At 38.5% G+C, this 285,091-nt stretch overlaps 10 protein-coding genes across 18 annotated transcripts; 8 read left to right on the forward strand and 2 right to left on the reverse strand.

The window, feature by feature from the left end:
• The first annotated feature begins 23,764 nt into the window (after positions 1 to 23,764).
• prr36b (proline rich 36b) lies at positions 23,765 to 65,377 on the forward strand. 3 transcript variants are annotated; one of them, XM_057861646.1, is made up of 6 exons: positions 23,765 to 24,084; positions 43,444 to 44,113; positions 44,465 to 44,543; positions 56,041 to 56,261; positions 56,512 to 60,114; positions 63,672 to 65,377. In XM_057861646.1, exons 2-6 carry the CDS (start codon positions 43,522 to 43,524, stop codon positions 64,607 to 64,609), a joined length of 5,433 nt encoding a protein of 1,810 aa, XP_057717629.1. In that variant the 5' UTR covers positions 23,765 to 24,084; positions 43,444 to 43,521; the 3' UTR covers positions 64,610 to 65,377. The 3 variants fall into 3 exon arrangements, with proteins under 3 accessions (XP_057717629.1, XP_057717632.1, XP_057717630.1); XM_057861647.1 differs by lacking the exon at positions 23,765 to 24,084 and adding an exon at positions 33,641 to 33,876; XM_057861649.1 differs by lacking the exon at positions 63,672 to 65,377 and having other exon boundaries at positions 23,768 to 24,084; positions 56,512 to 61,164.
• Positions 65,378 to 75,089: 9,712 nt separating this feature from the next.
• On the forward strand, positions 75,090 to 152,187 carry LOC130932026 (serine/threonine-protein kinase N1-like). Of its 3 annotated transcripts, none has more exons than XM_057861377.1 (22): positions 75,090 to 75,578; positions 120,614 to 120,914; positions 122,123 to 122,268; positions 122,381 to 122,501; positions 126,205 to 126,350; positions 126,431 to 126,644; positions 128,462 to 128,656; positions 129,102 to 129,211; positions 132,006 to 132,149; positions 134,238 to 134,313; positions 136,646 to 136,787; positions 137,288 to 137,342; positions 137,926 to 138,014; positions 139,652 to 139,724; positions 141,751 to 141,842; positions 141,925 to 142,101; positions 142,293 to 142,355; positions 142,430 to 142,506; positions 144,690 to 144,832; positions 145,283 to 145,390; positions 147,233 to 147,313; positions 151,038 to 152,185. In XM_057861377.1, exons 1-22 carry the CDS (start codon positions 75,552 to 75,554, stop codon positions 151,239 to 151,241), a joined length of 2,784 nt encoding a protein of 927 aa, XP_057717360.1. In that variant the 5' UTR covers positions 75,090 to 75,551; the 3' UTR covers positions 151,242 to 152,185. The 3 variants fall into 3 exon arrangements, with proteins under 3 accessions (XP_057717360.1, XP_057717359.1, XP_057717358.1); XM_057861376.1 differs by lacking the exon at positions 75,090 to 75,578 and adding an exon at positions 111,049 to 111,199 and having other exon boundaries at positions 137,929 to 138,014; positions 151,038 to 152,187; XM_057861375.1 differs by lacking the exon at positions 75,090 to 75,578 and adding an exon at positions 111,049 to 111,199 and having other exon boundaries at positions 151,038 to 152,186.
• Positions 152,188 to 154,578: 2,391 nt separating this feature from the next.
• engl (endoglin, like) lies at positions 154,579 to 192,492 on the forward strand. Its single transcript, XM_057817753.1, has 15 exons — positions 154,579 to 154,721; positions 159,888 to 160,004; positions 160,098 to 160,267; positions 162,244 to 162,381; positions 162,537 to 162,711; positions 164,979 to 165,165; positions 165,234 to 165,378; positions 165,925 to 166,114; positions 169,459 to 169,625; positions 169,898 to 170,050; positions 170,168 to 170,251; positions 185,757 to 185,987; positions 186,899 to 187,408; positions 189,164 to 189,333; positions 191,492 to 192,492. The coding sequence occupies exons 2-14, from the start codon at positions 159,935 to 159,937 to the stop codon at positions 189,287 to 189,289; spliced, it is 2,346 nt and encodes a 781-aa protein (XP_057673736.1). The 5' UTR covers positions 154,579 to 154,721; positions 159,888 to 159,934; the 3' UTR covers positions 189,290 to 189,333; positions 191,492 to 192,492.
• LOC130904762 (zinc finger protein Gfi-1b-like) lies at positions 191,253 to 200,477 on the reverse strand. 5 transcript variants are annotated; one of them, XM_057817752.1, is made up of 6 exons: positions 200,394 to 200,477; positions 196,055 to 196,282; positions 195,748 to 195,866; positions 191,983 to 192,111; positions 191,752 to 191,917; positions 191,253 to 191,660 (listed from the first exon to the last, which is right to left on the reverse strand). In XM_057817752.1, exons 2-6 carry the CDS (start codon positions 196,272 to 196,274, stop codon positions 191,488 to 191,490), a joined length of 807 nt encoding a protein of 268 aa, XP_057673735.1. In that variant the 5' UTR covers positions 196,275 to 196,282; positions 200,394 to 200,477; the 3' UTR covers positions 191,253 to 191,487. The 5 variants fall into 5 exon arrangements, with proteins under 5 accessions (XP_057673735.1, XP_057673734.1, XP_057673733.1 ...); XM_057817751.1 differs by having other exon boundaries at positions 195,748 to 195,869; XM_057817750.1 differs by having other exon boundaries at positions 196,049 to 196,282.
• Positions 200,478 to 210,671: 10,194 nt separating this feature from the next.
• On the forward strand, positions 210,672 to 222,849 carry mcm5 (minichromosome maintenance complex component 5). The gene is made up of 16 exons (XM_057817146.1): positions 210,672 to 210,974; positions 212,704 to 212,830; positions 212,913 to 213,041; positions 213,122 to 213,294; positions 213,376 to 213,531; positions 214,685 to 214,854; positions 214,930 to 215,101; positions 216,911 to 217,022; positions 217,332 to 217,475; positions 218,360 to 218,425; positions 219,732 to 219,908; positions 220,155 to 220,267; positions 220,355 to 220,483; positions 220,826 to 220,968; positions 221,071 to 221,198; positions 222,514 to 222,849. Exons 1-16 carry the CDS (start codon positions 210,805 to 210,807, stop codon positions 222,613 to 222,615), a joined length of 2,211 nt encoding a protein of 736 aa, XP_057673129.1. The 5' UTR covers positions 210,672 to 210,804; the 3' UTR covers positions 222,616 to 222,849.
• Positions 222,088 to 228,878, reverse strand: hmox1a (heme oxygenase 1a). The gene is made up of 7 exons (XM_057817149.1): positions 228,775 to 228,878; positions 225,690 to 225,871; positions 225,546 to 225,595; positions 225,343 to 225,454; positions 224,441 to 224,656; positions 224,095 to 224,367; positions 222,088 to 224,000 (listed from the first exon to the last, which is right to left on the reverse strand). Exons 3-7 carry the CDS (start codon positions 225,593 to 225,595, stop codon positions 223,851 to 223,853), a joined length of 801 nt encoding a protein of 266 aa, XP_057673132.1. The 5' UTR covers positions 225,690 to 225,871; positions 228,775 to 228,878; the 3' UTR covers positions 222,088 to 223,850.
• Positions 228,879 to 228,996: 118 nt separating this feature from the next.
• On the forward strand, positions 228,997 to 242,323 carry foxred2 (FAD-dependent oxidoreductase domain containing 2). Its single transcript, XM_057817147.1, has 10 exons — positions 228,997 to 229,147; positions 233,415 to 233,632; positions 233,714 to 234,019; positions 234,088 to 234,339; positions 234,776 to 235,084; positions 236,458 to 236,624; positions 236,774 to 236,939; positions 241,443 to 241,669; positions 241,768 to 241,938; positions 242,094 to 242,323. The coding sequence occupies exons 2-10, from the start codon at positions 233,418 to 233,420 to the stop codon at positions 242,321 to 242,323; spliced, it is 2,043 nt and encodes a 680-aa protein (XP_057673130.1). The 5' UTR covers positions 228,997 to 229,147; positions 233,415 to 233,417.
• A 1,332-nt stretch (positions 242,324 to 243,655) lies between these two features.
• Positions 243,656 to 248,743, forward strand: ankrd54 (ankyrin repeat domain 54). Its single transcript, XM_057817148.1, has 8 exons — positions 243,656 to 244,031; positions 244,389 to 244,436; positions 244,525 to 244,623; positions 244,751 to 244,822; positions 245,238 to 245,285; positions 245,897 to 246,021; positions 246,269 to 246,376; positions 246,491 to 248,743. The coding sequence occupies exons 1-8, from the start codon at positions 243,656 to 243,658 to the stop codon at positions 246,563 to 246,565; spliced, it is 951 nt and encodes a 316-aa protein (XP_057673131.1). The 3' UTR covers positions 246,566 to 248,743.
• Positions 248,744 to 249,055: 312 nt separating this feature from the next.
• Positions 249,056 to 264,908, forward strand: hmgxb4a (HMG box domain containing 4a). The gene is made up of 13 exons (XM_057860546.1): positions 249,056 to 249,533; positions 250,133 to 250,212; positions 252,854 to 252,990; positions 253,588 to 253,663; positions 253,780 to 254,367; positions 256,946 to 257,149; positions 257,408 to 257,580; positions 259,784 to 259,865; positions 259,952 to 260,016; positions 260,919 to 261,015; positions 261,094 to 261,248; positions 262,792 to 262,914; positions 263,054 to 264,908. Exons 2-13 carry the CDS (start codon positions 250,176 to 250,178, stop codon positions 263,096 to 263,098), a joined length of 1,782 nt encoding a protein of 593 aa, XP_057716529.1. The 5' UTR covers positions 249,056 to 249,533; positions 250,133 to 250,175; the 3' UTR covers positions 263,099 to 264,908.
• Positions 264,909 to 265,081: 173 nt separating this feature from the next.
• si:dkeyp-69e1.8 (uncharacterized protein LOC100001340 homolog) lies at positions 265,082 to 269,284 on the forward strand. Its single transcript, XM_057817273.1, has 3 exons — positions 265,082 to 265,376; positions 265,626 to 265,774; positions 268,114 to 269,284. Exons 1-3 carry the CDS (start codon positions 265,352 to 265,354, stop codon positions 268,942 to 268,944), a joined length of 1,005 nt encoding a protein of 334 aa, XP_057673256.1. The 5' UTR covers positions 265,082 to 265,351; the 3' UTR covers positions 268,945 to 269,284.
• The last annotated feature ends 15,807 nt before the right edge of the window (positions 269,285 to 285,091 follow it).

Below are 285,091 nucleotides of genomic sequence, written 5' to 3' on the forward strand. Positions count from 1 at the left end.
AGACTTAGGCCTGAGTGATACTACATTTTTAAAGAGACAGTAAGAACAAAAGAAAGAGAAAGCTCAAAACAAGTTTAACCCTTTATAGGGCAGTCACTGAACCCATTGGCTGCCATTGACAGCACTAGATGTCTAATCCATTTTGACTGGATTGTGTACCTAGTGTCAATGGTACCAAACCATGGGTATAACTCCGGTAACATACCAGAAACGTCAACGGTGGTGAACGATGCCGCCGCGATAACGCAGTGATACACGGCCGTTAAAGTCAATCATCCAATGCACACCAGTCGCAGTGTGGCCGCGTGTTAGACGCATCCCAGAAGTGGCTCAACACGGTGCAAGCGAAAAGAACGGCAGAGTCCCTCCTGCGTCAATACTACTAGGTAGGATCGGGCATACCGGAAGTCACTCGTGTAAAAATACGGTGGATCCGGTCGATTTTCAAAATAATATGCAATCGTAACTTACTTTTCGAGTGCATCAGATCTCTTGAGGCTGTGGGTAGATCGGGTCACAGTTTACTTGTTGTTGGTTAACTGCTGTCTTTTCTGCAAACAAATATTCACATAGGAACTAAAATTATACGACATAAAATATAGAATATAAATGAATACTACATCACATTTGTAAAGCATGAATACATAATAAAATAAATAATAGCCCATATGAATAAAATGAAATGAGCTAAAACACCTGTAATTAAATTACAAGAATAATACACAAATCCTGCTACACGATTAAATTTATTAATTTCTGCGTGGTGCTTTAACTTGAGAAAAAACATCATTATAGCTTTAGAAAAATGTTCATAAGAGAAACAAATTATTGAGAATTTAATTTGTAAAATACATGTTAAAATATTTGTCATTGGGATTGCTTTACGCTATAGCACAGGACTTCTTTTTTCGTCTTTATTTCAGAAAGAAAGCTGACCAATACGCGGGGTCTGAAAGGCAAATGGTTGTTTTATTATCTTTAAATACCCGCTACTCTCTGGCAATCTTGCAATCCTCGCGTGAACCGATCAAGCTGCTCCACAGACGCGCTGTTCGTAAAACGCGTCCTGTGGAAATTGACACCGAGCGTCACTGGTACGTTATCGCGGCGGGATTGTTGAGGCGCCGTTGACGTTTCTTGTGTGTTACCGGGATTAGTTTTTGAACAAAACTTTAAATGTTGAACAAACCATCTTAACCCACCCCCCTCTCAACTGGTGGTGCTGTCACCCCCCTGAATTCAAAGTAATAACTTCACAAAGAAACAAACTCTTTCTTGTGGATTAATCAATCTAATAACTGGTTGCCAGATTTCCGTTTTAGAAAATAAAGAAAAATACCATTTATTTAATAGAAACAATTTAACACCTAGGCCTACTTAGACTGTATAATAACAGCTCTTTACTTGAACTAATTATTGACTATCATTTTAAAGTAGTGTCAGCATTTCATGTGCCTCTTGATGATTTGTCTTCTAAATTTTCCTAATAATAAATTAGACCTCATGGCCTCACTGATTTGTGTATATAGTGTACTGTATGTGCAGTATGCATGCATAACTTTTGTCTGCATTTGCAGTCAAGGCTGTTCCCTAATACTCTCGCTACCCCACCACCACCACCACCACCTTTGTTCTTGTCCTCCCTTGGCTGAAAATATTTGATGGCTGCACGTGCAAGGACGGGCCCGACAGCTAACCAGTTTTTCATCAATATGTATGAACTGTAAAAAAAAAAAAGACTGCGAACCATTGCTCAGAGCAAAGAAGCATTTCTTGCTACTTTCTTTGAACCTATTATAGGGCACTCCTTTAACTCCTTGACTGCCATTGACGTTGCTAGACGTCCAATCTATTTTGACTGGGAGGGGCAACTGAACAACATGAAATATGAGCATAGCCAGTCCTCCCAGTTTAAATGAATTGGGCGTCCATCACTGTCAATGGCAGGCATTGAGTGAAACACTTGCTGTTTTATTCATTTTGATTTTTATTAAACTTGTTTATATTAACATTTTATAAACTCAATATTTAAAAATATATATTAAACAAGGTTTTTTTAAACACTGTAAGTAATCACTTGGCCTATAAAGGGTTAATGTATTGCATGCAGGGTTGTGAATTTCCTGCAAGAAATGAGCAGTGTAATTTAGTTAAAATTTTATTTTTTAGTATGATCAGTTTTCCAAAGTCTTTATGCCAAGTGTGTGTTATATTGTAATTCTCAGAGTCCGACAATGTCATAGGTTGATGTTGAATTCATTTGAAAAAGGGTTATTGCTCATTTATTTTGTCTGATACAAGGTCATATGTAAGAACCAGTACTTAAACCTCTTAAAAGGGAACAATTGCTGAGATGACTTAATTAAATGCTAATGTCATTCTAGTTTGCTGTGTGAAGGGCACTGATCAATGGATAAAACTGGTCTCGACTTGAAAGGTAAAAGGGAACGTAATTGGTTTTCTTCTCATTTAATTTTATGTAGAGTCCCACCACTTCTGAGTTGTTAATATTTATGTGCACCTATTTGCGCTTTCAGATGACGGATTTACAGCTTCATTTGCTGAAATGCCACACATTAGAACTAAAGAGCGCACTGGGATGTACAGTATTGTTTACAGTTAGTAATGCACGGGTTCTGGCGCCTCGGGCAAATTTACATACCAATACTTGAATTTATTGGTAAAAAGTATCGTATGGTGTGTCTTTGCTTCTAGTTTGTTAACCTCTTTAAACATGCCTTTGTAAAGGAATGTAGTTGATATATTGTTGTAATTATGAATATTCTTTGTAAAGATGTTGGCTTATGCACATTGGGAAATTAAATCGACAACACTGAAAAAATGTGTTGGTACAAACAATCCAGACGAGTCTCATTCTTTCAAGTTATTGTTTGTATGTGTGTTTTTACCTACAGAAGATTTATTGTGTGACCAGTTGAAAATAAAATCACCGACATCGATTCTTCGCCACGTACGTTCATATGTTTCATTGGCAAATAATAATAATAATCATTAGAGATGTCCCGATTGATTGGCAGCCCGATCGATCGGGTCTGATCACGTCATTTTCAAAGTATCGGAATCGGCAAAAAAGTATCGGCCATGCCTTTTTAATTTTTTTTTTTTTTTTTTTTTTTAATTAAATCATTTTCTAATTGTATTTAACGTTACAGACATAATATGTTACACCCATCCAGAGTCTTTAGTTTAGGCTTAAGGTAGGGTTATCAAGTTTATCCCAATAACAGCGGTAATTTTTTTTTTTTTTTTAAATGTATCACGTTAAAATATTTAATGCATTCAATGCATGCACTGCATGACCCACTCACGCATTGTCGCGCTCAATCTGTAATGGCGCCGATTTACCTATATAGAGAGCTAAAAGGCAGCATTAAAAGAGTAGAGTGAATTTTGACAGCCTTTGGAGCCTTTTTTTAATTGGCTAAAGCCTTACAATCCCTCTCCCAACGATTAGAAATATCATGGTAAGCAATGTGGTGAAGCAAGGTAGTAATTGATCTTTTTCTTAACACCCTATGTTATTTCCCAACGCAGAGAAGATATATCAATTTGGTAGCACTACGCACAGTCATGGTTCCACTTCCCATCATGCATTTGGGCATGGCTACAGTATCATTTACTGAAAGCTCAACAAATACACTAAATGGCAATATATAGTCACATTTGTCCTTTAAGAATTACAAGTCTTTCTATCTGTGGATCCCTCTCACAGAAAGAATGTTAATCATGTAAATGCCATCTTGAGGATTTATTGTCATAATAAACAAATACAGTATTTATGTACTGTATGTTGAATGTATATATTCGAGTTTTATTCATTTTTTTCTTAATGCATTGCCAAAATGTATATGATCGGGAAAAATTATCGGGAATGATTGGAATTGAATCGGGAGCAAAAAAAAGCAATCGGATCGGGAAATATCTGGATCGGCAGATACTTAGACTAAAACGATCGGATCGGGAGCAAAAAAACATGATCAGAACAACCCTAATGATCATTGATATTCTCAGAAAAATGACGCCCTTGTGAACAACAGTTCACCAGTTCTATATGAAATGCATCACCTGCTAATGATGCTCAACTCATTGATGGCGATTGACATCCAATCCATTTGAAGAGGGAAAGCTGGCAAAGAATGAATTCATTTTTAGAAAATCCATCCATCCGTTATCTGCCGCTTAATCCAGGGGTAGGTCGCGGGGGCAGCAGCTTTAGCAGGGAAACCCAGACTTCCCTCTTCCCAGCTACTTCAACCAACTTCGACGGGATCCCAAGGTGTTCCCAGGCCAGCCGAAAGACATACGTCTCTCCAGCGTGTCCTGGGTCGTCCTCGGGGCCTCCCGTGAGACATGTCGGGAACACCTCCCCAGGGAGGGGTGCAGGAGGCATCCAAACCAGATGCCCGAGCCACCTCAGCTGGCTCCTAAATGCGGAGGAGTAACGGTTCGACCCACAGCTTGACTTTTTAGAAAATAATTTTAAATCTGATTCAAGTATTTTGTTGTAGTTTTTTGTCAAAAAAAACAAACATCTAGCGGCCAGTTATTCAATAGATTATTCCATGATCTTTGTGAAGATATTACATTGTATTTGGGGCTGACAGCACAAATGGGGAGGAGAAAAATACAAGACATGTTTTGCACTTTATTGTTGTTCAACAGTGAACATGTTTTTAAGCCTTTATAGGGCTATAGTGGCTATTCTTGTAATTAAAAAAAAAAAAAAAAATCCTATAAAGACCAGGCGTCAAATCACATTTTGATTCAAGCAGACCATAATATTAACATCTTTCTTTTGTCGTGAAAAAAAATTGCCATGAAAATTAGTATTAGTCAAGTTTTGGTGAAAAATTTTGCCCAGCCCTACTTGATATTGACTCTATGGTGTTTATTCAGTCAATCGCACAGTGTACCAGGTATCAAGGTGTGTTTACTTTTACACATGGGTGTATCACATTTCATAGTACAGGTACTGTAATTACAGCCACTTCTTGGTGCCATTTTACACAGGTGGGGAATAGTGTTTGTTTCTGAAGAACCATGCAATTATTTGTTGGATGCTGCTTGTTAGTTCTTGGGAAATTAAAATAAAAAGGAGGGGACTATTTAGTGACCCCATTGCATTTTAGATGAGTTGAAATCTAATCGTCAACTATGTACAGTGGTATGAAAAAGTATCTGAACCTTTTGGAATTTCTCACATTTCTGCATAAAATCACCATCAAATGTGATCTGATCTTTGGCAAAATCACATAGAAGTAAAAACAGTGTCTGCTTTTACCAAAACCACTCAAACATTCATAGGTTTTCATATTTTAATGAGGATGGCATGCAAACAATGACAGAAGGGGGAAAAAAATAGGGGAACCCTCTGCCTAAGGAGACTTAGAGAGCAATTGAAACCTATTTTTACCAAACAAATTATGTCAGGTGTGTGCCCAATCACTGATGAGTTATTTAAAGCTGCCCTGGTCACTATAAAATACACACCTGGTAAAAATTGTCTTGATGAAAAGCATTGTCTGATGTGCATCATGGCTCGGTCAAAAGAGCTGTCTGAAGACCTCGATCAAGGATTGCTGATTTGTATAAAGCTGGGAAAGGATACAAAACCATCTCTAAACGTCGGGATGTTCATCAGTCGACAATCAGAGAAGTTGTCTACAAATGGAGAGAGTTTGTCACTGTTGCTTATCACCCAAGGAGTGGCTGTCCACCAAAGATGATGCCAAGAGTTAAGTGCAGAATACTCAGAGAGGTAAAAAAAGAACCCTAGCGTGTCTGCTAAACACTTACAGAAATCACTGGTAGAGCCAAATATCTCTGTGCACACATCAACTATATGTAAAACTATTGCCAAGAATGGTTTTCATGGAAGGACTCCACAGAGAAAGTCACTGCTGTCTAAAAACAACGTTGTTGCTCGTTTAATGTTCGCAAAAAGGCGCTTGGACGCTCCACAGAGGTTTTGGCAAAATATTTTGTGGACTGATGAAACCAAAGTTGAATCGTTTAGGTAACACACAATGTCATGTGTGGAGGAAAATTGGAACAGCTCACCAACATCAACACCTCATCCCCACTGTGACCTATGGTGGAGGAAGCATCATGATTTGGGGCCGATTTGCTGCTTTTGGGCCTGGACGACTTGCAATCATTATTGGAGGAATGAATTCAAAAGTTCATCAGGATGTTTTGCATGAAAACCTGGGGCCGTCTGTCAGACAGTTGAAGCTAAAAAGAGGATGGATGCTGCAACAAGACAATGATCCAAAACACAGAGGTAAATCAACTTCAGAATGGTTTCAGAAGAACAAAATATAGGTTCTGGAGTGGCAAAGTCAAAGTCCAGACCTGAACCCCATTGAGATGCTGTGGCATGACCTAAAGACAGCGAATTATGCAAGACATTCCAGGAATCTGACTGAACTACAGCGGTTTTGTAGAGAAGAATGGGCCAAGATTAGTCCTGATCGATGTGCCAGACTGATCTGCAGCTACAGGAAGTGTCTGGTTGAAGTTATTGCTGCCAAAGGGGTGGGGTGGGGGGGGTGCGTAAAATATTAAATGTGATGGTTCAGTTACTTATTTTCCCCCTTTCTGTCATTGTTTGCATACTATCCTCATTTAAAATATGAAAACCTATAAATGTTTGGGTGGTTTTAGTTAAAGCAGACACAATTTTTTCATGTTCGTGATTTTGACAAAGATCAGATGACATTTGATGGTGATTTTATGCAGAAATGTAAGAATTTCCAAATGGTTAATATACTTTTTCATACCACTGTATACTATATCAAGTATATCTTCATACACTGATCTTGGTATCCTAACCAAGAGCTCAGGAGGATTTGTGCTTCGGCTGCTCTGCCTAATAGGCTTAGTAGGTAACAGGTATTTTGGGATGGACCGTTTTGCTGTTAGTCTCTGCCATTAAGTGGAGAAAAATGACTTTGTCTGCGGCCAATAGTTGTTAAAAATGATCAAATCTAAACTAAAGTGCTAGAAACTAAATGGATGGAGTAATAACCCTTTTCTAAGCCACTTTTTCACTTATTAGCTACCACTGACTGTGCTAGATGAAAAAATATTTGCCAGTCCCAGTATTGTCATATTTATGAATTATTTTATTTTATTTTTTTCTGCTTTTTTTTTTTTTTTTTAATAAATAAAAAAAAAAGGGGGGGGGGGGGGATTGTAATATTATCTCTCAAAAGGCTAAGCTGCAAATATTCTTTATTTATTTACGTATAACGTTTCTTAACACTTTATTCTTTTTTTTTTTTTTTTTTTTTAGTTAAAGCCAAACCAGGGAAACTTTTCAAAATATTATTCGTAATTACTGCTATTTTATTTATATTTATCAACTTTAGAGTGTTATTGTGGGCTGTAACCAGAGTATTTCTGTTTTACTTATCTTAATTGTGATTTTATTAACATTATATTAATTTAGAATTTTGTTTATTCGTAAAAACATAAATACTGATTAATAATGATAACGTCATTACAACACATTTTGGGTCATTTAAGCCTCAAATGGTCTAAACATGTGGACTCCAGGTCTATAGTTCCATTTCTGTTAATTACCAAAACTAGTCACTTGCCCTATAAAGTGTTAAAAATAGGATTTCAACTGTAATGGACACAGCTATTCCTCCCTGTTAAAATAGAGTTGACATCTATCACTGTCAGTGGGAGCAAATAAATAATTAAAAAAAAAAAAAAACATCCACAGTATATATTTATAAATTCATACAAACAATTGTTCTAAATCTATATGACATTTTTGTGTCACTATCATATCAAACTACCCGGAGGTTGTGCAGCAGCCAAAGAAAATGTACATTTACCGATTACTGAAGATGTAAATCAGCAGTGGATGAAAATGAAAGAGCATGTGCTACAGCTACAGGCAATGTGTGCACACTCACTTCTTTTAGTGCAGCTGAGTTGTATGACTGTCCAGTATCCTCAGTACACGCATGCATTATTTACTTAAGGATGCTACCGGGGAAAAGATGAAGCACTTAGATGAAGACTGACAGGAACTAGCCAACCTGCTCTGGACAGCCTCAACGTCTCTTAGGGGAAACCTTCATCTGGCACAGCCTCTTTTGTTAATTTCCCATTACGTTAACTACTATAGCAACCAATTGTAGTAACAGGCAAGTTGGAAGTTACCGTTTCTTTTAAAATAGACAATGCAAAAACATTAACAAGCCTGCCATTCTACTTGTTAAATTAAGAAGCCCCTATAGTAAAAGTATTTTTATATTTTATTCCTGACTTGCAACACCCATTCCTGACAGCTAGCTAACACTTCTTCAGAGCATAGCAACACGAGTTGTTGGTAATAATGTGGTTTAATTTGAAACATTAATCTTATTTTCTAATTAACTTTTCAGGTACGGCGTACAGTATTGTCAAATGTTTCGCTCTTCAGTATAATTGACTGGCACGTCCCCCCCAGTCCCACACTGTAGGTACCCCGTTCGCCTTTGCTGATGTGTGCCGCCCAGAGCAGCTAATGTTACTGTTTACAATGAATTACAGTAATGGGGGCAACCATTGGAGGCCACCACAACTCAGATTAGTTAATATGTATTAGGAACAACTCATCAGCAAGCTATCAAATAGCCTGATCATGATCCTAATAATTTGATGCAGTTGTGTTGAAGAGAGAGAGAGACGTGGAAAACAGACTGGGTAGGTGCCCTCAAGGACTGGAGTTGGTGACCCTTGCGCTAACATGTTTAACATGCTACAACATAGCACCCCTGTGGGGTTCAAACATCTATGGTACAGCATTTTTGCCCTATTTTTTTCTCAAACTGAAAGATGCTTGATGTAATGGTGTTCTTCACTGTTTAGTTAAAACTTCTTAAAGTCACGTATTTTGGACTCATGCCCTTGTGTTCTTCACTCATCAGTCAATACTGTACTTGAACTCATACTATGAGGAAAAAATGTCATTTTTTTAAATTTAATGACCAAATTGTAAATAAAAAACAGTTGACAAACAAATGTTTCTCTTGTGTGCAATGACTTTAGGGTAAAATAAACCTGATCCACAATAGTAATTAAGTTGATATTTTGAATAGTATTTATTTAAAAAAAAAAAAAAAAGCACACAGTAAAATATACGATACAAATTCCATACAATCATGAGTAAATAATACTTAATTTTAATAGGTATATGGTGATATAATCTGTTTCAAAAGGTTAATGTAAAGTAAACCTTACCCAAAATATTTGAGTATATTATTGTTAACGCATTTAGGTAATATTTACTCAGTAAAATTGGCTAAACTTTACACTATCAAACTGAGTGTAAATTGTTACCACAATTTTATTGAGTCAATTCTATAGGTTGTTTTTTACAGCGTATATGAAACAAATTTCTCAACAAGTCCAAGATTGAGCATCTTTATTGTGACAGAATTGCTTGGTAGCATTTTATATTGGTTTGTTACAGGCTGTAAAGGCATGCCGAATGTTGTTGAGTTTATGTCCATACATGTTATGCATTTATCTTCATGTGTTGCCAGTCAGCAGATTGAAAGATTTGCTGTGCTAGCAGAGTATATGCTCTTTGGGGAGTTGATGATGTGAGCGAGAGCTATGCTAATCTGCCCCTTTTCAACCAAACACTCCATCTGGAACATAATAATTTCGTATTTGTATTGGCATCTAACTTGATCTTGAAAGATCTTGAAAATTGTCCTAATCTTTTTTTAGCCTCTGAAAAACAATATTTTTCTTTTTATTTTCTCATTTTTATTTACCTTTAAAGAAAAGGTGTGGTTTACCACAGGAAATACGTTTTTTTATTATTGTTATTATTATTTTTTAAATATTTTTATTCATTCATTCATTTTCCACGCTGCTTTTCCTCACGAGGGTCACGGAGGTCCTGGAGCCCATCCCAGCTAACTACGGGCAGTAGGCAGGGGACACCCTGAACTGGTTGCCAGCCAATTGCAGGGCACAAGGAGACATACAACCATTCACGCGCACACTCATACCTACGGACAATTTAGAGTGTTCAATCAGCCTACCATGCATGTTTTTGGGATGTGGGAGGAAACCCACGCAGGCACGGGGAGAACATGCAAACTCCACACAGGAAGGCCGAAGCCCAGGATTGAACCCTTGATCTTAGAACTGTGAGGCAGACGTGCTAACCACTCAGCCACCATGCCGCCTAATTTTTTTAAATTTTTTTTTTAGAAAAAAATAAATAAATAAAATAAATATATATATACTGGACTGTCTCAGAAAATTAGAATACACAATATTCTAATTTTCTGAGACAGTCCTGTATATTGTTCTATGTAAAGGACGTCAGCCAAGGTCGGCCCCCCACATTTTTACCACGCCAAATCTGGTCCCCTTTGCAAAAAGTTTGAACACCCCTGCTTTAAATGGTGGATTAATGTACAGGACTGTCTCAGAAAATTAGAATATTGTGTATTCTAATTTTCTGAGACAGTCCAGTATATATTTTTTTTTAAATGATAAAAAAGAAAAACGTAAATATTCTCATTTTATATATTATTTTTATTTTTAATTTTTAAATGTTATTTTTAAATTTATAGGAAAGGTATCAGCACATAAACACTTTTTTCATTTTAATTAAAAAAAAGGAAGCAGTAAAAATATTCTCTTAATTTTATGTATTTAGTTTGTATATATTTTTTATAACATGTATATATTATTATTACATTATATATATATATATATATATATATATATATATATATATATATATATATATATATATATATATATATATATTAGGGCTGTCAAAATTATCGCGTTAACGCGCGGTAATTAATTTTTTAAATTAATCACGTTAAAATATTTGACGCAATTAACGCACATGTCCCGCTCAGACAGTATTCTGCCTTTTGGTAAGTTTTACAGCAAGGCTTTTTGTGCTGTCTAACAGCGAACTCTTGTGGTCGCTTTGCGACATGGTTTATTGTTGTCTTGCCAGTTCAATATGGCTGCAGGACATCTCGGGCTGACGCCTAGGTTGTAATGTTGTGCTTATATGATCCTTGGACAAGATTTGTCCGTAAGCATGGTTGTTGTAAATAATGCACATATTATGTTAGTAAGCGAAGTGTTATATTTTTTGTATGAGATGCTTTTTGTTTATGTTTTGTGAACCTGTATAGCGTGCTAAGCTAACGTTGTTGCTAATGCAATGATTGTGTACTTTTTTTTTGTAGTTTTAGGACGGTCTAAAGAGGACAATGGTTTGAGTCCATTTTATTAATAAATCAGATGAAAAAGAAAGAAGTCTGATTATTATGGGTTCGTTCACTAGCTGTCTAGCTTTGGAAAAAGTAGACGCTTCGGAGTGACGACAGCATAGACAGATTTAAATGACAGTAGAGTGAAATGCCCACTACAGTCCTTATGTACCGTATGTTGAATGTATATATCCATCTTGTGTCTTATCTTTCCATTCCATCAATTTATTTTACAGAATATATATATATAATTTACAGAAAAATATGGCATATTTTATAAATGGTTTGAATTGTGATTAATTGCGATTAATTACGATTAATTAATTTTTAAGCTGTAATTAACTCAATTAAAAATTTCAATCGTTTGACAGCCATAATATATATATATATATATATATATATATATATATATATATATATATATATATATATATATATATACAGTGCCTTGCAAAAGTATTCGGCCCCCTTGAACCTTGCAACCTTTCGCTACATTTCAGGCTTCAAACATAAAGATATACATTTTTAATTTTTTGTCAAGAATCAACAACAAGTGGGACACAATCGTGAAGTGGAACAAAATTTATTGGATAATTTAAACTTTTTTAACAAATAAAAAACTGAAAAGTGGGGCGTGCAATATTATTTGGCCCCCTTGCGTTAATACTTTGTAGCGCCACCTTTTGCTCCAATTACAGCTGCAAGTCGCTTGGGGTATGTTTCTATCAGTTTTGCACATCGAGAGACTGACATTCTTGCCCATTCTTCCTTGCAAAACAGCTCGAGCTCAGTGAGGTTGGATGGAGAGTGTTTGTGAACAGCAGTCTTCAGCTCTTTCCACAGATTCTCGATTGGATTCAGGTCTGGACTTTGACTTGGCCATTCTAACACCTGGATACGTTTATTTTTGAACCATTCCTTTGTAAATTTGGCTTTATGCTTTGGATCATTGTCCTGTTGGAAGATAAATCTCCGTCCCAGTCTCAGGTCTTGTGCAGATACCAACAGGTTTTTTTCCAGAATGTTCCTGTATTTGTCTGCATCCATCTTCCCGTCAATTTTAACCATCTTCCCGGTCCCTGCTGAAGAAAAGCAGGCCCAAACCATGATGCTGCCACCACCATGTTTGACAGTGGGGATGGTGTGTTCAGGGTGATGAGCTGTGTTGCTTTTACGCCAAACATATCGTTTTGCATTGTGGCCAAAAAGTTCAATTTTGGTTTCATCTGACCAGAGCACCTTCTTCCACATGTTTGGTGTGTCTCCCAGGTGGCTTGTGGCAAACTTTAAACGAGACCTTTTATGGATATCTTTGAGAAATGGCTTTCTTCTTGCCACTCTTCCATAAAGGCCAGATTTGTGCAGTGTACAACTGATTGTTGTCCTATGGACAGACTCTCCCACCTCAGCTGTAGATCTCTGCAGTTCATCCAGAGTGATCATGGGCCTCTTGGCTGCATCTCTGATCAGTTTTCTCCTTGTTTGAGAAGAAAGTTTGGAAGGACGGCCGGGTCTTGGTAGATTTGCAGTGGTCTGATGCTCCTTCCATTTCAATATGATGGCTTGCACAGTGCTCCTTGAGATGTTTAAAGCTTGGGAAATCTTTTTGTATCCAAATCCGGCTTTAAACTTCTCCACAACAGTATCTCGGACCTGCCTGGTGTGTTCCTTGGTTTTCATAATGCTCTCTGCACTTTAAACAGAACCCTGAGACTATCACAGAGCAGGTGCATTTATACGGAGACTTGATTACACACAAGTGGATTCTATTTATCATCATCGGTCATTTAGGACAACATTGGATCATTCAGAGATCCTCACTGAACTTCTGGAGTGAGTTTGCTGCACTGAAAGTAAAGGGGCCGAATAATATTGCACGCCCCACTTTTCAGTTTTTTATTTGTTAAAAAAGTTAAAATTATCCAATAAATGTTGTTCCACTTCACGATTGTGTCCCACTTGTTGTTGATTCTTGACAAAAAAATTAAATTTCATATCTTTATGTTTGAAGCCTGAAATATGGCGAAAGGTTGCAAGATTCAAGGGGGCCGAATACTTTTGCAAGGCACTGTATATATATATATATATATATATATATATATATATATATATATATATATATATATATATATATATATATATATATATATATATATATATATATATATATCATTTATTTATTTATTTCAGCCACCAGTTCAAAACCCAAGCTCCGGGGTCCTCGATTAGCGGAAAGCAGTTCACGACCAAACCACCACACATCTCTGCGGACCCAGAGCAAATGGCATTTTTAAAAGGAAAGAAAAAAAAAAAAAGAAAGAAACTTTTTTTAAACATATATTATTTGTATGAATCGCCGATCTATCGCTATGCGCTACTATTCTATTTCTAAATTCTGTTTCATTTTTAGTCAAATATCTTCCATGTTGCCACTTCTGTTGTCATCTCTATGCCAACTAGTGGTGGGAACCTCTTGGTACCTCACGATACAATACGATTTGCGATACAAAGCTCACGATAACGATGCTCTGACGATATAGCGATACAACGATTTTCGATACATTGGTCGGGAAATCATTCTAGGATATTCCACAAAAACTAATAAACAGAAAAACAAGCTTCTGCTGTGAATTGGAATGAGTTTTATCACTAGTAGACGTCCAATCCATTTGAAGTGAGAGGGTGGCAGCGAATGAACATTCGTTCATTCGCTGCCATCCCTCCCACTTCAAATGGATTGAACATCTATGGCTGTCAGTGTCAGCCAATGCCAGGCAGTGAGTAATTTTGAGCCATTTAAGGTAATTTACCTGTTGATCTTCAGTTACTTCCTGTTGATTTTGGGGTATTTTATGGGTCACTTGCTGTTTATTTTGCGTTACAGAACAGGAAGTGACCTGGGAATCACCCAAAAGGCAGTGACTCAAACTCAACAGGAAATGACCTGGAAATGCTCTAAAATGAAAAGCAAGTGACCTGTAAATTCACCTGAAAATCGGACCGAATGACTGTGAATGCTCTGGTTTTGAATGAACGAACGTCCCCAGTTTAAAGGCCGAGTTATGCTTCCGCGTCAGACCTGCGGCGTCAACGAAGACCCGATTTATGACCCTGCGCCGTTGCCTCTCTGTGTCCTTTTTTTTCTGACTTCGTGTCGCGTCAATGCCTGTGACGTGGTAGAAATGGACTACGATTGGTCCGCTTAGACTGTTGTTTCTGGTTCAGCGTGAAATCACCGCCATTCTCAAAAATTATTTTTCTACATACAAAAATGGACCAAGCCGACGAGAGTATCAATGAAGAGCAAGTACGACAACTTCTACAATGTCTCGTCAAGACGTTATGAAGATTGCCAAATGGCAAGCAATTCGTGGGAGGAGATTTCTGAAAATACGGGGCTGGAGGTCAGCCAGCGGTTGGATAAAAAAAAAAAATGGAAGAACCACCGAGACAAGTACAGTATGTATGTGTTCGGAATCAAATGGCCACTCGAAGCGGCGACCCAGTCGGCCAAAAACTGCCAGCTGTTTATCACTTAATGTCGTATTTTTGGTCGGTGCACTTCATCATTTATTGTGTACATATGTTTGCTGTGTGTCTGTGACTTATGTACGTGTCACACTTCAAGTATATGAAGAATAAAGCACAGGTTTATTATCAAAAGAGTTGTTTTGATGTTTCATTTTCAAAAAGACAGTTCACACACGATATATCATCACTGATTGAGAGTGCCTCCGTGCTTTTATGATAACGTTAACATCAAGGCTTCCAACGCAGTTTGGGAAATTCCATAGACGTCAGAAATCTGCTATGGCTTCCCACTGGGTGTTTTTAGGACACGGCAAACAAATCGGGCTGGAGGGCTTTGCAGACCTCGGACAAAACGCTGAACGCAGTGCTTGACGCCAGTTTGAAGCTAGCCGCTACAGCTAACTGGTTTCCACCCGAGGCTAGAATACGATGCGGCATCAAAAGTTGGACAGACCGCCTCAAAAACGTCTTCTGCGTCGCCTAGGCCTCAACATTTGTATGATCAACATTTATTCAATGTTGATGAACTGAAGATCCACATTCAAGCGTTCCATCTTGCATTGTTTATTTTTTCTCCGTTAAACTAGACAGGAGGAAGTCAACAAGCATGCCCCAAAACTGTACAAACATAACGCCACATCCCTCTAGTGGCTTGGCGATGAATTACATAGCAACGCGTCACCTGGACGGAGAACCATCGAATGTCAATTGATGCCGTAGTCGCTGCGCCATCACCGCAACGCGGGAGCATAACTCAGGCTTAAATGGATTGGGCGTCGAGCACTGTCAATTGCAGCCTTTTTTTTTTTTTTTTTTAAATTTAATTGACACCTTTTTAAAACGATATCTCAATTCTTGACAGGAGCCTATCGATAACCTTTTGGGATACAAAGTATCACGATATATCACCATTTCGACATTTTGTCACACCCCTAATGACAATGATGCACTGATTGGCTGAGAGAGCCTGCATCCTGCTAGCTAGAGTGGACAGACCACAGCTGTGTGAAACACGAGTTGCACCCGGCACATTGCAATTTTGTTAACATGCCACCAGTAGAAGAGCGAATCTAAAAAAATGGCATGCTCAAAGTTGACCGAGTAAAGAAAAGTGCACAACAAAAATCGACATGCAATGCGTCCATTTTACCACATGCAAGTATCAAACCTATGTGCTGTTCGGTCCCTGTACGGCCAGTGTCAGACTTTGGTCCGCATTGCCAGCAATAAGTCCAGCAGTGTTTTACAGTTACAAAATGTACTGTCAATAGTTATTGTTTGCACCTTAATGACAGATCTTGTCAATTATTTAGTGTACATGTGTAAACATTGTACTTATTTAGTGTACATGTGTAAACATTGTACTAGCATGTTTTTTTTTGTTGTTTTTTTTTTAAATCAAGAAAATGTTCTGTTAATTTATTTTTATTTAATCAGAATGTACATTGTATTTTTGTTTGGTCAGAAATACACAACCTTTGACCACCTTTGACCTGCCTTGTTCTTGATCAACATTAATAAATGGACCAATGCTTGTATGAAAAAAACAATTGTGGAGCTTCAAGATTTGTATTTGAGGACCCCTGCCCTAACTTTTAGAAAATGATGGAAATGTCAGATTTGCTTTGAGTGTCTAATGAGTTATGAGCTGTGTTTTTTTTTTTTGTGTGTGATTTTGTTGACTTCACCTGTAGATATGATGCCTTTGTGGTCATTTCTGGTACGTGAAGCAATATGAGGATAATCCTAAATATCTTTTTTTTTTTTTTTTGTGAGCTTGTTTTTGTTGTTGTTCAGCAGCTGAACAGCAAATGCTCATATCAAAACAATGAGATAAATAACACGGAAACTGTGCAGCGGGGTACACAGCCCAACCTTTTCCTGTCTCTTGCCACAAGCAACTGCTTGTGAGAAAAAAAAAACACCTTCCTGTCTTTGTTGGGCTTGTGTGGGCCATGCCAATATGTCCATCAGCATCAAGCCCACGTGGATTTGGAGCCTCCTGGAATCCCCACCCTCTTTACATTTGCCTTTACTTCCATGTAAACACACCTTCCTGTGTACAGTATGATCAGCTGTTTACCAAAAACCTGTGTGATGTAATTTTAATGGACCTGTTAATTGTTAAAAGCAAGGTAAGCATTTTTAAACAGCATGTAATGCCGAGCAATATGCCGAGCAATATAAACGAAAAGCTTTCTAATTGCTTTGGTGCACTGAACTCAAAGATGATGGACCGAGTAGTCAGTGGTCAGTTGACAGCTATGGAAGAAAACAATGCTTGTAATCTGTAAGCGGTAGAGAAAGTCCAAGAAAGGATCAGAAATTACCGTATTGGCCCGAATATAAGACGGCCCTGATTATAAGACGACCCCCTCTTTTTCAAGACTCAAGTTTGAAAAAATACTTTTTGAACACCAAATTAATTTTTATACAGAAAATAATTACAGTGCATCTGAAACAAATGATTATAACAATACATTTGAGAGAAAAAACATGTTATTTTGCCTCATTCAAATCTTAATATCTGAATATTTAAATATGTAAAATAAAGTGCAATCACATTCGTAAATGAATGGATTCTGGATTTTGAAATGTAAATAAACCAATCTATTGTGATAAAACAACAAAATTGCAACAACTGCATTAACCATCAAAGTGAAGTCTAACTGTAACTGTAGTCTTGAAACAAATCTGAATAAGGAAAAACAATGCAATAAAATAATGCAAACTGCTTAAACTAGTAGCTGAGATCTGTCATGACAGAACATCGCTTCAATGATTTCTGGCGCCATCTGGCGTCGTGAATGGTGAGAGTAGCTGAGATCTGTCATAACAGAACATCGCTTCAATAATATCCAGCGTCATCTAGCGTCGTGAATGGGTATAACGTCTAAACGACTCCCGCTTTTTCAATTTTATTTCAGTGCAAAAAAAAAACGTCTTATATTCGGGCCAATACGGTAGGTACATTTTGTGGAATTCTTCTAGTTAAGCCCCTTAATTCATTGGCTGCCATGGACAGCACTGGATGTCCAATTCATTTTGACTGGGAAGGGCGAATGAATGCCCCTTCTAGTCAAAATGAATTGGACGTCAAGCGCCACCAATGACACCAAAACATGATTACAGTGGTAACTCTACGTATGAAGTTAATTCGTTCCAGTTTGTTAGTAGAAAATGTCTTATGTCGAGCAGGATTTTCCCATAGGAATACATTAAAATTCCATTAATTCGCTCCACAGCCCGAAAACCTACACTAAATCCTTAATAAATGCTGTTGGTACTATTGCAAATAGCAACTACACAGAGCAAAACAAATACATTATGAAAAAATTGAAATAATAATATAATAAAAGTAATAATAATAATAATACCTATAATAATGTAACAAATTGGGTTTTAATGTGGCAGATGTGTTTTGCGTGGTGTACCTGAATGCACTGCGTGGCTAACTTGACAGAGTGAGAGAGGGACTTTTTACTTTCACTTTGTTCAGCTGCAGCGGACAGTAGGCATGTTGTGTTGCACAAGTTCTGAAATAAATGGTTAAAAACCTGACAAACCTGGTGAATTTTTGGGTGATGTTACCACAATAATAATTGTCACCTTAACTTATAAAGACTGGCGAACGGAGGCGGGAGGAGGACCATCGAGATCGCGGACATTCTACGGCCATATTGTTGAGCCACTTCACGGACGCATGCACAACGCACATATTTTTCTATCATTTCCATCTTCATTTCAATAGTAAGCCTCACCTTTTCCCTTTTTCACAACCTGCGCTAACATTCTTGGAACCCATGTTGATTTTTCTCACAAGAAAATCCACCGTGCGTCCGTCTGGCAGGAAAACAAAGAAACTGCGGCGCTGTCATAAATCGTCGTATTTCGAGCATGTCGTCGGATGTAGAAACAAATGGCGTGTCAAATTTCACGTCGGATGTCGAAAAGATCGTGTGTCGAAGCGATCGTATGTCGAGGTACAACTGTATTTACAGCCAGTCCTCCCAGTTTAAATGAATTGTACTGTATGTCTATCGTTGTCAATGGTAGGAAGTTAGTTAAAGTGGACAAAGGTACGATATTTGCAGATCGTAAAAAAATCTCCCATGATTCAATGATGTCATATTAACACTATCTTATGTACACAGTTAACACAATCAGTTACCTAAAGTCACCTAAAGCACATAAAAAATTCAAAGCAATTCGATGTTTTCAACAATTTTGTCGCTAAAACATTTCAGGCGTTTGAATTAAGAACCTTTTGAACAACAAGACATCACTAAAAGTTAATGGTATTCATGAATGTTTTGGGTTTTGATTGATTTCAACGCGATTTAGCTTAACCAATTAATATATTGATCCAGAAAGATCAGTTGTTACTCCCCTAGAGACTACACACTATTGTTTTGATACAACAGAGGCTGATTTGTGTGACAACCCAAAATATCAAATGTCACATAAACATTGTAGAGTTTTTGACTCTGGAACAGATAGGAAACATTCACAGTCACAAATACTCACAATGTGGTTTATTTTTTCAATTGGCAGGTTCTGACTGCTGCAAGGCCTAACTGCAACTCCAGAGTAAAACTTGCCCACGAGGTAGAGAAGCGCTCCACATTCTAGACACAAAGGAAGACTGCCCATCCAGAATAGCGATGGACACAAAAGCCTGGCTCATGCGGACTGGCTAGGCGGCTGCTGGGAGCTGAGCAACAACTCAGTAGACAGTCAGACAGGCGGCATGCCCACCCAGACTATGATAAAAAGCCCCAGTCTGATGAGGAGCGCTGCGTAGAAACAAAAGGTTGTGAGTTGTGAAACAATGCCTGCCAGTGTCTAATTGTACGCAAGTTAATCAAAACATTGGCGCTTCTTCTTTTGATTTATTTTTTCTCACCACAATTTATGCTCTGTTTGCTTTGACTCAATGGGCCAACAGGTGTTCCATGTTTACATGCACGGATGCTAAATGAATATCCACCAGCTTCCAGAGTCACAGAAAACAGTCCTATTGCACAAAATTGTGAAGGTTCATTCAGTTCGTTCTTATTCCTTTTATGGAAATAAAACAGGGAAGACTTAAATGACAATAAATGTCCTAATGGGTTATAGACAGATTACAATCTTGCAATGCAACATGAGAGATGTGAGTGTGTATGTGTGAGCATGTGTGCGTGTGTGGGTGTGTGCATGCATTCATCCATGAAGAAAGGAAGAAAAGGTTTTGGAGAGAAAGGAGGTCTTGGGGGCCTAGAGGGAGGGAACAGACAACTAGGAGAAAACTCTGGCAAGAGATAGGGTGACTTGCAAGAGGTGACATCATCTCTAATTTGAATAATCCCTCACACAGGGATGTGATTGGCCGTGTTTAGAAAAAGCAGTGTCCCCCTGCTATTCGCTATTCACTCCTTTCAATTTGGGAATGGCGCGCTGTCTGTTGAATGATGCCTTCAGGGAATATTAGTAACTTCCGTTTCTCGGTGGGTTACCATTATATTGTTACTCTTGTCAAGTATACTTTGTAAAAGGTTCGTTCTAAAGTGCGGCAGTTTGTCATACATAGATTTGACAAATATTTATAACAAAGAATAAACAACCATCCTAAAAAACACACTTATGTCCGATGTTTTCCTCAAATTATTTCCCACAAAATAAAACATAATTCCACACAGTTAAAAATGAATAAACAAATAAATACATTTACAGTAAAATACTGGCAGTTGCCAGAATTTTATTGTGGTCACATCTTATTACACCTCATCTCAAGTTAGATTTGAACCCACACTGTTATCATGGGCAAAATTCTGGCATCCACGGCTGTATTTTTTTAACCATACATTCAAGTTATTGTTTTTTACACTGCAATATACTGTACTGTATATTTGTCTCAATCTGTCATTGACAGGCTGCACTAGACGTCCAATCCATTTTGACTGGGAGAGGTGAATGAACTTTGGCAGCCAATAAATTGGATACTATGAATCCTCCCCCCAAATAAATGTATATTGTAAATTTAAAAAACAAACAAAAAAAAAAAAAAATTAGGCTGTTATATGGGGCCATAACCAGACAGTATTTCTGTTTTTACTCCCTTTGATTATGAAAAATGAATGAAAGAATATTTAATAAACTTATTCATTTATCTATTTATTAGTGCTGCAACGATTAATCGATCAACTTGAGTATTCGATTAGAGAAAAATATTTAAATTAAATTTTGCTACTTCGAGTATTCGTTTAATTAAAAGCATGACCAGTACCACAAAAATACAACAAACCTAGATGCATTTGTTGTATTTCATTTAAAAGCCGTTGTAATGGTTAATTTTGAAAGTGTTTGTATTTAGTTTTATTGATTTGAGTGGATACACTGCCCTCCAGTCTGCCTTGTTTAACATGGCTGAATCCAGCTGCTCTATGTTAAAACCAACATAAGCAAGTTTTTGTTTGAGCTAATGTTTTTTTAATGCATTCGTCATTTAGTGATTAGGTATATTTAGCCATTTTTTGTAGGAATATTAGGAATATGTGTCTGACCCATTTGTTAAGAGTATTGTAAAAAAAAAAAAAAAAAAACGGAAAAAAAAAAACGTTAGCGTTTTATAGCATTTAAGCTAGCGGACTTTTGCTATGTAAATTAGCCAATTGTTCTTTTGTTGTACATAGATCCTTGTTTATTATTTTTTATGTACCGTTTGAGGCTCAGCTCAGGTATTTTAATTTTTCGTGTTCCTTATCCGATTACTCGATTATTCGAACTAACTAGTTCACCAATTAATCGACTACTAAAATGATCGATAGCAGCAGCCCTACTATTTATTAAATTTTATTCAAAAACAAACAAACTTTAAAGTGTTATTGGGAGCCATAACCAGCCTGTATTTCTGTTATTATTGATTTTGGTATTATTGATTTAGTTTTTATTAACATTTGATAAATTTATACATGCATTTGTGTATGTTAGTAAAATAATAAATAAATAAATAAATAAATAAATAAATAAATAAATAAATAAATAAATGGTGAAAAATAGTTACTTCCCCTATAAAGGATCAACTTATTCACTGCAGTTTACGGCGATAGACAACCAATCCACCCGAACTGGGAGGGTCGGCAGATTGAAAAATCATGTTTCAGTGCCTTTAACTACGGTAGATTTCCAATCTTTATTGATCTAGGAGGACTTGCAAGTAGCGTTGTTTTCGTCAATGATAACTATAACGAAAATATTTAGTCAACGAACAATTTTTTTATAACGATTACGTGACGATAACGAGATAAAAATGTGTTTTGGGAGATGAAAACATGACGAAACTAATGGTAGTTTTCGTCTGACGAGAAGACAATGAAACAAAAATGCATTGGAGTTTCCGTCACATGTCACAATGTGTGACATTTTTTGTGTAGTAAGCTTGCATGGTAGCAGTATTTGTTGGTGTCACTCATGTGACGTGCTGCTTCTCTCCAGTCTCCAAACTTGCACAAACGGTAAGATTTGTTTTCTTATTTTGCCGGAGAGAATATTGCAATTTTGCTTTAGCCTTTAAAGGTCTGTGCTGAGTGATCATCACACACTAAATGTAAGTCGTAGTGCAGACATGTCCAAAGTCTGGCCCGGGGACCAAATGCGGCCCGTGGACAAATTTCATCCGGCCCCTAGCCTCTGTCATAAAATCAATAACGTCTGGCCCGCACACAGACTTAATAAATTGGTCAGCAGTACTGCTGCCAGTATATGAAGTAACTTACACACTAAATGCTGCTCCTCATTTACCCAGTAAAAGGCAGCAGCACTCTAACATTACCCCGTGTAACCCTTTACTCCCAATTTTCTAAAATGTCGACAACCAACAAAAAAAGTGGATGGACTGCGACGGCTGACGCTTCAAGGATAGGTGGAAATTGGACTATTTCTTCACTATAATACGCAACAATTGTGTCTGCCTCATTTGCAAAGAGACAGTTGCTGTTTATAAAGAGTTCAATGTGAGGCAAAATTACCAAACAAGACACGCTGACGTGTACGACAAGATTACAGGGAAGACACGTAGCGAGAGATTGAAGCAACTTGAAGCTAGTTTAATTTTACAGTAGCAGCATTTCGCAAGAGCCCGAGAGTCGAAAAAGAACGCCACGAAGGCTAGTTGCGAGATTGTTGAAAAAAAAAAAAAAATACAGCAAATGTCAAAGACAGAATGGCTTGCTAAAATTTGCTTGAATATATTGTTCTATGTAAAGGACATCAGGCAAGGTTGGCCACCCACATTTTTACCCCACCAAATCTGGCCCCCTTTGCAAAAAGTTTGGACACCCCTGTCGTAGTGTTAGCATAGCATTCGCGTTAGCATTAGGCTAATGGTAACAACAAGTGTCCTCTTTAACTCTCGGACAACTTTTTTTACATATAGTTCGTGACGTCCAGGTCGGTTTAATTAATTGAAAATAATGTACTGTTTTTTCTGTCGAGTGTGTATTATCACCAAATTGGTGTTGTCCTTGTAGACGCTACAATATGTGCTAGTCTGTCCATGTTCATTCGAAAGAGTTGGAATCCTTTATTTATTCATTTTTAGGAGTTATTATTTTTTAATTTACAGACGAAAACATTTTGAGTAAACGTCGAATAAAACTAGACTAAATTAGTCTTGAGTTTTCGTCAACAAAAACTAGACGAAGAAAAGCACTTTTTGAGATGACTAAAATATGACTAAGACTAGTAAGTACTATAGTCCATAAGACTAAGACTAAAAAAAAATAAATAAATAAATAAATAAAAGAGCTGCCAAAAACAACACTGCTAGCAAGGAATAATCACCACCAACCCTCCCAGTAAAAATGGATTGGACTTCATTTACCTTCAACGGCAGCGAAAGTGCTGAATTTTCCTACATTTGAATGGTACCTGAAGGAAACCCTCCCCTTCGCATGTCCATCCATCGCTTCACCGGTTGCGAGAGAGTGTGAGTGTGTGCGTGTGCATGTATGTGTGTGTGCTTAATGAAGCGTCACTCTGTGTCTTTCTTCCACCCAGCGAACAAGCATCACTTGTGAAAAAGCGGCGCTTGAGACCGAGAAGTTTCTTGGCCAGCGGCTCGACTTGAAGTCTTTGTCCTCGCTCTACTATTCTTCTGTTTTGCCCGTCTGCGTCTCATCTTCACTTTCTCTTTCTTTTTAATACCCGGCGTGAGGATCCAGTCGGGGCGAGCCGGTTAGCACTGGGCGTAGCTGGGGAGGATTTTGCTAGCTCAACGCTGCACTGACTGGTAAGCGCGATTTTCAGCTAACAACCCATCTTCATTTTCTTCACTCAATTGGATAATTATCGCGGATTTGATCAAAAACGTCACTTTAATCCTTTATAGGGCAAGTGACTATTGTTGGTATTTTTAAAATCTTGTAAAAACCTGGCGTCCAGACTGGCTGCAGCTAAAAAAAAATCCAGCATATACTGGTTTCTGTACCAGCAAGACCAGTAACGAAATACAACAAATGCATCTAGGTTTGTTGTATTTTTGTGGTACTGGTCTTGCTAGTTCAGAAACAAGCATATGTTATCTAGTATGGTGTTCATATTTCAGTGCCATTGACGGCGCTCGACGTCCAATCTATTTGGACTGGGAGGGGCGAATGAATGTATCTTATTTGCCCCTCCCAGTCCTAAAAGATTGGACGTCGAGCGCCGTCAATGGCAGCCAATGAGTTCCCTCTAAAGGGTTAACACCCTTTCAATTCCACGTCTAGCATTACTATATATACCATCAACAGTTTGTCCCAAACATAACATTGCTTTTTGTAGTGTGTTTTTGGTGTCTGTATCGTCATGTAGTGGGAGATTTCACATTCATAATGTGAGTAAGCCGGTTGATGGGGCGGTGGCAAGCAGCGTGGTAGCTGTGAGAGCTCATCACCATAAACGGCAAAACTAAGCTAAATCAGACATGCCTTCTAGTTATATAAAATGATCAGTCTTTTTTTAAGATAGCGTTCTCTTACATTCCACAAATATTTATCAGCTTTCCCCATTAACCCCCACTTCCCCCCCTTTCCCATCGTATGCCGTGGATGCCCATTGTTCTGGACTGCTGGGTGAGTGCTCAGAAATGTTCTTGTCTCATTTAGTGAGAAAAATGCATTGTCATATTGGTGCGGCACGAATATATGAAAAAAAACTTTTTGTATTCAAGTACAATTGAAGCACACTTGATGAATAATTCACTCTGACCTATGAGAGACTTGTTTAAAGCAGAAAAATAGCCTAGAAGGCTGTGCCTAAGACTCAAGCTGGCATGTTATCATGGCTGATTAATGTCACCCCCAAAAGTGATCAGCTATTGTGCTTTAGGAGTTATGGCTGTAGGGGATGAGAACAGATCCTTTGAACAGTCACTTGGTGAGTGAGCGCAACAAGACACATTACACCCCCCACCAGAACAATGGGAAGGAGAGATGGCTGCCAATTTCCCCTGAATTACTTAGCAAGAGCTTGGACTGAGCAATATGGCCTAAAATGAAAATCTCAGATTTTTTTAACCAAAAATTGTGATTTACGATTCCCTCCCCAGCTACTATTTTAAGGAAACAATGAAAATAAAAGACAGAGAAAGCTCAAAATATGTATTTGGCAGTCATTGAATTCGTCGGCTGCTATTGACGGCGCCAGACGTCTGATTCATTTTGACTGGGAGGGGTAAATGAACCAATGTTCATTCATTTTTGACGAGGATGTTCATTTGCCCCTCCCAGTCAAAATGGATTGGATGTCTAGTGCCCCCAATGGTACTGAAACCTTAGCATTGACAGTCAGTCCTCCCAGTTTAAATGAATTGGACAGCTATCCTTGTGAATGGCAAGCGATGATGAGTTAGATACTAAGATATGATATGGTATAGGAATGTTTATATTGTGGCCTACATGACCCAAAATGTGATGTCCACATATTCTGTATGACACCAGGTCTTTTTTTTAATGACCAAAAATACTCACTTGCCTTGTAAAGGCTTAAAAAAAAGTTAAACATTGAACAAAGATAAAGTGCGAAACTTCCGTCTTAAATATCTTTTACCTCTCCCCTTATTTGTACTACCAGCCCCCACATACAAAGTAATAACTTCGCAAAGAAACAAACTCATGGAATAATCTATCTAATAACCGGTTGCAATTTTTCATTTTGGCAAAAAACAACAATTAAGAAAACCCACAAATTATTTATCTGAACAATAATGTGTAACAAAAAATTCATAAAATCAACACATTGCCCAGGCTTACCAAGAGCATTTAACAACGAGCAAATATCAGACTATATTACTGCCCATCCCATGTTGCTGTCCTTTTCCCCTCAAAGGTTATGTAGGCAATTTTGTGGCCACAGTGGGCGTGGATGGGTGTTGTTGATGACATTGAGGTATTGGCATCATTCAAAGTAAAAGGCATCTGAGCTCGACTAATAAAAGCACTTTTAAGGTTCAGCCACAAAGGGCTTGGAGATACTCCATTACTCTTAAATGTGAGGTGGGCAGAGACATTGGCTTGTCCGCCCTCATGATGCACAGATGAGCGAATGGCTGACTCAGAGTGTTGGTGGTGTGGCTGGGAAATGGAGGACAGAGAAGGCAAGAGCACAGGCTAATGCAATCACATGAAATTCAATTTAGCACCCATTAAAAGAAACAGTTTATATTAAGTTATTTAAGTTGGTTCTAAAATTATGGAAGGGCCTTACCTTCCACATCTGTTGGATTAAAAAAAAAAAAAAAAAAAAAAGATTCGAAAAATTACTATTAAACAAATAAACTATTAACCCTCATATGGGAAGTGACTATTTAAGGCGATAAAAAATATACAGTTAATTAACTCCATAAAGACCACAAACGTGGACATTACCTTTTGGCTCAAAATATTTTGCTATAAAAGTGTGTATTTCCCCTCTGGTATATAATTTTCATTTTTATTATTATTATTATTATTTCATTTTCAGAATTCTATATATCTTGTTTTATTTTTTTAAATATTTATTGGTTTTAATTTTAGTTTGTTTATCTTTTTATAAATGAATTAAGCTACAAATTAATAAAGTGTTTATAAAAACAAAATGAATCCATCCATTCATCATCAGTACCGCATATCAATTGAAATGAATAAAAACAGTAAATATATAAAGACACAATAAATTTTTTGGGACAGGGAAAGTCATTTGCACCTCAATCTAACTACAATTAATTGGACGTCTAGCACCATCAATGGCAGCCAATTAGTCCTTATTAAGTGTTAATGTTGCAATATTGATGCTGTTTACTCTAAAAATGCCCTATAAATATAAAGTTCTATTATTAAAACAATGTTACACAATTTTAAATACAGTATCTAGTTGATGTCCGTCATAATTAACTTTAAAAAGATATACAACAATTATTTTTTTCCCCCCAATTATGTTTTGACTTCATTCAAATAGTACTCTATTCTTGTAATAATTCTATAGCTTCTTCCTTATTGGCTAGCATGTACAGTATCACTCTTTCCGTTGTCACTAGCAGATGTGCACCCTGTTGGGAAGAACTGTAATGTAGCAGCCGCTCATTGTAAGGAGAAAAAAAAAAAACCTCAATGACACTCAGATGGGCGCAGTCATCTAGTATCAAGGGACAATTCGTATTTGGAGCAGCAATAAAATGTGACCCAACTCCTGCACATGCCTAGATTGTCCAATATTTGCAGATAAAAGAAGGAAAAGGTTTAAATCTATCCCTGCATGTTTATCTGGAACTCATCAGCACTAAAAATAGAGTGGGATTTTCCTTTACCCGGATGATATAGTTTTCCACAAGGTTTCATGCAAATCTGTTAAATCATTGATGCGAAATCTCACTTTGTACCTTTAAGAAATGAATGAAAAGGTTAAAATCTTGGTGCAGGAGCTCATTTTACTCCCACATAAACCTCTTAAATCCACCATATGCTGTTTTTTTTACAATCATACTGTACATCCTAGAATGAAGCTGCTCTTTTCCCAGTATCATGTACAATACATTGGAATGACTTTTAAAAAAATTAGCATAACATTTGTTGTGTTGATGTGATTTTTTTTCTTAGCTCTTTTAATGATACATTTATTCTGACATTTCTTGTATTTTAACACCATTTCTTGTTTGCTTTGTCAGTCGAAATGATTTATTAACATTTGTTTAACAAAAATTTGATTTAGATTTTTTTTCAGATTTGTTCTCCATTTTACTTATTTTCTAAACTTCTTTTTAATGTATATACAAATAATGATTTTAATATATACAGTATAAACAATACATCAACATATACGTTCCGTGTGTGTCCCTCCCGACGCTCCGCGCTCGGTGGCAGCGGACGACGTCCCCTCGACGCACGACTACTCATCGGTATATATAAATGAGACCTGGTGTGACTAGGCATGTACCGGTATGATATTCTGACGGTATAATAACCATATAATAAGCCAAAATATCACGGTTTCACAGTATCACGGTATTTAAGTTACAGCTCTAAAATGTGTTACTTGGAGATGGGTTTGAAAAAAAAAAAAGAAAAAATGAACGGGAATTTTATTTTTCAAAACATATTAGCAAATTGGAACATAAGTATAATGTTAAGTTAAAAAAAAATATATATATACCGTAATTTCCCGAATATAACGCGCACTTTTTTTCCCCAAAATCAACTGGTAAACTCATGGTGCGCATTATAAACGGGTACATGGATGGAGACAGAAATATATATGTATTACATATATATATAAACTGATTTTTTTTCATTGACACGGCCACGTTGTGTTGAAGAAACGTATGCGGCCACCCGTTGCCGACCATTACGGTATGTGACGTCACCGTTTTGTTTTGGTAATACTTCACTCTAATCGGCCGAATAATTTCGTCTGTGTTAAATTCTGCTTTTTTCACTCTTCATAAAGCACAGAATTTAGTTTCTTGAACTCATTTGAGTCGACGTTTATTGCAGCTCCGCAATTCGGACCATAACAAATGTAAGGACACACACTTCCTGTGTCCGTCAACTATATCGATCCCTCGGGAAACTCAAACCCAAATAACAATAGTTCCTTTTGTTACTGTCGTGCTGACAGCTATGAGCTCTCACGGATTTCCGACTTACGTTCTCACTTTCATTTTACCGTATCAATCCATGGAAGAAACATTTATTCATCATGAGGAAACGAGCAAGTTATACAGCAGCCTTTATAAGAAAAGTCACATCTGTTTTGTTTTCTCCTAGATTCTGGTAAGTTGGAGAAGTTGTCAAACCATATTATTACCGTAAATATTGTCAGTTCACGTTAATGTTTTGAACTACCAATGTGCTATGCTTGAGCTGTGTTTCACCAGTCAGTAAAATGACATCTCTGTATCTGTACACAAGCTCTGTTTTCTTGTATTCTTCTATTTATTGGTGCTAAAATTAGGGTGTGCGTTATAAACGGGTACAATAATTTTCCCTAGATTTTACAAGTAAATTTGGGGTGCGCATTATACACGGGTGCGCCTTATATTCGGGAAATTACGGTATATATATATATATTGTAAATAAAATTAACATAAATGCAGTCTTTTAGGTGAGCCTAAAACCACTGCCACAGCTCAACATTATTAGCATCAGAACAAAAATAATTGCATTATTTTCCATAAAAAGTAGATATGTATGACTCGTATCATGTTTACATTATACAATCTTTTAAAAGCGAAAAAAAGTTTTGATTTTTTTCAGTTGCAAAATTTGATATTTTTAATTTCAAAGATTTTTTTTTTTCACTTACAGATCTTGTTTTTTCAGTTTCAATTTTTTTCCCACATTCAAATCTTTTTTCACTTTCGAATCTTTTTTTGGGTTTCACATTTTTTTTTTTTTCCGTTTCAAAACATTTGGCTGAGTTTTAACGAGGGGGGCGCACGGCCTCGACGAGAGGCGTGTTGACAGACTCCACGGCGTTAGCAGATGTATATACAACTAGATGCGAAATGACAGACTCGCTGCGTTAGGAAACAGCCGCCATCTTAAAGCAGTCTTTAAGTTTTAAAACTGTTTCATCATTTAAAGACAGATTCAAGTCAAGATTTTGCCAATTTAGGAGTATTTTAGATAAAAAGTTACCATAGGTTCGCAACAACAGAGCCTTCCTGAGAAATTTACAGCTTTAAGATGGGGACTTTTTACTAACACAGCGAGTCTATCATTTCGCATCTAGTTCTATATACGTGTGGTATCTATGAGACGCATCAGATGCTACATCTGTAGCATCATGAACTAGCACAAACAAATGGCACCACTTCTGGTCCATTTTGCACTAATATCTCAAAAATGATAGCAGGACATACGAAAAATATTGCAGCACAAACTAGCAAAAAGATGCTACGCTGCGTTCTCGTTTTCTATTGGATTTCAGACACATTGTTTCTTTATGGTAAAAGTCAACAACCTGTAATATTTTCCAATTTTATTCATCAAAACTGATCAAGAGTCGTTTAGAGTTACAAAAGACAAAGCCCCCCCCAGCATTACTTTAACTACAGGTATCAAGAAAATAAAGTGGAGAGTGGAGTAATAATTCATCAAAGTACTCATCGTTTCTTGAAGGCAGCATCATTTGAGGTTGCTTTCATAGGCTGTCTCACAAGTCAACACGCCTCTCGTCGAGGCCGCGCCACCCCACGTTAAAACACTGCGTTTGAAACTAAAAAAAAAAAGATCTGAAAACGAAAAAAAAGATTCAAAAGTGAAAAAGATTTGAATGTGAAAAAAAATTGAAACTGAAAAGTAAGATCTGAAAGTGAAAAAAAATCTTGGAACCCGAAAATATCAACTTTTCAACTGAAAAAATCTAAACGTTTTTTTCACCTTTGAAAGATTCAAAAATAAAACATCCAGATTCAATATTTTTTTCAATCGTTTCGTTTTCAGATGACAATACTTTTGGTTGTGTTTGTTTAGTTTGGTTACCATTCTATCCCCATATTTGTGCTGTCAGCCCCCAAATGCAAATTAAAAGCTTGACAATGGAATAAGCCACTGAATAACTGGTTGCTGTTTTCTTTTGGACAATAACAATAACAACAAAAGGCTTGAATTATGCTTACTTTTCATCATATTTAGCATCCACAAAAAGAAACTCAAACCAATTCTTAACATTGATTTATTGCTTAGGCCTAGATGAAATATGTGGTTAATGAGCGCAAATTCCCATATTGTCTTTTTCATATGCAAGGTTATGTCTTAGGGCCATTTAGAATTTAATGACCTTTTTTGCTCCCAGCTGGCCTCTCAAGCCAAGAGGGGAGATGATTGTTGCATTAATAGACTTGTGAGTCAGCTCACCCTTAGCCTAAGGACTGGTGTTGGGTGAACGTGTGACTCACAATGAAATCCCCCCACAGTTCTCTAAATCTCAATTGTGACAAGGGCAAGCCTGTGTCTCTGGTCGTCAGTCTTTTTTCATCCAGAACTCGTGATCCCTGCACTTCTCAGCATCATAAAATTTTATGTTGAGCTCTGTCTTAAGCCATGGTAACGACAACAAATCGGGAGCTAGTTTTGACATGATTCAATCTGGGGGAATCTTTCCCCACATATTTCTCACTGTCCAAAAACTGTTGAGAGCGATGCATTAAAAGTACACTCCAAGATGAACATTGTATTGTCTAAGCAGTTCAAGACTTGGTTGCTCTTGTCACAGTTGTGAGGGATGGCAGTTGGCACCCAGGCTTTATTTTCTAGCAGCTGCAATAATTTGCTGTGTTTGGACTTTCTGAATGCCTTTAGTGGGTGGATGATATGATTAACAATCTCTTTTCTGTTGCAGTTCGGTGCTATAAATATATGGAGAGCATTAGAAAAATGATGTCCACAAGTGTTGCAGGAAGTTTGTCAATTGATATGCTCTACATCCTGTATCTTGTGTATATTTGGTGTTAGTCTTTACACTGGTATCGCTGCACATTTCCTGGTCTGGTCCAACAACTATTGTGTAATGTTTATGGTTAGGCTGTGTCAGACGTTTTTGACCTGTTTGTCTATTCTCGAGCAGCATATGAAATGTTGGGCACCCATACGCTAAATACTTGGTAATCATACTGACAGAATAACTTGCTCCTCTTTTTAATTGGCAGCTGTCGGCACAAGCTTTTTAGTGTTTCAGCATATTTCATGAATGTATTCAATTTCTTCAAGAGAGCTTGGTCCAAGTGTGGTTAAGGTGGTTTGTACGCTTCAAAATCGATTTTACGAATTAATTTGATTTAAAAAAAACTTCGGGGGCTGACAGCACAAAAAGGGGGAGAGAAAAACATGTTTTAAACGGAGGTTTTGCACTTTACGTTACTTTAGTTCAATATTTAACATTTTTTTGAACTCCTGATAGTGACTATTTTTGGTAATTTTAATAGTCTAGTGCAGTCAATGGCAGTTAGTTAGTTTAATGAGTGCACTACACAGGGTTAAACTTGCTTTGTTTTGTTTTTTTGGAGCAGGGCTTGGTTCAAGCGTGATTTAGGGTGATTTGCTCATTGATAGTTGTAGTTATTAGCTTTGTGTGTCTGGTCAACCATTCACATTGTTTGTCTTCCTGCAAAGGATCAGATTCCATCTGGAACGTGCCTTGTTCCATTTCAAACAGGTCATAATCCTCTTATGGACACAGTTGTTCCACTTATGCTTGCCCAGTCTGTGTCAATGTCCTGTGCAAAATCCAGAGTGCTGAAGCGTCTTGGGTGCATTTCTGCCACCCTGTCCAGATGCTTTAGTTTTACGTCTTCCGCTGTGTGTGTATCTGCTCTATCTTGTGTCACCGATCCAAGCCACCAGCTGGTCGTGGGCTGGGCTGATCTCATTTACCCCCAGAGAGGAGCTTGTTTGTGGGCAGACAGCCCATTATGGAGATGATCCAGCAGCTCTTCAAGTTACAAATTAGCCTTAGTTTGCCTGTTGCTGGATCCTCACTATGCATTTCGTGGACTTAAGAAAAATAGCAGGGGGTCTTTTTATCTCCAAGGGGAAAGGTTAAAAGCATCTGAGGAACACCTGCCCACTAATGCACTTCCTCCATGGAGCTGTTGGCCAGACTCCCTGTATTGTCTTTTGGGATCAATATACACACAGTTAAGCTCTGAACTGTCACTGAAAGTCTCTGTAGGTGGCGGGCACCAGCAGGCTGTATCTGCGCCAACATGACTGGAGCCTTGTTTGTGGCTGGTCAGTGGGGAACTGTGTCTACCCTCTTTGTTTTAGCAGCTGATTGAACTAGAACTTCATCACCGGAGTATTGTTTAATTTCCAGGCCACACGGAGTTCACAGTTGTCTGTAGTGTCCATCCTTAAATCTGGCATGTCATGATCATCACTCTGTCCCTGTTGGCCATGTAGCTCTCAGCATCGTGGTGTTTGAGGACAGTTGAGGGCAACTGTACAGGATCAGCATCTCTCTTTGTCCAGGGTTAACAAGCTCTGTCGCGTGTTAATCTGCCCATCTCTGGAGGAGGGGGCACATCTATGTCAGTGCACCAGCAACAAGGGAATAACTGAATTAAAGTGGTCGTATACATGACCTATTGTATTGTTTATTGAAAAATCTCAGGCCAAAATATACTGCCCTAACCTATGGTTGTGAGTTTGGTTGTATTTAAGATACTTTTGTTGATGTTCACAAAGTGAATCATGGATTGCCACCACTTACTATCTCACCTGATTTAAAGGATTCAAGGGCATTTAAAAATCTTACAGTGAAAGTCCAATGAGTCCTGGGGATTAGTACCAGCCCATCTAATCACTTGTACTGTATCTGTGAACCAGGTGCCTGTCACGCAACCTGCTGCTCTCTTTCAAACTTGTGAAGTAAACAAGGAGACACAAAACAACTCGTCTATGGTGACAGCAAGTGTTTTGAGCTCACTGAATGTCTCCGCACCATCTCAGTCTGGTAGACTCTGGGAGACTGATTGATGCAAACACTTCTAGTGCACAATTCAATACTGACAATCAAGAGAGGAGACTGGTAAGCTTGTTTCTTCTGACTGCGCGTTTTGTACAAGGTAGGTTTGTGTAAACAGCTACTATCGTTACCCTTTTTATCTACACGTATTTAAAAAATGTTTGATTTTTAAATTTATTAATGCATTGTATCTGATGAAAAAAACGAAATATTCCGTCCCTAAGCTCTCTGCCAGCTCAGTCCTCCTACTGACTGTTCAAAGCTGCAAGCTTTTTTTGGAATTTGTGTGAGGGGCAGAGGCGGTTTCCTGACCTCAAGTTGTGGGCGTTAGAAGAATGTTTATGCTCTGATAAGTGTTGTGTTGATGACGGCAGCTCCGTATATTTAATGTTTTAAATTTTGTACTACGATGTTGCAACTACCTTAAAAAAAAAAAAAAAAAAAAAGTGTTTTCTTTCATAAAAAATATGATTTACGATATTTTCCTTTTTTTTTTTTTCGCACTGCTACTTTTTTTAACAAAGACAATAAGAACATAAAACAGAAACAGAAAAGAAAAGCTCAAAATAAGTTTAACCCTTAACCCTTTAAGGGACTCTATTAACTAATTGGCTGCCATTGACAGTGCTATACGTCTAATCCATTTTGACTGGGATGTCCCATTCAGAATGAACTGGCGCCATCAATGGCAATGAAAGATCAGCATTTACATCCAATCCTCCCAGATTGAGTTACTTGGATGGTGAGCCTTGTCAACAGCAATGACTCAAATACTAAAAAAAATCAACCTTCAAGTATTATTGGTGGGCCATAACTAGTGTTTTTCATTTCTATTCAATTAAATTTGTTTTTATTAACATTTTATCAATTTACCGTATTGGCCCGAATATAAGACAGTGTTTTTTGCATTGAAATAACACTGAAAAAGAGGGGGTCGGCTTATATTCGCGGTCTAGACATTATACCCATTCACGACGCTAGATGGCGCCAGATATCATTGAAGCGATGTTCTGTCATGACAGATCTCAGCTACTCTTTGTAGTTTAACCAGTTTGCATTATTTTATTGCAATGTTATTCCTTATTCAGATTTGTTTCAAGACTACAGTTACAGTTAGACTTCACTTGGATGGTTAATGCAGTTCTTGCGATTTTGTTGTTTTATCACAATAGATTGGTTTTCAAAAATATTTCAAAAACCAGAAGCCATTCATTTACGAATGTGAATGCACTTTAGTTTACATATTTAAATGTTCAGATATTAAGATTTGAATGAGGCAAAATAACATGCTTTTTCTCTCAAATTTGTTGTTATAATCATTTGTTTCGGATGTACTGTAATTGTTTTCTGTATAAGAATTAATTTGGTGTTCAAAAAGTCTTTTTTCAAACTTGAGTCTTGAAAAAGAGGGGGTCGTCTTATAATCAGGGCCGTCTTATATTTGGGCCAATTCGGTATAATTGTATTTCTTAAAAAATATATACAAATAATGATTAATAAATAATTATAAGTACTATCATTTTAATGTGATGTCCACGTATTTTTTTGTTTTTAAATGAACAAATATTTGTCATTTGCCCTATATAAGGTAGAAAAAAACGTTTTGAACATAATTAACCAAATTCAAATGTATGTTAATTACCCCCCTCCTCCCCCATTTGTGCTGTCAGCCCCCAAATTCAAAGTAAGTCTAAGTAAAATACAAAAAAAATTGGTTTCTAGATTTCCTTTTTGGCAAAAAAAACAAAACAAGAACAACACAAAAGCCCAAATTAATTATTTTTAATTATCTGTAATAATAATAATGCAATTTCGATTCACCTTATTTTTGTCTTTTTCTGGGAACTCATTGCACATATCCTAACGATGCCGTCTTTAAAATATAACATTTGTTTAATTTAGTGTAATTGGAATGGATAGTTGACTAAGACTACTGTTGTGTTTTTGTGGTGATTGAATAGGCAATCCTCGGCCCCATGCCAGGATGTGGCGTCTTGATTCTGACATTCACACCCTCTCTACAAGGGCTCAATTCGACTTTGTTACACTCCCGCCAAAGAGGAATGACTTTCTTTGCAAAGAGGGTTGTACACCCCCCCCCCCCCCCCCCTCCACACACACACACACACACACCCATACCCCCACAATGTACCATTGGAGCCCACTTGAATCAGGCTATTGCCCCATTTGCGTTTTTGCTCTATGCAAGTGAACAATAAATTATTCAAACAACATGGAGATATTCAGAATTACCATTGAAGTATTACAAAAATAATGCAAAATAATAAATACAAAACTCTTGAAGGGACAGTCCTCTGAAAACACTACGACACAAATATTCCTGTACCTACAGTACATTTGCTACTGCATTGCTTTGCAAATACAACCTTTGTTGTGTCACAGGAGACAATGTTTTATGAACAGGTCAGAGATCAAACATTTGCAATGGTACTTAGCATTGTGTTTGCTGCTTGCGGAGATAAAAAGCACATCAATTATAGGGTCAGAGGCCACCAAACGCTCATTAACCATGTCTTCAAAAACAGACCCACAACATCAATCCTTGCTTCACACTGACTGTCATTGATGAAATTTTTCATTGAGTCATCATTTCAAATGATTCAATCAAGCTTAAACATTGGATATAAATAGCAAACATCTGCTCAAATGTCAGTTTTGTCTTTTTTTATTATTAGTTTTAAACCCGGTTAATTTAAAAACTTCTTTCACCATTGATATGACCAAATATATACAACACAAAATATTTCTTTTTAGGGCAAGTAGTAAACTACAAAAAAAGAAAAAAAGGGGGGGGGAAAGAAACATTTGGTTACACAAGTGTGCACATCCTCTTATAATTGGGATATGCTTCTGTTCAAAATTAACCAATCACGTTCAAATTTATTTTAAATGGGAGTCACATGCCATGTACCTCTATATAGGGCAAGTGACTCTTTTTGGCAACGATTATTTTTTAAAAGCTTAATCCCATAAAGACCTGGTGTCCACATATGTGTATATCCCATTTGGACTATAGACCACAATATTAATATTTGCTATACAAGTGTGCCCAATATGACTGCCTCTGATAAACCTAAAGTAAAACAAATTTTCCCCATGAGTTTTTGTTATGTTCCGGTATTTTCACCTGTGCAACCACGTTTTTTGTTTTTTTTTAAATTATTATTTACCTATTATTATTGACCTATTTACCAAAGTGAAAAGAAAAGAACATTTAGTTGTATATGTTTAACATTATTGTTTTAAAAAAAGTGTTAAATTTATTTACTTTCGCCTCTTTTTTTATACTACAGAAATCAAGCATTTGAGGATGCTTGTGAAAACCTTTTTATTCTTTCATATACTTTAAATACATATATAATCATAAAGCTGAATTGACAACAAAAACGTACTTTCTTCTGCATCTTTTCTGCCGTCTTCCCTCCTCCACCCCCCAACAACGCTGCTTCCTTCCCCCACAATCCCTCTCTTTGATTACTATTTAGAGTAGGCCCCGGGGATAGAAGAAGGTCCACAGAATGCGTTTGTGTGTACACAGTTGTGTACTGTGAAAGGATGGTTGAATTTCTGCTCACACAATTCATACTTGCCCACGGATGGTCGCTTGGCTAAAGTTGAGCCAAGGAGAGGTTGCACTTTGATTTAGCCTTTTTTGTCGATGAAGCGGCTCAAATTCAGATACAGACACAGAAAATTTTCATAGAACACTCACTAACAGAACTTCATCCTTTATTATCCTTTTGAACATTCAGATAAATTACACTTCCCCAGAAATGTGAATTCATAAAACGTGCGTATTTGTTTCGATGCTGCCCCTTTCTCGCAAAAGTCAGACTTGTTTATGCAAAGAGTGAAGGAAATTCCTCTATGTTTAAATATGCTGATGACCTGATTATTCAAGAACAGTGTGTTTGTGTCTAGACATCCAGAAAAGCTTAGATCCCTATGCAGAGCTGGATGTCTTCCAGTTATTGACAGTGTTTATCCAAGCACTGTATACACAGGCTTTGTTTATGGCCCAGTGCGGGTATTAGGATGGGATGATCTCACCTTGCAGAACTGTCTTTCCCATTATTAGCTTACAGTATGTATGAGACATATTAACATATGCTGCCATTGACGGTACTCTTAAACTCTTTCGATGATAGACATCCAATCATGTGGCTGTTTTCATGTTTCTGATGTGAGTTTATCACTAGTAGACGTCTATTGCTGTAGTGGCAGCCAGTGAGTTAAGTTGTATGCCAGCTTGATCCTTGCAACAAGTTTTGTGTGGCTCTTAAGTATTTGTGTGGGTTTATTTGATGACAGTAACTGTATGGCTCATCGTTGAGGCTTCTGAGAAATTTATTGTGGGAGGCTTTGGGATTTAGAGGCACAAGCATCCAGACACAATGACAATAGGATTGTCAAATGTATCGAAATATTCATACTAAAATGTGTCCGGATACAATATTTGATTGCAAAAGTATCGATATGCAGCCTTCCAATTTGTATTCCAAGTGTATTACTCATGTTAACTGATTGTTAACTTTATTTTCATGCAGTTTCTATTGACACAAAAAGCTATTTTTGTGTTGATTTATACATTTTTAAAATGTATTTTGTTATCCAGCTAACATTTGAGTGTGTTGCACAGTATCACCTCTAAATAATGTTTAATTCATGACATTTGTTTTATTCATTTATTTGTGTTTGCACTGGGACAGGTACCCAGAAATTGACTTTGCACTACTCTCGATAGCAATGGTAATGGAGTATGGGGAAAAAAGCCACGTGATTAGACGTCTATCATCGTCCTTGGGCAAAATTATTGACCTGTTTTTTTGTTTTGTTTTGTTTTTTTTCAGTGTAAAAACAAATTACCCTAATTTTCGCACTATAAGGCGCACCTGACTATAAGCTGCCACCCACAAAAATTGGAATGAAAACGGCATTTGTTCATAGATAAGCCACACCGGACTATAAACCGCAGCGGTCCTCACTGTATTATGGGATATTGACACCAAAAGATATTAACCGGTAATACTTCATTTGACAGCAACATCAAACGACTTTCATAAGACCAAATGAACCCCCATGAAGCTTTGAACCACTTGGTTGCAAAGCTTCATTGCTTCAAGAAATTTCATTTGGTCATCACTGCTCCCTTGGGCGAGACAGTCAACCTCTGCTACCACCTGCGGTCAACACTGTTGTTGTCCAACATGCCTCCTAGCATGCACTGCAGCGCAACAGATGCAAATAACTATCAAAATTCATGTTCTGCGCTAATTATTTCTTCATTTACTGTTCCAGTTGTTTCATTATTGCTAGTTATGGTATTTGGTAACACTATATCTGACAGTGGCGCCATAAGACTGTCATTAGACAATGATAATTATGATATGACACTGTCATGAGCATTTATGAATGCTTATAACAGATGTCATTTAGTGTTATCTGGCAAATTATCTCACTTTTGGATGTAAAAATTCAAGCTGGACATAAATGGAGTTAGTGACATTTTGCCAGATGACACTTAATGACATAAGCATTCAGTAATGCCCATGACAGTGTCATGTCATAATTATGATGGTCTTATGACAGTCTTATGACACCGCTGCCAAATAAAATATTCCATTTTAACCGAAATAAATCAACAAATAAGCTGCACTGGACTATAAGCCGCAGGATTCAAAATGAAGGAAAAAAGTAGCGGCTTATAGTCCAACAATTACGGTATTTGCATTTGACGTGACTTAGAAAAAGCAGACGTCTCAACTGTCAAAAGGATATTCTTCCAGAAGCTTTGTTTTTTTAATTGTCATTATGCAGAAGTGTATGAACTTTTGTTACTCATTGAGCTTCCTCATGGCTATTTGTTTCTTTTTGGTCGGACTGTTTCAGTTGTGACTCAGGATCTGGTGCGTGGATTATTTTCCCCAACTAAGGTCCAAGTGATCTTGGCAGGGAGGATGTGTCATATGTTTTATTTTCTCTTCTATTTCCTCACACCAATTCATTTGTAAGCCTCCTGTTAAAATCTATTACTTGACTGGCATTTAAAATCCCTCTGTGACTGAAGGGTTGGGCACTAGCAGTGTTTCTCACAGCTACCCGTTGTCATCTGCTCAACTTTTCAGGTTGTTCTTGGTGGCAGCTTGCTGGACTTGTAGTGTGAATTACTTTGCATGTAGGGATTCATTTTAGGTTTTTGTTGTTTTTTTTGTTTTTTTTTTGCTTTGCATCTCTCCCTCTGGTCTTGCTCAGCTGCTCTGGCCATCTGTGCAAAGGCAAAAGGAATAAAGTGGGTTGTGGTGGGTGCTGGGGGGAGTTGAAAATGAGACATTTGCTAAGGAATCACATGGTATAGTTGAGAACATGTGTAAATGAGGACTAAATAAGGATTGAGAGAGCAGAGGGAAAACAAAACACGCAACGTTTGGTGAGCTAGGATGATGATATGTCGCCTTCCAGAAATAGGACAGTGACTTTGTGCCATGAAGGTTTAGGGCAATGGAAACTAGGATGACGAAACCTGTCTGGATTTTAGAGTTAGACTAGCAAATACCACCCTGTAGTGAGGTCATTTCTTCACGTTTTGTTTTTTTTCTCTTTCTGCTCCTCTTTCCCACCCGCCTCTTTGTTCCCATGCTCCACAGGCCAAACATCCGCCTCTGAGTTGGCCTCTGCTTTGCCTTAAAGGTTGCCTAACGACCAAAAGCCTGGTCCTTATTCTGTTTGTAAATGTTCCCTGCCAGTCCTTCTAGATCATGTCTTCCATTTTCTTCACGCCATTCCATAGTAGAAAGTATCTAATAAAACAAAATGAGATGTTGTATTATTGATGTTGACAACATATGACAGCTCTTATCACAGATGGTTGCCCTCTATCTGCCCGCATATGCCTCACATCCTGTCTCTTGTCATGAGTTGTTCATGTAACTTCTCAGACATCTGTTTGTGAGTGTCTTCAGTATTCTGCTATTGACCCACTTACACCCATCTAAGACTTTTCCTGCCTGACCTTATTTTGTGTACACGTATTATTGGGTAGGATAAAGTGTGAATCAGGAGTGAAATTAGCTACTCTTATTGCAGGAAGCATTTGTGTGTGCTAAAGCTTATTGACCTCCTTTTAAGTTAACTAGCACAGTACAAAAAAGACTTACATAAGTGCGGCTGACATGATTTAGTGTCAGGACAAAAGTCATCACAATAGCTACAATAACCAAGTGAGCAGTTTTGTGTTTTGAAGCATCACACTGAGTGGGCTGATTAAAACTGTCTGATTGATGTTATATGCTCCAAGCCTGGCTGGTACACTTGTAAAGTACATGAGAAAAATATTTTTTTTTAAAGTCACAAAAGCAGTTCTAGGTACTGTATTACTTTTATCTGTTTACATCCCTGAGAAACAGCATTGTATACAAATATTTGTTTGGTGAGTAAAGCCTTTAACTCATTAGTTGCCATTGACAGAGAGATTTTCAATCTATGTTAACCAGAAGGGATGGCAACGAATGAATGTTCACAGTTAAGCTCACTAGCCTCACAGTTCAAATGGATTGGATGTCTACTAGTGTTAAACTAAAAGCGTCAAAGAAACACTAGGTAACTTTTCAGTTTTGGTCGATTTTAGCGACACCGGTGGACAAAAGCGGTAGTGTTTTGCCTTAAAGAAGACTGCGTTTCCCATGAGGACTAACGCATACCCGCACAGTGTAGTAAAATCTTGATTTTCCTGTCGCCTGCAGATGTATTAAACAACATTTGGATGAATAGTAATAAGGGAAAGAATCCAGTTGTGGCTTAACAATAGCATATGACAGTTAGCAACAGTGTTGCTTAGGCTGCGTCTACACTAGGAAAAATAATTTTCTCCAGGGTATTTTTGCAGCTTATTTTTATACCAGTCCACACTTGTGTTTAAGGTGCGTTTAAGGCCCCCCGGCTTTTGGAAAGTACGCCTGCATTTGCGCAAACTACACATGCATAGAAATGAGCAGCCTCATATGTTACGTCATCGCCCGCACAGTTTGCCTATGAACCGGAAACTCATTACTCGCCAGCGGAAAATTTCAAAATTACTACACCTCCTAGACTGTCATTATTTTGTGATCACTGTTTTTTTCGTGAACGCAATTGAAAGCATCACGCAGGAGTGAGAGTAAAGGGAGAGCATGCTTGGCTTTTACAAGCACTCGCCGGGTTGTGAAATCTTTAGAAAACAACGACAGCCTGACATCGTTACTTGGGATGTTACAATTGATGCTCAGTTGCGCTCTCACCACTTGGAAAATAACAAATAGAAGCATATGGTGTGGCCCTGCGTATATTTCCTGGAAGCCGCAACCAGGAGTGCTTGTGCCAAACAGTAGTGATCCTGGAAGCGGCGACAGTTTTGACAGGCAGAAATGTCATGGAAAAAAAGAGATCGCGCGCCTCTTTGACTGGGGGCACCACGCAAGTCACTTTTCGGGGGTTTAATTTTCCTCGACGCATTTTCATATACTCATGTTCGGTCGGCATTGAGTTGGGAGGGGCCAGCCCCACAGCTGGCTGATCGGAGACAACGCGGGAGACGAGCTCTGTAAAAAACGCTCATCTCCGCATCATCTGCGATGGGAGGGCCACAAATGAGAACTGAATTGAAGCATATTATTGCGACGTAGTTTGAAGGTTTAAGAAAAATGTGTGGACATGAAAAGAGGAGCAGGAATACCACGTCGTGATCGTCCACTTTCATTGTTTACAATACCGTCATGCCACGCTAAAAATGGTGACGGCATGACGTCACTTTCTTAGTATCCGATTGTTGTACGGAGACATCAGTCCATATTAAGCGGCGAGTAATATTACCCGCCTACATTATCCGACTACCAACTAATCTGGATAGTAGGCATACTAGTGTAGCCGACATGCTGTATAGTCTAACTAATTACACGTTTAAGGCCATTATCCGTCCTAGTGTAGACGTAGCCTTTGTGTGGCTGTAACCCCCCACCCCACCCGAACTCGTCACCGTTGACAAGTTCGGTTTGGGGGGGGGGGGGTTCTCACGCAGGTGAGTGAAAGCCAGGCCAATGTTTATTCTTGAGTATCCTGGTAGCCTCCCTTTTTTTTCCTTTTCAGACAAAACTTTTTGTCTCTTTTGTTGCTCTGCCATCTTTGCGGAAGTCGTGCGAAAGCGTTCGCATCGACTTTGGTCTTTATAATGAATTGGGGAAAGGGGCAAGTGATGTACGCTGAAAAGCAGTCAGCAAATTTGTAGGTTTTTTTTGTGTGGCAAAGTTCCTGCCACCGTCCTCAAAGTTAATTAGTGCTGGTGAAGACTGTACAGACCCCTGAAGACATAAAAGAAGCATCATTCAACTAGTTGTCAGTCGACAAATTGTCACAAATGTTATGAAAATATTTTATAAAGGTTGAAATGTTACCTAGTGTTGCCTATGCCCTAAATTATATGTGCTGTTTATATATTTGAGTTCAGAAATAAGTCAAAATATGTGTATGTCACTCTGAATCTACCGATGAAACTAACTCTACTGTTTTTTTATTTTTTGACTCCTAATAACAACAACATTCCAGAGAAAACTTTTTGTCTATTTTGGATGTTTAATAAATAACTTTTTTCTTTTTTTTAACTTTTTTTCCTCTTCAGACCAAGACCCGTGCTCAGATCTTTGGCAATCCAATTGGAACTGAGTGAACTGGACAGGCGACTTCTCTACAAGAGGAGATGAAACCAGATGGGGTTATCACAGCAACGCTGGAGCCAATGGAAATTTCAGAATCCAATCCAGTGAATGAATTATCACCGGGTACTGGGCAGGGTCCCGATCAGGCACCCAATGCCGTGGAAGAGAATGTGGTACAGCAGTCTGAAGATGTGGTTGCACCCAAACCAGAAAAGGTCAAGAAATCTCCATCAGCAAAGACCAGTGACAAAATATCAGGAGACTCCAAAGCTAAGATCATGAACAAGGCCATACAGAAAACAAAACCCAGCGCTACCAACATGTCAAAGACTACATCTGGCTCACGACCCAACACAGCCTCAAGCCGCCTGTCAAATGGTTTATCTAAGCCCCAGACCAATGGTGTGACTAAGAAGACCACTCCCGCATTGGATAAAAAGAGCACTCCAGCAGCTCCCAAAAAACCAACAGCTGCCTCTAAAACCACAGCTAAAGTGAATGAAAAAAAACCTGCATCCCCCGCCACTAATGGTGCAAAATCAGCAGTGGGAACCACAGCAACAAAGAAGGCGACATCAACAACAGTTAATGGTGTTAAAACCAGTGTGACAACTGCTGCTAAAAAGCCTCCAGGTTAGTAAGAATGTCATAATTTGCTATACAAATCCTAAATGCAGTACATTTGATGGGAGGCTGCTGGCATGTTCTTGAATAGTTTTTGCAGTTCACGGATCTAATTGAAAAATAGCATACATTCACAATTTCACACACATTAGTTGGATTCAGTACACAAATTAGACATGCAAGAGTGACTGCTGAATTTGCCCTAGATCCTGATGACATACTGTATCAAAGAAATTTGCCTGACCTATATCTCTTACTGTACCATACATTGTTCTTCACATTCCTCAATCTTTCCTCTCTTGTCAATTCACCATTTTTTCCTCCTCTACTTCTCCTGTCTATTGCTCTCTTGTGCGACAGCTCCTAAACCTGCCTCTGCAGCTTCAACAAGGCCCACCACTGCACTGAAGACAGATAAGCCCCCTGTTTCTAAGCCCAGGTAGGTTTGCCATTAAATAAATCCATTCTTAACCCTTCATAGGGCACTCATTTAACTCATTGACTGCCATTGACTGTGCTAGATGTCCAATCCATTCTTACTGGGAGGGGGCGAATGAATAAATCCAGTCAAACTGGATTGGACGTCTAACGCCATAAATGGCACTTAAAACATGAGAATTTGCATCTAGTTCTCCCAGTTTAGATCAATTATCGTTGTCAATAGTGTATCAGACAATTTTCCCAAGATTTGCATAAAACTGCAGTGTTTCCCACTAATGGACGAGACTGTGGCGGCCCGCCACAGTCTCGTTTGGGCCCGCCACAGTCTCGTTTGCGCCCCCCCCCCCCCCCCCCCGAAAAAAAAAAAGATACTAATCAGATGCGTCAGTCAGCCGATTACACAGCTGTAGCCCACTCCACTCTACTACCCGCGCGAGCGAGAGCAGCATTTTAGAGCAGTATTTTATTTATTTATTTATTTATTTAAGAGACGCAAGGGGAACGAGTAGGAAGAATGGGAGAACGAGCGAGATAGCGAGAGATAGCGGTCGCATGTCGTAGCAGCCCGCTGTTATTTTGTTATTGTTTCTCTTTATTATTGTTACCACAATCGAGTGGTTAAGCAAATACAGACTTCTCTCCTTCTTCCCCATATCCGGGGCATTACAATAGTTTCGATCGGACTTTTCGGCGAAAGTGAGCGGTGGACGGAAAGAAAACTTTGATTGAACTTGCGCGGAGAGGCGGGGCCCAAAATAAAGCCTTGCTCTATTTTCAGAGCGTTGGTCACAGTAAAGTATTTATTAGTTCAAGCAGAGTAAAATGATACATATTCACGGTGCAAGAACGTCGTTTCCGTGTCCATCGATTGGTAAGAAAAGGCTGTTTGTACGAGTGACGTGTGGGCGCTCCCGTCGGGGGGACATTTCGCGTGGAGTGGCTATTTTTCGGCACAACACCGACGCGCCAACTTCAGACAATTATGGCTGACGAAATGCGCCCCCCCCCCCCCCCCCACACACACAATTTCGCGAGCTCTGGGACACTCGAAAAATGACTCTCTTACCTCTCCTTGCTAAGTTAATGGTACCTCGATGTGCGTTTGTGTGGAAATTTAGTTAACGAACAACGTGGAAAAAACTATTCACCTTCTCACCGAATCAAGAAAAACTCTTTACACGGCCATTAGAATTCCCCCTGTCCTGTAAATGGGTCAGTTGACAGAAGGACTGTTATTGTTGTGGTAATGTAGTACTTATGAGGGTCAAATAAAAAGAAAAAAGGAGGGCTACGACGGCGGTCTGAAACCCGCGGCTCTTGGGCCGCATGCGGCTCTTTAGTGCTGCTTCGGAGCTTTTTTTTTTTTTTTTTTTTTAAATGGAAAAAGATGGGGGAGGGAAATATATTTTTTGTTTTAATAGGATTCCTAGGAGGACAAACATGATACAAACATTCTTTCAATTCATTAATATTGTAATGAAGTTAAACTTGTGGTGTCATCGTACAACAGAGTAGTCACATGGTGCGCTATAGGATCCACTGCAGGGAAAATAAACATTTAATCATGAAGGCTAATTATGTATTTCTAGCCAACTTAGTCATTTTTATAGTAGGCTAATATTGCTAGTATTGATAATTATAAGGCTTGTACAAGGCTTTTAATTTTTTGCTGCTCCAGACATACTGTATCAGTTTTTCTTAGTTTTTTTTTTGGGGGGGGGGGGTCAAATATGGCTCTTTTCAACAGTTTGCCAACCCTGAGTCACTACGAGATGTAAGTCGTACTATTGCTACGAGAAAAAAAGTCGCATTATTACATAGGGTAACGTAGCTGTACTCAGCAACGCATTTTACATACATGTACCGTAGCTGAGAGCTATAACATTAGCCTAGCTAATGAAATATTTCAAATATATCGTTGTTATGGTTCTTCTTGGGGGGAAAAAATAATGAAAAAAAAAAAAAAATCGCCGTGGCATGACATGGTGTGGCTGTCCGACTCCGATGCAGCCCACCACCACAGTTTCAAAAAATCCTATGGTCAGAGACCCTCCCACCACAGTCTCCTAAAATCCTGTGGGAAACACTGAACTGTATGCATTTTATGCATAAACGTTTCTTATTTACAAACCAAGTGGCAGTTGATCCCACAAAGGTCCTCTTTTTTGTTAAACAAATACAGCCTGGAGGGATAAGGGACAGTGATACCCCATGAAGAGGCAGGCTGTGGCTAAGTAGGCCAACAACCACCTGATGTCAAAACAAGCCTTAGAGAAATGCCTTGAAGGCTTTCACAAAACCATTTTACGTATTTGTGTGAGTAGAAGCATTGTTCAGTCAGAAAAATGCCCCAAACAACGTATGTTATTTGATATTACAACATTTTTTCCAAGTAAGTTGAATTATCCTAAACAAATCAAGTTGATTGTGAAACACACTGGCTACAAACCACAGTTTGAAAGCAGCATGTGCCCTCTGTGGTCCTCCTTCTTTTACCTGCCACAAGTAGCAGTTGGATTGTGGAGATTACGCTCAGATTAGAGCTTTATTCAGTGGTTGATGGGTAAACAGATCATTATAAATCTTGTACAAGGGCATGCTGGTCATTGCTTCTATAGCATAACTTTCACTGTTGTATTTTCATTCATTTACTCAACTATCAAACCTTTCCTTACTTTTTTTTTTCAGTTTTTCCTGTAGTGGATCAGTCAAAAAAGCAAATTATAAAGTAAAGTTAGGTGCATCTAATTATACTTTACCAAAAGAAAGAAAAAATACAAAGCAAGTCTTGTAATTTCTCAGAAAGGTAATTACACAGGATGCCTTTTATCATATTAACTCTTTCTGGACACCATTGACCGTGATAGATGTCCAATCTATTTGAACTAGGAGGAGATAGTCATTCGCTGCCCCCTCCCACTTCAAATGGATTGGACGTCTACTAGTGACAAACTCATTATACAGCAGAACAAAAGAGCTACATGATTGGATGACTATCATGGTCAATGGCGTTGAAAGAGTTAAAGATGCAGCATACAAATTATCCTAATCTGAGAACCATGGATGCACCCTTTGGAGCTGGCGCTAAGTGTGCGTGCGTGTCAGTATTCCTGCATGTGATGTGCTTTGACAAGGACATACATTTCTCCTATAATTATATTTTGCCCTTTTCCTACCTTGCTCAAATCCTTAATTCAAGCCTGCTATTACCAGAGCTTGAGCGCGCTTGACAGCCGCATTAATTGCCTCGCCAAACTTCTGCCTTCGGAGTCGTCACTCACGCACTTGTCCGTTTCTTTTTTCCTGCGTAACACTGATGCTCACTTGAATTGTAAAGAAAGCTACAGCTGAATGGCAAATGCAAGTCACTAAGTGACATTAGCCTGACATTGTTAATTTATTTGAGATTAGTGCCAGAGAGGTTTTTTTTTTGTTTGTTTGTTTTTCTTGATGGAAGTAGGGCAAGGCCTAACCGGCAATTTGAGTTTTTTTAAGTTGTTGTTTTTTGCCAAAAAGGAAATCTAGCTACAAGCTATTCAATTTAAATCATAAAAAGACCTGGCCATTTTATGTCATGTCGGCCACAATATATCAAAATGGATTGGATGTCTCATGCCGTCAATGGCAGCCAGTGAGTTCAATAAGTGCGCTTTTTGTTTTCGCCAAAAAGGAAATCTAGTTACCAATTATTTAATATATATTCTATGAGAAAAGAGTTTGTTTCTCTGTGACTTTTTGCTTTGTATTTAGGGGCTGACAGCACAAATACAGGGAGAGAAAAGACCTTTTTAAGATATATATGATATATATATAATATATATATATATATATATATAATATATCAAAATGGATTGGATTGAAATGGTCTGTCAATGGCAGTCAATGAGTTTTAATGAGTGCCCTGTATGGTTAAGCTTGTTTTGTGCTTTGTTCTTTAAAAAATAGGGGGTGGGAAAAATGGAAAATCTAATGCAGCTCATGCCTTCATAGTAAGACCAGCATGCCTTTAGAGAGCATATGCCCAATTTTCTCACGAATGCCTGCTTTCCCTCAGGATGCTGCACAGTGAGGTGTAATGAAAATGGTTGTACAGTATAAGAGCTACATACACTGCTCAACGCGTTGTGTCCTAGCTGTTGTGCTTGGTGTACTGAGAGATGATAGAGAAACACACTGTGTGTTTGGCTGAGAAACTACATTTTAGTGCATTAAGAGATGCAAAAAAAGACATTGCATTTGCCTGAATTTAACATTCAAAATTTTGGCCATCAGGCAACATTTTAATCCTGCTTTTATTTGCCTGCAGTCCACTCACCCGTCCATGGTCTCGTTAGTAATGGTCTTTTTCTCATTGATGGTCCCTCTGGGAGACTAAATTATTGCAGCGGATTCAATTCAACCCTCCTTGTGATCTAACAAATTGCTGCTGATGTAACGGTCTGACAGTAAATGTGTGTGGTCGTCAGGTTTCTTGCCCCAGACACTGTTGCAGTGGCTGTAAATCTTTTGGCCTTGCCTGGGTGTGGCCAATGACTTTGCAATGCAGTCTTTCATTGCTGTGATTTTATAGCGGTGGAACCGCAGACCTTATTTGCAAATGGCCATAGTGGTAACCAGTGGGGTAATTGGAAAGCGGGACTGAAGTCAATGAAGCATTGTGTCTTGCTAGTTGGAATGTAAAACAAAGTTTTGACTAGTGACCTGTATATGATTTTTTCCCTTACTACTAGGTCAACAGTATTCATAAGTAGGGATGTAAATATATGTTTTCTGCTTCATACTCGTACAGCCTCACAGACTCTCACCCTCCCTCTTGCTAAGCAGTGCGGCCAAACTGTCCAGCTTGCATTTGGTACTTAAAGTTATCGATGATTGACAGTTTTGTAGCTTTGATATTGCCAGTGAAGCTTGGTAGCTCTACGATCGAAGGCACAAATGTGTCAGTCATCAATAAACTTGCATAAGTGTGCTGTGGCAACTGATTTTGTAAGTGAGAGGCTGTTCTCAGCAATTTTGAGGGCAGTAAAAAGCATGAAAACAGAGAACACAAATGGAAAGGATGCTTCCATGTTGCTCTGCATTGTTTACTTCCTTGAACTGAATGAATTCGGTCTCACTTTTGTCGACGCGCATCTTAGCGTGGTGACGTCACGTAAACTTACGCACGGCTGAGGAGGGGCGGGGGTGGGGGTGGGGGTTAGACGGGTGAAAAAAAAAAAAGACACAGCTTTTTTTGTCAATGGGAAAGGTGCCAAATGCCAATTGCTAGTGGGTTGCATCGGCTTGGAAAAAACGCGCGTTGACCCACTAATTTCAGTGGGAAAGGGGCAATACCGTTGTAAAAAAAACCAAAAGTAACCAACCTTTATAATGAATCATCTTTATGAATAAGTGCTGGAAAAATCATCTTTATGAATAAGTGCTGGAAAAAAAGGAAACGCAACCAGTGTTGTCGTGTTGTCCAAAATGCAACATAACATTGATACAATTTGGGGTTAATCAGTATTTTGTACTGTGACTATTTCCTAAATGGGTTTTTTAAATGCTTGAGAATAAATGTCCACGTTCTCCATAATAATAGATGATGTTGTAACTTGTTGGTCTTGATGATGAATTCATTTGATTAATTATTTTGTAGTTTTTGCACATGATTCAAAGAATAATCCATTTGGGTTTTTTGTTGTTCTTATTTTTGCCAAAAAAAGGAAAACTAGCAGCCAGTTTTCAATAGCTTATTCCATGAGAAAGAGTTATTTTCCTTCTGAATTTATTACTTTGTATTTGGCTGCTGACACCACAAATAGCAGGAGAGAAAGATATTTAAGACAGAACCTTTCAAACCTTTGTAGGGCAAGTGACAATTTTTGGTAAAAGGAAAAAACGGTAATCCCATTCAAAACTAGCGTCCACACAGGCTTCTTAAAAGAGAAACATAAACATTTTAGATTTGTAAGGCTGCATATTAGGAAATCTCCAATTTTGGGGGGAAGATTCTTGTTTTTGTCAGACCACGAAGAACTCTTTGAACTGAACCCCTTCATGAGATTGTCTCAGGCCTACCAGCTCTGACGGATTAGTTTAGCTTTGCGACTTACTAAGTGTTGTTGGGCCAACAAGAGGACAACACACAGTATGAACAACACTTAAATGGCATCTTGTTTAATCATTCTGTTATGTTGACCAACCTTGTATGCAAGCTGTTTTCCCCAACTGTTTGTGCTACTTTTGTGGCATCAATTGCATATGGGCTTATTTGTGCCCTCCATTTTTCCACCAAACAGCCCTCTTGTTGTTTTCTTTGTCCTCCAAAGCCGATAACGATGGCGCTAAACTTCCAATGTTTACTATTGTAGCAGTTTTGTGACCGAGTTTAGCCAGTAGTTACCATTGTCTTGTTAGGCCGCCTGCAGAGAAATGGAAGCTGAGGGAAAACAACAGTCATGATCTCATTTGGAGATGAGGATCATTTAACAATAAAATCTCCCAACGTGCCCTCATTCGCATGGTTGCATCTTTCCCCATGTCTCAGCTGCAGGATTAAGATCCTGCCTTCATATTTCTGCTGCAAAAAATGATCATTGATTTATTTTAAATATCAGAGGTGTAAAAAGTACCAAAAAAATTTAGTCAAGTAAAAGTACTGTTTCATTGATGACATTTTACTTAAGCGAAAGTACTGGTGTAAAAAACTAATCAAAGTAGAATTAAAAAGCGGCTGATTTAAATTTACTGAAAGTTATTTAACTAACTTGTTTTTGTGTGCGCCTGGGGAAGTAAAACAACACCTTTTTGTAGAAAAAGTCACTTCAATAAAACAGCTGTACAAAATGTGGAAAACAAACAAAATAGCAGACACGATAGCAACTTCAGAATAGTAACAGTACTGTTCTCCTCACACCTCCCCAGCCCTGAAAAAATTGAGGGCTGTTCTCAATGTGATATAAATCACTTAATGTTAGCTATGCTAATTAGCAAAAGTTATTTCCCTGTAGCCATTGGATTTGTTTCCTCAATGCTACGTCTACACTAGGACATAATTTTCTCCCGGGTATTTCTCTGACTATTTTTATACCTGTCCGCACTACCTTTAAGGCCCCCCCGCTTCTGCAAGATACAGCTGCATTTGCGCAAACTAGCCATGCATAGAAAGGTGCAGCCTCATGTGTTATGTCATCGTCCGAGCGGTTTACCTCTGAACCGGAAACCATTGCTCGAGCGAGAGAGAAGGGAGGGCACGCTCTGCTTTTATGAGCAGTCGCCGATTTGTGCACCGATACTGACTGATCGGAGACTCAACGCACGAGATGAGCTATGTAATGGTCAACTCCGTGTAATCCGCGATGGGAGGACCACCAATGGCCACTGAATTGAAGCATATTATTCCGACGAACGTTTGAAGGTTCAAGAAAAATGTGTGAATGCATTATCAGCTCAACAAAGCTCGTTCATGTCAAACGAGCCGGCGGTACCACATTTAAAATTACAAGATAGTGGAGAAGCAGACGCACTCCTCGCCAGATATGACTCTGAGACATGTTCCTGACACATGTTCTACACTTTATAGGATAAACTGTAAATAACTGCTGTGGAAAAGAAAAGAGGAGCAAGATTGCCACGTCATGATCATTCGCCTCCATTGTTTACAATGCCATGTTGGCGCACTAAAAGTGGCGATGGCACACTCCATGACGTCACTTCCTTTGTATCCAATTGTGGTACGGAGACACTCGTCTATATGAAGCGGCAGGTAATATTAGCCGGCTAACTCCTCCATGCAAGAACTTACACGGATAGGAGGTACATTAATGAAGCCGACTTCCTGTATAGTCTAACTAATTACTCATTTAAGGCCTTAGTGGAGATTTAGCCTAACTCGTTGGTGGTTACAATCATTTGTGTTAAATCAATATTGTATTTGTAATACATTGACTTTTACGTTGACAATAGGTTCTTCTATGTGTTGCTATCTGGCACTTCACTTATCTGTACTTGCACGCAGATGCAAAAGTATCTTTTTTTTTTTATCTCCTCTTTCTCCCCACTTTCATTATTTTCTTTTTTTACTTTGTAGCAGAAGCATTTTAAAATGTAATTGAACCAAATAATTCAAAGTAAAATGACTGTTTTTTTAAAAAAAAAAGGACAAATTACGCAGGGAAAAAAAAATGAAAAATGATTTACAGTAAAGAGAGTAAATTTTAATTTGTTACTTTCCACCCCTGTTGAATATGATAAGATGATCTTCTGAAGGGATGGGTTTTCTCTGTCTGCCGCACTTTGTGTTTCCTTTGCTTTTGGGGACTACTGTGTCTGCATGTATACTTGGCTCCTTTTGATAGTGAATCCCATTATTCAAATCTTAAACTGGTTGGTGGTTAAGGGGAACAAATCAGTCCCAGCAGGCAGTCATGTTCTCACACAGCTATCCTTTTTCGGCTGCAATAATTGAGTACGTTTGTATTTGCAACAAAGCTAGCGTTATCATTCCTCCTCAGGCCAACTTCTGGCTTGCTTCTTGCTGTGTGGCTCAGTGGGCCAGTAGCAACTTACCACATGAGTCATCTAATTTTGCATCTCCAATGCCTTCCTATTTAACATTTACTTTAGTTTTACTGCGTAGTTGTGAAAATGAAGTTTAGTTTTTGTTTTTTCTTGGTCAAACCACAGCTGTTTTTCTTTGCTCACTAGCTGTGCTTTCAATTTCATGTTAGAGACAAGTGACCTTCTAATATGTCTTCTTTGTCATGATCACAGAAAGAATACAAAGCTTGAAATAATAAAATTATCAATGGGGCACTATGTTCCGATTTTGTTACAGTTGCCAAATATTGGGGAACATCTTGTAATAAAAAAAAAACAAAAAAACAAGAGACCCCAACAACTGAACAACTGTGCCCTAGTCTCTTAAATGTAACCGATTTTCAGTTGTCCTAAATGCCCCCTTTCATTCACAGAACAAGAGATGTATAAACTATGATATGACTCTTTTCATCCTTCTGTTGTGAATTTTAAATTACTTTGTCACTAGTAAAAGGTGCAGTCCATTTGAACTGGAACACTGCCAGTCCGAATGCCTGTCCGTTTATTACATCTGCCGAATTATCATTATCCTTTCTTCTTTTATTTTTTCAATTTATTATTTATCTTGCTCGTAACTTAATTGGAACTTTTGATTGGTTAGGAACAATTTCCAGAGAATGGCTCCAGCACATGATCAGAGGTACAGATGATGGATGGGTGGATGCTTTAAATTTAATAGGTCATTGCATCATTTTTTTTTTTTTGGTCACAACGATTTTGTGGGAATATCATCATAATAGTTTTGAAACACAACTTTGTACTTTTACCACATCCTTGCTTAGTCACTGCATGTTGATTTTGGGCTTATTTTCGTGTTACCAAAACAATGTTACGTCACTTTTTCCAGATTGTGTCCTTTGTGCAGTACTTGCTCATGCACCATGAGTGTGGTTTTAGTGTGTGTGAGGGAGAAGAAAATTATTTTTTTTTATCCTTTCACTATTAAAAATTAACATGGCCCCAGACATCTTCGCTTTCCCCGCTGTTCTCTTTCTGTCAGTGCTAACTCAATTCTTTATTTAGAAACTGGTTGTTAGTGTAGCATGTACCCTGAAGACTGCACACCAAAGCTTGTCAGGGTGACTGGATATAGGTTATTTTACTCAGACCTGACACACTCAGCTTCAGGGCTGGGCAGACAAGCCTAGCACGCAGGCCGATGCACACTGCCTCATGGGTTGTTTCGTCATGAGATAAGGACACTGTCCAGAAACCAAGGATAGGGTCAACCTCAGTTTAGATGCCCCTTTATCGTTCCACTTCCTGCTCAATTAATGGTTCCTCAGGGAAGACTAGAAAAACCAAACCAGGTAGGGAATGAGACAAGTGAGCTTATTTACTTCTTTCAGAGAGAGTAGTTTTGGAGTTAAGATCAATTTCCGTAAACTACTTATAAAAGGATTTGGGCTGTTGTCACATCTGTGTAGGGTAAGGTCAGTTTCCGGTCACCACTAAATCAACACTAATCTAATCAACCCAATTAAGAATAGTCTGTCTTCCGCTTACGAGGGAGAAGGTGTTACATGTATTGCTTGTTTTGGCATTGGGGTTTTGCTTGTGTTTAAACTATTTGTTCAGTTCAGTTCGGTGCTTTCATTTAACCTGCTTTAACACCTGCTGACTAGGCATGTGCCGGTTACCGGTTTCACGGTTTACCGTGGTGTGAAAACGTCGCGGTTTCAAAACCACTAAAATTTTCCGTCAGACCGTAGTACGGTATTCGCTATTTTTCTTGTGTCAAAAATGCAGCCAGAAGCGGCTTGGCGCAGCAGCGCTCACCCCCTCCCGTTTGTTGTTGTGTGTGAAAGTGACGCTATCGTCTAGCCAGCCAGCTAACCCAAAAACAAATACTCCAAATATAAGGCGTACTGTAGTTCAATTTATTGAGCTCTCAAATCGTGGTAAGTGTAATATACAAAATGAATACATTTAAAATGTTGTACAATTAGATTTTTCCATGTGAGTAGCTTCAACAGATTAGCACCATGGAAAAAGTTCGCCAAAAACAAAAAATTCAATATAAAAACTAACTAAAAGCTTACAAAGATTATTGTTAGCCTAGGCTTACCTGGGAGAGTGACTTCGTTGAGTGTGACAGCCGCAGAGTGAGAAAACAAGCTTGAGTCGCTTGAATGAAGGGGAAAAGTGATAGCGTCAAAGATCGCTAATTGCGAAAGATGATCTTGCCCTAAGCACAAATCCACGTTCGCTGGATCAAGGAGAGGTCTCACTCCCAATGTTTATTTTATTTTTTAGTTGAAACCTTTCCACAACAATATTGACATTTTAACTAACTTATACATTTTTAAGTAACTTATGAATTCTTTATGTTCTTTTTAACACAAAGGCATGACATCATGTAGACTAGAGTTGACACAGTGGCTGAAAATGGCGAAACTTCACTTAAGCTTTTCCACCCTCAAAAAAAAAAAAAGTCATGCAGTATAAATTTCAAAAAAAATTTATTCAGAAGTGTTTTTACTTTTTTATATAAATTATTTTGTTCTTGCTCTAATCTTGAGCAACTTGAGCTGTGGCTGTGAGTATAGTCTATAAGTTATATTTAGTTTAATTTTATTTAAAATATTTTTTTATTGATTACTTATTTTAACAATATATTCATGTTCCAATTTGCAGCTATGGTCTGAAAAAAAAAAATCCTGTACAATGGAATTTTTTTTTTTTTTTTAACCCATACATCTCAAAATTTTTTGGAGCTATAATTGCAATACCGTGATACCGTGAAACCGCGGTATTTTTGCTCACGGTTATCGTACCGTCAAAATATCATACCGGCACATGCCTACTGCTGACACAGGGTCAAAGATTTGAAAATTGAGAGCTTGCCCAGTCAGAAATGATTTTCATAACTGTTATGCTACTTACATATTTAACTTTGGTCCCCTTTGTGTTAGACCCACAACTGGCACAACAGCATCCCGTCCCACCACCGCCTCCACGCGACCACCCTCAACCATCTCAACCAAGAGCCCCGCAGCCACACCTAAACCTGCCACCCCAAAAACCTCTTCTACCACTGCCAACAATGCAGCATCCAAATCAGCCTCATCTACTCCCTCTGGTGTCAAAACCCCAGCATCACAGACTTCAAGAAACACAACCCCAGCAAAAAAAGGTACATGTTGTACTCAAATACAGTTTGTATTCAGCCAATTCAAACCCTAGTAAAATGGTAAATAGGCTTACATTATAGTGACTTTTCTACCTTCAAGGCACTCAAGGTGCTTTGACACTATATGCTCATTTATGTACTGATGACGCAGCTTCAGGAGCAACATGTTTGTGTGCTTTAGTATTGACACTTTTTTGTTGTGTTATTTTCATTATGTGGTTTTTAATAATGCTACTTTTGTCTTACCCCCTAGATGTTACCAAATCTACTACTTTAGCATCCAAAAAGGCTGCAGACTCTCCACTTAGCCGGCCATCTGCAACATTGAAATCAACAAAATCTGAGACACCTAAACCAGCTTCAAAATCAGACAGTATCACCAAAAAATCAGCTGCAGTTAAAGTTTCAGACACAAAGACACCAAGCCGTTCCAAAACACAAGAGAACAAGTCCACACCTTCTAAGGATGCTTCTAAGACGCCCGCTTCTAAAACGGTGGCAACCAAGAATGCTAGCGCTAAGAAAACTGTGGGCAGCAGCACACCAACGCCTGTGAAAAGGGGACCCAAAGCAGAAGCAGCTGCTGAAACTGGTATGGAAATTGCTGCTGCTGTAGCTGCTGCTGCAGCAATTGCTAGTGCAGCAGCAACCATTGTAGGATCGGATGAGCCACTACCTTCGACAGAAGTAGTTTTGGAATCTCTGGGAGACACAGCCGAACAAATGACTAATCAGAGTCCATCAGCCTTTCCAATATTAGGAATGAATTCAAAACCCACTGAAGTACCATCACCAGAAGAAGTAAATGAACTAACACGAGAAATTCAAAAGGAAACCACACCAGAACCAAAGGAAGAACTCACAACTGAACCTATATGTGAAACTACACCAGAACCGATGAGAGAATTAACACCAGAGCCCATACGACAACCAACACCAGAATATATCAGAGAAATTACACCCGAGTTTATGCGGGACTCTACACCAGAGCCTGTCAGAGAACAAACACCAGAGCCAGTACCACAACCAACATCAGAATCCATTCGAGAACCTACCCCAGAGTTAGAAGAGAAACCAGAACTCCAAAAAGAACAGACACCAGAATTTCTCAGAGAATCAATACCAGAACGTGAATGCGAAATCACAACACAGCACCCACGAGAGGGCACCCCAGAACCCATGCAAGATTTAAGTCCAGAACCACTGCGAGAGCTCACACCAGAACCCATTCAAGATTCAAGTCCAGAACCCCTTCGAGAGTTTACACCAGAACCCATACGTGATTCAAGTCCAGAACCCCTAAGAGAGCTCACACCAGAACTTGTACAAGATTCAAGTCCAGATGCGCAGCAAGACCTCACACCAGAACCCTTGCGAGAACCAACACCAGAAGCACTACGAAATCTCACACCAGAACCTGTCCAAGAACCCTATCATGAACCCCTACTTGAAACAAAGCATCAGCCACAGCGAGATTTGACACCAGAGCCCGTAGAAGAACAAAATCTGAGTTATGCACACAAAATGTCTTCTGAGGTCTCAGATGAAACATTCGCTCAGTCCACAGAGGAGCCACACCTGGGAGCTGGATTAATCCATGAACCAGCCTACAATTTCAAAATGGCAGCACAAAATGACCCTTTCAAATTTGATCATTCTGCGAGTGAGTCAGTTCCCTCACTCGGTACTACAGTGATGTCTCCTCCCTGTTCCCCAACAGGTCCTATTTCTCCTGTCAGAGAATCCCAGAATTCCTGGAACAGCAATCAGACCTTCGGGCAATGTGACACTGATCCCCAGGCATCTCACAGCTTGGTGAATTTCCCAACAGAGGAGGGTAATGAACAGCCTGAGGAATGGGAGACAAGGGGAAATGAAGAGGACTCAGAAGAAGACGAAAAAGAGAATCTGATGACTTCAGCTCCTCCTCCCAGAGATACCTTCAACATGATGGCACAGCCTCAGTTGTTTGGTGCCTCAACCACAGAGGATTTTACTTCCCGGGATATACTTTCACCTCATGAAAAGGAAGTAGCAGTGGAGAAGGCCGATGAAGAAATAAATGAAGATGAGGATGAAGATGAAGAAGATGAGGAACAGAGGAGATTGGGCCATCAACTGTCCTCCATGATCACTGATATGAGTACATCTCAGCCTTCTGAGGAGTTCCAAACTAGACCTTCAGCTTTTGGTGGCTCTACTGGTTGGCACTGTGATGATCTGCTGTCAGGAATGGACTCTGAGGACGTTAGCAGCTGCACCAGCAGCAGACAGCAGGGCATTTCTGACTTAAGCAGCACCCAACACACCGCAATATTGGAAGGTACTCAGAGCTCAGATGCCCTGATTGACTCAAGCCTCCGTGGTTCTGAAGGTGATGGTAACTTTATGGGCTCTCCTAATGTGGAAACCTTAGCCAATGAGGAAGATGATGAAGAGGATGAACGTGTGGATGAAATGGATTTAAGTTCAGAGAGAGCAGAGGAGCATCATAAAGTGTTTGAGCAGCAAGAAGGAGATGAGGACGAAGAGGATGAAGATGTAGAAATGCACAGTGAGGGAGTAACAGAAAGCTGTGAGAATGCAGAAGAAGATGACTTTAATGAGGAGGGACATTTAGACAACCTTAATCGCGCAGATCCCCCTCTTTGTGTGCCTCCCACCACTTGCTGGGGTCAGACGAACCCCTTTTGTGAGACTTGGGCTCAACCTCAGCCCGCCTCACTTCTCTCTGTCTCCTCCCCCAGCCCTGTCTCCGATCATGGTGCAGGAGAGTCTGAGAGTCCCACGCAGTCCCCTGCCCAGACTGGGTTGGATTGCAGTTCCCCTTTCTTCGCTCCTCTCGCTCCTCTGTCAGGGAAAGACTCTAATCAGCAGCAGTCATTCTATGAGATGGACACCTCCCTCCCTGAGGATACGCAGAAGATGCTTGCTCCTGCAGCTGTAGGCGTGTCCCAGTCCAGCGCTCCGAGTGTTACAGCTCAGGCTGCCCGCAGTGGCAGCGAAACAAGCACCCCAGAAGAACTACGTGACTATGACAGCAGCTCAGGCGTGGAATCCCGCTCTGACAAACAGCATACACCGGTTCCTGCTTCAGTCCACACTGATATGGAGCAGGATCTAGGTATTCACTTGGAAAAAGGCGATGGAGAGGAGGAAGAGGCTGAGACGCTCCCAGCTGATGAGGTCCTTGGAACAGGACCCCCAACAGCTCCAGCATCTGCCCCATCTTCTCCGACCACCTCTGTAGATGAGGCTAGTGACACTGAGGGTGAGATGCAGATAAATGACCCTGATGCACCAGTGATTGATGAAAGTGCTGCATTTGAAAGTCCTACTCTGACATGCAATTTGGCTGCTCTTGATGAAAATGAGGAGGCGGGAGAAACACCAGCTGGCGAGGGTGAAGAGGACGGAGGTGGGACCACTCCTCAGTCGGCCAATTCTGTAGCATCATACGGCTTTGACTGCACCACATCCAACTCTAATGCCCACTCAATGGCTGAGAGCTGCGGAAAGAGCCCAGGGATCTTCTCCTTGGAAAATGAGGAGCATCTTCCTGAGGAGGCCAAGGACCCGTCACTCATTAAGGAACTCACCCTCCCATCTGCTGCTGCTGCTGCTGACCTGCTGGGCCAACCTGTGGACCTGATGCCATTGAGTTTTCCAGAAGATAAACAGCACCGTTTAGATGACCACCACTACATGGTTGGGGGTGAGATTACAGAGCAGCACCAAGAGGAAGTGGATCCGTTGGAGGCTAGTCACAACCTTGAGCCTCTGGAATCTGCAAATACCGATGACAGCCAGCCGTCTTACTACTCTACCATATGTGATAAGACTGATTACCTGGAAGGTAATGTATAAGACCCTCACAAGTAACCCTGGAATGCACCTTTTCCCTGCAACCCTCTCCCTTTACCTAGTGTTAGTCTTCTCTCAAGTCGGGATAGTTTGCTTAGAAAACAAAAAGGAGAGCAAGATTTTAGGAAATTATTAAAAATAAATGATCCAAGGAGATGAAAATGTTTACTGTAGCGATTTTTAAATGAAGACTCCTTCTTCATACTGTTATGACCCTGGTTTTGAGTCTACGGCTTAAACTTATCCAATGTACAATAACGAAGACCATTTTCTAGTAGAATGTTCTTTTGAAGTCACATTGCGTATTCGGTGAAGGGTATTGACTGATTGGTCCAATGTGACTGAACTTTTAAAATAAAGAAAAACAACAAAAACGGATGGAACAAAGTGGACTGTATTTATCCTACTGTTTTTACCAATCAAATGTCAATGTTTTTTTTTTTGTATTTGGTTTTATTATTTTTATTTTTTGTTTCCGTCAATCCCCAACCTCCCTATTTTGTGTATGTACACTCAACGTCCAGCAGCACCATAGTGATAGTTATCTGCTCTTAAAAAGTTTTTTTGTTGTTGCAAGATTTTTCTCTGCCCATTTAAAGGCTTGGTAACACTTCTGCTACGCCCGTACAAATGTGTCAAGGTAGGTCTGGGAGTCTTAGATTGTCGTTGGTCAAGGTAAAGTTTTTAACATGTCAGGTTCTGTTGTTTGCATAGATTGCTATCGTGTATAACATGCAGCTCTTTTTCTGGCTTTTGGTTTAAAATTGCTAAACTACATATTGCAGTTGTCACCTCCGTTGTTTCGCTGAAGAGACTAACTCGTCTATTCTTTGTGATTAGACCATGAATCATTTCTATCGCAACTTTACACATATAGTGGACGTTTGGTTAACTCAACAATATATTGCATGTTTAACTAGCAAAAAGACTGTGTACAACCTGATAAAGTTCAAGGGATTCTGCTCTAGATATAAGTATTCATAAATTAATGGTTCATGCTAGGCTGTCTTTCAAAATTCCATTAAAACTTCATTGCAAGGCATTGTTCCTGTTTCTTATTTTTCCTCTCTGTCTTCCAGCAAATTACTACCCTTGTGTTTCATTCACTGTGTAATTGTTTGTCGACACATGCATTTTCCCATGGCACCGCCTGTTCCTCTCCATGGGAATAACAAGTGAACAGGAAGTGATGCAAAATGGAATTTTGTCAAATTGAAGATCCCGGCAGTTATCCCAATGCCGTCCAGCATGCTCATGCTTTAATGACTTGACCAGTCAATATCACATCCAGACTTCATCTTTGGTGGGTTGCTCTCACTCATTAGGTGCTTTGCGGAGCTCTCAAAACACTTTCAGCGCATGTCAAATTTTCAGGCTTACTGAATTTTGTTGAGGGAGTTATGTCGGTTTAAAAAACAAAACAGTGCATGTATCCCCAAAAATATTCGGGCACCAACATTACACTACATTTCATAGTTTGGCAAAAAAAAACAACAAACATTCCTCCTCCACTTTTTGAAGATCCTAACTCCATGAAAAATGGTCTCTTAACTGCTTGATTGCCCTCAGTGGATAGACAAATAATTAAAACCACCAAACAAGCAAAGTAGTAAAAACTATTTGTACACTGCAAAAACAGAACAAGGCTTTGTTAAATGACAAATAAAGACAGCCGAGTAAAATCCAAAATCTCCACAGGGTATTTTCCTCTGCAAAAACAGGAATCACATCTTAATCTTCTTGTGCTGTGTTGGCTACATAAATAGAAAAAATCTGGAATTTTCCCTCCTTGCACAAGCCACATGGGTGCCTTTGAACATTGAACTCCTCATGTCCCCCTTTTTTGTAACTTGCCCACTCCTATCCTGACACCTTTTAAAAACATATAGCATGTGTACTATAACGTTACTTTTTCCGATCAAGCCCCATGAGTCTAGCAAGCAGCAAGTTTTAGAATAGTGTCTTTTAAGAAAGTTGTAGCAATCCCTTAAAGGGAAGCACGGTTAGAAAGACATGTAGTACAAGTTAAAATCATTTGATATGAAAACCCCCTTTAATGTTTTCGTTTTAATAAAATTTGTAAAATTAGTTTAACCAGTAGGTCGCCATTGTTTGTGATGACGCAGGGCGGTGACGTCACACGGACACGCTGCTGGACTTTTACAGTGTCACTCTTTAACTGCATGAACATGTTTTCTGTTCTGCCCTTCCAATTTGAACCCAAGCGGAACATTAATAAGTAGGACAGCCCTGTTGATATTTCACAAAAACGAGCAGCAAAAGCAAAATAAACAGGAAAGACGGGATGAGACGAGAGTAGCGTATATTTGTCAAGTTTGCTGGTGACGGCACTCTCCTGCTCTAGTGACTGAGCAGGAGAGTGATCTCAAAAAATGTTTGCAGATCTTCACGGTGAACTACTGTGTGATCCAACTTGTTTCAATATTATGATGGCGAAAGCTAGCATCCAGAGCTGTCATGTGCTTTACATATCATACAGTGAAACACAGCAGTTTGATTATTTTTGCCGATAGCCCATGCATCACAGCACACGAACACTATGATGCAGTTTGTCTCTACCGAGACGTCTAATGCCTTGGTGACCGAGAGAATGCTACCCTACCTTATTTATGTAACGTAAACGCGCTGTCCAGATTGTTGAACATCAACTCGTACTATCTTTTAAGAACTACATGCCTTTCCGTGATTCCCTTTAGGTTTTAAGAAATGCGAGACCAGTTGTTAATGTACCCAAGTAGAACTTTACCATATCTGCACTTCATTATTTATATTTATGTAGTTTGTCTGTTATTTCCTGTCTATCCTATTATATGTATTGTATTGTCTGTGCAGGGAATGGCTGCTTATCTGTATGAAACCGAAACAAGTACAGTAACAGCATTGCTATTGGCACCCCCATTATCATGCTGATGCAGTCATTCCTGGCGTAAAGTCACATTAAACGTCTAAATGCCCTGCAAATATTAACTCTTTCAGTGCCATTGATGATGATAGATGTCCAATCATGTGGCTTTTTTTCATCCATCTGTTGTGAATTTAAATGAGTTTGTCACTAATAGACGTCCAATCCATTTGAACTAGAAGGTCTGATGTAGTTCAAATGGATTGGACATCTATGCTGTCAATGGCAGCCAGTGAGTTAATACAATTGGATTATTTTTGCAAAGGAATGTTATTATTTTTACTGTCCACAGTCTTGGTTGCTACAATTCTGGTATTTTTTTACGTAATCTTTAACTTGGTGTACTGTAGAAGATATTATTAAAAGACCTTCATATCCAACTTGATGCAAACTCAAGCCACACGTACACTCAGAAAGGAAAGGAAAGACTATATGTAGACTATTCAACCGAGCTGTTTATTTGAGTGAATTCTTTCTATGAATATTACTGTGTTTTGAGTTGCATGGTTCGTCACCCTGTAAGATTTCTCCAGACCCTACTTCTACCTTACCCCTGTCGTTGTGCCACCTGTTCAGTTTCTGCATGCATCTAACGGATGCACAAAGTGATCTTGAATGTCTCACAGGAGACAAGAAGAAAGAAGTGGATGACTGGCTGCAAACTTGCTCCCTGGAAGACAACCGGAACCAGAACCATTCCACCACAGTTCCCATAGCTAATGGTCACTATCTGGCACTGGTTCCAGGCAATAGGAGACCCATCGACCCAATTGTTGCAGCTCAGTTTGCCCAAAATGAACAACCTTTAATCGAGAGCAACGACACGTGTGGTTTGCGTGGGGAACAATTGCGGAGGCTGGTGGAGCACCAGGAAAAGCTTCAAGAAATGCAGCACCGCCAAGAACAGGAGAGGCAGAAGAGGCAGTGGTTGGAAGAAGAGCGGCTGCGGCTCGAGCAGCAGAAGCAGTTGGAGAAGCAGCGAAGAGAACTTCTCCAGCTGCAGTTGCAACAACAGCAGCAAGAGCACCGACAACGCAGGCAGGTTCTGCAGTGGCAGCTGGAGCTTGAGCAGCAGTACCGCCTACAGCAGAAACACATCCAACAACAGCAGCAGCTGAGGAGGAGCCCAACCGGTGTAATGCTCTCTCCATCTTCGGGTTTATGCACAATCTACGAAGCCATGGAAACCAGTGATGAGGATGATGACACCAGAGTTGAGCATAACAGAAACAATCAAGGCAGGAGGATGATGCGAGACTTCCATACACAGATGTGTCCATTGCCTCGTCAGGAAGTGGAGTGGAATCAAAAAGTGGACATTGTTCAACAACTTATCAACCAGACGCTGATGTTGTCTGGAAATGGAGAATGCCCGCCTCTCCTGCTTCTACCCGTAGGGACGGGTGGAACCTTGAATCGCCTGGATAGCAGCAAGTGGCCCAACCTGTTGGAACAGTTCAGTCCTGCTGCTACAGTCACCTCCGTCAGCAGCTATTCCCCAGACGGGCAGGGAGCTTCCCCACCTGGAGACTGGACTGTAGTGGAGGTTGAGACCCAACATTAGTCAATCAGTAAACAAAGGCAAATAATACTTTGAGTGATTTGAGCTATATTTATCAGTAATTTAAGTAGCAAGATTTAAGGACTGTCCTAACTCTGCCGCTTGTCACTGGAAGACGTCCAATTCATTTGAACTGGGGGGGTTGGGAGCGAATGAACAACTTTGTGACCTCTCTTAGTTTAAATGGTTTTGGAGTCTACCAAGGCCAATGACAGCCAATGAATTAATAATCCATTCAAATAATAGTAGGCTAAAAAAGCTCCAAGCAATGATATCACGCGGCACACTTTAAAAACATCCACATTATCAAGGCGCACAGAAGTTTTCTGCCAGTTTTTGGCAGAAACGTACAATTCCACCAAAATCTAACGAAAATTTCCCAATACATTTTCAATTGCTCCATTCATTTCAATTGGCAGAATCAACACCCTAAAAAAAGATCCATTCACTCCTTATCGATTTTCAAATTGGACCTCCCAAAAAACTCTATTGGTGGTCATTATTATTGACACAAAAAGATTTGTTGAATTGCCTTAAAATCAACAGGAAGTGCTCCAAAATCGACTAATTGACCCGTAAGTGCCCCAAAACCAATAGGAAGTAATCCGAAATCAACAGGAATTAACCCAGAAATACCCTATAACAGGGTTCACTAAATCCGGACCTCGGTGCCGCTTTTCCTGTCGTGTTTTCCATGTGTCCCTACTCCAACACACCTGAATCAAAATAATCAAGATCATTATCAGGCTTTTGGAGAGGTTGCTGATGACATAATCTTTTGATTCAGGTGTGTTAGGGGAGAGAGACGTGGAAAACACGACAGGAAAAGTGGCACTGAGGTCCGGATTTAGCTAACCCAGCCCTATAACCAACAGGAAATTATTCTAAATGTACAGGAAGTGACCCCAGAAAACCATAAAATATACAGGAAGTAGCCCTAAAATAACAAAGGAAGTGACCCAAATTAACCAATTGGCATACAATAAACATCACAGTTCATTTAAACTAGGAGGACTGGTTATGAACGCTCATTTTTCAAAGCCATCAACAGCGCTAGACATCCAATCTTTTGACTGGAAGGGGTGAATGAATGTTAATTTAGCCCTCCCTGTCAAAATGGTTTGGACGTCTAGTGCCATCAATAGCGGCCAATAACTTAAAAAGGAAGTGACCTGAAAACGCCTCCCGAATATATAGGAAGTGAACAAATACCTTCAGGAAGTAACCAGTGCCCCCCCGACCCCAAAAAAATCACATGATCTATGCGCCACATAACAATACAATTAATATTAATAAATCTTCAATTGATAAAGGCCAACTCCGTTTAAAAATAAACTAAGCTATGCAGTCACACCTATCACTGTTATGAAATATGTTCACTGGCATTGTTGCTGATCTGTTGTTTTCACTTTTGAAACTCGCACTGATGATTTACATTCAAGATGTGAGTAACGTCGGTCATGTATATGGCGGAAAACACTCAGCTGACTTGAAGTTCCGCTCCGAGACCCCCAATTTGGCCAAATTTCAAAATTGTCCTAAATGCATGTGTGATACATCATTGGAAAGCTTAAAATCTTGATTTTCTGTGGGAAGAAAATTTTTGAACAGGAGGGCATTTAAAAAACAAACAAACAGCAAAACCCTAACTGAAGGCGAGAGCATGAGAGAGAGCATAATTAAAGATGCCGTGATTTTAACGAGATATTATCTTTTCGATCCAAAGTCTCCATGTAGCATGTATTACCGAGTGTCAAGACACAACTGTGAATGGCCACAGCCGGATTTTTGGGGGGATTTTATGGGTGAAACATGGTAATATAACAAGGGCCGCGATGCAGAAATTGCAGAATCGCAGACATCAAGAAGTGGTCGAAATTTTCTTTTTCATATATTGACCCTTTTAAATGTTTTTTTTGGGGGGGGATCGATTATCATGTAAAATATTGGGGAAAATGCGACAGTAAAAAAAAAAAAAAAAATACAATTAAGCGACAGTTATGAGGTAGATATCCATGACTTATATACAGACACTATTTTATTCATTGTGACGTAATTTGTTTAAAAGTTTAAAATATGCGAGTGAATAATTTTTTAAAGTTTTTTTTTTTTTTTTTTTTAACTAGGTATGAGACATCAATAATGATTCCAAGCTAAAAATGACAGACATTTCGAATAATAAATATAATTACTTACCTTCTTTTTATGGCTGCGTTGAAACAAAAGCGGTTGCGTGACATCTGTAAATGGGGGTCTCCAGGGTAAAACGGACAAATTAAAAATAGTTCGGGTGCTTAATGCACCATGAATCTGCTATGGCAGCATATAAACGTATTGTTCTATCAAACACAACAGTTATTTTGGCTTGAAATACAGCAGTTTATTTTAAAGAGGCGTGCATGAGCAGAAACTGCTTTTTCAGCCTTGTTTGTGTTTTCCGCCATATGTAAACACTTCTATGCATTGAAGAAGTTCTAACCATGATCTTTATCTGGTCACAGTTGCATCTTTATTTTATATTTTAAATTAAGTTATGATATCCAAAACAAACATCGGGTCTAGAACTACAGTTAGCTAAGTACAGATACTGCAAACTATTAAAAATAACCTAGTTTCTGAATATCTTAATAATCAAATTGTTTTTTTCAGCCTTAATTTAATACTCATAATAATCAGAATTTTGCAGATTTGGATACGGATTTATTATTAATTGTATGACTACAATGATTTTCATTTAGTATCCCATATTTATAGACCATACTGTGTCATTGATTGCTCTTTTCCAGACATGCATATCATGGCTATTTGAAAAGTAGTAGAGCATGATTCCGTGCTAAACTCTGTTTACTTATGCTTGTATAGAATTTTCCAGAATTGTGAAGATGTACCTTAATCTTGTAATTGTATGTGTGGTTCTTAAACTGTGACAATATGCACGTTTTAATTTAATTATCATGTAGGTTTTGTGTCTGTACAGGTAAGTGCCAGTTCTGTTGACTGATGTACATGTTAGTGGACTACCAAACCCTCTCAGTGAAGCATGAAAAAAATGAGTGCAATGAAAAAGACTATTGTGTTTATCAAATAGGATTATTTCCACTCTGAAAAGGCTTTGGGCACATTCAACTGAATCCAGTCACTAAATGTTGCTGTGACTTCATCGGACAACCAGGATTTCATGGACCCCATAGAAGCATCAGTCATGGAGGACTGAAAGGGGTGTGGGAGAGCTGAAGAAGGCCCTCCTTGTCCTGTCATGGGAGGAGGGTACTGAATAGCCGGTTGAGGGGTTTGTGCGGGTGCTGGTAGACAGGGTGGGGGTGTCAGGGGTGCAGTTGTTGTCATCCCTCTGAAATTCCAAAGCTGTCCCCTCATTTCCTGGGTCGGCCAGCTTTCAGGGAGTTGCCAGGGATACCGGTGATGTCATGGTGAGGAAAGAAGGGGATATTTGGGATGAGACAATGCACCATTTTGGGAGGCAGCTGGTGGAGATGGGAGGATGGGGTAATCTTTATTCTTATAAAGTCATTATGCAAAGAGGTTTTATACGCTGTACACATGTCACTTTATTCCAAGGATTATATTTTTAATTGTGCAGGCTGAATCTGTATTTTTTACAATTTACTATTGTTATCACAATTACAATAACTAACCACCTTTCTTTAAAAGCCAAGTTTTAGATATCTTTTTGTTTTAAAGGCATATGTTCATTACTTTATTATTACCTCATTCAGTGCTTTTGACTATTTCCAATCATATGGTGTCCAATCACTCTTCTGCTGTGAATTGAAATGAGTTTTTCACTAGTACACACCAAATTCATTTGAATTATGAGGGCTAGCAGGGAATTCATATTTATTCAATAGGCGCCTGCCTTGGAGTTAAAATCAATTGGACGTCTATCGCTGTCAAAAGCCAGACATGAGAAAAAGACTAAAGGTGTGCTTAATTACATTCAACATAAGTTTGTGTGCAGTATGCGACCACATTGACCACGTTTTTTTTTTTTTTTTTGGTGCTTTTCTTCCACTTATTTTCCATTTAGTTGCGCAGTTTTTTAATAGCGATATTAATTTGGGCAGAGGTTTTTTAATGATATATTATTATATTTTACAAACCTGTCATTTAAACAGGCGTGTATAGACTTTTTTATATCCACTGTATATTCTCAAAACCATTTGAGTACTAGTGTGATCCATCGTGGTGCAAAGATAGAAACAGCAACACTGCCATCTATAGGCCAGATAAGACACCGGCTTTGTTAATGTGCAAAAAAAACATTAGTAATTCATTGACAGTAATTGACGTGAATAGACGTTCTTGTAGTGATTGATCATTGCCAACCCTCCAGTTTAAATGGACTGGACCTCTATCACCGTCATTTGTAATGTCAGCCAATGAGTAAATAACTTTAGGATTCCTTCTACGAAATATGAATTGTGAAAGCAACTTGCACAGTACAGAATATAAATTATTAAAGTAAATAATGTTTTTTTTTTTTTTTTTTTTTTTTTTTTTTTTTAAAGCTATACAGTAAAAATACATACATATAAAGAAATACAATTTATGGGAGAGAATTTTATAGGTTAACGGTTTTATATACCTGACATTATGTTATTTGAAAGCAGCATGTGTACAATATTGGCTAATCTGCAGTTTACTAAACCTTTAACTAACATACCACATAAGATATTTTTTTAGGACAAATAGTAGTGATAGCTGAAGTGTATTCACTTTTTTGTCAACAAATGTTTATATCCAAAACATTCCATCTCTAATGTGCAATTAGGCACACCCGGCCCTATGCATGTTTAAAGTTCTATATGCCATTTAAAACATTATTGTCCAGAGTGCCTAAACCCTCCTGTTTATTGTCTCTGGACATACCTAAAATGTGTTTACATTAAAAATACTAATGTTAAATGTGACAACCTTTTTTGTTGCACAACTACTTTTGATGTTCATTTTGTCAGATATTTTCTGTGCAATCGTTGTGTTAAAATAAAAATGTGAAGACTTTTTGACATTTGTGCCACAGTCATATTTTTTTAATGCAGTCCAAGCAGAATTTCTTAACTTATTATAGAGTTCTTTTCATATACAATTAGAAAATGACAGTTTTTATCTTGGAATTATTATTAGTCTAATACAATTGTTGCGATGTCACTTAGTATGCTCATGTTTCTTTCTTTCGCTCCTCCCAGTCAAAATTAATTGGATATATAGCGTCGTCCATAGCAGCCAGCATAATTTGCAGCACACTATATTATGAGGCACTATACAAATATATGGCGGAAAACACAGAGAGGGCTGAAAAAGAAGTTTCTGCTCTTGCACCCCTCTTTGAAATAAACTGCCGTATTTTAAGCCAAAACAAAGGGTGTGTTTGATTAAATAATATGTCTATATGCTGCCATAGCAGTTTCAATTTTCAATAAGCCCCCGAACTATTTTTGATTTGTCCATTTTACGCTGGAGACCCCCGTTTAAAGACACCGCACAACCACTTTTGTTTCAACCCAGCCATAAAAATAAGATTATATTTATTATTTGGAAATGGCTATCATTTTAAGCTTAGATTCATTAATTAATATCTAATATTAAGTTTGAAAAAAAAGACTTATAAAAATTATTCACTCCCATATTTTAAAAGTTTAAACAAATTACGTCAAAATGAAAAATATAGTGTCTGTAAATAGGTCACGGATATCTACCTCATAACTATTGCTTTATTGTATTTTTTTGTTACGGTCGCATTTCCCCCGATATTTTAGATGATAAATAATCAATCCAAACAAAGAAAAATTGGGAAAAAAAAAAAAAAAAAAACGTTTAAAAGAGTCAATATTTGAAAAAGAAAATCTCGACCACTGTTTGATGTCTGCGGTTCCTGCATCACGACCCTTGTTATATTACCATGTTTCACCCATAAAATCCCCCAAAAGTCCGGCTGTGTCCATTCACAGCTGTGTCTTGACTCTCGGTGATACATGCTACACAGAGTTTTTGGATCGAAATAAGGTACAGTGGTGGTCAAAAGTTTACATACACTTGTGAAGAACATAATGTCATGGCTCTCTTGAGTTTCCAGTTATTTCTACAACTCTGATTTTTCTGTGATAGAGTGATTGGAACAGATACTTCTTTGTCACAAAAAACATTCATGAAGTTTGGTTCTTTTATGACTTTATTATGGGTGAACAGAAAAAAGTGATCAAATCTGCTGGGTCAAAAATATACATAAAGCAGCGCTAATATTTGGTAACATGTCCCTTGGCCATTTTCACTTCAATTAGGCGCTTTTGGTAGCCATCCACAAGCTTCTGGCAAGCTTCTGGTTGAATCTTTGACCACTCCTCTTGACAGAATTGGTGCAGTTCAGTTAAATTTGATGTCTTTCTGACATGGACTTGTTTCTTCAGCATTGTCCACAAGTTCTCAATGGGGTTTAAGTCAGGACTTTGGGAAGGCCATTTGAAAACCTTAATTCTAGCCTGATTTAGCCATTCCATTACCACTTTTGATGTGTGTTTGGGGTCATTGTCCTGTTGGAACACCCAACTGCGCCCAAGACCCAATCTGCGGGCTGATGACGTTAGGTTATCTTGAAGAATTTGAAGGTAATCCTCCTTTTTCATTATGAACTCACCTTGAGTTCGGGTTTAGAGGTTTAACTTTTTTTTTTTAATGCCCTGCTGTTCAAAATTTTTCTTCCCCAGAAAATTGAGATTTTAAGCTTTTCAATGATGTATCACACATGGAAAGAGGACAATTTTGAAATTTGGCCAAATTGGGGGTCTCAGACCGGAACTTCAAGTCACCAGAGTGTTTTCCTTCATATGGCACTCAGGCGACTTGAAGTTCCGCTCTGAGTCGTTTTTTTTTTTTTTTTTTTTAAAGATAAAAATTAGACATCAATTAATGATTTTAAGATAAAAATGACAGACATTTCGAATAATAAATATTAAATTTAAATTACTGAGCTTCTTTATATGGCTAGGTTGAAACAAAAGCGGATGCGCGAGGTCTGTAAACAGGGGTTTCCAGGCTAAAACAGACGAATTAAAAATAGTTTGGGGCTTAATGCACCATGAATCTGCTTTGGCAGCATATACACATATTGCTCTATCAAACACAACAGTTATTTTGGCTTAAAATACAGCAGTTTTTTTTTTTTAAAGAGGAGTGCAAGACCAGAAACTGCTTTTTTAGTCTTGTCTGTGTTTTCCACCATGTACTGTATATGTTTTCCTTTGCAAAGTTAATAATGCCCATTTTTATTGACACTGTCAGAGTGATATGAATATGGAAATGCAATACTGTTCCTCACCACTGCTGTACTACAAGTACAGCAATTTACCTTTTAGTTTGGATTTCATTGTGCAGGCATACTTAATAATATGGCTACTGAGCTACTGTGTACATGTACCAGTATTAACAAGAGAAGCTAATACAGGTCCAAACGCTTCCTTGCTGTAGTTCCCGCATATCAATTCAACAGGTTCAGATGATCCAGAGAGATACTCTGGTAAATGCTGAATTACATCAAGCTGTCTTGAATAGCTATAGTAACAACGCAGGGAAATATACCATATTTTCAAAATAAGAGCTTGTTTTGCGTAACAAATAATGAGGCCTTAGTAAGTCAGCTGATCGTCAATCCTCGGTGACCTATTTATTTTCTATGAGGTTTCTTCTTCTTGAGGCTGCTGTGAGCTGGAGTCTAAACAACCTTCGCATGAGAGCTAGGGTACACCCATCCGCTGTAAGAACAGACCTTGACAAATCTTTGGCGTTGTCACCCAACGTGTTAGCCGGCCTCCATTCGATTCCTACTTTTCACACTTCAGGTTGCCGCCGTGTTTCCCGATACTCATAACGAAACCCCCAAACAGGGTATTTGGGCCTGTACATCGTGTCACTTTCTCAAAAAGCTACATGGTGTTCAATTTCCAACTGTATGCTTAATGACAAAATGAAACGTAACGGCTAGTTTGCCACTTCTAATTGGCTCCAAGAAATTGTGAACATTGCTAACTATCTTAAATAAATAAATAAATAAATAAATAAATCACAAGTACATAGTGGGACTCCTGTGAAAGTAGGAGGTGTGGCCCAGAAGTCATGTATTTTGACAGATTGCCATTTAACAATTCTGGCCAAAAAATGTCAATCTTTTGCCAGAATGGAGACAGGCTTTTAAGACATTTCCTCGGCTTCATTTGTACACCCCAGAACTTGCTACTTGGCTACATCCTGACCTGGTGACCAGTCAATAGCAGGAAGATGTGCAACCTTATGATGTATTCAGAGTTTGCCAAAGTTCCCCTTTTCAAAACTGGTAAAGATAATTCAAATGAACTATTATTATTAATCATTAACGCATTAGCTGCCATTTACAGCGCTAGACGTCCAATCCAGTTTGGTAGGGTGGGGCAAATGATCAAACGATCATTCACCCCTCCCATTCAGAAAGGATTGGACATCTAGTGCCATCAGTGGCACTCAAAAATTGAGCGTTCACAGCTGTCCTTCCAATTTAAAATGAATTGGACATAACAATGGCAGCCAAGTGAAATTAAATTTTGTCTATCGCCGTCAACGGCAGTGAAACATGATCCCCCAATGGCGGTCATCCCAATTTAAATGGATATGATGTCTATTACTGTCATTCATTCAAGGGTGTAGGATTGCATAATTTAAAAAGACACCAATGTTGTGGAGGTGGGAAACACATAACTGATTTTGCTACCGAAAGTCCGACCTGCATCAGAGTAAGCATAACATTAAAATGTGTGAACTTGCTGACCTGCAAAACTGGAGTAGGAATCTGCATAGAGAGAAGTGTCCTTCTGTTTGTGTTTTCTATTGTTATAGTTAATTAAACTGTGAGGAATGTAGTGAACTCTGCTGGAAACTATCAAACCAGAAAAACGTGAGCAAGAAGCTGCTTAGAGATAGACGGGTGCTGCATAAGCTCAAATGTTGCTCACAAAACACAACATAATCATAACTATGTTACATAAAAAGAAAAAAAATGTTTTTAACTAGCGTTGCGTTCGACGTAATGAGCACCCCTGATTTAGCATATCAATTAATTAGGTTCATATTCGTGAGAAATGTAGCCCTGACCCCCATTCACCCAATCTGTTTTGTCTTATGTCCCATCCAGAGCAAAAAGTGTGCATGTAGGTAATGGTGTTATATCGTCCCTACCAATGTTGAGACCAAACTTACGCCCTTGCTGTCAATGGCAGTGAACGAGTTAATTCATAAAAGACATGTGTATTAAATAGTGCTGTCAATTTTATCGCGTTAACAGGCGGGAATTTTTTTTTTTGGGGGGGGGACGCATTTAATGCATGCACGGAATGACCCACTCATCATTGCCTCAAACAGATTACAATAATGCCGTTTTTGCACATTGAGAGCTAAAAGGCAGTGATATGCGAGTGAGCACAGGCGTTCATTGGACCGACCCTTTTATTGGCATAAGCTTTGGCAACTTTTTCACAACAAACATAACTATTTTGACAAGCGATGTGGGGAAGAACGACAGGAGATGATCTTTTTCTTAACAAGCTTTACTGAACACAATGCAGAATATATACCATTCGCAGCCACATCTGACAGTCATGGTTGCCCAACTCCCCATCATGCATTTGGACGGAACAGTTAAGTCGCTACTGTATCATTTAGTGAAAGCACAACAAAAATAATATTCCTACCTCTCAAAAAATAATGTTCAGAAAATGAAAAGCGCTCAATGCAAAGAGAACTGGCATTCCATTACAGTTATGCAAAATACACATAAAACTTACTCAGACTTTGCCTTGGCTAGATCTCTAATTAATTTAAAACTCGCCATTGACACCTTGTGGTGTATTTCAATCACTAGCTTACGTAAAGACACTGTGGAAGAAAGACAGGGAGCCCATGTGACGTCCCGATCGGCGACGTCAACAATGGTGAGCTATTAGTTTATTTTTGGATTGAAAATTTTACAAATTTTATCAAACGAAAACATCAAGAGGAGTTTTAATATAAAATTACTATAACTTGTACTCATATTTATCTTTTAAGAACAACAAGTCTTTCTATCCGTGGATCCCTTTAACAGAAAGAATGTTAATGCCATCTTGTGGATGTATTGTTATAATAAACAAATACAGTACTTATGTACAGTATGTTGAATGTATATATCCGTCTTGTGTCTTATATTTCCATTCCAACAACAATTTACAGAAAAATATGGCATATTTTAGAGATGGTTTGAATTGCGATTAATTACAATTAATTAATTTTTAAGATGTGATTAACTCGATTAAAATTTTTAACCGTTTGACAGCCCTAGTATTAAATAAATAAATTACAAAGATGTTATGTCACGTTAGGAATAAATATTTGAAAACTTTCCGAAGTCCAAACAAATACCTCACACTAGCTTTATATTTTGATAGCGTAAACCGGAAGTGAAGATTTCTCTTCCACTTTCGAAGTAACTTGATGCCTATTCCGCCCTCAGCTTCCGACAGCATTCACTATTTACCGGCGAGGACTAACTAGTGCGCAGAAGCTGGCGACATGACCCCGGGTGTCCTCGTGAGTTGGAGTGAAGCGTTGCGGTGACTCCGGTGGGCAACTCCTCGCGTGCAGAGGATGAGCAGACAGCCACCCCAGCAGCCCTCGCTCACACCGCCGCAAAACACGCTGCACTGCGCGATGCGGCTCAGGGTCCAGCCAGGAGGCGACTGTCTCCTTTCTCCTCTCCGCTCGCAGCATCTCTTGTCCGGCTTCACGTTAACACTTCCCCCGAGTACTTTACTGGACTGTTGTTGACGACTGCGCGTCCAGCGTTTGCTCGCTTTCCAGTCGCAACTGGGAAGTGCACCATGATCTGATCGTTAAAGCCAAGCAGGCTGTAATAGGAGTCACCTGGAAGCACATGATGGCCAATAACAACGAACTGCAAGTAAGTTCAGCATTTCGGTTACATATGCTCTGACCATTTCCAGAACAACTTAGCGTGCATGTTTTTTAAGGATGAGAGTGATTTGTCTGCTGGGGTGATAGAAAAAGTTGGTTTCAATTTTTTTTTTTTTTTTGATTTTGCTATCTGATTGGTTGCAGCTATTCATGCTGGGAGCTTAATTGAACTTGCAATGAACTTTTCATTGATTGCAACAGGTTTTCTTGAGTACCATTTGGACTTAATTTCGTTGTCTGCCATTGACGGTGATAGACGTCCAATATATTTGAACTGAGAGGGTTGGTCCTCCCAGTTGAAATTGATTGGACATCTACTTCTGACAAACAGTGTTGTTAATCTTACTTCAAAAAAGTAATTAGTTACAGTTACAAATTACTTCTCCCAAAAAGTAATTGAGTTAGTAACTCGGTTACCTTAATAGTGTACCGCACGTAACACGTCACCTTTGCTCATTAATATTAATGACGTTAGCAACTGTTGCTAGGGGGGTCAAACTCGCATTTGTCTCTCATGCTAGATGCATGTAAATAGTGTGCGAACAAGATGTTTGCTAAGCTAAACCTACCAATTCTATCCGAAAATGATGTCCCTGGTGCCAAATTCACTGGTAAAGATGTAGAAGAACATACCATTGTTCAGTTAAAGAGATGGCTTAAGTGTCGAGGGCTGAAAAAAACAGGAAAAAGACCTGATCCAGAGGTAGCTTTTTTATCGACACCTTTTTCTTGTGTGCATTGCCTTACACCGCTGACAATGACATTCTCCTGTTTCAACAAGCTGTCCTTTACCACCATATGCCCTGTCTTTCTTATATATTATATCTTCTGGTTGTCTTACATCTCTGACCGTTCTTTGGGGTAATTTATTTTGCTATTTTTGTATAGCAATCACAAATGCTACTCAGTGACAGCCAACGAACACTTTTAATTTTTTTCATTAATAAAAAAATCTTAATTCTATTAATTAAAAAAAAAAATTCTGGTCATTCATTGTCAGACAGAAGCAGCACGGCAAAAAGCCACACTAAAAAAATAGGTAAAAATATCAAAATGGCTTACCTCTTCGTGGCAGGCATTGGGTCAGGATTGTTATTTGTTGGACCATGGCCACCAACAAAATGTTTACTGCATATAAAGGTGAATGGCTTCACTTTGCTGGTGTTAAACTGGTCTTTTGGACGTCCGCACAAGTTGATTCATTGGTCACATTTTTTCCCCCTCTGAGTTTTTGGCTTCGGGAAACGTATGAAGAAAACATCCTTCATATGTGGATGTCTAGAGTCGTTTCTACAAGTTCCATAGCAGCAGTGATTAATCGGAATGTTCTTTTTTGAAAGATTACTGGCAGAAAACAAGCAGTACTAGCATAGGTTGTATGCGAGCGTGCTTATATGTTGACCCTGCCGGTTTAAGATTGTGACGTCACGCAGCCTTGTGGTCTAAAAATAGCATTCGTGCGATACGCTATGTAACAGTAATTAGTAACTCTGCAAAGTAACAGACGTTACTTTTCATGTTCAACTGAACTGTCTTTTTCATTCCAGAAAGAAACCATAGGTCACACTTTTTACATTTTAAAAAAGATTTCACGTATAAATTTAACATTCAAATACTGTGAGAAAAAAGCCTTTTTGTTTTTCCTTTTTGTTTTTCCTGTTGTGCTGAACCTGCACCGAACCGTGACCACCGTACCGCGGTATGTACTGAACCGTGACTTGTGTGTACCGTCACACCCCTAATATACAGTATATACAGTGGGGAGAACAAGTATTTGATACACTGCCAATGGGTTTTCCCATTGGCAGTGTATCAAATACTTGTTCTCCCCACTGTATATATATACTGTATATTTTTCAATATGCAGGTGAGACTGAATCCTTTCCATTTCTTATCCTTGCTCTAGTTGTTTTTATTTAAAAAAAAAAAAAAATCACACAAGGTTTATGGATACGTAATTAAAGAATAGTTTAGGGCAATTGACTGTTTTTGGAAAATAAAAACAAAATCAAATTATTGTTATATTGTAGCATCAACAATGACAACACCCACTTGTTGTTGATAATGCTTACTCAACAGGAAAACAATCCAATATCTGTTAATTGTAGCCACCTGAACGCCATTAACGTAATGAAAAAAAAAAAGTTGACCAAGAGTTTAAGATGACGCACGCTATGCCAAATGCTAATGCTAACGAGAACGCGAATGCAATGCTAACACTCCGAGCCACCTAGCATCGCGTTTGCAACAGCGCCACAACCCGCTTACTTCCTCCCCCCTCTCGCTCTGCTCTCTCCATGTCTCCCGCATCATTGACCCAAATTGTAGTAACGAGCGTATTTACACCCTTAGTAACGGTGTTGCAAGGATGATAAAAGTAATTAATTTAGAATACTCATTACTGACAAAAATAACTCCGTTACTAACGCAGTTATTAAAAACACTGATGACAAAACAATATAAATTTTCGACAGAAGGAGGAAATCTGGGCTTCAGCCTACTAGTGTGTAGTATGTGTTTTTTCATGCACTATCTGTTCTTGAGTAGTCATAAGTATCGAAATACAGTTGTACCTCGACATACGATCCCTTCGACACATGATCTTTTCGACATCCGACGTAAAATTTGACTCGCCATTTGTTTCTACATCCGACGACATGTTCGAAATATGACGACATGACAGCACCTCAGATGAACGCACGGCGGATTTTCTTGTGTGAGAAATGAACACAGGTTTCAAAAAGGTTGGTACAGTTGGTGAAACAAGGAAAAAGGTGACGATTACCTTTTAAATGAAGATGCAAATGACAGAAAAATATGAGCGTGGGGTGCGCATCCGTGAACTGGCTCAACAATACATCTCAACGGTCCTCCTCTGACCACCGTTCGTCAGTCTTTATAAGTTAAAGGGTATTAAAACACTAAGGGGCTGTGAGATATCAATAGAACCGTTATGTGGCAAGATAACAAATATTAATAAAGTTAACGAAAAAATAAATCACATTCATGAGCAATTAAAGAAAATAGATCGAAAATTACGAACATTTCCGAAAGTATTCCGGAAACAGCCGAATGGGGCGGAGACGTCATAACAAGGAAACGAAAGGTCGAGACAGGTGCCATCGTTGTTTATCGATGAGAGAGTTGCGTTCGTTTTATCAAAAAATCGCTAAAATGGTTCAAACCTGTCATGCTATGTGGTCTAAAAATTGCCATTTGTCGCAATTTAGTACCCATGAGATCCCGAACGCGAGAAAAAGAGCTGGACTACGCAGACAATGAGTAAAGTTCGTCCGTGCTAAGAGGGCTAATTTTGCAGACCCGGCCTCCGGCACGGTTTTGTGTGGTATGCATTTTACACCTGAAAGCTATTCGAACTATGGACAAATGAAATCAAGTTTTGCTAAGAAATTGCTGATGAAAGATGAAAGATGCGGTGCCCACCATACACGCGCAGTCACCTAAATGTCCCGAAATATCAAGAAAGAGGACGATGACTGGTTCTGATCAGACCACCCCAGGCTTATCAAAGGAGGGTAGCAGCCAAACTCGAAATGGCCAGAGTGAGTACTCTTTTATAATAAAAACATATCACGCTTTGGATATAGGACTGGACACCAGAGGTTGCGCTAGACTTTTTCGTTGTCTGTCATTTTGACTGACAGGGTCATAAAAATCCGGTCATAATCTATTTTTACCCGTCACTTAAATTTTTAAAATGATGATAATGACATTGTGGTGACCCTTTGTTTGGCATAATTCACCTTCCGTACTTGTGTGTCCATTTGGCCAAGCGCGTTACCGGCTACGACACAGTCACGTGACAGACACTTAAGAGCCGCGCGCGTTCCGGCTTGAATAGAGAGTTGACAGAGAGCAGCAGAGCTACAGCGCCTGGACACAACAATTCGAGCTAACAAGACTCTTAACATTGCATACCGCTTCAACATATTCAATAGTATTTAGTTTTCATTCATTTTAAATGAATATTCTGTCCGAACAAGCTTAACAGAGAATCCACACCGTGCCATCACACATCAAGCAGATGAATATGTAACTTTTTCTCCGCACTGACAAAAACAGCTGACTGTGGACCCAGTAGCTAGGCTACATATGGAACAATGAAATTAACAGTTCACCTGCTGTGGCCTGAACGCAGTCTCACACTTTCCTCCTGGTGCGCATGGACTTGAATTGCGTGCCCGCTTGTGCAGTTCCTCTTTTTTCACCTCTTTTATCAACACCATCGTCGTTTTGGGGCTTTTTGAAAAAACTTCGGACACTCAGTTGCCTTGACATTTTTCAGAGTAAGACCAACGACGTCATGCATCAAGAGAGACAATAGCTAATTAATATGCTCACTCGCCACCCTGTGGTGTGGGGTGTGAATTGCAACCTGTCAAAATGACAGATGGACTTCAGTTTTTTCCGTCACCGTTTTAAAAAATCGGTCAACGACGGAAAATATTCGGTTAACGCGACCCCTGCTGGACACATGTCTAAGTTATCGCTCGTAAAATATATAGAACAAATCCTTTAATCCCATTCATATTTGTGTCTGTTGGCAGAGCGAAAACCTATGATAGCACAATAAATGATAATTATTCTATACATTACATTATTTTGTGGTCACGGTGTATCAGCTTCAAAAAAAGAAACAAAGAAACAAAACGCCTCCTGACCGCCAAAGTTGACAATGTTCTCAAGAAACCATTGAAAGTGAAAGTGAAATTCTCAAGCTCACCGCTCTCATGTGCGGTGCGTTCAGGTACAGCAAAAAAACGTCCGCCACATTACAACCCGATTCATTACATTATTACAGGAGTTATTGTTATTATTATATTATTATTCCGATTTGTATTTTTAATTTATTTGTTTTGCTATATGTAATTGCCATTTGTAATAGTACCAACAGTATTTGTTAAGAATTTAGTGTAGGTTTTTGGGCTGTGGAATGAATTAATGGAATTATAATGTATTCCTATGGGAAAGTCCTGCTCGACATACGACCATTTCGACTTGCAAACAAGGTCCTGGAACGAATTATTTTCGTATGTAGAGGTACCACTGTATTGATAGTCAAATGTTGTATCAGGATACGATATTTTGATTGCAAAAGTAATGATACTCAGTTATTTGTTTTTGCACTGAGTCAGGTAACCAGAAATGTGTTGCCATGCAATACATTTGGTTTTCACTACTCTTGATAGTAATGGTAATCGAGGATATTTTTGCATTTTTCTTAATTCCTTGGCTATCATTGACAGTGCTAGACATCCAATACACTTGAAGTGGGAGGGTTGGCAACAAATGAACAGATGTTCAAAATGGTACAGAGTATTTTGTTGTTGTTGTTGTTGTTTTATTATGCAGACACTAATAGCAGAGGTCTGGGTGGATGTAGACAAACTTCTCAAGGCCGGTGTTGTTTTACTTTAGGGCTGCAAACTTTCAGAATGAATCAACAGTGTGCTTTTGGGTTGTCGCCTATTGTACTCTATTTTGTCTACTGTAATTTCTAGGCTGCAGGGCACACCTGACCAGCTCATGAGCCACCTCCACCATATTTTACATGAAAACGGAAGTTGTTCATATATAATCGCTTTGGAGAGTAGGCTATAGGTGTTCACACTCTATTACATGGCATTCAGACAAAAAGCTCATTATCCTGTAAAGATTCATAAATTAGTCACACTGGTCTATATATCGCAGGGTTGAAAGTGGGCGTGAGTAGTGCAAAAGTCTGAAACGTACAAAAATAAAGTTGACTTATTGAATACCAACGTTTAAAAAAATACAAAACAAAACAAAACCTTCAGTGAGGACAATCTTCCAAAAGGTTTTATTGTAATTTCTACCTTTTGCCATTCTTTTGTAATCAGCCATAAAACATGGGTAAGCTTTCAGATTTGTGTCAGTTTCTAACAAAAACTGGATATAATAATATTTATGCTGTATTCCATGGTGTCTAATATGAAGCCTCTGCCTCTGTGTGTTTTTATTCATTGTAAATGAAAACACATGTGCCAGCTGTGCACTCACATCAAAAGAAATGTGTTTTTTCAGTTTTAAGATAACAGATGTGTGGGGGGTTGTGTTCACATCCTGAAGTCAGTTTTTGAAACTTTGCAACATACAATATCACAATGTGAAATGTGATTATTGATTGAGAAAGTGTTTTTCAAAGTTTTACAAAGAAAAGCAGATGAGTTTTGCAAAATGAATTTGAGCACCTTAGCAGTGTTTATAGTTTGTCCAAACTAGTGTTTGAGTGGAAGAATTTTAACGTTTAGGCCAAAAAGAATTTGCTTTTGAGAATGAGATTTTGTGTTTTAGCAATTGTGGCAAAACTGTATTGGATTAACTGATTTCAGTATACTGTATATAGTTATAGATCTGTCTTCAAAATGCTCCATTTTCCAGGTAAGAACAATGCTCTCCTTTCACATACAGTACCTTGAAATTCCAGTGCTTGATTAACGATACCTGAGTTTGTCTTTGTTGTACCTTATATTAGTGCATTCCAGCTCTCTACTCACCCTCCTGTTAATGTGTGAACTCTTGCTTTATACATGCCACTTGCATTCTCTTTTTTTTTTTTTTAAAGAACTTCTATATCAATGTGAACAAGCTCAATATTATGATGAATGCAATCGTCACAACAAAGAAAAAAAAAAAAACAGGTAATGAGTTGAACATTGTCTATCTTGGCTACTCTGCAAAGGATGATTTTCTTTCTGCCCACTCTAATGTATTCAGTGCTACTGTCATGGTGACTGCAGAGCAGCAGGCGATGATCAGTGAGTGATGGCAGATGGAGATTCACTGATTGAGGTCGCTTGAACTATCTCGCATTAGGTCTCATTCAGTTTGAGACCTTCATCATATCACATAGCCCTCCGTTCTATGATCCTCTCTACCGAGCATTTATATTATCAAGAGTCATGTTGTCATGTTATTTGTTGTGTTAATTTAGCATTGTAATTAAAGTTCAAGAGTATGTGAATTAAGAAGTTTTTATTCATTCCCAATGATTAATCGATTAACTCGTAATTCGATTACAAAAAAGATTTGAATTAAATTTTGCTGCTTTGAGTTTTCGTTTAATTAAAGTGGTGTTGAAATGGTTTGTTTTGAAAGTGTTTGCATTTAGTTTTATTGATTGGGTGGATACGCTGCCTTCTAGTGGCAACAGTGAATATGACATAACTCATTTCACATGGCTGAATCCAGCTGCTCCCTGTTAAGACCAACATGAGCTAAGTAGTTTATGGCTATATTTAGCCGTTTTTTTGTGGGAATATGTGTTTGAACCATTTGTTAAGAGCAATGTAAAAAAAAAAAAAAAACAACAACAGCATTTTATATAGCATTTAAGCTACGGGGACCTTTGCTATGTAAGCTAGCCAATTGTTCTTTTCTTTTAGATCCTCATTTATCTTTTTTTTTTTTTTTTTTTTTTTTTTTTTTTTTTTTTTTTTTTTGAGGCTTTATTTTTTTGGGAGGCTCAGATATTTTAATTGTTTCTGTTTGTTATCAGATTACTCGATTATTCGAAGTAACTAGTTCATCGATTAATCAACTACTAAAATAATTGATACAGTAGCTGTAGCCCTTGTCATGTCATATTATTTGGACTGTAAACATGTTTAGCCTGTTGTTTCCATTTTGTTATAACTATAATGTGCAGTGTTTGTTTTTGGTCTCTAATCAAATTAGATTCCCCCGCAAAATGTGACATGTACTCCATTGTTATACTTTGGTACAATATATACGGTACATATGTACAATTATAATCCAAAAATCTAGTACAGAATTTGTATTTTTTTTGCATTTTTAGTTCTTGTAAAATGATTGGTTACTGGTACATTAATAAAATATAAATCACAATAATAATAGAAACGCGTATTGTTTTTACATGAACTTTAACTTCTCTGTTAAATTAAGTGTGGTCCAGTTTTATTTCTTTGATAAATAGGTAGAAGAACTTGTAGTTCTTAATAGATGAACAGCATTATGAGTTAATTTGATATTGAAACCCCTCTTGATGTTTTTGTTTTTATACAATTTGTAAAATTAGTTTAAGTAGTAGGTCGCCATTGTTGTTGACGATGCAGGGAGGCAATGTCACTGGGTTACGCTGCCGGTCCTACAGAGTATGACTCTAGCGACATAAACATGTCATTTGTTCTACCCTTTCAATTTAAATGCGAGAGAAACTTTAATGAGCATGACAGCACTGTCTATATTTCACAAAACAAGCAGCAAAAGCAAAATGAACAGGAACGATGGGATGAGACAAGAAAAGAGCATGACAAAACTGTTTTTTTACCAAAATGTGCTACACCGGCTAAAGTCCTGCAAGAGACGAATTTGACACCCAAAGTACTACCGTGCGCTTTCAGCTTGTTTTGTTTTTGATGCATACTGACAGAACATACTAAAGATGACTTAAGAAAATACTTAAACGTAGTAATCTAGAGGTGTGCAAAATTTCCGATTCTTAGATTATTCACGATTCGGCCGTGGAAGATTCGAGAACGATTCACAAACATCCAAATTCTGATTATTGAAATATGCCAAGGAAAGCGGAAGTACAACATACTCAGCGCGCCGCGCGGTCTTCGGGACGCAATGAGGAACGGAGCGAGCTAAACATCATGCTTGTCATTACCCGGCCCCTCGGGTAATGCCAGTGCTCAACTCACGGCTCTAGCTCAACTCATGCCACGAGATAAAAAAACACAACAACATACCTGACTGCTGCCGAAAAGCTGCTACAAAGTACATCCACATAAAGTTACGGTAGATATCATTTATATAGGACTAGATGCATTATAGATTCGGTAGCGTTAGCAGCACATCTACCAAAAGCTAGATGCAGGCGTTAGTAAACGGCCGCCATCTTAAAGCAATACACTTCCCTGCAAGGCTGTTGTAGCGAACCTTCCAAGCAAACCTAATTAACTTTTTATCTGAAATACTCCTAAATCGGTAAAATATTGACTTGAATCTATCTTTAAAATAGTTTTAAAACTTTCACATGTCGAAAGTAGACAAAAGGGAAATTATGGAATAACGGGAGCAATTTTAACAACTTTAACGGTTGATTCACAACATTAAATTAATTGAATGTAGTTTAAAGCTGCTGATATAGAATGGGGACTGGAGTTTTTTATTTACTGTCATTTTTGTATATTTGTATACTGCTATATGTTAACTTGATACTGAAATAGTAGTTTGGTTTAGCCTGAGAGTATTTTTGAACAATTTTGGAACTAATGTGCAAAACATTAAAAAAAAAAAAAAAAAAAAAAAAAAAAAAAGGAGGGGGGTGCATCAATAATCGTTTTATAATCGAATCGGAGCCTCTGAATCGTAATCGTAATCGAATTGTTAGGTGCCCAAAGATTCCCAGCTCTAGTAATATCAAGTAACTGTGGTTTAAACACGCTACGTGACTAATGTGGTCAACAGATCAACAATCCACTTTTAAGCTACTACAAGAAAACGTATTAGAGGGAAACGCATTCAAAAAGTATTTTGAGGCAATGAAGAGGTAATAAAAGGCTTAGTGAAAAAACAAATAGTAAGTACTCGCCGCTATTAACCGATGTGCACATGTGTTGGATGTCTCGCCGCGTAGAAGGAATTGAATAACATCGGAAGTGTTCTTCTAGTGACAGTGACAAAATACGTCCTCACCCAGAGCATATGGCATAGATCAAAACATGTACTAAATATTTTAGATTTTTAAATCAATGGTAATATTTTATGTGTTTCTAATAACATTTTGTGGTAAAAGAGAACAATTGTGGCTTAATAGAGCCTACAAGTCTTTAAGTCTGAGGTTTTTTTTCGTTTTTTTTTTTTTTTTTTTTTTTTTAAAGGACCTATTGTATCCTCTTTTTTCTTTTAAAAATCCATGAATTTATTTTATTGATTTGTTCCTAAATACATGATTTTTCTCCTGATTTTGGGGCAGGCCTAAATGAGGGATTTGCTGACGTCAGCAAAGCCCTGTTTCTCCAGCCCACCCACCAACAATGTATATAGTGCCATCAGTGACTGTTTGGCGTAATTGGAATTTCCTCTTTCTTAATGAATTGGCCATCAAGCTATGTCCACAAGTTTTTAAATTTTATTTATTTATTTATTTTTTATGCTTTGCAAGACATACCAATTATTTTGTTGTTGTCGTTGTTTTGGTACATAGATTCAATGCTTTTATAATAAAATTACACGATTGTATGTATGACAATATTCTTAGGTATTACTCAAAAGGAGCCTGGAAAGGTGAGGAATATACATGATCGGCTGCTGGATGTGTGGACATACCCTAACAGCCTCTATTTTACATGGTTTTAGTGGTCTCGTTAATACATATACCTGGTGTTTCTTAATAGTAGTATTGTTAATAATCTTTGAGGTGTGTAAGACTTACAAGACATACATTTTTCATCAATTTACTGGATCTTTGGAACGTATTTATCATTCTCAAATAGAGTGCAGCTCAACTATGTCCTGTCATATTTCTTTGCTTACAGCTTGTTTATCTTTTTGGCCCTCCTCCTTCAGGGGTGTAAATCAAGCCTCTTCGTGTGGACATGAGCACTGTGCTGAGCTGATAATGTAACATTCACTTTGGGGAAGCGAAGGAGTCTGAAGCCTCACTCATGAATTTTTTATTTCTTTTGGGTTTTAAAGTGTACAAGCATGGAAGACTGGGAGAGGCGCGACTGCCGATGCTCCCGCTTGTTTCCTGGGTTGAGAGGAGTAGCCAAATTACTTTTGTATTGATCATCCAACAGAATGGAGGCGGCGGCTTCCATTTTCTTTAATGGCCTCGGAAGGCTTAAGAAAGGGCTCCTCATTGAACTCAGCTGATTTTCTCCCAAGTGTTATAATACACAATGATGACTTAGATCACACTCACAGATGCATCTCTTCTACTGCCCCCCAAAAATTTAATTAGACGCTGAGGACTCCAGTGTCTCTCTCACCCCCTAGGCGAGGATCGCACCCAAATCTGATAAGACTCCAAAACACTCATCTAATTCTGGTGTAGGGCTGCAGCAATAGATTATTTTAGTAATCGATTAATTCATCAACTAGTTACTTTGAATAATCAAGTTATCGAATTAGGACCATTTAGTGCGTTGCAGAATAAATTTTAGGAGATGTAAAACAAAGGTCTGCTAAAATGGCACTTTCAAAAGAGAAAGTTTTTTCTTCAAATTATGCAGAATTGCACTTTCATTTAAAAATAAATTAAAATACCTGTGCTTAGCCTCAAACTGTGTAAAAGAAACAAATTAATAAGGCTCTAAGTATTCAACAAAGGAAAAATTGGCTAGTTTGCATAGCAAAGGTCTGCGAGCTTAAATGCTATTAAATGTGAACTTTTGTTTTACAAAGCTCTTAGCAAATCGTTCAAACACATATTCCAACAAAAAACTGCTAAATATACCTATAAACTAAATTACAAACGCTTAAAAAAACATATCTCAAACAAAAACTTACCTTATGTGGGTCTTAACAGGGAGCTGCTGGATTCAGTCATGATAAATGAGTTATGTCACATACACTGTTGCCACTAGAGAGCAGTGTATCTACCCAAATCAATAAAACTAAACGCAAACACTTTCAAAACAAACCATTACAACGCCATTCCATTTAAACGAATCCTCGAAGCAGCAAAATTGTATTCAAAGCTTTTTTCTAATCGAATTACTCGAGCTAATCATTAAGGCACTATTCTGGTGTAATCCAAATGCCCGGATCTAAGACAATGATGGTATGTGTTTGATGCAGAAATACTTTAATATTTTGAGGGGATGCTATGCAAAACTCCCTACATAATTTCGATCGATTCAAACCATTTCTACTTCTAAACATTCCCTAAATTCACGCGACACTGACTCTTTCAATTTTGCCCTTAATGTTCATGGCTGTGCCAAAATGTTTTTAAAAAAGCCCTATTTATTTCCAATATTAAAACCATTTTTATACTTTCAAAATGCTAGTTTTTGTCCGATTCACATAATTTGCAGATATAAATACCGAACACAAAATCAATGTACACAAAAGCTTTTGATTAAAAACATTCAATTCCACCAAAATTGGAAAAATACTATATGCATTTTTAAAGGCCCTATTTATTTCTAATGGTACACTCAACTCCCACAAACTTCGCTTGCTTCACAATTAACTCATTGCCTGCCAGTGACAACAATAGACATTTAATTAATTTAAACTGGGAGGACTGGCTGTGAATGCTCATCTTTCAGTCCGTTGACAGTGCTAGGCATTTAATTTTGACTGGGATTTCGTTTAGTCGCCCCTCCTAGTCAAAATGTATTGGACGGCTAGTTCCGTTAAAGCAACACTAGGTAACTTTTCCGCTTTAAAATATTTTCATAACCTTTGTGATGATATGTCGACTGACAACTAGTTGAATTACACCTCTTTTATATCTTGAGGGGGTCTGTATCACTTTAACCAGCACTAATTAACTTTGAGGAGGGTGGCAGGAACTCTACCACACAAAAATAGTACTAATGTGCTGACTGCATACATCACATCGTTATAAAGACAGAAGTCAATGCGAACGCTTTTGCGCAATTTCTGAAAAGGTGGTAGAACAACAAAAGAGACAAAAAGTTTTGTCCGAGGAGACAATTAAAAAAAAAAAAAAAAAAAAAAAAAAAAAGTATGAGGATAAAAGGACATTCAAGAATAAACTTTGGCCCTGCCTTCACTCACAATTCGGGTGTGGTAGGGGAATATGGTACAAAATGTTTATTTTCAACATCCTCATATCCTACTGTTTAGCCGCAACTGGATTCATTACCTCATTATTATTCATCTTTCACACAGCAGCTGGAAACAAATGTCGTTCAATCCATTTGCAGGCGACCGGGAGATCAGGATTTTACAACACTGTGCGCTGGCCCTCAGGGGAAACGAAGTCTTCCTTAATGCAAAACACTACCCCTTTTGTCCACTTGAGTGGCTAAAATTGACCCAAAAGTTACCTAGTGTTACCTTGTGTTTAATGGCAGCCAACGAAAGAAATAGGAATAATGCCCTAAAATTATTTGAAAGTGATTGGAAAATATACAGAAAGTGACCGATGGGAGAGCAAAGCAGTGTCTTGAAAAATGGCTTTTTCTACCCAGAACTGTTTTTTTAATTAATATTTTTTTGTAACTGAAGAGGAAAAACTGGGTGAGTAGATTTTATTTGGTTATCGAATATTGTTTCTTCTTAGTTAAATTTAACAACTTTGGGTTTATCTTTTCAAAATATGACTAAACAAAACTTAACTTTGATCACTTGACATATTTGGCGCAAACGGCGATAATTTCAGACAAATTCAGCAGTCGACGAAAAGATTTACAATTTCAAAGTACAGTTCAGAAACAAAAGTCTTGTGTAAAACAGGCTACAAAAAGTGTTTAAGATGGAGGTGCTCCTTCACAGTAAACAGTAATTTTGACATGTCCATGTGTGCGGTTTGCACACATCAACCTGTGAGATGAGTGGTTGTGGAGGATCCTCTGTTAAAAAAAGATCCACTTCAGAAACATTCTTTTTTTTTTCTTTTTTTTTTTTTAAGTTGAACATTGCAATTTCTGGAGAAATTGTGTAGGGATGTGTTGGTCTCCCATAGGTAATTCCCTGATTTTCAGGTCACTTCTTTGTTAACTAATTGGCTGCCATTGATGATGCTTGACATCCAGTCCTTTTATGACTGGGAGGGGCGAATGAACGAACCGGTTTATATTGATTCCTTGTATTGGAATCAGCACTAGGGGTGTGACAATATATTGAAAAGGTGATTTATCATGATACTTTGTATCCCAAAAAGTTATTGATATGCTCCTCCCAAGAATTAATATATCGTTTTAAAAAGGTGTCACTGTTAAAAAAAAAAAAAAAAAAAGGGACCAACAAGTTTCTACCCAAATCTTCATCTAGAATAATGTCTACGCTAACTCAATGGCTGCCATTGACGGCGCTTGACGCCCAATCCATTTCGATCATTCGAAATCAGAGCATTTTCCTTTTAGGGCATTTACAGGTCACTTCCTGTTGAGTTTGAGTCACTGCCTATTCATTTGGGGAGATTCCTGAGGGTCACTTCCTGTTCTGTAACCCAAAATCGACAGGAAGCGACCCATTAATGCCCCCAAATCAACAGGAGGTGACTGAAAATCAACTGCAAATGACCTGAAATGCCCTAAAATGAAACACATTGGTTGCCACTGTCGTCCAATATTCCCTTCATTCGCTGCCATCCCTCCCACTTCAAACTGATTGGACGTCCGCTAATAATAAACTCAATAGCGTACTGCAGGAATGCTATTTTTAGACCGTGACATCGCCATCGTAACGCAGAAGTGGGACATTATACACACGCCCTCACATACAATCCATTATATTTCTGCTTGTTTTCTCCGGTAATCTCTCAAAAATAAACATGCCGATCAAACACTGCTGCTATGGAACTTGTAGAAACAACTCTAGACATTACGACAAATGAAGGATGTTTTCTTCATACGTTTACCGAAAACAAAAACTCGGAGGAAAAAATGTGAAGAATGAATCAACTTGCGCGGACGTCCAGAAGACCAGTTTAACACCAAAGGTGGAACCATTCACATTTCATATGCGAAGGACGAAGGGGTAAGCCATCTTGATATTTTTACTTATTTTTTAGAGTGGCGTTTTGCCATGCTGCTTCTGCCTGACGATGAATGACCTGAAAAAAATTAAAGTGGTATCTGACTGCCACCATTGTCACCTTTTCTGTTGTAAAGAAACAACTTTAGTAAAGGGGAAGTGTAAATAAATTAACAGAATTAAGATGTATTATTAATGAAAAAATTAAATAGTGTTTCTTGGATGTCACAGAGTAGCATTTGCAATTGCTACACAAAACTAACAATATAAATTACCTCCAAGAACGGTCAGAGAAGTAAGACAACCAAAGGATATAATATATAAGAAAGACAGGGCATATGGTGGTAAAGGATAGCTTGTTGAAACAGGAGAACGTCAGTGGCGTAAGGAAAAAGGTGTGGATCAGATCGGCTCTTTTTCAGCCCTCGACACTCAAGCCATCTCTTTAACTGAACATTTGTATGTTCTTCCACATCTTTACCAGTGAATTTGGCACCAGAGACATCATTTTCGGACGTAATTGGTAGGTTTAGCACAGTAAACATCTCGTTCGTACACTATTTACATGCATCTAGCATGTGGGGCAAACGCAAGCGTGTCCCCCCCTTCGCAACAGTTGCTAACGTCATGAATATTAATGAGCGGAAGTGACGTATAGCGTGCGGTACGTATTCAATGGCGTACCGCGAGCAACACGTCACTTCCATTCATTAATATTCATGACGTTAGCTACTGTTGCTAAGGGGGGGGACACGCGACCGTTTGTCCCCGATAGGAAATGAATGGAAATCGTGTACGAAGGAGATGTTTACAGAGCTAAACCTACCAATTCTCTCCGAAAATGATGTCCCTGGTGCCAAATTCACTGGCAAAGATGTGGAAGAACATAAAAATGATCAGTTAAAGAGGTGGCTTGAGTGTCGAGTGCTGGAATAGACGGAAAAAAAAAAAAACGAGCCGACCAAAGCATAGCCTTAGGTTTTTTATCGACACCTTTTTCTTACGCGACTGACAATGCCAGCCCTTTCTTTCTTATAAATTATATCCTCTGGTGGTCCTATGTCTCTGACCGTTCTTGGGGTAATTTATATTGTTTGTTTTGTGTAGTATCACAAATGCTACTCAGTGACAGCCAACGAACACTTTTAATTTTTTCATTGATAACAAATCTTAATTCTATAATTTATTTACACTTCCCCCTTACTTTTTTTTTTTTTTTTTTTTTACAACAGAAAATGTAACAGTGGCAGTCAGATACCATTTTAATTCTTTTCAGGTCATTCATTGTCAAACAGAAGCAGCATGGCACAACGTCACGCTAAAAAATAAGTTAAAAATATCAAAATGGCTTACCTCTTTGTCCTCTGAAAGACGATGCCAACCCAACAAAATGTTTACTGCCGAGCTGACATTGAAAGTCCGCGCAAGTTGATTCAGTCTTCACATTTTTTCCTCCGAGTGTTTGGTTTCGGAAACGTATAAAGAACATTCATATGTCGTAATGTCTAGAGTCGTTTCTACAAGTTCCAAAAAAGCAGTGTGTGATCGGCATGTTCGTTTTTGAAAGATTATCGGAGAAAAGTAGCACAATTAACATGGTTTCTATGCGAGGGCAGGTCTATAATGTCCCACTCCTGCTTCACTTCCGCTTTACGATGCGACGTCACGGTCTAAAAATAGCATGCGTGCGGTACGCCATTCACAGCAGAAGGATGAAAATAGCTTGTTTTTCTGTTTAATACTTGAAGATTGATTCCCTGACCCATGTATCGATAATTGTCACCATATCCTGAGAGCAGTATGGTGAGCCTTGTATCGCAAATTGTATCGTATCATGAGCTACCCAGAGGTTCCCACCCCTCATCAGCACTCACCGTGCTAAAGAAGAAAGTCAGTCTCACTTTGTTTTCATGATTAAGAATTATGATTAGGGTTGTTCCGATCATGTTTTTTTTGCTCCCGATCGTTTTAGTTTGAGTATCTGCCGATCCCGATATTTCCCAATCCGGTTGCTTTTTTTTTTTTTTGCTCCCGATTCAATTCCAATCATTCCCGATAATTTTTCCCGATCATATACATTTTGGCAATGCATTAAGATAAAAATGAATACAACTCGGACGAATATATACATTCAACATACAGTACATAAGTACTGTATTTGTTTATTATGACAATAAATCCTCAAGATAGCATTTACATTATTAACATTCTTTCTGTGAGATTAATCCACGGATAGAAAGACTTGTAATTCTTAAAGGATAAATGTGACTTTGTATATTGTGACTAAATATTGCCATCTAGTGTATTTGTTGAGCTTTCAGTTAATGATACTGTAGCCATTTAACTGCTCTGCCCAAATGCATGATGGGAAGTGCAACCATGACTGTGCGTAGTGGCACCAATTGATATATCTTCTCTGCGTTGGGAAATAACATAGGGTGTTAAGAAAAAGATCAACTATTACCTTACTTCCCCACATTGCTACCCACGATATTTCTAATTGTTGAGAGGGGGATTGTAAGGCTTTAGCCAATTGAAAAAAGGCTCCAAAGGCTGGCAAAAGTCACTCTACCCATTTTACGCTGCCTTTTAGCTCTATATATAGGTAAAATGGTGCCATTATAGATTAGACGCGACAATGCGTGAGTGGGTCGTGCAGCGCATGCGTTAATTGCGTTAAATATTTTAACATGATTAAATTAAAAAAAATTAATTACTGCCGCTAACGAGATAAATTTGATAGCCGTACTTTAAGCCAAAACTAAAGACTCTGGATGAGTGTAAGACATTTTGTCTGTAACGTTAAATACAATTAGAAAACAATTTAATTAAAAAATATATATATATATATTAAAAAAAGGCATGGCTGATATTTTTTTGCCGATTCCGATACTTTGAAAATGACGTGATCGGACCCGATCGGGATCTTTAATTATGATCCTGCGTTAATAGGTCGAAGTCTGAAAATAAAAATGTGTTTAGGTGAGAGATCAACTATTGAGGACATAAGTGTTGTGACCTCTTCAGAATGGTCAGCAAGACTGCTGTGAACATCATATATAGTACAGTAGTAAGTAGAAGCCAGTGACCTGTTTGTGGTTACACCTGATGCATTTGAGATTACTTCTCTTGTCACAGTCCTGAGGTCATGTGATAGTCTGTTTGTTGTGCTATAATACTGGTGTCGGATTTAAGGGGAGCGCAGACCTGAGTCTCTATCTGCAACAGTAGTCTGTCTGTCCTGTCTGGACTCAGACGCCAAAACAATATGCCGGAGAGAGGTGGAAAAACTATTGTTCCCTGTTGGCAAAGGTCCGACAGAGTCTGTAGTTGTGTAGCAAAAATACACTCCTGCCTTTCCAATTGTAACTCAAACTGCCACCATTGTTGGCATTGGATGTTTTTAGTGACAGCTGCAGTCTGGTGCTATTGTGATTTTCTTTCTTTTTTTTTTTTTTTTTTTTTTTTGATTATCTTTTTCAGATCTACGACTAAACAAACAATGCATAGAAAACTATGACAGTAACAGGAGGAGGATAAATGGCCTTCTATGAATAGGATACAGTTTCTGCCCAAGGGAAAGTTCAGATAGGGGGAAATTCTACAGGTTTGGAGTTGTTAAGACCCACTTAATAACATATTTTTGGTTGCCTTGTGATTTATTCTGACTTTTAAGTTTATTTTCATGTTCCTGGTACCCACTGGCATGCACTTACCTGCACATGAGCACATCTTTCAAAATAGTATTTATTTTTAGCTGACCTTTCAACAGCAAAATACACAAGAGAGCAACAGCTGCAATTCACCTCTAGTCACTATTAAGTAAGTAGTTTCTTTGGAGTCAAAGCGTCGCACAACCAAAAGGGTCAGGTTTTAGTTTGCAAACGAGAGAGACAATAATTTATGTAGATACTGGCAAGCAGGTAGTTCTAAAAACAGTAGCAGGAAGGGTAACTAGCTGCAGCCTCAAGTATGACGGGACAAATATCTGTTTTAAATGGGTTTTCATTTTTACATTTTAAAAGCAAAGTTTGCCTTCAGTTTAGTATGACTTAAGCATAACATGCAGGACAGCACTCAGTTCTACTGGATGTGTATTGTGTACACCCTCGGTCAAAGTTTTTGAGACTCTTTCACACTTAACTGAATGGTGAAAAGTCTCAAAATATATAGCCGTAGATGCAGCATGATGAAGAGGCAGTTTTGTTCATTCCCTGTGGTGTGCCGTGAGAACCTAAATGAGGGCTCTTTTTCATTTATTACACAATAATTAATGTCAGTAAAATCTGCTAACATTCGTGTCGGGTTTATTGCGTGTTTTTCCCCTTCACATCTAATGTGCAGTCATTATCGACAGAATCAGTTAAGAGGGATAATCGTCTATATAATAAAAAGGGCCTCTTAACCCCCCTCTACTCATCGTCATTCACCATTTTTAATCCTCTTCCCATGTCCATTAGCATCATGTCTGTCATAGCAGCATGTACTGTGTGTTTGAATTCTGAAGTAGGCATCCTATGTTTTTCATAGGTGAATTTGCAACGTATTGCAATTGAAGTCAAGAATCGGCCTTATTTGGTTTTATGGCAAAACATCCCATTGATTTAGGATTTCTGCAACATTCAAGTTTTGCGCAAAAGCATGCAAATTGGATGATTTGAAGACTCAGCCCGTTGGTATGAAGTTAAATGTGAATGCAGGATTGCGATTGGCAGGCAAACAGTCCATGGCCCAGCGCACCGGTGACTTTCATAAAGTAGAAAATGGATGTTGTAATACACGTATAAACAGTAGTTAAAGAAACACTTGGGAACTCTTCAGTTATGGTCAATTTTAGCGACGCCGGTAGACAAAAGGGGTATTGTTTGCCTTAAGGAAGACTGCGTTTCCCATGAGGACCAGCGCACACCTGCACAGTGTCATAAAATTCTGATAGTCGCCTAGAGATGGACTAAACAACATTTTTGTTTCCAGTGGCTGTGTGAAGGATGAAAAGTAATAAGGTAATAGCATATGACAGTTAGCAACTGTGTGGCTACCAGTGTTGTTAATCTTACTGAAAAAAAGTAATTAATTATAGTTACAAATTACTTCTCTCAAAAAGTAATTGCGTTAGTAACTCAATTACCTGAATGTAAGAGTAATTAGTTACTTGGCAAAGTAATTGGTGATAATTACTTTTTTTTTTTTTTTTTTCCTCAAAAAAAAAAAAAAAAAAAAACATTGGCCACACTATGTGAAGTTTTTTGTGAAGGTTTTTGGTACAATTGGCCTGAGCCCAATTCTTTACCCTAATTTACCCTTTACCCTGAATCAACTGTTAAAAGTTGTTAAAATTGCTCCCATTATTGCATTAGTTCCCTTCTCTCTACTTTCGACATATGAAAGTTTTAAAACTGTTTCATCATTTAAAGATAGATTCAAGTCAAGATTTTGCCGATTTAGAAGTATTTTAGATAAAAAGCTACTTAGGTTCGCTAGGAAGGTTCTCTACAACAGAGCCGTCCTAAAACGTCTACTGCTTTAAGATGGCGGCTGTCTACTAACGCATTTAGTGCCATGTCTGTCATTTTGCATCTAGTTATATCTATCTACAGTACACGTGATATCTACCATGTCTACCATACCTACCATAACATGCGGGCGTAGTTTGTAGGCTATCGGCTACAACATGTATTATTGGAGCTACCTAGCATCGCGTTTGCTCCTCGTCACAATTTTCTTGCCTCTTCCCCACTCCTGCTCTGCTCTGTCGTCTCGGTGAGTCCGTCTCCCTCAGACTTTTCGACCAATATAGTAACGCATAGTAACGCATGCCTTTCCATCCTCAGTAACGGTAACGACGTTGCCAAGATGAGAAAAGTAATTAATTAGATTACCCACTACTGAAAAAAATAACGCCGTTAGTAACGCTGTTATATTGTAACGCCGTTATTAACAACACTGGTGGCTACCCCCCCAACACACACACCACCCCACCTTGTCAGCGCTGACGAGTCGTGTTGGGGGGGGTCACGTCAGCGAGTGAAAGTCGTGCCAATGTTTATTCTTGAGTATCATTTTATCCTGGCAGCCTCTTTTTTTCTTTCCTCGGACAAAACGTTTTGTCTTTGTTGCTCTGCAATCTTTGCAGAATTCGCAAGAAGGCGTTAGCATCGGCTTCTGTCTTTACAATGAATTTGAAAAGGTGGAAGTGATGTATCCTGTAAAGCAGTCAGCACATTTGTATTTATTTATTTATTTATTTTTTTTTTTGTGGCAGCGTTCCTTCCACCCTCCTCAAAGTTAATTAGTGCCAGTGAAAGCGATACAAGCCCCCGCAAGATATAAAAGAGGTGTCATTCATCTAGTTGTCAGTCGACATCCCATCACAAATGTTATGAAAAGTTACCTAGTGTTGCTTTAACCTATGTTTGCACAATTTTAAAATGTTGTTCACAACATTTATTGAAGTAGAAGCAGGGCCGGCCCAGCCTATACGCAGACTATGCAGCTGCTTAGGGCCCCTGACCACTAGGGGGGCCCCAATCTGGAAATTGTTTAATTTACATTCTATTTTGTTTACAACCGTTTGCTTTATTTGACTTTTGTGATTTTTGATACTTGATTATAAGCTTAAAAAATTAAAAGTACTTCCTTAACGTTTCTTTCCTCTTTTAGAAAAAGGTTTGGCGCTATCTACTGTAAGTACTGACAATCATTTGGGGTGAGAAGTTTGAAGTATGCAGTGCAAGAAAATCTGATTAATATACAAAATATGGATGTATGGGTTGGATTGCATGTATGGGTTTCACAGTACACTGTGACGAAATGGTGGGCCAAAAATATGGGCCCCTTAGCATTATTTTGCTTCGGGCCCCCAAATGGCCTGGGCCGGCCGTGCATACGTCCATATTTTGCATATTAATCAGATTTTCTTGCACTGCATACTTCAAACTTCTCACCCCAAACGATTGTCAGTACTTACAGTAGATAGCGCCAAACCTTTTTCTAAAAGAGGAAAGAAAGAAGTTAAGGAAGAACTTTTATTTTTTTAAGCTTAGAATCAAGTATCAAAACTCACAAAAGTAAAATAAAGCAAACTGTTGTAAACAAAATAGAATTTAAATTAAACAATTGCCAGATTGGGGGCCCCCCTAGAGGTCAGGGGCCCTAAGCAGCTGCATAGTCTGCGTGTAGGCTGGGCCGGCCCTGGACATATGGGTTGGATTGCATGTATGGGTTTCACAGTACACTGTGACGAAATGGTGGGCCAAAAATATGGGCCCCTTTGCATTATTTTGTTTAGGGCCCCCAAATGGCCTGGCCCTGAGTACAAGTCTTGGAGGTCAAGCAGTATCCCAGAATGAATTGTATCCACTTTACGCTTATGCCACATGCCCTGCTACAGCCCATCTATTTTTTATAATCTGCTTCCTCTTTCAAACTCCCCAATCATGAAAATATAACACCTAGAACATTGTTGCAGCTGGGACTTGCACATTACATCTCCAAGCAAACCTTTATTCAGGTTGACTGTTGTAGGTCAACAACTTGGTTTGTACATTGTTGTGTGTGCACGCAACGCCCACTTCAGAAAATTGAAGTATGTCCTGAATTTAAATACAAAAGCTGCTTTCTCTTGGAGCTGTACTGCACCCCCAGTTATTGCAGTCTTTGTGAGTAAAATTGGATTCACTCTTATTTACTCTTTCAGTGCCATTGAAGGTGATAGACGTCCAATCATGTGGATATTTTCATCTTCCTGCCTTGAATTTAAACAAAGGCATGAAAATCTCTCACCTTTCGGCAGGGGTGAAAGTGGCTAGAATTTCTAGCCGGAACTCCCCGACGTGAAGGTCGCCAAGGAGCCAGAAATTTTATTTATTTTTCATTCAAAATTGTATTTTTTAAATGATTTGCAAAATTTAAGTTAACAAAAACAGCAATAACCTCAACCTCCATCTCCTAATTTTTATTTTCCCTTATTTCCTCACATACTATGCGAAATCTCAATTTTAACGACTTAAGACCATAGGATATATATTCAAATTGAAGTAAATGTAAATTTTTTTTTAAAATAATAAAGATATAGGTAACATACATTAGGAAAATTAAGTACAAATGACTTATATTATGCAGAGTGTAATGGAATAAATTTTGAAGATCGTGCAAACATTGACTTTTTTCAATCATAAGGAAATGAATAAGTAGCCTAACATGAATGAACAAATACAGTATAAGTCCAAAGTGCACATTGACAGCTAAGATGTTCTGAACCTCCCCATCAGAGCAAATAAAACTAAATATGACAAATAAGCCTCCTCAACTCTTTCGTTGCTCTTAAAGATTTGATCCATTTTATGTTGCATTGCCCTTTTTTGTCACATCAATTTAACAAGCTTTTTTTTTTTTTGCTGTTCCGGAAAACATGCACATTTGAACCAATCAGAGCTAACCATCTCTGCTGATTGAACGAATAAATGAGTCCAGGCGTTTTGCTTTGCTGCGTGCATTCGCACATTGACGTGACTCATCATTGTCAGACTCAGATAACTGCAGCAGCTGGGGAAACCTCCATGCCGTCCGTAGAATAAAATCAATAAAAAATATTGGTGGTTACGGATTACGCTACACAAGCACTTTATTATGTTTGTTGTTACCACTTGTGTATGTAAATCTGATGTTAGATTGTTTTCTTCTTGGAGCTGAAATGCATGTGTGGCAGCTTAGCATTTTTTTTTTTATTTTTTTTTACATAGCGTTTTGACAGTTGCTGTCATATTTTCAGAATCAAAGCAACGTGAATCCTATACCGGAACTGCGTTCTTGCCCTGAATCGTATACCGTTCCTGACCGTTCTGGCCCACTTTCACCCCTGCCTTTCGGCGAAATTCGCCGTTTTTGAAGTCAAATTTGAATGAATTGTGTAGATCCGAGGAGATTTTTTTTAATGTCGGACGCTTGATATGCAAGCAGGGAAAGCGACACTAAGCCAAAAAAGTGCACCAAAGTGCTGAATACATTGACTTATTTCAACGAAACAAAGGAGGGTAGACTGTTGTGTCCTGTCTCTTCAATGTCCAGCTTAGCTGCACTTCGGCTGTGAATGAACCCTAAAGCCCCGTCACCTAGTTGTAATTTTGGAAGACGACAGGAGACAATTACAGGCTGGCAGATCATAAGTCCATCTAACTAACTAAAGACATGTATTTTGAAGTTGCTAAGCCTGTCGCAATATGCAATGAGTCCATTCATCGCACGGTAAATAAAAATGAGGGTGGTAATGCTTGTGTGCTGATGGCATATGAGACTTCAGTTCCTTTCACAGAGGTTTATTGGTCATCGACACACAGTAGAATTAAAGTTCAGACATACAAAATAAGGAAACATATCTATATTAAGCACTGTAAATGTTAGCATTGCTACATTGAGGCTAATGGGGAAAAAAGACAACCTACTTTAGCCTGCTGTAAAACATTGGCCGTCTTCTCCAAAACCCAAACTTGCGGTTGAAAGGTGACACTTAAAACATGAAAAATCGCTGGTTAACAGCATTTGCAAAGGGGAAAAAAAAGAGGGAAACAATTGATTACTGACACCACATGCAATGACAAAAAGAGCTTTTTTGCAGAGTGTAAAGCTTACTGTTAGTGGTCTAGCGAACGTACTTCTGGTGAACATTTCAAAATAAAAGCGCGTCATGTTCATCATATAAATAATGATTTCTGGAGTTAATCGCACTTACTCCAGAATTCAGATTGTACACTAAAAATAACTTTAAAATGACACCCTTTATGAAAAATCTGATTGGCAATAAATGATTTTTATACTACTGTTATATATAGTAGTATACTATAATATTAATGGTCATTGGTAGATATATTTTTTAAGAATTGTTTTGAATCATGTTGGAAAGTCGAAGTCAGTGTTCTGAATCTGTTTACATTCCATTCTTTTGCACTAGTTAATACTATGAGGATTTGACCTCATTGTTTATTTGATTTATTGTTATTTACGTGTTTATTTGTACTTTGATAACGAATTTAAGTGTTCCAAAATGTTTTTGTGAATTAACAAGCGTCCTCAAAAATTTCATTGCTAAATTAGTAATTTAAATAAATAAATAAATAAATAAAAAGGAAAAACAATTATTGTTCATTCACTGCCAGCCCTCTCACTTTCTGTCAATGGCAACAAATGGGTTAAACCGAGGAAGTTTGAAGCAGAATCATTTATTATTTTTATCCAATAACCAATTTATCCTTTGAGGAATCCAAGCCAGGTGTGTGTGTGTGTGTTTTCTTTTAAAGCACTCTAGTTTTTAAATCGTATTTTTCTCACTATTAAAGAGTAATTCCTTTCACCCTGTCTTCTTGGTAAAAGTGATGCAGGTTTCACTCATGCGCAGTACAAATTGAGTAGCCGGACTGGTGATGAATTTTAAGCAAACGTTTTAGAGCTTACAACGTTAAGTTTTTGATTTCAGTTTTCATGCACATACGTAGTACGGATCAGGTATGTCCTACATGCCTGATCGGTTAATGGATAATGTAATTCTAACATGTCTAAATCTAGTACACATGCATAGTGCTGTTCTGGCTCGAGAGGTAGAAACACAGGTTGGGTCGCATGGCCTGATCGGGTAATGATCACTTTTCAATTAGTTTCTCTGTGACATACACTTGAAACCATCTCACAAGTTTTTGACTCATATCCACCGACATGAATTTATAGTTGTAGAAATTAAGAGTTGTGTTCACCACAAGACAATGAATCATAAATTACCTGTTTCATACTTATTTTAAAACAATTGTAACCAAACATGAATGGCTAGTCTTGCATATGTATTTTACAACACATATGTCCCACCTCATCCACAGTGTAAACTCTTTTCTTGTCCAAAAATGTTTTTGCACATTAATTCTCATGCATCTTTCAAATTCATGACAGAAACAGACTAAGCTTTTACACTGCAGCAATGTTCCCAGAGAGGATTTTTAGCAAACCTATTCAGTCCAAACAGAGGAACTGTTTGTTGCAGCCAAGTTCACAATGGTCAAAGCAGGGAACACAAACATAAGTGTTTGCTGAAGTCTTTTGAGAAGATTGACTTTTGCACAAAGATGCCATTCATGATGCTGTGGAGTCTATGATCTTCCCCAGCTGTGGAGTCCATGCATGCAAGCACACACACACACAGATGTGCATCATTCATTCATTTGTCACTAAGACGTTTGTTTTTGTTTCCCAACTTAATGTGGAGGTGTTGAGCGTACAAAAAGCTATTTTGAGTGAAAACCGCAAGACGAGATTGCGCAAAATTTTTGCCTCCTTAATATGAGGAATTTAGGGATTACCAGGCGACACATACAGTCCAAGGTACATTCTGTAAGCCGTTAACTCATACAGTTAGAGAGAGCGACTCATAATTCCAGTCTGCTGAATGTTATGCTCTACACTAATTTATTGTTTCCATGGATCGACTTTTCCGATCCCCAAAGTAGTGAGGTTAGCATGGATGTCACAGAATTACAACATAACCATGTATTCTTCAAATACAATTCGTATTTCTCACCGTCCCCCCGATTTGTGCTGTCAACCCCCAAATACAAATTGGTAACTTCCCAAAGGAACAAACTCTTTCCTGTGGAATATCTAATATATCTAATAACTGGTTGCTAAATGTTCTTTTTGGTAAATTAATCTCAATTTAAACTAGTGCAAACTCCTTCAGATTTCCACATTAGAGCTTGGAAAGATGGATATTGGATTTTTAGTACCAACATCTCCACAACGCACATTATTTAAAGTGAGACACTGTCCGTATTTTTAAAAGAAAGCTAGTTGATATCTGAACATGGAGATGAAACGTCATGTACGTAATTAATAAACTATTGTACTGTGTCATCATCATTTATTATGCAGAACAAATACTATTTCTAAAGGTTCTTCATTTACAGAGAGGGCAGCTTCAAGGGACTATATGAGTAAGCTAAGATGATCTTGGGTTTCATTTTCTGGTCAGAACAGTATATTCATATGGATTTCCATCACAATATAACCATTCCAACTGGGGATGTCAGAGTCACCTGGTTTTGAGAATTTCCCGATACCAAGTCCCGATCCGATACTGATTTTCTTTATTTTTCTTTATTTTTCAACAAAAGTTCCAACCATGTCACAGTACTGTAGATTTTACAGTACTTCCTCTTCCGCTTTTTCCGGGAGTGTTGCGGAGTATAAAACGCATATATTTTTGTATCTTTTGGCAATGCCATTTTATTTCTGGATTATTTTGTTACTTTTTAGCCCTTACAAAGTAAATATATATATATATATATATATATATATATATATATATATATATACAAATTAGGCCTGCACAATATTAGAAAAAAATGATATACAGTGATCCCTCGTTTTTCGCGGCTGATGGGGACCAGAACCCACTGCGACTAGTGAAAAACCACGAAGTAGCACACTTTTTTTTTTTTTTTAATAAATTTATTCAGATTTAGCATTGAAAAGAGATATTTTATATGATATGTTTTTTCATGCTTTTGTCAATTGGTGTAAATATTGAAATTATTGTGAATGAGCCAACATTAGTTGGTTGCCTGTTGGTTTCGTTGTTTTTGTCTGTTTTTCCTTTTTCTTCGTTTTCATTGTGTGGACAGGAGTATCCCACGAGTAAGGATGCTGGACAATGAGATCAGGGGTGGGATAAAATAAGTTTTTTCTTCTTCCCACTCCCCTGTTGAATTATATTGTATGTTTTTTTGTTTCTTTTGTGTGTGCATGCTCGAAATAAGTTTCATCATCATCATCATGTTTTTCTCCAAAGTATATATATTTTTTATGTGTATATATACTGTATGTATATATATATATATATATATATTTATATTAGTTTAATAAATGTATTTTAAGCACTTCAAATGTAAGAATTATGAGTTAAGTGAGTTGAGTTTTAAAACATGTTACGGTCCCACCAAATTATTTTAAAACAAGAATACGGTAGTAGAAAAATGCTTGGCTTTATTACATGCTTCATTGGGTGAGTCCACTCAAATCTGCTCAAGCTGCTCACTTACACACAATGAGTTGCCTCAACAATAGGGGTGTAACGGTACACAAAAATCTCGGTTCAGTATGTACCTCGGTTTTGAGGTCAGGGTTCGGTTCATTTTCGGTACAGTAAGAAAACAAAATGCAAAATATAAATGTGCTAGTTTTTTATTACACACTTTTGTGCTTTCAACAATAGGAACATTAGCCTATACAAAACTAGAATTCTGCTCAAAAAGTAGTGGGTATTTAAAGATAATCCAACAGCAATTTGCCTTTCAGAACCCGCGTAGCTGGTCAGCTTTCTTTCTGAAAGAAAGAAGAAAAAAGACCTGTGCTAAAGAGAAAAGCAATCCCAATGACAAAGATTTTAACATGTATTTTACAAATGAAATGCCTCAATGAAACATTTTTTTTCTTATGAACGGTTTTCCAAAGCTTTATTGGTGGATTTTCTCAAGTTAAAGCGCCACACAGAAATTAATAAATTTAATTGTGTATTCTGTGTATTATTCTTATTATTTAATTACAGGTGTTTTAGCTCATTTCAATTTATTTTATTTCAATGGGCTATTATTTATTTTATTATGTGTTTATATTTTACAAATGTGATGTAGTATTCATTTATATTGTGTATATTATGTTTTATAACTTTAGTTCCTATGTGAATATTAGTTCCTACTTGTTTTGTTGTGGTAGGAAGGTTTTGTATTGAACACGGGGCCGTGTTGGTTATTATTATAGCAGAGAAGACAACAGTAAATCAACAAAGACAAGTCAACTGTGCCCTGATCTACCACTCGAGATCTGATGAACTCAAAAAGTAGGTTACGATTGCATATTAGTTCGAAAATGGACCGAATCCATCGTATTTTTACACGAGTGACTTCCGGTCTGCCCGAGCCTTGCTACCGGTAGTAGTAATGACGCAGGAGGGCTGTGTCTCACGTCAAATAATAAACTCTGTCATTCTTTTCGTGTGCGTCGCGTTGAGCCGCTTCTGGGACTCATCTAACACACGGCCGCACTGCGACTGGTGTGCATTGGCTGATTGACTTTAACGCCCGCACAACTGTTTTAAAAAAACTGTGATTGACGCATGCGGCGCTTTGAAGTTCGTGTCTCTGGCAACATCTAACCCAAACATCTTCCAATCACCTTTAATAAGCAACTACAGTGCACGCCTGACGAGAGCAGGGAGACGGAGGGAGAGTGACACTACGTGATTGGCTCGGGACAGCTCATCTGCTCATCTTTTTTTTTTTCCTTTCTTTCTTTCTTTTTTTTTTTTTCTAATTAAAAAAAAAATCTGCGATGGACTGAGGGCGTGAAGTTTGGTTGCACTGGTGCATACTTTTTACTTAAGGTGCACCAACTTAAAGAGCATATGACACCAGAAAAAAAGTCTTAAATGGCATTATTATGTGAATTAGAATCATATTTTGAGACGATTCGACTATATACAACAATTTAGCAAAGCGCAGATGACGAGAAATTAGTCTTTTAATCTGCCGGTTAGCCACGCCTACCATTATAGGGCTTTAGCGTCCCCAACAGGTGGATGACGTCAGCGGTAGACTAGGCTCATCGGTTTTACTATTCAGCCCATTGAGGGGGAATTGTTCAGAACGAGGAAAATGCGACGAAGAGAGCTGCAAAATGTCATTGTTTCAGTCTCTCTACTCCCAATATTTTTACAGGATATTCTTTTTATCCAAGTATTTTTCCCCAATAGCTATATAAATGGCTTGAGAAGGACCAGTCAGCCCGTCGAGGGGGAACTATTCACAATGAGGAAAACGCGACGAAGAGAGCGGCAAAATGTCATTGTTTCTGTCTCTTTACTTCAATATTTTTACAGGATATTCTTTTTACCCAAGTACTTTCCCCAATTGCTAAATAAATGGCATGGTCATGATAAATAACAATCTTGTGCTAAATGGAATATAAAATAATAAAAATCCATTTATTCAAGACGAAATGGCAAAATTACTCCATAATGGTCAAAACAGTCGACTTCACCTTTATTGTCACACCTCCCGAACGATATTTTATGACACCTAAATCGGACATATGTAATTTCCCTTCCCAGGCTTCGGAGAATGTAAACAGACCAGAAGGAGTGACAGCTAGCCGACATGCTAACCCGAACCGAGGGATGTTTCAAAGTCTTCGAAGTGGAAAATCACACATAACTAGCCTGGATTATTTGACATGACGACCCGGTTGTCGAGTTTCTTTGCGGATCGGCAAACCGCCCGGCGGAGAGCAATTTACAGTTCGTTCCCTGGAGGAGGGTGGCTGGAGTTGTTGTGTAGCTAACGTGCTAACAGCTAACTGCTAATGAGCATGAGGATAGCTTTTTACATGCCTATCAATGATCAAACGTAAGTAGTCCTTTATTTAAAGGAATTTTATAGTGTTTACTTTGTAATCACTGTATTCGTATTTGACATAATACAAAACAAGATGTTTACTCACTTCCTTGTAAGTCCAATGGTCCCACAGTAAATATCCACGGTGAATGGGAACCTTTTGAAACTCCAAAAAGGCGCATACGCCTCTCCCGCATACAGAATGATTTTTCTGCAGCCGTTTGGCTGGCGTGATGCAAAAAATAAAAGTATTAATCCACAAAATCAGCTGAATCCTTCGTCCTCATACACAACAGTACACTGTATAGTGAAGAGAACGTCTTCTACCGTACACGTCACAGCGCCCTCCTCCTCAATGCAAGACCGAAGCCGGAAGTCACTCATTTTCATGGCGCGGGATTCAAAAAACTAAATAAATATAGCGATCGCTTCCACACACATCCAAGCGGTCCATATCATTCAGGGGCATAAAATACCGCGTGTATTATGAAATAAACATGCTTTTTCGTGTCACAGGCACTTTAAAATACAGACACACCCACATTTTTCATTGTATCACTTTCAAAGCCATACTTTCAATCACTCTCTATAACATTCATCAAATTTTTGAACTGCTTATCCTCATGAAGTTTGTGGGGGTGCTGGAGTCTATCACAGCTAACTCCAGGCAGAAGGCGGGGTACACCCTGAACATGTTGTCAGCCAGTCGCAGGGCACATATAGACAAGCAACCATTCAGCCACACACTCACACCTACGGACAATTTGGACTGTTCAATCAGCTTACCATGCATGGTTTTTTTGGGATGGGGCAGGAACCTAGAGAAAACCCACACAGGCAAGGGAAGAACATGCATACTCCACACAGGAAGGCTGGAGTCGGGATTGAACCCAAAATCCCAGAACTGTGAGGTGGACGTGCTAACCTCTGTCTCAACTTGCCGCCTTCATAATGTGAATTATTTTTAGACAAGAATAACATAGAAATATTATTGTTTTTATTGAATGCTTGTCCGTATTAAATGCTTCATTGAGTGAGTCCACTCAAATTCACTGACATTTTTACGCTCACGCTGCTGAGAGCAGACTCTGGACTACGAAGATTGACTAAACGATGATTAACACATTTGTGCCTTTGATTGTAGAGCTACCGAGCTTTCTCTCGCTAGATCTCGCTCTAAGCAGCAAACCTGTCAATCATCTTAACTTTAAGTACCCAACGCCAGCTCCACTGGTGACAAAAAAGCAGCAGGAGGGAGGGTGAGGAGGCTGTATGAGCATGAAGCAGAAAAACATAAATATACTTTTCAAATTAAAAACCCGATCCTTTTCACACGATACTAATCCCCTGAAAAATGGCATTATCTGCCCGATTTCCGATCACGTGATCGGATCGGGACATCGCTAGTTCTAACAATTGTCCCAAAAATACCACCTTCCCATCCCTAGATTTTTTTACATACTTGCATACAAGCGTTCCCAGACAAACCTCATAATAATGCAATTGATGGTGTGATGTATTTTAACCATGCCAAGAAAAAGGGACTCTCCATAATGCTGACATCATTCTCCCATTTAAATTCCACTTCAATGTCTAAAATCAAAGAAACTTTGGAGAAGGATCTTGAAATTGTTATTAGCACAGCTGACTCGGGAGAGGTTCTAAGGAGAATTCACTCATCTTCATTTTGTGCGAAGCACTGCTTAATCCAGTTTGTCTCGTGCACAGGAGGCACCTCTCTAAATCCAGATTGGCATGAATTTATTCTCAAATTGATCCATCATGTGATCGATGTAAATCAACAGAGGCCATTTTAGTACACATGTATTGGTATTGCCCCAAGATATAATTTTGGAAAGACATTTGCAAAGCACTTTCTAATATGATGAAGGTCAAACTACCACTGAATCCACTCATATTACTCTTTGGGTTGCACAAGAGATTAGCATTCCCTATCGGTGGGCGTAAAATTATTGCCTTCTCAACATAGGTTGCTCGCCGCCAGATTTTTTTTCTAAATGTAAGGATATAGCCCCACTGACAATATCACACTGGATCAAAAACATGTTACTCCATTTCAGACTTGAAAAAGTCAAGGAATGATGAGCAGCTCTGAACAAAATTCAATCAGGTGTGGGGGGTCTTTCTGAAATACTTTGATCATCCTTCAACAAAGATAGAGGACTGAAAATTTGTTAATTAATGGCAGATTCAATGTGTATGTGAATGGTCTTGAAATATTGATAATTTTTTTTTTTTTTTTTTTTTTTTGATGTCATGCCAGTGACATTGGTGTTTTTTGTTGTTGTTTTTTTCCAATATACTTTTGGGAAAAAAAGGGAAAAACATGTCTTTTATGTATCTCTTTGTAATGTTGTTAAAAGTGAAATATACATTGTACACAAAATACACTGTAACAGTTCTTTAACACAAACTTAAAATAGCAAAATGAAGTAGTGTAATTCTGTCAAAAAACAAAAAAAAATCTCTCTGGTTATTTTTGAGCATGGATTTCATAACAATATTGACGGGACACGGGGTATGGGGCCGACTAATGGGGCGCCCTGGACATATTCTCGACTCTCCTGTTCTCCGTCAAAGCTGACCGAATGGAAACACAGACAAAGAGCTTTTTACGTTGAAAATTCTTGTGAATAAATGCTTAAATCCCTGATTTTTGGTTCAAACAAACAAACAAAAAACAACACAGCATTTATTTTACATAAATATGTTGAATATGGTGCTCGTCTTTAAGCCACTGTGGCGCCACCATATCACAACAAAGAGCTTTTTACGTTGAAATTTTTGGGAATAAATGCTTAAATCCCTGAATTCTTTAAAGATATGGACATAAAACAGTCTCGATTCTTGGTTAAAAGCAAAAAAAAAACTGGGCAGTTAGCATTTATATTACGTAAATATATCAAATGTGCTGCTAGTCTTTCAGCCATTGTGGCGCCGCCTTATCACAACAAAGAGCTTTTTACGCAGCAATTTTTTAAAATTAGGCTCGAGCGTATGACGTGGCACTTGCTAGGTTTCCGCCGCTATCGCCATTTTGGAAGCGAGAACAGTGAGGCATTTCAACACAGGTCGCTCTTTAAAAATGGTTGGAAATTATTGTGCGGTAAAGAATTGCAACAACCGATTGAATACAAAGGAGAATGTGCAGCTCGATGGAACACCATTGCGTTTCTTCCGGATCCCTACATGGAGAAAAGGCGAGGGAAAGGTCATATCTGAACTTGCCAAACGTCGAAGAATGGCATGGGTGGCCTCGATCAGAAGGAAGGGCATAACGTTTGATTCTCCAGTTACACACTGAGTTTGCTCTATGCACTTCCACTCCGGTAAGTTAATTTCGTTTGTTTACGCAAATTTCAGTAACTTTATGCCCTAAGTCGGCCTGTTGTTAGCTATAGATACAGCTAAACAACTAGCATGCATACATGTGCATTGTCTTCATAAGACATAATTCCTGTCGTTGCTAAATGAAAAAGCTGTAATATTTTGACATGAGAGAGTGGCAAAGAATTTGTACACAGGCTACATTTTCTGCAACAAAAAATTTGTACATCCGTGGTCACAGACTAATGTAAACACACATTGCCTACCTTTGCTAGAAAGATGGTGTTGCCGTTTGCTATGGTCATAATGTGCAGATCCTGCACCCATCCGCAGCAAAACTGTTCGTTCGTAGCTTTGTAGCGATTTGTAGTTTTGGAATTGCTGATGAGTGTAGTAACATACACCAAACACTAAATACAGCATGATGTCCATTTCGCGTAGTGGTGCAAGCTTGTCGACATCTTTATTCCATTTGTGTTCGGCTTGCTCGTGAGGGTCAACATTGTTCACATCCTTAAAATTGCTCACATATCTGTCCTTCGCCGTGGTAACAAGTTTGTCTCTGTATCGAACTGGCAAGTTTTCCCTACATTTTTCCATCTTTGGCACTCGTAGTTCAATTGTATTTGCCGTTAAGTTTAAATGTCCCGTGATGCAGACGTGCTTCCGAAATGGCTGCGTTGTCGCAAATCTCGCACGATCCCGTGCTGCTGTGACGTAAACGCTCGAGCCTAATAAATGCAAAATCCTTGAATTCTTTATAGATATGGACATAAAACTGTCTCGATTTTTGGTTAAAAGCAAAAAAAAAAAACGGGCAGTTAGCGTTTATTTTATGTAAATATGTCGAATGTGCTGCTAGTCTTTGAGCCACTGTGGCGCCGCCTTATCACAACAAAGAGCTTTTTACCTTGAAATTTTTGGGAATAAATGCTTTAATCCCTGAATTTTTTATAGATATGGAGGTAAAAACAGTCTCGATTCTTGGTTAAAAGCAAAAAAAAAAAACGGGCAGTTAGCATTTATTTTATGTAAATATGTTGAATTATGACGCCAATGCCGTAGCGGTTCATTTCTCCCATTGATTTTTTTTTTTTTTTTTTCAAAATGTTTCAAAATGCATGCATGGTATGAATAATATAATAATTACCTCAAATCCTCGAACAAATCAGTCCTGAGACAATCCTTCCTGTTTATATGTGGTACAGCTTTCGTACTTTTTCAACCTAAATCCGGGGTTGGATCGCTGCATGTGTTGAATAACTGCGACCGACTTCGACCGACTGAAGCGGAGTGTAGGTCGGCCCCCTTCTTGAAGGCTTGGTGCAGTGCCTGGCGAATGTGACCCGTCGATATCATGATGAAGTCTATGTTTTGAGGCAGAGAAACTTTGTTTATGGCACAATTATTTTTTTCTGTACTTATCTATGGAGAAAAAACTCTGAAATGTCAAATCCTTTTTTATTAGAAGGTCAACCAAAAGGTTTTACCCTTTTTACCCTTTGTGTGGTTTCTCAGTAAAACACAGTTATACACACAGACTGACTGAAATAGTGTGTTCTGTGCGTACCATGATTATGCCAGTTAGAAAAAGTTCAAATACAAATTAGAAAAAATGTACCTAATGCATCTTCATTTTTGTTAACTTACGATATCGGTTTCAAGGGATGCAAGGAAAGGCAGAAATGGTTAGGAATTGGTGGTTTAACATGACCACAATGTATCAAACAACTGTCTTTGCTTTGAGTAGTTACAGGAAACTGGGTGCACTGTGAGCTTGCACAACCACCAGTGCGTGTTTGCGAGCATATGTGTGTGTGCACACGCACAAACTGCATGACGCCTCCATGAGCAGAACAGGAAGCAGCGAGGTCTACACATTTCTCTCTCCTCCTCTCCACCCCGTTCACTTGCTTCAGATTTAGCCAGGCTTTTGAGTGTAAATCCATCCTGGATTTTGAGGAGGCATGTATTAGTTGTGTTTGTTGCCACCGTGACTGCTGGGTGGGGAAGCAACTGCCGAGGGGGGGGGGGTGAGTAAAGCCAGAGGCCAAACATGGCCAGTGAGGATGCAATAGAGGACTATATGAGGGATCAACCTGCTGATGACCCCGTCCACACTGAGCAGAGTGACACAGACAATTCGGTAGGCAACTTTTCAGATCTCAAAATGGCCGTCTTGTTCCCTGCCAACATTTTACATGGTCCTTCTCTTTTTGGCTGCTTCCTCATTCACATTTTTTAAATTCGGATCGTTTGTATTTCTTCTTCTCCTCTGCCCGTCACAAATGTTTTGGCCTTAGCTCGGGAGACATCTTGCACTTGGGCCTTTTTGTTGTACAACACCAAAAATGAAGTTGTATTGTGTTGAACAGGATAGCGTCACAGCATAAATTCTCCCTTCCTGTCTTTCATGTTGTGTCACCGCTGAGGTCTCTGATGAGGCTGGCAACATGGTATACACTCACCCGTCTTAAGTCACTGGCTGCCATTTACGGTTAACAGACACCCAGCCCATGTGAAATGGGAGGGGTGGCAGCGAATGGACACCAGCCCACCCAGTTCTATTGGATTGGATGTTTACTAGTGACAAACTCATTTAAATCCACAGCAAATCTGTAAAAACATCAGTTCATATGTTAATGTTGACATAAGATTGTGCAAATTATATTTGATAATGGGTAAGAGTCTTTCCGAAAAATGTAAAATAATCATCTCTTATTTGATGTGTGCAGTGTGAAAAGCTGTTTTTGCTTTGATCTCGATATAGATTTACATTTGACAGTCGGAATATCATTTAACAAAAGATGGTACTTTCTCAACTAAACTGTGTTTTTTGTTGTATCTTATGACATTTGCAGCGTATCACAAAAGTGAGTACACCACATCTTTTCATGGGACAACACTGACAAAATGACACTGTGACACAATGAAAAGTAGTCTGTGTGTAGCTTATATAATAGAGTTAATTTATTTTCCCCTCAAAATAACTCAAAATATAGCCATTAATATCCAAACCCCTGGGAACAAAAGTGAGTACACCGCATGGGAACTACGTACATCCCTAAATGTCCAAATTGAGTACTGCTTGTCATTTTCCCCTCCAAAATGTCATGTGACTCGTTACAGGAGTGCTGTCAGCATTGCTGCAGAGATTGAAGAGGTGGGGGGGGGGGGGGGGGGGGGGGGGTCAGCCTGCTAGTGCTCAGACCATGCGCCGTACTCTACATCAAATTGGTGTGCATGGCTGTCATCCCAGGAGGAATCCTCTTTGGAAGACTGTACACTAGAAAGCCCGCAAACAGTTTGCTGAAGACATGTCAATAAAGCACATGCTTTACTGGAACCATGTCGTATGGTCTGATGAGACGAACATTAATTTGTTTGGTTCCAGTGGTCTCAAGCATGTGTGGCGGCGACCAGGTGAGGAGTAGAGATAAGTGTGTCATGCCTACAGTCAAGCTTGGTGGTGGGAATGACCCCCCCCCCCACACACACACACACCTCTTCAATCTCTGCAGCAATGCTGACAGCACTCCTGTAACGAGTCACATGACATTTTAGACGGAAAAGGACAAGCAGTACTCAATTTGGACATTTAGGGATGTATGTGCTTCTCATGCGGTGTACTCACTTTTGTTGCCAGGGGTTTCGATGTTAATGGCTATATTTTGAGATTTTTTTTTTTTTTTAAACTGGGATCAGAAGCAAGTGGGGCAATCCACATTAAGGAGGCAATCAGCAGTAGATATGCCCATGATTCATTCATCAAATCCCCCGTAATTTTTATTTTATATAACAAACAAAACAGAACAACCAACCCGAAAAAACAAAACAAAAACAAAAAAACCCCAACAAAATTTACCCCCCCCCCAAAAAAAAAAAAACGAAAAAAAAAAAAAAAGACGAAACCCACACCCCCATCCCCCAAGACCCCCGGCACAAATCTCCGAAAACATGTATTGTTGTTATTGTTCCCCATTGAAGGGGAAAAGTACAAAGGCTACATAACAAAAGTGTACACATATATTATGAGGGTTTTCAGGCATATTTCAAAAATCTACATCAAGATGATAATCTGTGCTCCTAACGTATAACAAAAACGGGTTCCAAATGTTCTCAAAGGACCCAGATTATCCACCGAGTGTCAGTCTAATTTTCTCCAATTTGAGAAAGTACAGCATCTCTTTGATCCAATAGCCTTGCGTAGGCGGTACTGAAGATATATTCATTCCCAAACTCGACTCCCAGACCGCCTTCAGGGTGTTTAAGGTGGAGTCTGAACTGATTTTATAAATGTTGGAATAGACTGTCGTTATTGCACCCTTTAATGATGGCAAAGGTGTTAAAAAGGTGTCTAAGGCAGAGGCGGCTGGGAGAGTTGGGAAGTTTGGCCAAAGTGAGCGGACATAACTGCGAATTTGAAGATATCTAAAAAAAAAATGGCCATTGGGCAATGAATACTTTCCAACTAGCTGTTGAAATGAAGCAAAAGTTGAATCCAGATATAAATCCTTAAGTGTTTCTATGCCCAGCCTAGACCATGTAGTGAATGTATTATCTAAGAGAGAGGGGGGAAGGCATGGTTAGGCGAAATTGGAGCCTGACAGGAAAACGCCTGTAGCCCAAAGTATCCCCTGAATTGGTTCCAAATTCTGAGACACGAGAATACCACAGAATTTTGTAAATATGGAGAGGTCGATGACAGAAGTGGTGAAAACACTAAGGATTTTAATGTCACCAGTTTAACTGAGTTGTTTTCGACACCGAGCCACAATGGGGTGTTATCAGTGCTCTCACCGCGGAGCCAGTATGTCAGGTTTTTAATGTTCGCTGCCCAATAATAGTACAATATGTTAGGGAGAGCCATTCCACCCAGTTCCTTGGGTCTCTGTAATGTTTGATAGCGCAGCCTGGATTTCTTTTTATTCCATATAAATCTATGATAAGGCTGTCCACAGATTTGAAGAAAGAAAGAGGGAGAAAAATCTGAATACACTGTAACAAATAAAGAAAACGGGGTAGAATGTTCATTTTAACTGCGTTTATTCGAGCCGGAACGGAGAGATTAAGCAAGGACCATCTTTGAAAGTCCTGTTTAAGCTGCACAAGCAGCGAGTTAAAATTCATCTTTCGAAGGTTACTCCATGTGTCAGCCACATAGACTCCGAGATAGACAAACCCTGATTTTGATATTTTAAATGGGAAGTTTTCTAATGGATATGCTTTGGCAAGCTGATTTACAGGAAATATTTCGCTCTTCCCCAAATTCAGTTTATACCCAGAGATTTCACTAAAATCACGTAAAACAGTGAGAGCTGCAGGGATGGAATGAGACAAATCCGCCAGAAATAACAGAAGATCGTCTGCATAAAGTCCGACTTTCAGCTCCACACCATGTCGCACTATACCACGCAAGTTAGGGTGACATTTCAGCGCGGCCGAAAGAGGTTCCATAGCCACCGCGAACAACAGCGGGCTCAAGGGACAGCCCTGCCTGGTAGACCGAAATAAGTGAAAATATTCGGAATTTGTATTATTGGTTCTAACTGATGCTTGTGGAGACCAGTACAGAAGCCTAATCCAAGATACAAATTTTGATCCAAACCCAAATTTCCCCAGACAAAAAAACAAGTAATCCCATTCCACTCGGTTAAAGGCCTTCTCAGCATCTAAGGCCAACAAAGCCTCCGACCGAGCTTCCATTGAATGGTTGTACACAACATTAAAAACCCTCCTAAGGTTGAAAAAGGAGTGTCTCTCACGAATAAAACCAGTCTGGTCTTGAGAAATAATCAGTGGGAGGACACCCTCTAGGCGAAGAGCCAATAATTTAGACAGAATTTTAAAATCTACATTCAACAGACTAAGAGGGCGATAAGAACTGCATTTTAATGGGTCTTTGCCCTTCTTAAGAATCAGGGAGATACATGCCTGGTTTAATGTTTGGGGGAGTGCACCTAGCTCAAAGGCCTCCGTAAACACTTCTAACAGATATGGAGCCAATGGCTTCCAAAACGTTTTATAAAATTCACTCGGAAAACCATCTAAACCCGGGCTTCTGCCGCTCTGTAACGATTTCACTGCCCTTTCCAGTTCAGGGCCGGTAATAGGGCGTTCCAGCTCCTCTCTCAAGGTATAATTCAGGACGGAAAGCGGTATTTTGCTGAAAAACTGTTCAAATTGTTCAGGCCCAAAGGAGTGATCCGATGTATACAGTGATTTATAAAACTCAAAAAATGTATTGTTTATTTCTAAGGGATCTGACGTAGTTCCCGAGTCAGTCTCGACTCGTGAAATTAGCTGAGGGGATGACCTTTGACGTAACTGGTGAGCTAAAAGCTTATTAGCTTTATCCCCCTGTTCATAAAATTTAGACCTTGATAGCAGTAAGAGCCTAATAGTTTGTTGAGAAGAAATAGAATCGTATTCCGCTTGAAGAGCCATCCGCTCTCTGTAAGTCTCAGGCAGTTTGGAAACCGCATACTGAGCATCCAACGCTGCTATATTCTGAGAAAGATTTGTTAACTTTGTTATGGTTCTTCTCTTTTGATGTGCTTCATATGAAATAATTTCCCCCCTTATAAATGCCTTCATTGATTCCCATAGTAACGCAGCTGAAACACCCGGAGTTCTATTTACTTGAAAGAAAAAACTCAATCGCTCCGTTATATATTCGACAAAATTCTTGTCGAGTAATAGTTGGGTATTAAGACGCCAAGGTGGACGTGCATTTATGAATTTACGAAAATATATCTTCATAGAAACTACAGCGTGGTCGGATAGAGTTATTGAGTCATATTTACAGCCAGAGGCAGCAGTAAGCAAAGAGTTATCTATTAAGAAAAAATCAATTCGAGTAAAAGTCCGATGTACGTGCGAAAAAAAAAGAGTATTCCTTTTTATACGGATTGAAAAAACGCCAAGGATCTGAGACATTAAACTCATCCATAAAGGCTCCAATTGTTTTACTTGATCTTGACTGTGGCACTGACTTCAAGGAGGAGCGATCTAATGCAGGATCCAGCCAACAGTTAAAATCACCACCCAGCACTAATCTATATTCTGCCAAATCCGGTAACATTAAAAAAATCTGTTTGAAAAAACCCTCGTCATCCCAATTTGGCGCGTATATATTCACAAAGACAACCTTAACTTCATAAATGTGGCCGATGACTATAACTAACCTGCCAGTAGAGTCCGAAATGGTTTTAGTATGAGCAAGCGGAATGTTTTTATGCAAAAGTACAGCCACCCCTCTCGCTCTACTGGTAAAAGAGGAGAGAAATATCTGGCCGACCCAACTACGTCTCAATCTGAAGGCGTCTGTATTTCTAAGGTGAGTCTCCTGTAGATTATTTTGAGATATTTTAAGGGGAAAATAAATTAACTCTATTATATAAGCTGCATACAGACTACTTTTCATTGTGTCAAAGTGCCATTTTGTCAGTTTTGTCCCATGAAAAGATATACTTAAATACCTGCAGAAATGCAAGGGATGTACTCACTTTTGTGATACACTGTAGGTCCTTAGAAATTCTAAATGTGGCTAAAACTGATCTTGTATGTCAAGATCCAAGATTGTGGTCATTATGTCATTCTTATTGAATTTGTGATAGGATCGCACAAAGGAACTGCACACTATTTTTACCCTCTGAAAATATTGAAACTGCCTTTATTTGATTAATACTGTGATTTAAAGAAACACGAAATTCAGCACATGACAGATACTTTGTATTACACATCACATTGACAACCAGAGATCACGTATGGAAGGAAGGACATCAAAGTGAAACCACTGTAATCGGATTTGATTTGATTTGATTTGATCTGAATTTGAATTCAAACACTCTACTACAAACTGTTTCCGAAACTCCTTGTCATGGTCAATTGCGTCACTATAGAAAGTGCTACTATGCTGCACTTGGATTAGGGTTTTAATGATGCAGAGCTGCTGCCCCAGTCGGCTTGTAGCTTGATGCACACAGAGGCATAATACGTTGTAATCAGATCTACTAAGCTGGATGGATGGCTGCATCACGTTGTGAGTCGCCCTGGGTCCCCTACCATGCTGCTTGACGCAGGGGGAGGCACTGTAACCAGAAAGTATGTATAATTTACAGGTGCTTCGATGCTTTTCACCAAGATTAAGGCCAGTAATTACGTAATGAACTGTTTCAGTGCCACTGACTATGATGTCAAATCAGTGGCTCTTTTCTTCCTTCTTTGCTATGAATTTATAAAGTACAGTGATACCTCAACATACGACCGCTCCCACACACGATCTTTTGGACATCCGACGTAAAATTTGTCTCGCCATTTGTTTCTATATCCGACGACATGCTCGAAATACGATGGTTTATGACAGCGCTGCAGTTTCTGTGCTTTCCCGCAAGATGGACGCGCGGCGGATTTTCTTGTGAGAGAAATCAACATGGGTTCCAACAATGTTAGTGCAGGTACTGGGAAAAAGGTGAGGCTTACCATTGAAATGAAGATGGAAATGATGAAAAAAATATATATATATGAGCGTGGGGTGCGCATCTGTGAACTGGCAGAACAATACGACCGTAGACTGTCTATGGTGTCGGCGGTCCTTCTCCGTTCGCCTGTTTTCATAAGTTAATGTGACAATTATGTTTGTAACATCGCCAAAGAAATCGCCGGCTTCGTCAGGTTTTTAATCATTCATTTCAGAACTTGTGCTACGTAACATGCCTACTGTCCGTCGCAGCTGAAGAAGTGAAAAGTAAAAAGTCCTTCCTCACTCTGACACAACAGCCTTGCGGTCCGTTCAGGTACACCACGGAAAAATAAATCTGCCACATTAGAACCTGATTCGTTACATTATTACAGGTATTATTATATTATTATTCCAATTTTTATTCATAATTTACTTGTTTTGCTCTGTGTAATTGTTGTTTGCAATAGTACCAGCGGTATTTATTAAGGATTTGGTGTAGGTTTTCGGGCTGTGGAACGAATTAATGAAATTATAATGTATTCTTATGGGAAAATCCTGTTCGACATACGACCATTTCGACTTACAAACAAGGTCCTGGAACTAATTAACTTCGTATATAGAGGTACCATTGTATAAGTAGTCGCTAGTAGACGTCCAATCTATTTGAAGTGGGAGGACTGGCAGCGAATTATTCGCTGCCAGTCCTCCCACTTCAAATGGGTTTGATTTTAATCGCTGTCAATGGCAACCAATTAGTAAATGTAAAGACCAATCTAGTCAGTAAAACTGGTGCTGTTTTTAGTATTGTGCCAATACATGTATTAGTATCAGAAGAGGCCCTGATACAGCATCAGAATGCTAGCATCGATACCAGCAAATACTGACAAATAACAAGCCGATGCCCTATGTACTCGCCGAGATTTCGTTTCTAGCCGCCATAAAACCATTGAAGGCGATGACTTCTGCTGGCATGTAGAGTTTGGTACTAAAACACTGTGCCAGTTGCATACCTTTACCAATAAAACCGATAGTATCCAAATGAAATGAAAACTATTTTGTATATTTTTTCAAACTGAGTTTCAGTACAATATCGGGATTGGCCAACCTCACAGCCGTGTATCTCATTTGGTAAGCGGTGCAAAAACATGGTATCGTAACAATGTCAGTTGTTTTATTGAACTTCTACCCACTGTTATTTTGGGGTGAGGCGGGTTACTGGAAGGAAAAAAAAACAGGTGCACTAGAACTCCATACAGGGAGTTGAGATTCAAACCCCAACTTCCGAACTGTGATGCAGACACTAGCGGATCATGCTAGACTTCCAATGTGATTGCTTGAGCCTTTGAGCCACGCAGTAGCAGATGAGACCCTGATTAAAATCTGTATTCCTGCTGTTCTAATCTGCTGTAATCATGTTAGTGTTGATCATAGCCGCACTGATGTTGGCACTCAGCTGTTTACGCACTTAAAGTAAATGCTAAATGGGCTCCATTTATATAGCATCCTTCTACCTTCAATGTACTCAAAGGCTTTTAAAAATGTTGCCTCATAAACCTTCACTCTCATAAACAGACGTGGGTAGAGTCGCCAAAAACTGTGTTCAAGTAAGAGTACAGTTACTTTAGAGTAGTGTTTATACATTATGATGATACGGATGATTATGACATACGTTTAAACAAGCTAAAGTACTTTAAAACATTAATGAACCCAGTTACTCTTTATTTTGAATGCTTCTTATGACATAAGACTATCGTAATCATGACATGAGACCTATCATGAATATGAATTAATTCTTATGACCGGTGTCATGCAGTAAATTATGTCACTTGTGATACAAAAGTTAACATTGTTAGGACAATTAATGACATCTGTGACCTGTCATAAGCTCCATCCATGTTCATGAGTGGTGTTTTATGACAGTTTTAAGATGCATTTAATTAATGTTACCATACATTCTATAATTATTTTTATCTACATTGCCACCCCCGAACTATTATTATGTCTTTTATCTTGCAAAGTAAAAATGTTATTGCTCAATAATAGCTTTAGAAAACATTTTTTAAAAAAACCTATACACACGACAAAAATGGAATAAGACTAAGTTCAGGATTTTTGACATCATGCTTACTCTTTGAGTTAGCAAGGGTTTAATTAGTCGGTGGAGTTGAGTTCAACAATTCTGTGTAGTTTGTTAGTTGTTTTTTAGTTTCAGGCCTCCGGAGTGGCTAAGCTAGCGTCAGTCAAATAGACCATCTTAGCATGCCAATCAAAAACAACACACAGTATGCACACTAATGGTGGGAACCTCTTGGTACCTCACGATACGATACGATTTACGATACAAAGCTCCTGATAACCATGATCTCACGATATGGTGATACAACGAATATCGATACTTTGGTCAGGAAATTATTCTAGGATATTCTACAAAACGACTAATAAACAGAAAAGCAAGCTATCTTCATCATTCTGCTGTAAATTTATCACTAGTAGATGCCCAGTCCTTATGAACTGGGAAGGTGGCAGTTAATGAACCCCTCCCTCATCAAACGGGCCCTTCTCAAAAAGACATGGAAAAACTTATGCATGCATTCATTTTCAGCAGATTGGCCTATTGCAACAGTATATTTACAGGTCTTGATAAAAAATCAGTCAGGAAGCTGCAGCTAGTACAGAATGCTGCAGCCAGAGTCCTCACAAATACAAGGAAACTGGACCACATTACACCGGTTTTGAAATCGTTACACTTGCTTCCAGTGAGTCAAAGGATAGATTATAAAATACTACTGCTCGTCTACAAAACACTTAATGGCCTTTGACCAAAATACATGCTTGATTTGTTAGATTCCTATGAAACATCTAGACCCCTAAGGACGTCTGGCCCTGAAAGAGTTACACTGTTAAAGAACTAATTAACAGTAAAATAAATAGGAAAATAGACATATTAGTAATTTTGGCTGAATGCCAGTGTGTAAAACTATGTTTCAATGAGTTCAACATTTCTACTGACGTAGTCATTCTAATTTCTGTAGTAATCAACTGGATTTTCTATTGGATACTTGCACTATTCATTTGTAACTTTATCTTCTCACTCAGACTGATCCAGGCGGGCTGTCTGTGCTGCAACAACTCGGCTTGGACCAGAACTCTGACCTCTCGGACTCCAGTGTGCAGCAACGCCTGGATGAGTACCGCGAGAGGATCCGCAGGGATATCCGTAAGGAGCTGAAGATCAAGGAGGGAGCGGAGAATCTACGAAGGGCCACAACAGACAGGAGAAATGCCCAACAGGTTGACTCGCAGCTCCGCAGTTCTAAACGCAAGCTGGAGTGTCTCCATGCTCAACTACAGGAGCTGGATGCACTCATTGTGGTCAAGGGACACAATGAGAATAAAGGTACATGTTCTGCTTAGAGGAAAAAAAAAAAAAAAGAATCATTTCTAATTCTTTAGTTGGTAGTGCAAAATTCAATGGATCATGCTGTATTGTCTCAAGACCCCACGCTCAGAAGGCAAGGCAAGGCAAATTTATTTATATATTCAACACAAGGCTTTACATCACATGAAGATCATAAAAATCTCATTAAATCAATAGAACATAAAAACAAAGACAATCGAAACGGGAAATAAACATAAAAATCGCATTTACTCATGAATAGAATTTAAAAAAAAAAAAAAAACTTCTACTATTGAAATCGACAATGGAGATAAAGCAAAAGAGGAATAGAAAGCAAATAGATTGAAATATATAGGCAGTTATAGATATGCAGTGCTAAACAAAAGCGTTTTTAGCCCTGATTTAAAGGAGCTAGCAGTTTGAGCATACTTCGGATCTTCAGGTAACTTGTTCCAGAGGTGAGGAGCATAATAACTAAATGCTGTCTCACCCTACTTGGTTCTTGTTCTTGGAACATATAGGATACCGGTTCCAGACAACCTTAAGGGTGTAGATGTTTCATAGCAATCTAACAAATCAAACATGTATTTTGGTCCAAGGCCATTAAGTGTTTTGTAGACGGGAAGTAGTATTTTATAGTCTATCCTTTGACTCACTGGAAGCCAGTGTAACGATTTCAAAAACCGGTGTAATGTGGTCCAGTTTCCTTGTATTTGTGAGGACTCTGGCTGCATCATTCTGTACTAGCTGCAGCTTCCTGACTGATTTTTTATTCAGACCTGTAAATGTACCGTTGCAATCGTCCAATCTGCTGAAAATGAATGCATGCATCAGTTTTTCCATGTCTTGTTGAGTCAGAAGCCCCTTAATTAGTAAGTAAAGTGGCAACTTTCCTATTGTCACTCATGAGGCTAGGCCCCTTCTGTTTTTTTTTTGTTTTTTTTGTTTTTTTATTAAAAAGATTTTTTAGTGGTTTATTTTTTAAAAAATCAAATCAATTATAGTATATATATATTCTATATATATATTTTTTTTATCACTTAACTTGACTGCCATTGACAAGGATAACCATCCAATTCATTTAAACTGGGATGACTGGCTGTGAATGCTCATCTTTTACTGCCGTTAATCTCAAATCCATTTTGACTGGGAGGGGGGAATGTACACTAATCATAATCGTCCTTGACCTTCTCACCTTCCACCTTTAGATGCTGCAACATCACCAGGCTCGGTCAGTCGACCATCTGCCAACCAACACCGCATTGCTGCCTTGGAGCGGCAGCTTAACATTGAATTAAAGGTTAAACAGGGTGCCGAAAATATGATTCCCATTTATGCCAATGGCGCTACCAAGGTAATCATATGATTCTGCAAAAACTTACTCTTCCCTTCTTGATGCATTGTCCTTCAAAGTTTTCTGATCCTTTACTTCCACTCAACAGATTTTTCCTTTTGATTGCTTGCAGGACAAAAAGCTTCTCCAGACAGCTCAACAGATGCTGCAGGACAGCAAGACCAAGATCGACATCATCCGCATGCAGATCCGAAAGGCCATGCAGGCCACGGAACAGTCTGAGGACAGCCAATGTACTTATCACTCTTTAGTTTTTCACCCTCACTCATCTTTCTCGTCCCCTTTTAGCATTCACCCACCTGTCACACTGCATATTTCATGATGGCGGCAGTAATGGATCAATTCTTGCTTCAGAACCTCACAGTGCCCGGTCAAACACACTCGCACACACACAATGTGCATTTACGCACTGGTATACACATTTTCCATTACAGCCCTTAAGCTCCTGGTTAGAGTCTTATTGATGTTCCTGCATCCCCTTGATGTTGGCCAACAACTAAGAGCTAGGTCTCATTTAGCAGAGGTTAGAGACAAAGCAGGTTGGGTCAGAAAGGAAGACCAAGTCATGAATGGGAATTCAAAGGGATGTAATGTGTTTGTGCCTCGTCAGCAGTGTTGTTAATGACGATGTTAGAGTATAACGGCGTTACTAACGGCGTTATTTTTTTCAGCAGTGAGTAATCTAATTAATTACTTTTCTCATCTTTGCAACGCCATTACCGTTACTGAGGATGTAAAGGCGTGCGTTACTTTGCGTTACTACGTTGGTTGAATGGCGCGAGAAAAGTCTGCGAGACACTGAGAGAGAAGAGCGCAAGTGGGAAAGAGGGAGTTGTGACGCCGTTGCTAGGCTAGGTGGCTCCAATAATAGCTGACTGTAGCCGACAGCCTACAAACTACGCCCATATGATGCTATGCTAGATATCACATGTATATGAACTAGATGCGAAATGATACACTTGCCAGCGTTGGTAAACAGACGCCATCGTAAAGCAGTAGACTTCTCAGAAAGGCTCTGTTGTAGAAACCCTTCCTAGCGAACCTAAGTAACTTTTTATCTAAAATACTCCTAAATCGGCAAAATCTTGACTTGAATCTACATATCTTTAAATGATAAAATGGTTTTAAAACTTTCACGTCGAAAGTAGACAGACGGGAACTATTGAAATAACGGGAGCAATTTTAACAACTCTAACGATTGATTCACAACATTAAACGACTTCCAAACATAGCAAAGGTTACCATCTAGTTATCGCTATATCCACAATCCCCCTGTGTCTAGTTAAGTTTTGGGTAAAGAATTGGGCTAGGGCGACTGTCCCAAAAACTCTTTGAACTTCATATAATGTGACCAATGTTTTTTTTGTTGTTTTTTGTTTTTTTTTTAATTGGAAAAAAAAAACATGAAAAGTAAAACCAGTTACTTGCCAAGTAACTAATTACTTTTACATTCAGGTAACTGAGTTACTAACTCACTTTGTGAGAGAAGTAATTTGTAACTGTAATTAATTACTTTTTAAAAGTAAGATTAACAACATTGCTCGTCAGAAACATGGTCCGTTCCATACATTTTAATGGCAACGTATAAATGTTTATTGACAAGCCCAAGAGTGTAGTTTTACAATATATTAGGGCTGTCAAAAGTTTAAAATTTTTAATCGAGTTAATTAAAGCTTAAAATTAATTAATCGCAATTCAAACCATCTATAAAATATATCATATTTTTCTGTAAATTATTGTTGGAATGGAAAGATAAGACTCAAGAAGGATATACAGTGCCTTGCAAAAGTATTCGGCCCCCTTGAACCTTGCAACCTTTCGCCACATTGCAGGCTTCAAACATAAAGATATAAAATTTTAATTTTTTGCAATATTATTCGGCCCCCGTGCGTTAATACTTTGTAGCGCCACCTTTTGCTCAAATTACAGCTGCAAGTCGCTTGGGGTATGTTTCTATCAGTTTTGCACATCGAGAGACTGACATTCTTGCCCATTCTTCCTTGCAAAACAGCTCGAGCTCAGTGAGGTTGGATGGAGAGTGTTTGTGAACAGCAGTCTTCAGCTCTTTCCACAGATTCTCGATTGGATTCAGGTCTGGACTTTGACTTGGATACGTTTATTTTTGAACCATTCCATTGTAGATTTGGCTTTATGTTTTGGATCATTGTCCTGTTGGAAGATAAATCTCCGTCCCAGTCTCAGGTCTTGTGCAGATACCAACAGGTTTTCTTCCTGAATGTTGCTGTATTTGGCTGCATCCATCTTCCCGTCAATTTTAACCATCTTCCCTGTCCCTGCTGAAGAAAAGCAGGCCCAAACCATGATGCTGCCACCACCATGTTTGACAGTGGGGATGGTGTGTTCAGGGTGATGAGCTGTGTTGCTTTTACGCCAAACATATCGTTTTGCATTGTGGCCAAAAAGTTCAATTTTGGTTTCATCTGACCAGAGCACCTTCTTCCACATGTTTGGTGTGTCTCCCAGGTGGCTTGTGGCAAACTTTAAACGAGACTTTTTATGGATATCTTTGAGAAATGGCTTTCTTCTTGCCATTCTTCCATAAAGGCCAGATTTGTGCAGTGTACGACTGATTGTTGTCCTATGGACAGACTCTCCCACCTCAGCTGTAGATCTCTGCAGTTCATCCAGAGTGATCATGGGCCTCTTGGCTGCATCTCTGATCAGTTTTCTCCTTGTTTGAGAAGAAAGTTTGGAAGGACGGCCGGGTCTTGGTAGATTTGCAGTGGTCTGATGCTCCTTCCATTTCAATATGATGGCTTGCACAGTGCTCCTTGAGATGTTTAAAGCTTGGGAAATCTTTTTGGATCCAAATCCGGCTTTAAACTTCTCCACAACAGTATCTCGGACCTGCCTGGTGTGTTCCTTGGTTTTCATAATGCTCTCTGCACTTTAAACAGAACCCTGAGACTATCACAGAGCAGGTGCATTTATACGGAGACTTGATTACACACAGGTGGATTCTATTTATCATCATCGATCATTTAGGACAACATTGGATCATTCAGAGATCCTCACTGAACTTCTGGAGTGAGTTTGCTGCACTGAAAGTAAAGGGGCCGAATAATATTGCACGCCCCACTTTTCAGTTTTTTATTTGTTAAGAAAGTTTAAATTATCCAATAAATGTTGTTCCACTTCACGATTGTGTCCCACTTGTTGTTGATTCTTGACAAAAAAATTAAATTTCATATCTTTATGTTTGAAGCCTGAAATGTGGCGAAAGGTTGCAAGATTCAAGGGGGCCGAATACTTTTGCAAGGCACTGTATGCATTCAACATACGTTACATAAGTACTGTGTTTGTTTACTATAACAAATCAATAAGATGGCATTAACATTATTAACGTTCTGTTAAAGCGATCCATGGATAGAAAGACTTGTAGTTCTTAAAAGATAAATGTTAGTACAAATTATAGAAATTTTATATTAAAACCCTTCTTAATGTTTTTGTTTTAATAAAATTTGCAAAATTTTCATTCAAAAAATAAACTAGTAGCTGGCCATTGTTGATGTCAATAATTACACAGTGCTCATAGTGCTGAAACCCATAAAATCAGTCGCACCCAAGTGCCAGAAGAGGGCGACAAAACACCAAAAAAGAAAACACAAGTAACAAGTGGACATTACACTGTGCTGTCATTTTAATCTGTTTGAGCGGGGCATGTGCGTTAAATGCGTCAAATATTTTAAGTGATTAATTTTAAAAAAATAATTATTTCCCGTTAACGCGATAATTTTGACAGCCCTACAGTATATAATTTTTTAATCAAGTAGTCACACTGCATCTCAAGGGCATCATTTTGCATTTTGACACACCAAGAAGTACAGTATTTGGTTTCAGTGGAAAGGCTCACACAAGTTTTGGACTACACTGCCTTTCATTGTACAATATGTAAAAAAATCCGCTGTGTTCTAGGCAAAGCTGACATGTGTGGGGTTGAGCTGCGTGTTGAGGAGCTGTGGCATCATTACCGTGTGGAGCATGCCATGGCTGAAGGAGCAAAGAATATGCTGCGACTACTTGGTGCGGGAAAAGTCCAAGACAAAAAGGCTATGGCGGAGGTCAGAAAGTTTATTTTTGTTTATAAAGCAACACGGACATGAACCAGGAACTGTAAAATAGATCTGTCTGTGACTTGCAGGCACAATGCGGTCTGAGTGAGTCATCCCAGCGTCTGGACCTGCTCAGATGCTCTCTGGAGCAGCGGCTACTGGAGCTCCCAGAGGACCACCCAAAGGCTTGTCTCATCAAGGAGGAGCTGGCTTTGGCTTCCTCCTCAGCTTTCAGCTCTCGTCATAGCACATCCTATGTTCACAACCAGTACAGCACCCTAAGTAAACCATCACCTCTAACAGGTAGACACCAAGGAGCTGATTGGCGACAGATTTGCTCACACAAATAGATATGGAAGCCGAATGGACTTAGACTTCACTATCAGTTGACAAGACAGCTCCCATAATCATTGCGCAACGCCTTGACTTTCACTGTGATAACTCATAAACACACTGCGTTCAAACGCCGGATTTAGGTGGAAACAGGACGAATGTTTTATTGCATACAAGCAGGCTGGATTGTCTCAAGAGTGATTTGGTCAAGGATTCAAGGTAATTATTAGATAAAACAGACCCATGCATGCACTTTCAACTTAAAACCTCTTAGTTTTGTGACGGCTGCTGTACACCGCCACATTGGATCACCGTAGCAGAATTTTAGCTCGAAATATTTACGTAAAATATATGATAACTGCCCGTTTTTTCGCTTTTAACCAAGAATCTAAACTGTTCTATGTTCATAGCTATAGGAATTCTGGTGATGTATGCATCTATTTACAATAATTTTCAACTTTAAAAACTCTGTTTTGTGATGGCCACCATGTTGTATCCATACACAGTAGTGTAAGTTTACATTCAAATGATCAGGTCATTTTCCACCAACTGCTCGTTTTTTGGCAAAAAAAAGTAGTAATTTAGACAAATTAAGATGATGCTTTCCTCAAGTATTAAGTTTCTGATGTGAAAATGGAACGATTTATTAACTGTTGAAAACTTACACTAAATAAAAAAAAAAAAAAAGTTGCTATTTTGGGCAAAAACAAATGATATCTTAAATCTTGCTATTGATCCTGAAAACATAGGTGATTATCTCTGCATTTGGTGAGTTTTGTGCATCTAGCGTAAAATTTGAGAATATTATAGCCATTTTAAATTTTGTTCATGCTTTTAAAAAAATTCAATTCAATTTTATTTGTATAGCCCTATATCACAACAAGGTTGTCTCAAAGAGCTTTGCAGAGGCAATATGATACACACTTACACAGTCAACAACGGTAGATGAATTAGATAAAGTTCAAGTCCTGGGCATCCCCTATCCTTAGCCCCTCCATGTCGGCAAGGAAAAACTTAAAAAACCCTTTGGGAAAAATGAGAAACCTTGGGGAGAATCACAGTCAGGAGAGATCCACTCCCAGGACGGACATGCTATAGATACACCAGGACTGATGGTGGGTATTAGCAGCAGGAGGTCCAATTTGTAGAGATGCAATGGAATGAAGAAACAAGAGGAGGTCCATCTAGCCAAATGAGACGGGGGGGGGGGGCTACGAGGGGACACTGGGTGACTAGTGATGAAGAGACTGGTCAACTAGATATTAGAATTAGAAAAGAGAAATGAAGGAAGACAAGTGGTAGGTAGAGTGAGAAAAAGGAGATAGGACTCAGTGGCTGTACATCCCCCAGCATTATAACTTCTAGTGCAGCTTAGACTGAACTGTGAGTCTAGTCAGATTTCAACTAGCCTGACCATAAGCTTTGTCAAATAGCTCCTACTGTAAAAAAAAAAAAAAAAAAATCTGGATTTTATTAGGGAACGACTTTGAATTTTTTCTTTGTCGCTGCTCATGGAGACTCATGTATGCCTAAGGAAGGTGCCTGTTTTGGTTTTAGGTCGCTAGCGGCTTTGGTTTTGAAAATATTTGAATTTTAAAGTTTTTCAAAATAGGTCCCCTACGGATCGGCCAGGAGCCCCGTCAACTGACAGTGAGGTCTATGGACTGGACATATTGCATCTTTCTCCCCCAAAATGGCCAAAATATGTGAAAATGATTTGAGGCATTTGCCTCAATGTAACCCTGAGTTAGACTTCCTTACTTGCTCCATGTTTCTTCTCTGTCCAGGAACTCTTCAAGTTCATCTTTTGGGATGTGTAGGGCTACCGGAGGTTGTCCCAGGCAGGACCCGAGGGACACCCGTGGTTCTTCCTGCTTACTCTACAGGAGATGGACGTTCTTCATTTAAATTGAGTGGCCTCTACAGCCGCAGCACGAGTAGCATGAGCCTTAAGATCCCTGGCAAGAATGATGAACTGTCTCGTATGTATTTTTTTTTTTTTTAACTAAATTAACGATGTAAATAAGGAAAGAAAATGAGTGCATTTTTTTCTCATCAAATGAACTTTTAAGAGGTTAAGAAATAAGACATTTTAAGTCAATTTATGAGAAACAATACACATTAACAGTATATTCAATCCATATTTTGTCTAATTTTGTGTGTGAGTTAATGCCATTTGAGGATTAGAGGGGGAAAAAATGAACTTGCAAATATATAGTGTTCATTTTTTACAAAAAAATTTGGTTATAATTTACCCGTGACATATCCATTTTTATAAATTCTAAGTTTAGCCAATATTTTAAATCCTAACTTCGCCCTGTCAAGGGTTAAGGGAAGACTGAAACTCAAGGTTATTTATAACGCTCATGAATAATTACCCCTGTATAGATGAATAAAACAATGCCTCTTTTTGTGTGCATGTTGCAGTGGAAGTGAGTGCAGTACTGAAGCTGGAGAACACAGTGGTAGGTCAGACCGCCTGGAGAACATTTGGAGATCAGACGTGGGATCAAAGCTTCACGGTGGAGCTGGAGAGGGTGAGAATGGGTCGTGGCATTGCAGTCACTCCAAATGTCAAAAACAGAGACCTTAACCCTGTATAGGCAGAGTAACTATTTTTGATCATTAAAAACAACTTTAACTCTTTCCGTTCCATTGACGATGACAGATATCCAATATTGTTGCTCTTTTCGTCCTTCTGTCGTGACTTTAAATGGTTATTCACAAGTAGATGTGTATTGCTTTCAATGTCAACCAGTGAATAAAAAAAAAAACAACAACAACAACAACATAATAATAACAATTATATTAACTAGACAATGCAATTCCTAGAGCAATTGTGTGGAGATGCTTTGCTCTGCTGGTCAGTAAATAATAATACATATTATTTTAAAGCGCCTTTTAAAACATTCAAGGACACTATAGAGGAAATACAAATTAAAGTTAACAAAAGCACTGATTAAAAAGCAAAATGAACGTAATAAGCAATGGGTGAATAGACAAACGTGTTTTGAGTCTGTATTTAAAAAGTGGGAAAGAAGTTGAATTGCAAAAGTCAGGGGTTAAAGAGCTCCAGATCCAGTTTCCATTCCAGCTCCATTGTTCTTGTTTTCCTTGTTTGTTTCAATCGCCTCAAGAACAATAAATCAACAATCAGTTTTGAAAGTATTCAAAGCTTTTGACACTTACTAAATTGATGGCCTGAGGATATTTAGTTTGAACTCCTGTCTCTCACATAGGTACAGGGGATTCAATGAGTCACTGACCAACTACAGGGCTTGGACAAAATAATGGAAACACCTAACATTTTGGCATCATTATCATTGAACATAATTGTTAAAGAATGGCGTTAGGAACATTCTAATGAAGTTGAGCATCTTGAGTGGCAGGCACACTCCCCAGACCTCAACATTACTGAGCATTTAGAGTTAGTTTAAAAGATTCATTTAAGACTTCTATTTCCACCGCCATCGTCTCTGAAAGAGTCAGAGGGTATTCTAACTGAAGAATGGCTTAAGATTCCTTAGGAAAAAATTCGCAAGTTGTATGAATCAATATTTCGGAGAATTGAAGCTGTAATTGCCGCAAAAGGAAGATGACACCATTTTTTTTTTTTTTTTTTTCTTGATTTTTTTTGTAAAGGTGTTTCGATTATTTTGTCCAACCCCTGTAAGTCTGCAACATTACATATATCATTTACTGCTTGTATTCCAGTGAAGAAAATAAGTATTTGAACACCCTGCTATTTTGCAAGTTCTCCCACTTAGAAATCATGGAGAAGTCTGAAATTTTCATCATAGGTGCATGTCCACTGTGAGAGAGAGAGACATAATCTAAAAAGAAAAATCCAGAAGTCACAATGAATGATTTTTTAACTATTTGTTTGTGTGATACAGCTGCAAATAAGTGTTTGAACACTTGTCTATCAGCTACAATTCTGACCCTAAAAAGACCTGCTAGTCCGCCTATTAAAAGTCCACCTCCACTCCATGTATTATCCTGAATCAGATGCACTTGTTTGACGTCGATGGCAGCATAAAGACACCTGTCCACCCCATACAATCAATGATACTCAAACTTGTCACATGGTCAAGACCAAAGAGCTGTCCAAAAACACCAGAGACAAAATTGTTCACCTCTACAAGGCTGGAAAGGGCTACGGAGCAATTGCCAAGCAACTTAGTGAAAAAAGGTCCAATGTTGGAGCAATCGTTAGAAAATGGAAGAAGCTAAACATGACAGTCAGTCTCAATCGGAGTGGAGCCCCATATAAGCTATCACCTCGAGGGGTCTCAATGATCCTAAGAAAGGTGAGGAATCACCCCAGAATTACACAAAAGGAGCTGGTCAATGACCTGAAAAGAACTGGGACAACCGTTTCCGAGGTTACCGTTGGTAGTACACTAGACGTCATCATGCATGGCACAGAAGGTTCCCCTGCTTAAACCAGCACATGTCAAGGCCCGTCTTAAGTATGCCTATGACCATTTGGATAATGCAGTGGAGTCATGGGAGCAAGTTTTGTGTTCAGATTAGAGTTTTTAAAAAAAATAGAACTTTTTGGTCAGAATTCCAGAAACCGTGTTAGGAAAAAGAAGGATGAGTACTATCTTAAGAACACCATCCCCAATGTGAAGTCTGGGGGGGGTAGCATCATGATTTGGGGGTGTTTTTCTGCGCATGGGACAGGACGAGTGCACTGTATTAAAGAGTGGATGACTGAGGCTGACATTTTGGGGAACAATGTCCTTCCTTCAGTCAGCGCATTGAAGATGGGTCATGCCTGGATCTTCCAACATGACAATGACCCGAAGCACACAGCCAGGAAAACCAAGGAGTGGCTCTGTAAGAAGCATAACAAGGTTCTAGCATGGCCTAGCTGGTCTCCTGAACTAAACCCAATAGAAAACTTTTGGAGGGAGCTCAAACTCCATGTTTTTCAGCGACAGCCCAGAAAGGTGACTAAATGGGTGAGCCAAGATCCCTCCTGTAGTGTGTGCAAACCTTTTGAAAAACTACTGTAAACGTTTGACTTTTGTAATTGCAAACAAAGCCTACTGTACCAAATATTAATATTAGTTTTCTCAGGTGTTCAAATACTTATTTGCAGCTGTATGACACAAATAAATCGTTAAAAAAAATCATAAATTGTTATTTCTGGATTTTTCTTTTTTGATAATATCTCACAGTGGACATGGACCTATGATGAAAAATTCAGACCCTATGATTTCTAAGTGGGAGAACTTGCAAAATAGCAGGGTGTTCAAATACTTATTTTCTTTACTGTATATGGATTTGGGAATGTTATGTTTCTGTTTTCTTTTGGGCTAGTCTAGGGAGTTGGAGATTGGGGTGTACTGGAGAGATTACCGCTCTCTGTGTGCGCTGAAATATTTGAAGCTGGAAGAGTTTTTGGATAACCAAAGACACAGAGTCAAGCTAGAGCTGGAACCACAGGGCCTGCTGCTGGCAGAGGTAACACACAAACAACAGATATTTATCAAAAATTCTGACTCACCTGATTTTGAGAATATGCCGATACGGAGTCCTGATCCGATACCAAAAAGTAAATAAATAAAAAAGTTTTTGGTTGTACTTGAACAAAAGTTCCAAACATGTTACAGTACTGTACTTTTTACAGTACTTTCTCTTCCGCTTTTCCCACGGGTGTTGCGGAGTATAAAACGTATATGGCAGAAAACACAGACAAGTCTGAAAAAGCAGTTTCTGCTCTTGCACTCCTCTTTAAAAGAAACTGCTGTATTTCAAGCCAAAACAACTGTTGTGTTTGATAGAACAATATGTCTATGCTGCCATAGCAGATTCATGGCGCATTAAGCCCCTGAACTATTTTTAATTTGTCCGTTTTACCCTGGAAACCCCCGTTTACAGACGTCGCACAAACACTTTTGTTTCAACACACCCATAAAACGAAGGTAGTTAATTATATTTATTATTCAAAATGTCATTTTTAGCTCAGAATCATTAATTGATGTCTAACATTTCGTTTAAAAAAAAAAAAAAAAACATTTTATTCACTCGCATATTTTAAATTTTTAAACAAATGACGTCACAATGAAAAAAATGGTGTCTGTAAAAAAGTCATAGATATCTACCTCACAACTACTGCTTAATTGTATTTTTTTTGTTACTGTCGCATTTTCTCCGATATGTTAGATGATAAGTAATCGATCCAAAAAACAAAGTTTAAAAGAGTAAATATATGAAAAACTCGACCATTCCTTGACGTCTGCGATTTTTGCATCGGGACCCTTGTTATATTACCATGTTTCACCCATAAAATCCCCCAAAAAATCCAGCTGTTGCCATTCACAGCTGTGTCTTGACATTCGATGATACATGCTACATGGAGTTTTTGGATCGAAACAAGGTAAGTACGCGATAATATCTCGTTAAAGTCATGGCATCTGGAATTCTGCTCTCGCGTGCTCTCACCTCCAGATAGGATTTTGCTGTTTACATTTTTTTTTTTTTTAAATGCCCTCCTGTTCAAAATTTTTCTTCCCCCAGAAAATTTAGATTTTAAGCTTTCCAATGATGTATCACACATGCATATCGGACAATTTTGAAATTTGGCCAAATTGGGGGTCTCAGAGCGGAACTTCAAGTCACCTGAGTGTTTTCCGCCATGTATTTTTGTATCTTTTGGCAATGTCATTGTATTTCTGGATTATTTTGTTACTTCTTAGCCCATAAAAAGTAAAAAAAAAAACAAAAAAAACCATATAAATTAGGCGTGAATGATATTGGAAAAAACTATCATTGCAATTTTGGTAGGGGTTTGCTATACATTGCGATATTATATTGCATTATTAAAACTAGAAGAATTTGCACCAGATAACTTGAATAGCTGCTGTATGTTTGGCATAGGCCTGAACAATTTTGGAAAAATATTGCGATATATGTTGCCAAAGCATCACACTTACTTTTTGAATTGGTTGCACTTGTGCACCTTTTTTCTTATGTTGCACCAGCACAAAATGTAGGCGCAGCCACATTTTTCATTGAATCACCTTTAACACCATACTTTTAATCACTCTGCAAAACATTCATATCATTCATAAAAGTGAATCCATTCAAATTCACTCACGCGTTGATGCTCACGCTGCCGAAAACAGCCTCCCACTTACACGAGGAGTTGCCACAGACGTGTAACTAGCTAAACGATGATTAACACATTTGTGCCTTTGATCGTAAAGCCACTGAGGCTTTGCTGGCGAAATCATAGCTACAAACTTGTCAATCATTATTAATTTTAAGTACCAAACGCAGGACACACTGATTAGAAGGAAGTAGGGTGAGAGGCTGTGCGAGCATAAAGCAGAAAAAAATATACTTTTTAAATTAAAAACCCAATCTTCTGAAAAATGATCCGATTTCTGATCATGTGATCGGATCGGGACATCCCCATGTCCAAGTGTTGTAATTTTAAATGTGGAAGAGAATCAATTAGACTGATTCCAGAATTACTAATTAATCAAGCATTTTTAGCAAAAGACCCCTAATTCATTTGTTATTTGTTATTCTTTATCTTCTTATTAGGTCACCTTTTTCAACCCAGTAATAGAGAGAGGACGCAGACTGCAGAGACAAAAGAATGTCTTTTCTAAACAGCAAGGTATGCTTCAGAGCGCACACTCAAATATTGGAGCTGTGTCTTATAAAGAGATACACTATATTTATTTCAAAATGGGACATAGGCTGTGACATGGGAGCCACACGGGGTGTAGCAGATGGTCTTGATAGCTCAAAAGTACCTTAGTAAGGTTAAAAAAATGCACTTTCCACTGTATTTGTTTGCTTAATGATGCAGTGGTAGGTTAGTATGGAAATCGGCACTTAAAAGGTACATAACATTCTCCAGACATTTCATTACAAAAAAATTACTACACAAAAATAAGTCTTGAACATTAATGAATGATTGACACTTCATCAAGTGTCCTAACCAGGGGCGGACTGGGACTAAAAAGCAGTCCTGGACTTTGACTCAGCCAAGCCTACAAGAATCACTGTACGAAGGGAAACACAGACCCTCTAGGGCAGGGGTCCCCAACCTATTCCATAAAGGCCCGCTGTGGGTGCAGGATTTTGTTCCAACCAAACAAGATGACACCTTTTCACCAATCTGGTGTTTTAGAAGTGCAATCAGTTGACTGCAGTCAGGTGCTGCTTGTTTTAGCAGGAACCTCATTGGTTCAACGGTCTGTGTTGGATCAGTTGGAACAAAAACCAGGGCCCACAGCAGGCCTTGAGGACCGGGTTGGAGACCCCTGCTCTAGGGCACAGGTGTCAAACCGATTCCAGAAAGGGCCAAATGGGTGCAGGTTTGCTTTCCAACCAATGAAGAGGACACCTTTTCACCAATGAGATCTTTTACATGTGTAATCAGTTAAACTTTGTCAGGTGCTGCTTGTTTCAGCAGGAAGTTCATTGGTTAAACCCTCTGCGTCGTATCGGTTGGAACAACAGCACCCACTTGGCCCTTTCTGGAATCTGTTTGACACCTGTGCTCTAGGGGGATCCGGGGGCATGCCCCCATGGGAGAATGTATGTTTTTTACATTTTATTGTAAAATGCATCAATTTCGTGCACTTTGAGAGAAAAATGAAGCGGCTATGAAGAACTACACAGTGCATTATTATACATTTTAACTTGAATACTTACTGAGAAATTAACAGCACAGTCAAGGTCTCAATGTAGAACCAGAAAAAGGCAGGACACTGCCTGAAGCACATAGAAAAACATGGTATGATTTATGATAAATCAAAATGAAAAGAGGCTGTAATAATACATTTTAACTTGAATACTCACTGAGAAATGAACAGAACACTCTCAGGATCTCTATGTTGAACCAGAAAAACACAGGAGACTCTATTTCTTCTGAATTAATATTGCTGGTGCGCGTGCATACATTGTTTTACAGCTAAAATAATTTTTCTTAGGAGAGGGACAGTAGGATTAGCATACTTTAACATGACACGGTTGCAAACGGGGACATGGACTAGCTGGCACTAACCCCTTTGATTGCCATTTATTTCATTTAAAATGTAGCTACCTGGTGGATAACAATTGCCAATATACCTAGCAAGTAACCCTCTTCATCCCTACTTACTTACCCTGCGCTTGTCTGGAGAACTTCCACCAGCTCATCATTACCCTCTCCCTTGTCTGTTCTCTCTCCCTGCACTGGCTGCTCATGAGAGCGACTGCCGTCCCCACTCTCACCATCGCAGGGGGCTGTGCTGTTCCTAGCCGGTGTGGCCGTTGCAGCCAGACTGCTGCTTGCGAACATGTCTGTCAACTTGTGGCATTTCAACGCTTCGCTCTCGAGTTTCTTCAGTTTTTTCTCTCTAACCTTTTCCGCGCCACCCTTCTCTTTTCTTTTTTTGCCACCACCTTCCATATCGTTTATCCACGCTCGTCGCTATTTTGCTTCCACAAGGAGTAAGGCTTTACCAAAGTAGGCTACTCTGTGCTTTCTTCGTTCTTCTCCTATCAGATTGGCGGTTAACAGCCAGGCGCATTGCTGCCACCTGTCGGATTGGATACGAACTGTAGATAATCATAGAGGATAGGGGGGATAAAAACAGTGATGTATGTATGGCACCGGCCGTTCTGTGAGCCTCCAGAAGCTACAGATTACCAGTCCGCCCCTGGTCCTAACCCAAACTTTAAGCCCAACTCCAACCCAAAGACATTTAAGAAAATGTAACTGCTTTTTCCAAATAATTTTCATCCCTCATGTTGCTAAAAATGTACTATATGTGCTGTAATCAAAAAGCAAACGCACCTAAAGTTGCTGCCAGTTATCAACAAGGATGCTGCAGTTGCTTGTTTACTTTTCAATTTTGGTTTATTAGCGACAATGATGTTAGCCGCACTTTGAATCATGTACATCTTTGATCCACTGCTGAAAGGACATTTCACATCTTTGAATGTGTTTGTCCCAGGTAAAGCGTTCTTGCGTGCCCGCCAGATGAACGTGGATATCAGTACGTGGGTTCGACTCCTGCGGAATGCCATCCCCAGTGGAAGCAATCCACCTGCATTCACACCTGGTTTCTCAAGCAACACACTCACACATGGCACTGGGTATGTCTATATTCTCAGACTAGAGAAAAGTGTTAAGAAATCTTTTGCATTCTTTGCAATGATGATTTGAGTGCTGATAAAAGTATGATGTTTAAATGGAAGTAAAAGTCCTTTACAGGGTTTGGGGCTGTCCAATTTATTGGCTGCCATTGACAGCAATAGTCATCCAATCCATTTTGACTGAATTTGAATCTTTGGAAAATCCTGTACTTGTCATGTAATTAAACGTGGCATTATTGATTAACTCACTCACTGCCATTGATGGTGATAGACATCAAATCCAATTGTCCTTTGATTGATCATTGAGTGATAATGTTTCACTCCCAATGATGGCGCTAGACGTTCATTCCAGTTTGACTGGAGGGCTAGCAGTGATCCAGTGAGTTGGATTGGACGTCCAGCATCGTCAGTGGCAACCAGTGAGTGTTTACTCGAATAAAAATTACCTTGAATAGATTTTTGTTAAACATTTTCGTCTGTTGTTGTTACTGTGTTTGCAGAGAAATCTCTGTAGAAAAACTAACTCTGGACACAGAATCCGCCCTCAAAGCTGAGGTCAGTGACTTTACCACTGTGGTGAGTGAGCACCAGTCAAAGAGAAAGTTACACGCCTTTTTATCGTCTGTTGGATTAGAAACATTTGGCTTGGGAACAGAAGTGATTTGAAAATTTTTCATCCACGTAAAGTAATTTAGAAAATGGGCCACCGATTTAGATGTGCACAGCAAGCGTCAGAGCGGGAAAAGGTGTGAGGCAGATGGCACCTTCATCAAGGTTGAAGCATTTAGCGATTAATTACAGTGTCTTTTCAAAGAAGTAATTAGTGTTGGGGAACAGACAGTGTGAGCTGAAGAGATAATATTCATTTTGTTGCTATTTTAAATCGTTTCCTTGCATTTTTGCAGCCCATGTTCGAATGTCAAGGCAAACGAGACATGCCATGACAATTTTTATGGTAGTACTGTATATGATGCAGGTTGAGTGAGGAAGGGTGGGGGATAGCAGACCGTAGTTTGTACAAAGTTGTTGGAAAATGACTGCATTTCATATGTCAGTTTCCATTTATTTAGTCCTTTTGTTGTTCTAACATTGTCTCTTCATTTCTCCCTGTACTTTGGTCTATGGTGCTCCCCTGCAGCAGACGGTGGTAATCGAGCCCCCTTCCATGCCGGATGTTCCTGTTCCTGACCCCCCGACCAGATCACATTCAAGGGACTCCTTGCGCAGGTGCTGAAACCACACGTACTGTATAACTACTCATAAATCCTGTGCGCAATATGGCCAACACAGCATGACAACAGAAACTCACTCTAGCACACAATATGTTTCTGGGTTTAGCCATTTTTTTAACTCATTCAATGCCAGTGATAGTGATAGATATCAAATCCATTTGAACTGGAATGACTGGCAATGAGTGATCATGTTTTACTGCAATCTGTTGATTGCTGCCAACCCCCCTAGTCAAATTGAATTGGACGTCTATCGCCGTCAATAGCAGCCAATAAGTTAATTGTAAACAAACCTTAATACGTGAGTAATCCAAGCAAAACAACATTGATATAATTGAGGTTTATCACTTTTTTGTACCGTAATTATTTCCTTGAATGTGTTTTTTTTTTTTTTTTTTTCTTTAATTCTTTAGAACAAACTTCCTACTTCTCCATAGGCTACAGGTTGTAGGCCTGGGTTAAAAAAAAATCGATTTTATGTATTTATTGAGGTTTTATTGCTGGTGATTTATAAAATATTTTAATTTTGTTATTAAAGGGATCCACGGATAGAAAGACTTGTAGTTCTGAAGATAAACGTTATTATGAGTTAAAATGATTTGATATTAAAACCCCTCTTGATGTTTTCGTTTTTATACAGTTTGTAAAATTAGTTTAACTGGTAGGTCGCCATTTTTGTTGACGTCAGAGGGTGGTGACGTCAGTAGGTTACGCAGCAGGTCTTCCAGACTATGACTCTAGCGACATAAACATATCATCTGTTCAACCTTTTCAATTTGAACTCCAGAGGAATATTAATAAGCATGACAGCACTGTCAGTATTTCACAAAACAAGCAGCAAAAGCTAAACGAATAGGTAAGACGGGATGGGATGAGACAAGACGAGAGTATGACAAAACTGGTGTCCAGCCAAAATGTACACTGGCAAAACGTTCTACAAGAGGCGAATATGACACCCAAAGTACTACCGTGCGCTTTCAGCATGTTTTGTTTAGATGCATACCGACAGAACATACTAAAGATGCCTTAAGAATACTTAAAAGTAGTAATATAAAATAAGGGTGGTTTAAATATGCTACGTTACTAATGGTGCCAAAAATTTGCTTTAAAGCTACCACAAGAAAACACATGCAAAAAAAGGCAAAGAAAAGGCAATAAAAGACTTAAAAAAAAAAAACACACACACACACAAAAAAGTAAGTACTTGCCGCTTTTAACTGATATGCGAATATGTTGGATGTCTCGCCACGTAGAAGGAATTGCAGAACCGGTAGTGTTCGTCTAGTGACAGTGACAAACTACGTCCTCACCCCGAGCGTCCATTGTGCGCATAAAACATGGCGCCCTCCGTAGGTCAAAACATGTATTAAGTAATATAGATTTTTAAATCCATGGCAATATTTTATGTTTTTCTAATAGCATATTTTAGTAAAAGAGAACGATTGCGGCTCCTTAGAGCCTACAAGTCTTGAAGTCCAAGGTTCCCTTATAATCTGGTATTTTAGTCTAAGGCCATATCGCCTAGCCTAAAGATGTTTTGCCCTCAATTTATTTCTTGAGTTACATTTTATGACAGAAAATGTTTACTTCTGTGTTTTAATGCACTGCGAATAATCTGCCATTAATTTCACTCAGACCAAGCAGAGGACATGTTTGCCTGCAGGATTTCAAGCTGATGGCCGTTCTCGGCAGGGGGCACTTTGGCAAGGTATTAACACCTCATTATTAATTTCAGAATCAACGCACTTAAGCTGTTTTCTAAACAATCTTTTTTTTTTCTTTATAACTTTTGTGACAACAGATGGTACTGAACAGCAGTGTTGTTAATCTTACTTTTAAAAAAAGTAATTAATTACAGTTACAAATTACCTCTCCCAAAAAGTAATTGAGTTAGTAACTCAGTTACCTGAATGCAGGAGTAATTAGTTACTTGGCAAAGTAACTGGGGTTACCTTTCATGTTTTTTTTTCATTCCCAAAAAAAAAAGTATCCTTTGCTGTGTTTGGAAGTCATTTAATGTTGTGAATTAACCGTTAAAGTTGTTAAAATAGCTCCCGTTATTGCATTAGTTCCCTTCTGTCTACTTTCAACATGTGAAAGTTTTAAAACGCTTTTATCATTAAAAGATAGATTCAAGTCAAGATTTTGCTGATTTACGAGTATTTTAGATAAAAAGTTACTTAGGTTCGCGAGGAAGGTTCTTTACAACAGAGCCTTCCTGAGAAGTCTACTGCTTTAAGATGGCGGCTGTTTTACTAACACCGGCGAGTCTATCATTTCACATCTAGTTCTCTATACATGTGCTAACGCCGCTGTGTCTGTCATTTCGCATTTAGTTCTATATACATGTGATATCTACCGTAGCATCATGTGGGCGTAGTTTGTAGGCTATCGGCTACAGTCAGGTATTATTGGAGCCACCTAGCATCACGTTTGCAACTGCGTCACAACTCCCTTCTCTCCACTCCACTCCAGCTCTGCTCTCTCGTCTCCGTGAGTCCGTGTCTCTGACTTTTCTCGCGTCATTCAACCAACGCGGTAACGCATGCCTTTACATCCTCAGTAACGGTAACAGCGTTTCCAAGATGAGAAAAGTAATTAATTAGCTTACTCACTACTGAAAAAAATAACGCTGTTAGTAAAGCTGTTGTACTCTAATGGTGTTATTAACAACACTGCAGAATAGTAATGATAATGCACACTCAGCAGGAAAACAGTACATTATTTTCAATTAATTGTATTGCCTTTACATCCTCAATAACGGTAACGGCGTTTCCAAGATGAGAAAAGTAATTAATCAGGTTACTCACTACTGAAAAAAATAACGCCGTTGTACTCTAACAGTGTTATTAACAACACTGCAGAATAGTGATGATAATGCACACTCAGCAGGAAAACGGTACATTATTTTCAATTAATTGTATTGCCTTTACATCCTCAGTAACGGTAACGGCGTTTCCAAGATGAGAAAAGTAATTAATTAGATTACTCACTACTGAAAAAAATAACACCGTTAGTAAAGCCGTTGTACTCTAACACCGTTATTAACAACACTGCTGGATAGTGATGATAATGCACATCAGGAGGAAAACATTACATTAGTTTCAATGAATTGTACCCACCTGGACGCCACGATCTGTATGTTTAAAAAAAAAAAAAAAAGTTGCCCGAGAGTTTATGATGCTTGCCACACTAAATGCTAATGCTAACGAGAATGCGAATGCTATGCTAACGCTCCGAGCCACCTAGCCAATCATCATCGCGTTTGCAACTGCGTCAGCACCCCCTTCCCTCCTCCCACCTCCCGCTCTGCTCTCTCCAGACAGGCAGGCAGATGTGTGACAAAATCAAACAAGTCGCCCTTCATTCAACCTAATTGTAGTAACGCGCCCCTTCACATCCTCAGTAAAGATGCAAAGATGGGAAGAGGAATCGATTAGATTCCTCACTACTGAAAAAAAAAAACTCTTAACGCCGTTATTAACAACACTATGAGGCACACTGTAAAGTCACAGCACGACCAATTTCAAAACCTACCGTTTGCAGAACGATTTAACTTAAATAACTTTAAATAACAAATGCATTTGCAATCAAATTAAAAACTACACCGATAACACACTTCAACCAAGACACGCTCCCGTTTGGACCTTTTGATCTATTGATGAAACTGTTTTGAAAGTGACTTTAGTGCCTCTTTAAAATTCTGTAATGAAAGTCCTTATTGGGGTCTCCAGGTGTTATTGTCAGAATACAAGCGAACAGGCAGCCTGTATGCTATCAAAGCCCTGAAGAAAGGAGACATAGTCACGCGGGATGAAGTGGAAAGGTAAACAGCACACAGGCCCGTCAACTAATAATGATTCCTGTACTGTAATTTAACAACAGTTTCATGTCTTGTCCTACTTCAGTCTGATGTGCGAGAAGCGAATCTTTGAGACCGTCAACAGCTCTCATCACCCGTTCCTGGTCAACCTGTTTGCATGTTTCCAGACACCAGAACATGTGTGTTTCGTCATGGAGTACTCAGCAGGAGGGGACCTCATGATGCACATTCATGCAGATGTCTTTTCAGAACCACGTGCTGTGTGAGTTTTACTCTGTGTTTGGTTCTGTGGGGGAAGAAATGATAGAACACAGCTCAATATCGAAAAACAAAAGGAGTATACTGTATGAAAAAGGAGGGTCACACAGGAATCAGATTTTAAACCTTTCAGTGGGATAATGAATGTTACTTTTAAGATCTGAAATCTCTGTTGTTGTCCACCATGTGTGACAGGTTCTACTCTGCTTGTGTGGTCTTGGGTCTGCAGTTCCTTCATGACCATAAGATTGTTTATCGGTAAGTCTTGATTTTCAAAGAACAAAAAGTGAGATGTATTTATTTATTTATGAATGAACTTTTTCCTTTTTTAGAGATCTGAAGTTGGATAACCTGCTGCTGGATTTAAATGGTTTTGCCAAAATAGCAGACTTCGGTCTTTGTAAAGAAGGTGAATCTTTTGCCCGTCGGTCTTTTACATAACATACTATAAGTATTAGGGCTGGGCGATATGGCCGAATAACAAAATCTCAGATTTTTTTCCACCAGATTTTTTCCGATTCCCCACACCTCATACTTTTACATGCATAAGGTTCAACACTTTTGTTCATTCAAACTTCCCAGTCAAAATAAAGTGGATTTCTCGCGCCGTCATTGACAGTGAAGGATGAACATTCGCAGTCGTCCTCCCAGTTTAAATGAATAGCGTACCGCACGAATGCTATTTTTAGACAGCAAGGCTGCGTGACGTCACCATCGTAAACCGGAAGAGGGTCAACATAGAAGCGCGCTCGCATAGTACCAATGCAAGTACTGCTTGTTTTCTGTCAGTAATCTTTCAAAAAAGAACATGCCGAGTAAACACTGCTGCTATGGTACAAACGACTCTAGACAGTACAACTGTCCACATATGAAGGATGTTTTCTTCATACGTTTTCCGAAGCCAAAAACTCAGAGGGGACAAAATGTGAACAATGGATCAACTGGACGTCCAAAAGACCAGTTTTATGCCATTTAGGTGAAGCCATTCACCTTCATATGCATTAAACATTTTGTTGGGGGCCATGGTCCTACAGATGACAATAGCGATCCATTGCCTGCCCCGAAGAGGTAACCCATTTTGATATTTTCACTTATCTTTTAGTATGGCGTTTTGCCATTTGCTTCTGTCTGACAATGATTGACCTGAACATGTTTTTATTTAAATATCACAAGAGTCATGTAGGCCTTTTCTAAAATACGGATATTTAAATAAATTAGCCAAGTTTGGCCTTGGTCTTTTTGTAGTAAGCCTGTTCATGCCCACAGGTAGGCTCTAGATTTAACCTTTTCTGTTGTAAAGAAACAACCTTAGTAAGGGGGAAGTGTAGATAAATTAATAGAATTAAGAATTGTTATGAATGAAAAAAATTAAAAGTGTTCGTTGGCTGTCACCGAGTAGGATTTGCGATCGTTACACAAAAATAGCAATATGAATTACCCCCAAGAACGGTCGTAGAGAGACGTAAGACAACCAGAGGATATAAAATATAAGAAAGAGAGTTCATATGGTGGTAAAGCATAGCTTGTTGAAACAGGAGAATGTAATTGTTAGTGGCGTAAGGCAATGCATACAAGAAAAAGGTATTGATAAAAAAAGCTACCTCTGGATCAGGTCGGCACTTTTTCCCGTCTTTTTCTGCCCTCGAACTCAAGCCATCTCTTTAACTAAACATTTCTATGTTGTTCCACATCTCTACCAGTGAGCCGGGGATATCATTTTCAGACAGAATTGGTAGGTTTAGCTCAGTAAACATCTAGTTCGTACACTATTTACATACATCTAGCATGATGGACAAACGCAGGTTTGACCCCCCCCGTAGCAACAGTTGCTAACATCATGAATATTAATGAGCAAAGGTGACGTGTTACGTGCGGTACGCTTTTGGGTGTCTTTTCTTGTCATTGATAGGCAATGAGTTGAATACGATAAAAATCAACTTTAGACTATTATTGGGTTGTCATAATTGATCAAACTGATTTTCGTTTTAAATTTGTTTATACTCTTATTATATCGTTGTATTCAGACAAAATGCATTAAAATAATGATAGGAAAAATACAGTATATAGTTGTAATCACTTTTTGGTTCATGTAGGCCACAATTGTTTACCAAATATCGTGGGCTATTATACATGACGCAAAAGGTGACGTCTACTTACGTGCCAGGTGTTTTATGGGGTTGATTTGTTTTTTGTTTGTTTTTAAGTACCAAAAATCGCCACTTGCCCTATTTAGGGTCGAAAAATTGTTAAATGTTGAACAAAAATTAAGTGCAGCACTTCTGTCTTAAGTATCTTTTTTTATCCTCATTTGTCCTGTCACCCCCCCAAATACAAAGTAATAACTACACCATCCAAACAAACTCTTTCTCTTGGAATAATCTAATTACTGGTTCCTAGATTTCCTTTTGGCAAAAAAAAAAAAAACAACCTCAAATTATTTTTTTAATCATCCACAGTAAAATAATAACTCAAATTCATAAAATCAATTTATCGCCCTGGCCGAAAAAGTTTTTTTAAATTTATTTATTTAATTTTTTTTTTTTTTTTTTTTTTTTTTTAAACTCTGATTAATTGTTTGTTTCTCACACTAAGGCATGGGATACGGGGACAGGACCAGCACCTTTTGTGGGACACCTGAGTTTTTGGCGCCAGAAGTACTAACAGACACATCGTACACAAGAGCAGTCGACTGGTGGGGGCTGGGGGTGCTGGTGTATGAGATGTTGGTCGGAGAGGTGAGAAGCAGCAAAAAAACATAGCAGCTTCAAAAATCAGTCAACTATTTTGTGTTCATAAAGTGAAATATTCAGTTAACCATTCAAAACCTGTAAAAGACTTAGAATATTTGTCATTTCAGAGTATTTTATCCCTCAAAAATGACTGATTACCACTATAAGTATATTAATAAGGTTGAGTATTTGCATTGTTAATTCTTCATGATTCTGCATCCAGAGTGCAAATGTCTCGTGCTTGCCTGAATCCGATTATTTTTTTTTTTTTTACCTCCCCTTCCGAAAAAACTAAAAACGTGCACACTATGACTTGAGGTATACCAAGCTCCAAAAACTATTTGAATCTTGGATGTTGCACTGCGCTGTATTTCAAAGAGCCGTGACTGAGCTGTGAATGTGCTTATAGAAAGAATACTAGAGAAAATAATACACATCCATTCCCCTTTCCCCCAGTCTCCTTTCCCTGGTGATGATGAAGAAGAGGTTTTTGACAGCATAGTGAATGATGAAGTTCGCTACCCGCGCTTCCTCTCAACTGAGGCCATCGGTATTATGAGACGGGTGAGATTTTGTACTTTATGAGTTAAATCGAGTTTTTTTTTTTTTTTTTTTTTTTTTTTTTTTTTCACTGCGGTTGATAAAAAAAAAAATGCTGCGTTGAAGACTTGTTTAATTAAGATGGCGTTGTAATGGTTTGTTTTGAAAGCGTTTGCATTCAGTTTTATTGACTTAGGTGGATACACTGCCCTCTAATGGCAACAGTGAATATGTTATAACTCGTCTAATGCAACTGCTCCCCTGTTAAGGCCATTATAAGTTTGTATGTGTTTGTTTATACATTCGTAATTGTTCTAATTGTTTTGTGCTAATTAAAAAAAAAATAAAATCGATAATAAAGTTCTTATGTTGTACTTCGATTTTTAATATAGTTTAAATGCGTGATGCTCTCATGTGAAATGAAAGTGCAATTTTGCATCGTTTGAAGAAACACTCAGGATTATTTTCGGTAACTGTAATTTTTGGACTATAAGCCGCTACTTTTTTCCCCTCATTTTGAATCCCATGGCTTATAATCCAGTGCAGCTTATTTGTTGATTTATTTGGGTTAATAGGTAACACTTTATTTGACAGCGGCATCGTAAAACTGCCATAAGACCTTCATAATTATGACATAGTTACGACACTATCATAGGCATTAATGAAGTATCATCCGGCAAATTATGCCACCAACACTCCTTCTATGTCCAGCCCGTATCTTTTACATCTAGTCAAAGTGAGATAATATGCCGGATGACACAAAAATGACATCTGTTATAAGCATTCCTAAATGCTCATGGCAGTGTAATGTCCTAATTATGATGGTTTTATGACAGTTTGATGGCACCACTTTAAAATAAAGTGTTACTAAATACCAGCGCTAGCAATTAATGAAACAACTGGAAGAGTAACTGAAGAAATAATTAGCACATAACATGAATTTTGATTGTTATTTACATCTGTAGTGCTGCAATGCATGCTAGGAGGCATGTTGGGTGATAACCGTGTTGACAGCAGGTGGCATCAGAGGTTGACGCTCTTCCCCAAGGGAGCAGTGATGGCCAAACGAAGTTTCTTGAAGCAATTTAACCAATTGCCTGCAAAGCTTCATTGCGGTTGATTTGGTTTTATGACGTCTCATGATGCAGCTGTCGAATAAAGTCATAACAGTTAATATCGTTTGTTGTAAATATCCCATAATACAGTGAGGACAGCTGCGGCTTATTGTCCAGTGCGGCTTATCAATGAAAAAAATGACGTTTTTATGTCAAATTTGGTGGGTGGCGGCTTATAGTCAGGTGCACCATGTAGTTTGAAAATTATGGTAATGCTCTTTTGAAAATGCAATCTTAGCAAGCCAAAATAAATATTATTTCAAGGATAAGCACTTGTTGCTTTCATTTTACATCTAAAATTTATTCCGCAAGGCATTAAATGTTTGTAATCCGATTACTTGATTATTCAAATCAATAAATTAATCTATTACTTAAATAATCGATAGCTGCAGCCCGAGATTGTTCCATGATAAATAGCTTGTTTCTTTGTGAAGTTATTACCGGTACTTTGTATTTGGGGGATGACAGAACAAATAAGACACCTTTTTGGTGAAAAAAAATATGAGATTTATTTTAAGGCTATATCACACAGCCCTTATTCAAACATAATTCTTTTTCGTCATACAGTATCAGGTTTGCCTTATCCAGCTATAGTAGTATCATAATTATACAACAGCGGTATCAAAATTCTTTCATTAAGAGGATCAGTCTTGATCGATATTTTCAGAAGCATTCTTTTAGCTTCATATCATTTTAGTTATATACCGTTCAATAATGTGAACTTTTTCTTTGTTGTGTGCTTTGTTATAAGCTGTTGCGAAGAAATCCTGAGAAGCGACTGGGCTCTGGAGAAAAAGATGCTGAGGATGTCAAAAAACAGCCTTTCTTCAAAGTGAGTTTGAACTTAAACTAGCTTTCCTGCCAAAAATTGTTGACAGTAAGTTGACAAATACTTATTTCCATATACTAGTCTGTCCAGTTTAACATTGCACTGAGAGTAAAATGCTACTTTCTGTTGAAATGAACTGGCTCAATTATTTAAAAAAAAAAAAAAAAAAAGTCTTTTGCTTCATCACACACTTTTATGTGCCTCTTTGTGGTGGAGCTAATTGAATATACATTTTACAGAGCATTTGAGGCAATTATTTTTCGTGCTTCTATATAAAAAAAAAAAAAAACACGTATATATCATATCTTGGGCCAACATGACCCAAATTGTCAATTATCAATATTATTATTTTTTATTATTAATCATGTTTTTTCACAAATAAATGAAATTAAGTAGGCTGATTGAAGACTCTAAATTGTCCCTAGGCGTGAGTGTGTGCGTGAATGTATATTTGTGTCTATGTGCCTTGCGACTGGCTGCAATCAGTTCAGGGTGTACCCTGCCTTCTGCCCGTTGTTGGCTGGGATATGCTCCAACACCCCGTTACCCTCGTGAGGATGAGCGGTTCGGAAGGTGAATGAATGAATGAATAAATAAATAAAATTAATAAAATATTAAGAAAATGAAATTTAAATTAAAAAATATATATAACAAAGGCACTCTGGTTATGGCCCTCAATAACACTATAAAAAAAATCTCATCGTATTAACTCATTGCCTGCCATTGACAAGAATAGATGTCCTTTTCATTTAAACTGGGAGGACTGACTTTGAGTGCTCATGTTTTATTGCCACTGATGGCACTAGACCACCAACAAGTCCATTTGGACTGCAAGGAACGAATGAACATTTGTTAATTCACTCCTCCCAGTCACAATGGGTTGGACGTTTAGTGCCTTCAATGGCAGCCAATGAATACATGTTTCACGTCTTTGAAATACACATTTAATAAAAAGAAATATATGAACACATTAGTGCTGCAACAATTAATCGATCTACTCGAGTAATTCATTTAGAAGAAATATTCGAATCAAATTTTGTTGCTTCAAGTATTCGTTTAATGAAATTGGTGTTATAATGGTTCGTTTTGAAAGTGTTTGCATTTAATTTGATTGATTTGGGTGGATACACTGCCCTCTAGTGGCGACAGTGAAAATGACATAACTCATTCTGTTTTTGTTTGAGCTATGTTTTTTTTAGTGCATTCGTAATTTAGTTTATTGGTATATTTAGCCGTTTTTTGTGGGAATGTGTTTTTGAACCATTTGTTAAGAGCACTGTTTGAAAAAAAACCCATTAGCGTTTTATAGCCTTTAAGCTAGTAAACTTTTGTTATGTGAGTTAGCCAATTGTTGTTTTGGTGTGCTTAGATCCTCGTTTATTTTTTTTATACCGTTTGAGGCTCAGCACAGGTACTTAAATTTTTTTATGTTCCTTATCCAATTATTCGAACTAACTACTTCATCAATTAAGCGACTACTAAAATGATTGATAGCTGCAGCCCTAAAAAAAAAAGTATATATATATATATATATCTTAGGGCTGTCAAAATTACCGCATTAACGGGCGTTAATTAATTTTTTAAATTAATTACGTTAAATATTTGACGCAATTAACGCATGCACTGAATGACCCGCTCACACATTGCCTCAAACAGATTACAATGAGGCCGTTTATGGACATTAAGAGTGAAGAGAATGCCACCGGCCGCTTGGGGGCAGCGCCATTCCATACTAATGTTATTTCTTCTAAATGTGGGAGAATTATTAGTTTTGAGATATTTATGCTGTATGCACAATGCAATGCAAATTGCTATTTGTGCTCCTCACATATTTCGGTAAGTTTTCTTTCTTTTAGTGGCAATTATGTGTCTCTTGTTGTATTTTGGGTAAGATATGTACAGAGATATATACAGTGCCTTGCAAAAGTATTCGGCCCCCTTGAATCTTGCAACCTTTCGCCACATTTCAGGCTTCAAACATAAAGATATGAAATTTAATTTTTTTGTCAAGAATCAACAACAAGTGGGACACAATCGTGAAGTGGAACAACATTTATTGGATAATTTAAACTTTTTTAACAAATAAAAAACTGAAAAGTGGGGCGTGCAATATTATTCGGCCCCTTTACTTTCAGTCCAGCAAACTCACTCCAGAAGTTCAGTGAGGATCTCTGAATGATCCAATGTTGTCCTAAATGACCGATGATGATAAATAGAATCCACCTGTGTGTAATCAAGTCTCCGTATAAATGCACCTGCTCTGTGATAGTCTCAGAGTTCTGTTTAAAGTGCAGAGAGCATTATGAAAACCAAGGAACACACCAGGCAGGTCCGAGATACTGTTGTGGAGAAGTTTAAAGCCGGATTTGGATCCAAAAAGATTTCCCAAGCTTTAAACATCTCAAGGAGCACTGTGCAAGCCATCATATTGAAATGGAAGGAGCATCAGACCACTGCAAATCTACCAAGACCCGGCCGTCCTTCCAAACTTTCTTCTCAAACAAGGAGAAAACTGATCAGAGATGCAGCTAAGAGGCCCATGATCACTCTGGATGAACTGCAGAGATCTACAGCTGAGGTGGGAGAGTCTGTCCATAGGACAACAATCAGTCGTACACTGCACAAATCTGGCCTTTATGGAAGAGTGGCAAGAAGAAAGCCATTTCTCAAAGATATCCATAAAAAGTCTCGTTTAAAGTTTGCCACAAGCCACCTGGGAGACACACCAAACATGTGGAAGAAGGTGCTCTGGCCAGATGAAACCAAAATTGAACTTTTTGGCCACAATGCAAAACGATATGTTTGGCGTAAAAGCAACACAGCTCATCACCCTGAACACACCACCCCCAATGTCAAACATGGTGGTGGCAGCATCATGGTTTGGGTCTGCTTTTCTTCAGCAGGGATAGGGAAGATGGTTAAAATTGACGGCAAGATGGATGCAGCCAAATACAGGAACATTCTGGAAGAAAACCTGTTGGTATCTGCACAAGACCTGAGACTGGGACGGAGATTTATCTTCCAACAGGACAATGATCCAAAACATAAAGCCAAATCTACAATGGAATGGTTCAAAAATAAACATATCCAGGTGTTAGAATGGCCAAGTCAAAGTCCAGACCTGAATCCAATCGAGAATCTGTGGAAAGAGCAGAAGACTGCTGTTCACAAACACTCTCCATCCAACCTCACTGAGCTCGAGCTGTTTTGCAAGGAAGAATGGGCAAGAATGTCAGTCTCTCGATGTGCAAAACTGATAGAAACATACCCCAAGCGACTTGCAGCTGTAATTGGAGCAAAAGGTGGTGCTACAAAGTATTAACGCAAGGGGGCCGAATAATATTGCACGCCCCAATTTTCAGTTTTTTATTTGTTAAAAAAGTTTAAATTATCCAATAAATTCTGTTCCACTTCACGATTGTGTCCCACTTGTTGTTGATTCTTGACAAAAAAATTAAAATTTTATATCTTTATGTTTGAAGCCTGAAATGTGGCGAAAGGTTGCAAGGTTCAAGGGGGCCGAATACTTTTGCAAGGCACTGTATATATATATATATATATATATATATATATATATATATACACACACACAATATTTGGACCAAAAGTAACCATTTCTGACCAAAACCCTCCCATTAATTTCCCTTGACACATTCAAATCCAGTACAAGGTTCGCATCATTGCTTATTTACATCATTTGTATTTTTTCATATCATGTGTGGTTTAGGATATTGATTGGGAGGCTCTTCTCCAACGCAAAGTGTCACCTCCTTTTGTCCCGAGCATCACTGGAAAAGAAGACGTCAGCAACTTCGATGTGGAGTTTACAGCCGAGGCTCCAACCCTCACACCGCCCCGCGAGCGACGCACCCTATCCCGCAGGGAACAGGACTATTTCAAGGATTTTGACTATGTTTCTGACCTGTGCTAATGTCCATGGATTAGTGTTGTAGATGGCCACAGCCAGCCTCAGACTCTGAGATGGAGACAGGGAGTGGATGGCTGATTGATGGAACTCAACAGGAGAGACAAATAGCCAGAATGTGATCGCGTGTCTCGCACATCTGCAGCATCGCTGACCTGCTGACCTTTTAGACAATCTAGAGGGGCTTTTAGAGGAAGTTGTGATGATAGCCGAAGATAATCCAGATTATGTAGCAACTGAGTTGACTGGTCCTGCTGTGTGTACTGTCTGTAGTCAAACAAAAAGTGCTCATCGAGCCAAAAAGTATCAGTCAGAAGCTGATTTATCGTCACGGCAGGTTTTTGTTTCCTGTATTGTGTCTCTTTTTGTCTCTGCTGTGTGCTGTTGCTATGTGTCGCCCTGAACCACGCTCAGTCATGAATGTATGTCGACAGCCTCAGTCACGCACAACTTCAAAATGAGCACTGGGGGGCGTCAGAAAAAAAATTCTGCTTATTGTCAGATTTATTCTGTTGCTTTTGGTTGATTGTATCAGAGAGCCAACACATGATGTTCTTTAAATAAAATGAAGCAAACTTGTAAATGCTTTCTCTCCTGTTCTGCTGTGAAATAACTGCTGCCAACGTTGTTTTAGAATTCAATTAACAACATTCAACTAACCCACGGATGTCGAAAATATCTTTTTTGAAGACAATGGATTGAAAGAATATACAATCACTGTTAAATTTACTGTTTTGCCAACAAATACAGAGATAAAAGTTAATTTGGTAGTTTCCGTGGGCTAAATGTGTTTGGTATAATGTTAACTTAACATGAAGCTGAATTCATGGTCAGTGGGATTTGAACCCAGAACAAAATGGTGTGTTTCTGCATCATTACAGGTGTTTAACCACTGTGACTACTGACTACCAATCTTTCCGTCTTTAATTACAAGTTAGACATTTTAGTTTGTATCCAACTTAATCATTAAAAAACAAATACTGCTTCTCAGCTTTTATTTTATGCTTAGTTAAGCATTAAAAATATCTGTAGGCTGCCAGTCTATGGAGGTAGATTTGTGTCTTTATTATTCAATCAAAAAAAAAGTTGCTTCAATCAAATAAAAAAATGCTTCAATCAAAATATATATTTCCAATCGAAGAAAACGTCTCTTCAATCAAAAAAATGTGTTTGAATGCAAAAATAAATTTGAAACTCAAAAAAATATATTCGAAAACTATTTTTCTTTGATTGAAAATTTTTTTTTTTTTTGGATTTAAGTCAAGTTTTTTTTTGATTGAAACACCATTTTTGATTGAAGTCATGTAATCTTGCGTTGGGACCACATTTTGGCTAGGACATTTGTGTCTTTATTATTCAATCAAAAATTAAGTTGCTTCAAACAAGAAATATATATTTTCAAAAGAAAAATCACTTCAATCAAAAATTTTAAAAATATTCAATTGTAGAAAAAAAGGTTTGAATGTGAAAAAATATTTGAGACTCAGAAATTCGCATTTGAACACTTTATTTTTCATTCAAACTGTTTTCTTTGATTGAAGCAATCCTTTTTGTGTTTGAACCATATAAGGGGTAGGACATTTGTGTCAAAATCATTCAATCGCAATAAAAGTTGCTTTAATCAAAAAATTATTTTTAATCAAAGAAAAAAATCATTTGCAAAAATATATATTTTTTGAAAATATTTTTTTAAATTTGAAATATATATATATTTTTTATTGAAGTGTCACTTTTTTTGAAAAGCAAAAAGTTTAAACTCTTTTTTTTTTTTCAAAGTGGAAAAAGTTTTGAACACACTTTTTTTTTTTAAGTGGGAAAAGTTTTGAAGGCACTTTTTTTCGATTGAATCATTTTGACACAAATATTCAACTTCAACGCTAGTTCCGGTGTGTTTGAGTGGCAGTTGATTGGGCCAATGGCATAAAAGTATGAAGCAAGAATAATGGCCATTGGCCACCAGGTCTCCATCCAGCCATCGGAGTCTCCTGGAGTCCAAGCCGATTATAGGGCACTGGTACGGGGGTGTAACATCGGCATTTCACCGGAGTACCCGCAACGGCACGTTGCCCTGTCGCGGCACACTGGTCGGACCCCGATATCACCCCCCAGGCGCGGTGGCCGGCTGTCGAGTGGACGGTCCGCGAATGACACGACACTCATTCAAAGTTGAAGTGATGGGGCTCCAGGCGTGGACGCCGGCGACTCGCCGGTAGTCCACTCTCTTACTGGGCAGGCTAGTGTCGGGCCACTCGCCGACCACTCTTGTACCGGCGCGTCGCGGACACTCCGGCTGGAACCGATTGCCAACCGTCACGTCAGGGCAGCGGGTGAAGTTCGCCGTGTTGAATCACATTAAGCAGCAGGGCACCATACTCCGGTGAAATGCCAATGTTACACCCTCGTACCAGTGCCCTATAATCGGCTTGGACTCCAGGAGACTCCGATGGCTGGATGGAGACCTGGTGGCCAATGGCCATTATTCTTGCTTCATACTTTTATGCCATTGGCCCAATCAGCCGCCACTCAAACACACCGGAACTAGCGTTGAAGTTGAATCTTTGTGTCAAAATGATTCAATCGAAAAAAAGTGCCTTCAAAACTTTTCCCACTTCAAAAAAAAAGTGTGTTCAAAACTTTTTCCACTTTGAAAAAAAAAAAAAAAGAGTTTAAAACTTTTTGCTTTTCAAAAAAGTGATACTTCAATAAAAAATATATATATTTCAAATAAAAAAAATATATTTTAGAAAAATATATATTTTTGCAAATGATTTTTTTCTTTGATTAAAAATAGTTTTTTTGATTAAAGCAACTTTTATTGCGATTGAATGATTTTGACACAAATGTCCTACCCCTAATATGGCTTGAACACAAAAAGGATTGCTTTAATCAAAGAAAACGGTTTGAATGAAAAATAAAGTGTTCAAATGCGAATTTCTGAGTCTCAAATATTTTTTCACATTCAAACCTTTTTTTCTACGATTGAATTTTAAAAAATTTTGGATTGAAGTGATTTTTCTTTTGAAAATATTTTTTTTTTGTTTGAAGCGACTTAATTTTTGATTGAATAATAAATACACAAATGTCCTAGCCAAAATGTGGTCCAAACGCAAAATGACATGACTTCAATCAAAAATGGTGTTTCAATAAAAAAAAAAAAAACTTGACTTAAATAAAAAAAAAAAAAAAATTCAATCAAAGAAAAATAGTTTTCAAATATATTTTTTTGAGTTTCAAATTTATTTTTGCATTCAAACACATTTTTTTTTATTGAAGAGATGTTTTCTTTGATTGAAAATATATATTTTGATTGAAGCAACTTTTTATTTGATTGAAGCAACTTTTTTTTTGATTGAATAATAAAGACACAAATCTACCTCCATACCAGTCCAGCAACAAGAAAACCCACCCTCCTTCATCAAATTCCCCTCACAGATATTTCCCACAAGTTGCACCTCGGCTGCAATGATGCATTGAAGAGGCCTGCAGGTGAGTGAGCTTGCTAGTGCAGGATTTGGAGAGAGTGTGTGAGTGCGTGGTTGTGTGTTTAGGAAGTGAGTGGGGTGGGTGGGGATGTATCAAGCTGTGTGTGGACTTTGCAAAATAGACTGAGGTAGCAGTTCGAGCAGCTCTGTCTCAGGTGAGTTCAACTTTTGGGTTTTGTGAATTTTAAACATGTACATTGATATCTTGATTAGTATCTTGCTGGAAGATAAAATTTCAATGGACATTAAATAACTATTAGGATGTTTGAAAGATTATTATGATTATCCTATGACATGATGTACTGATGAATTCATGTAATACATTACGTATTGTCTCTTTGTTATGATTCATTTGCACTCATGAAACCAGGCATTATTTTTTTGTAGCAGCTCCATTTAATCGAGGACACTTAATATAACTTCCTAAAGTGTTAAGTCTGTTCCAATTATAAAGGGATCACACTCCTCAGTCTCCCCGGTAAAGTCTATTCAGGGGTGCTGGAGAGGACGGCCCGTCAGGTAGTCGAATCTCTGATTCAGGAGGAAGAGTGTGGTTTTCGTCCCAGCCGTAGAACAGTGGACCAGCTCTTGGCCCACGGCAGGGTGCTACAGGGTGCATGGGAGTTCACCCAATCAGTCTACATGCGTTTTGTAGGTTTGGAGAAGGCATTTGACCGTGGCCGGGTCCTCTGGGAGTACGGGGTAAGGGCTGTTCGGTCCCTGTGCGAGCAGTGTCATAGTTTGGTCCGGCAGTAAGTCGAATTCGTTCCCAGTGAGCAAGGCCGGAGTGGGATTAATTTTCGGCCCTGGAATTTCATGCCTCAGACCACACCAGCCCACTCATTTGAAATAATGTCATTATGCATACGCGTGTTAAGTTCAGTGTTCTCTAAAGCCGTGTACTGTAATTCTGTGTATTCCAATTCAGTGCAGGTAATGGTTGTTTAACAAGGTGGCTTTATTTTAGTGCAACACAACATCATTTTGAGCAAATTCAAAAATGGATTTTAAAAAACTATATTAAATGATACATTTGAAAAATAATACTGTATAATAAATAAGACCTTTTCTGCAACATCAAATATTAACAAAATGAGTGCTTACAGATAAAACAAACATAGCAACATAACAATATGAAAAATAAAGAATACGTATTGCACATTGTAACAACTTCTAATGATACTATTATCCATTTTCCATTTCCACTTTAAAAACACCACGTAATTGATTATATTCAGGGGTGCACATAATTTTTTTGCCCAGGTTCTCAGAGGAGGACCTGGAGATGTGACTTGGTCCTCATTGAGCTTGAGAGCCGACCCGCCTGATGCGATAAATTTATGACAAGCTTTACTTAGAGCCAATTAACTTTAATTAATTATATTAACAATTAATGCTTGATTAACATCAACTGGGACAACAAAATTGCCATTACTTTGAAGTGAAATGTAAAGAAATAAGAAGCACCAATTCAAAATAAAGGGCATTATGCGGCTCCCACATTAACTCCAAGCCTTTTTAAAAGTGGGATATCCTCCTCATAAGACCTTATTGAACGTGCATGTTTAGCTTTGTAAAATGCGAGCAAAAACACGTTTGTCAGTGCATGTCGCTGTTCATTACCTTTATTCCGCCACTTGTCCATAGGGCGAGTGGGGTCCTGTTTGACATCGATAGTTTGCTTAATTGCCACATGCTCTCTGTTTTTTTCGTGCTTTTCAAAGTTTGGATGGCTGAAACTCTTTGACCCTGCATAAAATGCGCTGCTCTTATCGGCGACATTGGGATTCTCACGGCACATTTTGTACCGCATTTCCGTACCTCCTGTAGCCACTTTTCAGCAAAAGTCCTTTTTTTCGGTAGCTCCGGTGACGTCTGTCGTCTGTCTTTTGACGGGGGTGAGGGAACACGGAAGTAATAGTAATTACTCAGTGTGGCCTGCCTCTTCAAAATTTTGAGAAGTTATTTTCTCGTGTCCGCCGCAAATACAGTGGTCAGCCATCGGTACGCAAAAGCGTATGGAAGCCGTTGAGGGCCAGCGCATTTGTCTACGTCCAGTACGCATGCGGACCACTTATGTGCACCCCTGATTATATTAATCTTAATTTTCACTCACTGAACAACATGGCAATCCTACCTTCCAGCTCTGCACCTGTGGTGTGTTCATTATGGCTAATGCTTGCTCCCATTGTGAGGTGCTACAAGAAGCCAAAGTTTCCACAATTACATATTGTCGTATCATACGGTGCAAGTTGCATTTTATTCGCCATCTGGCCTTACCACTTTCGTTGTAATTCTCTGCAGTTTGAGGCAGCGAGGTCGTTGCATGAAAAAAATTAGCTATTTTTGCGCATTTTGCAGATTCTTTCACAAGTGATTTTCTCTTTTTAAGTCTTATTTTTTCAGCGCCACCCTTGCTCTTTTTATCCATCTGAGCACCGAGATATCAGCTAATTTGGCTCAATACAGACTACAATTAGGGGGTGGAGCTGCATGCTGTATTTTTCGTCTGCACACGTGAGGGAAAAAAAAAAATATTTTTTTTTAAGACGGCCCACAGGGACAGCAGTAACAGACTGTAAGTTATACTCAGTGACACTGTCATAAATAAATACCAAACAAAAAATTATAACAGTGTAATTTAAAAAAAAAATTTTTTTTATAAAACCCGGACCGGCCCCTCTGGCCGGCCGGCCCATCGGGAATCATCCAGAAGCTCCCAATTAGTCCCTCCGGGCCTACCAGTGAGGGTTGGACTCTGCCAAGGCTGCCCTTTGTCACCAATTCTGTTCTAATTTTTATAATCAGAATTTCTAGGCGCAGCCAAAGCATTGAGGGGGTCCGGTTTGGTGGCCTCAGTGTTGCATCTCTGCTTTTTGCAGATGATGTGGTGCTGTTGGCTTCATCAAGCAATGACTTTTAACTCTCACTGGAGCGGTTTGCAGCAGAGTGTGAAGCGGTGGGGATGAAGATTAGCACCTCCAAATCCGAGACCATGGTCTTCAGTTGGAAAAGTGTGGTGTGCCCTCTCCGGGTCGGGGACGAGATCCTGCCCCAAGTGGAGAAGTTCAAGTATCTTGGGGTCTTGTTCACGAGTGAGGGTAGGAGGAAGCGGGAGATCGGCAGGCGGATCGGTGCAGCGTCTGCAGTGATGCGGACTCTGCACTGGTCCGTAGTGGTGAAGAAGAAACTTAGCTGAAAGGCGAAGCTCTCGATTTACTAGTTGATCTACGTTCCTACCCTCACCTATGGTCACAAGCTGTGGGTCGTGACCGAAAGGACAAGATGCTGGATACAAGTGGCTGAAATGAGTTTCCTCCACAGGGTGTCTGGGTTCTCCTTTAGAGATAGGGTGAGAAGCTCGGTCATCCGGGAAGGACACTGTGTCGAGCCGCTACTCCTCCACGTTGAGAGGAGCCAGTTGAGGTGGCTTGGGTATCTGGTTTGGATGCCTTCTGGACGCCTCCCTAGAGAGGAGCTCCGGGCATGTCCGACTGGCGGAAGGCCCCGGGGATGATCCAGGACACGTTACAGATGTGAGAAATTATGTGTCTTGGCTGGCCTAGGAAGGCCTTGGGATACCGCAGGAGGAGCTGGGCGAAGTGGCTGGGGAGAGGGGAGTCTGCGCTTCCCTGCTAAAGCTGCTGCCTCCGCGACCCGACCCAGGACTAAGTGGTAGATGATGGATGGACTTAAGTGTAATGGCATTTTACCCGGTCTGCATGAAAATTTGAATTGAAAATGGCGAGAATGCCATTTTGGTTGGTTCTTTTCTTTGCTTTTCTGCAAAATTCCAATTTTCATTGATATACAGCTGATTGGATCCAATTTGAATATTATATATAATATTTTGAATATCAACTCTTTGCTACAATTGGCCGGTGGTGGAGTGGGTGTTTTAGGCATTAGCAATTTGTGTGGTGACTACAATCGTTCTTCTATGTCATGAAGCTTCACTATGTCGCAATTATATAAAAACAACATATTCACCTACCATGCCCACTTCAGCAGGGTTGGGGTGCGCAGTTGTGTGTGTGTGTGCGCAGAGAGGCATATTTCAGCCTGGTTCCTTGTTAATATGTAATTTAAACATTCACTCACTTTACTCCAACACACTTGTTTCAAGGTTAGAGGTAGTGGTTGGTCGGTAAAAAAAAGTCGATTGAGGAGCACAACTTTTTTAAAAGTGCCTCTCGCCAAACAGAGGCGGTGGGTTGGAGGTTAAGGGAGAAAACCTGTCAAACATGGTGGTCGTGTGACAAAAGTATTGTACTAAACCAGACCTTATCCAGATGTATAAATTTAAATTTTGCATTCTACTGTTTGCTTAGTGCAGCTCTGTAAAGAACCAGGAAATGGTAGAGGAGGGTTGCCTGGCACGGCTAGACTGTTCTCCCTGTATTTTTCAAACACTGAGAGAATAGTCTGGGACCCAGCCCATTAACGGCCTCTCAGGCAAGTACAAAATCAATTGTCAAATCAGATTCGTTTATTTGCGTGACGTGTTCTTAACGAGCAACGTCACTCTTCCGTGTCGAAAGTCGTCTCCACAACAACACAGATGGCGAACAGGAGAGCCGAGAATATGTTACGATCCACGGTAAAATCAGTTTTAAATGACCAAAAACACATCGACACAAGTCAATTACAACAGTGTGTCTCGCGCTAGCCATGTTGAATAAACTCCGCTCTCCTCGTATGTTTACTTCCTCGCGCAAGTCCCTCGTCGCGTTTCTAACGTCACATCCGCCCGTCGCTGATTGGTCCACTCCGGTGTCTGTTTGCTGTGACTTGCTCCGCCCTGGAAATTTTATCCGCTTAATGGTGGCCAGACTCAAAAGCTGGAACAGTGGTGAGTCTGAAATACCAGGCTAAGAAGAGGGTGGACACTTCTAAAATAAGGCAGTGCGTGATGTCACACCGTGACCAATTTCAAAACCTACTATTTGCAGAACAAATTAAAGTGTAATTGCAGTTAAATAAAATATTTCACAGATTACACACAACAACCTTCAATCTAATGCATGAAACAGTTTAAATTATTGGAAAATGACTTTTCTGACTATTTTATATACTTATATGTAATACTGTACTTTGATTGATTATACACCAAAATGGTGATTGGTGGTCGTTTACTGTATGATGTGTATTCATGTTTCTATTCAATTAGAAGTTGCTGACTGGTGCGTCACTGTAAATCCTTCTGGATGAGCTTTCATGATGACTTCATTGCCAAGAATGGGATGGGCTGTTTTTTGCATACTGCTGCTGTGGAAGAGACAGGCAGGTACAATGACTAATGTTTCACTTTTATTTTGACTGAAAAGAATGCGCGCAATATTTAAATGGCTCCTCTAATGGGTATGCCGCTATCCCACAGCTTCCACTAAAGAAAGACAATGTTCTGTGACTCGAGTGGGGGCACATCATCCAGTTGAGGCTTTGCTGGAGAAGTTTGAAGCTGGTCCAGGCTGTGCTGCCCGAGAGAGTGGGGACAGGGAAACGCACGTCATTGCAGTGGGGAGAATTACTAGCAGCCCTGACAACACGGTAATTGGTCATCAGTAGTACCCTGGTTCTGCATCACTTGACCAGAGGGGCCTCCAAAAATAACGTTATAATCCAATTGTTTTTCTTTGTTTTTTTTTTAACAAACAGACAATATATGAAATATTTCTGAGTACTGTAGATTTTCCCATATTCAAGATAACTGTTCCATGTGCCAAGCCAACGAAAAAAGTTGTCGAAAAGTTCTAGCTTTTTTTGATGGCAGAGCAATCAACTCCAGAGCATGGGTTGATTTCACTGAAAGCTGGAGAAAATGATTTATTTTTTAAATTTAAAAAAAAAAATGAAACATGGAAAGTTAAACCGACCAAAAAAAAAAAAAAAAAAACAGACTGACAATGGGGCTTTTGATGGAAAAATATGTTGTTGTTTTTTTTGTTTGTTTGTTTTCTTGTTTGTTTGTTTTTTTTTTCTTTTACAATCGTGTAATTAAGAAATGCACTGTGAGTGAACATTGTTTTTTTTCCTATATGACATTCACTTATGATCTGGATGATCTGTACTGAAGATTTTGACATATCATCTATTTATATTAAACAAATAGAACTGTGTTTGACTATGAAGTGCCTAAACCAGACATGTCCAAATTCCGGCCCGGGGGCCAAATACGGCCCCTGATCAAATTTCATCCGGCCCCCAGCCTCTGTCATAAAATCAATAACGTCTGGCCCGCACACAGACTTAATAAATTGGTCAGCAGTACTGCTACCATCATATGAAGTAGCTTACACACTAAATGCTGCTCCTCATTTACCCACTAAAAGGCAGCAGCACTCTAAGCAACATTACTTCATGTGACCCTTAACTCCCAATTTTCTAAAATGGTGACAATCAACCCAAAAAATAAAGTTGACTGTGACGGCGGACGCTTCAGGGATAGGTGGAAACTGGACTATTTCTTCACTAAAATACGCAAGAACTGTGTCTGCCTCATTTGCAAAGAGACAGTCGCTGTTTTTAAAGAGTTCAATGTGAGGCGATATTACCAAACAAAAGACGCTGACATGTACAACAACATTACAGGGAAGATACGTAGCGAGAAATTAAAGAAACTTGAAGTTAGTTTAATTTCACAGCAGCAGTATTTCGCAAAAACCTGAGAATCAAAAGACAACGCCACAAAGGCTTGTTGCGAGATTGTTGACATTTTTAATTTTAAAAAATAATAAAGCAAATGTGACACACAGAATGACCACAGGGTCATAACATTGCTAAAATTTGCTTAAATATATTGTTCTACGTAAAGGACGTCAACCAAGGTCGGCCCCGAACATTTTTACCACACCAAATCTGGCCCCCTTTGCAAAAAGTTTGGACACCTCTGGCTTAAACTATACCAACTAACTATACCACATGTTGACATTTTTCTCCATCAGAACAAAATATTTTGAACACTCAAGTTGTGCTGACCTCAATTTCAAACAACACCGACATCTATAGGGATCCAATAGTCAGTGGCTTAAACATAAATTTCACAGACAAAATTCACCCCCTTGACTGTATAAAACAATACTTGATGAAAATAACAGTGGATGGCAGTGGGAGGTTGGATTCCATTTGAAGAATATTGCACAGCAGTGAAAAAATTACAAAGTAAATATATTTTTCATTTTTATCTTTTAGTTAGTTGCAGCTTTTAATAAGAAAAAGGGTGGGGGTGGGTAGTGATTCTCTTTTTATTTATGCATTTAATTTAAAAAAAAATAAAGGAATCAACAATAAATATTTTCTCTCTCGTGTATTATTTGTTTAATTTTTATTTTATTAATTCTCCCATTTCTGGATTACAAAAAAATTACAATAATTTTAGTGAAGTTGATGCACATTCTTTTGTGGGCCACACAAAATGATGTGGTGGGCTGGATCTGGCCCCAGGCTTCCAGTTTGTCACCACGGCTTTACAGCATTGTTATTTATTTATCTACTTAATTTTGACTGTGAACCTTTTTCTTGTATAGATCACAGTACTGTTGAAGCCTTTGTCTCTAAGCCAGTCGATTTTAAGGAAAGTTACCTTAATACTCAGCTCCAAGCAACCAGTAAACTGGAAGCTGGAAGCTGAGAGACTGCCCCCTGACCTTCCTGTTGTGGTGAAGGTCAGTACTGCCCATTTATACAACTTGAAGCCATATTATTTCCAATGTTGAACAGTATGTTTATATTGCATACATCAATATGGATGGAAGCCAAGACAAACAAGTTCATTATCTCAATACTGTATATGCTTTTCTTGTTTCAAACAACATATCAGGTATCCTCAAACTCCAGCGTACAGTCCCCGATGCTACGCTTGCTTGTCCGGCGGCTGCACTGGCTCCCTTTCCGTCAACGTGCGCTGTACCGATGGGCTCTGAAACACCACGGCAACCTGTCCTCTTTGACACATGTCACCCACGGAAATCGAGTGTATGTCCGACTAGGAGAGGGTGAGCCACTGGAGAACCAGCTGTGGTTTTGCTCTTAACTCTCTCAGTGGCAATGGTGATGATAGACGTCCGATTAAGTGGCTCTTTTCATCCTTTTACTGTGAATTTCAATAAGTTTGTCAGTTGTAGACCTGCAACCTATTTGATCATTTGACCAATTATTTATTTTTATTAGATAACCCAAGAGTATACTTTTATAGCATGTGGGTTATTTTTAAGGCTGGGCATTTTTTAAAATTGGGACTAATAGCATGAAGTATTTGCAATTAACAGCTTTACCCACAAAGCCATAATTAATTCAAAAGTAGTATACAGTGCCTTGCAAAAGTATTCGGCCCCCTTGAACCTTGCAACCTTTCGCCACATTTCAGGCTTCAAACATAAAGATATAAAATTTTAATTTTTTGTCAAGAATCAACAACAAGTGGGACACAATCGTGAAGTGGAACAAAATTTATTGGATAATTTAAAGTTTTTTAACAAATAAAAAACTGAAAAGTGGGGCGTGCAATATTATTCGGCCCCCTTGCGTTAATACTTTGTAGCGCCAGCTTTTGCTCCAATTACAGCTGCAAGTCGCTTGGGGTATGTTTCTATCAGTTTTGCACATCGAGAGACTGACATTCTTGCCCATTCTTCCTTGCACAACAGCTCGAGCTCAGTGAGGTTGGATGGAGAGTGTTTGTGAACAGCAGTCTTCAGCTCTTTCCACAGATTCTCGATTGGATTCAGGTCTGGACTTTGACTTGGCCATTCTAACACCTGGATACGTTTATTTTTTAACCATTCCATTGTAGATTTGGCTTTATGTTTTGGATCATTGTCCTGTTGGAAGATAAATCTCCGTCCCAGTCTCAGGTCTTGTGCAGATACCAACAGGTTTTCTTCCAGAATGTTCCTGTATTTGGCTGCATCCATCTTCCCGTCAATTTTAACCATCTTCCCTGTCCCTGCTGAAGAAAAACAGGCCCAAACCATGATGCTGCCACCACCATGTTTGACAGTGGGGATGGTGTGTTCAGGGTGATGAGCTGTGTTGCTCTTATGCCAAACATATCATTTTGCATTGTGGCCAAAAAGTTCAATTTTGGTTTCATCTGACCAGAGCACCTTCTTCCACATGTTTGGTGTGTCTCCCAGTGGCTTGTGGCAAACTTTAAACGAGACTTTTTATGGATATCTTTGAGAAATGGCTTTCTTCTTGCCACTCTTCCATAACGGCCAGATTTGTGCAGTGTACGACTGATTGTTGTCCTATGGACAGACTCTCCCACCTCAGCTGTAGATCTCTGCAGTTCATCCAGAGTGATCATGGGCCTCTTGGCTGCATCTCTGATCAGTTTTCTCCTTGTTTGAGAAGAAAGTTTGGAAGGACGGCCGGGTCTTGGTAGATTTGCAGTGGTCTGATGCTCCTTCCATTTCAATATGATGGCTTGCACAGTGCTCCTTGAGATGTTTAAAGCTTGGGAAATCTTTTTGTATCCAAATCCGGCTTTAAACTTCTCCACAACAGTATCTCGGACCTGCCTGGTGTGTTCCTTGGTTTTTCATAATGCTCTCCGCACTTTAAACAGAACCCTGAGACTATCACAGAGCAGGTGCATTTATACGGAGACTTGATTACACACAGGTGGATTCTATTTATCATCATCGGTCATTTAGGACAACATTGGATCATTCAGAGATCCTCACTGAACTTCTGGAGTGAGTTTGCTGCACTGAAAGTAAAGGGGCCGAATAATATTGCACGCCCCACTTTTCAGTTTTTTATTTGTTAAAAAAGTTTAAATTATCCAATAAATGTTGTTCCACTTCACGATTGTGTCCCACTTGTTGTTGATTCTTGACAAAAAAATTAAATTTCATATCTTTATGTTTGAAGCCTGAAATGTGGCAAAAGTTTGCAAGATTCAAGGGGGCCGAATACTTTTGCAAGGCACTGTATATAGTAGTATTAATCATATTTAAATTTGCCCTGACTTCCCTCTTCCTGTTCTGTTAGTTATTAGGTGTGTCTGTGTGTGATAATTACAAATTGGCCTTATTAATGCCTAAATAATGTTTTTCAGGAAACACAAAAACTGAAACATTTGATGAATTTTTGATAATTAAAAACAATTTCGAAAATTTTAATACTGTTTTAATTATTTTAGGAAGGTGTGTTAGTCCATTTATTTTTCACATGCTGTGCATAGTTTTTACAGATACTAGGGCTCGTGAAAATTATGTGCATTATTCAAAAACATTATCTATCCCCCCCATTGCAGATCTGACGCAGCCTCATGCATGCCATCTTAAGTCAGTGTTTCTCTCCAATAACTACATGACCTCAGACCTGCAACCACAGGACGTGCAAGGTTGCGAACATTCAGTACCAAGTGAAACCGATTCACAGGTTCATGTGATCAAACTACATTCAGCAGGTTCGGCGCTCCATCAAGCTATTCTGTATAAGTAGTACTGTATTAGTAGTAGTAGAGTCGTATGATTCCATCAAACATAAATAAACACGTCTCCTCCAGCTCTCTTCAGGTGGAGGTGATAGTTTCCCTCGTCCGTCCATCGGACGGTTCTTTGGGTCAAAATGTGGTGCTCATTCTCAGCAGTTCGGTGCCAGTAAACTGGGCCATTGTCGCTCATGATGTCCAAGGTCACATCCTTATTCATGTAAGAGTGCACACATTTATTTATTTTAAGCAGAAAATTAAATAAACTTTAAGGAAACAAAATTGACATTTCATTATTAAAGATTTTGCAAAAGGCACTCCACTAAGATGTCAAAAATTATCTCAAAATATAGCAAAAACAATTGTTCGCCATCACAGCAACTGAGCTCATCCCTAGAATTGGTTAAACATGTTTTGAGCTTTCTCTATCTTTTGTTCTTATTGTTTCCTTTAAAACATACAGGGAAAGGGGGAAAATTTTCAAAAAATTATACATCCATTTTTTTTTTGTTTAGGCCATATTGCCAAGTTTTATTTCATACTTATTTTACATCATATTGAGCTAAAATTAGGCAAGGAAAGCGTAATGATATACCATAATACTCTATTAAGTCTAGAACATCTTACCATCAAATTTAATCAAATCTAATTCACCCCTCTGCCTTGTGGCATTAAATGGGTTACCATTTATGTTTATTTCTTTCTTTTTTTTTTTTTTTTTTGCAACTGCTTTCAATTTTTGTTCATGTTTGTGTCTTTTGTGCAGTCGTCTAACAGTGTTTCCCCTCCTTACCCTCCTGAGACTGAACTGACTCTGACTACGACGTTAATTCCGGATCTGTCCAGCATAGCGGACATTCTTTTGTGGTCTGAAGAGAACGGCTACAATGTGACCTCATACACTGAGGCCGACCAGGCCAATCGCTTTGTAATTCGGCTGGCTGGGACCAGGACAGGTCAGGAAACCATTTGTATGCTTCCCATTTGTATGATATTTGACATTTTTCCTCATCCTTTAAACTTGGGATCCACAGACAGAAAGACATGTAGTTCTTAAAAGATAAACATTTTTATGAGTTCAAATAATTTGATGAATGAAACCCTCTTGATGTACACTTATACAATTTGTAAAATTAGTTTAACTAGTAGGTTGCCATTTTTGTTGACGTCCCAGGGCGGTGATGTCACATGGTTATGCTGCCAGGCTTCCAGAGTATTACTCTAACGACATAAACATGTCATCTGTTCAACCCTTTCATTTTGAACCCGAGAGGAACGTTAATGAGCATGGCAGAACTGTTGATATTTCACAAAAAGAGCAGCAAAAGCAAAATGAACAGGAAAGACGGGATGGGACGAGACGAGAGCATGCCAAAATGTGCTACACCGGCGAAACGTCCTCCAAGAGGCGAATTTGACACCCAAAGTACTACCGTGTGCTTTCAGCTTGTTTTGCTTAGATGCATACAGACAGAACATACTAAATATGCCTTAAGGAAAATCTTAAACGTAGTAATATCAAATAAGGGTGAGTAAAATATGCTACGTGAACAATTTGGTCAACAGATCAAAAATCCGCTTTAAAGCTCCCACAACAAAACACAATGCTTAAAAGTATGAAAGGGAAACACATGCAAAAATGATTTTGAGGCAATGAAAAGGTAATTAAACACTCAATAAAAACACAAATAGTAAGTTGTCACCGCTTTCAACCGATGAGCGCATGTGTTGGATGTCTCGCTACGCAGAAGGAATTACAGTAACCCGGTAGTATTCGTCGAGTAAAAGTGACAATCTAAGTCATCACCCCGAACGTCCATTGTTCACCTAAAACATGGCGCCCTCTGTGGGTCAAAACATGTACTAACAAAGACTTCATAATAACTTCAAAAAGACTTCATGATATTGACGGGACATGGGCCGCGGGGCCGATTAATAGGGGGCCTGCATTGTTGGCATGGCCGTCAAAGCTGACCGAGTGGAATCACAGACAAAAAGCTTTTTTCATTGAAAACCTTGTAAATATATGCTTAAATCCCAGAATTCTTTATAGGTATAGACGTAAAACAGTCTCGATTCTTGGTTAAAAGCAAAAAAACATGCAGTTAGCATTTATTTTATGTAAATATGCAGAAGTACGATGCTAGCCTGTCAGTCAATGTGGCCGGCTACATATATAAACAGAGCTTTTCCGGTGAAAGTTCTTGTGAATAAATGCATAAAACCCTGAATTCTTTATAGATATGGACGTAAAACAGTCTTGGTTCTTGGTTAAAAGCAAGAAGAAGAAAAAAAACTATAGTTAGCTTTTTTTTTACGTAAATATGTCTAGTACGATGCTAGTCTGTCAGTCAATGTGGCCGCCGCCATATGTAAACAGAGCTTTTCCGGTGAAAATCCCTGTGAATAAATGCTTAAATCCCTTAAATTCTTCATAGATATGGACGTAAAACAGTCTCGATTCTTAGTTAAAAGCAAAAAAAAAACAAAAAACGTGCAGGTAGCATTTATTTTACGTAAATATTGCGAACTATGAGGCTAGTCAGTAAGGAAATTAGCGGCCGCCATATGTAAAAAAGAGCTTTTTCCGTTGAAAATCCATGTGAATAAATGCTTGAATCCCTGAATTCTTTATAGATATGGAAGTAAAACAGTCTCGAGTCTTGGTTGAAAGCAAAAAAACTTGCAGTTAACGGTTATTTTACGTAAATATTGCAAAGTATAATGCCAATGCTGTAGCGGCTGATTTCTCCCATTGATTTTTTTCACAACGTTTCAAAATGCATGCATGGTACGAAAAATATAATAATTACCTTGAATTATAGAACAAATCACTCCAGAGACAATGTTTCCTGTATGTATGCAGTACAGCTTTCAGACTTTTTCAACCTAAATCTGGCGTTGGATCCCTGTAGGCATTGTGCAATGGCTGACGGTTGTGACCCGTCAATACAATTATTAAGTCTATGGTACTAAATATTATAGATTTTTAAATCAATGGCAATATGTTATGTGTTTCTTATAACATATTCTAGTAAAAGACAATATTTGTGGCTTATTAGAGCCTACAAATGTTTAAGTCTGAGGTTCCCTTTAATGTGTTTTAATGGAAAATACAATACAACCACGATCTGTGACTCACTCTTTCGCAATATGAGTTTGTTAAATCATTACATTATTATCTTAGATTGTCTTCATGATCTGTGACTCACTCTTTCGCAATATGAGTTTGTGGAATCATTACATTATTATCTTAGATTATCAAAATTAGATTATGTCCACTTAACTTTTTTGTCATTTCCATGCCAGCAGTCTCAGTACCTTTCCCCTCTGAGTAGAACTGGGCAATAGGGATGGGCGATATGGCCTTAAGTACGTATCACGGTAAATTGAGCAAATTTACCTCGATAACAATAAATGACGATAAATTTGCCCAAGCGGACTGTTATATAATTTGAAAATCTAAATCAAACCATATTATTTACCAGCTTTCAATTTAACATATTTAATAATTGTACATGCAGTCTAAACAGTAAGTATATAAAAATTTCTTGTAAACAATAAGCATTCATGTATGAACATTTATAACAGCTTGAATGACTTGAACAATGTACAACATTATAAAAATCAATACAACGACTGCGCAAACATGTCATTGTAACACAAATGACTTAGAGCTTGAACAGTACACTTCAAACGGACAACTTGTTGTTAATGGCTGCTGTGACATAATTACTCAACACAAGTGTTTACTTCCAGGTTTCTGGTTTTTTTCCCAGAGCATTTTTTAATACATGCACGCAACCATGCACCCCCCCCCCCCCACACACACACACACACACGCTTATATTCACATGGTTATGAACGTCAAATATGTTGGGCTTGCTATTTGGCAATAGCTAACTAGTTATAATTTCAGAAAATTGTTTGGAGTTGCAAGTGATACAATTAATTTAATTGTTTTCTGTTTTTCACTCATCTGTAAATATTTCAAAAATGTAAAAAAAAAAATGTTTGACAAGCATTATCGTAATCAGTATTTTTGTTGCAATATTGGATTATATCTCAATATGTTTCAGTCGCAATACCAAGCCCTACTTCTGAGTGAGAAGAACTGAGAAGTGAGAAACCATACAAATAATGACAGAAATAATGCATTTTTATGTGTTTATTGTGTGTCGGTTGAATTTACGGAAGTCACATTTATCATAACTGTCGGACTATAAATCGCACTTGATTAAAAGACGTACCCCACCAAATTTTACAAATACATTGTAAAATTAAGATATTTATATTTTAGATGCAGTGGCAACAATGATGCCCGTTACCAAGAGGCCTAAGTGGGCTCATGAACATCGCCTGAGAGGATGGCTCAATGGAGATGGAGCTGACAGAGGTCGAGACAGTTTGACAGTGCAGTGTGAAAACGGACGCCTCAGTGTGGCAGTGGACCAACACACCCTGCAGGTCTTCAACCCAGGGTTTCTCAAATAATCCTCTTGTATTGTTTGTCATGTTTTTTAAACCCATGCACCAGTAAAACAGACATGCTCAACCAATTATTTAGATTTGGGCCAAATTTGGGCTTTGAAATGATATTAATCGTGAATCCCAGGATGGTCTGACAAAAGTACAAAAAAAAAAAAAAAAAAACTAAATCCTAAATTTACCAAAGACATTTCCAATATTAGTCAGCAAATCAAATAATTATTTGATTTATTGTTCAATTTTCCTTGCAGAATTTGTCCATGCATGTTTCTGCTGTAACTTTGCGGGACCCGGCATGCCAGGCTCAGTTCAATGGGAGTCATTTCCTCTTGGTGTTCCCAGTCATTTCCTGCGGGACCGAGGGACAGCTTCTGGGTACTAAATGGGTGCAGTACAAAAACAGAGTGAGTCACACAAAACAGGCAGATTATTACTATTAGAGATTATTACAGATTATTACATACTAGTACTACTGTATTATTATTATAATGTCCTGTGTCTCCTCTCTCATCACTGGCCAGGTGCTGTTATGGAAAAGCAAGACTCACATCATGTTGCCACACAACAAGACTGATTGGACATCAGGAAGTTCACTTGGCATCCATGTGAGACAAATGCTTGTTATTTTTTTGTCTCTATCATTTCTTCATATGGGGCCCCAAAGTGGCCACATGGGACATCCAAAACTGTTTTTAGTGTATTTATATACACCATAATTTTTACACTAAAAGGTGCACTTGACTGTAAGCCGCCATCCACTAAATTTGACACGAAAACAACATTTGTTCATAGATAAGCTGCACTGGCCTATAAACCGCAGCTGTCCTCACTGTATTATGGGATATTTAGACCAAAAGATATTATCCAGTACCACTTTTTTTTGACAGCGACATCATACGACTGTCAGAAGACCAAATGAACCAAACTTTAAACCAACTGACTGCAAGGCTTCATTGCTTCAAGAAGCTTCATTTTGCCATCACTGCTCCCATAAGGGAGACTATCAACGTCTGCTGCCACCTGCTGTTAACACTGTTGCTGTCCAACATGCCTCCTAGCTTGCGTACCAGCGCTACAGATGGAATTAACAATCAAAATTCATGTTCTTTGCTAATTATTTCTTCAGTTACTGTTCCAGTTGTTTCATTAATTGCTAGTTATGGTATTTGGTAACATTATTTGACAGTGACACCATAAGACTGTCATTAGAAAGTCATAATTATGACATGACGCTGTCATGAGCATTAATGAATGCTTATAACAAGAGTCATTCTGTCACGGCAAAGTTGGCAAAGTTGATGTGGACCAAAGTGCGACCAGAAAACTGAAGTGGAGGGAAGGGTTTTTAATGAACAATGGCTCAGGCGGTGGCTGTGGCTCAGGCTGTGGCTGTGGCTGCGAGGGCTTGATGGGTGGTTTTCCTGATGGCAAAAAACAGGAATTACTTAATAGTTCGTTAGACGATTGTCAAATACTACAAGCGTAGTTGGCCGATGTACCACTGGCGTCTGGCAGAATCATCTGGCACCTGCTTGCTGGCCAGGCCGCTCCTTAAAAGCAGTGTTGATTGTGATGAGCTGCAGGTGCACTCCCAGGTCTGCCAAGGTTGAGCTCATGCCACATAAAACAGGAAGTGTAACAACAATAAAAGCCAGTAGAGGGGAGTGTGGGCTAGGACCACCACAGTACCCCCCCCCCTCAACGGACGCCACCGGGTGGCCTGCCCGGCTTTCCAGGGTTGGCGGCATAGACGTCCCGCAAGAGGGACGGGTCCAGAATGAGGCTACGGGAAATCCATGACCTCTCCTCAGGGCCATAGCCCACCCAGTCCACCAGGAACTGGAATCCACGGCCGCGAGGCCGGACATCAAGAATCCTTGATACTGCAAAAGCGGGGTGGCCATCAATGAGAAGGGGCGGGGGAGGTGCAACGGCAGGAGGACATAGGTCACTGGAGGAAACTGGCTTGAGAAGGGAAACGTGAAAGGTGGGGTAGACATTCATGGATGCCAGGAGGTCCAACCGAACGGCAGATGGGTTGATGATCTTTGCTATTTTGTACGGGCCCACAAAGCGGCGGGCCAGTTTTCGTGACTCTACCTGCAGGGGGAGGTCCCGGGCGGACAACCAGACCTCCTGTCCTACCTTGTATTCTGGGGCTGTTGAACGATGTAGATCGGCCAGTCTCGTTTTTCTCGGCGGTACGAGCGAGGGCAGCCCTTACAGTCTTCCAGATTTCCCTAATCCTGCTGACATGGTCCTTCACAGTAGGAACGGCTATCTCCTTTTCCTGCTCTGGGAACAATGGAGGCTCAAATCCATTACAAGCCATGAAAGGGGACATACCAGTGGCCGAGCAGATGAGCGAATTATGGGCATACTCAACCCATGGAAAGAAAGTGCTCCAGGAGACCGGATGGTGGGCGGTAACACAACGTAGAGCAGCTTCTAGGTCCTGGTTTGCCCTTTCTGTCTGGCCGTTGGTCTGGGGATGGTATCCCAAAGAGAGACTGGCTGTAGCCCCCACCGCCTTGCAGAACTCTTTCCACACCACCGAGGAGAACTGGGGACCACGGTCTGAAACGATGTCTAAGGGGATGCCATGAAGCCTGAAAACATGCTTGACCAAGAGATTTGCGGTTTCAAGTAGTGAACAGACTTGGAAAAACGATCGATAATGGTAAGTATAACTGTGTTACCTTCAGAGGGAGGCAGACCGGTTACAAAATCAACTGCGATGTGGGACCAAGGTTGACTGGAAACAGGGAGAGGGTGTAACAGACCAGTGGGTGGCTGATGGGAGGCCTTCCCTCGAGCACAGACAGTGCAGGCATTGACAAAGTTGCGGGTATCTTTGGCCATACCAGGCCACCAGAACGATTGTTGGAGGAAACAGAGGGTCCTATGGATACCAGGGTGGCAGGTTAGCTTGGACGAATGGCCCCATTCCAGGACTTGAGACCGCACGCCAGATGGGACATATAGGCAGTTTGGGGGACCGTTTCCTGGATCCGGATCAGCCTTTTGAGCTTCCCTGACCAGTGATGTGATCTCCCATCTAGCTGCACCGACCACGCAGGCCGAGGGGAGAATGGGCCCAGGGTCTTCCGTGTCCAGATTGGGAGAATGTAACCGTGATAGTGCATCAACTTTACCATTGCGTGAACCTGGGCGGTATGAAAGTGTAAAATTGAACCGGGCAAGAAACAGTGACCAGCGGGCTTGTCGGGGGTTAAGACGCTGTGCGGATTGGATGTAGGAGAGGTTCTTGTGATCTGTCCAGATTAAGAATGGGATCTTAGCACTTTCCAGCCAGTGACGCCATTCTTGCAGGGCCAAAACAACCGCCAGCAATTCACGGTTGCCCACATCATAATTTCTCTCGGCAGGGCTCAGCCGCCGGGAAAAAAAGGCACATGGATGTAATTTCTGGGTAGTGGGATCCCGCTGGGACAAAATAGCCCCTACTCCAGCGTCGGATGCATCCACTTCCACCACAAATTGGCGTGTGGTGTCTGGGTGTTTGAGGATAGGGGCAGAGGTGAAGAGGGACTTCAAACGTGAAAAGGCGTTACCTGCGGCTTCAGACCAGGTAAAGGGGTGTTTGGTGGAAGTGAGTTGGGTCAGAGGGAGTGCCACCTTGCTGTAGTCCCTAATGAAGCGACGATAGAAATTGGCAAAACCCAAGAATCTCTGTAGTTCTTTGCGGGTACTGGGAGTAGGCCAGTCAACGACTGCCTTTATCTTTATCGGGTCTGGTTGGAGTTGGCCCTGGGCGATGATGTAGCCCAAAAAGCTCACTGATGACACGTGGAACTCGCACTTCACCGGTTTAACGAAAGGCCGGTTCTCCAAAAATCGCTGCAGGACCATCCTGACGTGATGGCGATGGTCCTTTAGGGAACGAGAAAACACAAGTGTATCGTCAAGGTAAATAAACACAAAGCGATTCAGAACGTCTCTGAACAGGTCGTTCATGAGTCTTTGAAAGACAGCGGGGACATTTGTTAGACCAAAGGGCATTACTAGGTATTCAAAATGACCAAGGGGAGTGTTGAACGCAGTCTTCCATTCGTCCCCCTCACGGATTCGGACGAGGTGATATGCAGTTCGAAGATCCAGCTTGGTAAAGAACCTGGCATGACTGAAGGGCTCAAAAGAAGGGTCAATTAGAGGCAAAGGGTACTTATCCTTTATTGTTATTTGGTTTAGGCTGTGGTAATCAATGCAGGGGCAGAGAGTGGAATCCTTTTTCTCCACAAAGAAAAAACCGGCACCGACCGGAGAGGAGGAGGGGCGTATGATACCAGAAGCCAAAGAGTCTCTGATGTATTCTTCCACGGCTGCTCTTTCAGGACCGGATATGTTGTAGAGTCTGCTCGATGGAAGGGGAGCCCCTGGCAGGAGATCAATTGCACAGTCATAGGGGCGATGGGGAGGCAGAGTGTGGGCGAGGTCCTTGCTGAACATTGTAGCCAGGTCATGGTATTCAGGGGGTACATTGGTGAGGTCAGGAGGCACTGGCAGATAGGTTGGCATTCTTACCGGTCTACAAATTGGGTGCGCCGAGCCAAGACATTCCAAGTGGCAGCGATTGCTCCATCCCACGATCTTTCCCTCCGTCCAATTGATGTTTGGGTTGTGGTGTTTAAGCCAGGGGAAACCAAGGACGACATGTGCTACTGGTGAGGAGATAATAAACAATTGTATTAATTCATGAGGATTTCCCGAGACCTTGAGCATGAGAGGGATGGTGCGATGGGTTACCGAAAACAGCTTTCTACCGTCCACGGCTTCTACTACTTTCGGGGGCCCTGAGGGGTTCGAGAGGGATTTTGGCTTTGTTTGCAAAGCTTTCGTCCATGAAACTGTCATCAGCACTTGAATCAATGAGAACCTGAAGTGGCTTAGCGTCCAAATCATGGGAGATGCTAGCAGGGAGTACGAGTCGTGACAGAAGGCGAGGATCTGAGGACTTTTGGCTTACTAGCGGGCTCTTTCCCTGGTGAGCCCTGTCTTTTGGCCGTGCTGAGCAGGAGATTGCATAGTGTCCGGTTTGTCTGCAGTAAGAGCAAGGGTTATATTGGCGGCGCTCGTCCGGAGCTAACTGGGTTCGCCCAAGGTGCGTGGGCTCCTCCAAAGGAGTGTCAGTGTCGGAGTAGCATCAGGGGGTGGGTTGACTGCACCAGCCGATGGTGACGTGAGTGGCGGGAATGGACGTGATTTGGTTGCTTTCTCGCGCCTACGTTCCCTGAGGCGATTATCTATTTTTATAGCTAGGGTAATTAGCTCTTCTAGGGTGGAAGGTTCATCCCGTGTTGCTAGTACGTCCTTGATATCGTCTGCCAAATTGCGTGAGAAAATTGAGACCAAGGCAAGCTCGTCCCAGCCACTTTCTGCGGCCAAAATACGAAACGCGATTGAAAAGTCTGCCACTGATTTAGAACCCTGCTGGAGGGAGAAAAGGCGGTTTCTGGCCTCTCTCCCACGAATAGGGTGATCAAATACCCTGCGGAGTTCCCCGGAAAAGGCCTCAAAAGTATTTAACATAGGTGAGCTTCTCTCCCAAAGTGCCGTCGCCCACTGACCAGCCTTTCCCCTTAACAGATTAATGCAAAAAGCAACCCTGGCGGCATCAGAGGCATAACTAGAAGGCTGCATATTAAACACTAGATTGCAATTGAGCAAAAAACGACTGCAAGAGCCCAACTCCCCTGAATAACATTCAGGGGTTGGAATGAATACATTCAGCTGAGGGGGGGTCGGTAGGCCACCTGTCGGACTACTCACGGATTCAGTAGAATCGGCCCTGGATGGGGGGAGAGCTGTGTCTTGACCTGCTGCAAGTCCATGGCAATTGTCCTGAGTGTTTCCCCAAGGCTACATAGCACCTGCTCATTCTTGCCCAACATGATTCCCTGGTGTCCGAGGGCCTCCTGGAAGGTGTCAGCGGTCGCTTGGTCCATTTTTAGTGGCCAGATGATTATGTCACGGCAAAGTTGGCAAAGTTGATGTGGACCAAAGTGCGACCAGAAAACTGAAGTGGAGTGAAGGGTTTTTATTGAAAAATGGCTCAGGCTGTGGCTCAGGCTGTGGTTGCGAGGGCTTGATGGGTGGTTTTCCTGATGGCAAAAAACAAGAATTACTTAATAGTTCATTAGACGATTGTCAAATACTACAAGCGTAGTTGGCCGATGTACCACTGGCGTCTGGCAGAATCATCTGGCACCTGCTTGCTGTCCAGGCCGCTCCTTAAAAGCAGTGTTGATTGTGATGAGCTGCAGGTGCATTCCCAGGTCTGCCAAGGTTGAGCTCATGCCACATAACACAGGAAGTGTAACAACAATAAAAGCCAGTAGAGGGGAGTGTGGGCTAGGACCACCACACATTCAGTGTTATCCGGCAAATTACCTCACTTTTGAATGGATGTAAAAGGAGCTGCACATAAATGAGTTAGTGACATTATTTGCCAGATGACGCTTAATGACATCTGTCATAAGCATTCAGTAACGCCAATGATACTGTCATGACATACTTATGATGGTCTTATGATGCCACTTTCAAATAAAGTGTTACCAATTAACCCAAATAAATGAACATATGTGATGCGACTATAAGCCGCAGGATTCAAAATGAAGGTAAAAAGTGGCGGCTTACAGTCCGAAAATTACACTATATTTATATAAAGTACATACTGATACATCAGCATTCACAGCCAGTCTTCCCAGTTTAGATTAATCGGACGTCTATCATTGACAATGAGTTAAAAATCCATTGAAATAAATAATAACAACAATTTTAGAGTGTTATTTTCGGCCACAACCAGAGTGTTTTTATTCATTTTATTTTTTTTTACTTTTGTTCTTAATTAACATTTTCTTAATTTGTAATATTATTTCCTTATTATTACACACATATATATGTACATATATATATATGTGTGTGTGTGTGTGTGTGTGTGTGTGTGTGTGTGTGTTTGCGTGGGTGTGTGTGTGTGTGGAGGAGTGTAGGAGTGTATAAAAATGTGTAATAGAAAATTAAACCACGAATGTAAACTGCGTGGTAGCCCAAGTAACACAAGTGGGCGATCTGTTGCACTTTCATTACTTTTTCGCCTGTCAAATTGTCGCCACTTCCAGGGGAGTGAAACTCACGAAACGGTTGCCTTGAGAGGCTCAAACTGTCTCGGCCATTGTGATGCACACGTCCACCTAGTTGTGGTTTTCACTTTCAGGAAATATTTGCAACACCAATCCATTTTTCTATTTGATTTTTTAAAAGTGGTGAGTGTGAAACTGAGCAAGGATTGTAACATCTCAAGTGAAGATGTTAGGCTTTAGTTGTTGTTTCCTCAAAATTTTTATCAATCACAACTCAGCGACTATATACTGTAATATACTAGTATACAGTGCTGCTCGAAAGTTTGTGAACCCCACAGCGATGGTCAGATTTTTTGTAAAAAAAACTAAAATAACCTTATTAAATGTTAAGTTATACCCAAATCCACAATACTGACATTCCAAATAATGGACTGAAACAAAAGAAATAGTTATATTGTCATTCTTTATTTAACAAAAGTGGTTGATTTAAGAAAAACTCAGATATCATGTGTGCAAAAGTATGTGAACCCCTTCAGTTAATAGGATATTGCGCCTCCTTTTGCAGAGATTACCTCAACCAAACGGTTTCTGTAGTGACTAATCAGCCTCTCACATCTACTTTGGGGGATTTTTGCCCATTCTTCCTTGCAGAACGCAGTCAGTTGAGAGAGGTTTGATGGGCGTCTGGCATGAACTGCTCGCTTCAGGTCCCGCCACAGCATTTCAATGGGATTTAGGTCAGGACTTTGACTGGGCCAGTCCAGAACACGAATCTTCTTCTTTTTCAGCCATTCCTTGGTTGTATTGCTGGAATGCTTTGGATCATTATCATGTTGCATGATCCACCTTCTGCCAAGCTTTAACTTCAAAACAGATGGCGTCAGGTTATGTTCTAGGATTTGACAATATTCCTCAGAATTCATGATTCCCTGGACTATGTGGAGTTGTCCAGGTCCTGAGGATGAAAAGCAAGCCCAGATCTTGACATTCCCACCTCCATGCTTCACTGTTGGGAGAAGGTTCTTTTGGTGGTATGCAGTGTTGACTTTTCGCCAGACATGGCGGTTTTGGTTGTGACCAAACAGTTCAATTTTGCACCTACATCAGTTGATGAAAACTCTTTTTAATTTAGTCTCGACAACACAACTGTTAAAAAAACAAAAAAAAAACTACTGAATTGATTGATTAGGGAATCAGGTTGAAATAATAGAAAATTCCAAAATGTTGAGGGGGTTCACAAACTTTTGAGCAGCACTGCATATGCATATACACATAGATGCAAACACTGTATGGCTGTCATAGAACCCTATTTTTAAATATGCTGGGTGTTTTGGCTCTCTCAGTCAAAAAGGTTCCCAACCCATGCTGCTCATTTGATATCTCATTTGATATATATATATATATATATATATATATATATATATATATATATATGCATTAGGAATGTCAAACGATTAAAATTTTTAATCGAGTTAATTACAGCTTAAAAATTAATTAATCGTAATTAATCGCAATTAATCGCAATTCAAACCATCTATAAAATATGCCATATTTTTCTGTAAATTATATATATATTCTGTAAAATAAATTGTTGGAATGGAAAGATAAGACACAAGATGGATATAAACATTCAACATACGGTACATAAGGACTGTAGTGGGCATTTCACTCTACTGTCATTTAAATCTGTCTATGCTGTGCTCACTCCGAAGCGTCTACTTTTTCCAAAGCTAGACAGCTAGTGAACGACGCCTTAATAATCAGACTTCTTCCTTTTTCATCTGATTTATAAATAAAATGGCCTCTTTAGACCATTGTAAAACTCCCAAAAAAAGTACACAAGCGTTGCATTAGCAACAACGTTAGCTTAGCACGCTATACAGGTTCACTAAACATAAACAAAAAGCGTCTCATACAAAAAATATAACATTTCGCTTACTAACATAATATGTACATTCTTTACAACAACCATACTTACGGACAAATCTTGTCCAAGGATCATATAAGCACAACATTACAACGTAGGCGTCAGCCTGAGACGTCGTGCAGCCATATTGAACTGGCAAGAACACAATAAACCATGTCGCAAAGCGACCACAAGAGTTCGCTGTTAGACAGCACAAAAAGCCTTGCTGTAAAACTTACCAAAAGGCAGAATACTGTCTGAGCGGGACATATGCGTTAATTGCGTCAAATATTTTAACGTGATTAATTTAAAAAATTAATTACCGCGTGTTAACGCGATAATTTTGACAGCCGTAATATATATATATATATGTATGTGTATATGTATGTGTATATATATATATATATATATATATATATGTATATATATATATATACAGTGCCTTGCAAAAGTATTCGGCCCCCTTGAATCTTGCAACCTTTCGCCACATTTCAGGCTTCAAACATAAAGATATGAAATTGAATTTTTTTGTCAAGAATCAACAACAAGTGGGACACAATCGTGAAGTGGAACAACATTTATTGGATATTTTAAACTTTTTTAACAGATAAAAAACTGAAAAGTGGGGCGTGCAATATTATTCGGCCCCTTTACTTTCAGTGCAGCGAACTCACTCCAGAAGTTCAGTGAGGATCTCTGAATGATCCAATGTTGTCCTAAATGACCGATGATGATAAATAGAATCCACCTGTGTGTAATCAAGTCTCCGTATAAATGCACCTGCTCTGTGATAGTCTCAGGGTTCTGTTTAAAGTGCAGAGAGCATTATGAAAACCAAGGAACACACCAGGCAGGTCCGAGATACTGTTGTGGAGAAGTTTAAAGCCGGATTTGGATACAAAAAGATTTCCCAAGCTTTAAACATCTCAAGGAGCACTGTGCAAGCCATCATATTGAAATGGAAGGCGCATCAGACCACTGCAAATCTACCAAGACCCGGCCGTCCTTCCAAACTTTCTTCTCAAACAAGGAGAAAACTGATCAGAGATGTAGCCAAGAGGCCCATGATCACTCTGGATGAACTGCAGAGATCTACAGCTGAGGTGGGAGAGTCTGTCCATAGGACAACAATCAGTCGTACACTGCACAAATCTGGCCTTTATGGAAGAGTGGCAAGAAAAAAGCCATTTCTCAAAGATATCCATAAAAAGTCTCGTTTAAAGTTTGCCACAAGCCACCTGGGAGACACACCAAACATGTGGAAGAAGGTGCTCTGGTCAGATGAAACCAAAATTGAACTTTTTGGCCACAATGCAAAACTATGTTTGGCGTAAAAGCAACACAGCTCATCACCCTGAACACACCATCCCCACTGTCAAACATGGTGGTGGCAGCATCATGGTTTGGGCCTGCTTTTCTTCAGCAGGGACAGGGAAGATGGTTAAAATTGACGGGAAGATGGATGCAGCCAAATACAGGAACATTCTGGAAGAAAACCTGTTGGTATCTGCACAAGACCTGAGACTGGGTTGGAGATTTATCTTCCAACAGGACAATGATCCAAAACATAAAGCCAAATCTACAATGGAATGGTTCAAAAATAAACGTATCCAGGTGTTAGAATGGCCAAGTCAAAGTCCAGACCTGAATCCAATCGAGAATCTGTGGAAAGCGCTGAAGACTGCTGTTCACAAACACTCTCCATCTAACCTCACTGAGCTCGAGCTGTTTTGCAAGGAAGAATGGGCAAGAATGTCAGTCTCTCGATGTGCAAAACTGATAGAAACATACCCCAAGCGACTTGCAGCTGGAATTGGAGCAAAAGGTGGCGCTGCAAAGTATTAACGCAAGGGGGCCAAATAATATTGCACGCCCCACTTTTCAGTTTTTTATTTGTTAAAAAAGTTTAAATTATCCAATAAATTTTTTTCCACTTCACGATTGTGTCCCACTTATTGTTGATTCTTGACAAAAAAATTCAATTTCATATCTTTATGTTTGAAGCCTGAAATGTGGCGAAAGGTTGCAAGATTCAAGGGGGCCGAATACTTTTGCAAGGCACTGTATATATGTATGTGTATATGTATGTGTATATATATTAGGGCTGTCAAAATTATCCTGTTAACAGGCGTTAATTAATTTTTTTAATTAATCACGTTAAAATATTTGACGCAATTAACGCATGCACTAAATGACCCGTTCGCACATTGCCTCAAACGGATTACAATGAGGCCGTTTATGGACATTAAGAGTGAAGACAATGCATCCGGCCGCTTGGGGGCAGCGCCGTTCCATACTCAGGTTATTTCTTCTAAACTTGGGAGAATTAGTAGTTGTGAGACGTTTATGTTGTATTCACAATGCAATGCAAATTGCTATTTGTGCTCCACACATATTTCAGTAAGTTTTCTTTCTTTTAGTGGCAATGATGTATCTCTTGTTGTATTTTGGGTAAGATATGTACAGATATATGTTATACAGTAAAGGCGAGTGGACACAGGCGTTCTTTGGACCGCGCCGTTTATTGACATAAATTTGTTGTGAAGGAGTTGCCGAAGCTTAAGTATCGTTTAGTGAAAGCACAACAAAAATAATATTCCTATCTCTCCAAAAAAAAAATAATGTTCACAAAAAGAAAAGCACTTCAGTCTATAGTAATGAGGCCCTATTCTGACACACAGTTAAACAACAATGCAAAATGAACTGGCATTCCATATCAAAATAGCTATGCAAAATACACATAAAACTTACTCAGACTTTGGTCACTCTATTCTTATTATTGTTATGTTTATTCTTTTTATTATATTAACTCTACTTTTGATTGAAAATTTTACAAATTTTATTAAAACAAAAACATGAAAAGGGGTTTTATTATAAAATTACTATAACTTGTAACTATAACAATTATCTTTTAAGAACTACAAGTCTTTCTATCCGTGGATCACTTTAACAGAAAGAATGTTAATAATGGCATTTGTGGATTATTGTTACATTAAACAAATTCAGTACTTATGTACAGTATGTTGTATGTATATATCCGTCGTGTGTCTTTCCATTCCAACAATAATTTACAGAAAAATATGGCATATTTTAGAGAATGTTTGAATTGCGATTAATTACGATTAATTTTTAAGCTGTAATTAACTCGATTAAAAATTTTAATTGTTTGACAGCCTTAATATATATATGTGTGTGTGTGTGTGTGTGTGTGTGTGTGTGTGTGTGTGTGTGTGTGTGTGTGTGTGTGTGTGTGTGTGTGTGTGTGTGTGTGTGTGTGTGTGTGTGGAGGAGATTCAAGTATCTTGTTCACGAGTGATCAATCACAGGGTGATTCAAAAAGAATGTGCCAATAAAATTGCGATACATTAAAAAAAAAAATTAAAAAACAAACAATAACGAGCTGGATACAAGTATTGTATATAACAAGTTTATATTTCATGCTTTACAAGTGCTCAATGTGACCACCACCAGCGGCATGGACAACATTAAGCCAATATCAAATGAACAGCCGGGGTCGGGGACCTTTTTGACTGAGAGAGCCAAAACACCCAGCATATTTAAAAATAGGGTTCTATGACAGCCATACAGAGTGTTTGCGTCTATGTATATATGCATATATACTAGTATATTACAGTATATAGTCGCTGAGTTGTGATTGATAAAAATTTTGAGGAAACAACAACTAAAGCCTAACATCTTCACTTGAGATGTTACAATCCTTGCTAGTTTCACACTCACCACTTGAAAAAAATCAAATAAAAAAAATGGATTGGTGTTGCAAATATTTCCTGAAAGTGGAAACCACAACTAGGTGGACGTGTGCATCACAATGGCCGAGACAGTTTGAGCCTCTCAAGGCAGCCGTTTCGTGAGTTTCACTCCCCTGGAAGTGGCGACAATTTGACAGGCAAAAAAGTAATGAAAGTGCAACCGATCGCCCACTTGTGTTACTTGGGCTACCAGTCAGTTCACATTCGTGGTTTAATTTTCTATTACACATTATAATACACTCCTATACTTCATAGCAAGGGGCCCCAAACTACAGCGCGCAGGCCGGATGCGGCCCACCTCCACATTTGGTCCGGCCCACTGAACAATACCAGAGAGCATTTTGAAATTTTTTTATTTTATTTTTTTTCCTCAATAGTGTTATTTATTTCCTGGCCTTTTTCTGTGAAGAAATCAGAGAGGGTTATTTGGTTATTATCTAATTAATAGTGTTATTATAATTATATTATATTATTATTTTTGTTTTATTTACTTTTGTTCCGTGAAGAATCCAGAAAGGGTTATTTGATTGTGGCTTTCTGAAAAACAATATTTTTTTTACATTTAGGCACTCCTGCAATCGTCACACTTTTTCTTTTACAAACTGACCCCGGCCCCTAATCAGAGAAGGGCGAAGTTATGTGGCCCTCACAGGAAAAAGTTTGGGGACCCCTGCTTTATAGCCACGCTAGTGGCTGAGCGGAGACTTAACACGCGAGGCAAGCTCTATAATGCCCATTTCCCTGCAATCCGCGACAGGAGGACAACCAATGGGCACCGATTTGAATCATATCATGGCGATGTATGTTTGAAATGTCCAAGATCAATGTATTAATGCGCCATCAGCTCGTCACAGCTCGTGTATGTCAAGCGAGCCAGCCAGTTCCACGTTTACGATTAGGGGTTGGCCGAGAGCCAGAATCACTCCTCAAAAGAGCCAGATATGGCTCGTGAGCCATAAGTTCCTGACCCCTGACCTACAGTATAGACCCTACCCACCGACGTCACAAAACCACGTGCTCGCTGTATGGTTCCGCCCCCTTGTCCGTCATTTTGTCTCTGTATTAGCATTGGTTTCAATTGATCGAGGAATTTAAAATGCATTTCATGGAAGACCTGGTGCTTTTGGATGCCGTAAACTCACTGGATGTGTTGCATAAAAGGCGTTATGTGGAAAAGCTTCGTTCTATACAGTCACCAGATCCATATTTGATGCCCAAATCGATGTTTTTCGAGCCACTGTCTTCGCCCTGTCTGCCTGACATCTGCTACGCTGATATTTACAACTATCTTTGTCCACACAAAATCAGCCTATTCTCACGAAAATTTGAAAAACTTCAAGAGCTTGGAGGCTTATAAATACTTCGTTGCTGGTTGGGTGAAACAGGTCCTCGTCCACGAAAATTCGGCAGGAATCTATCTTGTGCTTGGAAAGGTGAGTTAGGAAATTTTCAATTCAAAATCTTTTATTCTCGCTAACATCCACTGTCAAGTCTAATTTATTTCATGTCATTTGTCAATGCAGTTAGGGTTTTTATGTTTATATGGTTTAACGATAGCACTCTCACTACATACATACGTGTATGTTGTCGGCGATTAGCCTAGCAATGATCTTAATTGTGGTTATTTGTCAGCCCAAAACCCTCTAAGTATATCTTAAATGCATCTTACCGGATATAAAATGACTACTACATAGTCTGTGGTGATTTTTTGGTGCCCAGTTTTCACGTCGAATTGCAGCCGTCCATTTCGCTCTCCTCTTTGGATCCCTCGGAATACGGTAAAACTTCAAGTCTCTCCTTCCATCTTCTCTGTTAGTGCAACCAACAGTCACACACGCCTTCACCATTTTGATTATTAATGTTAAGGAGCAGAAAAACACGCCGTAAATAGGAGGAATGTACGTGGCCGTAACAGGTTAACACTATGTTTTGACGGACAATTGGGCGGTACCATTCAGGAGAGCGGAGTTGTGACGTCACGTGGGTAGGGTCTATACAGAGTATACTTATTATCAGGGGTGCACATAAGTGGTCCGCATGCGCGCATGCGTACTGGACGTAGACAAACGCGCTGGCCCTCACTGGCTTCCATACGCTTTTACGTACCGATGGCTGACCACTGTACTTGCGGCGGACACGAGAAAATAACTTCTCAAAATGTCAAAGACGCAGGCCCCACTGAGTAATTATTTCCGTGTTCCCCCACCCCCGTCAAAAGACAGACAGACAACAGAGACGTCAACGGAGCTACCGAAAAAAAGGACTTTTGCTGAAAAGTGGCTGCAGGAGGTACCATGGCTAGAAGCAAATGATGCTCGCACGGAAATGTGGTGCAACATTTGCCGTGAGAATCCCAATGTTGCGAATAAGAGCAGCGCACTTTATGTAGGGTCAAAGAATTTTAGACATCCAAACTTTGAAAAGCACGAAAAAAACCAGAGCATGTGGCAATTAAGCAAACTATCGATGTCAGACAGGACCCCACTCGCCCTATTGGACGAGTGGCGGAATAAAGTTATTGAACAACAGCGCCATGCACTGACAAACGTGTTTTTGCTCAGATTTCACAAAGCTAAACATGCACGTTCAATGAGCTCTTATGAGGAGGACATCCCACTTTTACAAAGGCTTGGAGTTAATGTGGGAGCCGCATATGAATGCCCTTTATTTTGAATTGGTGCTTTTATGTTTATTTCTTTACATTTCACGTCAAATAATGGCAATTTTGTTGTGCCAGTTGATGTTAATCAAGCGTTAATTGTTTATATAATTAATTAAAGGTAATTGGCTCTAAGTAAAGCTTGTCATAATTTTATCGCATCAGGCGGGTCGGCTCTCAAGCTAATGAGGACCAAGTCACATCTCCAGGTCCCCCTCTGAGAATCTGGGCAAAAAAAATATGTGCACCCCTGCTTATTATTATATAAAGACACATAAATGTATGTAACTCGTAAGTCAGTCATCATAATCAAGCCCTTGTGTCCACATTTGTATATTTTGGGTCAAGTAGGCCACATTCTAAGGCCACATGCCAGGTTTTTATAGGGCTCAAATTTTTGTTTGTTTGTTTGTTTTTTTAACTCCCAAAAAATAGTCCCTTTTTATACACAAATATTAAAAGTAGAACGAAAGTAACATTAAAAGAAAAAAGTGCAAAACACCAGTTTTAAATATATTTTACTCCCTGGTATTTGTGCACTGTTGTGAATTTAAATGATTTTATCACTAGTAGATGTCCAATATTCATTAATTCGCTCCTAGACCTCCCATTTCAAATAGATTAGACGTCTAAGCTCTGTCAATTGCAGCCAATGAGTTCATTCTCTTCTCCCAGTTCAGCTGTATGGACGACGTCACCAGCCTGCCTCAACTAGGTCATGATAATAATGTCAGTACTTCCCAGGCACCCTGGGCTTCCTATCCTGATCCTGGACAGTTACATTTTTCCGCACCCAGACACAAATCTGGACCTTTGCTACTTTTGAAGCTTTTCATCACTGAGAGCTACAAGCATCGACATGTCGGACCCTGTGTCATCGTAGCAGACCAGCGTGTTTACGTTGAGGTGGCTTTTTCATTTTATATTTCTTTCTCCTAATTTGATATTTTAGGCAAGGCAAGTTAAAATTTATTTGAATAGCAAAATTCAATTATCTCAAAGTGCTTTCTTTACATCACATAAAAATCAGCTAGACACAATTGAAAAAAATAGAAATTAAAAGTCTGTAAAAAATCACATTAAAATCAGCAAGACAATTGAAACAAACCCTGAAAAATAAACACAAATAAATGGATGAAAAGCAAAAGGGGCATTTATGAATACGCTGTAGTAAATAATAGCATTTTGTTCCTAATTCAAAGGAGGTAACTATTTAAGTAATCCTCAAATATTCAAGTAATTTACTCCAGAGGTGATGAGCATAATAACTGGATGCCGCTTCACTCTGCTTGGTTCTTCTTCTTAGAACACACAATAATAACAGTTCCAGATGACCTAAGGGGTCTAGATGCTTAGTAGGGGTCAAGAAAATCAAGCATGTATTTTGGTCCAGTGCCATTAAGGGTTTTATAGACAAGCAGTAACATTTCATTGTCTATCCTTTGACTCACAGGAAGTCAAAATAAAGACAACATGACCAGTGTAATATGGTCCAGTTTTCTTGTAAAGTATTTGTAAGGACTCTGGATTAGCGGCGGCATCCTGATTGATTTTTTGTTAAGACCTTTAAATATTCAATCTCAATAACCCAATCTTCTCCAATCTAAAAACGAATGCATTTAAATTTTTCAATGTCTTGTTTTGTACAGAGCCTGTAGTTAATCTAAGTTCAAGCGATTTTAATGGATTGTTTTAATTCAATATTATGCTTTTAAAGTACAATTATATAGTAACAATGACTCTTTTAAACTCCTCAACTAAATACTTATGACTCTGCCTTCATCATTGCTTCATTAATTGTTTTTTTTCTACTGCAGATTTCAGCCATTGGACCCTTCATAGACAATGCTGAGGTGAAGTCATGTGTTGTTTCTCCTCTGTCAGACCCCAAAAGCTCTCCTTTCTGGACAGTCATAAGCAATGCCTGTCCTGCAGACCCCTCATTTACCTTTTTACATGCAAAAGATGAGAAAGAAACAGAAGATAGTAATGAGGAGGAGGAGGAAGATACTGAAGACAGAAATGAAGATGAAAAAGCATGCAAGATCAGTGAAGAAGAAGACGAAGATGAAGGTGTCTCCTTTCGTTCCAAGACCAGAAGAAAAGGAAGAGAAGGACCCAAGGGGAGCGAAACAATGTTTTGGCCATTAAGATTTAGTTTTAAACTACGACCAGTCTACAACGTCTCAATCCAGTTTCTCCACTGCAGCGTTCGTCTCTGTGTCTCTGACCAGGCAACAAAGGCATCCGGAAAAAAGAGTGTCAAGAAAAAATGTCCAGATGGCAAACATATCCCTCCACATGTGTCCAGGACACTTGGACAGCAGGTACAGAAGAAGGTGACTCACAAAATAACACTTCATTTCATTTCATTTACAGTGGGGCAAATAAGTATTTAGTCAACCACTAATTGTGCAAGTTCTCCCACTTGAAAATATTAGAGAGGCCTGAAATTGTTGGGTAAAGCTCAACCATGAGAGACAGAATGTGGGAAAAAAAACAGAAAATCATATTGTTTGGTTTTTAAAGAATTTATTTGCAAATCATGGTGGAAAATAAGTATTTGGTCAATACCAAAAGTTCATCTCAATACTTTGTTATGTACCCTTGTTGGCAATAAAGGACCCCAAACGTTTTCTGTAACTCTTCACAAGCTTTTCGCACACTGTTGCTGGTATTTTGACCCATTCCTCCATGCAGATCTCCTCTAGAGCAGTGCTGTTTTGGGGCTGTCATTGGGCAACACCGACTTTCAACTCCCTTCACAGATTTCCTATGGGGTTGAGATCTGGAGACTGGCTAGGCCATTCCAGGACCTTGAAATGCTTCTTACGAAGCCACTCCTTTGTTGCCCTGGCAGTGTGTTAGGGATCATTGTCATGCAGAAAGACCCAGCCACGTCTCATCTTCAATGCCCTTGCTGATGGAAGGAGATTTTCACTCAAAGTCTCTCGATACATGGCCCCATTAATTCTTTCCTTTACACAGATCAGTCGTCCTGGTCCCTATGCAGAAAAACAACCCCAAAGCATGATGTTTCTACCCCCATGCTTCACAGTGGGTATGGTGCAATTCAGTATTCATTTTCCTCCAAACACGAGAACCTGTGTTTCTACCAAAAAGTTTTTTTTTTTGTTTCATCTGACAATAACACATTCTCCCAGTCCTCTTCTGGATCATCCAAATGCTCTCTAGCGAACTGCAGACGGGCCTGGACGTGTACTTCCTTCAGCAGGGGGACACGTCTGGCAGTGCAGGATTTGAGTCCCTGGCGGCGCATTGTGTTACTGATAGTAGCCTTTGTTACTGTGGTCCCAGCTCTTTGTCGGTCATTCACTAGGTCCCCCCCGTGTGGTTCTGGGATTTTTGCTCACCGTTCTTGTTATCATTTTGACGCCACGGGGTGAGGAGGGAGTTGAAAGTCCGTGTTGCCCAATGACAGCCCCAAAACATCACTGCTCTAGAGGAGATCTGCATGGAGGAATGGGCCAAAATACCAGCAACAGTGTGTGAAAAGCTTGAGAAGAGTTACAGAAAATGTTTGGGCTCCGTTATTGCCAACAAAGGTTGCATAACAAAGTATTAAGATGAACTTTTGGTATTGACCAAATACTTATTTTCCACCAAAATATGCAAATAAATTCTTAAAAATAAAAAAATGTGATTTTCTGGGTTTTTTTCCACATTCTGTCTCTCATTGTTGAGGTTTAACCATGTTGACAATTACAGGCCTCTCTAATATTTTCAAGTGGGAGAACTTGCATAATTGGTGGTTGACTAAATCCTTATTTGCCCCACTGTATATATACACAAAAGGTGTGTGATGATATATACAAATCACGGTTCAGTATGTACCTTGGTGCATTTAATGCATAAATGGGAGAAATTTCAAAAGGTTCAGTTACTTTTCATACCGCTGTAATGACGCTTATGTTGAGGTAACTGAGTTTGTAACTCTAGCTAATTACTTTTTAAAATTTAGATTAACAACGCTGGTTGCCAGGCAGAATCCTTGAAAAAATATGAGTCATTTATGTTTTTAAATTGTCAATAAGACTTTCTTCTTTGGACTTGATTTGTAGTGTGTGATTCGAAACCTATCCCGGCCCATGGTGGTGACCCAACCGACAAACACAGTAAAACATAAAGCACGGAAGCCCATCACAAGCCTACAAACAAGGAGAGAATCTTCTTTGCAGTCGGTGTAACGTCAGTGTGATCGCCTGGTTGGGATCCATCTACAGTTATACAGGTAATAAGATTAGCTCAATATACTGTAAATGCATGCCATTAAATATATAGAGAAGAGCTTTAACCCTTTATTGTGACTGTAGTTTATTTATTTATTTATTTTGGAAATATACTTTATATATTGTGTAGGATAATTTTTTTGTTTGTTTGTTTTTTTTGTTTTTTTGTAAATGGTGTTTTTTGCCAAAATCTTCAAACATAAGCATCCAATACATTTAATCCGGGAAGACTGGCTATATACGCTCATCTTTCAGTGGCATTGACAGCGCTAGATGCCGAATCCATGTTGACTGGGTTAGGCGAATGAACAGTGGCACGGGAAGTGGAGTGCTAAGGGTGCTGCAGCACCACCTGGTGTTGGAGAGAAAAAAAGCGTTTTGGTAGTGTCTTTTTTGTTAAAAATAAATCAATAACACACACACTGTAGGTGAAATAGAACTCTGTCTTTGTAGTAGCCTAGTAGTAGTACATAAACTATCCAGCATGTGTGTGTACTGCCTTGTACACGCCTTGTACGGAGACAAAGCGCGATGGGAAAAACAAAATAAGATCCTCAGCACTCCATGCTGTGAGTGACTTCCAGTGCCTCTGCGAATGAACGTTCAAACTGGATTAGACGTCTAGCGCCATCAATGGCAGTCAGTGAGTCCCCTGTAAAGGGTTAAAGAAACAAAGCAATGGAGTGCCAAAAGCAACTCAATTTCAATTATTTTTGTGTCTTACTATCTACAAAACTGTGCTACCTTTCTCTGATAAATGGCGTACCGCACGCATGCTATTTTTAGATCGTGACGTCGCATCGTAAAGCGGAAGTAAAGCCGAAGTGGGACATTATAGACCCGCCCTCGCATAGAAACAACGTAATTTGTGCTACTTTTCGCCGGTAATCTTTCAAAAACGAACATGCCGATCACGCATTGCTTTTTTGGAACTTGTAGAAACGACTCTAGACATTACGACACATGAAGGATGTTTTCTTCATACGTTTCCGGAAACCAAAAACTCGGGAGGAAAAAATGTGAAGACCGAATCAACTTGCGCGGACTTTAACACCAGCTCGGTGAATCCATTCACATTTCATATGCAGTAAACATTTTGTTGGGTTGGCATGGTCTTTCAGAGGACAAAGAGGTAAGCCTTTTTTATATTTTTAACTTATTTTTTTAGCGTAACGTTGTGCCGTACTGCTTCTGTCTGACAATGAATGACCTGAAAAGAATTACAATGGTATCTAACTGCCACTGTTACCGTTTCTGTTATATATGTATGTGTGTATATATATATATATATATATATATATAACAACTTTAGTAAGGGGGAAGTGTAAATAAATTATAGAATTAGGATTTGTTATCAATGAAAAAATTAAAAGTGTTCGTTGGCTGTCATTGAGTAGCATTTGCGATCACTACACAAAGCTAACTAAATTACCCCCAAGAACGGTCAGAGACGTAGGACAACCAGAGGATGTATAAGAAAGACAGGGCTGATGGTAAAGGATAGCTTGTTGAAACAGGAGAATGTCATTGTCAGTCGCGTCGATAAAAAAAGCTAAGGCTATGCTTAGGTCGGCTCGTTTTTTTCGTCTTTTTCAGCCTTCGACACTCAAGCCATCTCTTAAACTGAACATTTTTATGTTCTTCCACATCTTTGCCAGTGAATTTGGCACCAGGCACATCATTTTCGGAGAGAGTTGGTAGGTTTAGCGCTGTAAACATCTCCTTCGTACACGATTTCCATTCATTTCCTAATAGGGACAAACGGTGACTTGTCCCTACTTAGCAACAGTAGCTAATGTCATGAATATTAATGAGCGGAAGTGACGTGTTGCTTGCGGTACGCCATTGAAAAAAATAAGGCCAAGTGTTTAAAAAAGTATTGTTTTCAAGAAAATTACACAATGACAAACTCTGGAAGAAAAGAAGGCAATAGATTTGCTGATTTATTTTCACTGTATTGCATTAATGTATCCTAAAATCACAGATGAAACAATGTGTTATTTTTACTATACGCCAACGTACATAAAGCTTTTAATTATGAAAAACAAAACTCAAGCTAAAAGAATGAGTGCATATTTTTTACTCCAAAAAACTACTGTAATCAGTCTACTTGTCAACTGCTATATAAGGCATCAGTTCTGAGAATATATGCTTCCTCAGCCACACGGATTTTCTTGGTGGCGCTGTAGGTCGACCCTGCGTTGGAAACTGTGGTGACAGAGGGGGCAGCTGAACATTCGGTAGCCCTCGTGTTTCCGACTGTGGGTGATGAGGTTGGAGCTTTGACTGAATCCTCGACCGCACACCTTGCATATGTGTGGTTTCTCACCTGAGTGCAGATAAAGTGGGCAAGTCACATATAACTGCATATCAGACACTACTACAATATACTGTACTAGTAATCTATCCTGACTACTCACCTGTGTGTATAAAGGTATGTTTCTTCATGTCTGATTTCTGGTGGAACCTTTTACCGCAATATTGGCAAGGGAAAGGCCTCGTGTCTGAGTGGATGAGTAGATGCGTGGACAGTGTAGAAGAGCGCTTGAACATCTTTCCACACACCTTACAGCCAAAGTTTCGCGCCTGTTGTGCGGAAAAAGCATGTAAACCATGACTGTGCATTAAACATCCTTTCAGCATATTATTACCTTTGCTCTGCTATAACTCCCAATTGCTGTGAAAGTCATTGAGGACATTTCTGTGTCTGGGGACCTCATCAGAGGGAGAGGAAAGGTGTTTGTACTGAAATGAGCCTGCAGATTGACTTCTGAAAGAGACTGAGGGAAACGCTTAATGTGGGTTAGGGGTTATCAACCTTTTTAAAGATGTCTCTTCTTTCAAAATGATTAATAAGAAAGAGTTTTAAAGGGACTGACAAAACAGTATAAATGACTGAAACATGGTAGACCGAAGTATTTCAGAGTGCAAATCTTAAATTTCTAAGACCTTTGATAGTGGAGAAAATAATGTTCAAACACAAAAATATTACACTGCTTACAAGTGCAGCTATTTTGTGATGTCAGCTATACCCATGCACATAAAATACTGATAGACTCGAACATAGCACACATACTGTATGTACGAATGTATGTGTATAAATAATATATGTATGTGTGTGTATATATATACAGTGCCTTGCAAAAGTATTCGGCCCCCTTGAACCTTGCAACCTTTCGCCACATTTCAGGCTTCAAACATAAAGATATAAAATTTTAATTTTTTGTCAAGAATCAACAACAAGTGGGACACAATCGTGAAGTGGAACAAAATTTATTGGATAATTTAAACTTTTTTAACAAATAAAAAACTGAAAAGTGGGGCGTGCAATATTATTCGGCCCCCTTGCGTTAATACTTTGTAGCGCCACCTTTTGCTCCAATTACAGCTGCAAGTCGCTTGGGGTATGTTTCTATCAGTTTTGCACATCGAGAGACTGACATTCTTGCCCATTCTTCCTTGCAAAACAGCTCGAGCTCAGTGAGGTTGGATGGAGAGTGTTTGTGAACAGCAGTCTTCAGCTCTTTCCACAGATTCTCGATTGGATTCAGGTCTGGACTTTGACCTGGCCATTCTAACACCTGGATATGTTTATTTTTGAACCATTCCATTGTAGATTTGGCTTTATGTTTTGGATCATTGTCCTGTTGGAAGATAAATCTCCGTCCCAGTCTCAGGTCTTGTGCAGATACCAACAGGTTTTCTTCCAGAATGTTCCTGTATTTGGCTGCATTCATCTTCCCGTCAATTTTAACCATCTTCCCTGTCCCTGCTGAAGAAAAGCAGGCCCAAACCATGATGCTGCCACCACCATGTTTGACAGTGGGGATGGTGTGTTCAGGGTGATGAGCTGTGTTGCTTTTACGCCAAACATATCGTTTTGCATTGTGGCCAAAAAGTTCAATTTTGGTTTCATCTGACCAGAGCACCTTCTTCCACATGTTTGGTGTGTCTCCCAGGTGGCTTGTGGCAAACTTTAAACGAGACTTTTTATGGATATCTTTGAGAAATGGCTTTCTTCTTGCCACTCTTCCATAAAGGCCAGATTTGTGCAGTGTACGACTGATTGTTGTCCTATGAACAGACTCTCCCACCTCAGCTGTAGATCTCTGCAGTTCATCCAGAGTGATCATGGGCCTCTTGGCTGCATCTCTGATCAGTTTTCTCCTTGTTTGAGAAGAAAGTTTGGAAGGACGGCCGGGTCTTGGTAGATTTGCAGTGGTCTGATGCTCCTTCCATTTCAATATGATGGCTTGCACAGTGCTCCTTGAGATGTTTAAAGCTTGGGAAATCTTTTTGTATCCAAATCCGGCTTTAAACTTCTCCACAACAGTATCTCGGACCTGCCTGGTGTGTTCCTTGGTTTTCATAATGCTCTCTGCACTTTAAACAGAACCCTGAGACTATCACAGAGCAGGTGCATTTATACGGAGACTTGATTACACACAGGTGGATTCTATTTATCATCATCGGTCATTTAGGACAACATTGGATCATTCAGAGATCCTCACTGAACTTCTGGAGTGAGTTTGCTGCACTGAAAGTAAAGGGGCCGAATAATATTGCACGCCCCACTTTTCAGTTTATTATTTGCTAAAAAAGTTTAAATTATCCAATAAATGTTGTTCCACTTCACGATTATGTCCCACTTGTTGTTGATTCTTGACAAAAAAATTAAATTTCATATCTTTATGTTTGAAGCCTGAAATGTGGCGAAAGGTTGCAAGATTCAAGGGGGCCGAATACTTTTGCAAGGCACTGTACTTTTGTCAGCCATTTGTGTAAGTGCAAGTGCCATTCGACGTGGAGTTGAGCCTGAATCAATGGGAAGAAACCCGAAATGAGCCTGAATCAATGGGAAGAAACCCGAAATGAGCAGTCTTTGAAGTGAACCAGTGCCCCAAAATCATCCGGAAGTGATCTGGGAATGCCCCAGAATATACAGGAAGTGTACCCAAATCAATTAGGTATTTGAAGTAAGTATCCCCATATAATTTCTTGAGAAAATTGCCATTTTCTAGTTAATTTTGGTTTCAATTAACATTTTATTTATGTTACATTGTCTTTTTATGTAATAATTAGAGATGTCCCGATCGATCGGGTCCGATCACGTCATTTTCAAAGTATCGGAATCGGCAAAAAAATATCGGCCATGCCTTTTTTTTAATATATACTGTATATATTTTTTTTTTAATTAAATCGTTTTCTAATTGTATTTACCGTTACAGACATAATATGTTACACTCATCCAGAGTCTTTAGTTTAGGCTTATGGTAGGGTTATCAAATTTATCCCGATAACGACGGTAATTAATTTTTAAAAAAATGTATCACGTTAAAATATTTAATGCAATTAATGCATGCGCAGCACGACCCACTCACGCATTGTCACGCTCAATCTGTAATGGCGCTGTTTTACCTATATAGAGAGATAAAAGGCAGCGTAAATTGAGTAGAGTGATTTTTGGCAGGCTTTGGAGCCTTTTTTTAATTGGCTAAAGCCTTACAATCCCTCTCCCTATGATTAGAAATATCATGGGAAGCAATGTGGGGAAGCAAGGTAGCAATTGATCTTTTTCTTAACACCTTATGTTATTTCCAAACGCAGAGAAGATGTATCAATTGGTGGCACTACGCACAGTCCTGGTTCCACTTCCCATCATGCATTTGGGCATGGCTACAGTATTATTTACTGAAAGCTCAACAAATACAGTAGATGGCAATATTTAGTCACAATATACAAAGTCACAAGTCTTTCTATCCGTGGATCCCTCTCACAGAAAGAATGTTAATAATGTAAACGCCATCTTCAGGATTTATTGTCATAATAAACAAATACAGTACTTATGTACTGTATGTTGAATGTATATATTCATCAGAGTTTTATTCATTTTTTTCTTAATGCATTGCCAAAATGTATATGATCGGGAAAAATTATCGGGAATGATTGGAATTGAATCGGGAGCAAAAAAAAGCAATCGGATCAGGAAATATCGGGATCGGCAGATACTCAAACTAAAACGATTGGATCGGGAGCAAAAAAACATGATCGGAACAACCCTAGTAATAATAGTAATAATAATTAATTGTATAAATTACTAAAAATAATCATTTGCCCCATAAAGGATTTGGAATGTCAGACTTTTAAATTTCCAAAAAGTCACTTGCCCTTTACAGGGTAATGTTGTTCAACATTTATCATTACTCAGAAAGATGCACAACAGTTCAACACCACTGTACAGTATAGTGCACTTTTTTAATTAAAATCCCTTCTTGACCAGGTTTGCTGTTTTTTTTTTTTTTTTTTTGCAGTTTACTTTTGCAACAATGGATATTTGACTTCTACACCCGTCAATTGCAGTGAATTACTTCTGTGAAATCGTAGACAAAATTCATTCTGTATATACATTTTAGTACCTTTTCACAGAGAGGACACTGGCTGAATGGATAGCTGAGGTCTGTACGTGACGTGCGGTGGAGTAACATTAAGACAAGTCTCTCGAGCTGTCGCTCTCTGTCAGATGTTTGGCTTCTGTCTGCTGACCAAGAAAAGTCCAGAACTGCTTTAATATTATTTGCTGTGGATCTTCCTGGAAGAAGAAATATTGACAATGCAAAGGGCCAGTTTCTCTTTTTCCTTTTTTGGTTGCTTTATATTGTTTGCAGAATTAAAAAAAAAAAAACAATCCATCTCCTATTAAGTTATCAAGAGAGTTACCTGTACCAGATTCGGAGGGGTCCATTGAACTTTGATTTTGCAATGGAGAATCGCCCTCAGATAGAACTTCCTTTGGGAAAACACATGGCACATCTTCAAGGTCCCTGCCATCTTCCTCCACAGGCTGACCTTCTCCAGCTTGAGGTTTATTCTGCTGGTTGTAAAAGTCTGCTGATGGGAAAGTGAGGTGAGTCTTCTTACTCCTCACAAGAAATGACCGCGGCATGACATAACCTGCAGGAGCCAGACAAGATTTAACGCAATCATCGTTAAACACCTGTGAGTGTATGTTCGTTTGAAATGCCAAAGCTTGTGGTTTTCAACCGAGCCCACCACCTGTTCTTGCACATGTTGAAGGAGAACCCTCGTGTGCTTTTACCACATTGTAGCTTCTAAACTGCTTTTCAACTACTAAACATTTTTACATTTTACTGTTAGCCGAAGACACATATTTGGAAATCTAACATAACCGCAAAAGCGCATTTGGTTCAAAAATCACCAAACCTGAATGTTTTTTTTTTACATTCACTTTTCATCCAAAAAATAGAAGACATATCTGTCCATGTTTGTGATTGTATTGTTGAAGTTTGGAGTGGTAGATGTATAATTTATTTTGACTGAAAGGGGCTGGCTGCGACTGATCGCTGCCAGCTTCCCATTCAAAATAGATTGGACATCTAACGCCATCAACTGAAGGTAAAACTAGGGCTTAGACATGTGCCGATTACCTGTTTCAAGGTATACCGTGGTATCAAAAACGTGAAGGTAAGCCTGTCGCAATATGCAATAATTCCATTTATCGCACGGTAAATAAAAATGAAGGCGGTAAATTTTCCAATGCGATTTATCGCCTCGCGTGCACGTACATGTGCTCGTGCCACAGACGTGCTGTTAAAAGTTCGGCTTCCTTGTTACCAGCTACGCAAAATGCATCTTCGTTCCGGGTCCGGCAAAAAATAGTGCCGGAGCAAGTCCGTTCCCATTATATCCTATTGTTCAACGTATACCGGCCGCGTCAGTGCTCCATCTCCGCGTGCCAGAGCCCGCCGGATGGTTTAGGCAATTTTTTTTTTTCCTGATACGCATCCGTCAAAATGGGCGGAGCCGGGCCTGGAGTCAACAGCCCAGTTGCTTATTCACGGTTTAACCAGTGTACATGGACGAAGAAAACTCCATCATGGAGGTGGAAAGTCACAAAGTGATTTATGAGGCAACAGATCATCATTATAAGGACAACATTAAAAAAGGAAGCTGTATGGTGTCCTATTATATGCGTTTTTTTGGGCAATGATATCAAACACACGACGTGCTGACAACTTAGTTTTTTATTAACACACGGCACTAACAACACTTCCTCAACCTGTGGCTCTTGGCAGGCTGTGCCGCGTCACATGAACAAAACAACATCACCGTTTCGTGCGCTTCAGGGTGCCATTCAATACAGTGGTAGATGAGGTAAGACCACTGTTTACTATGTCTAAAAATAATTATAGCGGACAGCCGGAAGCCAAATCAATTAAGACGCCACTTAAAGACATTAGACCCCAATCTCATTGATAAGTCGCTTGGTTGTTTTTCAGCGAAAACGCGCCGAATATTGCCAACAATCGTCCCGCTTTGTCAATGTTATATCAGTAAACCAGTGAGCAATGTTAGCATGCTCAGTGCAAAATAACCCCACACCATAGCAAACTGGAGGTGATACTGTGAGCAGTGTCCAAAGACACTTTTTTTTTTTCTTCTATTCAGTTTTGTTTTTGCGGTCAATGTTTTTGGCATATTGTCCTCATTAATTAATGTTTCTAATCAATTTAAATTTGTTATTATTTACTGATTTTATTTTTCAGTATCAAATGGTCAAAAATGTACTTTGAGTGTATTTTTGCAGTTAGGATGTGACTTTTTTTTTTAATTCAGGCAAATTGATGCGGTTAAGTCTTTTCTGTTACAAACAAAACAATGTTTATAAAGTTATACTTTATATGTTGATCTCTGTTATTTTCTCTACTAGAAAAAAAGGACACAATGTGAGGCAGCGGTGTACTTATAATAATAATATTATAGACAAATGATACTATTTACAGTGGCGGCAGAGTTTGGGGGGGCGCGAAACATTTACGTCTTCCTTGGGGGGGCGTAACAGAAAATAATTGAGAAGCACTGGTCTATTGTGTTTTGTTGTGATTTCTTAAAAAGTATTTTTGAATGTAAGATTTAACATTTATCGCGTTTAAATGATTGTACTTGATTTATTAATATATACTGTATTCTCTCTGTGTTGTTGTAAATTGGTTTAAAAAAAAAAAAAAAATTGGGGGGGGCACAATAATATCGCATACCGCAATAATTTATGAGATAAACTATCGCGCACTAAAATTTGTTATCGCCACAGGCCTAGGTGAAGGTTTCAAAACTGCAAAAAAATTCCTTCATACCGTCCCGAAGGTATTAGCTATTTTTTATGTCCCAAAATTGCATGCAGAAATCCCTTGCTTGCAGCTGTAAGGCTCAACCCTCCCCCACCTGTTGCTGCTCAGTGTCAGTGTTTGTCAGCTGTGCTACACGATCTCTGGAGGAGGTGAATCTCCTGAACTTTTTCCCTAATCGAATTAAAAAAAAGAAATCGCTGGTATGGGAATACTTCGGCTACAGAAAAGTTACAGACGGCCGCAGATTACAGGAGGACCGACCGACATGTAAAACATGTTTGCGGAGGGTGGCTGCCGAGGAAGCAATACCTCCAATATGATTCCGCATTCATACAAAAATTAAAGGTTAGTAAACACTGTCAACGTTTCCCACCAGCTACGAGAGTTAACTCCAGCATGTTTAGTGTGTCAAGCGGTGGTAAAACGTATTTTTTTTCTCACTGGCAACTGTCTGTGTTGAGAAAGAGCGTTTGTGTATAATGTAAACATGATACGAGTCATACGCACGTGCTTTTTATGGAAAATAATTGAATTATTTTTGTTCTGATGGTAATTTATTTATTTTTATTTGTTGAGCTGTGGGTGTGGGTTTAGGCTCATCTAAACAACTATATTTATTTTAATTTAGAATATATATATATATATATATATATATATATATATATATATATATATATTCAATTTTTTACAAATGTATATATATATATATATATATATTTTTTTTTACTAATATATTTTGAAAAATAAAAATCCTGTTCAATAGAGAAGTTTGTTTTTGTTTTGTTTTTTTAGACCCAGATATCTCAAAGTAACACATTTAAGAGCAGTAATTGCAGTACCATGAAACCGTGATATTTTGGCTTAAGGTTATCATACCGTCAGAATATCATACCTACATGCCTACAGTAGGGCTCCCACGATTTTTTTGACTAATCGATTAGCAAATGAATCGTCATCTAATGCAACATTGTTGACTTCAAAATTGTCCAAATCCTCTTTTTAGGCCTCTTTATAGCATTTTCTAAATTGTTTTCATTTTTATTGATCCCTCAAAAAGTAGGAAATATCCCCTTTTTATTCATCTTTCTTTTTTTTTCTAAATTAAAATAAGGTGAAAGTTATTCTTTTTACTGTATGTATTCATTCATTTAGTTTTTTTTTAATTATTATCTTTTATTTATTCAAAATAATAAAATTAATTAATTAACTAATAATTAATTAATAAACAAAAGGGAAAATCTGTAAACACCCACGTAACCATTTTTAAAAACTTAAGTAATCTCTTTTTCTAATTTTTTAATTTTTTTAATTTCTGAAGATTTGTGTTAATTTCATCGAATAAGGAGGGGAAAAAACTAAAAACTCTGGACTACAAAAATTTTTTCTAAATTTTGTTTTAGGAAAAAACATCAAGTCGATGCCCATCATTTAGTTTCACAGGCCCAAAAAAATAATAGTGTGGGCCATATCTGGCCCCTGGGCCGCCGATTTAACACCCTTGGAGTAGCTATTTTGATCTTTACTTACTGAAAGGCACCATTTTTAAAATGTTAAAATACAGAGCACAAGAATAGTCAAGAACACACTTGCAAATTACAACGATAAGTAACTAATTATGAAATAAATACCTGTAAAACAATGTGTGTTCGACCAAAATTTAATCTATTTGAAAGCAAATGTTTAATGACATCGCTTTTGTTTTGGATGCCATGACACGGGTGACTTTTTCCTTCAAACATGATGTCGTTTGGAATCAATATAATAATTCCAACAAGCTTGATCAAATACTCTTCTAAAAAATATTAAGTATTTAAGAAATTATACCACAAGCGGACATTTTTGAATATTTAAAAATAAACTTTCAAATATTAGACCATACAACAAAAATGACTTACAGCAACAAGTGCTTTCCTTACCTTTGAAATGCACGGATGACTGTTGAGTGCAATTCTCACATTGTCAGTTACTCTACGTCCTCTTTTCTCCTCCCAACACACATCTGCGGAAGACACATAGAAGTCTGAATGTGTTTTTGAAAAGATTATACATCCCTGTTTGAAAATAATAACTAAAAAAGTTGTCAATTTATAACTATTTTCCCCTTAACTTTTTAAATGTTGGCAGTGCACATTTTTTAAACACAAAATATGGGGCATTTATTTGATCTAATTTTGTTGCAAAGTTTGTAAGGATGAGTCTTTAATGCTTTGGTTATAAAGCTACAGTGGTATGAAAAGGTATCTGAACGTTTTGTAATTTCTCACATTTCTGCATAAAATCACCATCAAATATGATTTGATTTTTGTCAAAATCACACAGATGAAAAAAAGTGTGTGCTTTAACTAAAACCACCCAAACATTTATAGGTCTTCATATTTTAATGAGGATAGTATGCAAACAATGACAGAAGGGTGAAAAATAAGGAAGTGAACCATCACATTTAATATTTTGTAACCCCCCACTTTGGCAGCAATCATTTCAACCAGACGCTTCCTTTAGTTCAGGGGTGTCCAAACTTTTTGCAAATGGGGCCAGATTTCATGTGGTAAAAATGTGGGGGGCCGACCTTGGCTGACGTCCTTAACATAGAACAATATATTTAAGCAAATTTTAGCAAGCCATTCTGTGTGTCACATTTGCTTTATAATTTTTTTAAATTAATAATTTCAATAATCTTGCAACTAGCCTTTGTGGCATTTTCTTTCTTTCTCGGACTCTTATGAAATACTGCTGTAAAATTAAATTAGCTTCAAGTTGCGTCAATTTCTCGCTACTTATCTTTCCCTGTAATCTTGTCGTACATGTCAACGTGTCTTGTTAGGTAATATCGCCTCACATTGAACTCTTTAAAAACAGCGACTGTCTCTTTGCAAATGAGGCAGACACCGTTGTTGCGTATTTTAGTGAAGAAATAGTCCAATTTCCATCTATCCTTTAAGCGTCGGCCGTCTTTCTTTTGTTGATTGTCGTCATTTTAGAAAATTGGGAATAAAGCGTCACACGGGGTAATGTTGCCTAACGTGCTGCTGCCTTTAAGTGGGTAAATGAGGAGCAGCATTTAGTGTGTAAGCTACTTCATATGCTGGTAGCAGTACTGCTGACCAATTTATTAAGTCTGTGTGCGGGCCTGACGTTATTGATCTTATGACAGAGGCTGGGGGCCGGATGAAATTTGACCACGGGCTGCATTTGGCCCCCAGGCCGGACTTTAGACATATATGCTTTAGCTGCAGATCAGTCTGGCACATCGATCAGGACTAATCTTGGCCCATTCTTCTCTACAAAACTACTGTAGTTCAGTCAGATTCCTGGGATGTCTGGCATGAATCGCTGTCTTCAGGTCATGCCACAGCATCTCAATTAGGTTCAAGTCTGGAGTTCGACTTGGCCACTCCAAAACGTTTATTGTGTTCTTCCGAAACGATTCTGAACTTGATTTAATTCTGTTTTGGATCATTGTCTTGTTGCAGTATCTATCCTCTTTTTAGCTTCAACTGTCTGACAGATGACCTCAGGTTTTCCTGCAAAACATCTTGATAAACTTTTCAATTCATTCTTCCATTAATGATTGCAAGTTGTCCAGGCCCTGAGGCAGCTAAACCGCCCCAAATCATGATGCTCCCGCCAACATGCTTCACAGTAGGGATGAGGTGTTGATGTTGGTGAGCTGTTCCATTTTTCCTCTACACATGATGTTGTGCGTTACTCCCAAACAATTCAACTTTGGTTTTATCAGTCCACAAAATATTTTGACAAAACTCCTGTGGCGTGTCCAAGTGCCATTTTACAAACATTTAACGAGCAACAAGGTTTTTTTTTTTTTTTTTTTTTAAACAGCAGTGGCTACCTCCGTGTAGTCCTCCCATGAAAACCATTTTTGGCTATAGTTTTACATACAGTTGATGTGTGTACAGAGATATTGGACTGTGCCAGTGATTTCTGTAAGTCTTTAGCAGACACCCTAGCGTTCTTTTTATTTTTTTTTAACTTCTCTGACTGTCGATTGACATCCAGACTTTTAAAGATGGTTTTGTATCCTTTCCCAGCTTTATGCAAATCAACAGTCCTTGATCGTAGGTCTTCAGACAGCTCTTTTGACCGAGCCATAAAGCACATCAGACAATGCTCCTCATCAAGACAATTCTTACCATGTGTGTGTTTTATAGTGAACAGGGCAGCTTTTGACCACTCATCAGTGATTGAGCACACACCTGACTTAAATTGTTTGGTAAAAATTGGTTTCAATTGCTCTTTAAGTCTTCTTAGGCTGAGGGTTCACTTACTTAGCCTTCCCCCTTCTGTCACTGTTTGCATGCTATCCTTATTAAAGTATGAAAACCTATAAATGTTCAGGTGGTTTTAGTTAAATCAGACCGTTTTTTCATCTGTGTGATTTTGACAAAGATCAGATCACATTTAATGATGATTTTATGCAGAAATGTGAGAAATTCCAAAATTTCAGATATTTTTTCATACCACTGTTCAATAGCTGTGGGGGGAACAGCTCATATACTGTATATACTGTACATATATACAGTATATACAGTGGGGAGAACAAGTATTTGATACACTGCCAATGGGAAAAGTCATTGGCAGTGTGTATATATATATATATATATATATATATATAATACTTTTTTCTCAAAAATGGCCTGACAACGTTTGTATGCCTTGATTTTGTAAATGTTTTATATACACACACATACATATACATGTATATATATATGTACACAGTGGGGCAAATAAGTATTTAGTCAACCACTAATTGTGCAAGTTCGCCCACTTGAAAATATTAGAGAGGCCTGTAATTGTCAACATGGGTAAACCTCAACCATGAGAGACAGAATATGGGAAAGAAAAAAAAAAAAAAAAACAGAAAATCACATTGTTTGATTTTTAAAGAATTTATTTGCAAATCATGGTGGAAAATAAGTATTTGGTCTATATCAAAAGTTCATCTCAATACTTTGTTATGTACCCATTGTTGGCAATAACGGAGGCCAAACGTTTTCTGTAACTCTTCACGAGCTTTTCACACACTGTTGCTGGTATTTTAGCCCATTCCTCCATGCAGATCTCCTCTAGAGCAGTGATGTTTTGGGGTTGTCGTTGGGCAACACGGACTTTCAACTCCCTCCTCACCCCGTAGCATAAAAATGATAACAAGAACGGGGAGCAAAAATTCCAGAACACACGGGGGGACCTAGTGAATGACTGACAGAAAGCTGGGACCACAGTAACAAAGGCTACTATCAGTAACACAATGTGCCGCCAGGGACTCAAATCCTGCACTGCCAGACGTGTCCCCATGCTGAAGAAAGTACACGTCCAGGCCCGTCTGCGGTTCGCTAGAGAGCATTTGGATGATCCAGAAGAGGACTGGGAGAATGTGTTATGGTCAGATGAAACCAAAATAGAACTTTTTGGTAGAAACATAGGTTCTCTTGTTTGGAGGAAAAAGAATACTGAATTGCACCATACCCACTGTGAAGCATGGGGGTGGAAACATCATGCTTTGGGGCTGTTTTTCTGCAAAGGGACCAGGACGACTGATCTGCGTAAAGGAAGGAATGAATGGGGCCATGTATCGAGAGATTTTCAGTGAAAATCTCCTTCCATCAGCTAGTGCATTGAAGATGAGACCTGGCTGGGTCTTTCAGTATGACAATGATCCTAACAAAGGAGTGGCTTCGTAAGAAGCATTTCAAGGTCCTGGAGTGGCCTAGCCAGTCTCCAGGTCTCAACCCCATAGAAAATCTGCGGAGGGAGTTAAAAGTCCGTGTTGCTCAACGACAGCCCCAAAACATCACTGCTCTCGAGGAGATCTGCATGGAGGAATGGGCCAAAATACCAGCAACAGTGTGTGAAAAGCTTGTGAAGAGTTACAGAAAACGTTTGGCCTCCGTTATTGCCAACAAAGGGTACATAACAAAGTATTGATATTAACTTTTCGTATTGACCAAATACTTATTTCCCACCATGATTTGCAAATAAATTATTTAAAAATCAAATAATGTGATTTTCAGTTTTTTTTCCACATTCTGTCTCTCATGGTTGAGGTTTAACCATGTTGACAGTTACACGCCTCTCCAATATTTTCAAGTGGGAGAACTTGCACAAGTAGTGGTTGACTAAATACTTATTTGCCCCACTGTATATACAATATATATACAGTCAGGCCATTTTTGAGAAAAAAGTACAATTTTGGCAAAATCTGACAAAAACGTCAAAATACATTTTCTATGGCTCCATTTATTCCCAATGGCACATTCAACGCTCACAAAAATGTTTCATTCACTCTTACCGGTATTTATTTTCAACTTTGCGAAAAATCTCAATTGGTGGTTATGATTTTTGACCCCAAAAAAAGAAGAAGAAAAAAAATATCCTCCAGGTAGTGTCCTGAAAGCCCCCCAAAATGATAAGAAAGTCACCCAAAAATCAAAGAGACCCGTAAGTGCCCCAGAACCAAATGGAAATTCCTTAAAACTTTGGAATGCCCCAAAATGTACAGAAAGTGACCCAAAAAATTGCCTGCCATTTACAACATCTGGCATTCAATTCATTTAAACTGGGAGGTCTTGCAGTAATGATCATGGACTGGGAGGGAGGAATGAACATTTGACCCTCCATGTCCAAATAGATTGGATGCCTAGCGCTGTCAATGGCAGACAACAAGTTAACAAGAAAGCGACCTGAAAATGCCCCAAAATTATTAGGAAGTGATCTACCGGAAATGACCCTGAGGAGAGCAAATTGCATTTTTCCATTTGCCATATGATGTCTACAAAAAATACAATGGGCTTACGCTCCCAGATTGAAATCAAATCATAAAAACAGTGAACTAAAAGAAAGCACAACAGTCTTTCAAAGCACGACACATTTTGGTATAAAGTAAGATCTTCTCTGAGCAGTCTATGAAAAGTGCTCAACAGCCTTGATGTGCAAGGAGTGTGGCATGTCGCAGCCCTGTGGTTAGTGTGGTGGGGGGCTTCTTAGTCTCTCCCAGGGGCTGTTTGGGGAGCAAGCGAGAGGAGTGCAGGAAAGTGAGACGGGTTGGTGGGTTTGGTGGGTTCATGTTTAATTGAGGGGGTTAGTCTTTTACGGCAAAAGGGGTTACATCAAGCTGTCTTTCTAAGAACCAGAAACTTGGAAAGGATGGAGAAGAGAAAGGAACAAGTTATCTTTGTTTTAGGTTTTTACTAACTTTTTACCTAACATATGGTAATCTGAAAATGAAAGTGTGCGTGTGGTTTGTTTTCTGTGATTTGTGCATCAATAATGAATTATAACTATAGACTCTAATCAAATAGTTTTGTCGTTAACTTTATCAAATCAATTGATTCTAATTGTAAAATAGAAGTTTGCATGGATGCTGAACTTTTCAGTTGTGTAGAGTTCGTCCAAAAAATGCATTGTTTCTGCAAGGAGTGAGACATATAAATAGAGGAACACTAGCACTGGGCGATAATTTTTTTTTTTTTTTTTTTTACAGATATCATGAATTAATTCAAGTTTTTCATCAAGGTTGAATTAAAATAATAATGATAATAATCAATTAACTGTTTCTGTGTGTTATTACACCTGACAGCACAAATAGGGGGGGGGGGGGACTATATTAAAGGCAGAAGTTTTGCACTTTATTCAGGTTACTTTTGTTCAACATTTAGTATAACCCTTTGTAGGGTGAGTGATTTAATCAATTGATTTAATGTTCAATCTAATTCAAGTCCCAACTCATTTAAAAAACACAGGGGAAATGCACTTTCAAAAGGCCAATGCTATATTTTTATAGATTCAAATCAACATCATATTGATTATTTAGTTTAACTAATAGTGATGGATCGTGAATTTGAGGGTTTCTGTTAGCTGCAAACAATGATTATAAACATAAAATTATATACTGTACATATTAAAAAAAAAAAAAAAAACTGGTGGCGGTGGCTCTCTGTGGTTTCAGTCATGGGACTGCTGTCAAAATGTGTGATGCCACTTTCCCACAGCCAACACCTTCTTTTTCTCTCACACCGACACAATAATTTCCTCACATCATTGCAGCCTTCTTTCACTTGACTCGTTAATATAGTTTATTCATTTCAACAACAACTGAAAAGTCATGATATTTAGAATACGGTATTTTTCAATATGAAATACTTCATTATGGTTCAAAGATAAGCAGGTTTTATCGTTGAACAGGATGTATTACCAGCATATAGGTATATTTAGCCATGGGAACTTCAGAGTGTACCAGCTCTCAATATTACACTGTCACACACTCTGCATGTGCCTTCCACTGAACAGGAAACAAATATATTGCTTCTTGCTATCTCTTCCTGCAGCAGAAATAGATGACATAATTTTAATGTTTAAAATAATAATATATATAATAAATAAATAAAACTCCTTAGGGAGAAACTTTCAGAATGTACTTATTGTATTAGTTCCATCCACAAATGATTAGAAATATGTATTTCAAAATTGTATTTATTGAATGGGTAAAATTGGCCACAAAAACGTGTTTCCTCAAGTCATTGGCTGCCACTGATGGCGTTAGAACTCCAGTCCTTTTTTGCCAAAATGGATTGTCCTTCCAATTTAAAGCAGAAATGTGAAGTAATTTCTTCACATGCCAAATAGGGTCACAATTAAACATTGTCCGACAAATAAAGCATGAAAAAATCATTTATATGTTGTATATTGGACAAAATAATCGCGTTTCTGAAGTTCAAATCTGCAAGGGGACGAACCCGGAAGTGATACATCACACCGGGAACAGCGATGGCAGCTCCATACATACGGCCACCATACAAAGCCCTTCAAACAATTATTCAAACAGCGATATAAGCGATGGATCGCGCGCAAGGGTAGAGATCCAAGTTTTTGAAGAATTGGAGGAAGAAGAGGAGGTTGGAATTTTATGTTGGACCTAACATGTATTAGCCAGACGCTAATCAGGATGCAAACAATCTGCCTAGACTACCTGACATGGCATGGATACAAGACCCATCGAGATTACAAGATTGGTAAGATATAGGCTGTTATTGTTTTCGTGATTTGAAGATGCAGGCATTTGCACATAATTTTATGTTTTTGTCTATCTGATGACATTGTTAAAAAAAATAATAATCAGACTTCATGTTCATTTTGGCAGATCCGGCAGCTCTCGTGCATATAAAATAATAAGAAGGAGATGAGTCGTTGATGGCTTTCTCCACTTTATTGTGGCAACAATAGAAAAACAAAATAATAGCTGACTGCCGCCACATTCCATTGCGAAGTTTTGCTTATCGCTGATCTCCTCCTCGCCTCCTACTACTCCGGCGTCTCTTAAACGGATCGTGCATAGTGTCTTGTTATGAGCTTTTTGTTTACAAATGTATCGAACACACGACGTGCTGACAAATTTGTTTCTTTATTAACACATGGAGCTAACAATACAACACGGCTCGGGGAAGTGGCGTCTAATGGCGTGAGGAAATGTAGTTTTTTCACAAAAGCGAACAGATTACAAAGCACCACTTCAGTGTTGTCCCTAGATTACATTTCCCATTACTCACTGCGTGACCTGCGCGCTCGCTGATTCGCTGCCAGACATTAAAAGCAACACGCATGTTGTTGTCACCTGTCAGTGGCTCTCGTAAAACACAAACTAGAAGGCTATCAAGGGATCACCGTGAAAGAAACGCCGAACCATACAAATGCAATGCAATGCTTGAAGCATGAAGGTGGAAATACATAATACAAATAAATGTGCACAAACTCACCGGTGGTGTGTGTCTCTTACTGCAACGTGACCGTGAATTACCGCGACGCCGACTCACTTATATGCACATCCACACCCTATTCCCGATTGACAGTGGATTAACCCTTTCGGACAAGATCGTAGATGACGCACAATTTAAACACGCTTAAACTAGCGAACGCAACAACAACCATGATCGGGGATTGCCACGAGTAAACTTTCGGCTAACGTCGCTACCTTATACTGTTCATTCCACAACAGTTGGCAGCTCTGCTTTGACAAAGTCATCAGTCATCTATCCAAAAATCCCACTTACTTTTTGGCAAATCCTTGATCATAAGCAGACCGGTTAAGGAAGCAGGCATCTTCGAAGTGTTTGCAGCAGAGAACACTACTCGATGATGGCGTGAAATTCATTCGCTTCGTGCGAACGAAAGATGTCCATTTATGTGCCCTGCTATCCTTTGGCCACTCATACAACTTTTCGTTTGAGTGAGAACAAAACATCGCCACACACCGCCGTGGCATCTTACCGAGAAGCAATGCAACAAACAATACTGTTCTATGGCGGACTTCCCTCGCACTTCTAGGTGTGATGTAATTTCCGAAGATTTCCGAAGATTGCCGAAGAAAAGCATTTTCGTTGTCAAGGGCGTTGCTATGGGTTAAACAAAGAATCTGGAAAAAAAAAAAAAAAAAACGAAAACATGCTTATAACTGTTTAGCCATTGATATTATTCAAAAACATGGTTGTCCAACCTTATTTCACATTTCGGCTTTAAAGTACAGTAATTTGGGGTATATAGTTGTCAATTGCAGGCAATGAGTTAAAAATGTTGAACAATATCTAATGGGATATAATATTTTGTGGAGAAATGAGTTGTCTTGTGTGTTATTAGGCCCCAAAATACCCATCCATGAATGAAAGAACAAAATGAAAATGTGTGAAAGTGCCTTTTTTCACTATACATTTTTCACTATACAGTGTTAATTGGCAGTCTGCTTGTTGCAGTGTTTTTTTTTTTTTTTTGTTTCTTACATTGCAAACTGATAAAATTGATTAAAAAATAAGTTTCAGGCATTCTGATTCCATTGTTCCAAACCAGCATTAGATGCACAATAAAATGGTGGTATAGTGTGGTTGCAGGAATTTTTTCTGAGGAAAAAACAGAGGGGCAGAGGTAGAATAAATGAAATACACTTAAAAACAGTATGGTGCATTATTAACTAAAAATTTCCAGTATATTTTTGTAAAAGAAAAAAAGCTTAGCGTCTGCTTCTTCCGATCACGTGACTGCACTTGCACTTCCGCCACCATTTAGTGACTTGCTGTGGACAAAGTTGATACAAACATGATAAAAATATGGATGAACCAGCTCGTAAGAAAAGAAAAACTTGCCCACGGAAGCCATCTACCAGAATGGGAGACACAAACGGGTGAATACGCCGGATTGATAAAAGCGTCTTCGAAAGGACCACAGTATTCATTTTGGTTGGATTGAACATTAAAGTTTCGGCATCAGGATTTTACGATCTCAGAAAGCACTTCGAGACAAAAGGTCATAAAGATGCAGTCTGCAGAATGAAAAGCTACAAGCCTATCAATGAACAATTTCTTCTGCAAAACAAAACCATTTATTATTTTTATTATTTTTTATTTTTGTTTCATATTAGACGCTATATAAAACATAAGATTAGTCACCATTTTGTTAGGGCATACGTCACTTTGTAAGATTCCCAACGGCCTCGGGTTGACAGGTATGCTCTTTCCCAATGCTAAATCTGAGTAAATACACTGAACACAAAAAAACTACTTCGCAGTTTTGCACTTATCGCGGCCGGTTCTGGTCCCCATTAACCGCGAAAAACAAGGGATCCACCGTACATGGTCCTGTCCTGTCGTTTTAAAATTGACCGCAGTGAGGTGCTGTGACTGTGCCTCTGCAGTGGTTGAACAAAAGACTGACTGGACGTCTTGCGCTCTCAATAGCAGTGAATAATGATTACTCAATGCTAGCTATCCCAGTTCAAATGAATTTTCTGTCGATCACTGTCAAAGACGGGGAATGAGTTCATAACTAGCCACTTACATTTTGTCCAAGTACCGTATCACAAATGTTCAAAGGTTGCTGCAAGCACACCTTTTTTTTTTTTTTTTTTTTTTTTTTTTTTTAAACAAATGGATTATAAATCAACTGTCGTCAATAGCAGTTAATGCCATGGACTTCTGTCAGCCGTCACTGGCAGTGATTAAATTAAAAGAAAAGCTCAACAAGGATTCGAAAATAGCATTTTTGTTCACGCGCACACACATTACTTTAATGTTTCGCGCCACCAGTGCTATAACGAGCGCCACCTCCAAATGACGCTACTTCCTGAATTAGCAAACTGACCAATAAATTCAAGGCAAATGTTTTCTCAGCCAATGAGAGACGAGAAAAACGCCTCCAACTGACAGATTCGCGGGAAAACGGACAGGAAACGGTTTAGTTTTGCCGCGAATAGAGTGCGCAGCACCTTTGTTTTCGCCAGTTGACCAACGTGCGAGTTTTCGTTTCGTTAAGAAACCAACCGGCTGCAGCATCATGTCTGGTTTTGACGACCCTGGAATCTACTACAGCGACAGCTTTGGAGGAGAAGGACAAGGTCCAGATGAAGGGGGCCAGAAGCGGATTCAGATCAAGAAACGCTTCCGCGAATTTCTCCGACAGTTCAGAGTGGGAACCGACAGCACTGGTTTTACATTTAAGTACAGGTAGGTAACCAGGACGTTAAAAAAAGCATGATCGGAAGTCGTTGGCTTTTTTTTTTTTTTTTTATTGCAACAGATGATCCAGAGTTGGTTTTAAAATGTTTTTACATTGACCACGCGCATAAGCGGATTTTAAGGGGTGGGGGGCAGTGGTCGAAAAGTGTCATTGCATGTAATTGACTTTCCTATACATACCTGTATATAGTATATATGAGTTGTAAAGCAATAAAACTGCAACAAAAATGAATGAAATGAAAAAAATATATATATATATGATGGGTCAAAATTATTTTCGAACAGATAATGTGACTAGCAACTTAGACGTCATTTGCTTTGCATATAATTTTCACACAAAAAAATTTGGAGTGGGCAATTTTATTTTTCAAATGGTTTTTTTCTTTGATTGAAAACATAAATATATATCTTTTATTGAAGCAACTTTATGGGGCTTGAATGACTTAGACACAAATGTCTTACCCATAATATGTCCCAAACACAAAAAGGATTGCTTCAATCAAAGAAAACTTTTTCAATTAAAAATTAAGTGTTCAAATGCAAATTTTTCAATCTCAAATATTTTTTCGCATTCAAAAACCTTTTCTATGATTGAAATTTTTCTTTTTTTGACTGAAGTGATTTTTCTTTTTGGAAATATATTTTTTCGAAGCAACTTATTTTTTGACTGAATAATAAAGAGAAAAATGTACTAGCCAAAATGTGGCCCAAACGCAAATCAACATTACTTCAATCAAATAGTTGCTTCAATCAAAAAAAAAAAAAAAAAAAGCTTTTACATGCATTTCTTTGAGTTTCAAATGTATTTTTGCTTTTTTTTTTTTATTGAAGCAACTTTTTTTTCCATTTTATATTACTTTATTTTTTCAATAACAAAGGCACATATCTACCTCCATATGGCTCCGCCCAGGTTATAAAATGTTTGACTGAGGGAACTACATTGGCACGACACCGGCGGGCGTACCATATTCAGTGGATGACAATCTTGGCGAAAAGCATTGCCTAAGCAGCCTGGTTTAGAATTCCCCTCAAAAATGATGGGAAGCAAAAAACTCTCATTGTCAACTTATTACTATAAATATTCTTGTAAGTTAATTTTGTTGCTGACACTGCGTTTCGGGGTCATCAACATGTTGTGCCCCCCCTACCCTAAAAGTCAAACTCCGCCTATGGCCACGCGGTAAGTTTTTGAAATTACCACTTACAACACTGAAGTTAAGGAAAACACATCAGTCTTCATGCCGTTCAATCTCATTCATATTTTTCATAAATTAACTTATCGACTTTCATTGACGGTGATAGATGTCCAATTTGGACTGGGAGGCCCAATCTCTGCCAACCCTCCCGGTCCGAATAGATTGGACTTCTATCGCCGTAAGTGACACTGAAACATGATCATTCAATGCCAACCATGCTAGTTCAAATGGATTCAGCATTTCTCGCGGTTAGTGGCAGTAAATATTTTTTTAAGTCCTAAATCTTTGGTGGAAAACTATAAAAGGTTTTATTTTTCAACTATATTGCACAGTTGATAGATATCTGATCATGTGCACAACACAACCACACTGCTGAAGGCTTAACTCCTCACCATGCACTCTAACTTGAGTTTCATTTTGATATTTTTAATACTGTGTCCCACACTTAGCACCTGATTAAAACATCTTTATATTCAGAATCACGCTGTTCATTCACTTGTTCTTGTTCCTCTGCATCATAGAGATGAGTTGAAGAGACACTACACCCTTGGCGAGTATTGCATTGAGGTGGAAATGGAGGATCTTGCCAGCTTTGATGAGGATCTATCTGATTGTCTATACAAGCTGCCCTCAGATAACCTGCCTCTGGTAAAATGCTGATCCAAAATTTAATCTGTGCAAATATAACAGAACAGTAAGTTTAACCCTTAAGATCTGTCAAACATTACAGTTAGAGGAGGCTGCTAAGGAGGTAGCTGATGAAGTGACACGTCCTCGTCCTGCTGGAGAAGAGACCGTTCAAGACATTCAAGTTATGTTGAAGAGTGATGCACATCATGCTTCTATTCGCAGCCTGAAGGTAAAAAAACAACTCTTATAGTCTTATTTCTATGCGTGGTTCATTGACTAGTAGAATTTGTCAATTTTTTTCCTTTGCAGTCTGAACAGATTTCTCGTCTGGTGAAAGTACACGGCATCATCATCTCGGCGACCCCAGTGAAAGCCAAGGCTACCAAAGTGTGCCTGAAGTGTCGCAGCTGTCAACATGTCATCAGCGACATCTCTCTGCCTCCTGGTCTGCAGGGATACGCGCTTCCTCGCAAGTGCCCCAAGTAAGCATAATGGGGGTGGGGAGAGGGGTCCTTCTAGATAATTAGATATCAATAACAAATTGTCAAATTCTCTTTACATAGTGATAGCACTGCGAGAGTTAAGTGCCCTGTGGACCCCTTTTTCATCATCCCAGACCGCTGCGTTTGTGTAGACTTTCAAACGCTCCGATTGCAGGAATCGCCTGATGCCGTACCACATGGAGAAATGCCTCGCCACCTTCAGCTCTACTGTGACCGGTAAGAACATCAAACCTTTATTAGGCAGCCATTCGTGTTTGAATATTGAATGGCAAATGGTGTAAATTTGTTACTAGAAGTTACTAGAGGCGTGCGAAATTTCCGATTCTTAGATAATTCGCGATTTGGCCGTGGAAGATTCGAGAATGATTCACAAACATTCAAATTCTAATTATTGAATTATACCAGGTAAAGCGGAAATAAACTCGGTCCGCGCGGTCTTCGGGACGCAATGAGGAACGGACCGAGAGTAAATATCATGTTCAACTCATTCCGCAAGATGATAAAAAAATAAAATAAAATACCTGTCTGCGGCCGACAGCTGCTACTAACAGCGCCCAGTTGCTAGTTGATTCAAATATACGGCTATAGTAGATATCACATATATGTAGAACTAGATGTGAAATGACAGACAACAGCGGCATTAGAACATGTACAAAGAACTAGATACAAAATGGCAGATTTGCCGGCACTAGTAAACAGCCGGCATCTTAAAGCAGTAGACTTCTCTAGAAGGCTCTGTTGTAGTGAACTTTTGATCTACAATACCCCTAAATCGGCAAAATCTGTACTTGAATCTATCTTTAAATGACGAAACCGTTTTAAAACTTTGACGTGTCGAAAGTAGACAGAAGGGAAATTATGGAGTAACGGGAGCAATTTTAACAACTTTAACTGTCGATTCACAAAATTAAATTAATTGAATGTAGTTTAAAGCTGCTGATATAGAACGGGGACTTGAGTATTTTATTTACTGTTTTTAACTGTTAACTTGATACTATAATAGTAGTTTAGTTTAGCCTGAGGTTTTTTTGAACAATTTTGGAGCGGGGGGTGCGTCAATATTCGATTTATAATCGAATCGTAATCATAATCGAATCGTTAGGTGCCCAAAAATTCTCACCTCTAGAAGTTACTGTATGTTGCTAAACAGATAAGTGACAAACAAAAAAGACTCAACAAAATATGGTGAGAGCAGAATGCAGCACAGTGTAACATTGAAGAAAGTAGGTTTTCTTTCAAAAATACTGTTGCAGTAACCTCATATAGGGAACTCATTTTACTCACTGGCTGCCATGGACGGCACTAGACTAATTAACCAAGTCATCATTAGTATAGTTTGGTCGCTAACTCACAGAACTTCCTTTGTCAGGTACTTGTGCGACCGTGTGGTGCCTGGAAACCGAGTTACCATCATGGGTATTTACTCCATCAAGAAGATGGCTGCTGTGAAGGCCAAAGGCAGAGAGAAGAGTACCGGTGTGGGGATCCGGGCATCCTACCTGAGAGTGGTTGGCATCCAAGTAGATACAGAAGGGACAGGTAAAGAAAAATTTGTACCTGACACCTGTTTATTTTTCTGGGCTGCAACAATGCATTAATTTCTGTCACCTGCAGGTCGTGGTGCTACTGGATCAGTGACTCCACAAGAAGAGGAGGAACTGAGGTCACTGGCTGCTTCGCCTGATGTGTATACCTCCCTTGCCCGCTCTGTTGCTCCCTCAATCTATGGCTGCGAGGATCTCAAAAAGGCCATCACTTGTCTGTTGTTTGGAGGTTCAAGAAAGAGGTGAGACAGTTGTGTCAGGTGGCAAAGTGAATCTTTGATTGTAGGCCGAGGTGATAAATTGATTTTCCTGATTTTTTTATGTACTATTTACATTGGATGTTTTAAAAGGAAAAAAAAGAAAAAAGAAAAGGTTTATTTATTTATTAACCCCCTCCCTCCCCCTTCCCAAAAAGCAAATCTGGAAACCAATTATTCCATGCATTATTTCATGAGCAATTTTTTTTTGAGAGGTGGGGCAGAGAAAGATACTTATGACAGAAGTTTTGCACTTAATTGACTTATTACTTTTTTCCAACACTTAACATTTTTTAAAACCTTTATAAAGAAAATGACGTTTTGGTAAGTAAAAAAAAAACAAAACAAAAAAACGTTTATTTATTTATTTACCCCCTCCCTCCCCCTTCCCAAAAAGCAAATCTGGAAACCAATTATTCCATGCATTATTTCATGAGCGATTTTATTTGAGAAGTGGGGCAGAGAAAGATACTTATGACAGGAGTTTTGCACTTAATTGACTTATTACTTTTTTCCAACACTTAGCATTTTTTAAAACCTTTGTAAAGAAAATGACGTTTTGGTAAGTAAAAAAAAAACAAACAAAAAAACGTTTATTTATTTATTTACCCCCTCCCTCCCCCTTCCCAAAAAGCAAATCTGGAAACCAATTATTCCATGCATTATTTCATGAGCGATTTTCTTTGAGAAGTGGGGCAGAGAAAGATACTTATGACAGGAGTTTTGCACTTAATTGACTTATTACTTTTTTCCAACACTTAGCATTTTTTTAAAACCTTTGTAAAGAAAATGACGTTTTGGTAAGTAAAAAAAAACAAAACAAAAAAACGTTTATTTATTTATTTACCCCCTCCCTCCCCCTTCCCAAAAAGCAAATCTGGAAACCAATTATTCCATGCATTATTTAGTGAGCGATTTTCTTTGAGAAGTGGGGCAGAGAAAGATACTTATGACAGGAGTTTTGCACTTAATTGACGTATTACTTTTTTCAAACACTTAGCATTTTTTAAAACCTTTGTAAAGAAAATGACGTTTTAGTAAGTAAAAAACAAAAAACAAACAAAAAAAAAACGTTTATTTATTTATTTACCCCCTCCCTCCCCCTTCCCAAAAAGCAAATCTGGAAACCAATTATTCCATGCATTATTTCATGAGCGATTTTCTTTGAGAAGTGGGGCAGAGAAAGATACTTATGACAGGAGTTTTGCACTTAATTGACTTATTACTTTTTTCCAACACTTAGCATTTTTTTAAAACCTTTGTAAAGAAAATGACGTTTTGGTAAGTTAAAAAAAAGATTAACCCCAGAAAAGAACTGGCTTCCACATACATGGACATTTTGGATCATGTAGACCACAATATTAAAATTTGTTATCCAAGTGTGGCTTTCATCACCCAAAATGTGATGTCCACATACAATATATGGATGCCAAGTCTCTATTATAATTTCTAATTGTTGATGTTGTTTTAAAAAAAAAATATATATATATATATATATATATATATTTATGATTAAATGTTCACGAATAAATAATAAAATGAATTAAACCAGAAATATGTTCTGGTTACGGCACCCAGTAACAAAATTCCTTAGTATTTAATTAATTGCCTGCCATTGACGAGGATAGATGTCCGAATCATTTAAACTGGGAGGACTGGCTCGGAATGCTCATGTGTCAATGCATTTGACAGCGCTAGATGTCCAATCCATTTAGACTAGGAAGGATGAATTGGATGTGTTGTGCCGTAAATTGCATTATTCTGTGACTCATTCTTGCTATGTTGTTTTCCTAGGCTGCCAGATGGTCTCACTCGCAGGGGAGATATCAACCTGCTCATGCTTGGTGACCCTGGTACAGCCAAGTCGCAGTTGCTCAAGTTTGTGGAGAGGTGCTCGCCCATTGGGGTAATTGTTTTTTTTCCTCTCTCACCCACCCAAATTCTTATAACAGCAATATCTGATGTCAATTGCGTAAAATTGAAATGTACCTTCAAACTATGACACCCAAAAATGCCGACATAATTTTTGATAGGATAGGAAATTTAAGATATTCAACGAATGATGGGATCCCAAAAAAATGAATTGGTAAATCCGCCAATGGTGAAATGCTAATTGGCCGGGATTATAGATTTCACATTTGTTGGTCTTTATTATAATGTAGTTTGTATCCACGTTTGACTGCAAACTTAAGACCGCTCTTGCACATACCCTCAGGTTTATACCTCAGGAAAGGGTAGCAGTGCTGCTGGTCTGACTGCCTCCGTTCTGAGGGACCCGGCTACCCGTGGGTTCATCATGGAGGGTGGTGCTATGGTTCTGGCTGATGGCGGTGTTGTCTGTATTGACGAATTCGACAAGGTAAGAATGGGAGTTTTATTTGACATTGTCTGCCTTTGGTATTGATCTAGTTAAGGACTGGGAGATATGGCCTAATATCTCTGATTCACTCCCTACATTTGTAAGGAAACAATAAGAAAAGACAAAGCACAAAACAAGTTTGAACTCATTGGCTGCAATTGACGGAGCAAAATATCTGAGCCGTTTTGACTGGGGGGAGACATTAATACCGTCAAAGGCACTGAAAAATTAGCATTGACTGCCAGTTCTCACAGTTTAAATGAATTGGACTTCCATCATTGTCAGTGCCAGGCAATGAGTTTGATTCTATGAATATACAGTGTATGTATATATACAGTGTGTGTATGTATGTATGTATGTATATATATATATATATATATATATATATATATATATTTATACTGAATAAATAACAAGAGTTATGCTGAGGGCCATAAAAAGAATTTTTCGATTTTGGTTCATTAAATTTTAATGTTTGATTTTTTTTTTTTTTTTCAATATGAAAACATATGATTTAGTAATATAATTTGAGATCTGGTGTCCATATATTTGGATCTCACTTAGGTCATGCAGGCGACACATGTATAGCAAATATTCTTAACATTGAATAACAAATTTAAAAAAAAAAACCTGAATCCCTAACTCCACTCAAATTAATTCATTAAATTTATCGCCCAGGACTAATCTAATTTGCCACATATGAACAAAAAGTCGACAAATGCAGAGACGAGTAGAAAATGATAGAGCATATTTAGGTTGTTAAGTGTGTTTGTAAGTATGATTAGAGGGAAAAGGTTCTCACACACAATATGGCACTACTTCTGTAAGATTTGAAAGCCATGTCTTAATTTACAGCTTTAAAACTCAGTTGTCTGTTTTTGCAGATGCGGGAAGATGACAGAGTTGCAATCCATGAGGCCATGGAGCAACAGACCATCTCCATCGCCAAGGTAAATGATTGAATATAAGGTGGGGAGGGAAAATACTCTGGGTTTTGGAGCCGGTATGCTTCTACTACCCCACTGCTGATGACATGTGTTAGGTCTGGACGATAATTTTATTTTCTGAATACATTTAATTTTTGTTCTTGAGGAGAATTACAAAAATAATCAATTCTTTTTTTTTTCTTAAAAGGAAATTTATCAAACAGCTATTATTCTTTTTTAGTTTGTATTTGGGGTCTCACCGCACAAATGGGTGGGACAAAAACACGTGTTTTGTTCAACATTTAACTTTTTTTTTTTTTCTTTCTTTTTTTAAACTTTATTTTAAAAATCCTTTATAGGCCGAGCAACTGTTTTGGTAATTTAAAAAAAAAAAAAAAGAATTTAGCCCGTGAAATCTTTTTTATATGTTACATAATAAATGTTAATTAAAAACAAATTTAAAATGGTGATCCCTCTGTTTTTGTGGTTAATGAGGACGAGAACCTGCCGCGATAAGTAAAAAAAAAAAAAAAACCCACAAAGTAGCGCACCCCCTCAGCCCCCACATTTTTTTTTTTTGTTCAATGTATTTATTCAGGTTTAGCATTGGAAAGCGATGCATGCTTTTTGACTTTTTTTCCCTAAAGTATAATTTAACAAAAAAAAAAAAACTTTATATGTACATTTTAATAAATGGTTTTTAAGCCCTTCAAATTTAATAATTATGACAAGTTTTAATTAAACATGTTGCTGTCGCACCGAATTATTTTTAAACAAGATAACAAGTAGGAAAATGCTTGTCTTTATTAAATGCTTCAGTCCACTCAAATTCACTATCCACTATCAACAAATTCGCTATCCACTTACACACAATTAGTTGCCACAGCAACTGTTTAACAAGTTAAACAATAATTGACGCATGTGGCGCTTTGATGCTTCGGCTTTCAAGCATCTGTGGCAAGATCAAACATTAAACGTTCGACAATCATCGTTAACTTTAATAAGTAACTCCATTGCATTGCCTGACCAACACAGAGGAGCAGGAGGGAGAGTGAGACTACGTGATTGGCTCGGGACAGCTCATATGTTTTTTTTTTTTTTTTTTTTTTAATGGGTAATGGGGAAAAAAATCCGCGATGGACTGAGGGCGCAAAGTTTGAAGCTCAAAATAGCGAGGATCACTGTACTAACTTAATGTTAATTTTAAATCTAAAATTAATTGGATGTCGAGGCAATATCGCCCAACCATAATGCATGCGTGCACTCCTCTGAGGCAGTGTGTTCCCCTCATGACTAAAACTAAAAAAATTAAATAATTTTCTTTTCTCAGGCTGGCATCACCACCACTCTTAACTCTCGCTGCTCCGTGCTGGCTGCTGCCAATTCTGTGTTTGGCCGCTGGGATGACACAAAAGGGGAGGACAACATTGATTTCATGCCCACCATCTTGTCCCGATTCGACATGATCTTCATTATTAAAGACTTGCATGATCAGCAAAGGGACATGGTGAGGAACTTGAATGTTTTCCTTTACATTCAGCAGATTTAAAATACTTGTAAAGCCAAAGTAAAGTCTGAGACCTGATGGCCAGTCATATTACACATATTTAGCTATGTTTGTGTTCATTCAAATTTGGCAGGCTTATTAAATACTACTTCTTTGGCAAGTCAAATTGTTTATTGATGTTGACTTTCATTTTACAGGACCTGTAAGATTTCTGTTTGTCATTTTCTACTGTTTTACACCTTGCAGACATTGGCCCGTCACGTTATGAATGTTCATCTGAGTGCCCAAACCCAGACAGAGGGTGTTGAGGGGGAGATTCCACTGGCCACCTTTAAGAAGTATATTGCCTTTGCCAGAGCGTAAGTCTTGAGATTTTAACCCGCGATTGGAATGCTGTCTCAAGCTAACTGCTCATCAAAATGCTTCACCCCAAACTTATCTTGCAGAAAATGCGGTCCTCGTCTCTCTGCTGCTGCTGCAGAGAAGCTGAAAAACAGATACGTGTTGATGAGGAGTGGTGCCAGAGAGCATGAGAGAGAAACTGACAAAAGAGCTTCCATTCCAATCACTGTTAGGTATGATTTCTTCACCTCATGTTTAAACCCCTAAGGGGTATCGAGAATATTTACGATTAACTAATTGCCTGCCGTTGACAACAATAGATGTCGAAGTCATTTAAACTTGGAGTGCTGGCTGTGAATGTTGATGTTTCAGTGCCATTGATGGCACTAGACATCCAATCCATTTTGAGTGGGAGGGGCGAACAAACAAATTTTCATTCAGCCAATGAGTACAATGAGTGCCCTGTAAAGGGTTAACACTTTTGTTGATTAGATAAGATTTTTAAATTGTCATATAAATGAAAACCCACAGGTATTTTGGATACTTCTGAATGACACTTGTTTGCTGTATTCCAGGCAACTGGAGGCTGTGGTGCGAATTGCGGAGTCCTTGGCCAAGATGAAGCTGCAGGCTGTGGCTGGGGAGGCAGAAGTGGATGAAGCTCTGCGTCTCTTCCAAGTTTCCACATTGGATGCTGCGCTCTCCGGCAGTCTTTCAGGCATGTTTTTAGTCAACTTTTTGCATTGTGATCCTGTCTATCTCTGAATCTAATGTACAATGCTGTGGAGGATGCTTATTTACGTTCCATTCTGATACACAGGAGTGGAAGGTTTTACCACCCAAGAGGACCAGGAAATGATTGCTCGCATTGAGAAGCAGTTAAAGAGACGCTTTGCAATTGGCTCCCAGGTGTCAGAGCACAGTATTATACAGGACTTCACCAAACAGGTCAGTCTTAGGGAGGAAAGTACATTGAGACGTTTAAAGTTTGACTTTTTGTATGTAGTTCTTAGGTTTAGTCCGATTGTGTACGATATGATGATATATAAAGATTGGTGAATACACCACTAGACCTCCAACCATTTATTTTAAGCTTGTGATACGTCTTTAAAACAATTATTTAAAAGGACAACTAATAAATTATGAAGTGGGTGAACATAAAGAGCAAATACTAAAGCATTTGGGAAAGAATAAGCCACTAATTAAGCAATAACACACGTAATTATAAATAATTTTGAACACAAACTGCAACAGTGCATTTTCGGAGTTTGAGCATTCATCTCATCATTTGGCTATCCCTGCTAACCATAAGCGTGTACTGCATGCTAAACAATTAAAAATACCCTTGTTCATACAGAGCAGACAGCACAATTTGTTCCAAAATGAATTTTATTTATTATTAATAATAGGCTTATAGTCTTAACTAGGGCTGTCAAACGATTAAAATTTTTAATCGAGTTAATCATAGCTTAAAAATGAATTAATAGTAATCACAATTCAAACCATCTATAAAATACAGTATGGCCTATTTTTCTATAAATTATTGTTGGAATTGAAAGATAAGACACAAGACGGATATATACATTCAACATACTGTACATAAGTACTGTATTTGTTTATTATAACAATAAATCAACAAGATAGCATTAACATTATTAACATTTTGTTAAAGTGATCCATGGATAGAAAGACTTGCAGTTCTTAAAAGACAAATGTTAGTACAAGTTATAGAAATGTTATATTAAAACCCCTCTTAATGTTTTTGTTTTAATAAAATTTGTAAAACTTTCAATCAAAAAATAAACTAGTAGCTTGCTATTGTTGATGTCAATAATTACTCCAGTCACAATCAAGCGCCAACAGAGGGCGACAAAACACAAAAAAACACAAGTAACTAGTGCACATGACACTGTGCTGTCATTTTAATCTGCTTGAGCATCAAATATTTTAACGTGATTAATTTAAAAAATTAATTACCGCCTGTTAACGCGATAATTTTGACAGCCCTAGTCTTAAGTCAAAACCACTCACAAGTATTGTTAATTAATTGGATATCTTTCTATTTGACCAGCATTTTGTATGTTACTGTGCTGCTTGTGTATACTTGATATTTCACCATATATCATAGCATATTGATAACATGATATAGAGTGGCCCGTATAGTGTTTATTTTTTTGTCCATATCGTACAGCACTAGTTTAGTGTAAGCAATAACTTATTAAGTTAATTATTTTTAAATTTATCATTATGGTCCACTTTGCAGAAATATCCCGATCATGCCATCTACAAAGTCCTACACCTGATGTTGAGGAGGGGTGAGCTTCAGCACCGCATGCAGCGAAAAGTACTCTACAGAGTAAAATAGGTGATTGTGTTTCTGAACTGTCACTAATAATATTTTGAGAAGTTTTGGTCTTTGTATTTGGAAGTTGGTCCTCACGTTTGCCCTTTGTGATCACCTACGCTGGTAAATTGACGTACACTTAAAACAAAAGTTGTTAATGTTTTTGCAGCACATTTTTTTCCACATACTTGCATGTCATGTAAAGAATGGAAGTACAAGAAGTCGTAATAAAATTTTGTCATGGCAAATGTCTGTTGTTACACCCCCTTTGAAGATGAGTTTATAGTGTTCATGCAGTGTTTGTTAAAATCCAGGTTGAAATTTGTCATTAGTGGACATTCAGTCCATTTGAACTGGCAGGGTGGCAGTGACTGAACGAATGTTAACTTAAAATGGATTGGATGTCAATCGCTGTCAAAGGCAGTGAGTTAAATATTTATAAATGTTAATACAATCGTTTGTGTCAGTACAGTAGGCTGTCATTTTCCATATTTGTGCATAAAGGTTAACCTCTCAAATTTAGGACAACTTTTCCTTCAAAATACAATTATTGAATTACCATAATTTACGGACTAAAAACATTACTTTTCCACCATGTCTTAATGCCACGATTTATAGGCTAGCCTAGTGCCATTCATATATCAACAAGTACTTTGTGTGGGAACAGTTTATATAGTCGCATATATAATCGGTAGCTTGAAATGCAGCAATCTGAGTTAAACAATGTGTGCAATGTTGCATTTGCATATATGCTATAATATTTTAATGAAACATGAAATTTAAAAAAATTGTGTAATCGGCGTATTAAGTTGTGAAGTTTTGATAACGAATTAGTCAAGCTGATAAGGCCTTTAGAACTGAGGAATTGGTGGTGGCTTGAGAGTAAAATTGCCACTATTTGGAAATATGTTCTCTGCATTCTGACTACTACTATGTCCTTATGAAGAACTTTCCCATCATACTTCCATTTGTGTGGTGTGCAGCAACCCCGCCGCTAAAATCCAGGAAAATTAATGTTACCACCAGCCAGTTTTTATTTTGTTTCTATAGTTTGTACAAATAAATACAAAGGAATCATAATCAGTATTATGATTTATCGTAGAAGGTAATTCTATACAAGAGGTGGGTTGATCCAATGCAAATGCTAACATTTTCACAGAACATTCCAGTTAGGTTCTGTTTTCTAAAAGAGGTGTTGCATTAGCTAAAGGGATATACTAAAGTGCTGTACGTTCACAGGATGGTGGTACATGATATTACATGACATACATTCCAATTCCAATAGTAGCCAGTGTGACACAAAGGCCCACAGTGAAACGCTTGAGTGGAGCAAAGGGGAAACTCTCAGAGTTGGTCTCAGGTTGTCCTGTTGCGACACACAAGAGTTTCTGCAAGTCATCAAAAACCTGGAAGAAAACAAAAATGTCAGCATATTTCCTCAACTGACTACATCGTTTAGTTCCTGAGCCCATAACAACCCTCTTTGTGTTTGAAAGTCACCTGAGTGTTAAACTCAAAGGCTAGAACTGCCTCCTTCAGAACAGCCACCCTCTCCTCCTCAGTCAGCTCAATAGCGTTCATGCGGCTCCTGTATAGCTGCTTGAAGCGATTGGGACTGCTCACAGCAGGGAAGTAGAAGAATGAAAGGCCTTCTTTGCCTGTCAGTTTGAGAGATTTCTGGGTAATTTTTCCTAGGACTTGTCCTCCTGACAGATCCCCGAGATATCGAGTGTAGGCGTGGGCCACCAGCAGTCCAGGATTATCTTTACCAATCTGCAAAAGAGAAATTGGACTCAATATTGGAAAATACACTACGGCAATGATTGACAACTAATTTTGCGCTCACCTCTCGTAACCTCTGAGTGTATCTGTGTGTTGCTGCGGGAACAATCACTTTCCCGCTCCAATCGGGGCCCAAAAAATGCTCCAGATCATTCTCCAGGGATTCCAGGCGATCAAGTTCCTGAGGGAAGTATATCGGTGCGACCGCTGGATGGGAACAATTCTTATCTAGTTCCTCTTCTAACACCTTGTAGATCTCATGGAGGGAACACAGCAGGAGCTGACAAAGGCATGAAGTAGTTTTAATTGAAGATTCATGTAAATTATCCAGTTTCACTTACTTGGTCAGAAAAAAAAAATTACGAAATTGCGAAAATTTACTGTTCTGCCAAAATTGGAAAACACAAACATAGACTACCATTCTTTTCTTATGGCCAAAATTAGTTTTTTTTTTCTTTTTTGCTGCTCTTCAGTTTGAGGTTCTTTCCCAAATTTTATGTATTTTTTTCCCAGCCCCCCCCCCCCAGTTTTCCAAATTTTAAGCATTTTTGTTGTTTTTTTGTTGTTGTTGTATTTTTCAGATTTCTTATTTTTTGCAGGTTTTTGCTGAAAGTTTTTCCTTTTTTTGGAGGGGGGGGGGGTCAGAGTGTACAAGGTTAAATCTGTCAATGCCATAAGATTGATATTCAGTTAATTCCAATCCATCAATTCCAAATGGAATAAGTGAAAAAGTTACCAACCAGCGTCCAGCATACTTACTAGTGTATGCAATTTTTGTGACATATTTCTTTGCTGATGTGCTTTGAGATGTTTTTTTTTTTTTTTTTTTTTTTTAAATCTAATGTATGGCTCATGGAAGGTCGGGAAACTCTTAACTACTGTGTTCAGTTATTCTCTACCTCAATGATGACTCCCTGGTCAGACTGTATATTTAGTATAAATTAGAAAGGTTAGTGTGAAACCAACCTTGTACTGTGGCAGGGTGATCTCTCCTCTTTGGTAACTCAGCATCAGCTCTGTATTTTCAGCTTTTAAGTGATTGTCCTTTGTGGCTTCTTTAATCTGTTCTGATAAATCACTGTTGATAGCATAATATTAGTAAATGACCGCTACAAAGATAAATTCACTTGGAGCACTCATAGAAATTTTTTGTTAGCTGAATTTCATACCTGCCAACTTCACCCATGTCATATTTCCTTGTGCTCTTCTTGGTCGCCATCTACAATACACAGGTTGGTCTGTTATTAACACCATACAAATGAAAGTTGTCCTGCAGAGATTCCATGTACCGGTATACAGTAAACGTAGCTTACCTGAATACTGTATGTTGTAATGAATAGAGCCTCTTGACGGTTGTTGCGTTTTGGGACTTGTGACTCTGATCATCGTGCCTCATTTATACATAGCCATAATGTGCTGAAGGTGCTGATACAGATGGGAAGTGTTACTGCTGAATCACACGACTGCTCAATTGCGAAAACATGACGTTGCACTTCTGTTTTGAGGTGGGGAGAAAACATGACAAGGTTGAAATGGGTGCTTTCATATTTGAAAATTAGGTGAAGAAAAAGAACTTTGGAGTGACTGCTGGTGCTCTAACTAAGGGGGCACGTGGAACAACAGTTTGACACACATGACTGCTCAATTGTGACATAACATGATAATGCAGATGTGTTTGAGGTGGGAAGAAAACATGACATGGTTGAAATGGACAGTTTCCTCTTTGAATATCAGGTGGAAAAAAACAACAACTTTGGAGTGACTGCTGGTGCTCTTAGTAAGGGGATAGATGGAACAACAGTTTGTTACAACTAAGTTATCAAAAGAGCCAGCTTTGGGGGTGGATGTTGACACTCAGCCGGGCTCGCGATACTTGAATTTTATTCGAAGTTCACACAAAGATACCAATGTCACTTTATTATTTAAAGTGTGCCTCCTCCATCTGGATAGAAAAATTCAGTTCTATAAATTATATATATGGTGGAAAACACTCAGGTGACTTGAAGTTCCGCTCTGAGACCCCCAATTTGGCCAAATTTCAAAATTGTCCGATATGCACATGTGATACATCATTGGAAAGCTTAAAATCTCAAATTTCTGGGGGAAGAAAACTTTTGAACAGGAGGGCATTTACAAAAAAATTAAAATAAAATTTTAAATAGCAAAACCCCGAGAGCAGAATTAAAGACGCCATAATTTTAACGAGACATTATCGCGTACTTACCTTGTTTCGATCCAAAAACTCCATGTAGCATGTATCATCGAGTGTCAAGACAAGCTGTGAATGGCCACAGCCGGATTTTTGGGGGATTTTATGGGTGAAACATGGTAATATAACAAGGTCGTGATACAGAAATCGCAGACATCAAGGAGTGGTCGAGATGTTCTTTCAATATATTTACCCTTTTAAACATTTTTTTCTTCTTCAATTTTTCATTGTTTGGATCGATTATTCATCATCTAACATAGTGAGGAAAATGCGACAGTAACAAAAAAATACAATTAATCGATAGTTATGAGGTAGATATCCATGACTTTTTTTACGGATGCCATTTTTTTTATTGTGACGTAATTTGTTTAAAAGTTTAAAATATGCGAGTGAATAATTTTCTTAAAGTCTTTTTTTTTATTTTTTTTTTTAAACGAAATATTAGACATCAATTAATGATTCTAAGCCAAAAATGACTGAAATTTTGATTAATGAATATAATTACTTACCTTCTTTTTATGGCTGGGTTGAAACAAAAGCGGTTGCGCGACGTCTGTAAATGGCGGTTTCCAGGGTAAAAGGGACAAATTAAAAATAGTTCGGGGGCTTAATGTGCCATGAATCTGCTATGGCAGCATATAGACATATTGTTCTATCAAACACAACAGTTCTTTTGGCTTAAAATATAGCAGTTTATTTTAAAGAAGAGTGCAAGAGCAGAAACTGCTTTTTCAGTCTTGTCTGTGTTTTCTGCCAAATATATATATACATACAGCCATTTAACCAAAGAAAAAAAGATTCTCAGAGGTTACTCAATAGGTTTTATTGTTCCTAAAAAAATAATCAAACAATAAAAAACGCAAAAAAAAAAAACAAACAAAAATTTAAATAATGATAATATGATGCAGAACCATTGAAATGTACTCCAGTCAGTACACACACAACAACAACAGCTATGTGCCAACTAAAGCATTTTTATAAATTACTATCACGAAAATTGTTGACAAATTGTTATTCTCATTCAATGTTCTAGATTGCACACAAACAATAACCGAAATAAACTGACCAACGATTCAACCAGAAAGTTTCCAAACGCAGCAGTTTAAAACTACATTTCCCATAACGCCTAGCGCGGCTTAGCTCACTGACAGCTACCCTATTAGCGAGCATCGGTAGCTGAGGCAAAATCGAACATTGTTATCAAAGTTTACAATAATCAGCAGCGCAGCTATGTGACACCAATCGGGATTTTACAGATCACACCAGTACAAAGCTCCGACAGTCAACAGTTGCCGAAAGTAAGTTTCCCAAGTGTCCTCTCGGGACGATGGTTTATTTGTGAATGAGAATTGACAGTTAACGCCATGATAAAGTAATTCTAGGACTGCGCACGCATGTGCTATTTGTATCCAAAGTAGAATAAAGGTATTTTCAACTTAATTACTCCTTTGGGTACATGAGCATTTGATTATATACATATTGATCGCAATAATAATCTTCACAACTGGGCAGGCTCTCTGGAAACACGTCACAGGTAGCACAGTACCGTAGTATTCTGTGAGAAGCGTCAATTTCAACACACGCTAATTCGTCCCGTGAAAAATAATGAAAACCAGACATTTTCATGAATTTAGAAAACCTCGCCGGACGCCCCGGACAGGATTTGAAAAGTGGACATGCCCGGGCAAAAGAGGACGTTTGGTCACCCTACCCCTATACTCACCCAAGAAAGGGCACCTATTGAACTTGTATACACACCCTTATGTTGACATCACTTTTTTTGGTCACTGGTACAGTAAATGTTAATATTGTGACTACATCACCCAAAATGTCATATCTTTATGAGTCTAAGTGATTTTTTTAAACTACCAAAACAAGTCACTTGCTCAACAAAGGGTTAAAAAATGTTAAATGTTTTTTTTTTTTTTAAATTGTAAATAAAGTCCAATATTTCTGGCTTACATATTTTTTTCGCTCTTCCCCATTTTAGCAGACAGTACTAATATACTAATTAATAACTTTTTAAAAATTAGTCAGGAGAAGGGTACAGTACTGTATCTAAGGGAATTAAAAATGACTGCAGGTGCTAGCCTGCTAGGAATGACAAAATAATAGTGACAATAAAGACGTTCCGATCATTCTAATGAAATACACGCCTTTGAAACGCATTATCACTCAGGAATACCCACCAGCTCCGCCCACTCAGTTTGATAGGAGAAAATGAGGAAATTTAAGTCAAACCATTATGCAGAAATTCATGGATAATTAGTAAAATAATTAATACTCCTAGGTGACACGGCGATGTAATCATGTTCTAATCATTTAACTCTGCTACATTTGGTCCGCCGGGCTTTAATATTTTATAACCACGCCTTGTTGGGCGGGCACAATCTATCTGGAGAGAACATGGGCGGTGCTTGACGATTTTCAGGAGGGAACACATTCTCCCACATCCTTCAAGCGGTCCAAAACAAAATAATGCCTCAAAATGTAGCCATCTCCAAGGTTTGATTCTCAACCCCGCTGCAGACATCGCGTTCAATGGATCGACAGTTCTAGAAGGTAATACAGATCACTGTCCATTTTCGATTGATCGCTTGGTACATCTGGTTCAACGGACAAGTCGCTATACCCACCAGAGAGTGATATAACAGCGGCTGGAGAGTTCAAGGGGATTCTTGTAATGGGTCTCTAGCGTATTCTTTCACATTTTGGCACATTAAGTATGTCTCGATTGTAAAGATCCGCAACTGCTTAGCGGTATGTCATTAGTATGCAGTGCTAAGTTTGTGCTGAAATGCTGCACTATTCAGGGTTTCAAGATAGTTTCCATAATGGCCCACATGTCCATGCATGCAAGGAGTAAAAGACGCGGTAATAATAACTCTTGGAGATAACCAAGAGAGTTTTGAAATTGTACTCAATTTCTTCTAGTAGATGCATCACGTTATGGTGTAGTACCAGAATGATTATTGTTATGTTTTGTTACATTGCAAAATCTGAGTTCATTTTCACTAGAAGCTGATGTCACAGTGGTGTCTAAACTATGGCCTGGGGAACATTCACGGCTGAGGGTTAACTCTTTCAGTGCCATTGACGATGATAGACGTCCAATCTGTTTGAACAAGGAGGGGTGGCAGACATAAGCGGATTTAAAGGGGGGCCGCCGCCCCCCGATGGCCGAAAAGTGTCATTGCATGTAACTGACTTTCGTATATACTGTATACCACAGGTGTCAAACCGATTCCAGAAAGGGCCAAGTAGGTGCTGGATTTTGTTCCAACCGATTCCGTGAAGAGAGTTAAACCTATGAACTTCCTGCTGAAACAAGCAGCACCTGACAAAGTTTAACTGATTACTCGTGTAAAAGATCTGATTGGTGAAAAGGTGGACTCTTCATTGGTTGGAAAGCAAACCTGGCCCTTTCTGGAATCGGTTTGACACCTGTGCTATATATATATATATATATATATATATATATATATGTATATATTATATATATATGTGTGTGTATATATATATATATGTGTGTGTGTATATATATATATATATATATGGTTGTAAAGCAATAAAACTGCAACAAAAATGAATGAAATGAACAAAATATATTTTTATAATTGATCAAAATTATTTTTTGAACAGATCATGTGACTAGCAACTTAGCCGGCCATTTACTTTGCATATAGTTTTCAAAAATAAATAAATAAATAAATAAAAATAGGGTAGGGCAATTTTATTTTTCAAATGATTTTTTTCTTTGATTGCAAATATTTTTTGGGGGGGTATTAAATGATTTAGACACAAATGTCCTACCCATAATATGGCCCAAACACAAAAAGAATTGCTTCAATCAAAGAAAACTTTTTCAATGAAAAATTAAGTGTTCAAAAGCAAATTTTTCAATCTCAAATATTTTTTCGCATTCAAAAAACTTTTTCCGTGATTGAAAATTTTTCTTTTTTTGATTGTGATTATTCTTTTTGAAAATATTTTTTGAAGCAACTTATATTTTGATTGAATAATAAAGACAAAAATGTCCAAGCCAAAATTTGGCCCGAACACAAATCAACATTTCAATCAAAAAAAAAAAAAAAAAAATCAATCCAAGAAAAATATCTTTCACCTGCATTTTTTGAGTTTTTTTTTTTAGTTTCAAATTTGTTTTTGCATTCAAACACTTTTTTTTTTTTGGTTGAAAATGTATATGTTGATTGAAGCAACTTTTTTTTTGTTTTTTGAAGCAACTTTTTTTGATTGAATAATAACGACAGAAATCTACCTCCATGTGGCTCTGCCCAGGGAATACAATTTTTGACTGGGGTAACTACATTGGCACGACACCGGTGGGCGTACCATATTCAATGGATGATGATCTTGGCGAAAAATATTGCCTAAGCCAGTGTTTTTCAACCTTTTCTGAGTCATGGCACGTTTTTACATTGATAAAAATCTCGCGGCACACCACACACCAAAAATGTTCCAAAATTACTTTCTGTACAGTATATTTAATTATAAAAATAATTCCTTAGTATTTATACTTACCGTGATTTCTGGAATAATGGGCGCCCCTGATTACAAGCATCACCCAGTAAATTTTTAAAGGAAAAAACATTTTGTACATACATAAGCCTCTCCTGTCTATATGCCGTGTTGGCCCACATCGTAACATGAGCTATTTACAAAGAAATACAGTTTTCTAAATTCTGAATTATCAGAAAGGGACTTCAGCAATGTCTTTAACCATAGGCGGAGTTTGACTTTTGGGCCAGGGGGGCACAACATGTTGATGACCCCAAAACGCAGTTTCAGCAATAAAATTAACTTACAAGAATACTTATAGTAATAAGTTGAAAATGAGCGTTTTTTGTTTCCCATCATTCTTGAGGGGAATTCTAAATCGGGCCGCTTAGGACAGCTATACTTTTCGCCAAGATCGTCATCCATTGAATATGGTTGGCCCGCCGGTGCCGTGCCAATGTAGTTACCCCAGTCAAAAATTGTATCCCCTGGGCGGAGCCATATGGAGGTAGATTTCTGTCTTCATTATTCGATGTAAAAATGCAAAAATAAATTTGAAACTCAAAAAAATCATTTGAAAGCTATTTTTCTTTGAATTTTTGGGGGGATTTAAGTTCTTTTTTTTTTTTCATTGAAGCAACTTATTGAAGTAATGTTGTTTTACGTTTGGGCCACATTTTGGCTAGGACTTTGTGTCTTTATTATTCAATCCAAAAATAAGTTGCTTCACACAAAAAACATATTTTCAAACGAAAAATCACTTCAATCAAAAAAAAAAAAAAAAAAAAAAAAAAATCAATCATAGAAAAAAAGTTTTTGAATGCGAAAAAATATTTGAGACCCAAATATTTGCATTTGAACACTTATTTTTTAATTTAAAAAGTTTTCTTTGATTTGAGCAATCCTTTTTGTGTAGGGGGCATATTATGGGTAGGACATTTGTGTCTAAGTCATTAAATCCCCCAACAAGTTGCTTCAATAAAAAAAAAATATTTTCAAACAAAGGTAAAAATCATTTGAAAAATAAAATTGCCCTCCCCGAATTTTTTTCTTTTGTAAATAATATGCAAAGCAAATGGCCGTCTAAGGTGCTAGTCACATGATCTGTTTGAAAAAGTATGTTGACCCATTATAAAAATATCTTTTTAACCTTATCAGGGCCGAGCGACTCGCTGACAATGGCTTTGCAGACAGGTAGTATTAATGTCTCTGCCACAGTGTGGGACTTTTTGTATTTAGCAACAAGTTCAGCAAGAAGCTAACTGGCTTTGAGGGCTTTCTCATTTACCTTTGTAGTTTTATTTTCTCATTTACCTTTGTAGTTTTTCCTCCAAAAAGTTTCTCTGTGTTTTCATGAAGGTGAACAAAATAGTCCATAGTTTGATGCAACGGGTGTTTCTTTTGGAGATGACGTTTAAGCTTGCTTGGCACCATGGTGTTGTTGCATAGCTGCTTGTGTCACGTTCAAAACACTACTCTAATTTATAGCCATTATCCACGTTGCTGTCCTCGACAATGTGTTGGAATAAAACACAGGCGGAGGATTGACAGTCGTCATATATGGATACAATGGAAAGGACACTTTCGTGTATATCTACACTTGAATCTAAACAAATGACGTAAAGTGGACGTGCTGGGGTCCTCATTGTCGTGGACAGCAAGGTGACTGATGGCTAGAAATCTGAGCAGTTTTTGAACGTGACATGAGCAATACCTCGCTCATCTGCACATGACCGAGAACTTTCTACCTACTCCTTCCTTCCTACTGCAACTCCACCCCACTCCACTCCTCCCGACGATGTTAAAGGGAAAAAAAAAAAAAAAAAAGCGATATTGGATCATTTCTCGCGGGACACCTGACGATCTCTCACGGCACACTAGTGTACCGCGGCACACCGGTTGAAAAACACTGGCCTAAGCAGCCTGATTTAGAATTCCCCTCAAGAATGATGGGAAACAAAAAACGCTCATTGTCAACTTATTATTATGAATATTTTTGTAAGTTAATTTTTTTTGCTGACACTGCGTTTCAGGGTCATCAACATGTTGTGCCCTCCCTGCCCCAAAAGTCAAACTCCGCCTATGGTGACAGAGAATGAACATCCTTTCATTAGCTGCCATCTCTTCATCTCTCCAGTTCAAACGGATTGGTTGTCTACTATTAGTGACAAACTCAAATACGGAAATTCATATTACTATTATTATTCATACCATATACACACATCCCAAACCAGACTATTGGCAAAAACAAAATATATTCAATGAGTGTCTCAAAAGCGTAATTCACACTTTAACACCTCTGGTTCAACAGGCTATGGATTCCAGCCTTCCATGTTTGATTGTCTTCATCCTAACCAGCGTTTCCACATGCATTGGAGATGATCGCCAGTACAATGACACTAGCCATCATGAGTATTGCATACTTGGAGCTGGGCCTGCTGGACTGCAGATGGGTTATTTCCTCTCCAAATCAAAAAGAGACTACGTTATCTTGGAGAGAAACTCTGGACCAGGCAGTTTCTTTCACAAGTAAGTGGAAAGACCGTTACCTCCCTCCCCTTTTGTGTTGAAACACACGTAACATTGACCCTCTGTGTTTTTCATGTCAAGATATCCCCGACACAGGAAGCTCATCAGCATTAATAAGATTCACACTGGACGTCAGAACCGAGAGTTTAATCTCCGCCATGACTGGAACTCATTGTTGAGTGATAACCCCAAGCTCCTGTTCCGTGAAGTAAGCACTGAGTTTTACCCACCGGCTGATGCCTTCCCACTCTACTTGTCCAAGTTTGAGACAGAGCTTGGGTTGAGGGTCCAGTATGGCGTGGATATTGGAATGATTAGGGCATCTGTGTCATCCACCAGAAGAGGTTATATCCTAACTGATCAAAACGGAAAGGACTACATGTGCAGGTGAATTTGCTTTTCACTGACTTTAAAATTAAAACTTCACATATCACATTGTGCTCTTTGTCACTCAGGGTTCTTCTGGTTGCCACCGGTTTGTGGGTTCCTCAGGAAGTGAATTTTGTCGGTTCTGACCTGGTCGAGGGCTATGAATCTATTTCCACAAACTCTGAGGACTACAAGAACCAGGCTGTGCTGATTCTGGGCAAAGGAAACTCTGCTTTTGAAACAGCCCAAAGCATCTTAGGACATGCCAGTCGGGTTCACATGGTTAGCCGCAGCCCAGTCCGACTTGCCTGGCAAACACATTACGTTGGCGATCTAAGGTAGGGCTGCAGACAAAACTCCAAAAATCTCCATAGCTTCATCTTAATCATTATCTTCTACATGATAAAAACAATAAATTACATTAAACAGGTTATACCAGTAGTTTAATATTCCTCTATTATAGAATGTGTGTACCGGTATATAAAATGTATGTGCATACACAGACATGCAAGAAGGAAATGGGCACATCCTTAGCTAAGTGAAGATGTTTTCCTATAGCTACTTGGCTAAACCCACCTCTGATTGCCCAACAATACAACCTCTTTAAAACTCTGACTATTTGCTTCTTGCATTCGTATGTATGTAGATATGATTCATTTCTAAACTTCCTACCATCTTCCTCTTAATTGAGGAGAACCGTTGTTTTTGTTTTGCAGATTTGCACTGAAAATGTTCATACTGTAAGATGACCTGACCTTTTGTTTGTGTTTTCAGGGCTGTGAATAATGAACTCATAGACACATACCAGCTCAAGTCTCTTGATGGGTTGGTAGAAGCCAGCCTGGAGCGAATAGTGATTGTTCAACAAAAAGAAGATTGGAGGAGGAAATTAACCAAAGAGAAGAAGGGACAATTGTATGTGACAATAAATAAGTACATACAAAACCAGTCAGAGAAAACCAAATCTGATGTGACAGCTGAAGAACTGCTTGGGTATGATATTGACAATTTCTCCATGCGGAAACCCTACGATCGAGTAATCCGATGCCTTGGCTTCCGATTCAACTTCAGCATATTTGACAGGTACACGTAAAATGCAGTGCACAAAACAGATTTGGACACTATTGTGTATATATATTACAGTTTTACAATATAAAAGCTTTCTTCATGGACAAAAAAAAATTCTCTTAATTCAACTTTTGCTCATATTTCTATGATTAGTAGGCTAAAATGCGTTTATGACAAATCAGGCCTGGAAGATAAATCGATTTAATGAATTGCGGCAATTTTTAATGCAGATAATTAAAAATACATAAATAAATAACCTGGTTTATTTTGTTGTTTTGCCAACAAGAAAATCAAGTTGTGCAAGTTGTTGTATTATTTCACTGAGTATGAATGCTCATGTTTTAATGCCAATGACGGTGCCAGGCGTCCAATACAGTTTGTCCAGGAGGGTAGAATGAGCAGTCATTCATTCACCCCTCCTAGTCAACATGGATTGGACATCTAGTGCCGTAATTGGCAGCCAATGAGTTCAATTAGTGCCCTATAATGAGTTTAACTTGTTTTGCGCTTTCTCTGTCTTTTGTACTTATCGTCTCCTTAAAAGTGTACAGGCCACAAAACAATAGAATACATAGAATACATTTTAACAACAGATTTTATTAGAGCTTTCAAAATTATCGCGTTAATGGGCGATAATTAATTTTTTAAATTAAACACATTAAAATATTTGTCGCAATTAACGCACATGCCGCGCTCAAACAGATTAAAATGACAGCACAGTGTCATGTCCACTTGTTACTTGTGTTTTTTGTCTCCCTCTGCTGGCGCTTGGGTGGGACTGATTTTATGGGTTTAAGCACCATGAGCATTCTGTAATTATTGACATCAACAATGGCGAGCTACTAGTTAATTTTTTGATTGAAAATTTTACAAATTTTATTAAAACGAAAACATTAAGAGGGGTTTTAATATAAAATTTCTATAACTTGTACTAACATTTATCTTTTAAGAACTACACGTCTTTCTTTCCATGGATCGATTTAACAGAATGTTAATGTTAATGCCATCTTGTTGATTTATTGTTATAATAAACAACAGTACTTATGTACAGTATGTTTAATGTATATATCCGTCTTGTTTCTTATCTTTTCATTCCAACAATAATTTACAGAAAAATATGGCATATTTTATAGATGGTTTGAATTGTGATTAATTACGATTAATTCATTTTTAAGCTGTGATTAACTCAATTAAAATTATTAATCGTTTGACAGCCCTACATTTAATTTTTAGGCCATATTGCTCAGCTCTACAACACACAAATGCGACCGTACATTTTCATTTTGTACTATATGTCAACAATTTTATCCATTACGTTGTATACAGGTTACAAATAATCGCTGCCGTTTTAAGATTCTGTTGATCCTGAAATACAGCTATCTCCCCAGCTCTGCGTGTCCACTCAACAGTAAAAATGCAAAAGGGAGGTTGCCACGGGTGACAGCCTGGTATGAAGGTCACAACACTCCTGACTTGTTTGTACTGGGAACTGCTGCTCACTCCAGAGACTACCGCTCATCAGCCGGTGGCTTTGTTCATGGATTTCGCTACACAGGTAAACATTTGAGACCAACCCTAAAAGCCTATCACACTTGTGCTTCTCTATTTTGGTTGATAGTACAAAAATGATGATACGCAATACTCTATTACACTTATCGAAATGCATTTTAAGCATGCACTTACATAATTCTGTGTGTGTCTCAGTGCGAGCTGTGCATCATTTGCTTGAGCAACGCTACCATAAAACCCAATGGCCAGCTACTAGGCTGTTGACAACACAGTTGTTGCCTGCAATTTTGAAGAGGGTGGGCGAGGCCTCTGGGCCCTACCAGATGTTTGAGATACTAGGAGATGTGATATTGCTGAGAGGGTAAGTTATGTTTAGTTCTATCACATCTCTCCACCGATCATTAAAGTATAATATACATATATACATATATACATATATACATATACATATATACATATATATATATATATATATATATATATATATATATATATATATATATATATATTAGGGCTGTCAAACGATTAAAATTTTTAATCGAATTAATTGCAGTTTATAAATTAATTAATCGTGATTAATCGCAATTCAAACCATCTATAAAATATGCCATATTTTTCTGTAAATTATTGTTGGAATGGAAAGACAAGACACAAGATGGATATATACATTCAACATACGGTACATAAGTACTGTATTTGTTTATTACAACAATAAATCAACAAGATGGCATTAACATTATTAACATTCTGTTAAAGCGATCCATGAATAGAAAGACTTGTAGTTTTTAAAAGATAAATGTTAGTACAAGTTATAGAAATTTTATATTAAAACCCCTCTTAATGTTTATGTTTTAATAAAATTTGTAAAATTTTCAATCAAAAAATAAACTAGTAGCCCGCCATTGTTAAAGTCAATAATTACATAATGCTCATGGGTGCTTAAGCCCATAAAATCAGTCGCACCCAAGCACCAGCAGAGGGTGACAAAACTCCAAAAAACACAAGTAAGAAGTGGATATTTTGACAGTGTGCTGTCATTTTAATCTGTTTGAGCGGGGCATGTGCGTTAATTGCGTCAAATATTTTAACGTGATTAATTAGAAAAAATAATTACCGCCCGTATAATAACAGCCCTAATATATATATATATATATATATATATATATATATATATATATATATATGTATATATATATATATACATATATATATACATATATATATATAAATTCTTACATTATTTTTTTATAACCAGTGTTGGGCACGTTACTTTAAAAAAGTAATTATAGTTACTCACTACTTCTTCCAAAAAGTAACTGAGTTAGTAACTGAATTACTCTATAGTAAAAGTTACTAGTTACCAGGGAAAGTAACTATTTCCGTTACTTTAAAAAGAAGTTGTTGTATGTCAAAGAATTTGAAATTTTCTGAGCAGTATTCGAGTCATTTGAATAGAGAAGAACAGACAGTTAGTTGTGTTATAGAACCTTGTAATATTTATTGCACCTCACCAGCAACAGATTTATCCTACACTTGAAGTGCAACAAAAATAAACAGATTTGAATTGCTTACCACAGATGTCGACAAAAGCTTTGCCCCGGGACATAAATTACACTTTACATTAAAGATACATAATAATATCGGTCACCGATAATTATCGGCCGATAATGGCAATTATGACGTCACACAGATAATCCAGATAATAAAAAAATTCAACCGATAATGCAATCCGATAATTATATACTTGATTTTGCCTCCAAATGTGCGCAACCGAATAATTCAGCACGCCGCCTCCTCAACCCCTCCCCTCTCTGAAGCCCCTGAGGGAGGAGGGGTTGAGGAGGCGGAGTAGAAGTAGTTGAATATTATGGCGGCTGTTACTAAAAAAACTACGCTCTCGCCATCTGCGAAACATGTACCGTAGAAGTTCCACGAGGCAGAAAGAAAGCGTCCTCATTCAAAACCACTAACCCAGCAGCCATTTAAAACTGCATCACAAAGATTTTTGGAACGAATACGAGGCTGCTGCTAGCGGGAATGCTAAAGCTATTGTAAACACTAACCAAGTTAAACTACAGGGCTTGTGACGATACAGAGTCGGGCTGTTTGGGAATGCAGCCCAAGGCGGGTGGTAAATTCGCCTCTAAGGCTAAACACCGGCACGACTGGAGACCGATAGTCGGCAAGTAGCCGTCTTCCGACGGAGCCCGCCGCTCTGGCCGGTCCGGCAGGCCGCCGCCGAGCCCGGTTCCCCGGCTTCGGGACCTCCGGCGAACACCCCGGTTTCTCGAGCGTTCCCCCACGGCGTGCGAGCAGAGCCAGGACCCGAATACGCCGCGGCGAAGCGGCCGGGGCGGGCGGATTATCCGGTACGAATGTAGCTGCCGCCGAGACGAGACATGTTTTTTTTTTTTTTTTTTTTTTTTACCTAAATGACCCGAGAACCAAAGCCCTGGATAAAAAAAATAATGCAGTTTATACGACCACCATTCTCCATGAAAAAGGGATGTCCAGTAAGCAAGCTTATCATGACGGCACAGTGGTTAGATGATAATTTAAACATGGAGAAAACGAAGTCAGCCAGTCAGTAATGCATTCAGTATGTAAAATGACGAGCGGTCAGATGACTTTGTAACGCTGCCTTTATTTTCGGTTTAACAAAACTCAGGCACAAAACAACACGCACGCGGATGCGAGCTCCAACTCCGTCCAAATAGTACTGCCGTGTATCAGTTTAGCTGCTGTAAAGCAAATGTCGTGAAAGCCGCAAATGTAAACAAAGCGCTGCAGAATGGGTACATGATATCTCGCTCTTTTGAGTTAATCATTTTCACAGTGTGCAACAAAGCATCTAACATTAGCAATCACTTTTCAAATTTCTTAACTTATTTCTCTGATCAATTACAGTCACAGTAGATAATCAAATTCTTAAATCAATATTCTGTAGCCACAAATATTATTCAAAATCTTTCCTTCTTCCAAGTTTTTGTTTTTTTTAGGATTAAGTATAATAATGTATTGCTTGTATTGCTGTATTGTACAAGGCTGTTAAGATTATTTTCAGCTAGCTTTTTTTCTTCCAAGAAATCTGAGAGAAATACACTTGAAGCGATGGCAGATAATTTCACTTATTGCCAATAGATTTACACTTAAAACTGACTAGTTTTAAGGAGGTGTGTTTTGCAGTGTATTAATGTTATATATGTTAGGAATGGCTTACTTTTAAAGGCATTTTGTGCAACTTAGGTATTTACTCTTTAAGTAATTGTTGCCAAAAGTTTACCATTACACAATGTTAGACAATCTGTCATTATTTAGATGTTTGAATTGACAACTTGTTCATATTTTATGTTGAAAAAAAAAAGAGCAATAAATTATATTTTTGCACAGTAATATTTTCTTTTGTGTATACTTTAAAATTTTACATAAATCTTTTAATAGAATTATCGGCTTGACATTATCGGTTATCGGTTGGAATGAGGAGGAAATTATCGGTTATCGGTATCGGTTGAAAAATGTATTATCGTGCATCACTACTTTACATGCATGTTCTTTCCTTTAATTTCGATCAACTTGAAATAGTGTTTATATCTCCACCTCGTAAAGGACAAATTTTCCTCTGAATGCTCTGCCATCATATCCCTCTGCATCTGTTTTGCGTGTGTGTGTTTGTCGTACGCGCTGTTCCGGTTTGTGTGTGAAAGCATTGACTCTGAAGTACGTGTGCTATTAGGCTCGAGCGTTTACGTCACAGAATGGAGGATCACGTGAGATTTGACAACAACACAGCCATATTGGAAGCAGGTCTGGCTCGCGGGACATTAAACTTTAACTTGCCAGTTTGATAAAGAGACAAACTCGTTACTAAGGCGAAGAACAGATATGTGATCAAACTTAAGGATGTGAACAATGTTGACCCTTACGAGCAAACCGAAGACAAATGGAGTAAAGATGTCGACAGGCTTCCACAATTACGCGAAATCGACATTCTGCTGTATTTATTGTTTGGTGTATGTTACTAAACTCATCAGCGATTCCGAAATTACAAATCGCTACAAATGTAACGGCGTTATTTATAACAGCGTTATTCCCAACACTGTTTATAACCTTGGATTTCAACTCTTTGCTGTGATTGGCTGTTGGTAGTGGGTGTGTCGGTGGGAAGCTCATGGGTGTTGGCAATGCATGCAGTGACTTTGTCATATCGCAGAGACGTGGACTACAATTGTTCTTCAATGACACCAAGCTTCAGTATTTTACAGTTATACAAAAGTTAAATATTCACTCACTTGTCACTCCCGCTTCAGCAGGTTTTTGTGTGCATGTGCTCACAGAGGCACATTTCAGTCAGGAGACAAGCTTTTGCTGGGACTTCCTGGTTCCACAATGTTGCTGAAAAAAGTGACATACAGGAAATGATCGTGTGACAAAAGTGTTGTACTAAACCACAGCAAATGCATATTTATACATTTAAATACTGGATTATTTATATACTGTATGCTGAATCCTCACTGAGCAATTCAAAGAAATCACACAGTAAAGTAAATGTCATGTAAACTACTAAAATTTTGACGATGAAAATGAATTGTAAGTGATTCATGGGGAGCTGCTAATCTGGATCCTGACTACTGTCTTCGAGACTACTGTACTGTTCTGTCTTTGGACACGCCCTCATCCCCACAATATTAAAAAGGAAAAATAATTTTGGGTTTGTAATTTCCATACAATCAAATCCTTATCTTATTATTATCTTATTCTTTGAAAACATATAGTGGACCCCGCATATTTGCATGTTTTTAATCACTATTTACTGTTTTTGTTAATACCTTGATTTGTTTTCTTGTCGTTATAATTTAACACCAAGATCCTACTGCCAGTATTTAGAGGAGTTCCCTCTCCAGGCTTTGCCACAGTTCTCTTCTCTCTCGGGTCACGAGGTATCCAAGCATGGACTAGTAGTTGTAATGATGCAGTATGGGAAAAAGAAGATTGACTATCTTGGAGGAGGCAGGGCAGTCACAGATTGGAGCAAAGCTTGGAAATCCAACTTTCTACACCCAGTTTTATACTACTATGACACACTTCCTACTGGTAAGTATAACTTGGTGGTGGCGCTCCTTTGGTATTGCCATTTAGCAGCTAACACATTCTGCACTTATGTTGACCAAAATAACGGTATTGTATTCCAGAGCAAGAGATGAAACACCGTCCCCATGGGTGGCCTTTACCAAGGCCTAAGGCGATCCATCACATGGTTGAGGACTTCCTCACTGAGTGGGACGGCCCCATTTCTCACATTCAGCCTTTGCGACGTTTCCTGGAACATTGCATCAACACTGACCTCAGAGCCTTCTATGCAGGTACAGTAGTCCAACATGTTGTAAATAAAGTGGGGTACACACACAACTATTACCTAAAATTTGACCATGATCTGCTCAAAACACAGTTGTTATTGTATCTGACTGACAGTCAAGATTGTGTCACTCACACACGTCTGTTTTCTTCCATCTTTTAGAATCTTGTTTCCGCTTCTCCCTCACCCACCGAATGCCTCCACTGTTTTGTCGCCAGGGATACTTGAAGCAGCAAGGCATCCTTCAGAAAAGTAAACGGAAGCATTTTCATTCCACTCGGCCTTCATCTAGTTCACAGTATGGAGACACATCAGGGGCTGATGCTGCAATTCCTAACTACTTGGCACAGGCTGGAGCGTCCATGTCTTCAGAACTAAAACTTGACTTATGAATGTTTTGCTACCTCAACCTCATACAAATCCGCAGAACATTGGTTCCTCTCCCTGACCAGTTCGATGCCTGAATTTGTATATCATTGCACAAGCTTTATTTCAGATACGTGTACATGAAAATAGCAACCCCCCCACCACCACCATTTTTGGCCAAAGCAAGCAAAAACCCCAAGTGTTTTTGTCGGCGCTGACATCTAATGTGCAATGTGTTTAAATATTTCCCATTGGAAATCATTTTGTGTTTAATGCTACTGACAGAACCTGTCCTTTCCAATCTCAAGTGTTCCTCATACACACACACACACGGGCACTTATGATATTATGAGAAGCAAGATGTGTCGAGAAAGTTAATGTAGCCTATACAGTGTAGCACTATATCTAGAGTCTAGGTGAGACCTGGGCATTGTACAACCCGCGGGCCACATTATACAGGAAGCAATATCTTCAAAGAGCTAAACAAATGTGGTTAAATTAGCTGACAAGTATAATAGTATTGCATTGTAATTACATGCTTGATAGACGTCCAGTCATGTGGGTATTTTATTCCTTCTGCTGTTAATTTAAATTAGTATCATGGAAAATGAATGAACATTGGTAGACGCCCAGTTCAGCTGAACTGGGATCCAAATGGTCTTGGTCAGGTCTTGGATGTTGTCGTCAATGGCAGCCAATGAGTTAACAAGGCCCCGGGTTGAAAATAATTGCCCAGTTTTTTTTTGTTTTTTTTTAACTAAAACGTAGTAAGTGAAGCCCTTAGTTTTAAGTCAGCTCATGTTATAGTTAAATTTAAAAGGAAAAACGGCATAAGGTACAAAACAAGTAGTACCCGTGTGCATATCTTGAGGTGAGACTGCTTTACACACACACAGCCAGCATTATGAATGTACGTAAAACGCATGCGCAGATGCTTACGTTGCAGTCACTCACTCATCTGTGATTGGCTGCCTGTTTGTTTGTCCCCATTGGACTGGAAAAATGAACAACGTGGAATGTGATTGGTTAGGTTTTAACTTGTGGCGTTGTGACTGTTCAATGGGTGTGACTTTTACTACTTTCGTGTAAAACGAAAAATCCTAAATAGGAGGACATGTTGGCGTTGTGACGGGAAATATGGCTGTTATTAATAAAATACTTTTCCCGGAGAAGATGGCATGTCATTGAAGAGCTACTTTAATGTGTCGACGCGATATTAAGTGGCACCCATCACTAGAATTTCGATGCCGCATTAACGCCACACATTGATAGCAACATACGTTCCCGTTGCTCAAACAGCAGTGTGCTAACAAGTGACTTGTAAACACAGTTCCCACATGCCATGAAAATCAGTAAGTATGGACGAGTGGGGCTCGTTTGTTGCACCAGATAATGACCCTTCAAGTTCCGAAGGAGAATACACAGTCGAACCAGGTCCCGAATATGAAACGCGTGTGGTGGAAGAAGCAGCGCATCGCGGATGTGTGGAAAGAATGGCTGAAGGGGCCAACAATGTCGGACTTGGATTAAGTGAGATTGGTGAAAGCAAAGTGTTGTTGGGACGACTCGGACACCGAGACGAAAAAGAACTAAGGTACTTGCACTTATTATGGGAACCGGGACGAGCAGAGCTAGGATCTGGTAGCGTGACCAACAAGCTGGGTAAGATGACTGTGACCAGGAACAGGCGATTTCATAGAACCTCAAGGAACCCGATTGGTAAAGATGTGTACGGTAAGGCAGTGTTTATATCATATTAACCGTGACGTTGATAGTAAGATCACAAGCTACCATTAAAAAATACAACAGCGTGCGCCACGGTTATAATTACCCTGGATTTGTCGTGTTTTGTTAGTGGTATTGCTGGCACAAAAACCAGCATATGCCGGATTTGGTTTTTAGCTGGATCTTTCCATGGATCAATGAAAATTTATACACACTTAGAAATAATACACAAAATGAAAACTCCAATGTACTCATTACTGAGACTATTAAAGGGATTCTTTGCCTTTAATTTGTTATAAATAATATATCATTGCGCGTCTCAAAGCAGTATAAATCCTTCCCGATTTGAATGCCTTCTCTTCACAGCTGTAAAGAGACTGAGGGACGCTGCAAACAGCAATGACATTGACACAGGTACGAACCTAATATAGATGCATTAAACAACACGTACATGAAGCAATCCAGCACCAGCTGTTTTGAGCAACAAAGTGTGTCATTCCAGTTCGGAAACTCCTGCAAGATGACATTGATCCATGTGCAGCAGATGACAAGGGAAGGACAGCCTTACATTTTTCTTCCTGCAATGGCAATGAAAGCATCGGTAAGTTGAAATTGATTTACTGTGTAACTTCATCATAAAATTAAAAAAAAAAAAAAACATTTTTACATTATTCTTATTGATAGAACAAACTTCCACAATCAAGAAATGTCTCTACTTATGTCTGCAGTGCAATTGCTGTTGAGTTATGGCGCCGACCCCAACCAACGTGACAGTCTGGGTAACACCCCACTCCATCTAGGTAAGGAAGAAGAAGGACCTTATAAAACCTTTTAGCACACAGGTATTGTTGTACCAATGTCAAATGTTATCTTAACAGTTATGTAATACAAGTCTGGCACCGTGCTTCCTGGACTAGTTATACTAATGAGGATAAGTTATATAGATTTTGAAAACTAAAAACAATGCTTTAAGTCATTTGGCTGCCATTGATAGGGATAGACGTCCAATTCATTTGATTAGTTCGCTGCCACCCTCTCAGTTCAAATGCATGGGATGTCTACTAGTGATAAACTAATTTAAATTCATAGCAGAAGGATGAAAAGAGTCACGTGATTGGACATCTATCACCGCCAGTGGCAGCCAAAGTGGTAATCATCTATCAAGCATGCAATTATTTGTTATTCTATAACCAATTTCACCTATTTTTCCTGCAGCGGCCTGTACAAACCACGTGCCTGTCATCACCACATTGCTTAGAGGAGGTGAGACTAGGACTATGTATGTATTAACTCTCTCAGTGCCATTGATGATGATGGATGTCCATTCATGTGTCTGTTGTCATTCTTCTGCTGTGAAAATAAATGAGTTAGTCACTGTAGACGTCAAGCCCATTTTGAACTGGTAGAGCTTGCAGCCAATAAACATTTGTTCAGTTGCTGCCAACCCTCCCAGTTCAAATGGATTGGATGTCTTTCACCATCCATGGCAACTAATGAGTTAATGTTGACTACTTTTAACATTAAAGATATCATACTTGATTGACAGCAGAGTTTTTGCGGCAGCTTAAAAAAATCAAACCACTAAATTTAAGTGTTAATTTTTGGTCTTAAAGCATCTCATTTTATTTCATTTCAGATTGTACTGCATTGTGTGAAATGGAAGAAAAAACATTTAGGTTAGCTGTGAAATTTGCCACGAAAATTAGCATTATGTATTTATTTTTTCCAAGTGGTCTGAAATTATTACACTTAATTTCACTCAAATTCTTAATTCAGATGCAGCTTTGTAATGACGATAACTTAGTGTCAACTACCCTCACTTGTATTGTTTCTGATGCAATTGAAAATTGGAACTTTCTGTTTTTTCTGTGAAGGATCCCGTGTGGATGCCCTTGACCGAGCTGGAAGGACACCGCTACATCTTGCACGTTCCAAACTTAACATTTTACAAGAAGGGGATTCTCGCAGCATTGAAACGCTAAGAGGAGAAGTGACACAGGTAGAAAACACAGTGTCTTAGTTTTTTCCAAGATGTCTCAATTTACCTCCAAACCACAAAACGCAAAAGCAATGACATTGTTACATAATGATCTTTGTCCTCATATCTTACTGGAATTATGGTATACATACTGGAATACAACCATCTGAGATATCTGCGAGTGTCCAAAAGTTTTTACATGTACTGGTGATGATGATGATGATGATAATTGGTGATTATTTATAAATGTGTTTTATTCCCCATTCAGATTATACAAATGCTGAGGGAGTATTTGAACTTAATGGGCCAAAGTGAAGCTAAAGAGAGACTGGAGCACATTTCCTCACAGTTGCAACACACACGAACCAAAGAGCAAGTAAGATGCAGAGATTGATAGCATTGCAGATCACATTTTTCAATCCAACAAATCTGTTTTGATAAAAAGATATCCACTCTTTCCTTTAAAAAAATTTTTTTTTTTAATTTATAGGTGGATGAAGTGACTGATTTACTGGCCAGCTTTACTTCACTCAGTCTTCAAAAACAGAATTTGGGGGACAGGTAGACGATTAAGAAACTGGATTCCTGTCCCCTCAATAAAGCGAACCTCCACTTCTCCGGCCTGAACACTTATTTCATATCGCTCTTTGTAATCTGAACTAGAATTTTAGATAGGGTACCACTGTAATAAATGTGAATCAGAGAGCCTACAATATAGGAAATTTCACTTCTTGAAACAAATGATTTGAGCAAAGCATCCTACAATTAAAGTAAGGTATTTTTAAAATGACGGAAGTCTGTCAAAATCATGTAATAAGATAAAAAATCCTGAGTCTACTGAATTATTATGATCAACTTCAGAAACAAATGTTTTCCACCTCGGCTCATCATGCCATCAAAATATTCTTCTGTATGTTTGAAAGGTATGATAGTAGCAATATGACAACATTTCACCAAATTGACAGTCTGACTAAATTATGATTGCCAGAAAAACTAGAATGACCGCTTTGACCTGAGTACAACACCCCAGAAATGCTTAAATTCGGCAGAGAGAATATGGAGAATGTTTTTTGTGTGTGTGTGTGTGGGTGTGTGTGTGCATGTGTGCGTCTGAAGAAATTGGCACACAGAAATGGTTTTTGTGTCATATTGCCTATAGAAAATCCGGTCAACGGTTTAATTGTCAAGTCAAAAAGCTGGTATGAGCTAGACTTACAAGGTGCCATGTCAAAATTGCTGTGTTTTTAAAAGGTGCCTTTTGGCCAAAAAACTAATTGAACATTATTCATTTCTTAATTATCAAGACGAATCGTGTGGGCAGTAGAGTGTTCATGTAATTGAGTAATCGGTTGTTTTTCCATATTTGATATGGAGGATTTTGGTGGTGTTCAAATGCTCATTGCATTTTCTTTTTAACTATCAAGTAGATGGTGCCCACTTCTCACATTGCTACTGAAAGCAGTCCATGTCATGAATATTTTTAAATATATGGGTTTGGTGAAACGATCTGATTCATTGTAAGTGGCCAGCTCATTTTGTTCTGTTTTAGTGGGTAAAAGAAAAAACAACTTTCATTGTTATTGTACCTTTATTGTGTCGGTTTAATAATGTCTTGTTTTTGGTAAGAAAAAAAAGTATAAAACAAATTGACATACTAATTAAAGATGGTGTCCAACAAAGCTCACCTTTATTGTGCCCCCAATTCTTTAAAAAAAAAGGTAAAATGTGTTGTTATTCAAAGTGTATTTTATGTATTCATTTTCAGACAATAATTCCCCAATAACTGTGCCTATTATCCATGCTTTAGTTATTAACTCAAAGACAGTAAATCCAGAATCTGACTAAATGCGACATGCATCAGATTTGGCGAAATGATTACCTAATTAAAAGTTATAGCAGAAGGATGGAAAAAGCCCCTTGATTGGACGTCGTCTGTGGCACTGAAAGAGTTAAGTGCTTAAATGTGAAGCCGTTCTTGCTTTTGGAATTTTTTTTTTTTTTTTTTTTTATCTGTAGGATATTTCTCATTTTTAATCCATGTTAACACGTATCTTAAAAATGACTGTCAATATGTGTATTTGATAAAACAAATGGAATCGTTTATGTGTTAAAGTGTGTCATATTCAGGGGTAAAAGTGGGCCAGAACGGTCAGGAACGCAGTTCCGGTATAAGATTCAGGGCCGGAATGCTGTTCCTGTACACGGTGCTTTGATTCCAAAAACTATGACTGTCAAAACGTGATGTTAAAAAAAAAAAAAAAAAATGCTAAACTGCCATACATGCATTTCATCTCCAAGAAGAAAATCTGCCAACATCAGATTTATATACACAAGTGTTAACAATAAGCATAATAAAGTGCTTGTGTAGCGTAATCTGTTTCCACTGATATTTATTATTTATTTTATTCCACGGACGGCATGGAGGTTTACCCAGCTGATGCAGTTATCTGAGTCTGACGATGATGAGTCACGTCAATGTGCGAATGCGCGCAGCAAAACAAAACGCCTGGACTCATTTATCTGTTCAATTGGCTGACATACTGATATGTACATATCAGAGATAGTTAGCTCTGATTGGTTCAAATGTGCATGTTTTCTGGAACAGAAAAAAAAAAGTTTGTCGAATTGATGCGACAAAAAAAGGGCAATGCAACAGAAAATGAATCAAATCTTTAAGAGCAAGGAAAGAGTTGAGGAGGCTTTTTTTTATCATATTTAGTTTTATTTGCTCTGATGGAGAGGTTCAGAACATCTTAGCTGTCAATGCGCACTTTGGACTTATATTTGTTTATTTATGTTAGGCTACTTATTCATTTCCTTATGATTTAAAAAAAAAGAAAGTCAATGTTTGCGCGATCTTCAAAATATATTCCATTTCACTCTGCATAATATAAGTCATTTGTAATTATTTTTCTGAATGTATGTTACTTATATCTTTATTATTAAAAAAAAAAAAGCAAAAGTAAATGTTTACAATAACTTTAATTTAAATATACATCCTATGTTCTTAAGTAGTTAAAATTGAGATTTAGTATGTGAGGAAATGAGGGAAAATAAAAATTAGGAGATGGAAGTTGGGGTTACTGCTGTTTTTGTTAACTTTTGTTTTGCAAATCATTGAAAAATATTCATTTTTGAATGAAAATTAGTTTTTGTATGTGTTATAGAAATAACAGTGCCAAAACAGTTTTCTTTACATTTCAGTAGTTTTAGGAGGTTTGATGATAACAAAAAAAAAAATGATAATAATAATAATAAATAAATAAATAAATAAACAAAATTTTGGCTCCGTGGCGACCTTCACGTCGGAGAGTTCCAGTAAGAAATTCTAGCCACTTTCACCCCTGGTCATATTTCAATTTCTAATACCTGTGAATGCTAAAGTGCAGTTGTTACTGTAAAGTCTGAATTTGTTTTACTGCTCAACTATGATTGGCCCCGGTACACAAGCCCCGCCCCTACAGGCAGGCGTATTGTTGTTCGCCGGAATAAAGATGGCGACCGGGCCCGCGTAATTTGGAGACCCAATTGAGGTAATTCGTTTTGATAAACACAATTTCACTGATTTTACGGGAATGAGCGCGGAACTAAACTCGAGGGAGAAGAAAGAGTATCTGAATGCACGTTTTGCATGATTCTAATCTAATGTAAATGGGAACTACGGCCTCGCAGTGTAGGAAGCACCGGGCTATCATGAGACGATTATACTAGGTAGAAGAGCTCACTGCTGGTATGGAGCCTTCCAGCGGTGGAACAGCCAAGGAAGCCGGGTGGTCAAGTAAATAGGAGAGGGGGTGTGTTTGTGTATCATTACGAAATGTAGGCGGGAAATCGTTAAGATCTCGCTATTTGCACTCTCATAGATTAACATAATTCCATGAAATCGTCGCTAACTCATGATTTATTTTTCGCAAGCAGGTTTATGTGTAGTCGACTGCACTATAGTGCAAGAATTCTTCGTGATTTGGTCATGCATCTAAAGTTAATATATGTAGTTTTTACACGTGCATTTTTTTAAAGCATGGCAAAGAAGTCGATAGTAGCAAATGCTGGAAACTGCACGTTGCATTGTTACTACTATATTGAATGTGAATAAACAACAACCTTGCTTTTGTAACACGTATTTACACAGGTCCTATCCTTCATGCAGCCTGGTGTAACTATATTGAGTAGCAATGGCTTTTGAAGAAATCGGGAACAAAGGAGAAATGGGTAATGATTTTTTCATGACTTCAGAAGTTCAGAACATACATTTTACATAGATCAGTGTTTCACAGCCATTATTGAGCCATGGGACCGATTTTACATTTGAACATTTTCAGCAAAAGAAATGCACAAAATATGCTGAGTTGATCTCAATTTACTAATAAATGTACTCCCTCAGTTTGAAATATAGCCTAATGTAATTCAACACAAAGTGGATAATACTGTACAGTACTATGATTTATTCTGTTGAATGAATCAAGGGCGTAGGTTTGCATAGGGACGGTAGGGACATAACACTACCAACATTTCAGGATACTGAAATTGTCCCCACCAACCTTTAAGCAACCTTATATGCATTATATAATGAGTTCAGTTATACAGGTAATTTAAATGGTCTTCCCGCATGTTGTAAGGATAGAATTGACTCTACCATTTTTGAGTTAATTATTTCATTATGTTCAAACTTAGATTTACCCCTTTTCACTTGCTGAATGCCCCCCCCCCCCCCAATTGCACGTTTGATTGGCTGATGACTTGACACAGCCCCAACACACATACACGCTCGTCGCTCACACTCACACAGCTCCAACAGAAATACATGTCGACAACATGCCGCCTCCTCCGCCCCTTTGAAGACCAGGGATATTAGAAGTTTTTTTCAGCCACTGTAAGTAAGTTAAAAAGACGCCAATGTTGTGGAGGTGGAAAATACACCACTAATTTTGCTGCTGAAAGTCCGACCTGCATCAGAGTTAGCATTACATTAAACTGTGTGTAACTGTGAACTTGCTAACCTGCAAAACTTGAGTAGGAAGCTGCTTAGAATTGTCCTTCTGTTTGTGTTTTCTACTGATAACGTTAAACGGTGAGAAATGTATAGAACCAGAAAAATGTGAGCAAGAAGCTGCTTAGAGAGATACTGGTGCTGAATAACTTCATATGTTGCTCACACAACACAACATACACACAACATAATCATAATTGACTACGTACGTAAAAAAGAAAAAAAAAAAACATTTTTGGGGGGCATGCCGTGAGCTACCCACACTAGCGTTGCAATTGACTGGTCAATCGAGATTGACGTAATGAGCACCCCTGATTTTGCATATCAATTAATTAGGTTCATATTTGTTAGAAATGTAGCACTGATCCCTCTTCATCCAATCTGTTTGGTCTTATTAATGTCCCATCCCGAGCAAAAACTACATGCAGGTTACGCTGTTATATCGTCCCTACCAATGTTAAGACCAAACCTACGCCCTTGGACTGAATGAAAGGTGGATACATAATGGCAACTAATGAAAGAGCATTTTATTTGTTTTCTCCTCTATATGTTGTTGCAATAAATCCATAAACAATGAGATATTTGTATGTGTAATAATTAAAGTATACAGTATAGTTTTTCAGATGAATTAGTTAATATTGGATATTTTCTATAGCCTTTTGCTCTCTGATAGAATTAACATTTGTGATAACCCCACACAACACCAAGCAATCAATACTTCGTATTTGCCTTTGTATATAAACACTTGCCACTCTCACACCCACTCACGAACAGCTAATCAGAGAGAATAGTTTAATTTAAAATATCAAAATTGAAATTCGGTCCAGTCAGCCACATGTTAATGAGTAATGAATTAAATTCAACTGTTTGTGGAGTCAATAAAAAGTACCAATAAAATAAGCTAGAAGAAGGACATTCTGGTCTTTTTTAATGCAAAGTGTCTGATAAAATGCCTTCAAAGGTATTACAAATAATGAACCATCTTCAATACTGAATTATTGTTTGAAAATATGCATGTTTTAAAACCTTCAAGTCTTGAGTTAAATACACTTTATAAAAGCGATTATGTTTTGACTAGGGCTGTCAAACGGTTAAAATTTTTAATCGAGTTAATTACAGCTTAAAAATTAATTAATCGTAATTAATCGCAATTAATCGCAATTCAAACCATCTATAAAATATGCCATATTTTTCTGTAAATTATATATATATATTCTGTAAAATGTTGGGCATTTCACTCTACTGTCATTTAAATCTGTCTATGCTGTCCTCACTCCGAAGCGTCTACTTTTTCCAAAGCTAGACAGCTAGTGAACGACGCCTTAATAATTAGACTTCTGCCTTTTTCATCTGATCTCTTAATAAAATGGCCTCAAACCATTGACCTCTTTAGACCGTCGTAAAACTACAAAAAAAAAGTACACAAGCATTGCATTAGCAACAACGTTAGCTTAGCACGCTATACAGGTTCACTAAACATAAACAAAAAGCGTCTCATACAAAAAATATAACATTTCGCTTACTAACATAATATGTACATTCTTTACAACAACCATACTTACGGACAAATCTTGTCCAAGGATCATATAAGCACAACATTATCAGCCCAAGACGTCGTGCAGCCATAATGAACTGGCAAGAAAACAATAAACCATGTCGCAAAGCGACCACAAGAGTTCACTGTTGGACAGCACAAAAAGCCTTGCTGTAAAACTTACCAAAAGGCAGAATACTGTCTGAGCGGGACATGTGCGTTAATTGCGTCAAATATTTTAACGTGATTAATTTAAAAAATTAATTACCGCGCGTTAACGCGATAATTTTGACAGCCCTAGTTTTGACATAATTGTGTTATTGTATTAGACATTGGACTGGATGGGGAGAGGAGTCTTGTTGCTGGGCGAAGCCAAAGGGAGAAGAGGAGGTCATATAAAGATCTTCTACGAGAGGAGGAAGAGATTGCAGCTCAGGTCCGCAAGTCTTCCAAAAAACGACCAAAGGTGAATTTTTGTAATCAGACCTTTACTCAGGCCATGTTCACATGTATCAGGGCGGTTTGGCCTAGCATCCACACACATAAGCAGATTTTGGGCATTAAAAGCGAGGGTTTTTTAAAGCTCGGACCAAAGTGAAGATTTGCGAATTCTTCGTTTGATGCGATGTCATATGTACATTAATAACTGGAGGTTTGCGTTTTTAAACAGTCGAAATGTCACTGCCTGCAACAAAAAGGTTCAAACATCGTATGTGTAGCCTGTGTTTACATTCAGGGACTTCGCTTACGCTCACAAGGATTTGGAATCTTATAGAATCACATACTAGTATACTGTACATCGCAAATGTATTAAAGACATATATAATTCATATATATAAACACATAAGTGACCGCGCGTGATAGCTACCCGTGCTAACATGCTAACAGTTCATGAACATCTGACAACGCAAACACAAAATACTGTCGTTAAACAGTTTTAATATGCCATATAGGAGTTTGACATACACCCATTGTGTTTGTTCATTTTTCAGATTTTATTTTCAGGCCATAATGTCCAGCTCTGGGGTTTTTAACTTATGTGCTTGCATGTTATTACACATAGGACTCAGAGATGTTCATGCTAGGAAGTGATTCACACAAGAAGAAGAAGAAATATAGTGACGACTACTACTACAGAGGTGAGTTCAAATTGATGATGCGCTTACCAACTAATAGGTTGTAAAAGGTGGGACTGCTCTTTGAGGACCATGTACTAGAATATTTATATAGTTCTTGTCTGTGACTTTCCGATCAGAGCATGAAGGCTCAGGCCACCCCATTCACAAAAAGAAGCACAAATCTGTAGACCGTTCGCCGACTCTCTCTTCACCTTCAACGTCCCACCCAGCAGACACAGCAATGGGTCTTCTACAAGCTATTACCTCTCCCCTGGCCACAGGATCTGACCCTGGCCCCAATTTACACAAAAAACCTTCCTATCCCTCCTTGTCCTCACATTCCTCGAAAGATCGCAAAAGGGAAGGCAGCAGCAGCAGTGGAAGCAAAGGGAGCCACTCTTTTTCTCACTCCCGGCCAATGTCTTCATCATCGTCATCTTCTTCGAAGAAGCACTCCTTATCTTCCTCAAAGTCATCGCTATTTCACGGTGGATCCCACAAAGAGGAGCCTTTAACATTACGGGAGGCTGATGGGTTGAAAATGAAAGTCATTATGTCACCGGAGAAAGAGGAAACTGAGTCTAATCCAATAACACACCACTCATCTAAAATGAATGTCAAGAAAGAGAAAGATCGAGAGCGGATGCAATCAAAATCACCCAAGAAGAAGCTACAACATAGTAGAGATCCTCTGCCTGTAGTGGGGAAAGAGGTAGAAGTGGAAGGTAAGAGCACCTTTGTATATATGAAATACGGCATATAAATTTATTTGGGTGGCCATTTCTATTAAGTAGCTAATGTCTACTAGAGCTGGGCAATATTGTCGATATACCGTTATATAGCAATATGAAGTGGCACAACAAGCATAAATAGTGATGCACGATAATACATTTTTCAACCGATACCGATAACCGATAATTTCCTCCTCATTCCAACCGATAACTGATAATGTCAAGCCGATAAGTCTATTAAAAGATTTATGTAAAATTTTAAAGTATACACAAAAGAAAATATTACTGTGCAAAAATATAATTTATTGCTCTTTTTTTCAACGTAAGATATGAACAAGTATTCAATTCCAACATCTAAATAATGACAGATTGTCTGACATTGTGTAATGGTAAACTTTTGGCAACAATTACTTACAGAGTAAATATCTAAGTTGCACAAAAATGCCTTTAAAAGTAAGCCATTCCTAACATATATAACATTAATACACTGCAAAACACACCTCCTTAAAACTAGTCAGTTTTAAGTGTAAATCTATTGGAAATAAGTGAAATTAACTGCCAGCGCTTCAAGTGTATTTCTCTGATTTCTTGGAAGAAAAATAGCTAGCTGAAAATAATCGTAACAGCCTTATTTTAAGCAATACATTATTATACTTAATCCTAAAAAAAACTTGGAAGAAGGAAAGATTTTAAATAATATTTGTGGCTACAGAATATTACTGTTATTTCATTACAACAGGAATGTGCATATAAAAATTGATAAGTGTTAATAAGTGCCAATAAGTTTTGATTATCTACTGTGACTGTAATTGAGCAGACAAATAAGTTAAATTAAGCCGAAAATAAAGGCAGCGTTACAAAGTCATCTGACCGCTCATCATTTTACATACTGAATGCATTATTGACTAGCTGACTTCGTTTTCTCCATGTTTAAATTATCATCTAACCACTGTGCCGTCATGATAGGCTTGCTTACTGGACATCACTTTTTCAAATGTCTGTGGTGAAATTGTGATTGGTATGTTTTTCATGAAGAATGGTGGTCGTATAAACTGCATTTTTTTTTATCCAGGGCTTTGGCTCTCGGGTCATTTCGGTAAAAAAAATCATGCCTTGTCTCGGCGGCGGCAGCTACGTTCGTACCGGATAATCCGCCCGCACTGGCCGGTTCGACGCGGCGTGTTCGGGGCCTGGCTCCGCTCGCACGCCGTGGGTGAACGCTCGAGAAACCGGGGTGTTCGCCGGAGGTCCCGAAGCCGGGGAACTGGGCTTGCAGCGGCGGGCTCCGTCGGAGGACTATCGGTCTCCAGTCGTGCCGGTGTTTAGCCTTAGATGCGAGTTTCACAATTAACAAAATATACCCTTATGTTCATTTTGCTATTAATTGTAAAATTAAAAGAAAAAAAGTAAGTGGAACTTTTGACACCGGAAATGCTGCTGTTTGACCTCGTCTTAGATGTGGACTTCCGCCCATATTTCAGACTAAATTTGGACAGCACATGAGCAACATCGTGTCCTCGTTCCTCATGCACTTTAGTCTGTTCCACAGGTCAGTGTCCACCAATGTTGACTAATTTTGAGTCAAATGTAATTTTATTGTATTGATTGTATGTGACAACAAAATAGCCATTACAATAGCTTTAGCATTCCCGCTAGCAGCAGCCTCGTAATCATTCCAAAAATCTTTGTGATGCAGTTTTAAATGGATGCTGGGTTAGTGGTTTTTTAATGAGGACGCTTTCTTTCCTCCTCGTGGAACTTCTGCGCTACATGTTTCGCAGATGGCGAGAGCGTCGTTTTTTTTAGTAACAGCCGCCATAATATTCAACTACTTCTTGTCGTGTAACTCCGCCTCCTCAATCCCTCCTCCCTCAGGGGCTTCAGAGATGGGAGGGGTTGAGGAGGCGGTGTGCTGAATTCTTTGGTTGTGCACATTTGGAGGCTAAATCAAGTATATAATTATCGGATTGCATTTTCGGTTGAATTTTTTTATTATCTGGATTATTTGTGTGACGTCATAATTGCCATTATCGGCCGATAATTATCGGTGACCGATATTATCGTGTATCTTTAAGCATAACGCAAATGATTGCTGTCAGCCCCTCAGTCCAAATGGTGGACTTCTATCACTGTCAGTGGGACCCAATGTGTAATATATGAAACAACATTAAAGCCACTTTAAGAGTACGAAGGTTGTTGATATGTTCCCTTAGAGTCAGTGTTGCCAATGTTGCTATGTGATGAATGAAAAAACTGAGTTTCGTCTATTACCGCCAATGGCAGCCAATGAGTTAACAGAATTTTAATGATGACAACAGTTAGAACGTTTGACCAGTTTGATTGTTTCATTTTCATTGGAAAAAATGCTTTGAAAAGGGAAGGAATTGGTAACTGGGACATGTCTTGACTTTGAAAGTTTGCATAGCTGTACAAAAGTATCCATCAACAAAGATGTGGTCATTTAGTTTAATTAGTTTATCATTTAGTCATTTAGTTAGTTTAGTTTAGTTTTTTAGTTTTTAGTTTTAGCTTTACATGTGACTCAACATTCAACGTTATGTTTTCTGCCAAGGCCATTATGGAGGAGGCATCGGAGATGACAGCTCAACGTCAGGAGGAGAGCTGGAGGCCGGCGAATTAGTTATAGATGACTCATACACACACCAGTCAAAAAAGAAGAAGAAGAGCAAGAAAAGCAAAAAGAAAAAGGACAAAGAGAAAGACCGAGACAAGGAGAAAAGTGGGAAGGACAAAAAGCACAGCAAAGGGTTTGGAGGTGTTACAACACTTTTCATTATTTCATGCATGTCTGTACTCTGTTACCCTGTTTGCATGTCTTCACGCATTGGCTGCCATAGTAAGTTAATGGTGCCATGAGTGCTACAAGATGCTGAAAATATTTAGTCTTCATCCCTCTCAAATGAGCTGGAACTCTGAGGTTCTTTGCGTAGTTGCATAGTCACTGCATCTATCATTGTCGGTGGCAGATAAAGCGTTAAACAATCAGTCTCAATCATTGATTTCAATTCTTCAGATTCATCAAGGAGCCATGGCAACTCCCATCCCACTGTGTCTCATAGCACTGTTGGTCCGATGTATGCGATGGGTGCACCCATGCCTCCGCACCACCATCAAGGCAGTGATGGGGCAATGGAGAAGAAGAAAAAGAAAGAGGACAAAGATCGGGAGAAGCATGATAAAGATAAAGTGAGTCTCTTGTTCCACAATGATGTTTGAGTTGCCTTGCAACAGTGGGCACACTTGCAAAACCTGATTGAAATATGTTTTGAAGTGGTACTATGCATTTCTCTTATTGCATTAGTTGAATTTTTCTTTTGTCCCAGACAATTGATTCAGGTTGTTCTATATACCTGAGGTCTGCAGATTGTTATCTTACAGTAACTGTATATTTTTGGTCTTTTGTTAAGGTATTATTACATAATACTAGGCATGTGCCGGTATAAGATTCTGATGGTATGATAATCTTAAGCAAAAACATCACGGTATTGCAATTACAGCTCTAAAATGTGTTACTTTGAGATATCTGGGTTTAAAAAAAAAAAAAAAACTTTTTTCCATTGAACAGGATTTTTATTTTTCAGAACATATTAGCAAATTGGAACATAAGTATAATGAGTTAAAATAAATTTTAAAAATAACAAAAATAACTGAAATATTCTAAAAATAATAATAAATGTAGTTCTTGAGGTGAGCCTAAACCCACAGCCACAGCTCAACATTATTACCATCAGAAAATTTAGAAAAAAAATTATTTTCCATAAAAAGCACGTGTGTATGACTCTGATCATGTTTACATTATACACACACACTCTCTTTCTTAACACAGACAGTTGTCAGGGAGAGGAAAAAAAACACATTTTACCACTGCTAGACACACTAAACACGCTGGAGTTAACTCTCCGATAACTAACTCTGCGATATTAAAAAAAAAAAATGTATATATTTTTTTTTCAAGAAATTTTCACAAGATGACTTAAATAGATGTTTGGAAAGTCTGTAGATGACTCACCATCACCACATTGTACAGTCATCACTTGTTTTTCGCGGTTAATGGGGACCAGAACCCGCCGCGATAAGTGAAAAACCGCGAAGTAGCGCACCCCCCCATTTTTTTTGTGTGTGTGTGTGTTTTTTGTGCCCAATGTATTTATTCAGATTTAGCATTGGAAAGAGATACATATAAGACATGTTTTTTTTCTCACTTTTCCCCCCCAAAGTGATTTTAAAAATGTATCTAAATAAATGGTTTTTAAGCACTTCAAATGTCATAATTATGATAAGTTTTAAACATAACTGTCCAACCAAATAATTTTTGAACAAGAATAAAGTACTGTAGCAGATAAATGCTTGGCTTTATTAAATGCTTCTGTTTATCTACTTTAGCTGCGACCATTGAAGTGACATGTAGAAATGTCAAACTCCTGATGATCACTCCTGGCATTTATATGTCTCCAACGTCCCCACAGTACACACATTCATTCCAGCGCGGCTTCCTTGCAACTGTTTAACAAGTTAAACGATGATTGACAGATGCCCGTGTGAAGTCTGCTTCTTTGGCCAGATCAAAGCCATCGTTGTGCCACAGTGACTGAGAGGATCAAAAGGCTGGGAGAGGGAGGGTCTGAGGCTGTGCACAGACCAGAAAGCAAGGCGTATGTGGATTAAAAAAGAGAAAAACTATCGCACGTGCTTGCGATGGGACTATCGAGCACACGCACATCGCGATGGCGATGTTTAAACGATATATCGTTCAGGCTTAAGGTATCCTCGGCAGCCACCCTCTGCAAACATGTTTTACATGTCTATTGGCCCTCCTCTAAGCCGCAGCCGTCTGTAACTTTTCTGTCGCCGAAGTCTTCCCATACCAGCGATTTTGTTTTCTTCGATGGGGGAAAAAGTTCAGGGGTTTCACCTCCTCCAGCCATCGTGGAGCACAGCTGACTCACTAACACTGAGCAACAACCGGTGGGGGAGGGTGGAGCCTTACAACTGCAAACGAGGGATTCCCCCATGCATTTTTGGCTCATAAAAATAGCTAATACATTAAGGACGGTATGACAGAAATTTTTTTGCGGTTTTGAAACCTTGACCTTTTCATACCACGCTATACCTTAAAACCGGTAATCAGGACATGCCTACAAAATACATACTTTGAACACTTTTTAATCCTTGCACCCAACAAATGTAAAAAAAGATATAACTGGAACAAATATTAGAACTAATATAAACTGAAATCAAAAAGAAACATTTTCAAAACTATTACAATCTGAATTTGAAATCCCAAACGCAAAATTAAATAAAAACTAACGATAGTGAAATTTCAAACTACATACAAGTTACGTTTGTTGCCGTCTTGTCTCTCAAATGCTTGGTTCTTGTCTTTTTTCAGCCCAAGAAAAAGAGTGCATCTGCATATCAAGTGTTTTGCAAGGAGTATAGAGTTAACATTACTGCTGAACAGCCAGGACTAGGTATACCATTTGCTGTAAAGTGTACAACTTTCTTGTAATCAAACTGACATGTATAAGGCAAGAATGTGTGTGTTTCTACCTTGTAGTGTTCGGTGAACTAAGCAAAAAGTTGGGGGAGGTATGGAAGAGGATGCCGGAAAAAGACAAACTGGCAAGTAGACCTTTTTAGTTTAATTTTGTTGATCATGCTGTATAACATTCTGGCCACCATTACTTGCCGTTTGGTTGGTCCATATAAAATTCTATCATGATATGTCAAGGAAATTTGTTGTGACGATTTTTATGACGATATGGGAACCAAAATACTCAGTAATAAGTAAGTAATTTTTGGAGTGGTTTTCCACTGCAATGTAAATAGCACAAATATATTGCAATAAATGACTGACATATCTTGAAATAAAAACTGGCCAAGAAGTGTTGCCATGGGAAGGCGAATGTGACAAAACGGTTTAAAACTTGAACTTTAACGATGTGTTGACATATTTCAGTCAATCAAACAAACATTTAATTATTTATGACTTTTCATGAATAGAAAATGCAGCACAAAGTGATTTAGACCTTAGTGGGAAGAATGGGTAAACTTTGCCCATAGATGCCAGCCTTGCGTCAGGGGACCTACAGTATACGGTATAATAATAATAATAATGATAGTTGAGTAAGAATTCAAGCTTTGCTAGGTTCTACTAACATAAGATGGCCCTCGATTTTTTTAAACATAAGAACTTAGGGAGCAATGCACGTGTTTTAAAGGGCCCACCACGAATTATGTCATCATATCACTGCAACGTAACTTATCAAAATTCATATCATCACCAAAAATACACAAATAACTGCGACGGTATAATTTGGCACAGCATTAATTGTGAACCTTTGCAATTGCGTTGCTATGCAGTCCGTAGTAATGTGCTAATTTTATCTCTCACGAATGTTTGTTTGGCTCTGTGGTTTGTCAGGTACTCTGTGGCAGAAATGATGGGTGCCAATAACATTGACCCGAACTATAATGTTGAAAATATATGGCATTTGTTTACGTCATAACTTTTTTTGCTGTAGTTTTGGAGGCAGAAAGCTCAGTATCTGCAGCACAAACAGAACAAGGCTGAGGCTACCACAGTCAAACACAAGACATCCAATGAGAGCAAAAGCAAAGGTAAACTTGCTCTTGCCTGAAACCGGAATTCTAATGAAAGAGGTTGTCAGTTCTCACAAACACGTTTTTTTTCCATAGCCAAATCTGGTGTGGTGTCACCCAACAAGGCACCAGCGACTGTCTCTCTTTCCCCTGCACGAGTCCCTGAAGTTGATCCTATTGATGCAGCTGCTCACCTGCAGCTGCTCGGCGAGTCCCTGTCCTTGATTGGCCATCGTCTCCAGGAAACAGAGGTGTGTTATCTAAACCAGCTGGCATATGCACATTCATTGGCCAATACAACAGTTGTCAATTGACTGATATGTTTAATTGGTTTTGTGACTAAGTGTTGTAAGTTAGTCTATGAATATGTTATATATGGCGGAAAACACTCAGGTGACTTGAAGTTCCACTCTGAGACCCACAATTTGGCCAGATTTCAAAATTGTCCTATGTGCATGTGTGATACATCATTGGAAAGCTGAAAATCTATTGTCTGGGGGAAGAAAATTTTTGAACAAGAAGGCATTTTTTGACACCCTAAAAGTAGGTCAAATCAGGTGAGTGAAAAATACCGGTAGACATTTTGAGACCTTTGAAATTTTGTTTGTTTTTCATTTAAAAAAAGGTTTTGGGCACCCATCCTGGTACAAACACTTCAAGACGATCCCCCTTTGTCAACTTAAGTCTTTGATGATCAATATGCATGCACTAAGGCGATGTACAAAAATAAAGGAAATTGGTGTGTAAGTAAATGTAGATTTGATTTAGCCCTGTGTTTTATTTTGTAAATAAACACGGCTAAATTGGGAATTGGCTGTATAGTTAATGATAACTTTACTTTTATATTTGGCTTGGGCAAAAAAAAAATTCCAGGTGAATTTTAGGGGTTAAATTGCATGATACATAATATAATAATCAAATATTATATAAACATTATATTTGAATTTTTGCAAGTGGGCTTTCAAAATATTTTTAAAATTATGATAAAAAATGTGAGTGCATGACTGCTTTGACTGAGAATAAAAGGCTCCATATGCATAAAAGTAATATATAAATGTGAATACATAACACAATTAAGTGATAGCTATGAGGTAGATATCCATGACCTATAACACAATTGAGCGATAGCTATGAGGTAGATATCTATGACCTATACTGTATATAGACACATTTTTTTTTCATTGTGATGTAATTTTTTTCAAAAGTTTAAAATGATAAATGAATGATAAATTGAATAACTTTTTAAAGTCGTTTTCTTTTTAAAACTAAATATTTGATATCTACTAATGATTCTGAGCTAAAAACGGTGGATAATTGTAATAATAAATTTAATTACCTTCTTTTTATGGCTGGGTTGAAACAAGCGGTTGCGATTTGTCTGTAAACGGGGTCTGCAGGGTAAAACAGACAAATAAAAAAGTCTGACGACATATTGCGCCATGAAACTGCTATGGCAGCATATAGACATATTGTTCCATCAAACACAAGTTCTTTTGGCTTAAAATACAGCCTTTTATTTAAAAGAAGGGGGCAAGAGCACAAACTTTTTCAGCCATGTGTGTGTTGTCCGCCATATACGTTAATATATAATAGAATGCAGCAGTGCAGTCAGGCCATATGTTCTTAAAAACAAGGCAGTTTTATTCCTTATAGGGAAAGAACACATTTATTATGCCCAAGTGATCACAAAATAATGTATTCAATTCTAAAAGCCTGTCTTCTTCATCTCATTGATGGTCCATTTTAATGTTTGCAGATGTGAAAAGGATATATAAATAATTAACACTTTTTTAGGGCATGGTGGCGGTGTCTGGGAGTCTGTCTGTGCTTCTCGATTCTATCCTGTGTGCCCTCGGACCACTGGCCTGTCTAACTGCTCAAATACCACAGTTAAATGGATGTCCCCGGAACGTGCTGGTATAGTATTAGAATAATATTCATTTCATTTATTCTGAAAGTTACAACCTGCTGGTGTTTTTTTTTTTTTTTTTTTTTTTTTGTTCTTTGGGAATTACATATTTGAATTTTCTAACAAGGCTATCTTTTTGCTTGGTAGTCAAATACATTGGACAACATTGCCTACATCATGCCTGGTCTGTGAGTGAAGGACCCCATGGAAGCTAGTGTAGTGGATAGGCTCCAGCACCTCGACGACCCTCGTGAGGAAAAGCGGCATGGAAAATGAATGAATTAATGAAAGTCAAGGCTCTGAGCCAGAAGCATACCTGGACTTTATTAGTAGCCAGTGACTCTTGGCAAGAAAAATATTTTTAGTCCCAACATGTTTTTAAAATCCTATTTTTTAGACCGTGTTATTATAGTATTGTTTTATTGTTAGACTTTTAAAAGAAACATTTTATTGTTAATAGTCTTACCGCCTAGTTTCATTGTTACTGTTCAGTGTGCGTGTTTATATGATATATTCTTTCTTATGAAGATTGCTTTTGTACAAATCTGGGGATTTTTTTGTATGTATGGTTTGTTCAGGAGGACCTGAAACCTAGTCATCATTAACATAAGGTAAAATATTCCTTTACTATTCAATGTTTCTTTTATTAAACTTAAAATTTAATCTTCAAATTAAAAGCAGCCTGTGTAGAAACAAACTCCTTTGTGGACTTCTGTCCATGTAATCCACCAAATGTGACTTATTTGGCACTGAAGTAATTCCAGAAATGGTGATCCTGCGTCAAAGTCTCTAAAAAGACGTTTACAAACAAAAAAAAGCACGCCAAACAAATGATTTTTCATTTCGTATTCCGGTGTGTGTTTCACTTCCAGGCATTTTCCATTTTCTTTATGAGACGTGGATTAAGGCATCGTGGATATCCCTCCGACGTATCCTCCACAAAGTTTAAAAAGTTCTAAATGATAGCCACAAAAAAAACATCATGGCTATTGACTCAATTCAGGGCATGCATGAGAACGCATCCTACATACTGTAAAAAAGCACCAAAAGCAATCGAAAACGAACACTGGTCATATTTTGTTTTCCCACGTCTGTTATATTGAAGAGACTAGTTAAGGCTCATTTTCTGTTTTCACATTACCAATGTTTAACCGAGAAATGGGAGACAATTTATGTCTCGTTTTTGTTGACACACATTCAATACCGAATTGGGCTTGTTTTCTGTTTTTTTTTTCTTTCAAATTTATTAGAAATCACAAATGGCCAAAAGACTTTAAAATTTAATGACAACCAGGTCTTTAAGTTTTTTTTTTTTGTAATATATATATAATTATCCAAAAAAAAGTCACTCGGGTTAATTCCAGTCACCAAATATTTGCAGAGGTGGGTAGTAATGTGTTACATGTACTCCGTTACATTTACTAAGTAACATTTTGAGAAAAATGTGCTTCTAAGAGTAGTTTTACTAAGCCATACTTTTTTACTTGAGTAGATTTGTGAAGAAAAAAACACTACTCTTACTCTGCTACTTGGGCTACAGAAGACTCGTCGCATTTTTCATCTTTATTTTACATATTAGATTTATTTATTTATTTTGCCAGCGATGCCAAGATTAGCTCTGCCAATTTTACCAATGAGACGTCGCAGCAATAATCACATGACTCCATTATACCAATCAGACACAAGCTTGCTGTTCTATGTTCACGGCAGCCTGTTCAATCATGTGGTTGCTTTAAAGCACCGTAAAAAAATGACGTACTTGACATAGAGCCTCAACATGACTCGAAAGCGCTGATTTTAACCTCTCAAAGTTGTTATTTGGCACCAATTGGCCACGGAAAACGGAGATATGATAGTTTTAATTTCATAATAGTAATTATGAAGGAACTAGTCACTATTCAAAATAGGAAATATTTTCCCCACCTTAGGGCACTCATGATCTTTGGATGAATAATGCTTCATTTATGTAATTTTTTTCCCCGTCATAATTCAATAAATTTTTTGTGTGTATGTCTTGTGGTCATGTAATGAGTTATTGTACAGTATAATTGTAACAGCACAGTTCATACAGATAACTTTGTGCTCATAAAAAATACCATTGTTTTTAAAAAAAAAAAATGTGAGCAGTTACTCACATGTTACTCATTACTTGAGTATTCTTTTCACCAAATACTTTTTTACCTGAGTACATTTTTTATTTTTACTTGAGTACTATTATTTTGAAATAACGCTACTCTTACTTGAGTAAAATTTTTGGCTTCTCTACTAACCTCTGAATATTAGTAGCTACCTGCTCCTGTATGCTGCTGCCTTAGTAACTACAGTAGGAGGAGCTGCTTCCCCATGTTCATTTAGCTACAAAGAACAAGGCGAGTCATCCTGCAGGAATGAGGAAGCGTGATCTCCACCCGATTCCTCGCTAAATACGGCAGCGAACGGCGCGACATGTCTGCTTCTGGTGTGCAAACAGGTCGGTCGCAAACCGCTACTCATAAATAGTTATGCTAATTATCGATCACAAAACCCTGATATTTGGCGTTAGTAAAGTTTGTGTAATAAACCTAAAATGAAGTTGGCGAAAAGGGCCTGGCACATATAGCATTTTATCTCGTTGCAACTAAACCTTGTCACTTTTTAAAATCGCATGTCTACTATAGGTCAGATTGTATGCTTTTATTAGTATGTATGATATGCCCAACATAATCTCGCCTCTGCGCAGAGTTGAGGCTGGTGGTGCTCGGCCGCACCGGGACAGGAGGGGGGTCAGCTGCCTGCAGCTTCCTGGGCTTGCAAGACAGCTGTCAGGGAAACGACAACGATCAACCCGATGAGTGTCGTAAATACAGAGGAGAGGCTCCAGGCAGAAAGGTAAGACCGAGATAAATAGGGTTCAATGAAAGTTATTTTTATTGACCGTCAAGTTCTCCTTGAAGTGACTGTATACCCTAGCTTCATAAAGTGAACGCCAGGTTTCAATAAAAATAATATAGGCTATATATACTTTTATGAATAAATAATTAATCAAATGTTTGTAAAAAAAAAAAAAAAAGTCTAGTTATAATACCCCTATTAACCTTCTAAAGTTGAAAAATAACATAATTACAAGTAACTAATAAAAAAAAAAAAAAAAAAATTATGATTCCTTGTTTTTAATGAAAAAAAAACCAATTTAGATAACTTTTTTCAGATATTTTCATGAAAATGGATGCCTTTATACGACAATTATCACTAGATTGTCACTATTCTCGCAGTCGGCGTGATGTCACGATGACGCCATCTCGCATAGCAACGTGTCGCCATTTTGAGATGGGGGCACGCACAGGTAAACATCCGTAGACAAACGTTGCCTGAAATTCATATATTTCAGCTGTGTTTTGCGTCTTTTTTTTCATAAAAACGTCTTAAACATGACTTATTATTATCACGAGTCACTGCCGACAGACGCGAGGAGGCGATACAACTTAAAATTAGCGTGTATTGGCCTGCAAATCTGCCCATTCAAAGTCGCAGCTGACAGCTGGATAAAACAATCCGAAGGAACTGCCTGCAGTGGAGTTCGGAAACATCTACAACTACCTCATAAAGTCACCCAGTAAGTTGACCTTTATCAATTACGTGGAATATGTACTGTGTGGAACTAAGAAAACTGGTAGTATATACAGAGTGATTATTTCTGCCGTAACCGGTAATTTACCTCCAAGCGTTATTTAGCTGTGAACACGTCACGGCAAAATAACCAATTCCCACCAGGCCAATAATATACCGATTGACCGATCAAAGCAGTTCACGGCAAAAGAAAAATAACGCTTTGCGAGTTGTCGGTTACGGTAATAATAACCACTGCCTAGTCTATTGAATCCTTGCAGCTAATTGGGGCAAAAAAAAAATCGATCAAAGTTTACTCACAAGTAATAAAATGCCACCTGCAAACGTAAATGTGCCTGGATTTAGGTTCCCATTGACGAGAATGGTCCACAGAACCGTCTTCTTTTACTGTTCCTCGATTGATTGCTTTCAGCCATTTGCTTGTTCTTTTCTTCTCACGAGGAAGAATGAAGAACTTCAAATGTGGCTCCGAACTCTTCATTGTGTTACAAATCGCAACACGGCAACTTTTAGTCATTTCGACTGAAAAAAAACCCGCAAATAAGACATAAGTTCAATGCGTTTGTACTACAATGCTCGACAATTACAAGCTAGCAGATTGTAAGTCCATCTAACCAACTAACGACATGTTTTATTGAAGTTGCTAAACCTGTCGCGATATGCAATGAGTCCATTTTCGCACGGTAAAGTAATTTTCATGGCTGCGTTTTATCGCCATGTGTGTGCATACATTTGTGCATGCGTGCTGATGGCACATGAGACTCCAGTTCCTTTAACAGATGTTTATTGGTCATCAACACGCCATAGAATTAAAGTTCAGACATACAAAATAAGGAAACACATCTATATTAAACACGGTAAACGTTAGCATTGTTACATTGAGGCTAATGGGGGAAAAAGACAACTTAGTTTAGCCTGCTATAAAACAATGGCAGTCTTCTCCAAAAAGCAAATTTGCGGTTAAAAGGTGACACTTCAAACATGAAAAAAACGCTGGTTAACAGCATTTGCGAATGAGAAAAATGAAAAAAAATTTTTTTTGATTACTGACACCAGATGCAATGACAAAAACATTTTTTTTTTTGCGGAGTGTAAAGCTTACGGCTAGTGGTTTAGCAAACGTACTTCTGGCGAACATTTCAAAATAAAAGCACGTTATGTTTGTCATATAAATAACGATTTCTGGAGTCAATCCCACATACTTCAGAATTCAGATTCTACTCTAAGAAAAGCTTTAAAATGACACCCTGTATGAAAAATCTGATTGGCAATGGATAATTATTATAATTATTATAATACTATTATATATGTATAATATTAATGCTATAGAATTGTTTTGAAGGTGAAGTCAATGTTCTGAATCTGTTTATTTGTGATTTGTTATTTACGTGTTTATTTGTACTTTAATAAAGAATTTAAGTGTTCAGTGTAGACATAATTATTTTTTTTCAGATGTATTAGGGCAGGATCCTGTTTTTTTTTTTTTTTTTTTTTTTTTACCTGCTAGGTGTAGACATGGCCTAAGTTTGACACCTTTGTTCCAAATCAAGTGAGTTTTTGTGACGACTGCATTAAAATGAATGATTTTTATCTATTTTCAGCTGTTGGTTGTCTCCAGTCCAGACTGGTTCAGTTCCGACTGCGACCCAGAGGAAAGAAGAAGACACATATCCTCCTTGATTACTTTATCCAGCCCGGGGCCACATGCTTTTTTATTGTGTGTTCCTGTGAACCAACCAGCTGATGGAGAGACCAAAGCAGTGGATGTCCTGGAAAGGCTTTTGGGCCCCTCTGCGGTCAACAGAAACACCATAATCCTCTTCACCAACATGGATGAGCTGGAGGAGGACGAGAAGCTGGAGGATTACCTTGGCACATGGCGGAAGGACCTTGGTTTGCTGCTGGAAAGATGCGGCGGTAGATATCACACCCTGGAGACCCGGAGCGGGGAAGGGAAAGAGAGCGAAGCTGTTGAGGAGATGCTGGAGAAAGTTGAACAGGCAGTGAAAGAGAGTGAGGCGCAATATTTTAGCTGCCCTCTGTACCAGGAGGTGAGTGAAAAAGTAAAGAAAAGGCAAGTTGAAATAGTGAAACAAAGGATGGAGGAGGACTCAGTAGTGACTGAAAAAGACATGGAGGAAGTGCTGGAAGAGGCAGAAAAAAGCATAGGACTCCTAAACATGGACTTGGATGATGTATTTCCCTCTACCAACATCTCACCACCATCCTCTCCTGCTGCCTCTTTACTCAGCGCCCTGTGGGGCAAAGTGGTGGGCTGGTTGAAATGGCTGCCCACTATGGTCAGAAGGGAGGCCTTGCTAGGGGCACTAGTCGGACTCTTTGTTGGTGGGCCCATTGGAGGCATGGTGGGTGCCACTGTGGGCTCAGTTGCTACAGAGGTGCGTAGAAGAAAAACACAGAAAACTAAGTAATCATGAAAATAACAATAACAGATATTGCCAAGATAATGTATTAGGCTTGAAGTTGCACATTTAAGTCCATTCACTGTATTCAGCATTAATACTTGTATTTCAAAGCTCACCAGCTAGCACTACATGTTGTAGCATGCAAATAAGCTTGGGACACAATATATACTATGTCATGATTGTTTATTAAACAGCGACAACAGCAATTTGCTTGAAATAAATAGTTGCCTTGTTATAGTCGAATTCCTTTACACCTTTGTTAGAATTGCTTTTCAATGTATTTACTGTACATTATTGAGGATATTTAAGCAGGAAAGCCTCATCGAGATTAAAAATCTTTGCAAATGTGTGATTTTGGCTTCCGGTGTATGTGAAATTCTTAATCAAAAGTCAAAGTTACCAGTGAAGAAAAATTAGGGGAAATGTGTTCATGAACTCACATCTTTACTCGTATGATCATGTTCTGTAAGGCATTATAATCGTCATGTCAGGATACAGTTAATAAACGAATTCAAAACCATACAAGCACATCCAATATGCGCACTGCTAAGAAACAACCACGCGGCGGGGACACAAACCTTCATAAGAGCGAGGAAACGCCCACCAAATCCAACTCACTCTATCCGTTGAAATTTCCCTCGCAGAAAGGCAAAATACATGACCATTCACACATGATTCAACATAAACAACAATAAATAAATGAACAAATAAATAATGATAATGATAAAAAAATTTACAACACTTGTAAACTTTTAAATGTTAAAGCGGCCCATGACCACTAGAGGACCCGCAGGAGCAATTCACTGTCAACAGAATGAGGAGTAAAAATTTTATTACTTTATTATGATGATGATTATTTTGTATTAATATCATCATAAAACTAAATTTTTGAACAAACAAAAAAACTTCACAAACCAAATAAACCCAATGTCACATTTTTGAGTTACGTAGGCCACAATACAGTATTAATTATTTGGTATATGGCGGAAAACACTCAGGTGACTTGAAGTTCCGCCCTGAGACCCTCAGTTTGGCCGAATTTCAAAATTGTCCTATATGCATGTGTGATAAATCATTGGAAAGCTTAAAATCTAAATTTTCTGGGGGAAGAAAATTTTTGAACATGAGGGCATTTTAAAAAATAAATAAATAAAAGGCAAAACCCTAACTGGAGATGAGAGCTCACGAGAGCATAATTAAAGACGCCATGATTTTAATGAGATATTATCGCATAGTTACCTGTTTTCAACCCAAAAACTCCATGTAGCATGTATCACCCAGTGTCAAGACACAGGTATGAATGGCCACAGCTGGATTTTTTAATTTTTTTTAATTTTTTTAGATTTTATGGGTGAAATATTGTAATATAAGAAGGGTCGCGATGCAGAAATCGCAGACAGCAAGGAGTGGTCGAGATTTTTTTTTTTTCATATATTTACCCTTTTAAACGTTTTTTTTTTTTTTCTTTTTTCTTGTTTTTGGATCGATTATTTATCATTTAACATATTGGAGAAAATGCGACAGTAACAAAAAAATACAATTAATCGATCGTTATGAGGTCAATATCCATGACTATTTTACATTACACCATTTTTTTTCATTGTGACGTAATTTGTTTAAAAGTTTAAAATATGCGAGTGAATAATTTTTTAAAGTCGCTTTTTTTTTTTTTTACGAAATATTAGACCTCAGTTGATGATTCTAAGCTAAAAATGAAAAATGAAATAATTAATTACCTTCGTTTTATGGCTGGGTTGAAACAAAAGCTCGACGTCTGTAAACGGGGGCTTCCGGGGTAAAACGGACAAATTAAAAATAGTTTGGGGGCTTAATGCGCCATGTATCTGCTATGGCAGCGTATAGACATATTGGTCTATTAAACACAACAGCTCTTGGCTTAAAATACAGCAGTTTATTTTAAAGAGCAGAAACTGCTTTTTCAGTCTTGTCTGTGTTTTCCACCATATACAGTAAGTTATTGTTAATTATTGTATTTTTTTGTAAATACATGTTTTATGTTTAGATAAAATTATGAAATAATAAAATGCTAATTAAAAACAGCATGAATAAGATTCATATTAATAAAAGCAAATGCATCCTTATTATAGCCCCCAATATCTGTAGGTTTTTTTTTTTTTTTTTTTTTTTTTAGTTATTATTATTATTATTATTATTTCATAGTATTTCACTAATTGCGTGCCACTGACAACGACAGACATCCAATTTATCTAAAATGGGAGGTCTAGCTGTGAATTTTCATCTTTCATTGCTATTGACGACTAGACGTCCAATTACCTTTGGACTGGACATCTAACGCCGTCAGTGGCAAACTATGAGTTCAACGAGTGCCCTAGAAAGGGTTAAGAAGATACTTTATTTTGACTTACTAGTAGTGTTTAACACTTGGACTACTCTGTAAATGAATTGTAATAAGTTTCCTTTATTTACATTTTTAAATAAATGCCCAATTTTCAATATCATTTGAAGAAATAAAAAGTCTTGACATCAAACTCAGTGGCCCCCCCGGGGTGTCCACAGTAATAATAACAAATTTTAAAATACATTTATTTAAAAGTTATTATCTGTGTGTCTATTGCAGTACTCAATAAATTATGTTTCTTTCAAGAAATCTGGAAAAAAGAGGTGTTTTAAGGTCAAGAGGATAATGTGAACCAATCCAACATCAAGTCAAGTTAAAGGGTAAGTGATGATATTTTTTTATTCTGAGATGCATGTTTACTGGTCATATGAAATCACCGGAGGATGACGTGCGTCTGAAGATGGCTGTGGAGTAGGGATTCATGCTACATAATTTCCGCGGACGACTACTGATGCAATGGGAACCATCTCTGCCAGACTTTCCTCTTGACACAATAGCAGGTTACGACTTCTACAATGATGTAATTGATACTCTGCTAAAACCATCAGCCGTGGCCCATCCTTACATATCTCATTCTCATTCTGTTCGAGGTTCTTCCTCGGGAACAGCTAGGCGTTTCCGAATGTGGGTGGTCCGGCCTTGTGGGAGGGAGCGAGGGAGAATTAGCCCTGCTCTCATGTTTCCCAAAGAGAGAGGGATGGAGGAGGGAAAAAAATTGATGTGAGGGAGAGAGAGTGAGTTAGAAGGAGCGAGCAAGTCAAAGCTTTGGGACTCTACATCTGTCTTCCAGATGTGACCGCCGCAGTTGTCTGAAACTAGGAGAGGAGGGGGGATTAAAAAGTAAAGCAAAATTGGTGCTAAACAGTTTTTTATTGTTAGGGATTACACATGCAGAATGCAGTACAGTATACAGTATCAACAGTACAGGATATCCTGCCTCTTTTCTCCTTATGAAATAGCACACTAAAACCTCTTGAAGCAAATGGATATAATACTAGAACACCTGTCCAAATATACACAGTCAGAGTGGGTGCGCAGCATACATAAGACAGGAAACACATTAAGACAAAAATGTATCATTTTTTAATATTTAGTGGAATCTTCAAAATACCAAAAATAATACAACATAAAAAGCATGCAGGTTTACCAGGAAAAGTCAGGTTCTCAAGGAACAGCAAAGAAACTAAGCACTCTACTTTGTTATTTTACTTTATGTTTACTTAACAGATACTTTTTCAGTTTTCTTTCCCTCCCTAAAACCTTCTCCTTTTACTCCCAAAATTTGAAACTGTTGTCTGTACTTTGTACTGTTTACTTTGTCAAAAAAAAAAAAAAAAAAAACCTGTTATATGTCTTTTAAAAGTGTCTTGATGGACCAGTTTATTGCGATCTTGGTGAGAGTGGTAAAATATGGTACAGTAGTGATCAGGAAAAACTTGAATAAGGGAGCATGAACTCATTGGCTGCCATGAACAATTAACAATTAATGGCAGCCAATCCATTGTGTGGAGTGGCAGTGTGTATTGATATTTTTATACATTTAACTTATTTCAATTTTGCTTTTATTAACATTCTATTCATTTATAATGTTATTTAATAATAATATATACAGTGCTGTATATACACGAATAATAATAATTATAATATATAAACACAAATTATTTAGACCTGGCGTCCATATACATGGACATCACATTTTGGGTTACACCACTGGCCTAAAGTATCGGCACCGCTGCAATTCTGTCAGATAATGCTCAATTTCTCCCTGAAAATGATTGCAGTTATAAATGCTTTGGTAGTAATATCTTCATTTATTTTGCTTGCAATGAAAAAACACAAAAGAGAATGGGAAAAAAATTAAATCATTATCATTTTACACAAAACTCAAAAAAATGGGCCGGACAAAAGTATTGGCACCCTTTGAAAAATCATGTGATGCTTCACTAATTTGGTTAATTAACAGCACCTGTTACTTACCTGTGGCACATAACAGGCGGTGGCAATAACTAAATCACATTTGCAGCCAGTTAAAATGGATTAAAGTTGACTCAACATCTGTCCTTTGTCCTTGCTCGTACCACATTGAGCATGGAGAACAGAAATCAAGAACCAAAAAACTGTCTGAGGACTTCAGAAGCAAAATTGTTAGGGAGCATGGGCAATCTCAAGGCTACAAGTCCATCTCCAAAGACCTGAATGTTCCTGTGTCTGCCGTGCGCAGTGTCATCAATAAAGCCCATGGCACTGTGGTTAACCTCCCTAGATGTGGACGGAAAAGAGAAATTGATGAGCGATTTCAACAAAAGATTGTGCAGATGGTGGATAAAGAACCTCGACTAACATTCAAACAATTCAAACTGTCCTGAAGTCCGAGGGTACAACAGTGTCAACCCGTACTATCAGTCGGCGCCTGAATGAAAAAGGACTCTATGGTAGGATACCCAGGAAGACCCCACCTCTGACCCAGAGACATAAAAAAGCCATGCTGGGGTTTGCCAAAACTTACCTGAGAAAGCCAAAAAACGTTTTGAAAGAATGTTCTCTAGTGAGATGAGACAAAAGTAAAGCTTTTGGGGAAAGGGTATCAACATAGAGTATACAGGGAAAAAAACGAGGCCTTTGAAGAAAACAACACGGTCTCCACAGTCAAACATGGCGGAGGTTCCCTGATGTTTTGGGGTTGCTTTGCTTCCTCTGGCACTGGACTGCTTGACCGTGTGCATCGTATTATGAAGTCAGAAGACTACCAACAAATCTTGCAGCATAATGTAGGGCCCAGTGTGAGAAAGCTGGGTCTCCCTCAGAGGTCATGGGTCTTCCAGCAGGACAATGACCCAAAACACACTTCAAAAAGCACTAGAAAATTGTTTGAGAGAAAGCACTGGAGACTTCTAAAGTGGCCAGCAATGAGTCCAGACCTGAATCCCATAGAACACCTGTGGAGAGATCTGAGAATAGCAGTTTGGAGAAGGCACCCTTCAAATCTCAGAGACCTGGAGCAGTTGGCCAAAGAAGAATGGTCTTAAATTCCAGCAGAGCATTGTAAGAAACTCATTGATGGATACCAGAAGCGGTTGTTCGCAGCTATTTTGTCTAAAGGTTGTGCTACCAAGTATCAGGCTGAGGGTGCCTAATATTTGTGTAAAATGATAATGATTTAATTGTTTTTCATTCTCTTTTGTGTTTTTTCATTTCATGCAAAATAAATGAAGATATCACTACCAAAGCATTTGTAATTGCAATCATTTTCTGTGACAAATTGAGCATTATTTGACAGAATTGCAGGGGTGCCAATACTTTTGGCCAGCAGTGTATATAACAAATACCTGTATAGCAAATGGCAATATTATTACATTATTATACAGATATTCCAGGCCATTTGTTGACCAATCACTTCCAAAATATAAACTCTTTCTTTCTTTAGCTAAGTGGCACCTTCTCACCACGTTTGGAAACCATGTGAGTCAGAGTATCCGAATCTAGGCAGGCAAGACAAATAGATTCTTGTGTCTTATAGTCTGATAAGTAAATACTTTCTCTCTCTCTTTTTTTTAAGCACACATACTGTATTTTCTACTGGAGTGTTGCCATCTCTGTGGAGAAGACACAGTGGTCAGTGTCACGCTGGAAGATGAGACTTCATAGAAGAAGAGGCAAAAAAATCACAGGGAGAGAAAAAAAGGACATGGAAAGTTGATTTGTGCTTGTGTGTATAAGCAAAACCAAAATCTGAACAAACATGCGAGGGAATCACAAGTGAGCCATCATTAACACTCTGGCTGGAAGTTTTGCTGCTCACCCTCTGCGCATAAATGTTGTTGCAAGGTCCTTGCGGTCCCTTCCTGGATTTTGGGGCAGTCCGTCATCTGAGAGATGATGGACGCCGCAATATTTTTCTGTTATCATCGCACCCAATGGGCTTGCAAAGACAGCAAACCAAAGGAAAATAAACAAGATGACACACTTTTTCCTTCCCAGCAGTAAGCCGTTCTCTCTACTGCTGATTTACGCCAAAATAACATACTATGATTAAACGCTGCAGACTAGGTTCCTTAAAGCAGACAATGTAGCAGTCCAAGGAAAACATTCCAAATAGTTTACTTCTACAGTAAATGCATTTGCTTAAAAATCTCATAACTCACACTTTAGCCCTGGAAGGATAAAGCGTAATAATAATAATGAGGCTGCAATAACACTAGATAAACCCACACCATCTAAGGAGATTGAATACAAAGGGCTCTTTTCAAAGACCGCCTTAAAAAACGTAATAATGCACAGATGTGTTAATAGAAAAGTACATTTATTACTACTGGTATGCATTGTTGCCATTTGCTGTAATCACGATACTATTCTCCCGTTCACCTAGCTCAGTAAAGTCCCCATGATACTGTATCACAAAGACTTCTCAGTTAAAAGCAGTGTGGTCCTAAAACCACACAGCACAACGACACTATTACTTGTTACATTAATACATTACAAAAAAAAAAAAATGCAATTCCTAACTCAGTATTAATTATTACATCATAAAGTTTGGGTTTATAACAGATTGGTAAATAGTTCATTAAAAAGTTATGAGGGACATTTTAAGATTTTAAATGTAACTACCGTAATTTCCCGAATATAAGGCGCACCCGTGTATAATGCGCACCCCAAATTTACTTATTTCACCCTAATTTTAGCACCAATAAATAGAAGAATACAAGAAAACAGAGCATGTGTACAGATACAGAAATGTTCATTTTACTGACTGGTGAAACACAGCACAAGCATAGCACATTGGTAGTTCAAAACATTACCATAAACTGACAATATTTACGGTAATTATATGATTTGACAACTTCTCCAACTTACCAGAATCTAGGAGAAAACAAAACAGATGTGACTTTTTTTTTTAAAGGCTGCTGTATAACTTGCTCGTTTCATCATGATAATTAAATGTTTCTTCCATGGATTGATACGGTAAAATGAAAGTGAGAACGTAAGTCGGAAATCCGAGAGAGCTCATCCCTGTCGACATGACAGTAACAATAGGAACTATTGTTATTTGAGTTTCCCGAGGGACAGATATAGTTGACGGACACAGGAAGTCTGTGTTGTTACGTTTGTTATGGTCCGAGTTGCGGAGCTGCAATAAACGTTGACTCAAATGAGTTCAAGAAACTAAATTCTGTGCTTTATGAAGAGTGAAAAAAGCAGAATTTAACACAGACGAAATCATTCGGCTGATCAGAGTGAAGTATTACTGAAACAAAATGGTCACGTCACGTACCGTAATGGTCGGCAACGGATCGCGGCATACGTTTCTTCCAACACAACGTGGCCGTGTCAATTAAAAAAAAAAAAAGGTTTATATATGCATATACATATATATATATATATATATATATATATATATATATATATATATATATATATATATATATATATATATATATTTCTGTCTCCATCCATGTACCCATTTATAATGCGCACTATGATTTTAGAAGTTGATTTTGGGGGGGGGGGGGCGTTATATTCGGGAAATAACGGAAATTAATCCGTTTCAAAAGGTGTTGGTTCATTTGTTGGAAAATTCTTCATGTAAGTATAATAACGAAAACTGATGTTAAAGTAAAATATACTGTATGTTTAGCAAATGGGCAATGGCGTAGCAATCCATATGGACTACTGTATGTTGCATGCGATACTTTATATAGTACTTTCACTTTTCTTGGTTTTTATCAGTAGATCTAACTCATTGGCTTGCTTTGACAGCTCTTGACATCCAATACATTTAATGGTGCTAATTTCCCAATTTAAATGGATTGGACGTCTACTACTGATAAACTATCAATCAACTCATTTAAATTCACAGCAGAAGGATGAAAAGAGCCACACCATAAGTGCCACTGAAATAGTTAACGATGAGGTAATAAATTAATTGAAAATATAAATTATTGATGATTTAAAAAAATAAAATAAAAAGTGTTACAGAATGTTAGTTTGGTATTTATGATTGACAAAAATATGAAAATTGATATCGATTTAAACTGATATTTTTGGAGCAGTATATTTAATGGCCGAATGCCCAAGTTATTAATTTACATCATATAAAAACAAAGCAAGCTGCAGACATGAACAACATCTCATATTTAGTATTTAAACAAGATTAAGCAACAATGTAATTAGAGACGGAATCATTTTAATAACTTAAACTCTATGGAATTAATTTTAGCAATTGAAGATTTTTTTAAATCTGATCTCAGAGCTGCATGTGTGTCCGAGAGCTGGCCGGTTTTCTCTACTTCACTCACTGGGTGTGCTCACTGGGAGCCCTCTCATCTTTTTCCCATTACTGTAGTGCATTTTTTATGTCCCTTCCGAGCGAGAGTGCGTGTAGATGCAATTGTTTGTGTGTGTGTGTATATGTGGGCGAGCATTTGTGTGCACTTTTCCATGTAAACTCCATTTTTATTGGAGGTCATAAAATTTCCCAATAATGAATACCTGTAAATGTAAAACATTCTATTTTTCAGAATGGCACACTGTATTTCAGGTCATCAGGATTTCAAAATCTATCCTATGAAGTCACTTTGAATCAGTGTTGTTTTTGGCAGCCCTTTTAAATTTCGTCTTAGTCTTATCCCAAAATGTGTTTGTCTTCGTCTAGTTTTTGTTGACAAAAACTCGACTAATTTAGTCTAGTTTCGTCTACTTTTAGTCGACTTTTAATAAAAATGTTTTCGTCTGTAAAATAAAAATAAAAAAAACTCCAGAAATAAAGTAATAAATAAAGGTTTCCAACTATTTCAAATAACCATTGACAGACGAGCACATATTATTGTAGTGTCTACAAGGAAAATGCCAACTTGGTGACAATACAAACTCAGCAGGAAAACAGTCCATTATTTTCGATTAATTATACAAACCTGGCTGCCACTAGCTGCATGTAAAAAAAAAAGTTGTCTGAGTATTTAAAGGACACCCGCCGTAAGCATTAGGCTAAGGCTAACACAAATGCTTTGCTAACGCTATGAGTTAGATTTAGTGTATGATGATCACTCAGCACAGACCTTAAAAGGCTAAAGCGACATTGCATATTCTCTCTGGCCAAGATAAGAAAACAAATCGTACTGTGCTTGCAAGCCTTAAGAGGAGAGGACACTGGTGAGTTGGGTGGGGGGAGGGGGTGCAGCACATCAAATGAGTGACATAATCATACACTGCTACGATGCAGGCTAACTTCGTATAAAAATATCACAGGTGATCATGTGACAGAAACTACAGCACATTTTTGTGTCGTTCTCGTCTCGTCAGACGAAAACTGGCATTCGTCTTGATATGTTTTAGCCTACCAAAACACGTTTTAAGCCCGTTATCATCTCGTCATCGTCATGAAAAAAGTGTTCATTGATGAAATATTTTCGTTGACGTCATCGTTGACGAAAAAAACACTACTTTGAATTCTTTAAAATTTGCACTTGCAAATCGCATATGTGTATTTGAGAAAGGTACAGTGGTGGCCAAAATATTAGAGTCTTAAAACTTCTACTCTGTGGCACATTAAAACTGTTCAGCCCGTTACGACACTCAGATTCCCATTCTCTGTGTCAAGCAGCTGAACAGGACAGGTTAAGAAAAAAGAGAAATTAAATATGTAAACGTACATAAATACATACATAAAAGAGTACTTTATCAATAGTCCATAAACAGTTCACAACTAGCACTGGCTGCGATTGCCTTTATCTTTGATGACCAGTTCACTGCATCTGTGAATGGAATCTGCCAATTTCATTTATGTATTTATTTATTTTTTTTATTTTATTTTTTTTAACCTATATTTAGACACGGTTGCACCAAATAGTCTTTGAGCTCATCCAAATTAGCTGGGTTGCTATTGGACACCTTCTTCTTTATAATTGTCCACAAGTTTTAAAATGGGTTGAGATTTGGAGTATTTCTGTGCCGGTCTAGAGTTTCCACACTTTCTTGTTGAAACCACGTCATGACCACCGTGGCCTCATGGCAAGGCACAGAATCTTGTTGAAGCACTCATTAGGCCATATCGCTCAGCCCTATTAATAGTATTTGATGTTGTACTCAAGAAATTGTACTTCAACGCTAGAATTTATGGACCAAAGTGAGAAGCTTGTCAGATTTTGTCATCTTCAAACTAGTTTTGAGGAGTTTGATGTTGCGTTGTTGTTGTTGTTTTCGATGGCGTGTGCTGCGAGAAGACAACTCAATGTACTTGGGGAGCTGTGGTGTCGGACAACCTCCTACCAGAGAGCAATTGATGAATCATGTGGTCGACCTAATGTGACGTTTGCTGTTGAGTGCAAGGACTTTGGGGCCTTTTTGAAGATGTTAGGGTCTCTGTAAAGTACACCAGTGCGTGGTTTGGTCGCAGGCTTGTCACAAGCTGAGCTCAGCAGACGCACACATGCAACCCTTCAGTAGTATTACAGGGCTTTGGAGGGATGTGATTTTATTATTCCTGTTGTAACACTCACTTAATTCAAGGCAGATTTAACCCTGGCCTATGTATTGGATCAAGTGTAAACCCTGCACTCACCACATGAATGTGTGTGCTTCCTTCAACCCTGCCTTATACATCAGCTGTCACTCAGCTACATACGCTGTCATGTATCCTATATGCCAGGGATCGCCATGTCCTTTGAAATGGGAGGGTGCTTAACTCATTGGCTGCATTTGACAACAATAGATGTGCAATTGATTCATTCAAATATTATTTTTTCAAAGTTAGTTATCTGTATTTATTTTTTAAAAACTTTTAAAGATTTTTTATTTTTTTTTATTTTAAGATTTTCAATTTTTTATCTGTAATTTGTCAATTGAATATTCTATATTTAGTAATTTTATACTATATATAATTTTTATATTTAACTATTTATTTAATGTTTTATGTACAGTATATACAGTATGTTAAATTTAAATTCAGCCACCAAGGTGTTTAAACTGGGAGGACTGGCTGTGATTGCTCATCTTTTAGTGCCATCGACGGCGCTTGATGTCCAAATCCATTTTGACTGGGAAGGTTGGCAGCGATTATTCAATCTTAGTTAATGGAGACTTATACGAGTAAGACGATTGGCGACATGTCCCGTGTGAATGCAATAGAAAGCTGGAATTGTTTTTGCAGAGCCACAATCCTCGCTCGACCAATGCCGGCAAAAGCCATTGAACTGACCCGTGCCACCACACAAAACAATCTTTAAATAGGAGCCTATTTGGAGACACTTTATAGCACGCTATTACTACGCTATTACATCCGAAGCCTAGGCACCTCAAAACAACACTGGTAACCGTCCAACTTTCATCACAGTGACACGAGCACCAACTCTCCGCCAAACACATAATGACTCCCGGTCAAGGGCCCATTATTGTCATATATCCTTAAAGCCAATACACACACCCCACTCACACTCAACCTTGAGCTAATAAGGTTTGCTGGCAAAGCTTTTCCAATAACCGCATGCAACCGAAGAGCAGATTGCAGGGAAGAGGCGCTTGTGGTGGGCTCAACTTTTGGGTCCAGCCAAGAAAACACAAGGCCCTAGGGTGCTGCTGAGATCCTTTGTGGCCCCCGGGGTATCCATACCCTTCAATCACCATGAAAGAAAGGTCTCCGTGAACAGGGATGGGCCTCTGATTTGTTTTGTGGTCCCTTTGAAACTCTCCATCCTTGCGGGAAGGAGAAGAGGGAAACACCGAGTTAACACGACAGGAGAAATAAGATGAAGATGTGCAGTTACACTAAAGGAGGGCTGCGGAATCAATGTGGAAATGATCAAATGTTTTTTTGTTTTGGGAAGCTGAAATATTCGATCTGTCAAAAAAATTGAATTACCACTAGGCTCAAAGTCATCAGTGTCAAGAGGAAAATTTGCAGATGTTTCTGGGCACTGCTGCGGATGTCACATGAATCGTGATCAAAGCGCGTGTCCAATCCCTCCCGTGACATGTTCGTACACAAATGTGCTTTAGTTTGTGCATGGTTTGTGCCTAGGCGTGAGGACCACAGGGGGGTGTGGGGGACCAGTGTGTGACAGATAAATCGTGAGAGAAGCAAGCGCATCGCGGTGGCTTTCATGTGCGCTTGGAGCCTGATCCTCTGGAATAGATATAGACCGGAAAAAAGGGGAAGATAATAGGACAAATGTCTTACCAAACCACTACAGTAGAACAGCCTTTAAGACTTGCGTGTTTGACTCCGTAATTCGGAAATGGTTTGCATATACACACTCCTCTGTGGATGCAAACTATTCAAATGCCAATCTTATAGAGCTGTGGTGTCACGCTGGAGGCCCAGGGGCCAGATCCAGTCCGCCTCATCATTTTGTGTGGCCCGCGAAAATAAATCATCTGCATCGACTTCTTGCTTTTTGCAACAATAAGGTTAATGTAAAATTTCCGTAGAACAGAATTCGAGGACTATGTATTGCCTATTAGTTTTTTTCAAATGCTTTTCTTAAAAAAAGAGAATATTTCCTTTGTTTTTAAAATTCAAAATTGAAAAAGGAATGTGTACCTATTTTTTCCCCTCTTTTTTAATATTATACATTGTAAAGAACGTCACAAAAGTGAAAGCGTGGCGCACCTGTGTGACTTGGGGTACCACGCAGTTCCCTTTCGTGTTTTTTTTTTTCCTCTATGCATTTTTTTATATACTCCAATTTGCTCAGCATTGAGTCGGCAGAGAGTGATTCCGCAGCTGGCCAGCGACAACTTGCTACGCAATGCAATATATATATATATTTTTTCGAACTTACATGCATGCAAACCTCTGCTTCACAAAACAGTCAGTTGACAAAAAAATTGACACATACAGATGCATAGTTATATTATCATTGCAAAATAAAAGACAGTAATAACAAAAAAAAATACTACCGTATTGGCCTGAATATAATACGGTGTTTTTTGCATTGAAATAAGACTGAAAAAGTGGGAGTCGTCTTATATTTGGGGTGTAGACATTATACCCATTCACGACGCTAGATGGCGCCAGATATCATTGAAGCGAATGCTGAACTTGAGGAGTAATGTTCTGTCATAACAGATCTCAGCTACTCTCAAGTTTAACCAGTTTGCATTATTTTATTGCAATGTTTTTCCTTATTCAGATTTGTTTCAAGACTACAGTTACAGTTAGTCCTCACTTTGATGGTTAATGCAGTTATTGCAATTTTGTTGTTTTATCATAATAGATTTGTTTATTTACATTAAAAAAATAAACAGAAGCCATTCATTTACGAATGTGATTGCACTTTAGTTTACATATTTAAATGTTCAGATATTAAGATTTGAATGAGGCATAATAACATGCTTTTTCTCTCAAATATATTGTTATGATCATTTGTTTTAGATGTACTTTAATTATTTTCTGTATAAAAATTAATTTGCTGTTCAAAAAGTCTTTTTTCAAACTTGAGTCTTGAAAAAGATGGGGTTGTCTTTTAATCAGGACCGTCTTATATTCGGGCCAATACGGTATATACAATTTAAGATGAAAAATTAATGTTATGCTACATTACGTGCAGCATCACAGCAGCCACTTGGAAAGTTTGGTTGGCGCAGTGTGAATGCTGAACTTTTTCAACAACTCTTTTGCAAGTGTTACTGCAAGGTAGCTCTTCAACCGTACCCTGGTCCTCTTGGTCTGGTGTGAAAGTGCCCTAAGATATCTAGCCTAAATGAATCCCTTAATAATATTCCGGAATATTGTTTAAAAAAAACAAAAAAAAACTCCAGTGTCTTGTTGTGGAGTAATGGAGCACATTAAAATTTGTACATGAAACCGTGAAGTTTGAAAGTTAACTGTGACGTTGCCATTGCAAGAGACGTGTCTTTTGCCCAAAAGATGGAAAATGATGCAGTCGCCTCCACACTCAGGTTGCATTTTCTATGCTAATTTTGGGAGTTTCAAATAAATTTTCTGGACTAAATGGAGGTCTACAGAGACCAAACCCGCCTAAAACACTCCCAGACTCATAAAGTATAACTGTGTAACATTTCATCAAAATCCGCCCAGCTATTTTGGAGTCCATAGCGAACAAACACACACACAGACAAAGTAGTTCTATGTACATATATATATATATATATATATAAGGGCTGTCAAACGATTAAAATTTTTTATCAAGTTAATTACAGCTTAAAAATTAATTAATCGTAATTAATCGCAATTAATCGCAATTCAAACCATCTCTAAAATATGCCATATTTTTCTGTAAATTATTGTTGGAATGGAAAGATAAGACACAAGACGGATATATACATTCAACATACGGTACATGAGGACTGTATTTGTTTCTTATAACAATAAATCAACAAGATGGCATTAACATTATTAACATTCTGTTAAAGCGATCCATGGATAGAAAGACTTGTAGTTCTTGAAAGATAAATGTTAATACAAGTTATAGAAATTTTATATTAAAACACCTCTTAATGTTTTTGTTTTAATAAAATTTGTAAAATGTTCAATCAAAAAATAAACTAGTAGCCCACCATTGTTGATGTCAATAATTACTTACACAATGCTCATGGATGCTGAAGCCTATAAAATCAGTCGCACCAAAGCGCCAGCAGAGGGCGGCAAAACTCCATAAAACACAATTAACAAGTGGGCATTTCACTGTACTGTCATTTAAATCTGTCTGAGCGGGGCATGTGCGTTAATTGCGTCAAATATTTTGACGTGATTAATTTAAAAATTAATTACTGCCCGTTAACGCGATGATTTTGACAGCCCTAATATATATATATATATATATATATCTGTATATATATATATCTGTATATATATATATATATCTGTATATATATACATATATATATATCTGTATATATATACATATATATATATAGATGTATATAGATATACTGTATATATATATATATTTTAAACACACAATAATTAACTCATCTGCTGCCATTGACGATAATTAACTCGTCTGCTGCCATTGACGGTGCTAGACGTCCAATTCATTTTGAATGGGATAATTAGTTTTACAATTTTTTTTCACGTCCCCCGGACCCTACCCCACATGCACTTAAATGAAAAATTTAAGTGCATGTGGAGGAGATGAACATTCGTTCATCCGCAAGCAACTATTCTATTTTAAATGAATTGGACGTCTAGCACTGTCAATTTTAGTCAATGAGATACCTTCCTACCTAACCCTAGTCGAGAGAGAAAATGTGGAACACAGAGAAAAGAGGGTGGTCTAAAGCTTACACAGTTGTATATAATAGAAAAAAAAAGGCCAAAGGCCCTTAAGACTAGGAACTTTGCGGTGCAAAACAGATCATGCAGATATTAAACTCATCTAAGATCATCACTCATTTTTGCACTCTTTGTTCCAAGATTACTTCATTTTAGAGTCTAATGCCAGACCTCGCTCACCGCCAACATGTGAATTCACCATCACTCACTGAAATATCACAGGCTTACAAGCACCCGGGATTTGAGCAATGATTCCACATATTCACACACAGCTCAACTAATAATTAACGGATGCTATGACTCAACATGTTATTTTTCTGAGGAGAATGTCTTGTTGATTTAACGAGGAAACTAAGACGGCTGAAGTAAGCCCTTGTATGTCGATCGTGACCATGACACATTAAGTATTAAGACCCCCACCCTTTCCTTGCTCTCTATTGAGGCAGGGTGGTCCAACTTGAGCTCCAGCCTAATAGCGTGTGTATGTGTGGTACCGTCACAACACAATATGACCCTTAGAACTTGCTAATTGTACTTAAACAATG

Source organism: Corythoichthys intestinalis, chromosome 16, assembly GCF_030265065.1.
Source record: "Corythoichthys intestinalis isolate RoL2023-P3 chromosome 16, ASM3026506v1, whole genome shotgun sequence".
Lineage (NCBI taxonomy): Eukaryota > Metazoa > Chordata > Actinopteri > Syngnathiformes > Syngnathidae > Corythoichthys > Corythoichthys intestinalis.

Excerpts from the sequence above, each read along its gene's own strand:
- prr36b (XM_057861646.1), top strand. The coding sequence starts at position 43,522 with ATGAAACCAGATGGGGTTATCACAGCAACGCTGGAGCCAATGGAAATT. Across the intron at positions 44,544-56,040 it reads CCCCCTGTTTCTAAGCCCAG|ACCCACAACTGGCACAACAG; the intron begins GTAGGTTTGCCA and ends CCTTTGTGTTAG. Across the intron at positions 60,115-63,671 it reads TAAGACTGATTACCTGGAAG|GAGACAAGAAGAAAGAAGTG; the intron begins GTAATGTATAAG and ends AATGTCTCACAG.
- LOC130932026 (XM_057861375.1), top strand. The coding sequence starts at position 111,110 with ATGGCCAGTGAGGATGCAATAGAGGACTATATGAGGGATCAACCTGCT. Across the intron at positions 122,269-122,380 it reads ATGCCAATGGCGCTACCAAG|GACAAAAAGCTTCTCCAGAC; the intron begins GTAATCATATGA and ends GATTGCTTGCAG. Across the intron at positions 132,150-134,237 it reads AGGGCCTGCTGCTGGCAGAG|GTCACCTTTTTCAACCCAGT; the intron begins GTAACACACAAA and ends TCTTCTTATTAG.
- engl (XM_057817753.1), top strand. The coding sequence starts at position 159,935 with ATGATGACTTCATTGCCAAGAATGGGATGGGCTGTTTTTTGCATACTG. Across the intron at positions 160,005-160,097 it reads GCTGTGGAAGAGACAGGCAG|CTTCCACTAAAGAAAGACAA; the intron begins GTACAATGACTA and ends GCTATCCCACAG. Across the intron at positions 165,166-165,233 it reads CATCAAGCTATTCTGTATAA|CTCTCTTCAGGTGGAGGTGA; the intron begins GTAGTACTGTAT and ends CGTCTCCTCCAG.
- LOC130904762 (XM_057817747.1), bottom strand. The coding sequence starts at position 196,274 with ATGCCGCGGTCATTTCTTGTGAGGAGTAAGAAGACTCACCTCACTTTC. Across the intron at positions 195,870-196,048 it reads CCCCTCCGAATCTGGTACAG|CAGACAGAAGCCAAACATCT; the intron begins GTAACTCTCTTG and ends TTTCTTGGTCAG. Across the intron at positions 191,661-191,751 it reads ACATACCTTTATACACACAG|GTGAGAAACCACACATATGC; the intron begins GTGAGTAGTCAG and ends ATCTGCACTCAG.
- mcm5 (XM_057817146.1), top strand. The coding sequence starts at position 210,805 with ATGTCTGGTTTTGACGACCCTGGAATCTACTACAGCGACAGCTTTGGA. Across the intron at positions 213,295-213,375 it reads CTTCCTCGCAAGTGCCCCAA|TGATAGCACTGCGAGAGTTA; the intron begins GTAAGCATAATG and ends CTCTTTACATAG. Across the intron at positions 220,484-220,825 it reads TCCATTCCAATCACTGTTAG|GCAACTGGAGGCTGTGGTGC; the intron begins GTATGATTTCTT and ends GCTGTATTCCAG.
- hmox1a (XM_057817149.1), bottom strand. The coding sequence starts at position 225,595 with ATGGCGACCAAGAAGAGCACAAGGAAATATGACATGGGTGAAGTTGGC. Across the intron at positions 225,455-225,545 it reads GACATGGGTGAAGTTGGCAG|TGATTTATCAGAACAGATTA; the intron begins GTATGAAATTCA and ends TGCTATCAACAG. Across the intron at positions 224,001-224,094 it reads CCTTTGAGTTTAACACTCAG|GTTTTTGATGACTTGCAGAA; the intron begins GTGACTTTCAAA and ends GTTTTCTTCCAG.
- foxred2 (XM_057817147.1), top strand. The coding sequence starts at position 233,418 with ATGGATTCCAGCCTTCCATGTTTGATTGTCTTCATCCTAACCAGCGTT. Across the intron at positions 234,020-234,087 it reads GGAAAGGACTACATGTGCAG|GGTTCTTCTGGTTGCCACCG; the intron begins GTGAATTTGCTT and ends TTTGTCACTCAG. Across the intron at positions 234,340-234,775 it reads CATTACGTTGGCGATCTAAG|GGCTGTGAATAATGAACTCA; the intron begins GTAGGGCTGCAG and ends TTGTGTTTTCAG.
- ankrd54 (XM_057817148.1), top strand. The coding sequence starts at position 243,656 with ATGGACGAGTGGGGCTCGTTTGTTGCACCAGATAATGACCCTTCAAGT. Across the intron at positions 244,032-244,388 it reads GATTGGTAAAGATGTGTACG|CTGTAAAGAGACTGAGGGAC; the intron begins GTAAGGCAGTGT and ends TTCTCTTCACAG. Across the intron at positions 244,624-244,750 it reads CAATGGCAATGAAAGCATCG|TGCAATTGCTGTTGAGTTAT; the intron begins GTAAGTTGAAAT and ends TTATGTCTGCAG.
- hmgxb4a (XM_057860546.1), top strand. The coding sequence starts at position 250,176 with ATGGCTTTTGAAGAAATCGGGAACAAAGGAGAAATGG. Across the intron at positions 254,368-256,945 it reads GAAAGAGGTAGAAGTGGAAG|GCCATTATGGAGGAGGCATC; the intron begins GTAAGAGCACCT and ends TTTTCTGCCAAG. Across the intron at positions 261,249-262,791 it reads ATCGTCTCCAGGAAACAGAG|GGCATGGTGGCGGTGTCTGG; the intron begins GTGTGTTATCTA and ends ACACTTTTTTAG.
- si:dkeyp-69e1.8 (XM_057817273.1), top strand. The coding sequence starts at position 265,352 with ATGTCTGCTTCTGGTGTGCAAACAG. Across the intron at positions 265,377-265,625 it reads TGCTTCTGGTGTGCAAACAG|AGTTGAGGCTGGTGGTGCTC; the intron begins GTCGGTCGCAAA and ends GCCTCTGCGCAG. Across the intron at positions 265,775-268,113 it reads GAGAGGCTCCAGGCAGAAAG|CTGTTGGTTGTCTCCAGTCC; the intron begins GTAAGACCGAGA and ends ATCTATTTTCAG.